Source organism: Dermacentor albipictus, chromosome 1, assembly GCF_038994185.2.
Source record: "Dermacentor albipictus isolate Rhodes 1998 colony chromosome 1, USDA_Dalb.pri_finalv2, whole genome shotgun sequence".
NCBI classification, from domain to species: Eukaryota; Metazoa; Arthropoda; class Arachnida; order Ixodida; family Ixodidae; genus Dermacentor; species Dermacentor albipictus.
In genome coordinates this window covers 353,052,031-353,340,388 of record NC_091821.1, presented here as the reverse complement: position 1 = coordinate 353,340,388, position 288,358 = coordinate 353,052,031, and the positions used below count along the sequence as shown (strand labels likewise).

General features: G+C 45.2%; 3 protein-coding genes, 1 long non-coding RNA gene, 1 other non-coding gene and 3 pseudogenes across 9 annotated transcripts in view; 5 read left to right on the top strand and 3 right to left on the bottom strand.

Annotated features, from left to right (window-relative positions):
* LOC135918576 (chitin synthase chs-2-like) overlaps positions 1-59,743 on the top strand; it is a 182,373-nt gene extending 122,630 nt beyond the window's left edge. For 2 of the 3 annotated variants that reach the window (XM_065452203.2, XM_065452201.2), the window contains exons 2-16: positions 10,913-11,169; positions 25,285-25,457; positions 30,095-30,681; positions 34,802-35,158; positions 37,660-37,744; positions 38,376-38,572; positions 39,722-39,801; positions 41,493-41,607; positions 44,941-45,308; positions 48,542-48,742; positions 49,701-50,095; positions 51,791-52,068; positions 52,767-53,077; positions 58,160-58,864; positions 59,490-59,743. In XM_065452203.2, the coding sequence (XP_065308275.2) occupies positions 10,913-11,169; positions 25,285-25,457; positions 30,095-30,681; positions 34,802-35,158; positions 37,660-37,744; positions 38,376-38,572; positions 39,722-39,801; positions 41,493-41,607; positions 44,941-45,308; positions 48,542-48,742; positions 49,701-50,095; positions 51,791-52,068; positions 52,767-53,077; positions 58,160-58,864; positions 59,490-59,635 (4,255 nt within the window). In that variant the 3' untranslated portion in view covers positions 59,636-59,743. Of the gene's footprint in view, positions 1-1,903; positions 2,028-10,912; positions 11,170-25,284; positions 25,458-30,094; positions 30,682-34,801; positions 35,159-37,659; positions 37,745-38,375; positions 38,573-39,721; positions 39,802-41,492; positions 41,608-44,940; positions 45,309-48,541; positions 48,743-49,700; positions 50,096-51,790; positions 52,069-52,766; positions 53,078-58,159; positions 58,865-59,489 lie in introns of those variants that run through there. The other variant, XM_065452202.2, reaches the window with a different exon arrangement.
* LOC135918580 (U2 spliceosomal RNA) lies at positions 50,901-51,069 on the top strand (annotated as a pseudogene).
* A 4,214-nt stretch (positions 59,744-63,957) lies between the features above and the next one.
* LOC135918555 (uncharacterized) lies at positions 63,958-73,493 on the top strand. The gene is made up of 4 exons (XM_065452159.2): positions 63,958-64,326; positions 68,271-68,537; positions 70,694-70,920; positions 71,560-73,493. The coding sequence occupies exons 2-4, from the start codon at positions 68,280-68,282 to the stop codon at positions 72,275-72,277; spliced, it is 1,203 nt and encodes a 400-aa protein (XP_065308231.2). The 5' UTR covers positions 63,958-64,326; positions 68,271-68,279; the 3' UTR covers positions 72,278-73,493.
* A 6,277-nt stretch (positions 73,494-79,770) lies between these two features.
* LOC135918570 (neurobeachin-like protein 1) lies at positions 79,771-215,311 on the bottom strand. Of its 3 annotated transcripts, none has more exons than XM_065452182.2 (60): positions 215,006-215,311; positions 214,385-214,476; positions 210,563-210,721; positions 208,340-208,421; positions 208,146-208,264; positions 206,705-206,778; positions 205,350-205,438; positions 199,224-199,373; positions 196,900-197,008; positions 193,984-194,090; positions 190,215-190,298; positions 189,954-190,052; positions 187,927-188,173; positions 183,641-183,744; positions 183,000-183,101; positions 182,609-182,727; positions 177,246-177,375; positions 175,913-176,032; positions 174,713-175,042; positions 174,002-174,101; positions 172,920-173,008; positions 172,496-172,591; positions 171,058-171,238; positions 169,102-169,167; positions 163,533-163,666; positions 161,136-161,298; positions 158,963-159,065; positions 158,387-158,534; positions 156,533-156,691; positions 155,021-155,180; positions 154,052-154,140; positions 152,108-152,309; positions 149,946-150,111; positions 148,569-148,715; positions 144,064-144,205; positions 141,897-142,038; positions 137,404-137,510; positions 133,407-133,662; positions 130,578-130,765; positions 128,573-128,722; positions 127,054-127,211; positions 123,553-123,677; positions 121,229-121,352; positions 118,778-118,929; positions 116,485-116,618; positions 115,436-115,642; positions 111,453-111,577; positions 110,793-110,933; positions 108,405-108,535; positions 106,898-107,007; positions 100,421-100,538; positions 99,839-99,936; positions 99,150-99,266; positions 98,617-98,819; positions 96,666-96,838; positions 95,735-95,829; positions 94,706-94,819; positions 87,435-87,587; positions 86,290-86,441; positions 79,771-82,375 (listed from the first exon to the last, which is right to left on the bottom strand). In XM_065452182.2, the coding sequence occupies exons 1-60, from the start codon at positions 215,054-215,056 to the stop codon at positions 82,228-82,230; spliced, it is 8,133 nt and encodes a 2,710-aa protein (XP_065308254.2). In that variant the 5' UTR covers positions 215,057-215,311; the 3' UTR covers positions 79,771-82,227. The 3 variants fall into 3 exon arrangements, with proteins under 3 accessions (XP_065308254.2, XP_065308255.2, XP_065308256.2); XM_065452183.2 differs by having other exon boundaries at positions 141,906-142,038; positions 215,006-215,310; XM_065452184.2 differs by lacking the exon at positions 169,102-169,167 and having other exon boundaries at positions 215,006-215,310.
* On the bottom strand, positions 131,109-131,181 carry TRNAL-CAA (transfer RNA leucine (anticodon CAA)). Its single transcript has one exon. It is a non-coding gene; the product is annotated as a tRNA-Leu (tRNA).
* A 6,328-nt stretch (positions 215,312-221,639) lies between the features above and the next one.
* On the bottom strand, positions 221,640-222,685 carry LOC135918554 (stromal cell-derived factor 2 pseudogene; annotated as a pseudogene).
* Positions 222,686-223,757: 1,072 nt separating this feature from the next.
* LOC135918559 (uncharacterized) lies at positions 223,758-225,430 on the top strand. Its single transcript, XR_010569686.2, has 2 exons — positions 223,758-223,954; positions 225,055-225,430. It is a non-coding gene; the product is annotated as an uncharacterized lncRNA (long non-coding RNA).
* Positions 225,431-251,052: 25,622 nt separating this feature from the next.
* On the top strand, positions 251,053-287,125 carry LOC139053395 (uncharacterized; annotated as a pseudogene).
* Positions 287,126-288,358: the final 1,233 nt, after the last annotated feature.

Genomic DNA, 288,358 nt, shown 5'->3' with positions numbered 1-288,358 from the left:
CACAAGGATAGCCCCGAACATGAAGGTGTGCGAGGGGTTCACATGGGCGTCGTTAAAGCCGCCGATCGAGCAAACCGTGTAATGGCGACGCCATTTTCCGCAGAGTATTGTCCATCTATTTCAGTCCGAATAATGCGAGCAAGCCGGCTTAGCCTTTTACCATTTACTGGAAACGCGGAAGCGGAGCTTAGTCGAATGCAAATTAATATAGAAATTCACCATCAGTAGTGCAATTGCTGACACGTCCAAGCGTAAGAAAGTAAATGACGCTCGAAAAGGGAAAAAAAATTTACCAACGATTGCAATACTACCTAATGCGAAATTTGAGCGCAGCCGTATACGTGTTTTCATTTTGCGATATACTGGCTGGCGCGGACAATCTACCTCGTGGGGCATATTGCAAACGAGCGAAGTGTGGCGCGACTGCCTCGCTAATCGGGAGAACGCGAGAGGCAGCGCGCGGGTGACGCGTGGGCGCGATTCAGAGCAGCCGCCGCAGACAGACTTTCGCTCATGCAGCGCTTTGTTTGGGCGCGCTCGCCGCATACTGATGGCGCGCGGTCCATATTTACACACACTAGCGGTAAAACGCAGCTGCGGCTGAGCGACCACACCAACTGGCAGCGAACCGATGCGGCAGTCATGTGACAGCATGAAAATCTCGCATCCTCTCTGTAGGTGCGAGATTTCGCGTGCTTTTTCTTTCGTCTGCTGACAGGTTGGCGCTGCGCTTACGTTCTTCGTCCTTCGTTCTTAACGCGAGTCATGAAGATGACGACGTCGTTGCAACTGATCATGACCACGTTGGCGTGCTCTCTTCTGTTGCGGCGTCGCCGCGTTCAAAAGACAAGGAAAATTATGTACTGGGCCTCGCCTCCACGTACAGAATCGAATATGGCGCAATGTCTTTTAAGACTTTTCCGTCAGGACGTCTCGGTTTACACTCGTCATTCTCAAAAACAGTCAAACCATGACAATCCAAACAAGCGGGAAAGAGACCAAACCAACAAGCACGCTCGAGAGCTGACGCGCGAGTGCAGTAGCCGCATAAAAGCTACTGCGCTGAACATGCAGCCTGATGCAGGCGGCGGTCCTCTTTCATGGGAGTAATGGACAGTTCAACATCAAACATCAACATCGGCCAACAAAAAAGGCGAGGTATATCACAGGCTTACATGTACACATATATCAGTGCACAAAAAAAAAATTGAGAAGGACACACCCAAAGATAAAATCTACACATGGTTGTTGTTAATAGTACTACCACACACTGAAAATCTAACGAAAAATTAGGAAAACAAATAATTGTGCATACAATGCGTAGCGCAAGTCGCAACACGAAAACGCAAGAACAATGGGCAATAAAAAAAACGAATAAATAAAGCTGCATCGACTGCTAAGGCATACTGATATGGGCCTATATTCACAAAACGTTTTACGCTAGGATTGTTCGTAAGAGCAAATTTCAGCCACTATATATATACTGCACATGTCATTAGAAAAAGCGGCCGGCCAATATGAAAAAAAGCTCTTACGAACGAAACCCTTTGTGAACTAAGCCCATGGTCCCTTTTTGTTTTCGTTTTCACCGTGTACTCAACTGAAACGTCTCTAGCACCCAGACGTGCGCCAGCATTGCACCCAGATGCAGCGCAACAATTCCTTTCGATATATATAAACATGGCTGTCTCAGCATTTGATGTACCACAAAAACGAGGCAATGAGCCATGGAGGGGCAGTTTGACAGATTAATAGGTACAGGCCGAAATGCTCGTATCCTGCGACAGCTTATTATCTGGACGAAAATGACGCGCGCCCCTTTAGCACTATGTAGGAAGTAAAATCAAGAGGCCGGAGCATACGTCCATTTTTTTACTGTTCAACATCCGCGATTGGGAAAGCTACAGAGAAATTTTTCACTTCTGATTATCCACTTGACTTGTGGAATTGTCTGCACGGAACATGCCGGCAGGAGCAGCCGCGACCGACCAGCGGCGAATGGAGCAAGAACAGCATTGCCGCCGCCGGTAAGCCATACTTGCACATTTCATTTGCCAGTTTCGAGGGGGAAACGGAAAGTGAACGTGCGATTTCGAATCAGTTCGAATAAGACAAGCTTCCCCTTCCATATAGCTTTAACGGCGAACATTTTTGATTATGTAATCTCCTAGAGAACCAGCCATGAAACGCACATTGGGTTCACGGTGTCTTCATCAAAACTGTTTATTGTGTAGATTGCTTCAGACTACAATGCATCCGTCTCCTCCTCTCAAATGAGGCCGGCGGTCTTCTCATTTTTCAACGCGTATCTGTGCTCTTGTCCTGTTGGTCTGCGGTGAGATATTGACAATGATGACAATTAGTGACATGTTGGGGATTCCTTTCAAAGTAATTGTAGTTTGCGGTCGTTTACACTAACTTTCTTTTTTTTTTTGTAAGACGAAAAGGGACAAAACCGTACAGCACTGTTTCTTCAAGTTTTCTTCTTTTTTTGCAATTTCTTTTTTTTTGACCTTTTTATTCAGCGTAGCTTTATTATCGATGTTTCGATAGCTCAATCTTCGGTAAATTAATTTTAGTTATCTCGTCAATATGAAAAACTATAGAGGTGGACGAATAACAGCTTTTTCGAATTCATATATTAAGCATCGAATATGGAATTGAATAGCAAATAGTCAAACGTAGACGCACATACGTACTTACAGCTGGAGTACTTATTTAGCTATAATTAGGTACCACGCGCCTGTACTAACTTGTGCAAACACCGTAGTTAGATGTCTCTTGGCTGTACTTACAAATGCCTCATGCCGAAAATTCCGCTGATTCTTCTAATGGATTTGTCCTCCTATTGTCAGGATTTGCAGAAATAATGCGTAAGTATGAAATAAAAGCCGTGCACGTCCGCGCCAGCAATGAATCAGTAAGCTATTAGCCACAATAAAATTTTAAGTGAAAACGTCCAGGCAACTCAAGAGAAACCTCAGATGATGTGGGTGACAAAACTCTGGCAATGACACTTGGATGGGGGGAGGGGGGCTACGGAGGGGGGGAGGGCCTCAGAGCCCCCCTGTAGTCGGCACCTATGCTTCACTTAGCTGAAGTCCGTCTTGTAGTGACTTGGGTGAAGTCCGTTTTGTGGTGTCAGCACAAGCTTAAAATCATCCCTTATGTCTGCCACGGGATGCAAATATATCCTGTGGATTTTAACATTAGGCTCGCACTTATTTACTTGTAGTACTTTAACTCGAATATGAGACGTGTTGGTATCTGTGAAGATTGCGCACCGGAGAGCCTTATTTCCCAGCAGCATGTTTCTTTACCGTGGCCACTGTGGAGCGAATTCTGCCTCTCGCCCTATCGTTTCACTTCCATTTAGAGCGATGGCCGCTACGGGCTTTTAACTGACTTGGACGGGCCCGGAGTCACCACTGTGGTCCTTACCGATCGTCGTCATCATCAGCGCCATCTGTCTTACCACACTGAACAAAATTTTAACGGAAGTCGCAGCGTTTTCGCGGGAAAATGACAACCCAATACACGTAACAATACGCGCGCATTTACAGGGAAACCTTTTACACATGCTTTATGCACCGTAACCACATCGCTCTAGAGCCATCAGAATTTGCGTGTTAACGTATCCAAATTTAGAGAATGTAGGTAATTTAGGGCCCCATGCGAACAATACGTACTGTTTTAATGGTATTTGTTGCACTATTTGTTTCATATTAGCCAAATAATATATAGTATACGCTACGATAAAATTTAAGCAGCCCGTCTGGTTTCGCTCCAGAACGCTGTTTATTTTCGGCTTTCTTTTCTTTCTTTTTTTCTTTGTCCGTTGACTGATTGTATGTTGTAACTTTTCCCGCACAAGTGTCGCATGTATGTCTCCCAACTGCACATTGCCAAACGTTTACCAATGGTGCGAAAACAAAATCGAAACCATACGAAACCATATGAAGGAATGAACTATACCGGACAAGAAAGAGCGTCGTTTCTTCACACGGTTTCACGTCTTTTGCATCATAACAGCGAACCAAATAGCAACAAGTAGTGAAACGTCCATCATTTTATAAGAATCGCATCGCCGCCGGCACACATTTCAGTCGTCTTGCGATTTTAGGTTGATGCACTCAAGTTACCTGCACGTGTTCTGAATATGGTTACGGCAAATGCAGCTCCTGCCTTCACAAGGTTTCATATTGAAGTCAAACAACCGTGAACGTGTTCCTCTACTTTACGGGAACACTTGCGTATCTTAATTAAGCTGTCACCTGTGTGCCGCAAACTGCTGCGGCCAAATCACATGCAGTCAAGCCCGCATGTGTTCCACGTGTTGTCTGTCACTGCCACTTATACCCACTGCCACCTATATCAGACGGGCAAATTCACTGACACTTCCGAGCCAGTGCACTTCGCATTTAGTGTCACTCGCAGGCTGTCAGGTGGACAGGTCTGTGACACTTGCTGCGGAGTGCACTTGCCGGCTATAGTGCGTTCAGCGAATTCGCTTGGCTGCGATGAAGTGCGTTTGCTTGGAATCGATGATGTCTTGTCTTGGCTCATGACGATTGCACCCAGCTTGCATCACGTCGGTTGCACGGCGTAGGAGCATCCATGCTGCCTGCTAGAGAGAAGGCGGTTTTGCTTCGTACGAACGCTCGACGATGTCAGTAAGCCTCTAAATTAACCGCCTTCTCGTTTAAACCGTTCCCGCCGTTCGTGGCGTTTCACCTGGACGCAGAATTTTTCTCTCCTTGCGTTTCCGCTCCAAGTACGTCCAGCGAGCCCACCGGCGCCGTCACCGTGTGTGTCTCATTGGTATCGTCTCCCGTTCACCCATAGCAGGCGATGCCGCTGGGCATACGGCGTGCCGTGTACTCTTCTGCATTTCGTTGGGATTTTGGCTCATTATAGTTTCAATTGTACCTCTGCGCGCTATTTTCGCGAGTGTCGCCTTTTCTTCAAAGACGCCGAAAGCCGTAAGTGGAAGCTGCAACGCGGAAGTTGGCGGTTTGTGAAAGATTTTCGGTACGCGCATTCTTCCTTTTTCGGTTGCTGTTGTAAGTTTACTTTCTCTTCTCGTTTATGTGTACCCCGTCTTTTTTTGGAAATAAAGCTGAACTTTTCAGTGAGTGCTCATCTTGTGGCCTGCCTCAGCAAAAGCAAAAGTTAAACGCAACTGGCGTTTTCTCCGGCCGCAAGTCGTTATGATTATTTTTTTTATTGCAAAACATTGTCTTAATAAGCATTTCTTTCTGCAATGTAAGAGTAAGCGCTTCTAAAACTCAAAATTCTGTCATTAATATCAAGCTCTACCAATGACTCTACAATACTAAATCTCCATTGTCATCAATCCCGAATGACACTTCGTTTTGCCGTTTAGCACCACGCCGCCATAACTACGTTGAAGTGACACTCGGCGAGGCAAGGTGCACTCGGTCAAAATGTCACTAAATCTGCCCGCCTGACTTGGGCATTACACAACGATCGGATCTACTAGTGTTTAATTAAAGTTTTCTTTCATTTCCGAGAAGTTAACCGAGGAATCCAATCAGAGTGAAACTTCAAACGAGGTACACGCGCACAGCACGAAGCATACGATGCTGCAAATACGTTGGTACGCAATATGGCATTGACAGACGGTAACGGAAGGTTCGCGCAGATGAATTTTCATGCATCGTTATACCGAGTGTATTATTTTAACGTTCAGAGAACATGGCCTTTGGCATATAGCAGAAATCCACTTCTTGATCTAGACTACTCGAAGAGACGGGCATTAGTTAGTGGGAAACAGTATACGTATTTCACAATTAACAAAATTTCACTCACCAAACTGTTTAATTAGGTACGTTAGCGCACATATTGCAATACACGAAGTGAAGCCCGGCAATGATTTCACAAGGCGACGCATCCACATAGAACAAATTGTGAAAATAGCACCAGTTTTGAGATAAGTGCAGTCAAACTTGAAGTAAAGATGCGCTGTTGTCCCATTTACATTTGTTTTAAAAACGCCGTTTCATTTAAAGAAGCTCAACAAATTACTGAGACACCAATGCATTTCGTCACAAGCTTTGCCAACGCATACCTCGAAACTGGTGTCCTCCTCAGAACTCGTTTTAAATGGATATGACCTTAGGATCCTCCTGCTACAGTTTGTAAATTGCAGTATGTGCCGTAAAGTAAATAGTTTCAAGGTTAATTAACGGAAACATGTTAATTAGTCAAATATCCATTTCGATTTACGGCACCATGCGTACAGTGTTGTTGTACTGTTTATTTCATAGTAGCGAAATAATACAAAGTATGCGCATCGATGAAAGGCAGCAGCCCGCCGCGTTTCTCGCATACAACTTCTCGTTTCATAGAGTAATCTAGCTCAAAAGGTAAAATTGGGCTACATGCCATGGGTGACTGTCTTTTGTTATTCCGTGGACAATAAAGTAAAAAAAACGTATTTATTTCAAGTGGTTACTTCTTTCTGCCTTCATGGCGCGTGCCTGTGGGCTTTGAATGTCGCACTCTCACCTGCTATGGTTGCTTAGTGGCTATGGTGTCGGGCTGCTAAGCATGAGGTCGCGGAATCGAATCCTGGCCACGGTGGCCGCATTTCGATGGGGGCGAAAATACCCGCATACTTAGATTTGGGTGCCCAGGCTGTCCAAATGTCCGGAGTCCCTCACTACGGCGTGCCTCATAATCAGATCGTGGTTCTGGCACTTAATACCCCATTTTGTTATTAATGACACAACCTTGCCACCTCAGAAGAATAGCTCCTCAGAAGTACCGTAAGACGTCTATCAGATCGAACAGCAACGTTTCAGCAGCGTTGCCCCGAGCCGCTACAGGATTCCATTCAAAGAGCGCCATCGTTGGGACGTCGCCACCGACATTGGCGACCTAGTCATCATCGGGCTAGTTGTAACTATGTTCGAAGGCACACAAGGCTTCCTTTACAATCAGTCTTGTACGCTGCACTTGTGCGGTCAGATGAGGTTCTCTAGTGCGTTACACTCCATCAAGGAAGGTATTTTCTCTCTTAAATTTTTTTCTTAGGCAAGCTTATATCGTACTCTTATTTTGCTCAAGTGACAGGAAGAAGCTCAGTCTTAGCATCACTGACAATGGCATCACGATGCATCCTGATGCGATGTAGACTGACACGTTTCCTTTCGCGAGACGAAAAACAAAATAAACTAATGACGTATATAAATAGCTTGAGGCCTAACACTTCCATGTACCGCATTACTTTTTTGCTGCGGCACGCTTGTGACGCTTTTGACCAATCGAAGTGCCGGAAGACTGTTAAGCTGCAATGGCTTTTTACAGCGAAGCTGTTAGCCTCTAGTCGGTCGGGATTTTTCGTGTCCGTTAGCAAAAAAGAAAAAAAAATTGAACGCTAAAAAGTACATATCTTCTTTGTAATCAGGCATACAGCACACAACTCAGTATTCATTTCAAAAGGAAAAGCACAGATTAATCGTCAGAACCGCATGATGGATGATATGGCGGCTGTGAAAATGCAAGGCACGTTCCTCCTCCCCACGTGTGTTTCCGGGTAAAGATTACAGATGCATAAGCTGCTCCGGTGGAAAGGGGGCAACAGCAGCATACGAATCAGTGAGTGACGTCACCAAACTTCATATATAAAAGGGAGACCTGCCTAGCGACTGATTCATTTCATTGCAAAACCCCTATGGGCAGACCACGCGAAGCCTCCCGAAGAGTAGCGTCAATACGATGAGCATCGAAGAGTGCAAAATCGCAATGCTCAACAGCAGTGTCGCGCTAAGACTATAGGCAGAACAATAAAACATTTCATTTCCCCATCGACAACATTTGAGCGGTTTTCTAAGAGTTTCGCTGACCATTTACTTTAACGAAAAAACCAGTCAAAAACACAAAGGACAAGAGGAGAGGTTCACACCACAACGACTGGACTATCAGCTCTCCTCTTGTCCTTTGTGTTTTTGACTGGTTTTTTCGTTCAAGTATGTACCAACTGGCCCAGATTTCAACCCTTCTGCATCCACTTTAGCAGGGTCGGGATGGCGAGTCAATTTTTTTTTTTCATCCCAATCACGCGATATACAGCGCCGTACTCACCCGCTAGCAAGTGAGGTCAATGAACACTCACGGGGCTGTTTCTATGAGACGAATATGCTCGTCGACGAGTCCTATCTGTGCAGGATTAGGTTACAAATGTCGGCCTGTCAGTCTAAACGGCGTGACAGTCAATTTTCGCTCTTCTCTTTATTTCTTTTCTTCTTCCTTCCTTTCTTTCTATTCTGTTTTTGAGAGAGAGAGAGAGAGCACAATCCCATCAGCAATTCACACAGCTGGGTAAATATAATTACTTGAGCTGTAGGCTCGCCGTCATGTCATTATATGCAGACACGTTGCAATGATGCTTTCTTTAACGGCTTGCACGCGACAGACATACGCGTGGAGTAAGTTACGGTTAGTTACAGAGCTTTGAAATCACACTATTAAGAAATTTTCAAAAATGCTGAAACTGTTTTCCTTTTATACGCTGGAGATACCAAAAATGCCTTCAAGAACATTTTTGTCTGTTACTTTCGTTCTTGTTTTCTTATTCCGTGGCACCATGACACAGCCATGTCTGAACTCAACAACTTCAAGCTTGTGACATTATGCGTTATTAGGCGTGATGATTCTCTCTACTATGACGGCAAGAGTAGAAAATGTCACCCACTGATGGCTAGTGGTAAAATACACTTGAGGAAGCTCTTAATGTCAAAAATAAAAAAAAAGTCCGAGGACATCTAAGCACTTCTTATGAGCTGTGAATGCGAAAACATCAATGTCGAATTGAACGCCGTTAAGCGGTCCTTCGAGTTATGAGCTCCTCGGGAGCAAGCGAGTGAGTCAAGACGCTTGTCCGGCTTGACCCAGTGGGTAGGACACTCAGAAACTCACTACCGCCATCGTTTATTCTGGTTATTCTTATTCTGGTTTTCTTTTTATGCAATAATTTCTTTATAGCGATTACCGAGGCGAAGTTGGAACGCAGGCGAGAGCCTGCGGGGACAAGGACCCGCGGATAACACAGGCTTCTGAAAGAGAGAGAGCGAGGTTGACGTGGCGTCGCGGCAATGCCCTCTCCCCTCACACAACAGCTGGCGCGCCAGCGTCGCTGCAGGTCCCATTTCACCCGTTCTGCTGCGTCGAGGCGCACATGGCCTCGCAGCCAAAGAGAATTTACGTGCCGCTTCGCTGCTACGGACACCACCTTTTTTCACTCAATGGGCCATTTGATGCTTTCGCATCAAAAGCTCAGCAGGTAGTGAGTGTAGTATAAAGGATGAAGCGGAGAAACTCGTGAAAAAATCAACGAGTCTTTTCACTTTTGAGACGGAGGCCGCGGAGCAACTGCGCTCCATATGTTACTGTTTGTCTTCCTTCTCAATGAAAAATACATCAGGCTTCTTGTTTGTTTGTCTACTGGCTACTCGTATTTTGGAATGTTGATGTCTTGATGATGGTGTCGGGGCTGATGTTTTCGAGCGGTTGGTGCAAGTTTGTGCTTCCGGTGACCACAATTACCGTAGTTGCAGTTCTCTTAAAGGATAAGTGACGCCTAACAAAAGAGCTTTGCAGCTATCTCAACGAAGCTGAAGGCTGATGAATGGCCGTACATAAGTACGTGGTTGAATTCTGAAACGTATTTAAGGAGACGGAAACTGAGTAAGGAAAAATTACCACCTCTTCTGTTGGAAACGTCATAGGCAATATCGAAGGGCCGTTAAGATTTGTCTTGGTGTCGAACGCGTCATTAGGAATATCGACGGAATATCGTAATGGTGCTGATTGTTAGCACGTAACCAGTCTTAAAGTGTTCCTGAACCACTTTTTATCTAAGTAGAGAAATGCATTTGAAGTGCTTTTCAATTCATTTCAAATTCAAGCCTTACGCCAGCTGCCCTATGGCAGCTTGACCGACGGATAGTAGCCACATCCAACTTGCGCATCTTGAAACCCTGTCAATAGCTCAATACGAAGCGAAGTCTCCCAAGGCGTCTAACCAGGAGTGACCAGGTGACCAGTTTCGCGTGGTTCGGGGCTAGTTGAGTGTTCAAAACTAGCCGAAATTAACCAGACCCGACGGCTACGACACCGATAAGCAGGGTGGCCAAATTTTATTTTCTACGCGGGCGGCCGAGCGTGAACAGACGATAGTCGGCCTCTTCCGGAAGTACGTAATTATTATCGAAATTCGAAAGCAGATTTTCGAGTGCGTCTTCGTCAATGAATAAACACAGCAACAATAGGAAGAAGCGTACTGATCCAAGCACCCTACTTGATTCATGTCAGCTATTTGCCAATGGCAGCCGCATATGGGAATCTGCTATGTGACGAAATAAAGCGCCCAGGAAAGAGTGAGGGGCAGGCTTCTGTTGAAAAGAACGCGCACGACTGCAAAACTTGGCTGATATGTACACAGCAGCGTATGCAAACCGTGGTCTATGTTTTTTTTACCAAGCCCGAAGGGTAGTTCAGGACTCCTTGAAGAGCTACACAATAACCGTATTGGCGTTGGTAGCGTGCACACACCGAGCCTCCTGGGACCTCCAAGAACGTATAATTGCGTTAGGAGCGTGCCTATGAGAACTCTTGAAGGACCGTTCAAGAGTTGTGCGCGTCCAACAATATCGCCTTGCAGGATTTTCTGAACGGATGTGTCTGCGTAGCACTTAGTTCAAGAAGAGAAATGATAACGTCAGAATTTGAGTTTGCTGGTTGATCATTCTGAATTTATAAAAGCGCAACACGGAATAGGATACGTTCCTTTCTGTCCCTGTCCCACGTTGCGTTTTTCTAAATTCAAGCGAATTGAACACCACCGAGATGCGTTTCATGTGGTTGCACCTGATGTTGACGTACGCAGTACCGGCCGGCCCGGCACAATTATGCAGCTGTTCAAGGAGTCGCCTCCAGAAGACACGGACGAAACGGTGACGTCGTTCGCGACGGCGATCTTCCTCAAGGGTTCCAAAGTGCTCGCATACGTGATCACCTTCGCCGTTGTGCTCTGCGGCTCGGTGATTTCCAAGGCCACACTTCTGGTGATGACGTCGCAGATCCAAGGCCTGGGCAGCGGAAGGGGTCTCAACCGCACACGAACGGTCTGCAATCGCGAAGTGTGTGAGTATTCCAGACAAAGTTTACGGTTGTAACGCTGAAGTATTATGAGACACCTAATGAACGTGACAAATAAGTTTGACTAAGGCTGATATGACTTTAATACAGGCTTCGTACAGCCGGGTCCACTCATGAAGAGCTCCTTCGTTTGGTAAAATCTGTTCGTGGTAAGATATGTGTTTTAATTGTACTCTTCCTTAATTTATTAATTCTAGGAGTAGATAGGTTTGCATGATCTACGTTTTATGAGTAAAGACGCACGCGTGAAGTTGTATATTTCTTTTTCTTAACAGGAATGGCGCTGTTTCGACGCAAGTGCCCGATTCTCGCACACTAAAGGTTCACAAATATATTAAGCACATATCGCCTAACGCCACGAAAGCAAGAGGAAAATAGAGATGAAAGAAAGGAGAAAGACAGAGAGGTTAACAAGAATAGAAAATGTTATTTGCTACCCTAGACTGTGGAACGAGGGAGGGGGAGGTAGAAAAATAAGAATATATATAGAGAGGGACAGAGAGCGCAAACACGTACTATCGCAGCCGGTGACGATCACCGCACATTATCACAGCACCGGACCCAGTGCAGCAAAATGAGCACGAATTCAGGCTCAAGGCGCTTGTGCATGTATGCTATCCTTCAAAAATGCGCCGACAGTTACAATACTCCCTAATTCAAAATCCGAGCGCAGCTGTTTAGGTTTTCTTAATTCGCGCTATATTGAGGCAAAGAATTTGAATCCGAATGACAGGATCCTCTCGGTGGCGGTGCTGAGCCCCTGCCCAGGCGGCTCGTTTAGCAGCGCAGCGGCAGACGAAGCACTTCCACCGGTTGCGTCACTGATTGTTCAGAAAGAAAGCGTGAACACGGGAATGCGTGGCTCGCGCGGAGCTCATTCACAGAGCACCTACAGTACTGCTCGCGCGGCGGCAGCGCAGGCGAAGTAGCACCTGCGTAGTGTGTGCTTCGTTTCCATTTATGACACCGGTGGACGCGCTTGCAGCATGCCTTATTAATGACGTCATCAGCGACCCGCTGACGGATGGATGGATGGATATTATGAGCGTCCCTTTTGGAACGGGGCGGTGGGTTGCGCCATCAAGCTGTTGCTACTATACTGCCTAATATCCTACCTAGGTTAAACAATGAAAAAAGAAAAAAAACACTCTGAACTACCACGCCTAAATTTTCTGATCCCCTATCGCAAACTGTGCTTTTGTACGTCTCCGTCTTTTGTCGTTTCCCTACTTTTCTTCCACCAATCCTCCAGTCGCCTCTTACTAATGTCTATTAGTAGACATTAGTAATGTCTATTAGTAGACGGCGCACGCTATTATGGCGCCATCTCGTATCCGGTCGCCGCCGTAGAGCACGTCCCGTGCGGCACTCCGCTTTCCGCATGCTTCCGCTGTACCCTCCTCCTCCGCTTGCTTCCTCGAGCTCTCTTCGCTATCGCTAGTCTTTCATCCTCCGCTGTGCTCGGCGTTCACTCTTTTTTTTTTATCCTTCGGGGGTGGAGCAAGTCTCATGCGCTATTTTACCGTACTCTCCTCCTCCGCTTTCCACCTTATGCTCCCGTTGTACTTTCCTTCTCCTGTTTCCTCCTCGCGTTCTCTTCGCTATCGCCGTCTTGCATCCTCCGCGTTCGCTCTTTTTTCATCCTTCGATAAGCTCGTTCGTTCTGCGTTACGCCGACGCTCAACGCAGGAAAAAGAGCGGACACTCCCATAGAGCCCAGCGGCCGAATTGACTGCAGCGCACCAAACGGCTGGTATTAAAACCTGAACTACACTTCCGGTTCCGGTTTCGATTCTACTTGTCCCAGTAGGATTCAGTACACGCGAAACTAACTGTGTCACAACGCTCGGTGCCGTGCCGTGAGCCTAAATTGCTTCAAATGCAGCGCAGAGTGTCAAACAAAATTTCTCGCCTTGTCGTAGTCCAATACCGCAGTGGTACCGTGTCGAAGTGCAGAAGGAACGCAAAAATACGCCGGGAGCCCAAGAAACGAGGGTACCCCCCCCCCCCCCCCCCAAAAAAAAACACACATTTCATCAGCACTTCCACTCTGTGAAGGACGAGCAGCGAAGCTGTATTGTGTTTTACCTCAATATACGGGTATCTATGTGTACATAGGTATTATTATTATTAGTAGTAGTAGTGGTAGTGGTAGTATTGAAGGACACAGACAACGAATACATCTTTTGACTGCGGAGTGATTTATTCTTACTCTTCTATGAAGTAGTGACGTGTGCAAGTACCGCCGCATGGCAGAAGGGAATTGCACAATATCTACAACTTCCCTGTGAACTACGCAATTATGAAAAGTAGATGAAACTCGGCGTACTGTTCGTCGTCTTAGCGGTTAACTATCATATAATTTGCTTCGGGATAGTTTCGATAAAACAAGTTACAGCCGTTTTCTGTAACCATACGCCCTCCGTAGACGGCCCATGTATTGGCAGCACACGGGGATTCTGTAACGTTTGCAACTTCACTGTGAACTAATTAGGACAAGTAAATGAAACTCGGCGTAATGATAGAGTCGTCTTAGCTGCCAATTTAAGTATGATATTTCCAAGATACATTAGATTGAGAGCTAGAGCATTCGCGAGAAACAGGAGACGAAATTTTTTTCGTGGCAGCGCGACGCGTAGACGGACGGACATCGACCCCCGCCCGCAGGGTAGCTAATATACAGCTTCGCTGTAAAAAAGACAGACGGGTCGCCGAAGAGGCGAACGCTCACATGCGCAGCCGGCCTCGCTCGCTTCTGTGGCTTGTCTTGCGCGTGGCGGATGCACGTGGCACGTCTGGCTTGTCATTGGCTTGTCGCTGTATGTAACGCAAGAAAAATAATTCGTAAAGTTAATTTATACGCAAAGCTTTTTTTCTTTAGTTTTGGCGGGAAAGAATAAAAATACAAAACGTTGTCTGCCAACTTCACAACCTTTTTTTTCCCCGATGCTCGCGTCAGGTAACAGCTGGCATCAGTACATACTAGCGTGACGTATATCCTGCTGCCAGTTTTCGCCCGAGTGTCCGCTCTTGTTGAATTTCTTTCTCTATGGCTGCGCTCAACTATGTAGCAGTGCTTTCATCACCTTCTGCTGCGATGGCACGTGAAGTCGATGGCAGATAAGCGACTGCCATCAAAGCGAGCTAGCACAGTCGCGAGTGCTCGTCTCTCTACAATGCAGCGGAGGCATCCACACAGTCATCACACGTAGCGATGTTGGTTATTCCAGTGCGAAAAGCAAAATACTTGTAAAGGCCACTGCGAGCCGTAGCCGGCAAACCAGGGTATCCTCGCGTCATCAGAATCCAGTTCAGATGCGAATGCGCACTAAAGAGCCGGCGGTGCAGTCGGCTGTTTTGAAAACATGGAGCGCTCGACACGTGGAACGGATATCTCGTGCAAAGCACTCGAAATTTTCTATAACGGCATCTGACCTTGACAACCATGTCGGTCTCTCTCTTGCTGCCAAAAAGAGTTTACCAAGCAGCGTCGTTGGCGTACTTCTTAACTATGACGCCGCAGTGGTCAGTAGGAGCAAGCCGTATCTCAATAAGGCCAGAAAGGATGGATGGATGGATGGATGGAGTAACTTTGTAGAAAGGTCCTGCGAGCTACGGGGCGCAAGGTCCCATAGAGCGGGCTACTCTCACGTTGGGACCGGGAGTTGTAACTCCCTGGACGCATCGTGGGCTCGCTGGACAGCCCAGAAAGGGTGCCCTGCGCAATTGCAACACTGCGCGTACTGACACTCCCCCCCCCCCTTCAATTTTACCGCCCAAAAATTGAACAGCTGGGTAGTTGCTGACACTCGCTGAATCATGTAAGGGCTCCATGAGAGGACTCTTTCAACAAAACAAAAGAAATCTGTACTTTCATATAAAATTATCTGTCCGCTGATAGAGACGGTGTAGGGTGCCAAAGAACTGACACACGCCGCGAATATGGGGTGGCACGGCCAGCAGATTTATTTATTTATTTATTTATTTATTTATTTATTTATTTATTTATTTATTTATTTATTTATTTATTTATTTATTTATTTATTTATTTATTTATTTATTTATCGTTTTTCTCCTTCGCGCGAACTTGAGTCTTTCGCTTCTTTGAACTCCGGGCTGCCTTCGACAGCGGGGTGCAGGTGGCCGCACGGTATCTCTGCATGTGTACAGTCGGCGTCAAAAGTTTACAGGACAAAGGTACCGCGAAAAATCTGCACTCGCGAAGACACTGTTTTCGCAGCCTGCAAAAGCGCGAAGGACTTTGAAAGACAAGGTCTGAATACCAGTCTGCGTGCGGAGGCTGCGGAAACGTTCATCCTCTCTTTTTTCTCAAATTTCGTGCCCCGTATCCATTGGCGGTGGTGCACTTGAACGTGGCACGAAGCGACTACAAACGTTACAGCAGAGCGTAGGGTCGTATTTATCTATTCACACCTACATTGTGTATCCGTGCATGCTCTTCTCCCAATTTTCGCGAATGCAGTACGGCAAGACTTCCTTTGGCACCTCTCAGTTGGAGCGTCGGATATTCGCGGCCCTGCAGTTTAATTCGCACGCTCTCTATATAGCTGAACTGGCGCGGTAGCACTATAGGGGCGCGAAATGCGTCCGCTATAGACAGACGCGCGCAGAGAGAAGAGAACGAACTTTGAGAGCGACCGGCGAGCAGCCGAGCGCCGGTGAAACTGAAACTTTATTGTACGCGACTTCCACGCCGGGGAGGAGGCCGGCGCCGCTAACATAAACATCCGCTCGTTGTGCAGACGCTCATGGCGGCGGCGGCGGCGGAATCGGATCCACTACAGGGCTCCCCCCCGTAGATACAAAGGTCGCTGCTGTCGCGCTGATGCCCAGGACACGTGCTTGCTCACGGGGCAGGGTACGGATGGGATAGAATCGGGCGGGGAACGAGTGGGGAGTGCAAGAGGAACGCACAAGTTTGCCATGTACGCGGGCTTCACACGGTCGATTGAAATCACGTTTTCACGGCCGTTCACAGAAATAGTAAAAGTCTTTTCTCCGCGCTGCAGCACTTCGAACGGGCCGTCGTACGGTGCAGTGAGGGCGGGTCGGATGCCTTCGCGGCGCACGAAAACGTGAGTTGAGGCAGCTAGGTCTTTGCTTACGAAAACGTCGTAAGTGGAGCGCTGTCGAGGTGATGTAGGTCGCAAGCGCTCAAAGAGCGACCGAAGTTGCTCAACGTAGGCAGGAGGCGAGAGGTTGGGGACTGCAGGTGGTGCGAAGAATTCGCCGGGTAGAGGTAGTGTCGTCCCGTAGACCATTTCGGCAGCAGTACACCCGAGGTCCTCTTTTATGGCCGACCGAATACCTAGTAGAACTAGCGGCAGGTCGTCGACCCATGAAGTTCGAGCGTCGCGGGCGATGAGGGCGGCTTTCAACTGGCGGTGAAGCCTTTCCACCATTCCATTTGCTGACGGATGGTATGCAGTTGTGTGGATGTGGCGGATACCGAGAATGCTTCTTAACGCTCCGAAGAGCTCACTTTCAAATTGTCGTCCGCGGTCGGTTGTTACCACGCTGGGGCAGCCGAAACGAGATATCCAACCGGCCACGAAAACGGACGCCACGGTTGGCGCAGTAATATCGTGTACGGGAAACGCTTCAGGCCAGCGCGTGTAGCGGTCAACGCAGGTGAGGATGTATCGTTTACCACGCGATGACGGCAGCGGACCAACAATGTCTATGTGAACGTGGTCAAAGGGAGAGTCGGGCGGACGGAAGGGTTGAAGTGGGGACTTGGTGTGGCGGGTCGTTTTTGCACGTTGGCAGCGTTGACATTCTCGAGCCCAGCGGCGGACATCTGCGTTGATGCCGGGCCACACATAACGGGAGGTGATGAGGCGCTGAGTGGCGCGAACACCTGGATGGCTCGAGTCGTGTAGCTTGCCAAAAACTTGACGACGGTGCGAGGAAGGCACAAATGGACGGGCACAGCCTGTTGACATGTCGCAGACGATCGTACCGGAGGAGAACGGCAGTGGCACTTCAGCAAACGAGAGAGATGTGGACCCTGCACGCAGGTCACGCAGCTCGTTGTCAGAATGTTGTGCCTCTGCGATGATGTCGAAATCCACAGCAGCAGTGGAAAGCGCATCGACACGTGACAGGGCATCGGCAGCCGCATTAACGGGTCCTTCGATGTACCGTAGGTCGGTCGTGAATTGGGAAATAAAATGCAGGTGCCGAATTTGCCGGGACGTGTGTGTGCTGTGGTTTCCACGGAAAGCGAATATCAGTGGCTTATGATCCGTCAGCACATGGAACACGGTACCTTCGAGAAGGTGGCGAAAGTGGCGAATGCCAAGGTAGACAGCGAGGAGTTCGCGGTCGAAAGTGCTGTATCGAGTCTCTGCCGGCTTCATCTTCTGCGAAAAGAAACCGAGTGGACACCACAGATTGTGCTGGAATTGTTGTAAAACTGCACCAACGGCACTGGAGGAGGCGTCGGTGATGAGCCGCATGGGCGCGTCAGTTAGGGGATGCACTAGGAGGGTGGCTTGTGCCAGAGCATTCTTGGCTTCTTGGAAGGCGGCGTCTGCTTCTGATGTCCACTCCAAGATCTCAGATGGTGCCTTTGGAGCCTTCAGCATATCGGTCAGAGGTAGAATGATGCGCGCTATATTCGGCAGGAACCGACGATGGAAGTTCAGAAGCCCGAGAAATTCGCGGAGCTTGCGAAGAGACGTGGGACGTGGAAAATCCCGCAGAGCTTGAACCTTCCTGTCCAATGGCTTGATTCCTTCAGGTGTGACAAGGTGTCCAAGAAATTCGACGTTGTCAACACCAAAGACACATTTGGCGGTGTTGATAGTTAAGCCATGTTCCTGCAGTCGCGAAAACAGCAACCGCAGATGGTCAGCGTGCTGCTCTGGTGAAGAACTTGCCACCAGCAGATCATCAAGATAGGCGATGACGAAGTGCAGACCACGTATGACTTCATTGATGAAGCGTTGGAAAGTTTGGCCTGCATTACGTAACCCGAAAGGCATGCGGACATACTCGAATAGGCCAAAAGGTGTTGTGATGGCAGTCTTCGGTATGTCCGCTGGTGCCACAGGAATTTGATGATATGCCTTGACTAGGTCAATCTTGCTAAATATGGTTGTTCCAGCAAGAGTGGTAGCAAAGTCGTGAATGTGCGGGAGCGGGTACCGGTCGGGAGCGGTGCGGGCATTTAATGCACGATAGTCTCCACAAGGGCGCCAATCTCCGGGGTCACGCTTGGGCACCATGTGTAGGGCAGATGACCAGCTGCTTGACGATGGGCGTATTATGCCTAACTGCAGCATGTGATCAAATTCTCTGCGAGCTGTGGCGAGGCGGTCTCCAGCAAGACGTCGTGGCTTGCAGAACGTTGGAGGACCCGTGGTGACGATGTGGTGCGTCACAGTGTGCCGCACTGGAAGTTCCACATTGGTAGGTTTCGTAAGTTCAGGAAATTCACTGAGGATTGAGGCGAATTCTGATGATGGCGAATGCGGAGCTGGTTGCATAGAGGCGGACAGCGGTGCGAGGATACCTTGCACGGAGAGGCTGGTCGTACAGTCCACAAGTTGACGGGAGCGGAGATTCACGTTCAAACCGAAATGGGTAAGAAAGTCCACACCTAATATGGCGAAGCGCACGTCGGCGATGATGAAAATCCACCGAAATATGCGACGCAGGCCCAAGTCAATGGTGAGGGAGCGTTGGCCATATGTTGCGATTGAGGATGTATTTACAGCTTGCAAAGGCGCAGTCCTCCGACAACGGTGTCGGTCCTGGAGAGAGGCAGGAATGACGCTTACCTCTGCACCAGTGTCCACAAGAAAGCGATGGCCTGCGATCCTGTCTGTGATGTAGAATAGGCGGCTCCCTGTAGCGGTTGAGTCACGCGCCGCCATTAGTGACTCGCTTTCATGTTTCCCGGCCAGCGACAAGGCTGTCGACATTTTGCAGCGCTGGCGCCGAACCTGCTGTGGTACCAGCAGAAGCCATCAGAAGTGTGTCTTGGGCGGGAACGGGAACGCGAACGTGAGCCACCCCTAGCCAGTGGAGAGCGACGAGGCGTGTCCATCTGCATTGCTGCCATGGTGTCCATCAGCCTGTCAATTTTCTCCTCGAGGCGAGATTGCCGGGCCTCGAGGTCTGATGTGACAGTGGTCGAGGACTCCACGGGGCTTGCGCCGGAGTAGTCGTTCACGCGGTCCGCGAGCTCTGCCAGTTTGTCAAGAGGCATATCATCCGCAGCTGCCAAAACCACGACAAGTGTCTGAGGCAAGCGTTGCAGAAACAGCTCGCGCAATAGTGGACTCTCGGAGTCTTGGGTACGGTCGCCGAGTAGCTGTCGCATCCGATGTAATAGCTGCGATGGTCGGCGATCGCCGAGTTCTTCCGCGTTGAGGAGTTGCTGCAAACGGCTCCTCTCGGACACGGTTTTGCGTGTGAGCACTATGGCCTTGAAATGGTCGTAGGGCGCGGCCGGATGTGGGGCTCTCATGACGTCGTCGAACTCATCAGCTACCTCGGAGGAAAGTGCTGAGACGACATGCAGGTACATCACACGTTGCGATGTGATGCGTCGCAGATCGAAGAGGGCTTCCACTTGCGTGAACCACACGGTGGGATTCTTCGGCCAAAACGGCGGCAGCCGCAGCTGGGCATTGGAAATGGCGTCCATGGCAGCGCTGGGGGCAGGGATGTCGCCTGGCACTGTTGACTGGGGCTGAAGAGCGGGGGCGTCGTTGCTGAATACTGTAGTGTTCATTTCGTCTTCCATTGCGGGAGCTTGCTACGTCTGGGTCACCAAGCTATAGGGGCGCGAAATGCGTCCGCTATAGACAGACGCGCGCAGAGAGAAGAGAACGAACTTTGAGAGCGACCGGCGAGCAGCCGAGCGCCGGTGAAACTGAAACTTTATTGTACGTGACTTCCACGCCGGGGAGGAGGCCGGCGCCGCTAACATAAACATCCGCTCGTTGTGCAGACGCTCATGGCGGCGGCGGCGGCGGAATCGGATCCACTACAAGCACGTTTCCTTCAAACCTGGACTCAAGAAGAATATAGTTGAATGCCCTAAGATTGTGGCAGCCTCCTTCGGTAGTTGAAAGGAAGAACAATCCAGTTAGCAAACGCCGTAAGACTGAGGCAGCCCCAATTCGGTACTTGAACGGAATATAGCTCTAAGAAACAGCCTAAGATTGTGCACCCCCCCCCCTTCCCATCATATTTCGACTGCGTAGGAAGACACATAAGCCCTGCAGTTGTTTATGTAGCCGACTACCCTCAGTTGCCTCTAGTACATAGACCATACAGTGTGATAACCCGCCGTGGTTGCTCAGTGGCTATGGTGTTGGGCTGCTGAGCACGAGGTCGCGGGATCGAATCCCGGCCACGGCGGCCGCATTTCGATGGGGGCGAAATGCGAAAACACCCGTGTGCTTAGATTTAGGCGCACGTTAAAGAACCCCAGGTAGTCAAAATTTCCGGAGTCCTCCACTACGGCGTGCCTCATAATCAGAAAGTGGTTTTGGCACGTAAAACCCCAAATATTATTATATTATTATATAGTGTGATACGCTGCGCTGTGTGTGCGCACATTAAATTCTCTCTCCCCTGTTTCTGTTCCTATGCATCCCCAGTCCCTGTTGTATCGGACGCGATCCTCCCCGAGCTCGCTGCACTTAGTACCTCTGTCGACTTGCTACAGACGAAGGTTCCTCTTAAGCGGGACCTTTATAACTGCGCTCGGCCGTATCCTTAATAAACTTCTACGCACCGCAGAACACCTTCGTAATTCCACTCGGAAAGGTAACGCTTGCGCCTTTCTGACGTGTCTGAACACTCCGCTCTCCCCTAAAACTTTGCGTGGTACGTCATTTTGGCTGCACGTGCATCGCAAGGTATCGACGGTTGTCATTGGTTCGCTTCCTCCAACGTTGCTGCCGACAGAAGATGCAGCAGAGAGGGCAAACCGAATAAATGCAGGGAGATGGCAGAAAAGAAAGGGAAAGAAAAGTAACTTTCGCTACAATCGAACCTCGTTGTAACAAAATTGCAGCTGCCACTAAAATTGCTTCGTTCTATCTGATATCCGTTATAAATGCACACAGTAACACAGATGAAAAAGAAAAATCAAGATTGCGCGTACGTGGGAGAATGAATTAAGCGCAATCGTAACGCCTTGTGTCGGCACTGCAAGGCATGGCCCTAGCGAGGGCGGTATTCTCGGCCACTAGGCCGGTCCCAGCGTTGCTTGCTCAATTGGAATGCCCTGCTGTATTGTCGGCCACACACCTTTTCTCTGGCTGTGCAACCAGCGCGCCGTTGAATTACTTGCCGACGAAGGGGCCATCACTCCTGATGGAGGCATAAGATTTAGCCTGGAGAAGCTCACTCATGTAGAATCTGTTAAGAATTCATGAAATATAATAGCGAATGAAGCTTTATTAGCCTCTCCCTGCGGTTAGAGGTATCTAACCTCTATCGCATGCACAGGCGCACATTGACGTAAAAATGCCGCGCTCCCACAACTAATGGAAAATCGTGCCACAAGATATATATATATATATATATATATATATATATATATATATATATATATATATATATATATATAATGTGTGTGTGTGTGTGTGTGTGTGTGTGTGTGTGTGTGTGTGTGTGTGTGTGTGTGTGTGTGTGTGTGTGTGTGTGTGTGTGTGCTGTCGTATGCTGATGGCAAGGGCGTGTCGGTTCAGTAGATAGCAATTTCTCTGCAACGACGGCGCCATCTGCCACCGCGGCATGCCTCGTTTTCTTTCCATAGCGACGACAGATGGCGCCACCGTTCCGTTGCAGCGACCTCGCGAGCCGCTTGTGCATGGCCATAAACTAGGCCTTATATCCCTCGATATCGAGAACCGTACTCAAGAACGCCACAAAGATAACGCCTGAAATTTGCTGCCGAGGTGAGATAAAGGGTAGCGAAAGTCTACAACACCATTCACTTCACGTGAGGGGGCAACAAAATTAGAAACGGCTACCCGCTCGGCCTGACGTGGGCGACATGCCGTCATGTCAAGCGATGACGTAATTCGCCTTGCGTCTGGAAGCCTGCGCCAAACCTCGAAATCATCATCATCATCATCATCATCATCATCATCATCATCAGCCTGGTTACGCCCACTGCAGGGCAAAGGCCTCTCCCATATTTCTCCAACAACCCCGGTCATGTACTAATTGTGGCCATGCCGTCCCTGCAAACTTCTTAATCTCATCCGCCCACCTAACTTTCTGCCGTCCCCTGCTACGCTTCCCTTCCCTTGGAATCCAGTCCGTAACCCTTAATGACCATCGGTTCTCTTCCCTCCTCATTACATGTCCTGCCCATGCCCATTTCTTTTTCTTGATTTCAACTAAGATGTCATTAACTCGCGTTTGTTCCCTCACCCAATCTGCTCTTTTCTTATCCCTTAACGTTACACCTATCATTCTTCTTTCCATAGCTCGTTGATTTAATTTTAATTATGGTGTTTTACGTGCCAAAACCACTTTCTGATTATGAGGCACGCCGTAGTGGAGGGCTCCGGAAATTTCGACCACCTGGGGTTCTTTAACGTGCACCTAAATCTAAGTACACGGGTGTTTTCGCATTTCGCCCCCATCGAAATGCGGCCGCCGTGGCCGGGATTCGATCCCGCAACCTTGTGCTCAGCAGCCTAACACCATAGCCACTGAGCAACCGCGGCGGGTATAGCTCGTTGCGTCGTCCTCAATTTGAGTAGAACCCTTTTCGTAAGCCTCCAGGTTTCTGCCCCGTAGGTGAGTACTGGTAAGACACAGCTATTATACACTTTTCTCTTGAGGGATAATGGCAACCTGCTGTTCGTGATCTGAGAATGCCTGCCAAACGCACCCCAGCCCATTCTTATTCTTCTGATTATTTCTGTCTCATGATCCGGATCCGCAGTCACTACCTGCCCTAAGTATGTATTCCCTTACGACTTCCAGTGCCTCGCTGCCTATTGTAAACTTCTGTTCTCTTCCGAGACTGTTAAACATTACTTTAGTTTTCTGCAGATTAATTTTTAGACCCACTCTTCTACTTTGCCTCTCCAGGTCAGTGAGCATGCATTGCAGTTGGTCCCCTGAGTTACTGAGCAAGGCAATATCATCAGCGAATCGCAAGTTACTAAGGTATTCTCCATTAACTTTTATCCCCATTTCTTCCCAATCCAGGTCTCTGAATACCTCCTGTAAACACGCTGTGAATAGCATTGAAGAGATCGTATCTCCCTGCCTGACGCCTTTCTTTATTGGGATTTTGTTGCTTTCTTTATGGAGGACTATGGTGGCTGTGGAGCCGCTATAGATATTTTTCAGTATTTTTACATATGGCTCGTCTACACCCTGATTCCGTAATGCCTCCATGACTGCTGAGGTTTCGACAGAATCAAATGCTTTCTCGTAATCAATGAAAGCTATATATAAGGGTTGGTTATATTCCGCACATTTCTCTATCACCTGACTGATAGTGTGAATATGATCTATTGTTGAGTAGCCTTTACGGAATCCTGCCTGGTCCTTTGCTTGACAGAATTCTAAGGTGTTCCTGATTCTATTTGCGATTACCTTAGTAAATAGTTTGTAGGCAACGGACAGTAAGCTGATTGGTCTATAATTTTTCAAGTCTTTGGCGTCCCCTGTCTTATGGATTAGGATTATGTTAGCGTTTTTCCAAGATTCCGGTACGCTCGACGTTATGAGGCATTGCGTATACAGGGTGGCCAGTTTCTCTAGAACAATCTGCCCACCATCCTTCAACAAATCTGCTGTTACCTGATCCTCCCCAGCTGCCTTCCCCCTTTGCATATCTCCCAAGGCTTTCTTTACTTCTTCCGGCGTTACCTGTGGGATTTCGAATTCCTCTAGACTACTTTCTCTTCCATTATCGTCCTGGGTGGCACTGGTACTGTACAAATCTCTATAGAACTCCTCAGCCACTTGTACTATCTCATCCATATTAGTAATGATATTGCCGGCTTTGTCTCTTAACGCATACATCTGATTTTTGCCAATTCCTAGTTTCTTCTTCACTGTTTTTAGGCTTCCTCCGTTCCTGAGAGCATGTTCAATTCTATCCATATTATACTTCCTTATGTCAGCTGTCTTACGCTTGTTGATTAAAAAGGTTGCAGCGGTGGCGTAGAGGTAGAACACCCGCCTCGCGTGCAAGAGGTCCGTGGTTCGAATCCCGGTGCCGGCAATTTTCCACCGGATAAAACAAAAAAAAAAATCCGCCTGTTGATAAAATTGCATAAACAGGCCTGGAGTGTGGCCTGATCCCGGTGACCAGAACCGGTAACGCACTCCCTCACCAGAGCAGGATTGGCCACCCTGGTGCAGTACTTGGCCACAACCTCCTATATGAACAACACAATCAAACCTCGAGATAGCCCGCTTCAAAGGTATAAACAAGACTGGTGGAGACACTCTGCATAATTTCCCGCAACCGCTTCCTTCTGTACGGATTTTGACGTCTGCTCTGTTCCAGCTAAGTGCTTCTAAGAAAAGAAAATATAAGAAAGAGATTGTCGTGCGTGCAAAAAGTAAGCAAAATACTCAATCCGACAATCTTCGGTAACTTTTCGACGCGTGAAAACGGGCGAAGCACGCGGAAGTGCAGCGAAATCCAAGACGTCACTGTGACATCGATGGTAACTTTAAAGTCACCATCGACACGATATTTGTGGAGGAATTCAAAACAGGAAACGACATGACTTTCAATTTCTTCACTAAGAGCAGCATTTTACGGTCATATGAGCACAAATATTTTTAAAGAGCACCTGATATAGTATTTCTCTTTAGCGCCCGTTTCAGCGTGCACATTGATTTGCCAAGTGCGGATGCCCGGCCAAAAAGCGTATCATTTGTAGTCGCGGTGTGCCACTCTGGGTCAAACGTCTCGAGCCTCTCAAAAAAGATAACGGTTACTACTGAAAGCCTTTAAAGCAGCGCCGTTTCACATTGCTTATGTGCACGTTGTCTCGTGTTATGACCATCAACAAACCACGAATTCCAATAAACTCTCAAACAAAATGATCTTTTGTGTCTTATCAGTTTTAGACGACGACGGCGAGTACGTGACTGGCATCGACCGCATGGAACAGATCGCCTGGATGTGGGCGATTCTGTTCGCCATGTTCATTCCGGAAGCGCTGGTCTTTATAAGGTCCGTACGGATATCGATGTTCCAGCCCATGCGGATACCTCATGCAAGGACGTTCTTTCTCGTAAGTACCCCATTATGAAAATTTCGTCAGACCTTGTACAGATTCTCCAGATACTTTTCAACATAAAGTATTTTAATGATTGGTTAATAAATATACAGACTGTAATAGTAAATGTTTTTAATGAAGTTCGTTACGGTGGAATATTAGTGAACGGGTAGCGGTAACAGAGGTGCGCCCTGTCACAGCAACCACGAGCTCATTATAGGGGCAATGCCGCTTGCACGGACTGGCGGTCAAGTTGGTGACATTATTTGTAATGTGTACATATAGCGAACGTTCGTAAACATTGCATGCTCTGTACTGCCGCATTTGTATAATGTGGCCGGAAGGTCTGTCAAGCACCCGGGATCTTTAGTCAATGCCTGCTCTTGAAATTTAATATTTTCAATAAAGTAACATTCATTTCAGTTGCTGCAAAAGCTGGCGATGTTAGTCTGACCGAAAGCCATGAACTCTCAACTGTCTGTTTGTAACTAGTTTCCTTTTGTGAAAAGTCACTTGTTTCACACTGTGTAATTCCGTCCGTTAGGAGCACTACTCGAATAGGCCGACATCACGGGCAAGAATAATCACATTATATAACCAGCTAATTGTAAGTACACTGGTTAACCTTCTTAAATTAGTAAAGTCAGCGCACACGTCTTTAACTCTGCAATATTGCGGAGTTATAAACCTCTGCCGCTCAGAACATGTGCATTTAGTACGAACTCTGAGACCCGCACCGGCGCAGAGTCATACACTCTTGTCACGCTATGCCAATTTTGGCACATACCAAGACGTAGGCGGCTGTTTCATGAACTACATGACACGTATGTCATGACATTCATGTCATGACCTATCATTTATCTTCGTCATACACTCCTGTCATATTATGCCAATTTTGGTGCCTACCAAGTTAACGAAACGGCCATGACCAAGACTTAGGCGGCTAGATCGATACTGTCAAAGTGGCACATGTTCGTAAAGAAATGCTTAGCATTTAAAAGAAGAAATAATAAAGCTTTCGTAAATAGTCGGCCTACACATTTTACACAGACAAAGGTAAAAATTTATAGGAAGGCTGGAAGATGTCGATGGACAGTATATTCACTGTATAATCAGTTTATCTCGGTACTTAGCCGTGACGACAGCTGCCTCGTGAGGCAAGTTCGCATTACAGCTTGGGTTCATCGTTTGTTTCGGCAATCACTTCTCGCAAGGGAGGCGCAAGGGAGAGATTTACGTGAAAGAAACGCCTCATCTCGTTCACTGCAAAGCGAGGGTCTCGCCTCTGTCATCTTTTATGCCACGAGGTAGTTAGTATACGAAGGCTTACTGATCACTTCACGTTTAAGTGCTACGGACGGCTCCAGATACACCGCCGTGGCCGTCAGTGGCACTGGCTAACTCATGTGGCTTGATTTGGTGCACTTGTTTTGTTGCACAGATACCCGAGAAAGTGGGCTGGAGGGCGGCCTCAGCCTTATAGATCGACTGGTAAAGCATCGCATGCGTGATGTGTAGATTGGGCGTTCGGCTGCCAGCTGCGGCAAGTTGTCTTTTCTACTACGTTAATTTTCTTTTTCTGTTTATTCACTCACTCCTTAATATTTCAATTAAACAACATTTTTTTTACAATGTGATTTCTCATGCTTCCTTGTATGTTGGCTTCATGTGCGTGGTAATATTAATTGTGGAATCTCTTGGTTCACCTGATTATTCGCGATGTTCCTCTGAAATTTGAAAGAAGCCATTCAAAACTTCGCGCCGCCTATGCCGGTAGTATCCAAACAGCTCATGTCATTTAATACAGATGGCGCCATAGATCCGTAGGCAACAAGGTCCCTGTATTTAGTACGTAATGCAATCACGCAGTGGGCTACTAGGCGTATAAGTCGTTATTTGAATTATTTCAATTGTATACTGTATCAGCGCGTTTCACATAAGCGTAAAATTAGTATTTTAGTTAGACATAAATAGAACGAATGCGCATGCACTAAAGCAAACGAAATTCCGAAAGCGTCTGGTAACGCTTCGCACGAGCCGCATCTGAAACTGCGCGAAATTCAAAAAGACATGCTTAGCGGATTGCGGAATTGTCGATCTCGCATAAATCAAGACCAGTCGTAATAGCATTATGTTGATATTTACTGCAAATGGGCGCGAAGACGAAATATCATTATAACGTTAACCCCCACGTAGAAACGAATGCTAGTACCTGCCCGCAGTATAGCACAACTGCGCGTAGCTCACCCTTAGGACGTCGCCCTGAGGGCGTCGGAAATGATAGCTAGATAGAAATGAGAGGGGCAGGGTGAGGGAGATGGGGGAAGAAAGAGAGGGCGCGGGCCGAGATCTGCGTTAGGAGTCATGCCTAAGTCATATCAGGGAGGTGATGGAGGCGAATTGATTGATTGATTGATTGATTGATTGATTGATTGATTGATTGATTGATTGATTGATTGATTGATTGATTGATTGATTGATTGATTGATTGATTGATTGATTGATTGATTGATTGATTGATTGATTGATTGATTGATTGATTGATGCAACTTTCGTCGCCGGCTTTTTCACAACATTTGATTATCTAATGAACAGACAGAAATCACATGAAGAAATGAGAAAAGAGCAAATGCACGCACACATTGAATAGCATTTAGCGTGGATGTGCATGTAACAGGCGCGATAGGACACTTGGTACATTGTGCACATAAATGTTTCGCAGAAGAAAAAAAAATGCCAACTGAAGGAAACGATGAAACATACAAAATAGATACCAATCACAAAGGAAGGTGAGTGTTTAGACACTTGCACAATAAACACAGAAATGGTGAATTAAGACAAGGCATACATACTGGTTTGCATCATAAGTTAGTGAATTAACAAAATATAAGCAAGTAAATGAGATGATGAACATAGAAAACAGGGAATAAAATAAAATTGGGCGTCAATAACCGGATGAAATGCCAGCGCTCTTAGAAAAAACGTATTAAAGTTTTCAGAGATCTAGTTCGCGCTTACGGATCGTTTCACGGTTCGAACACTTATTCTACCGTTCAGCGTTGATCTCAAAACAGTCCTTTGTCATTCATGAAAAGGGCAATTCATAAGAACGTGCTCACAGTTCTCTAATAGGTGACCACATTTGCAACAAGGCAGTTTTACATGACATATCCTATAAAGAAAGCTGCATGTGTCTGCAACTTACGATATAAGTCGGTGAATTAAAAAAGCCATGGCAATGCCAGCGTCGGCATGCACTCGATCCCCTCTTGAACGCAACTTCTAGATTCCGCTTTCATCGCACATGTGTAAGAATTGCTTTTGCTTCAACCACTAGCAACGCAAAAAGCGCTAATACATGTACACTAGTGTGGTTAGCTCTACCGGCTTATAGTGGAAAAGTTACCCGCAGCTGTTTTGTTAGCCATAGTGTAACTGCATATGGAAAAACAGAAGAAGAAAAAACAAGTTAGAACAAACATCAGGAGATTTACACAAGCTGGTCCCTCAACGGAATGTTCCCGCAAAAAGTGAAATGTTGACACACAGGCTTACTATCCAAGCATGAGGCTTTGTACGAGGAACATGGAAGTGAACAAGGAAGTGCGTTCACATGATGTACGAACAAGCATAAATCCAACCAGATTTTCTTTGCAACTGAAGTAGATCGTAACAAAGATCCAGTTCAACCATGGACGCGCTTTTTCAATGTGTAAGTCAGGATAGGCTGGCGTCATGCTATTGTTACACAGTGCATTTTTTTTACACTTCTCTCTGGGTGTCATTGAAAGCTGGGATGTCGGGGAGGGTCTACAGGAGATTTTGCGCGTTGCCCTCCCTTCACTTCTTTCCCTCTGGCCCATGCGGAGTGGTCGCGGTTGAAAAACAAATTTCGGCAGTGACACTTACGACTGCTTACGTGCGTGAATGCGAAAGCATTATACCGTTCGTAGACCTCGTAACGTCATGAATGCGCTTATTGCACGCATGAACGAGCTCATGAACGCAGGCAGTAGGCACACCTTTAGTCTGCCAAAACCGAGCACGCGCCGTGGCGTGGAGGAAGCGTGCTCGTCTCAGATCCCGGAGGCCCGTGCTCGATCCCATCCAGACCAAAACGAGCCAAATTTTCTTTTCAAAGGCATTAAGTTACTTTGTTTACAGGAACCTCCTTGACAAGTCTGACGTCAATGCAGACATTTCTTGGCGTGTTTTTACTCTGCGCCGTCGGCCATTTTTGGTAGCATCGTTCGGTCGCGCCGACGGATTTTCGCGTGATGGGGCTTGTAATGCTTTCGCATCAAACATATTCGTCGGTAACTTCTATAATGGCAGATTGAAGAAGCGACTACGTTGGTCTGCCCTCTGTGTGAATGATGAACCCCGGTTCAAATATGTCCTCGCCGCTAGCCCCCTTGTATTCGTTCTTGCGGGCTCTACCTCCCTGGGTAAATGGTGCTCAGGTGGAGCAATTTCTGGACGCGTTGCCGACAGCATTTGCAAGGCTACATAGGCCTTTAGCAAGCAAAACTGTTCCTCCTTTTCAGCCTAGGTTGGCTCCGTATAGTTTCGGTTCCACAGAGCTTTCGTTTCAGATCTCGTATACTGCTTGTGGTGTGTTCCCGTGTCTCTGAGCGCATATACTTGCGCAGGTCTTCGCCCTGCAGAGCTTGCACGTGGTCGGCCTTGGCTTCCTAGTCTTCGCAGCGCTGCCAGAACTGGACGCACTGCGCGCCACCATGGTCTGCAGCAGTGCGGCCTTCGTCCCGGCCTTGCTCAAGGCGCTCTCCCAGAAGGACACGTCGCCGCCAGCGGTGGTGCTCAACGTCTCGACGCTGCTCGCGCAGTGTTCGGGCCTGGTGCTGTGGTCCGTGGGAGCCGGCGGAACGCCGATCCTCGCCGTGGCGCTGCTTCTGTCGTCTTGCGCCTGGTGGCAGTGCTTCGCGGACGAGAACTCGCCCGTGTTTCGCCTCGCGAGACTCCGTTCGCTAAAGCGCGACCTCGATAAGTGCTCCGTGTTTGTGTCCCTGGTCCTGGTGCCCTGGAGGATGCTGCTCACATTCGCGACCATGCTGGCGCTGGCGGGTAGCTCGCTCGACGGGGCGGCTGACGTCATAGGCAAGTTCCACGAGTCCTTCCAGGCGCACGAATTCCCGCTCCTTCGAGCGCGTACGGACGTCGACAGCGGGTTGCAGCTGGAAGAGTTGGTCGGCACGAATTACGTCATCTGGACCCCACGGTGAGTGTGGATATTACAGAGAATGGCTGTACACGCGAAGATCCCCGCGTTTGTTTACTCATTTGTTTATTTTACACGGAACGTGTCCACACTCGAGGTACGAGTCGGCCGGGCTTTGTGTGTGAAATTACGCTGTCTTGTGAGAAGCCATACGAATATCGGGCGAAGTGTACTCTGCGTTAGCGATCGTACAAGACAGCGGGAGCTTTCGATAAATAACAACGGAATTTCGCTCTTGCTTGTGCATTGTCGAATCTGCCTCTGCTCTCCGTGACTTCATTGGATCAGTTGAGATTCTGGACATAAGCCACGATTTCACTGCCAGACACCCAATGGAAGCGCTTTACATCTCCTCTGCAGGTATACGCAAGCGTGAGCGATACGTCAATTTATCCTTCTTTTTTTTTCTTTTTTTGGTAGGTAAGATTCTCGCGCGGCAGGCTTGAAGTGACGCATTAATTTTGTACATATTTCACTGTCGTTATACGTGTATACGCGCAACCGAGCGTTGTCACGCAGCCCACCGAGAGAGAGAGAGAGAGAGACATTAATTGAAGGAAGGCTAGGAAGGTCTGCTATAGCTAGCGCGCTCCAGCCTGCTAATTAACCGTACACGCTGTTGTCATTGTCACAAAGAAGAAAAAATAAACAGCGGTGAATTAGTTCGAATACTGAGCTCACAGGGCGGTTTCATACCAACTATACTCGTTGTATCAATACAGCAACTGTAACGGATATCATGGGATATCGCTTCATTTCGCCTAAAGTTTACGGGCTGTTGATATATACAAGGGCGTGCTGATAAGCATTGAGCCTTACCCAGAAAAAAAATGAGTTATAGGAAGCTGTAGCCACCACACTATTCTACATACTGTCCCCGAAAGGCAATGCACTTGCCACATCTGTCCTGCACCTTCTTAAGTCCTTCCAAATAAAATTCTTCTGTGTGCTGGTGAAGCCACTCATTCGCAGCATTAATTCGCAGTACTCCCGAATGTTTGTCACTTTAGAAATTGTTTTGAGATTCGGGAAAAAGCTATACTCAGATGCAGCCATGTCGGGTGAATAGGGTGGATGGAGTGCCACTTGAAATCCTAAAGAGTTCAGTTTTGCCATTATTTCATAGGCAGCGTGTGACGAGGAATTGTAATGCAACAGCATGACATGTTAAGAGAGACTTCCTGGACGGTTTATTTTTTCTTCTTGCTGTTTTGTTTTCCGGTTTTCTTTTTTCTCTTGATGTTTTGCTTCAACTTTGTCACTGAAACACAGTAATATTCTGCCTTATTGGTTGAACCCTGTTGGAGGTAGTCCACTAGCAGAAATCTCATCTTAAAACCTGTTGTCATTTGTTTCTGCACCGACCTTTGCACTCGGAGTTTCTATGCTCTAGGGGAACCACTGTGCCTCCATTATTATTATTATTATTATTATTATTATTATTATTATTATTATTATTATTATTATTATTATTATTATTATTATTATTATTATTATTATTATTATTATTATTATTATTATTATTATTATTATTATAGACATAATATAAGGAGACGCTGGAGCACAAATACAGCGCTGGGTACTCATTGGCTCTTGAAGAGGTGGTACATACAAAATAGAATCGCAACATAGAACATACAACAATATACAACATAGTTACAACAAAGTTGCGTTGTCACATACAAGTCTACATAACAAGACGAGATTACAAAGACGCGCTTAAAGCGATAATGCGAGCAACGATGTCACATAACAAATAAACGCTCAAGCAACGATTCTAACCACAATAAAATCGCATATACACCTTGACAATAAAAATGAAGATTTCTCCTTTGAATATATTTTTTTTTCGTCTTTTAACAATAGCCAATAATGGCGCTGTCTCCCAGAATATTTCTTAATGCTATTAAAGCCCCCTTTTGCATCGCTCTTTTTTGGCCACCGCCCTAATAATTTCTTCGAACTGAGAGGTCTACGGTGTAAAGCCGTTAATGACGATGGAAGTCGGCGTCTTGATGTGCCATGGTGCGGGCATTCTAGAAGACGGTGACATGTGTCTTCGTCAACAAAACCACACTTAGACTGAGGAGTTTCAGCCTGGCTAATCCAGTGTAAAAAGTGTTTTGTAAAGGCGAAGCCCAGCCGTAAGGGATGAATATATTCATCGCTTATGGCTGGGCTTCGCCTTTGCAAAACACTTTTTACGGGCTTTTTTTTATAAGGGTTTCTACGTTTCTGCCTAAAGGTAATGGAATGTTCAGTTCAATAAGCGGATCAATATAAATTAAGTCGGATCTCTTGAAATTTTAGTCTCACCTAGTCTTTCATACATTTAATAATGCTACCTTCAAAATGCAGCGCAGTTCGTTTTTTGAGATTTGGACGGAAATCGCATCATCTTTGCAACGTAGTTATGCTGCTGCATCGGCTGCTGTGTTGCCTCGAATATTACAATGTCTCGGCATCAACTGAAATAATATTTCGTGCTGCGCTTGGCTTGCCTTTGTGAGCTATTTGAGTGCCTCATAACTTATAATAGCGATATATGTTTTCATTTTTGTGATGTAAAGCAATGTGAGTGCCGCTTGGAAGTCGCTTTTGAGCGTCTCTTACGGAAGCTATCAATTTTATCGCACACAGAATATCGGATAGGTCAGCCGTTGCTGGCGGTGTTGCACGAGGTAACCTAAATGATTCTTGTTTATTGAAGTGTGGTATAACAAATGTTGAAGTTGAAGAATGTGTTAAACTGGAGCCATCGTACAGACACCTACGTATCCTGGGATACCACATACATATGTTTGATATAGTGGTAGTCATTGAGTAGCTCTAATGAACGTGTCTCGTTTTCTAAATGCACCCTCTATCGCCAACTCTATTTTTGGGAGTGTAAGCATCCATGGAGGGTATTCTACTTCTGATTTTCAAAACTCATTTTTCGGAAGGATGTAGAGATGGTCGTAAATTTCTTTATGTACACGACTTGTGTACCTTTTCGAGATGTTTGATGACAATGGGTGAACTTCATGCTGGGTTTGAAGCAAGAAAATATCACTGTATGTTTCTGAAATTCTCAGAACTGGAAACGGTGATTGGCGAGCCTCAACAATAAGGCAGCTAGAAGTCGTGCGCAAAACTCCTAGGAATTTGCGAAGACCTCTCGCTAAGAGCCTTTGGAGTCGCTCTTCCGACGTTCATTCCTTAGACTGTTGCTTTGTTTCGGGATCATAACAGTAGGCCCATCAGCCATATGTCATCACCGGTTACCCGTTTTCTCAGGAAACCTGAATAATGTTTTTGGAAAAATGTTCTAAAAACAACCCCCTATATGTCTCCTCGCGTTCGCTCTTTTGTTCAGTCGTCAAAAGTTTGGGGATCCCCTTTGCAGCAAGCTTTCTAATTTCAAAGTCGTCGTGGATAATGGCACCAACTCTCCCGCGTAATATTCCCAGATATGTGGCAATACATTTGGGGGATATTCGATAGTTGTTCATGATCATGTCATGAATCGCCTTAATATTTGCAGGCATAGAGATAGAAACAGGCTTTATGTTCCGCTGGTTCTTGTTTTTCACTTTCAACATAAGAAATCGCCATTTCTAAGATTGACAGCCCAACGTTTAACGGTAGAGTATGAAGGGACACTGTCGCGCAAAGTTTGTGACAATTTATCATAGATATGCTTCTCACATTTCCTCTTGGAAAAACAGGAACTTCATTACGGTCCTATGTTCTTTATCACTGAACTTTTCCGCGGGTGCTGGCATGCTCACTTCGGACTTGAAAAAGAAAGATAATCTGAAAACACAGCTGATTTTGCACCATTTAATGTTGACGAATTGGCCAATACACCCCACAATCTACAGACAGCTAGCTTAATTTATTTGGGTAAGGCTCAATACTTATACTCAACCCTTATACTCTCTCTCTCGCTCTCTCTCCCCCTCTCATCTCCATCTTGTTTTGTTGTCCATTCTTCCGTCGGGGAAAGAAAGTACCCAATGCCTCTGACAGGAGCGAATATTTCCTTATGCGATTATACGAATATTTAATATTAATGATGATGATAAAGAAATAGCAAACAACGGCATGTATTGTGCCCCCATGTCCTTTGCAACAGGCTAGTCCCGGTAGCCGTCGGCGCAGTCCACGCCGCTGCAAGCTACGTCACCTACCGGGCGTGCGTCTTCGCCTGCAGAATCAAGATTCAGGGCTTCTCGATGGCGCTGCCGTTGACGCTGAGCGGGCCCGTCACCATGCTCGTCCTGGCCGCCACCTGCGCCCAGCGCCGCTTGCAGCCCTGCTTGCTGAGCGGCGTTTTGCCGTCCTACGTGTTTCTTAACTGCTACGGAGGAACCTTCATGCAGTTGTTCGCGGAAGAACACGCATGGGTGTGGATCGCCTGGTTGCTCAGCCTTGGTTGCGTGACGGCCCACGTGTGGAAGTCGAAAGGTCAAAGGATGGCGAGTGAAGAAAGGTAGGAAAACAACTGTTTCTACTTGCTTGTCGGCGATTCGGAACGTGACCTTTAAACGTGAATTTTTGAGCTAATCTTGTCAACCAGCTCCAATGCAAGAACTTGTGCGAAGCATTATAAAACCGCGTTAACGTTCTCGTGTGTACTGAATGGCCGATAAGCAAAGGAACCATACGAAAAAATACCTGTTTTCGTTCTATTGAAAACTGTTTACATTAACTATGGAGAAGCGTAAACTTGCGCCTATCTTCACGTTCGTGATTTAGGGAACCGAAATAATAGTAGCCTATTAGACAGCACAATTACCATTCAGCTTGGAAATTGTCTGCGCGTTTCTCAATGCATACATTGGCTAGCTAAACATTCACCAGCGGTACAGTGGCATTTTGCTCGTGCCAGATGACACGTTGGACAGCTGTAGTGACAGAGTAAATATAAGGCGTTCTCATGATCGAAAACTTGTACCATTCCGTACACCTCGACCGCCTTGACTTCCGTATGCTCCTCGATATGAAAATATCCGTGTAATAGCCGCGTTTAAAGAAAACTGAATGCGTCAAGAGATCTGCGAATGCCCAAACATGTCCCTGCAAACGAGTTTAAAAATGGCATAGTCACCCGACACATTGACCATTATTTTGCGTATCGAAGAAAAAAATTGCTTTTCGTATATAATTAATATTGCATCAGCGTGTGCTGCTTTCCCCGTGGCAGCCGTAGTCCTCAAACTTTGTCAAATGGCAGAAATCTCTGCTGCCGGTTCATGCAATCTCCGGCCAGAACGTTGCCAACTGTGCAGAACATAAATCAAGTGCGAAAGCACCTCCACTATAAAAGATCAATTCCTGTAACTAATTTTCTCTCTTTGGCAGAAACCTACAGCAAGCAGCAAAGAAAACTGTCTTCCGTGAGCAGGTGACTGCGCTATCAGTGAAAATGAACAAAAGGTCTATCGCGATATGTGAAATCACAGCAAAAAGTCGCTCTAGGTGTTTTATTTTGTCCATGGGGCGCAAAGATTGTTAACAGCTTTCGCACTTTAAGAAAACGTGGTCGACGAATTTTCCCGCCGTGTAGCTACAAGGGGGTTCAGTGCCGCTTTCTCCTGAGGGAACCAACAAATCTCGTAACGACATTGCATATATTCGTAGTACGCAGCAGCAACCACTGGAGTTGGTAACGCCAGAAGCGAAACCGAAACCGAAAGATAGATTAATTGAGCCGGATGTATCGAGTCTAGCGGTATAAAATTGCGAAGGCTGCGTAGGTATAGTTAACTTCATTCAAAGTGGTCAGCCTGGTTGCTCTGTCCTACCATACGGCTCACGGTATCACAACCAGTTTCACGGTATAAACGAACTACTCTATTCTGTACTTTCACCAGGCACGCCAGGTACTTCGTCGTCGTCAAGTGTAAGGCTATTTCCTTTTCTATAAGCTCGGCTTCATGCAAGCACGGCCTCGGCGCCTCCTGCCCCTCCGCTGTTAGCAGTAGCGTTGAACTTCGACTTCGTACGGCTTTTCCCCGCGGACGAACATTTCCCTGCAATGCCAGCGCACAGTCTAGTATCTGAAACTGCCAGTCCGGTAGACGTATATCATTCGGCGCTAACAATACGCATACGTGTCAGCGTGAATCCCAACGCTGCCATCGGCGGATAGCGCGCGAAACGCAACCTTGCCAGTTGGCACCTCTACGGACTGCGTTCAAGGACGAACTGTGAAACACGCGGAAGCTTGAGCGATTGCTGGCTGGCGGCGATGACGGTTGTGGCTTCTTAATTCGTACAGCGGTAGTGTCCTTGCGCGGGAAGACGGCGCCAAGTGTAACATGTACTGTTGTCGGAAGGGGTCTAATGAAGAGTAAGGCCAATTATGCCTCCGAAATCAGGAACTGGCATTCTCTTTTTATAGCAGCAACGAAACTGCCATAGACCACGTGTATACGTTGCGCTCACGAACCCTAACGACCGCACCCACAGAAAGGGGCATCTCCTCTCGCAGACTGATTCAAGCGCAATAAATATAATGCCGCCGACAGAGCGACACGAAAACGTCGGTTCCCCTCTAAAACAGAGTTTAACCACATGAATGTTGTTGTTTTTTTTTTCGAGCCCTCGAATTTTTTACGTCAAGAGGTGTTTATTACAATTATAACTGCGCAAAACAATGGACGATAAAACACTGCTGCACACTGAGGCGCATAGATGAGATGCATACTTGGCGCATGGATTTCCCATGTCGGCTGCAGCATAATATATAGGTCAAGCCACTATGTAGTTCCCTCTTGTGCAAGAGTTTAGCATGAAGGTTGTTCATGAACAAAAAAAAATGCTGCAGCAGGTTAGTTCGCACACGTTGTGGCGCAGTATTTAACAGGTGCGCCAGGTGTGCATTTTCTTTTCGTGGCAGAATGGAGATGCAGTAATACTTGCGGCACAACCGCTAACAGTCCATTATTGATTTGCTTTATTTTTTTTTTTCGCTTGCACTCAACGCAGCCTCTTTGCACAGCCCACGTACGCAAGCGCCTTACTGGAACAGTCTGTGACCCTGAACATCCGGAGGCTCAGCCGACATGAAATGGTGACGTTTAATAGCTATAAGGTCTTTCACTGAAAAACTGTAACTGTTAGACAAAGCAATGAGCATAATGAGCTGCTCTGCGTGTTTTAGTTTTCAACGACACATCAGTCAGAAATCGTACGATAATCACTGTTTGACTTTCTTATTAACTAAACTTTGCTCATGTATTAAGACGTGATGGCAGACGGCACTGCGATGGTTGTCTCGCACTAAGTCGGCCGGCGATTATGACACACTAAAGCGATTAACTTTTGCAATTCCCAACTTTGAAAATAGGCGATTTAGTTGACTTAGCACCTTAAAAAGGGCAGTGCGGGCACACGCTCAACAATAAAAAAAAGGACAGCCGCAACAGTTAATGCTGTGCTTTTTTTTTTCCTGTTCTACGTGCGTGCGCGCGCACACAGAATAAGAAGCTTCTTCTTCTTGTAATTGTAGCTTAAATTAAACATAATTTCGCGGTGGGGGCAGGATGTAGGTCGAGATGCATTGTAATTCATTGAAAACTCGTTGCTTTTGTTCGCCCTCGGCACTGTGCTCTTTCAACTTGAACGAGCTATGTTTTATCGAAAGTGGTCAAATGGCTTCACAGCACACGTTGTGATGAAAGTGATTATCGTACGTCTTACAGGATCATACGGACAGGCGCGAACAGCTGCAGGCCAGCATGGAGAGTTTTCGGGAGGCGGTCGAGACAAGGCTCCGTACTCTCAAGCATTCCAAGCACCAGCTGGAAGACGAGGACGACGTGACGAGGATCTACGCATGCGCCACCATGTGGCACGAGACCAAAGAAGAGATGCTCCAGCTCCTGAAATCTGTGCTCAGGTGAGGACACAAACCTACAACGAAATCACGAGTCTCAAAAAGAATGATAATATAAGCGCGAAGACAGTGCTAAAATGTCACGGACTGTTGCCGTCAGTAATGCCGATTGGTTTTCTTTTCTGTTTTCTTTTTTTCTGATTGTTGTTTTTCTGAGAAGCACCGTTAAATAAATTTGAAATCGTCTATACTCAGCTCGAAATATAAGTGAATCAGCTAAGAATCTGCTGTAAGAAAATTTAAGCAATATATCAGTGTTTTAAGATCAGATGTGCTACACATGCATTTTTAAGGCCTGAAAATATCAATCATCATGACAGCGACACCGCAAATACAAAAAAAAAAACGCTGGACCAATAACATTTGTTAACGTCAACAAAAAAAAAATGTTTGTTGAACACATATCAAGGAAATAAAATGTAGAGTGCATGAACAGTCATTTCATCGTCACGTCTGTGTTTTCAAAAAAACAGGCGCCATTGTGCTGAAATTAAATATTTACCATATGCGGTAATATAACACAAATGTAGGAGTGGGAGAGCGCAAGATAATATGATCCATGCAAACGGCCCCTATATAACCTCATTGTTGTGGTGACAATATGAGTTGACCGCACGACAATGCGATGCCAAAATTAAAAAGGCCAGCTCAAAGGTAGCCATTTTCACACCAATGCTTAAATCATGCTCGAATCGCATAAGGGTGCTCGACTCTTTCCGGTAAGAAGACGTCCAGGACATACTCGCAAAGTTTCAGGAATGCTGGGAGCAGTGTACTGCTGCGCAAAGAGACTATTTCATAGCGGACAGTGCTTGAATGCACACAAATTACTTTCTTTAAAACAGGGCCAGTCTCGAAACCGTTTGGTACCGCCTCGTATAGCACGACATGTACACTTGTCGACTCCGCATACATTGCTCTCGCTGTAACACTTTCGATAACGAAACAGCGACGACTCGCGCCACGGTACACAAGTCTCGTGCTTATTACCTATTACCTATTATTACCTATTACCTATTAGGGCCTATTACCGCGACTACGCCTGCCCGCTGTGCACGGGCGATTGGGAAAGCCCCTTGGCCTGCCCCATGCCGCACTGAGCTTAGTTACGTTTATTTTATTTATGTTTTCCTTCCCGTCGTCGTTGCACAGGATGGACTGCGACCAGAGCGCGCGCCGGCTCTCAAGGCTGCACCTGGGCTTAAAGGACAAGCTGTATTACGTCTTCGAAAGTGAGTTTGAACGATGGGCTTTGCCCGCGCGCACGCCGTCTCCCTCCCGTGCATCATGCGGGCATGCCGCGTGCGCGAACAGCTCAAGGTGACATGTACGGCACGACCGTGTTACGTTGTTTGTAGAGTGGCGCGTACGATTTCGGCGAACTGTGGGGTTCACTAGGCTAGCTCGAAACGCGATCATAATCGACAAGAACAGCTAGAAACCAGGCCAGTGAGTGCCATTATAGAAACGGAAGGGCGTCTTTGTGTGCATCCACTTTTGAGGGGCAAATGCCACTGCCTTCTAAAGTTATTCCCAACTATAGGTATACTTGTTCTGTCTTTGGCCTAGTCACTACTTGCTATTTTGGTTCATGAAACCACAATAAAGAAAAATAACAGGCACTGAAATCTCCGTATAGCCCATGGACCAAATTATGAACCGCTTCTCACCTATAACCAGGATTGCCTTGAGGGCGCGTTGTATCAATTCTGAAAAGTTCCTTAATGAGGACACCTTCGGTGCCTCCTTTCTTCCTGAGGGAGTGCTTCTCAGCACTACTATTTCGCGTTATTGAATAGTATTGTCTGCTCCTGCCCGCGTGGTGGAGCGCCGAGACAAAAAGCTGGAAAACTTTGGTGCGAACAGAAAAAGCTGCGAAGTACGAGGGGGACGGAAAAAACGTTGATTCACAGTATATAGATATAACCACTAAACTAACGAGAAAGCATTACGCTAACGGCGTGGATAGCAGCAAAGAAAATGGTGTTAAGCTTATAAGTCAGGGATACTGAAAAAGTATACCGGATAGACGCGACGGGCAGAAAGCCGGCTAAACTATAACTATATACCAAATGGCAACGAATGGAGTCAAAGCGCTTTCATGAAAATTCAAAGGCCAGTGAACGACCGTTCGAAGGCACATCAGGATGTCTGGGAACGCGGAGTTGCAGGAATAAAAAAAATTATAGGCCTCGCCACATGACCTGTCTACCTCACGCCCACTTTTCCGGCGCCCTTTCCCTCCTTCGGCGACTGTGCATCGTTCAGTGCAGCCTCGGGAATTCCCCGGCTCCTGCCATGGTGCCTCTGACGCCACAAACCTCGGTTCGGCGGCACAGGTGGGGATTGTTACGGTGGGACGAAGAAAGCCTATTCCCAGCCTTTCAGCAAAATTCAGCCTGTTTCCCAGTTCAATGGTGCTGTTCGCTGTAAATGTAGACAACGTAATCAAACAACGTGCCGTACAGGTCTATCTCGGGAGGTGGACAAGTAAGCGGATCCGAGGGGCTCGATGTTTCGACAGGTATAGCCACATGAAGCCAACACAAAACGAAGCCAAGAAAATCATAGGGGTAATTAATTGTTTCTCTTTTATTGAAATTTAGAAATACTAATGAGAGAGGAAATGAAAGTAAACGAAAAGTCAACTTTCCGCCGGTGGGAACCCAACCCGCATCTTTCGCTTTACGCTTGCAACCGCTATCCTTAATTGGCTTAATTGTCTCTTGGTTTCGTGTAGTTGTACCTCACGAGCTAGTGTCTAAAAAAGTTACAACCGGAAAATAGCGGAGTGCAAACACAGCGGGATGCTGCAACAGACAGCTCGTCAGTGTATATTTGTTTGCCAACGTCGAATTCCACATGTCTTGACCGTTGAAACGAAGGACATCGTTTAATTATTTCCTTCTGTTTCGTTTTCCAGCCCACATTATTTTTGATGACGCCTTCAAAGATGTCCAAGACGCGTCTGGTCGCAAATGTCGTGTGATCAACGACTACGTTCAAACTCTAATCAGCACTGTGAACGAAGCCGCTTGGTGAGTATATCCTCTTCATCCAAGCGAGAAACGCAAGAAACGAAATGCGTCACGCACTTTTTGCTCTGATGAATGTGCGCACCTCTGCACATACAAACGTAGCAAAACAAGTTTGGCAGCGCGTGTGGGTATCGCCTTCTCGTCCTCGTCATTACGCGCTGTTATTCGTTCACTACGAATCAGAACCAGCGGCCCACCTACAAGTAGTGCGATGCAGTTGTCACTGATCGCACGACTTGTGAGAGTCCTTCTCGTGCTATTTAGTTTCTTTTGATCCTGCTTAATTTATTTATTTCAACAAATCTTTCTGATTGGACATGTTGCCCTCGACAAATGTGATCGGCTACACATAAAATCCAGCGCGCATATATTTTAGACTGCGCTCCGGTGCCCTTCCAACGTTTTTCAATCTTCTATAAAGACTTCGCAAAAAAGAAACAACCACTTCGCGCGTGACTGTAGCCAACACCGAGACGTCTAGACGACTGCACTGCTCGAAATTTCTGGGAACGGAAGCGAACCCTTATCTTCGCGCTCAAGATTTCTCGCAACAGCCGTTCAACGAATCCGACAAGTCGCAGCCCTCTAAAGCGGCGTTTATGTTTTGTTTCTTTTTGGGAGAGGCTGTACGTGTTCAATAAATTTGGGCAGAATATGGAAAGCTCACGATTTAAGTGGGAAACGAGTTTGACCATACGCGCCCATAACAGATGCGAGCGACAGAAAAACGTGCGACAAATTAGGCTGGCCTGGCACCTTAAATCGGCCTATACGGGAGCGCATTCACCACGTACACATATTTTTTTTTTTTACTATAACAAAGAAAAAACAACGCTACAAGACAGTACCGCATATGTAAAGAACCATATAGACAAGTTTCTGAAGCGTTCTCGGAGCGTTTCCAGAGCAGCGCCTCTGCGTCCGTTTCACGCTGCGCAATTCCCGCACTCTGTTACAGGGCGAGTTATTTTGCATGACGCGCTCATGTGAAGCGGGAACCAGCGTTTCAGTACGATAACAGTGTGAGAATTTCGCGGCACCAGACCAACGTCTAGACGCAGCGGCGAAAACATGTCGCAAATACGTACGCTCCAAATACGTCTTTCAGGACTATCCACGTAGTTTACTGCATCTCCTTCGGAGTTAGAGCGGCGGCGGAAGAAGGAGCAAACAATGCCAGTTGGTGCAAATACGTCTTTCTGAACGATCCACGTAGTTTGCCGCATCTCCTGAGTTAGTGCGGCGGCGAAAGGAGAGAAGAAAAAAATGTCTGTTGGAAGCCGACTTGCGCTTGCCACATTTCTCTTTTAACTGCGACACAGCAGCTCCGGAAGCCAAACTAGAAATTATGTCGTCACCTGCAAGTCAGTTACCACAGTCTCAAAAAAAAAAAAATTCTGTAACGGGTCGGTAAAGTGATCAGCTTGAAATGGCAGAAGTGAAGTGCACCAATCTATAGCCGTAATTAGCAGCATGACGCATTCTAAAATGAGCAGAAATGGCAGAGGACAACCGCACGTTTCATGAAATTATTTTCCATAATCGCCAAGTTAGAGGTCATCACGTGCCATGCACGTGTTGTTTCTGACAGCCTTCGTCCGAGTGGTCAGGAGTTTATGCCATCCTTCGTCCGGGAAAAAGGTCGCGAGTTCGATCCCAGGCAGCGGCATTCCAGTCGGGTGGCATGCGGAAAAAAAATCAAAAGTTTGCACCCGCTCCAACTAAGCGGGGTCAAAATTAATGCGGAGCGCCCACTTCAGCGTCTCACATATAGCCGAGGCAATAGATTAGGTCAATACATTAATTATTTAATCATAATAATACGTTATCATGCCGGTAACTCTTACATTTCAATCACCGGTGCGGCTACACTTAGCGCTCCCCATTAGTGTCCTTCAAAAATGAATACGACAAGACGGCAAGACGCCAGGCCTGTGGAGCATTTTACTTTTGGCTCGGCGCTATACGGCAACTCGACACCCCAGGAAGCGAACGCGCACACGCTGATGCGAGAGCTGATAGCTCTGAAGAGCAGTTCCTTTCAAAACGCATGCTGCCGCTCTCGTAGCTCACTCCGTCCTGCTTTCTTCAAAGCAAAAAAAAAAGAAAAAAGACGACTGGCTGGCACTGTTAGCTGCTCTTGCATGCAGTCCTCGGAAAACAAGTCGTGCCTCTTGTTTCATTATATGATTGCGCGCAGTGCTGCAAAACTTCCGACGGATGCTGCAGCCTATCGAGACTCGAAGTACGTTCGAAGAGCCTGTTGTCATTTCGAAACCCCGGGGGAAGGAGGGTAAAATCTCCTGACATCATTTGGCCTGGCAAGATTCTAATTTTTTTTGTAATTTCCTATTTGTTATTTATCTCGCATCAATGGGTGTATCGATTCTAATGACATATTCGGGTGGTTGTTTGATAGTGCTCGTCTCGTGTGTTCTTTCTTAGTTGTTTCAATTGGTCCTTCTGCGTGCTCCTGGCAGTGGATTATTTCCAACAGTGTACATTGTAATTACAGTGGATCACCTTATCCACCATCATCAACCTTATCAACTTCTACGCTCTCTAACTCGGAGTTATTGCTCAACGGGTCGGTATGAAAGGACGGCATGAAACAATAGGCTCCATGTAAAATTGCACGAAAACAGAGGCATTACAGGAAACCTAACAAGCGACTACATTGATAGATCGATCGATCGATAGATTATTTCCTTCATTCATTCTCGTTGAGAAATGAGGTTGCAGAAAATGCAAGCGATGACTCACCTACGCAACTGACTCAAAGAAACATTTTCTAAGGAAAGAAATAGCGCCGAAGCCAGCTGTCACTCTTAGGTATCATTTTTGTCCAATTTTGCGATGTTGTGCGTTGTGCATTTCACCTATAAAATCATAAACACCTACACAGCCCACGTATACAACAACGTTTGCGTACCTTCTTATTTTCCCTTTTCTCATTCTCCTTTTGCTATCGTAGCGCCAATTGTGGTGTGAAATCTCCGGTACGGTGCATCTCAAAAGCGGCATCGTTGCGCTGCTGAGCACAAGGTCGCGAGTTCGATTCCTCGCCGCTACGAGTCACGATCACATCACCAGGGCGTTGAGCCGGGCTAGCTTTTATATCCATATCTCTGTAACCCCTTCCCACAATTGCAGGGTAACAAACCGGATATTCGCATCTTATTTAACCTTCTTGCATTTCCTCTTGTGTTCTACCCTCTCTCTCACTCTCTTATCCTCGTCTTTTCGCACTCAAGTTAAACCGTAGACGAACTATCACGAGCTACTCTTTCTGGCCTCCCCCTCCCCCTTCTCTCTCTCTGATCGCAAGAGCAGCAGCGTGTACGGGCTGAACGACGTCTGCCTGCGCCCTCCGCGCGTGCTGGACACGCCGTACGGTGGCCGGCTCGTGTGGACCATGCCGGGCCGCAACGGGCTCGTGGTGCACCTCAAGGACCGCAGCCGCATCCGGAACAAGAAGCGCTGGTCGCAAGTCATGTACATGTACTACCTGCTGGGCCACCAGCTCGCCGAGTCGAACCTCGAGCCCCATCGCAAGGAGGTGCGCAAGCAGAACACCTACATCCTGGCCCTCGACGGCGACATCAGCTTCCGGCCGGAGGCCGTGCTCTACCTCCTCGACCACATGAAGAACAACGCGGGGCTCGGTGCCGCTTGCGGGAGGATACACCCCATCGGATCCGGTGCGTTGGTATTTTACGGCGAGTGGCGGTGAAAGGCCGGTGTTCCCGGTATCAAATGTTATTAATCAAAGAGCAGCCAGATGGTCCGGAATATATGCTTTGAAGCGTAATTATCAGCGACTGCAAAGTAAATTTTTGCCTCGAGTACACCTCATTCGAGTAGGCAGAAACTTATTTGAGCGGTGTTTTGAGCCAGCAATCCGCTTTTATTTATTTTTTTTTCTCACGTCGTGTATCCTCGGCTCCACATTGGAGCTCAGCTAGGAATTTGTACGGCTGTGGAGGTGAAAATGGCCGGCGCGGGAGCCACCACTAAGAAAGGCCAGTGTAAGGTCGCTCTGATTGTTCGGGTTCTTAAGTCTCACGAATCGGCCTCGTGCTTTGTGTATAGAGAGGGGGTTCACTTCCCCCCATGTCAGCGGGGCGACAGTTGCTGTGTTATGCGGGGTCACAGGCAACGCGCGGGGTTGGGTGACGCGTCGCGGCAGGTGCCAGGCGGGCGTGTGCCGATTCCTGGGAGTCAGTATTGTGCGCACGATGTTGGCAGTCCGCCGACGGGTCACACAGACCAGCCTTGAAACGAACCGCTGTACAAAAGGTATTGTGGGTCTGGCGCCCGAGTCCCTGACTAATTGGAGGCGCCGCCGAGGTTAAGAAGGACTTAGCAACTCTGCCTCCGTGCCGCATGCAGTGAGCATGGACCTAATCCTCTACGCCTCCGGAACGTAATCGCCAGCCTTGTTGTTGGGTGCGACTGCCTGCGTGGTGTCTAAGACCAGCTTACCGTGCACGCTGTAGGAATGCGGTGCACACGTAAAGAGTGCATTCGCACGACGGCGTCTTGGAAACACGCACTCAAAGAACTTTGTCTTGTAGACAATAAATTTGAAGGACAAGGAGGGTCATCCGTCTCCCAGACGGCCAAACTTTGAGTACAGCGGCACTTCGTGGTGCCGGTGCCCCTGCTTCCGAGACATGTGCAGCCTAGACGCCGTTGGCATTTGAAACGGTCTGGCGATAACTTGTTCGGGCCTGGCGTGTTTTGCTGAGCCGGTCACTCACTACGGAGAAATGAGAGGGCAACGGAGTTTTGGCGAAGAAGGAAAAGAGCTTTGTTTTCCAATATGTTTATTTTTAAGAGTAAGCCCATCCCTGTGGGTGGTGGCTTAACAAACGGTTGACTCTGATTGGCAACTGAACCTGTGGGACGGGCCAACGGCCCTACCGCCTTTTTTTTCTTTGTATATTTGGGCTATAAAAATCGGGACGACATGCTGTCCCTCAGACTTGGCTGAAATCAGGATTGCTGATAGATCAGTGAGCCTCCGTACTATGTACGTTAAAACGAGTCTGGGCTCTAACAGTCATTGAGACAGTAGAAGAGTGAGACTTTGTTTCTCAATTGTTCAAGTTTGTAATGTATTTGTTTTACCTGCCATGTATATAGAAAAGTTTGCCTATAAATGTTTCTTGTACATCTGACCTCATCGTTTCCTGCCTGCGTTTGACCAACAACTGCCGATCATCGTCCGATAAGCTTCAAGTTCCAACTGTGAAGCGAGGACGGAGAACGAACGAAACTTTACTGCCAGCAAACAGACTGCCAGTACACAGGCCCCCAACACACAGTTTCGCTGTCTTTGGTGTATCAGTAGTTCATACTGGCACACGGCAGCAAAGGTAGCAGCTGATAAGCACTCTTCCAGGCTCTGTTCGGTCCACCTCCCTCCCGGTTCAGTCGGGCGAATATATTACACCGTACAGCAGCGCAGAGACCGATACAATCGACAACCCTTTATATGGCGTTTATGACGCGCTTCAAAAGCTTGAGAATCTATCCGCGTGTGCGTACGCGCAAGAGTACATAGCTCCTTCGAACGCGCCCGCCAAAGGTGGCTTTCCCATCTCAAGCAGCAGCATAGGGAGAAGCAAGCTTCCGTGACTCAGGCGCCATGGAGCCAATATATTGCAAAGTGCACGTGATTGCTCACGGAGGTGCGTAACACATGATATTACTACAAGGGCGATAGCTGTTATAATTCATAATGCCAGGATCGAATCTGGTATCTCGATTTCGAGGTTGGCGCTCAGAGAACCCAATGTAATGCAACGATACTTGCTGCTTATGTTCCGCTTGCTAGCTGGAAGCATAGCGCCCCTGTAGCGGGGTGGTAATATGGCATTTGATTACGGCCGCTCTTGTGACAGATAAGCGCGTCAGCACGCGCGACTTATTGTCCGTAACACATCCGATGCAAGTATCGACAACGAACCTCGGAATTTACTGTGCACAGTGTATGGGTACCTTTCCGAAGAATAGTTTCGAGAAAAAAAGTCGCTAGGGTTCAACTTGGCTTGAACCCAGTCATACGAGCGAAAGCACTGGTATGCATATTTAGACACGGTCCTTTAGGACATCTTCCTGACGAGCTATATCGGCAGGGTGCTCAGACTCAGCCTGGATCCTGCGGCGAAAAGTTGACGCGCTCGTACCGGCGCGTGCTTCATACATGGCGAGAATGAGCGACCAAATGCCTGCGTATGCGGCTCGTAATGTTTGGCACCGCGATGGCGGCGGAAGCAAAAGAAAAAAAAAACGCGGGAGAGCATGCGACGGCGTTGGGCGTCGAGGGAAAGCGCAGTGGAGGAGGACAGTCGCAATCTTCAAAGGATGGCGCTACTTTTGATTTTTATTGAGAAGTTTTGCCACCAGTGCAGCACAACTCCACCCTTCGACTTAGGAAAGCACTATGTTTCTCGTGAACTGTTGTGGAATGTCATTGAAACGCAGGGACTTCTGTCGAAGGGTGGCTTTACAATCCACTTTCTCGAGTCGAGGTGAAATGTCGAGTGGAAGGATGTTCTGGAATACAGGGTTAGTCCCGTGTTCTAGAATGTCCCTGCACTCAACACTCCATCTCAACAAAGTTGATGCCAACGCCTCCCCTCGACAAAAGTGTCCCTACGCTTCGTTGACACACCGCGTTAACTCTTGAGGAGCGTAACGTCTTCTTCAGTCGAGTCGAGGAGGATGGTCGGAGAATACGGGGGTAAGTATTGCGTTCATCCCACAAGCATCACGACTTTAATGTCCCTTGAAGCAAGTTCGGAAGTGACGTGTGCATTCGACAAATGACCAGCAAAACCGCGCAGTTCATTATTTTTTACTGACGTATCAGCCACCGTCTGATTAAGTGACCACAGTCGCACGGACACTTATGCGCGAGGCGCAGGTCCCATGGTGTGGTACCAGGAGTTCGAGTACGCCGTCGGCCACTGGCTGCAGAAGGCCACCGAGCACGTGCTGGGCTGCGTGCTGTGCAGCCCGGGCTGCTTCTCGCTGTTCCGCAGCGAGGCCTTGATGGCCGACAACGTGCTCAAGACATACACCACCAAGTCCACGGAGGCGCTGCACTTTGTTCAGTACGACCAAGGTGCGTTCTATTTTTCTATTGAGGAGAAACATTGAATAATGAATCACTCCCCATTCTTTCGAATGTAAGCCATATTTTACATATCATCGCTGTTCTTTTAAGTGTACGCTCTTTATCGTACTTTCTTTTACGTTTTGCATTTGGTCACCAATTCATCACTGTGATATTGCCATTAATGGTGTCATGTACCCAACTCTCTCATGTATTCATTTTGACTGTTTGATTCGGTTCGAGTTAGCGACCGACCGACTGACTGAATGACTGAGGATTGATAGTGGTGGTTGGACGACTATCCTGGAAACAAGAAACTCGGGACCACATTTATAAGACTTAGTTACCGTCCAACCACATGCAACGTTTACTGTGGCTCGTGAAAACTTGTTCCGCTCCCATTTTTCCTTAGAACAGTATCGCTCACACAATATTTGCTTATTCCCCAGTGGTTTCCTTCTTTCTTCTCCTTTTTTTCAATGTCTCCCCAGTCTTCTTGCGCGATCTGAAATCTAGAGTCATGTATCATCCCTAGGCGCTTTTGCAGAAATACAACATCTTTAAAAAGAGTATACACTTTGGGACTATACTTTTCGAGGGTGAACAAAATCTCGGGATGTTACAGTACTTTGCGGTGTCGGGCATAACCGACAAATGCGCTTCTCGTACCAACGTTTCACAAAATTTCCCCTTCGTTGGCACTGTCGGTAAGTCGAATTCCTGACACCGCTTCGGTCAGCAGAATGTCATACAATCGAAGGGCACGTTTCTCACTCTAAAACGACGAACAAAACGGCAAAGGAGCACGAACGACGACACAGGCAGGAATGGTCGTGACGCATGTTCGTCCTCCTTCTAGCGGCAGGCGTGTTCTTAGACAGTGTTGCCCGTGAGTCATTGCGGCGTGCAACCGTTGAAGTGCCACTGGCACAACGCTACTCGCTGTGCCGTCGTCTCCGCGTCGCAGGCGAAGATCGCTGGCTCTGCACCCTACTGCTCAAGCAGGGATACCAGGTCGAGTACAGCGCCGCCTCGGACGCCTACACCCGCTGCCCCGAGACGTTCGAGGAGTTCTACACGCAGCGCCGCCGCTGGACTCCCTCCACCATGGCCAACATCATCGACATCCTGATGAGCGCCCGAAGGATGGCGCGCAACAACAGCGGCATCTCGAACTTCTACATGGCCTACCAGGGCATGCTGCTCGTGGGCACCATCCTCGGGCCGGGCACCATCTTCCTCATGCTGGTTGGCGCGTTCGTCAACTGCTTCAAGATGTCCATCATGTCGGCGTTTGGCTTCAACGCCGTGCCGGTTTTGTGCTTCGTCGCCGTCTGCTTCCTGTGCTCCCAACAGATTCAGGCACGTCAATTGCGCTCCACATGGCACTCAATTCGACGCTTATCTACTGTAGCGATTGCGCGACCCGCAGAACAGCGTTTGCACCAAAATTCGCGTAGTAGCGCCAGGTATGCGTGCTTCTTCTAGCTGAACCACTGGCTTGTTCGCGCTCGGACTTCGCACAGAGGTGGCATCTCGCTGTGTATGCAGTTTAATATACCGCAGTTTAGTTCACTGCTTGTTTGTTTCGTACAAAATGAATTAGAAGTACGCATCGCTTGCGATGCTGCCAGACAAAAAATTTACTACTCACGTTCGTCGTGAGGTCCTCGGCTAACTTTGAAGCCTCCTCGTTGTCCTCCAACTTTCTAACCCATAAGGTTAGTATTAATGCCATCACGGTAAGACGTGTTTCGATTAACAAACATGTAATTGACGGTGCTTATCGTTATGAAAGGAGAGAATAGTCATCCACTCAAGAGTAGCGCGAAGCTGTACAAAAGAAACTCATAGGAGTTCTTTTTTTTTTTAGCAAAGCTGTCGAAGAAGAAAACCATGAGCCATTCCACTCAGTGAATGTGAATGACTAGCGAAGCTGTTCAGCACACCATACAGAGGTGACACAGAATTTAGAACAAAGGTACGAACTCGTTTACCATGATTTTTATATACATTCGCGTGGACGACGGGACCGCAGCCACGAGGATCCGGAGAAAACTAGGCACGCGTGACTTTTCGAAGGGACCGCCACCACGGGAGAGCGGAAGGAAAGCAGATACGCAAGCGCTTGGAACGCCGACAAAGAGAGGGCAATGCGAACGTAGACATGGCCGACGTGGCTCAAAGTGCAGTATCTGTTCTTATCATCTTAATATCTGATACGGGTCGTATTTGGACTCAAGATATTAAACTTTTGGCGGAATGCTTGAAGCCTGCTTCACCTCCGCCGTGTGTAGGCCCGGTATCGCACTATCTTCGGGATCGGCCCACGGTTATTGTACACGGAGGAGGAAAATGCACGGAACTCTAGCCATAAACAACTTCGCTATAAAAGTTTTTCCTAGTACTGCAAGTGAAGCGCAAAAAACAGGGACAGAAGGAGGGTACAACACACGCGCTCCAACACATGCACCTTCCTTCTGTCTTCTTTATTATTTTTTTTTGCGCTTCACTTCCGGCATGTCATACTAACAAGGCCGAATTTACACCCTTCTCTTCCTGGCCCGGGGATCGAACCCCTAGACCAACGCCTTTACAGGGCTGTCGCCCTACCATATGAGCTAACCAGGGTGCTGGAAAACTGCAGGGCGAGGGCGAATTGAATCTGTTCCTGCGCTTCGAGTCGCCGTTTAATTCGCCCTCGCCCTGCGATCTGCCAGCCTCCTAGTTAGCTCAGATGGCAGAGCGCCAGCACCGGAAACGCGTTACATCCCGGGTTCGATCCCCGGACCAGGTCGTATTTTTCTTCAAACTGCGACGCCATGTTTCTAAGAAATCCACGTGGGATTTGTTTCGTAGGTTCCTGTTACTCTCGAGCGGATGACATTTTTTTTTTTTTTCCTATCGTGGAACTTCATCTTCCTTGCCGATCTCTGAAAAGAATAAAAAAGAAAAAGGGACTCATCTGCCAATGTTTATCCTAAGTGTCCCTCAGGCTTCCTGTCGAAGAGTGTGCATGACTCCTTGACGCAACGTGCAGCGAACGTTCTATTCCAGATCGCGGTGGCGCAGCTGCTGTCGGTAGCCTACGCCCTGCTCATGGCCGCCGTGATTGTGGGCACGGCGCTGCAGATCCAAGAGGACGGCATCTCGTCGCCCGCGTCCATCTTCATAGTGGGGACGGCGCTCGTGTTCTTCCTCGCCGCTCTAGTGCACCCACAGGAGTTCCGGTGCCTGATGCACGGCCTGCTTTACTTCGTGCTCGTGCCCTCCATGTACCTCATCCTGGCTCTCTACTCGGTCATCAACCTCAACGTCGTCTCCTGGGGCACTAGGTACGTATGAAAGAGACGCGCGCGCGTGCGCGCGAATTTGACTTCACGTGGTACTCACGTCAGAGGAAGTTATGCGTTTTTTTTTTTTAATGCGTGCACGCATCCACAAAATACGTGCCTTCATTTGCGCGTTTTGAGAAGCATGCGCGTGTTTTGTGAACTTGTTGTTTTCCCGTCGCGGACTCGTTTCGCCAGCAAGTCCTAAGAAATCTTCGAATTAGGTTGGTTAGCACGTTGATTTCCTCGCGCATTACCTGTATACCAAAGTGGTGCGAACACAAAGACGAAGTATAGTTCTTTTTACGCGTCATCATTTGTCTTGCTTGTGGCTCGTTTGCGGGCGCACACGGCTCCGTGCACAAGAAAAGCTACCTTCGCTGTTGCGCGTCACAACTCCCCAAGTGTGCTCGGTAAAATGTCCTCCATAATTGCGTCCGTATTTTCTCGTCCACTTAATTGGTGCTGTGCGCGGTTGAGAGCACCAAGAGCGATTGCGCAATATTAGCGGTGTAATACACTAATGACAAAACCGGAAGGTCGTATATGGTTATTTCTTTATTTCTTTGTCAATGCTGACTCTAAGTCCGAGCACGAATCAAGTAAACATATTAAATAATGCCAGTAATGCTGCCCAATACATGCACCAGCTGAAGTGAAGCCACCGTTTGTAACGCCTCTCTGTGTCACACCGCATGCAGGGAGACCTCCGCTGCCAATACAACGCAGGGCGGAGCGGATCACGCACCATCCAACGCCGACCGGTACCGGCCAATGGCACAGGCAATGATGACGTGCCGCCTCGGCGACATACTCACCTGCCTCTGGTGCACAAAGTCCCACGGCGGAACCACGTGGGGAGACTTTTCCCTGAACACGGTCAGCAGGGGCGACTCAAGACCGGAGAGCCTCGAGCCCTTGTTGAAAGAGTGCGCAAACAAGATGCCCGTCTTGAACGAGGAGGAGGAAGGCGAGGACAACAGTGGCCAGCATAAGGAGCTTAAGCCGAATGGTACGGTATCTGCCGGTCATCGCGTCGAAGTCGTCCTTTATCTCGAAACACCAGCCGCACCCCGCCGTGGTATATAGCATATATGTTGCTTTACAATAGAGAGGTTGTGGGTTCGGTCGTCGTCAGCGTTGACACAGCGACGGAACGCAAGAACGCCCACGTGCTGAGGTTTCGGCAGGCATCAAAGAAATACAAACGGTCAAAATCTGACCCATAACCCTTCGCTATACGAGATCTTTCGCACCCTATATATTGGCCGCTTTGACGAAGCACTTTACCCTGGTTATTCACACTGCTATAAGGCTTCGCAAAGGCTACTGTGTGTAGCCGCACAGTAAGCTGTCAAAAGAAGTGAAGCTTGGACGAAACTTTTCACTTTTGTCACTCAACAACTGCGCAGCAATTTAATTTCACTTGCGCGAAGCTTTCCAACAAAGAGAAAACTTGTCCACCAGTAAAATTTATGGTGCAAACGGTCCTGGCAAGCGTTGCTTTCGAATATATTCGGAAAACCCTATGAACCATCACTACTGCGTAACGGTACCAAAAACACAACATCCTGTCACGACAAAAAGGACACAGAGGCGAGCTGAATATTACAGTCGCATACAACCAGGCATGTACGAACTCGCAACCCTTTGCAAAACCTGTTTCATGCCTGCATACATCTTAGAATTTCTGAGACACTTGCGGAATACGACGTTTCCTCCATTCAACGCCTTTATTCCTGCTTCCCGTAGGGAAGCAGGAAGAAATACGGGAGCGTGGCCAACCAAAATTTCCAAGAAAATGACATTGAACTCCCAATGTTTTCATTGCTTTCGGCAACGTTGAATGTCCGTGGCATCAGAAGTGCAGCTTGGCGTATACCCTGCCGTCAGGTTTCCCTCGCAGCTATAGCGCTCACCCGGACCTCTAGCATGCAACGCGTGCACAGATAAAAGAGCGGCTCGTCGCGTGCCGTTTAAAATGCTGCCCCCTTTGTCAAAGAACACGCGACCGGGATCGGCAAACTGTCGTGTCGCAAACGGCCGCATACGCCGTCTGGTCCACTCAGCGTTGCCCAGTGCCAGCTCCGCGAGCACTTGGCACAGGCGGCAACGATACGCTAAAACGCCCTATTCTTGCGAACGCAAGCCGCTTGCGTCCCCTAAACTAAAACTCTCTATAGAGAGTTTTAGTTTAGGGGACGCCAGCGGCTTGCGTACGCAAGAACGAGGGGCCACGGTACTGCGCATGCGCAGACCCCTACGTCTGGGTCTGCGCTAGCGCAGTACCGTCGCCCCTAGTTCTTGCGTACGCAAGCCCCTTGCGTCCCTTAACCTAAAGCTCTCCAATGGCGAGAACTGGGGCATCCGCAGGCGTCGAGAAAAGGAGTGGAGGACAGGGCGCAGCATGCAGCGTCTTGTCTACAGTGCAGCGACGGCTGATCGATCGTTAACGATCATGCGCAACAGTGAAAGTTCACGCTTTCGCTTGGGCGCTTCCGACAGTCTGCATTGATATCGAAGAAAAAAAAAAAAAAGACGGCAGGAAGGAGAAATCCGGTGTTCCATAGCAGGTCAATCGCGGCGACGGGCCTGGCAGGTGACGGCGCTATAGAGCTGCCCTCGTGCGAGCGCGCGCGCGCGCTCGCATACATTTTTCTCGCAGACCGACGCCTTCCTCGCGCAGGTGAAACGCACCTATACCACCCCAGGTCCTCCTTGCAAACATCCCGAGTACACGGGCTCACCCCAACCACAGCTTGACGCTCCTATTACAGAATCTGAATTTCGTGCAGCCCTATTGAAATTGCGCAATACCACACCTGGGGAAGATCAAATTACGAATGCTGCCATCCGAAATCTTGATGATGCCTCCATATCTCACCTCGTTACCTACTTTAACGAGTGCTGGGAGGCAGGTACCCTCCCTGCCTCCTGGAAGCATGGAAAAATTATATTTATCCCAAAACCCCACAAGCCCATCACCCTCGAGAACATCCGCCCCATTTCTCTTACATCTTGTCTCGGCAAGACCTTTGAGCACATAATCCTCGCCCGACTGACAACGTACATGGAAGAAAATCACTTTTTCCCCCACAGTATGGTCGGCTTTCGCGCACATCTATCTGCGCAGGATGCCCTACTTCAAATTACGCACGATGTGCTTGATGATACCATCCCCCATCTTACTAAAGCCATCCTGGCGGTTGACCTCATTAAGGCATTTGACAGAATTCGACACGCCGCCATCTTACGGGAACTGCAGGAACTACAGGTAGGCCCTAAGACCTACAACTACGTTCGCGCCTTCCTCTCTGGCCGCACTGCCTCCTTGCACATTGATCAGCTCAGCACACCCTCTTATACGCTCGGTGAATTTGGAACCCCGCAAGGCGCGGTCCTCTCCCCCCTTTTATTTAACATTGCTCTCATCCCTTTAGCCCAGAAGCTCAATCTCATCCCACACCTAAAACATACTCTGTACGCTGATGATATTACCGCATGGACCACTCATGGCTCAGACGGGGAAATTGAGGAAACTCTACAATTAGCAGTCGACACGATCTCCGCTCACGTATCATCTATCGGACTCGAATGTTCCCCCTCTAAGTCCGCGCTCCTCCTAATTAGACCAAAATCTGCCGCCAACTCACCCATCCAAATCACTTTACAAGGATCCCCTATCCCCATCACTCCCACCCTGCGCATCCTTGGTCTCTACCTGCAGGATTCCGGGCGCAATGACCATACCCTTAAAACACTCAAGGCCTCCACGCAATCAGTGTTGCAGCTTCTACGCCGCGTATCTTCCCTGCACAAGGGTTTAGACGAAGCAGACAACATGAAAGTTGTTCATGCTTTTACGCTTAGCCGCATTCTGTACGCCACTCCATATCTCAAGCTGAACTGCACGGAAACCGAGCGCGTGAACGCCATGATCCGCCTTGCAACTAAGGCAGCCCTCAACCTGCCTCGCAGTACTAGCACAGCCAAACTCCTTGCACTAGGCATGCATAACACGCTTCCTGAACTAGTTGAGGCACACCTTCAGACGCAGTATTTAAGACTTGCCGCGAGCGCCACTGGCCGCCATATCCTCGCCTCCCTTCGCATCAACATACCCGCTAATCAGTCAACCCTTATGGCCATTCCTCGACACATTCATACACCCCTTGTAGTGAAACCCCTTCCTCGAAACGTCCATCCCCAATATCACATCTCTCGCCGCATAGCTGGCGCAAATGCCCTCCACAAGTATTACGGACAGGTCGAGAAAGCCATCTGGGTGGACGCCGCATGTACAACGCATGAAGCTGTAGCAGTTGCTTACAACCCAACCTTACCCCGACCCCTAACTCACCATCTTCCCTCGGGCTCTACACCTGAGGAAGCAGAGGAGACCGCCATCGCCTTAGCCCTTGCCCTTTCGGATGCTGAATACATCTTTAGCGATTCAAAGACTGCTTTGTCCAACTTTGCCAGAGGCAGAATTCACAACCCTGCCTGGAACTTGTTGAACATCCCCACCCAGAATTTACCACGTAGGGTTGAGCTCCGGTGGGTGCCGGCTCACTCTGGGAACCCCGGAAACGAGGCTGCCGATAAATTGGCCCGAGGTTTAATTTGCCGGGCTCAGGACAGCCTCGATCCGGGTTTCTCGAGGGAGCGGGTACACAGCTTTGCGGAGCTCACGCAAATACCCCGTTTGGACCGTCGGTCTTACCCTCCTCCCCACTCCTCCCTGACGCACTCCCAACAGATCCTCTGGAGACGCCTCCAGACCCGCTCTCTCCCATCCCCTCAGCTGCTATCCCACTACTGTGGCACCTCCCCTACATGCTCCCTATGCGGAGACCCTCACGCCACACTCTCCCACATCCTTTTTGGCTGCCCTGCCGATCCTCCCCCGCAGGGACAGCCCGCCATCTCAAGCTGGGAGGACTGGGAGGTACTGCTCTCGTCTACGGACCCGACATCGCAGGTTACTGCGGTGGCTCGGGCTGCCGACGTCATGAGCAAAAGGAGCATGAACGTTTCGACGTAGTGCGGGACCGTGCGGTGGTCCAGGGACCCAGAAGAGTCCAAACTCACATGCTATGAATAAAGTTTTTCTGTCTGTCTGTCTCGCAGACCGACAGTTACACCGACCGCGCGCGGGCACCCGGCGCGCCGAACGTGACCGCGAGCAGGTGTCCGCGGGCGGGGGAAAACGGCGAACAAAGAAAGCCGACAAACGACCCACTTGCGAAGAAGGCCGGAAGAGACGCCTTCTGCAGGTTGGGCAACAGCTTCCACGGCACGCACTGCAGTGTCCCCCTTGCGCGTAAGGGGGCAAAATAAACCGACGCGCGAAAAGACAGAAAAAAAATGCTCTTCCCTCAGAGTAGTACGCGTATCTTGCGAGGTTGCCTGACAATGAAAGTCCCTGGGAATAATGTCACGCAATAATGGTGCAGTAGTGTCGTAGTGCGTTGCACTCACGCGCGCTCGACCGCGCAATCAACGGAGACGGGTTTCCCGCGCAGCCCACCGCGATGGACCGTTCGGTCGACGTTCGATCGGCAGCGCAGCGCGGGTTCGATTACCGTCCATGGCATGACTACGCATTTCGAAGGGAGCGGAGGTGGGCACGCAAGGACGCCCGAGTATGCACACTGGGCGCACTTTGCATAACCTCGGGGGGTGAATAATAGTGTACTTGAAGATACCATGTGCATGGTGTCCAGCCCGTAATTATAAGTCGAAGAAGAGACTTCTTACCGCTCACTCGCACTAGGCCGACCCGACACCGATTACGGTCTGCCGACTGTCGGCGACAGCGTTTTTTTCCTTAGTGTCGGCGCCTCTATCACACGGTACCGACGACTTGGATCAGCGTAAGCGACACTTTTTCCGCCGTATACGATATAGTATGCAGTGAACCATTGTCAAAAGATTGAAACGATGCCTTCCTTCAGAATTCCGCGAATGTGCTAAAGCATGTTGTTTTGTTCTTTTACCGCTGAGCCGTCGGAGTTCACAGCAGTAGACACGACCGAACTAAATCCTTATTATCTGAGCAAAATTAATAATTCGGATATCTTCGCGTACGCAGGTGCTTTACCGGGACCCCAGGGCGCGGCAGCAGAGTGCGATCACTCGGCCTGGCACACTCATCCGACGCTAAGGCATTGCACCCGTGACGATTTGGAGCCGGAGGAGGACAGGTTCTGGAATTCCCTCATCACGGAATTCCTGGAGCCCGAGAAAGCGAAAGACGCGTCCACGGTACACGAGATGCAGGAAAAGCTGGATGCGCTCCGGAACCGCGTCGTATCTGCGCTGCTGTTCTGCAACGCCATGTACGTCCTCGTCATTGTGCTCCTCCAACACCACAGGAGCACGTTGTACATCGAGTGGCCCCTGGCAGCCAACGTGACCATAGGCTACGTGCCGTCCGCCGAGTTCGTCGTCGTGCAATCGAACTACAAGCGCCTCGAACCCCTGGGCATGGTGTTCATCGCCTTCTTCGCCTTCATCCTGCTCTTGCAAGTGAGCGGCATGATAATCCACCGCTTTCACACTTTCTCGCACATGCTAGCCTCCATTTCCATCCTGGACTCGACCGAGCCTAGCGAGGGCTACAAGACTTACCTGTCTGCACTGAAGGAACTCCAAACGCCCGAAACCATCGAAGACCTGCCTCCGGCGAATGCATCCGCTTCTGGCGAGGAGACGTGGCGAAGACCCAGGGCGGTGGACCTGGAATTCGTCCTCACCCGCAACCTGATGAACATGAATAACAGACACGAGATCGAACGTAAGTATAGTGACCGCTCAGGCGACCGCTTTCCGGTGTTGCTCAAGTACTTACCTCTTAGCAGCGGCGGCAATATTTGCGCAGTGTCAATACGTCGTTAGGCAAAGCAGTGGATAAGCTGCGAGGGCCATTGGGCTGCTGTCACTTGCTCGTCAAAACATGTTCTAGCTGTTCCTTCTGCAAGATGTGTGTGGGGCCACCATTCCGCAGATATAGGGGAGAAGGGGATGAGAAATGAAGAAAAAACCGGAAGGTTCCTAACACTTACCTGCATGATCTCCACGGTGAAACGGGGACTCGTAGAAGCCTCCAATGAAACAAGATTTGTTTAGAGCGCGGAGCAGGCGAACAGACAGTAACCCAGCCTTCTGCTGTCTGAAAAAAAAATAAGCAAGATACGAGATGTTTAGAGTAAACTTCCCTGTCATGACTAATATGTTGCGAAGAGCGATGCCCATGGATCAGTGACTTCGTTCTCGAGTTTAACGGCAGATCTCACGAAACAACCTTCTGTCTTACCGCGCGTTTTAAGGATTGAGAGATCAGATCGGGCGTGGTAGCGCTTGTGTGACAGGAAGAACAATGATGTATACGTAAATTTTTTTTTTTATTTCTTTCCATGCAGTGATTCCTGAGACGAACACGAGCTGCCTCAAGCAAGCTCTGAGTCGACAAGCTGTGGCCGATATGCTGCGTCGTCGCGGTAGCGACCCATCGCTTTCTCGCCGGTCAAGAAGAAAGCCGCTGCGCTCTGCCTCGTCATACAGATGACAAGAGCTGAGCGGGCATAAATGAGGACGTGTTTGCAACGTAGACAGACTGTTTTACTAAATAAAGCGTGAAGACGTTGACGTAGCAGCAGGTGCTGCTCAAACCGCACACTATGTACTCTGTGGTGTCGGGAATTAAGCGGGCTTGCCGCCAGTATCAGAGAGCTAAATTTAGCATAAATCTACCATTCGACCGTTACTGTTTCGGCCACCTGCCAGCTTTGCACTAGCCGTAGCATGCATGCACCTAGCGTGGCCTAGCTGGAACGTGCAATCCTGGTAATTCGGTGTGGTGTCTTTGTATATGCATATACAGGAACACTAATTTGTTGGTGATGGTGTCGCTATGCTGCAGAACTCGATATTATCGCCATTTCACTGTGTGATCGGTGCACGGTTTCGGTATTCTGAGCCGAATGACATTGCTGCGGAAAAATGGGGAAATATACGGAAGTGCGAAAGAGGAGAGTGAGGTCGGCATCCTGGACTGTGGCGAAGAGACCAAATGGCCGTTGCTCACCCTTCTACGAGCCAAGCGTTTTCAACATCCCCTTGGGACACCGATCCATGATGCTTATACGTCGTGTCATGAACTATGCGCAGTGCAAAGGCTATGAGTCGTCTCAGCCAATCGCAGACGAGAGCGCTACACGACCCTTCCGTTTGAGCTTCCATTCAGTCGACGTAGCGCGAAGGGCGATCAGAGGCGGGCACTGGAGGAACCCTTTTTCTAGTTCTCTTTACGGGTGTACTATTCTCGACATTGTCGAATTGCGTCATATTGTCAATTACGCCATCTTATCAGCTATGATTGGCCCAGAGGGCTGCTACGGCCTCTCTGATTGGCTCCAAATACCACCTTTACAGAATTTGGCAATATCGCGGAATTTCACAATGCCCAGAATAGTACCCGTGGTTGGCTAAAGCAACCGATGGATTTCGCTGCCCTGCACGGAGTTGCTAAGCTGGATGGAGTGCAGCTAATCACAAGAATACGTAACATTCAGGACATGCATAATCACAAGATAGACACCTCCGGGATGGTGCGAAAAAGATATATTTCCAATCGGGAGTAGAAAACGGCAAGAAAGTGACCCGGGATGCCTTCCTGATTATCCCTATATACCGACACTAATATTTGTCGGGCCTGTATAGGAAAAGGTGTGATGAAAATACTTGAACCAGTTGCGTGTAAAAAAGAAATAGAATTATACTGGCATCAGCGGTGCACCTTACTGCATGAATTTTTATTTACTTTTGAAAAAAATAGCCAAGCCTTTATTTAGGCAATATATACCGACGCACGCTGTTGTGCCTGGTGATCTCTCGGCGCCAAGGATATTTCGCCGGCAGACGTGCAGCTCTCTCGGGTGCTGTTCACGCTTCATCGTTTACTCAAGGCGAATAAATCAGCGTCACCGGAGTCTTACAGTGACGCTTAGTCAGGTACTACATCTTCGGCTTTTCGAACGCCCAGAACTGACAGGCGAGGCGAATGCCGGCCCGGACTACGACTGGACCTGGCGCCGATGGTAACGCATATACAATGACGTCTCACTTCAAGGCGACAACGGCTCCTCCGACTACCGCGAAAGCCAGTCTGTCTCGCGATCCTGCTAGACTAATCCATCACGAAGAGGCCACTAATTGATGACAGGGTCATTGTCGAGAACTCCCAGGGAAAGCCGTCGACGGCAGGTTCACAGTTTGCCGCGTGGTTGCCTCATATTGTGCGACGTTGGAGACCAGCGACCGCGGCAAAAATGTGCGACTTTGGGGGCGGGATATTGTGAACGGTTCAGCGCTTGTGATTGGCCAGCGACTTCCCTCGACGAGCGAAAGAGGGAAATAAACGGCACAAAAAGTGCATCTGCACTGCTGAGGGAAAGACTCAGACATGCAAAGACTTTAGAATGTGTTGTGCTCCGAGACTTGGAGCCGTGTTTGTAAAGCTCAACCACGTACATTTCAATGTAAACCTTTTTCCAGTCTCGTAAACGTTGCTCGGGACCTTTTTTTCTCCCGGCACCCGGCACGGCACCATCCATGAAACGTTCGCGGCAGCACGGACCCCCCGACACACATTACAACCACACTTTTGTATTCACAGCTATTTTTTTTCTTTTCTTCTTTTCTTATCCAGTTTTTTGCTGACAAACACAACCTTCGTATGACGTAACCTGCTACTGTTGCCCCAGTTGTACTAACCCCCATTTGTTTCCTGTTTAGGAGGTCCCCCCGACAGTTTTTACTTCGGGACCTCCGATTGTGCAATTATACTTCACCTGTTTGTACTACTGTTTGTACCTACTGATGAGAATAAATTCAACTTCAACAACAACACACGCACACACACACACTTTTCAAAAAAGAAAACGCATAGACGCAATTTTGTTATCGCATATCATTACACACCGTGCAGATACCGGTATATTTTGTGACCATACAGAAAGGCATCCGAATTGCTGAAAACTTGGAAAAAAACCTGAAAGTCTGATGTAATAAAATGCAGCTCATTCATCGCAGTTTTGTCTAGCACAGGTTTCTTTACAATTCGATCATGTCATCTTTAATTGACTAATTGATAGCTCTAATATCTAGGCAGGAACCTTTACAGCGCTTTTCTTCCCCTATACTTTGCGTAGTCTTCAATATTGGCATGCAGAAGAATGTCTTTTTCTCTTACTCCATGACTTTTTTGTTGCTCCTATCGTCATTACATTCTGGGACATGGCAGGCCCCAAGCTAAGTTTGTCGTAATACTGCTATAGCATTTTCATGTTCTGTTACATTCATAAATATAATGGTGCTAAAAAACAATATAGCCTGTGAAAAGCATTACATTCTGCCGCCAAATTTGCTCTCTCGCAAGGAAGCAAATATGTTACGAAGACTTGCTGTTGGGCTCTAGTTGGTTCACACGATATGGAGTAAAATTGAAAGAGGGCAAGAAAGGCACGTACAAGACTGGGCAGCACAAGCGCTTGCGCTGTTCAAACTTTTCCGGGTCATTGCTGCGCTCTTTCAGTTGTGCTCCAAGCAAATATCTGCTCTGCTCCACAATACAACCCTAACTGCATGCTGTATCATAAATTAATGCTTGCATCACAGAACAACCCGAATGCCTTTCTCGTTCAAGACATTACGCTAGGATTAAAAACAGCAAGCAAACACTCTGGAATTCTTTGCATGATGATACTTTGTGTGCTGGCAACTTTATCTCTTATCCTCAGGAGAAAAATGAACAAATCTACGAAGTAAATGATGTCACTCGGTGACATCGTCGGCGCCGCGGTTTTTATGTGAAAGAAACTGAGGAAATGAAGTTAACTTTTCACCTGCTGCAAAAACACTAATCTATCCATCTAGCCTCGTTTAGTGGTTGTCTTTAGCTTCCCGTTAAGGTTCTTCCCGGCTTACTGAAAACTCCAATTTAGAGAATCGACCATTACGCCTACGATTTGGAGTCACACAGTTCCGAAGCTTTACAAGCAAAAAAGCGTTGCCAGCGGTAATATATCGCGCTTTTACAGCGTCTGCAGCTTACAAGGATTGACAGAACAAGTAAATACGGAAAAGTGCACAGAGCGATATGAGGATGGTCGAAAACACTGCTACTCAGCCCTAGAAATTACAATGCATGTGACCCTCCCAAAAAACGAGGTACGCACTGAAGTAGTTGCCCATTCCAACGATGAAAACCCGCGATGCCTCGCACAAAGTATTACACGCGTATAAGTTTACTCAATAAGCGACGGGAGCTTGCCCCACTGTAACTTATCGAGAGGCAAAGATAAAATTCCGCGTAAGTGTCTTTACTTACTACTTAGACTGTAGAAACTTGCGGTGGATATGTACCCGCGGGTAAAATGGTTTCTAAATTTCCAAACAGCACCAGGGAAACGGGACTTTCTTGTCCCGTTTCCTGGCGCTGTTTTGAAATTTAGAAACGTGTACCAGCAAACTCTTCTGAACTAAATGGCTTCTTGCTAGCGGCGCCAGATTGTTGATGCTACCATGTTTCAATAACTCCCGTAGCTACTAACTGCATAGCTGCAACAACGGACTCTCCCGCTATCGAGTCCAAAGGCCACGTGCACACGCCATGTGTCAACTGTGGTTTCCGCGCAGCCAAGATGCCAAAACGCTGGTCGCCCGCAGAGATGCGGCAAACGGCAACCCCTGGGCGAGAGTGAACAACTCCCTTCGCCGCTCTTCACTAGGCGTCTCGCTCGTACACAAATAGATGGCAGCACCCGGCTGAAGCCGTCTTGAGTCTTCGTGATCTTTTTTTTTTATGTATCTTCTTCACTCCCTTTAACTTTGAACGACCGGCTGGCCTGGCGGCGGGAGAGGATGCCGGCGGTGGCACTTAGCGTTCACGATCTAGCTGCTGCCGTCGCTGCGGGCTCCAGACGCACAACGCTCTCAAAACCAGTTTGTCTCTAGACCCCCGCCGAACAACGGCGTACCTGACGGCGCAAACCTGAGACGAAGTCTGCGCGATCCGCGCTGACCGAGGCAGCTTCGGGTTTCAGACCATGGAACGCATGGAATCGCCGAGTGGCTGAGGGCCTTGACGACTAACCACGCTGGAGAGCGAGGTTCATCCTTCGGTTCTCGCTCGGAGTTCAAAGCTCCGGGAGCGGTGGCCCCCTCCGCGAACATCTCTGCCACGTTTGTTGACGTCCGGTAAGCGTTCTTTTCTGTCACTCGACTCCATGTGCGTCTTCCGTCTGTGCTAAGTGGCTTGGCGGTCGCCTTCGCTCGCTCGGTTTTTCATTGCAGATGCTCTGCAAATTCAGTTGCCGTCATACGTGCTTCTTCCATCGTCACGCTCAAGGCGAAACGTAGAAGCGACTGGTGGCTAGTCACGTCAAGTAGATTCGCTTCCCGTTCCGCAAAGCCTCGTGTTGATGACTCATGGGAAGTGCACTAACTCAGATATGAAGCATTGTTTAAAGAATATATCTACTTTGAGATTTGTCGGTTACTCAGCCAGCGCATTAAGTGCAGCTTGTATCTTTTATGTCGCTAGCGCACTTGACCCGCAACCGGTCAAGACGGGGTCACCAAATGAAGCGCGACTGGCTGCTCTCGGGCGGCGTCTTGTCATTTGCGTGGCCTCCTTACTCGCGTCGTTAAAATCGCCACTTTTATTTAGACTCATGTTCATAAATTGCAACTTTTTTTTTTCTGCTTCTGTAAAGGTGGAAGGAGTAGCCCAGTACTGCGAGCATTCATGTGGTGCTATGAGTTGGTAGGCATGGTCCACATCGTTGTCGCAAGGGGCTTGTCAGCTGCTGCTTTCCACATGTGGCACAAATCAGTCGTTACCAGTCAGTCGTTACCAGCGGCGCTTGTTATCGCGGAAACAGCAGTGTCACTTTGTCGCTCTGGAATTTCCTACTTGTTTTCGTTTTCCACTTTGACGCTTTCATTCTTCACGCCCGACTGCCTTGTTCTCCCCCAACTCCGACCGACGGTAGGGGAACTATTTTCGATCGCGCTAGTGTCATAGATCACGAGAGAGACAGGCCCGAGTGCGAAGTTTCTCGACATGAGAAAACGGCGGTTTCGGTTGCTTGAAGGCGCGCTCCGGCGTGAAACAAAGACACTCATAAACACAAGAGTGCGCTGAAGAAAAAAAAATAATAAACAAGAGAAGGCGATCTGGCTCGCGGAGCATGGAGCACACACACGCTGCTAGCATGCCACGGGCAACGGGGGCCCGTGGTGGGGTCTAGAGCGAGTTATTTTCGGTTCGGAACCTCCGTGAAGAATACATGGTTGATTGGGTTGAATAAAGGGTGAATGGCCGTCGCGGCGATTGCCACAAGAGACAGATGATGCCGGGACCCATTGTGTGCCGATGGCGAGAGAACGCTGTCGAAATATCCAGCTGTAGGAAGGTCACAGGGTTAAGATTTCACTTTGTTCAGTTTAGCTTAGCGCAGCAACTGCAGCTGCTAGGCCCTGCAAGAAAAGATCGCAGACCCAAAGCTTATATAGTGACATCATTTCTAGATGTGACGTGCCCTGTCAGGACAACTGGGTGAAGTTTATATTCTTGTGGCCCAATTTTGTTTTACCAAGGACTAAAAACGTGCAAATATTGAAACATTTTTTGACAGGGCATCAAGAAAGATATATAAAGGATGATTGCCGTTTCTGTCTTTCTCAAATGAAATTAAGATAACTGATGACATGCAAAATGCATATCAGCATTGCTGAAGTGTAAATAAATTGAATTGATAATAACAATAATACTTTATTCGTATTCAGGAAGGGTGTGGCCAGGCATGCAGGGCTGCAAAAGGCAGGACTACCCACACCAGGGTAGCTTGCGTACTCAACCTGGTACCTGATAGTGCAATAAGACATCCAAGGGAAAGAGATGGACATCATGAAAATAATGTTGTGGTAATGAGGGCAAAGCAAAGTGATGCGTATGAACATTGCAGAGTTCAGTTGATTGTATACTAATGTAAGATTGAAAACTGAAGTACTACATGTTTTCCATAGATGCAAGCATCATGAGCTCCACTAGGGAAATCAGTTGTGTGATTGCATTTTCAAGTAACCTGTAGGCAGTCTAAAAGGGATAGATGCATCCATTCATAGTTCATTGCTATTCATTGTGTGAAAGAATTAACTGCTAGTTGCTCCCTGTCTGAAGTTGATTTCTTTTGTAGTTGAAAAAAAGAAACATTTTCATTAGGATAGGATATTGTAGCAATAGCTAACTATTGCTGGCTTATAGTATAACATTTGAGAGTATTATTTGACACATTCTTGAATACAAATCAAGTAACCTACTGTTATTTGAAATCGCAAATATCTTTTAAAAATTAAAGAAAAAAGCACCCTGCTCTTCAAATATGCACACAACTCATAAATAACCATACTCTGAATTACATTACCCATAAAGAGGATGTGCAGGAAAACAGTGGGAAATTATATACAAGTTAGTTCTTTTGAAATAAGGCATATAATCTTTTTTTCTCCATGCAAGATTGAGGCATATAAATGCATATAATTTGTTCTTAAGCAAGTTCATCTTTTTGTTTTGTTACTGGAATATTGACTATTGCAGTATTTTGAATGTCACTCTTGCTTTATTGTACTGAGCAAACTTAAGTTGCATCTAATTAAGCATTAAGTTCAGCCCAGTGTTCAGTTTTCAGTACGTAAAGTCAGATATTAAGAATGATAACCGTAATTATGGTATGTAGCACTCCATGTCTTACTAGAAAATTGAAAACGTGACTTAAAATATTCAGAGTAAATTCAGTATGACACCTTGGGAGCATATATACTAACAGTATTATGATAGAAACTCGCGAGGATTACAATAGACCAGGGCAGGTATAATGTAAAACTATTCCAATCTGTCCTTATTCCAAATCTGCCATATTCCCTTGACGGAGTGCCATTTTCCCTTGTCATATGGGTGGGTGCCACGCTCATATGGGTGGAGCCTGAGCCCTTTTGACCTATCACGAAAGGCTAATGGCAGATTTGGAATAAAAACAGATTGGAATAGTATTACGTTATACCGACCCAGGGTCGCTAAAGGGCGGCTCGGAACTCTGGCACCTGTACCGCCTCCCCCATATTTCTGCCTCTAAAAGACCAGCTTCCTGTGGGTTCTAGAAGAACTTTAGGGTGCATGCTTTACGAACGAGTAAGCACGATTTAGGGGCATAATGAGGAAACACTGCACGAGTGGCATTCTCTGTGACCATCAGCTGCGTTTGACAATATTAAATAACAAATTGCCACCCCACCCCCCCCCCCCCCCTTTCTAAAAAGATTGTTTTTATGGCTCTTTGCATATGCCTGTCTGGCCGCCCCTGCAATAGACCTTTTCTATAATTTCAAAGCTAGCTTTCCCGCCAGGTAGTTTGCACGGCTAATGGCAATACAGTCATTTTTGCATTCCATACAGATGTGCACTGTTTGCTTGTCCTCTGACATAGAAAATGTAAGTGTGGCTCTCGCGATAAAACCATGCACAAGAGAGAAGCCCCACAATGTGCAGCTTACTACTTCATCTTCGTTTGAACCATGATTGGTGTTACCATGAGTTGGGCAAATAAGCAGTGCAGAGAAGCACACTTGTGAATTTGGAAAATGGTCTATTGTTGTAGGAGCAGTAGTACAATTTAAGCGGCAACACATTACTAAGTACAGCAGTTAGCCATCTCTGTAACAGAAAGCAGGTACAATTTTATGCTCATTTACAGACTTATACAAACAAAGTAAGAAAGCAAGTAGCAAAGTGAACTTGTAACATATTCCTAGCACACAAAAAAATTAATAAGTCATTTGCATTTGCTTTAAGCAAATGTAAGAATACATGTAGTGGCGAAAATGGTTTAATTTTCAATGAAACACTATCTCAGTGCATTATACCCATGACATTGGCTGTTAAAGAACCACAGCTGCTTTTATATAAATATTTGCTGATTATGTGTGTGTGTGTGTGTGCGTGTGTGTGTGTGTGTGTGTGTGTGTGTGTGTGTGTGTGTGTGTGTGTGTGTGTGTGTGTGTGTGTGTGTGTGAAGTAAGTTATAGTGGAATGAGTTTAAATGTACCTGGAATTTAGAAAAGCCGTTTGCTTCAAACTACAGGTGCCCACCATGCCTTCGAGGGAGCAGCCCAGGACCAGTTCATTTTCTTGCAGCAGTCCAAACTGCACTGGTCTTATGCTGGGTTCTGTGGCTTCGGTCCTGGTGATTGGAGGCATCTTCTTGGCCTTCCACAACTGGGACTATAATTGGCTTCTTGTGACTGGCATTGGGTCACTACTAGTCCTTATTGCGGCTGCGGTGCCTTTCTGCAGTCGGGAGAGTGGCAGACCAGTTCACAGCAAGCGAAGAAATGGTAGTCTGCACATGGTGAGACTGCAGTCACTAGCGCCATTGTTGTTTTAGTATTGCTCATGTCAAAGAGGACAACTACTCTGGTTAAAAAAGCAAATTGGATAAGAAGGACATTTTAAGGACATGGTTTCCAGTATAACTTGAGGGGGTAAGGGGGGACCATTCCAGAGCACAGTATTTGATTGGTTACTGGCCTATTAAAAAAAAACAAGAAGCTAGGCGAGACAAATGTAATGACCTATTTCAAAATGCATTCTTCAAACAGATTGAGATGAAATTGAAAACAAGAAAACTAAAGGCTGCAGCTGAAAACTGCAATTAGAATGACTTGTGATAGGAAGTTTAGCTCTAAATTACGCGTGGTGCTGTTGATGTATGTGTCCCTGATCATCAACTGCCGTTTCAGCTGCACATTGATGAACTTGCGCTAGCAAGGCACAGATAGTATGTATCTTGGTGAAGTCTGCGTTTCCTGTGGCGTGGCATTGCGGCGCCATACAGGACACCAACGACTATTGCTTCCAAGATTTCGGTGCACACCTTGGTGCCTTTTCCCACCTTTCTTGTTGTACATTTGACACACAAGCAGCTTCAGACAGCATAACACGAACAACTGGCTGTATCCTCAGTCAATATTTTCAGAGATCCTTGTACATAATCGAACGTCCAACGCAATGCTACATTAGAGTAACACGCACCTTGTCAGCTTGCTTAACGAATGAATGCACACAGAAAGCAATATATCCAAAGTAATATACTGAGAATACAGTCCCCACGCAAACATTACCTGTAACTTGCTATTATATAAAAATTTTGCTTGATTAGGGGCATCTCGGAGGCATATATGATGCACTAAGCTTCAGACAATAGGCTTTGTGAAACAGGGCAAACACTTAGGTATCGTAAGTAAAACATGGCAGACATTCAACAAGAGCATAAAAAAAATCAAGATGCTGCTTTCGTTGGCTCATGAAACAAAACTAACAAGATTGATGATTTTGGCTGTCTTATAGAAGGGCCTAGGGCTTGCAACCATTTTTGGGCATGGTAAGTAAACTTGTGTAATTGCTAGATGATACTGACATAAATATCTTAGCCAAATACCCTGTACATGGAGCTGGGAGCCCTCAATTTCACTCGAAAAAGCTGCCGACCTTTGAGCCTTTTCAAAACCCTTGCCATTTTCTTCAGTGGAGTCATTAGTGGTGGTGGAATGACAAGAAAATTATTTGTCAAAATGAAAAGGTGCCAGGTGCACTTCACTAAGTAGAACCATGGCACTATGTGCTGTATACAGAAAACAAAAAGGAACGGAAATTTGTAGGAGGGTGCCCTTAGCAAAGATTAATGACTTAGGGTGCTGCTGACTCTAGTGACACCACTGATTTTCTTTATTCTTACACTACCATAAACATTATGGCTATTGGGAGGATTTCTCAAATGCCGTGACATATAGCAGTGCCTCCAGTAAAAGTAAGAGAGGAGAGCCATCACTGGTGCCATGGTGGCTGTAACTGTGCCAACCCTGCGGCCTCCGAGATGGGCAGCATAGCATGACAGTTTACGCTATCTGGGAAGCCATGCCGATATATGAGCTTGGCGTAATGTTGGTTAGAGCATGGTGAGTGAAGCATTTGATTGCCATCAGCTCTGTTACCAAAAGTGCATTCAAAATGTTTGCAATCATTACTGAAAAAAATTCAGGAGGCGATTGCTTATTTCTTATGAGGCATGTTCCACATTTTCAGTTACGATGTCGTAGGGCCACATTTATTAAAACTAATGCCAGCTCCCTCATTTTTGACATGCAATAGCACTGCACATATGAACAGATAGCCACAGCTGACATACAAAGACATAAATTGTAAATTACATAATGCCATGTGTCTTGCAGCAGCAAGTTTAAAGTGTTCCAGACATGGTTTTTTTTCCTGTGCCTGCCTTAACATTTTGGAAACTTGGTTAAAAGGGTCTTCAGATGACTTGTGTGGGAGAGCTTTGAAGTGTCAGCAGAGGATAACGATTAATGTTTATGAACGATAAATGCATTAACGAATGTTGTGCTCTGTTTTGAACAAACACTTAGCAAGTATTTGCAAAGACTTTCATGAGGTAACCATTGTGTACTAATTGACACCATGTAGGGACATTCATTTTCCCTTTGCTTTCAGGCCAACAGCGAAACGCTCCCGTCAGCTCCTCCACTAAGCGCCACATACTCTGTCAGTCAACTGTCACTGAACATCCTGCCTCCATTGTATCCTGGATGTGATGAACTACCACCATGTCCACAAAACAGCCCACCGAACGGTGTTCCTGTCAACCACATCATGAACATCAATGGACAGAGCTACCTTCTATTGCCCATTGTATCGCCTACGGCACAGACTAGCACCAAGTAGGTCAACTTTGCATGGTACATTTTGACAGCTAGAACAACAAAAATGTCTTGCTAAGCTCGCAAATTTTGCTTCTAAAAAAAAAAAGTAAGGACAATTTTATTCACTATTATTGATGCCCTAAGTGGCCTTGCAAACAAAAGACTAATTCGCACTAGACTAGTAGTAGTCGTTTCTAAGCTGTACCACCATTTCCTTTGTAGATGGAGATCGGTTATTAATTGCAGAAAATTATAAAAGATTGCATGCCTAAAGTGCAGTGCCCATAATGTCTTGGTGATGCCATGGATTTATGATGTTCTCTCTTTGATTCTTCCCTGTGCAAGTGAAGTCCATTAAAGTGACCAGTCTTAGTTATATTTCAGTGCAATGCAATCATCCTTTATTAATAAAGAATTGGTTAGGCTCAGCCAGACACCATCAGAAAATCTAGGGAGTTACTTTAGTACAATGTCATCATGGTGTCGTCTTCTGTTTGTTATTATTTGCACAATTTTTAACATGTCTTTATTCATGGCAGAAGAGTGTAATCTATCAGTCCAGAGTAACTAATTGTTTCTATTTAGTGTAATTTAAATCCAGCCACTAGGACTACAGCAAGCCTTTATATAAATTACTTATTACTTCTTCTTTCACAGCACCACTATAGAGGCACAGAATCCCTGCTATTCAGCTGCCCTCTCCTGCCTTCAGGTTGAGCTGCCAACGAAACAAGAAAGTGAGCGGCAGAATGAATGCGACCCTGTGGTTGAGGCGAATGTTGTATCAGAAGCACCAGTCACAAACTCTTCAATATCGACAACACCAAGGGACCTCCTTTGCGAGTCTCCGCCAGCAGAAGACACCACATCTCCACTGGCCACATCACCACTGCCAACAAGTGTGTCCAGTGCACCCGCCATCCAAGTGTTTGATGCAATTCCACTCACAACGCCAACAGCCGAACGCCGCGAACCAGGCACTCCTACGATAACACACAGTTCGGAAATAGCCAATTGCAGCAGCAATCGAGCCAGTCGAACAAGCTCTGTCAGTGAGAGGACAACAGTTGTTCTGCCAGACGATCTTCTTGGTGCCTCAGAGACTGATGTTGCCATCAGTGACCAATTGCCGCTCATTGTCATCGACCCTGAGAACTCCGAAACAGTTCTTGAAAATGCTCAGAACAACACTGCACCAAGCACAAATGCATCGCAAGCAGAGAACGACACAGACTTTTTGCTGACAGTGGGAGCAGATGCCAGTGATGTGGATGATGATGACAGGCTCGTTGGGGCTACACCCCCGCCCAGCTACGACGAAGTGGCAAGTGAAAGAAACCCGAGTGCATTTGAAAGTTCTTTTGGAACACTGTGATTGCCACTGTGATTCTGGACTATAACTGTCAAAGTGAAGTCACGTCAATTTGCCTTGAGGAAGTGTTACAACATTTCAGCTTCTTCTGGACAGCAGCTATGCTTTGGAAGCCCACTAGTGGAATGTTTGTGAAGCACTTACGAACTTTTACTTTACGAACTTTACGAATGTTTAGGAATGCATCTGTCCAAAGTGATCTTTTAGTGCTCTGCTGGATCTGGAGTGCATTTTAAGGAAAGAAGGGTTAGTCGAAGCACTTTGCTGGGCGGGGTGCTCTTGAATGTGTCTGTACTAGTGGACAGGCAACAGGGTCGGTGCCCTTAGTGCAGAAAAAAAAGTTCTTGGTGAACACGGTATGTGAATATGCATAACTGTAGACAGGGTGTTAAGAAAAGGATGCTGCACGGTGAAAAAAAAAAGCAATGATGTGAAAATATGTATGAAATTTTCTTGTAAGCCTGTTCAGTTCTCCTTATGCTTTCAACCTGTTAAATAATATTTAATCAAGAGACAGAAAATTAAATGAGGTCACCTGGTACAATTAACGTTCTTGGTTTGGTACTGTAAGTATCTCTTGCTGACATCACGGTGCAGTTTCTTTTGGGTGCCAATGGTTGAGAGATGGTGAATAAGTGATCTGACTACATTTATGTAAGGCAGCTAATTTTATAAAAAGCAGTGATCAAAATATAGACATTATGTACACTGCCAGCAAACAGAATTGTTAATTTACTTGAGTTGTCCACAACTTGAATGTGCAGAGATCTCGCTCTGGAAAAGTCACTTTTTAGGTTTATGACAAAACTAGGTGTGTCTGTACTGCGCTTACAGTGCGTATTGAGACATGATGTGGCAATATGACTTCTGTCGATAGTTGCTCAATATTGCAGCCCCTGTCACAAAATATTTTAAGGCAGCAAAACATTCCTTTTATGACTGGCTTTTCTGTCACATTGTAGTTACTTCATGGTTGCGCATGAAGCTAATGATAAAATATTGTGTTCTCAAGTTATTTTATCATACGTTGCTCGACTTTACATTTTGAAATCTTCCAGCGCATCCTCTGGTTGCAAGAAAGCTGAATCTTATTTTTTATGTGGTACTTTGACAGCATATGTGTAAGAAGACGACTTGCTGACTGAGTCAGAAACTAGGGTCCAAGCAACTGTTGTTCCTTTCGCACTGCCTTTGAGAAAAATAAATCTTGCAAAACGTGTGTGTGCTTGAATGTGTCGCAGAAGCATATACCAAGTTTATCAGCGATGACTGTCGTTAATTATTCAAAACGGAAGGTTACGAGATTAAACAATTTTTTGAGGGCCAGAATACATAGCAGTGATGAGCATCACTACATGAGAATCGACAATAAGCCCATTAATTAAGAAATGTTCAGTAATTGACTTAAATTAATCATTTCAAATTGTGGATTTGACAGCTAAGTGGTGAAAGCATGTTCTCTTTGTAGAAATCCCAAGGCTAGCACCAGTTTTAAGTTGTCTGTACAGAGACCAAGATCTGTTGTGAATATAGTTATTGCTTTCCCAGTTATGTGCAATGCCAATAATTTGTTATTGGCATATATTTGGCACACACAAATAATGCTTAAGAATTTTTTTTTTTACATCTGACAATTCATTATATTTGTGTTCATTGCACAGAGGTTCAAATATTTCAAGAATGTACATGAGGTGGGGGGGCATCCTTTATGAAAGGGAACATGCAAGCACATGGCCTGTGCTGTGCGGTGGCTGGTTGGAGCACTAGCAAGAGGAAGCACATTAGCTTGTGGCATCATCTATTCACTGCCAAAATAATCTGGCATGGCTGATGGACAAGTGCATGCTAGACCCCTGCCCCAACTCGCCGCTCCCCACTGATAGATGATGCTGCAATCAACTGAACTTTGCCCCATTGCCTGTTGTCGGTGCTACAAGCAGCCTACGCATAAGCCACATGCTCGCATGTTCCTTTTCATAAAGGACCCCCATGTACATACAAATTTCAAAGATGTAGAATTGCTGCTTTAACTTTGATTTTGTCATCGCCAGCCGAGTGTCATCTTGATCAGCTGGTTTAATTGTCCCAATATTATATACTCTGTGTACTTTTTTAGACTTGGAATTCCTCATAGAAACAAGCTCAAGGGCATTCCTATAGTACCATAAAAGTGCTAATCTTAATCAGTATGTGCTCCTCATAAATCAGAGTAGTACCATATTTACTCAATTCTAACACACACTTTTTTACAGAATAATTTGCTCAAGTATGACATGCTGTTAGAATCGAGCACGAAACCAAAACTGCAATAGGTGGTTTCCTAGCCCCCGAATCTTCTAGCCCACCATGCTGGCATTGAATAGCAACGAGTGATGCCTGGTCCACTGTGGCTGGGATGAAATAAATTTCCCTTTTTAATTAAGAAGGAGTGGGTATTTCTCTTTCTTGCCAAGAAACATCTGGTGAGAAAACAATCGAGGCCATGCATTTTCCATTTCTGGGCCTCAAAAAGCAAGGGCACATTGCAATCGACTATATACAGTGGGTTTGCGACTGCTGCTAGCTTTAGTGGCAGCTGCTTTCCTAGTCTCTTCATACACAACACTTTGCAACACAAGAATCTAATAGTAACCACTTTAGTGGCCATTGCACATACTCAACGACCTCCTGCTGACAATGGGCCCTCTGGCAATGCTATTGTCCAGTGTAAATGACTGCATGCAGGCATGGCCATGTCTACTGAAAGCATTTCATAATGAGAGAACGTTTTGTGAGTTTTCCTATTTGCTGGCACACCTAATATCTTGGCAAGCAAAATAACAATGAGTTCCTTCCATTTAGCTATGCTTGTTAAAGCAGTTCTTGAAAGTGCTGTACATATACAGTTAAACCTCGATATAGCGAACTTCAGTATAACAAAATTCTCGATATAACGATTTACATTTCCATAACCTCTTGTCCTTGCAACACTACGTATTTAGAAGCTCAATATAACAAAGTGTATTTGTATGCGACTTCAATAGAACGACATTTTGCTTTTGCCACAAAGGAATGCCGAAACAATAGAGAGGTTTAGTTGGGCGTCCGCAGCAGCTATGCGCACGCAGAAAACCAGCGGAGGCATCAGTGTGCATGCGCAGTACGCAAAAGCACGCTTGGTATCTTGCATGCATCTGCAGCTTTTCAAAAGCTGCGTAGCGTCCACTGTGGGCTTTGCGGGACGTTCTCGCGTGTCCACAAGAGCGCATTTTCGATATCGCTTTTGCCGAAAATGTGACTCCACAGCTTGTAGTTTCACTTCGTGGTGGCTGATAATGGCTACACAATTTCATAAGGTAGCATATATGGCAGCACTGTGTAGCACGCTACTGGTTCCTACACATGCAAGTCAGCAATCCTCTTCTCAACTTTTGCGTCCGCCCACCTACTGTGTATCGTGCACTCGCGCTTCGATCGGTACCTACGCACAACCTCGCGCACTGCATACGTGGTAGTTGCGGACGCCCGACTAAAACTGCCTAATAAATGGAAACTTCTGCGGACGGACGCAGATAGTCAAATGATATAATTACAAGCGGGCTGCTTGCAAATGCACCTCTCAAATCGCCCCCGACGCCAGAAGAGGGCGCCACAAAAGCGACCACTGAAGTGGAGCTGCATCATGTTCTGTACAAAATCCAAGTGCGATAAGATCCTATCGCCGCCACTTGGTGCTTTAGGTGCGAGTGAAAGTTTGCGAGGGTGGGACAAGAAAGATGGTGGCTTCACGCGTGCCGCCTTCCTGCGCGAGCAAAGCGAAAGAGAGGGAAGGGAGCACGCTGGCGGTAAGGCCTTTCTCTAGGGTAACGCGATCAGGCGCGTGCGAGGGTGGAGTGAGGGTACTTTGCGATTTGATTTCTGGCACGTGTCTGGGCCGTGGCTGCCCATGGCTGTAAGTGCAGCTGAGTGCATAGGCAGCCGCACAGTGCTTTAGAAGTAATCTGCCCCACGGGCAAAGAGTTGGCGTGGCAAGCCGGCGTGGCAACATGTTAGCTGTATTCCCACGCGTTTAGTATGGAAAGTTGCGTAATCTGGAGTTCCGGTGAGTCATTGGCACGAGAGGCAGATAAAGTATTCCCGCCCAGCTGCCGGCGCTTTTCATGATAGCGTCGTCCCAGTGCGGGCGACGCTAAGTTGGGCACGAAACATAGAAACTAAATGCTCACTGATGGCACCATGTGGTATCACTTAGAGGACACAAATGGGCGACTTGATGGCGACACTGTAGCACAACCTTAAGATGAAGCTTTAGCTCAGGTGCTCCTATCTAATGCATGTCAAAGCAGAATTCGTTTTTCTAGGCAACCACTGCATCAAATCTGACGAGGTCTAAAGCATATAAAAGAAAAACTTAAAACCTAGTGACAGTTGGTTTCAAATTCTTTGTTTAGGTCGTCAATTGTTCATTAAAAATTGGCAAAATCGCAAATATTGGGAAAGCGAAACTATCAAGTTCACAACTCTGTAACTCGGCAATGAAAAACAATATCACAATTCTGTGAATTGCATCTAATAGTACATCTAAAACGGACCAAATTAATATTTTATACATGAATATCAAGAAATTTAGTAATATGGAATTACAGCTTTTGCAGAACCCTTGTACAATACGTGAGGAATTCACGTAAGATATAAATTGACATATCGAATTTGTCCGCTTTGAAAGATCTAATGGATGCCATTTACAGAACCGCAATATCTGTTCTTGATGCAGAACTATTAATTTGTAAACTTCATGCTTCTATTGTTTCTGAACTTTCAAATTTTGAAATCTTTTAAAACAAAATTCAGGCCCTAAATTGAAATTCCGCTGCCAACAGTCACTAGAATTTCACCTTCTCTCAATTGCAACAAATTTCATTGAGATAGGTCCAGGGGTTATCTCAAAAAAGTCTTTCTGCGTTTTACATGTACTTGAACAGGCCACGTCGGAGCTGGGCCGAGGCTAAAGCTTCCTCTTAAAGGGCAATTCCGGCGTTTCTTCAACCATATTAGGATATTGTCATATTCAAATGGCATTGACAGTCCTGTCACCAGTAGGGTGGTTATATTTGCTTAGAAATTCATCAATAACTTTAAATAACCAATAAACGAGATACCAAAACTGAAGCAGGTAGCTGCTTCGTGTGATGTTACGATGAGTCGATGACATCAGGTCCTACACTACCATAATGTAAACACACAGAACATGTGCTAAACACGTAGTACATGTGGCACTAACGTCAAACAAGTGAAGCTGATGATGTCTCCTGACGACACAGTGAGCTCTTACAGATTTTCCGAACTAGACTGCGGCGATTTCAGCGAGGGTGGCAGTGTTGTCTCCGACGTCACAAACACAGGGTCGCCAGTAGAAAGTCAGGAGTTGGAAATGCAACCAATCTTTAAAATTCATTTTCACAAAACTAAATGACTTGCAGCCATATTGTTTGGCAGAGATAATCAGAGTGCAAAAGAGAATGTATATGAAACATTTCACTAAGATCAGTGGACATCGAAAAATCACTGGAGCTGCCCTTTAAGCCTGTGTCCTTTTATAGCCATTCGAACAAGTGGTGTGGCACAGCTTTTCACCTCGGCTGAGTCGTGATGACACTGCCATAGGTGGAGTTCAGTGCAGTGTTGTCATACACTATGTGCACCAGGAAAGAGCACACCTCAATGCTTGATTAAGTGGCCTGGTAATGATGAGAAGGGCCATGAAAGTGCGGTACAAGCTTTGGGAGGGACGAAAAGGCGGCGCGTTGATGTCTGGTGCTTGGAAATCAATGCTTACTCGTGGGAAACTTTCCTTTCAATCGCTGTTTGAATGAACGCTACCATTACCTGGTGTTCTGCTACCAAGATTGTGGGACCATTTTACATGTACCACCTGGCTCGAGTGCAAACGGCACACGAAAAGCAGAGGTGAGAATTGTATAAACAAAGCTGGAATGATGAAGTGACAGCCATCACGAACATGAGCTCACAGTCATAGGCCCAACTTAGTAGACAACTTGGTCCATTGGTTCAGCACAAGTTCTTGTCATGGTAATGTCATGCCGTGCATGCATGCATGCATGTCACAAATTTATCTCATTCTGGTCATGCATGTCATGACATTCATGGGAATCATGTCATGGCTTGAAATAAACACCGTGGCATTTCTTCCAATAATCTTTTGACATAAATGACATGACATCACATTAATGTCACACATGCATGTCGTGACAGGCATATCCAGAATATATTGAATAAATGCACGTCATTCAATCCATTATAGTCATCTCATTTATGACATTCATGTAATGACATGCGTGGCATTTCATTCATGTTGTGACATCATTGTCATTCATGCCTGTTCCATTTTCGAACACATTATATATCAGGATATCCATGACATTAATGAAATTACATGCCTGTTACAAGAATGAGATGAAATGACAAGCACATGCATGTTTTGTCATTGATGTCATGTCATGCAATTCATGTCACGACAGGCATGTAATTAATGCGACATTTATTTCATGTCAGGTCATGTGTGTATGCTATGTCACTCGTACCTAGATATTTATTGAGGTAAAGAAACTACCCCGACATCTTCATGTCATTCACAACATTCATGTCATGACGTACATGCCATGACAAGCATGTGATACCATGCATACCATAACACGATATGCTATTGTATGTATATGATATGTGATATGCTCTTGTATGACATGACACACATGGCATGTCATGAAATCCATGTAAATCCACTTTAGGTCATGCGTGCATCTCATTCATGTCCTTATACTGAGTTAAAGAAACGGTCCTCATGGCATCATGTCATTCATATCCTTTATGCCATGACATACATGCAATAAGATACGTCATTTCATTTATGCAACGTGCTGTTCATGCTGTGTATGCATGCATGTCGTGCTACCCTATACCTATCTTATTCTGATATACATATCCATCTGAAGAAACGATCACGACATAGGGCGCTGGCTAGCTAGACAGATACTAAATAGTTTCAATAGTATGCCTGAAGTTCACAAAGAATGCTTCACATTAACAGATTGTTTGGATGAAATAATCTTATTTTGGGCTGTTTGAAACACTATGCATCGCTTACTTGACCATGTTTTCAGAGGGCTTATTTACTTGTTGGCCTATGTTTATATGGTCACACTGACTCAATCAAGGGCAGGCTTTCAAATGTTTTCTGTTGAATATTGCTGTTCAAGGCTACCATACAGTAAACAAGGCAGGCCCATCTGCTATTCTGGCTATGTTCCTTCTACTATATCTAAATATGGACATTTATCAACATTTTCTTCATTACAATGCCCTTTTCATTGTAAATGTTAACCTAAATATTTCATCCTGGTTTGTGTTGTATTCCACGTTTTTCTAGCTCCCTATGCACGCAGTAAGACTGAAAAAAAGGTCCAATGATTATGCAGGTATGAGCACAGGGAACGAGGACATTTCGGTTGCAATAGTTTTATTCAGATATGTTTCTATTAAATAAATTGCAGTGTCCGGCATCCTCCACGGCATATTTACACAAATGTACAGAGTAAACTGTAAACAAGGCTTCTTCTCATCTTAGGAAAACAATAAACGCCAACTGGTATATGTATACATATATATATATATATGTATGTAGATATAACAACCATTAGTATAAAAAAACACAACAAGTAAACATTAGGTGCAATCCCTCTTTTTGAAGAGCTTGCTTCCTGTGAGCCTGTTCTGACTGACTCCCACATCAGACACTCTGCCATGTGCATATAACATTGCATAATGTGACTACAACAATATACTCTTCTACAAAAAAGCAGCCTCAAGCAATGCTGGCTCTTAAGCACTCCTGCTCTGTGTAAGTACACTGCCCCTTGTAGAATTCACCTCAGCTTTGCTGACACAACATTCAACTTCTAAGAGCAGTGAAGCCCTCTTAAATGTCTAACTCTCAAAAGCAAAAGTATCATTGGTGCAGTAGCCAACACCCAGTCAATGACCTTGGAATGATGCAACAAAAGCTGGTAGCAAACAGCCTAGACCTTGCAAACACTAGAGTAGTTCTGTTTTCCAGAATTCTCGTAAAGCCTCAATTATGTTTTTCCATGAAAAGCATTGTTGAACTTCCTATTATTTTCATTACTAAATACTTAGCACCATAGCATACATGACGATTCAGTGACTTGCTGTGAGTAACCTAACATGCCTTGTTAGGCTACCACAATGAAAAGCTCCTTCATAGCCTTACATTATACATAGCTCGACAGCAGTTCAACCATTTTGCTAAACTATTTTACCTTGCCTTAATATTTAATATATGTGAAATAGATAGAAAGCTAAGACTGTGCTACCGCATCCACAGTAATAGATATCTCTGCAAGCTGGTACTCCACAGGTGAAATTTCACTCAACCTGCTTCCGTTAACTATTATTAAAACTGTGAAAACTTTCCCAACAGGGTATGGTACTAAATTCACTACGCTACAGATATACACTGGTAATTTATATATGTACAACTTAATTGTGTCGCAGTCTAGGCTATGTGTACTTGTGGTCTGGGCACTGTACTCTGTACAATAGAGTTGTAAACAGCTAGAACTTCACAGTTTGTTTTGCAGCCACTGCCTGAAACTATGGCATATGTCGAACATCCCTATTCTGTATGAGACAGATCACTGTGTACTGTCATCTCTATAATAGTTCCTTGCAGACAACATCCCATGCTTCGTCCTTACTCTCATGATTGAAATATTAAACAAAATAAGACAAAAGAAACCTGTAACAGACCAAGCAAGGAAGCTGACCCAACATCATAAAAATGCAGATAAGTCTAAATAGAGAAGCTAGTTACACCAAGCCTGAAATATATATGACAGTCAGTGGAAGTACTCACATGGAAAGAGTACATTAGCTTTTTTCCCTATTTTGTGCATCGTTAGTCACTTCCACGTAATCCAACAGAGGTGTGAACTTGGGCACAGTCTTAACAAATCTAAACTGCAAGCCATTAGCACTACACTGACGACTGAGTCAAACTAATAAATGAGCTCATTTAAAGTGACACAAGAGAGTTCGTTTTCATTGCACTTTCTTCAAAGGGCCTGCTTTGAAGAACTGCATGCACCCTACATACAATTTGACACAACTTTGCACAGCTTCACTATAAAAGCGTACTTTCACAGTACATGCCATACGAGTTCATTGTACGTAACTGAGATAGTGTCAAATGTATGCAAGGTTCATGTGGCAACATCTGATACAATGTTTTGTCATTCCTGCTTGCATTAGTATAGTATATCAAACGTCAGCATATATATATATATATATATATATATATATATATAGCTTCAAGCAATACTTTGCACCTGAAAATTGCTCTATGGTGCAGTGCATCACAGGAACAGCAATTAAACATTAAACTGCCTGCAGAGGGCACTACTGTATAGCACTTTCAAGTGCGACAAAGCTATGCAATGTGCAATGCAACACAGCAAAACTCCTTGCCATTAAGCATCGGCCATCATCTCAAAACTGTGAGAGAGAGAGAGAGAGAGAGTGTGTGTGTGAGTACACACACATATATATATATATGGCTTTCACAATCTAGTAAATAAGTGTGCTAAAACAAGTGATCACACAGTTTCACTGTCACAACCAGTGGTGCCAACAAGATAAAAGCAACATTGTTAACAAAACTAGTGCAATGAATAATTAAAACTTTGCACGAGCCCTTGCAATGCTCTCTGTGCTACTCTGGTGCCCCTTGCAATATAGTAGTTACCTCTCTGTTTGTGCTTAACATGGAAACCACAATAAGTGTACTTTGTGGGTCAAATGTCGGGGAAGATTGACAGTTTCCTTCCAGGCACCTGGGTCTTGAATGCAGAGGGTGCTCTTGAGTCGGGCATCGGAATTATTCAGGAGGAAGAACGAAGTGACGATGTCGAGATTCCGATGACGACGAGTTTCCCATCACTTAGGCTGCAGATGAGGTGCGAGTTGGTGGGCGTGCGAGCCACCGTCAAAATGGAGGAACACAGTGGCAGCGAAACCTTTTCGGCCAAGCTGCGGACAGAGCAAAAAGAACCCAAAGCGTCATTTTAAAAAACTATTTTAGTCAGGAAAAACAATGTGTACAATGGTCGTGCCCTTCACTTGAAGCATATTGTGTGCAAGAGTGAAGACACTTTTGGTACAGTAAGCCACAAAAGTTTAATGAACATGAGTATTGGGAAAAGCCAAGTTATCTCGAAGCCTGGGCACATAGCCCTAAATTCAGGATTTTTATCCATAGCTGCCTTTGTGACCTACACTGTGATCTATTAATATAAGCACTATGCTTCAACTGAACAGAAATCTACATCTGTCGTGGAAGCTGTGCCCTGTAAGCTTTTGTGATAGACTGTACATATGGAAGGAACACCAAGTTATACGGTTTTCTTTTTAACCTAGACTGGCACCAATACCACTCCCATTCACAGGAAAAAGCCTAGTACTATAAAAAGAAGGTTCAGTGGTGTGTCTTCATTCAACTAAATTGGAATCATTTTTCTGAAAGCCACACGGTCTTAAATTCAATTCATTTGTTTAAAATCCTGTTACAACATACAGTAAAAGCTCATTAAACCGTAGCTGCTTAAACAGTAGTTTCATTTTAAAAGTAGTAAAGTCAAATCCCCGACTCAGAGGCCAATGAACGTAACGTGTTTTGTATCTGCATAAGCCGTACCAGCATACGTATCGGTTAGCATGTAGTGTTTACACTTTTTGTCATGCAAACACGGCAGTGCGACGTCTCTATCGGGTGGCCCAGCAGAACAACAAGCTGCAGAAATCAGAACAACGGCCTCCAAGCGCCCTGTGCGTTAGCACGTGAGGCAACGACAACATCAACATCATTTCGCCACCGTGCCAGAGAGCATTGTGGCCTGTTGTGGCATCATGCAAGCGAGGACTCGCGTCATGCCAAAGCTCGGATAAAAAAGTCGCTGGGTGCTCAGCACAGAAGAAAAACTAGACATCATTCGTGCTATCGAATGTGACACGAAGTCGGCACTGGCACGTGACAGGGATCCACTGTTGACTACGGTGTGTGGCATTTGAAATGTGAAGGTGCTCGGCAGCATTGCTGCGGCCGCGAAGAGATGTCGGCTACGAGGTTCGACTTTTCACCATCGCTGCCTCTGTTGTTGCCGAAGTGTCGGCTAGCGATAGCGATGAGGACGACGCGGAAAGCGACAGCATGGGCGATTAATGCCTGACAGTGGCAGAATCTGTGCGTTAGGTTAGTCTCAAGAATGCAATCATCGCGACAAGAACAGCACCCCGCAATAAAAAAGGCGCCCTGTGACTTCTGCAGCGCTGCCACCCGCGTGCACGGAAAACATGCAAGGCCAACGAGGAATGTGCCATGCATGTGTTTGCCAAGAAGAGGGGGTTGGCTGAAAAGGTGGCTCTCAGCTTCAGTAAATTTGAGGCCGCTGTCGTCGCTGCTAGGCCGCCGCGGCATCAAACGAAAATAACACTTTTGTCGAGCGACGTGAATAAATACCGCACATTCTTTTTTCCCTTTCATCGTACTCTCTCTGAGTTCCATTTTTGACACATAAGTGGGTGCTCTCATGCTATTTCGGTTAAGCAGTACTACCCTTTAGTATATACTTTTTCCGAGCTCAGGCCAACTACGGTTTAAGGAGGTTTCACTGTATCACCTTACCCACTACAATATAAGTGCGAGAGCTTAAAGTGGCTGTCACAAAAAATAAGCAAAAACATGTCATTCAGGTGTAAGCACAGCAACAATACCACCTACACTGAGCTCCAAAATCAAAACCTCATCATATTTATTGTAAAAGGCTTTTTTAATGTTACTTGTTTCATTTACCAACAATTCCAGCTATATACAGGCACTTGCCTAGTTAAATGCTGCCAACACCCCCATAAAAATATTACTGAAACGAGTGTAAATTGATATGTAGGGAAAGGAAATGGAAAAACAAAACAAAACAAATTAGGCGTTGAATAATATCAGAACATGAGAATAACACAACATGCATTCAATAAGGCACAAGGACTTTTATGCACATGTAAGAGCTGTAGTTTGAAACAATGTTTTGCCTAACGCCATTTACTTTTGTTGCATGCATTAAGGGAAAAATTGCAGAAATTCACCCTGAATGCTACTTTTAGCTGAACAAATCAATATGCTCCTGTGGCCTTAACTGCAGCAAAATAAGCAACAGATAGAGCAAGAAAGTGAGATATAAAAAAATTATGCCGATGCCATGCACTGTGGAAATCGATGTAAGTGAAGCTTTCTGTGCTGGTTGCTTTGATTAGTGATAATTAGCAGTGATGTTGACAGTGAAAGCTTAATTTTTTCAATGTTTAGTCTAACATGAGAGTGGTGAGCTGTTGTTAAATGTTGCCTTGCTTGCACCACTGCTGTTTGTCTGTGTAGTACACAGAACGCAGGCAGAGCCGTTTGCTAGAGGCATTGTTGTGCGCCATATTTCATAACCTCTGAGAGGGCTTGGCATTGTTATTGCCTCACATGGCACATTGTCATCGTGGCAGAAGTATTAAACTTGAATTGGATTATGGGTCTGTATGTGCCAAAACCACAATCGGATCATGAGGCACGCCGTAGTGGAGGACTCCGGACTAATTTTGACACCATGGTGTTCTTTAACGTGCCCCAAAATCAAAGTGCACATTTGCCTTCTATTTCGCCCTCCTCGAAATGCGGCTGCCACGGTTGAGATCATATCCGCGACCTCGAGCAGTGCCATACAGCAAAGCTACTGCAGTGGGCACAGAAATGTTTATTTGACGTGCGACTGCTTCCGTAGTGTTGCCTGGACCCTGCGGTGCGCTTTAATTAATGTGGTTCTGCTTCTGGATGCTCTGCATAAGTTGTCCGCTTGACATATTTGCATGGTGTTCATTTTCCAGAAATAGTAGAAACGTACTGTACTGGACCTTGAACTTAAGTTTATCTGCTTTCCCCGCAGCTTCTGTCACGTCTATAGCAGTAGCGTTTCCTTGCCTTTTCACGTCACCTCAACACCCCCCCCCCCCGCTCCCCTTTTGTATGGGAACTGCATCTTTTCCCCTATCCTCTCTACAGTTCTATCGCTGTCCCCTCTGGACCCACATATGAGTAGAAAGATAAGCGATGCAGTTCTTGCAATGCTCTTTAGGGTGTCACGAATAATTACAGCTGTCAAGAGGCTAATGTGGAGACAGCCGAGGAGCTCCAGAGGGCATTGTGCACATTCGAGTTCAAACAAGTTTCTTGCAAAAGGATAGAAAGTTGGGCGAGTTGTTATGGTAACGTGATCTTGGATTGTAGCACGAAGTGAATGCGGACACAGAGAGTCTGCTCCTTTCTGTGTCCGTTTTCACTTCACACTACAATCCAAGATCAAGTTTCTCGCGTCACCTTTCCTCTCAGCCTCACTCCTGTCATGTATACACACGCTTTGAACCACCCCTCAACACGATGTTCCAGACAGCAGCAGCAGCAGCAGTGGGAAAGTCGAAGGAAAAGGCAAAGAAAGCTTCACTTTAAAAAAACAAAAGAAAAGAGAAGCAGACAGATTTGTGCACAAGATAAATTTTGGGGCAATCTTGCACAAGACCAACCTAAACCTGAGCAACTTCAAAGCAATGTGCAGCAGCATGCCGTATGTAAAATCACCACTGCTTCTCTGTCATCTCAATGGTTTGTCTAAATACTTTTTCAATACTTGCAAACAACTTGAAGTGCAAAAAATAAAAAAAAAATTCCCCAATATTTCGGCGGTGGCATGCACTTGTAATCAAACATCTTCTGACCCTTTGCACTCGTGCAGGCAGTACAGTGAACCGATATGAAGGCTTTGATACATCCCATGCATGAAAAGAACCCAAAAGCCATGTAGTGAATTTGTAACAGATCACTCTTAGAGACTTTGGTAAGACACGAGGTCACCCACCCAAACAGTTCATAGATGACAAGCAGTCCCTCTTCATCACCTGTGATGAGATAATCATCACAAACAATCATGTCCGAAATGGCCCTTGCCACCTCCTTCCTCAGCAAGTACTTCCCATTGATTGTGTACAGGTGGAGCACGTAACCAGATTTCTGAAAGATCAGGTGCAAAACACTAAATTCTCGGCATAAATAATGTCATGTATGCTCTGCAAGAACTCACTAAGAATACAAAATACTTTCTCATGCTGTCTTCTGTGCAGAAACATGAACAAATATGCAAAGCCGGACACTACCATTAAATTACAGTGAAAATTCCAGGATGCAGAAAGTCAACAGCTTCCCTACATTTCTAGCGAGAGTAACTAAGCACTGTTACTGTTTACAGCCATCCCCCTAATCCCCAAAAATGAACTAATAAAAGCCATACTTTGCAATGTAAGAGAAAGGCTTACGTAAAAAAAATAGAAAAAACTAAACAACGTACTAATAAAAAGTGCACTTCCAAAGAACTTGTTGGCAGACTAAAACTTGGCAAGTTGCAACTTCCAGAGGCAACATACTGATACCTTTAATGGTTTCAAGCACACTTCAATGTGCTGTAAAATAGGGAATGAAGTACACAAGTTTTTGCCACAGAGGTTTGAAAAATTTTTTGAGTAGGTTATGCTTCTTATAATAATTAAAGCATTAGCACTTTCAATTGCCAAGATGGCATTACTGAAGCCTTCAAGTAACAGACCGCTGCTTCTAGCAAAAGATTTGTCTGCAGACTTGCTGCAAAATTTTTCATGCAATAGCCATTGACAGTGGTTGATCAAGCAATAACTCTGGAGTGAACGTCTCAACAAGGAGACTTGTCTTTGTCAAGACAACAACAAGAGTTGCTGCCTTGACAAAGAAAAGCCTCCTTGTCGAGATGTTACTACAAGACATCCTTTAATCAGCTACTGCTGCTCAAGACTCAATCTTCCTGTGAACCTCGGTCTTGTTTGGATAATTGAGAAAGTGTAACACAGCTCAACTTCTTTAGTCCCTTTAACCACAATTTTAATACAGGGGCTTCTTATCTGTCCTGCTGTAACATCTTAAAAAAGATGAGCCTTGCACATCCTTGCTATGCTAACTTCATGCGGACCCACTGACCAGGAGTGCTTGAGGATCCGGGCAGCTGTGAATGCAGATGAAGCCCAGGTGTGACACAGATAGCAGTGCCACCTGCTCGGGCATGTCACCGGGAAGCCGTAGGGTGTGCAAGAAGTGGCCCTCACGCACGCTGTGGACATTCACAGTTCCATCCTACAAGCATCACAACGACACATTTGATGAGAGATACGAAAATCTGATCCCACAGTCACGAACACATTCATTATAAGCAATAGGGTCAAAGTACTCCTTAATCCCATTAAGCTCCCAGTGTGACCATATGGTCATGCAATTTCACACTCACAATTTCAATTTATTGTACTATATATAGTATACTATTCAGCATTTTTTCCTGTCCCTTTTTCACCTTGTATAGCTACTGGTGAAAATACAACATTGATTGATTGATTGATTGATTGATTGATTGATTGATTGATTGATCGATCGATCGATCGATAGATAGATAGATCGAGTGAGTGAGTGAGTGATTGTGGTTAAAAAGGTTTTCATATTTCTTGGAGTTGTGGTGTTTAAAGGATTGTAAGTCACTTTTGCAAACTGCAAACTATATTGCAGGATATATCAATTGGGTGGTAAGCCATTAGAAGCAAATCAAAAGGAACTTAATATTATAGATGTGTTTGTAAGTGCATGCTCACATGGTTATCTTACTGAAATACTGAGTTTATATAAAGACACTATGAGCAAGACTCCAAATGTGTAGTAAATAGCTATGTTGCCTTTCAAGAATGCTTGGAGTAAATCAAATTAAGTTTTTTTTCTTTAGAATGAGTGCATTACCTTTGGAGTCACCACATGGCCACAATGGTCCTAGGGCTCCCTATATATTTAGAGTTGTGCGAATATTCAAAACTTTCTAAAAATAAATCGAATATGGTGCTATTTGATTGGCTCCTCAAATCAAATATTCACCATTTGCAAATGGAGACATTTTTCTAATAGTTTTACAAGCGTTTTCGAATACTTCACAATGCCAGCTGAGCCTGATCCATAGGCAGAAAGTTTTCATTCTTCCAGGGGGGCATGCACGCGCGCGCGCGCACGCACACACACACGCACACACACACGCACGCACGCACGCGCACGCACGCGCACGCGCGCGCACACACACACACACACACACACACACACACACACACACACACACACACACACACATATTTCACACTTGAAGAACCTTCGTGTGATCTCGAAGAATCGTTCGCTAAAATGATGGCCTTATATGAGAATTTACAAGACTTCATAGTAGGAGACAGTTCAATTTCATAGCCAAAGTCCTCTCACACTGCCGAGCATCTGGCATCTCTCAGTGGTGCAACCTTCCTTCGTGTAATTGTCGCATACTTCGTGATCACTAAAACTGCTTCGCCTTTCCGGCAAAAATGCAGCCTCTGTATCTAGCTCTTTTTTTTTTCTTCTGCTATGAGTTTGAGTACAAGCACTGCTGTGCATGACTGCTGTTGATTCAGATTTCAAATCAATCCGGCTTTGCCTCATTTCGGTTACTTAAGTGAATTAAACAGGGGGACCCAACTATCATGCATCAAGACTTAAAAAAAAAGAGCTATTGTGTTACTCGAAGAAAACCTAGTGCATATTGCTTCCAATACGGTGTAGCAGCCGCCAGTAATTTTTTCGTTACTGAAATTTAATTAGATAATTATAATTACTTATCTAACTCGAGAAGTACTGTCCTAATCATCAAAGTATCAATGAGGCATTTGTAGGCACAGCCAAGGGATGTCTAACTGCAGTGTTTTCAGCAACGTAATAATTGCATACTAATTTTTCTTATCTGGTAGGTAAAGAAACTCCACAAAATGTGAAAAATACCACGCGACTGTGCTCCCACCCACATCACAAAGCAGCGCCCTCAATTAAGCTTATTGAAAGCCACTGCTTTGCCTGTGGTACAGAAGGAGCACCAACATCAGGTTTTGCAGCTTCACAGCTATTCCTTTCTCTCATTTCTACGTCCCACTTATTATCCGTCTCTCAAGGCCGACTGACCCCACTTATGAGAAAAGACCCTTAGTATCACAGCCGAAGTGCTGCTCTGACCACGCACGAAACGCGAAAAGCAGTGGAATAGGCATAGAATGTTTCAAAATCCCGCCTCTGCTCGCACCACATCGACAGAGTGCATGCACTGCTATATTTCGTGCCAGAAGCTTCCTTTGGAGCAAAGCCAAATTAAAGCGACGGTTTTCTTTTTTATGAGAGAGTATATATGCTTCAAAACCAGTTTCGTGGCAAAAACTAAACGTGATATAAACAGACGGGAAACGGCCCACATGTAGAGAAAAGGCAAAACTGGTGCTTTCAGAAAAGTAAGTTTACCACTTCTAAATGAACCCAATTGGCAATCGGGATGGCTGCAAAAAAGATCAGATTTCAGTGTGCCCTTATTACCTATGAATTAGTAAACGCCATTGGACACCAGCGGCTGCCTAGAGGACTTGTTGGAATAGGTCTCCTTCTGCAGCTACACAGTACTGAGTGCGCTTTATCACATCTTCAGTGGCTTTCTTGATGACCGACACTTGAATTCTGTGGCAGACACCCATTATCCTTGCCTTGAGCTCATCTGACGTTCGTCTAGATCATGTAAACACGATCTTTCACATAACCTCAAAGAAAGAAATCGAGTAGAGAGAGGTCAGGTGACCTGGCCGGCCAATTTACAGGCCCGTGCCTTCCAATCTGTTGCACATGAAAAGTCACATCCAGCCAGTTTCGTGCTTGGCTGCTGCTGTGTGCTGGTGCCCCATCTTGCTTATACCACAGAAGTGGAAGACGTGACAGCAGGATTTCGCTGAGAAACTCATCCACCACTCCTTAAAGGATTTCGTTCACACAACGCTGTCCAGTCAGTGTGTGATTAAAGAAGATGGGACCGATTATAGCACCGGCATAAATTCTACACCACACATTGAACGACCCCTGGTACTGGTGCCTAGTGCGCTTTACCCAATGTGGACTGGAGTCACTCCAATAGTGTGCTTTATGCAAATTTACCTGGCCATTTCTGCAAAAATTGGCTTCATCTGTGCACATGACGTAGCTCAAAAAGCCCGGTGACTTATCAGCTTTTGTGAGGACCCAATTTGAGAAATCTATATGATACGACAGGTGCCTATCTTCCAAGCATCGGTGCAAGTTAAGGCGGTACGGGTGAAAGGCAGAGTGATTTAGAAGCTTCCAAACTGATGACTCGGAAATGGCCTCAAACCCTCAAACCCTCAAACCCGCATGCTGGCATGAGGGTTTGAGGCCATAAATGCTAGAACATCCGTGCATAGGCTAGGACTCAAAGATGGAATCCTCCGCCACTGTTTCTGGAAGCTGCCGGTTTGTCTCAGGCTTTCATAATTTCTAATGATAGTTGATGCGTTTGGTCTACGACCACACTTCCATGACTCATATACATATATTTGTGGCCCTCCTCTTGTTCCTCTGCAGCTACCAAGGCAAAGATCGTGCCTTCCTCCTGCTCATTAAAGAAAGACATGGCGACTGGGATGAAACAAAACACACCTTTAAACATTTGCATTCACATTATCAATTTGCTATTGTGGTGATAGGCTCCGTGGCAAAAAATAAATAAATAAATAAATAAATAAATAAATATATATATATATATATATATATATATATATATATATATAATATAAAATTAGAAAGTACCATCTGTGCACTTTATCTACACTAAGATAACAGCTATCACAGTTTGTTTCCAACTAACAACAAACACGACATGTTACTTTGGCCAGGATGCAGCAGATAAGGCACTAGGTCGATCACGATGTTTCTTTTATTTCCTTTATTTCGTTTTGGCTAACTCAGAGGGAGCCTGTTCGAGCGCACTGCTTTATGATGCGAGTGGGAGCACAGTCATGTATTTCTCATATTTCCCGGCGTTTATTTATCAGTCGGAAAAAATTTGTACACCATTAATACGTCACTGAAAATACCGCAGTTAGATGTCCCTTGGCTGTGCCTTCAAGTGCCTCATTGATGCTTTGATAATTAGGATAGTATGTCTAGAGTTAGATAATTAATTGCAATTACCTAATTAAATCTAGGTAACGAAAGAATTACTTGCAGCTACTCCACTGTTCTGGAAACAATATGCCTTAGGTTTTCTTCAAGTAACGCATGGCTGTTTTTTTTTTGTATCTTGGTGCTTGATAGGTAATTGGGACACCTTGTGTATATTTATGACTTCTGCATACAAGTGACGATGTTTCAATCCCTAATAAACATTGTAAATTATTAGAAGTTTTCTTTTTCATGAGTTGTTAGCATTGCTTACTGGAAAGAGAAGCAATACCGAGACCCATATCATTCACATGCATTTCACACGCCATTGATAAAAGAGTATGCCAAAGGGGTCACTGAAGTCTAAAGGTGTTTTTCTTCTTTTTCAGGGTCAAAGCCCACAAAGCAAATAAAAGTGAGGTGAACATACAGCGACATATTCATTCTCTAGGCAGAGGCTATTCATACGTTTAGAAGCAATTGCTAATTGGCCACCTCCTTCTATTTCAAAAATGTAATAAACTTTGTCCTGTGTATATATTTAAATAGATTGTATATCTGTATAGTGTTTGCAGTGGAAATTTAAAACAATGTTGAAGTGAGAAAATACAGATGAGGCAGCTGCTGCTGGTGCTTCTAATGTGCCTATTGTCAGGATTTGCAGAAATAAAGCAAAAATATGACTTAAAGTTCTTGCACATTTGCGCCAACCAATGATGCAGTAAAATATTAGCCAGAACAAAATTTTAAGTGAAAAGGTTGCTGCAAGTTAAAAGAAACTTCAAATGATGCGGGTGACATAACTCTGGTATTGTCGGCACTGCTGGCGGGTTAGGTGATTTTTTTCACTCTACTATAGGTGCAGATGTACGCGTTAAGAGACAAAGCCGGCAATATCATTACTAATATGGATGGGATAGTTCACGTGGCTGAGGAGTTCTATAGAGATTTATACAGTACCAGTGGCACCCACGACGATAATGGAAGAGAAAATAGTCTAGAGGAATTCAAAATCTCACAGGTAACGCCGGAAGAAGTAAAGAAAGCCTTGGGAGATATGCAAAGGGGGAAGGCAGCTGGGGAGAATCAGGTAACAGCAGATTTGTTGAAGGATAGTGGGCAGATTGTTCTAGAGAAACTGGCCACCCTGTATACGCAATGCCTCATGACCTCGAGCGTATCAGAATTTTGGAAGAACGCTAACATAATCCTAATCCATAAGAAAGGGGACGCCAAGGACTTGAAAAATTATAGACTGATCAGCTTACTGTCCGTGGCCTACAAAGTATTTACTAAGGTGATCGCAAATAGAATCAGGAACACCTTAGACTTCTGTCAACCAAAGGACCAGGCAGGATTCCGCAAAGGCTACTCAACAATACACCATATTCACACTATCAATCAGGTGATAGAGAAATGTGCAGAATATAACCAACCCTTATATACAGCTTTCATTGATTACGAAAAAGCGTCTGATTCTGTCGAAACCTCACCAGTCATGGAGGCATTACGAAATCAGGGAGTAGACGAGCCGCATGTAAATGTAAAAATACTGAAAGATATCTATCGCGGCTCCACAGCCACTGTAGTCCTCCATAAAGAAAGCAACAAAATCCCGATAAAGAAAGGCGTCAGGCAGGGAGATGCGATCTCTCCAATGCTATTCACAGCGTGTTTACAGGAGGTATTCAGAGATCTGGATTGGGAAGAATTGGGGATAAAAGTTAATGGAGAATACCTTAGTAACTTGCGATTCGCTGATGATATTGCCTTGCTTAGTAACTCGGGGGACCAATTGCAATGCATGCTCACTGACTTGGAGAAGCAAAGCCGGAGGGTGGGTCCAAAAATTAATTTGCAGAAAACTAAAGTAATCTTAGTCTCGGAAGAGAACAGCAGTATACGATAGGCAGCGAGGCACTGGAAGTGGTAAGGGAATACATCTACTTAGGACAGGTAGTGACTGCGGATCCGGATCATGAGGCTGAAATAATCAGAAGAATAAGAATGGGCTGGGCTGCGTTTGGCAGGCATTCTCAGATCATGAACAGCAGGTTGCCATTATCCCTCAAAAGAAAAGTTTATAACAGCTGTGTCTTACCAGTACTCACGTACGGGGCAGAAACCTGGAGGCTTACGAAAAGGGTTCTACTTAAATTGAGGACGATCCAACGAGCCATGGAAAGAAGAATGATGGGTGTAACGTTAAGGGATAAGAAAAGAGCAGATTGGGTGAGGGAACAAACGGGAGTTAATTACATCTTAGTTGAAATCAAGAAAAAGAAATGGGCATGGGCAGGACACGTAATGAGGAGGGAAGATAACCGACGGTCATTAAGAGTTACGGAATGGATTCCAAGAGAAGGGAAGCGTAGCAGAGGGCGGCAGAAAGTTAGGTGGGCGGATGAAATTAAGAAGTTTGCAGGGACAACATGGCCACAATTAGTACATGACCGGGGTTGTTGGAGAAGTACGGGAAAGGCCTTTGCCCTGCAGTGGGCGTAACCAGGCTGATGATGATGATGATGACTATAGCTGCATCAACATGCATTTCCGTTCTAGTCTAGAAAGTCTACACAGAGGCCAATGAACTCGTAAGGCTGTCTTTTAAAACTGCAATCTAATAATGCACGGTCGCACATGCTCCAACAAAACCAGATTATTTGTTTATAATTAAGGCTGCAGCCACCGCATGCTTCATTTGAGCTTTTAATAAAATATATTTTATAATATGCAGTGTAATAACAGAAACTTAGTGATGCAGCTAATATTGGGATGTCAACACTGTTTTATTGTAATAGTGAGAAAATATGTCCATTATTCGAAAACTACTGGAAAGGTATTCTATATTTGATTTGATACAATTCACTTTTGGCACTATTCAATACATATACCATATGGACTAAAAAATTATTATTCGCACACTCCTACTGTATGCTTTATGCTTTCATAGAGCCATCTGGTTCTCTAGCATGATTGTCATCAAGCTTATTGCCAGTGTTGCTCAAATGGCCAATGAAACTTCTTGAGCAATTCCTATAGAACGCTCTGAAGCTAGCATATACTACTTACAAGGTTTTGCTTTCTGTATCATTTGCACATATTTTTATCCCATAGGAATAAGCAGTATATCCCGTCAGAATAAGCACATTCACATTATGCACACACCAAATGGAGGACGCACATGTACCTGCTATAAGCTCACTTACCTTCGATCCAGAGAGTGCCATGTCAAGTTCTGTAATTACTGCAACACAAGTCACTTCGCTATCATGTCCACACAGAGTCTGAAATGGCTTGTTGGGAAGGAAACTCCCCGATCCCTGCAGAAAAAAAACACTAACATGTTGATTCTGGAACAGAGTACAATGAAATCCATATTACCAGTACAAGAGCCTCAGAAGTACAATACTGTCAACATACTGTCAATACTGTCAATACTTCCTTTAATATGAACATGAAGGCATGAAGGAAGCCTGCTGTTTGCCAAATCAGAATGTTTGTTTAACAGAAATGCAGTAAACATTCTGTAATTGACATCAAATATTTTCCCCTTGTGATTTGAATTTCCTTCCATAATATTCAAAATAATTTACAATATACTTGCAACATACATTCACAACACAGCTATGCAGCTGAGGGAGGGATAGGGGTGGCATACAACTGGAGAAAATGATCCCATGGTGGTCCACAAAAGCAATTTCTTTAATAAGTGGAAGCAATATGTCAAAATTATGAAAAAGGTGCCCATGAAAATCAAGTCACTTACAGTATAAGCATGTGAAATAAGACAGAAGTTGCTCTCCCTTTTTGTTGGAGGATGGGTAGCTGCAAAATGGGCTTTGAAGGACACTGTAGTGAAGCACTTCAAATTCTTTTTCACTATCCTACAATTATTTATAATGCATGCAGAACACAGTATAGAAGCATTCTCTCATTCTTCCTCTATCAGAATGCAGTCGCTGCAACCGAAAATCTAACCCATGATCTCATGCTTGGCATGACTCCAGCCACCGAGTTCTTGCCACCGAGCAACATGCTGACAGAAGACCCCAAACTATTCATCTTATTGGATATGCAGATTTCAGTTTAACAGAACTCTGTTCTAAAAGGAGCCTACTGTATTTTCTGAAATGTGTAGTCTAGTTCGGACCACATTATAACCTATGAGGTACAGCTGCTTGGATTCCTCAGCACGTAGCTCAGGAAAATGGCATGAAACAAGATTCCTAGCTCACCAATTGGTTTAGCTCCCAGATGATGCAAGTAGTATCCCGAGAGCCAGTCATGAGATACATTCCACAGCTGTCTGTTGCGAGGCTTGTGACCACATCTACACAAAAAGAAGACAACACAAATAAAATATGAGGCAGCACTAAAGATAGAGCTGCCTTTAGAGAAAGTACAGTGTCCCAAACAGAATCTAACCTAAACTAAGCCAATAGTAACCAGGTACAGCTGACTCGCATTCATTCAATCTCCTCAGGATACAAATGTTTGTCTCAATTACTACTTAAATCATCTTGAATACCATCCAACACAAACCTAATTTAAACAAACAACTCACTTTTAATTCACTTGTGTTAATTAAACTCCTTGGCACCACAGATATTTGTAGAAATATATGCAATCAAATCAAATATCATTCACCACAATCGTATAATTTATGGGCATGAACATGCAAAAGCGCGTTTTTCACCTCCGCCTATTAAGCACAAATAAAGCAAAGTAAACACACGCACAAAATAGATGAAAAATATTAGAAACTTTTCTGTTATTTGGCAACTGTCATATGCTCCATAGCTGTACACATTTGACTGACTTGTTGACACATGACACAAAAAAGCTTTTAACCTAAACTTTTTATCGGAGCCATGTTTTCAGCTTCCACAACTCTGCAAATGTCTTAATTTATCTTTTCTTCCTTTTATTTTAGTAATATTTTTCCAGTTTTTTCTGACAGTGGGAAGCTGTGTTTTTATGTGCTCCTTTGCATGAGGAAGCAAGAAGTCCAAGTTAACCAAAAAGTACTATTTCAGTTAAGCCATGCTGAAATGAATTGAAAACACTGTCGGTCAACACAAATATTGAGATACACGAACTGGCCAACACTACGGATGACAAAACAGATTTATTACTAACTGCCTGTAGTGTGTTGACATTACCAACCTTTGTGCAAAATCACATGTGCCACCTGCTTTGAACGCAATAGGCTGTAGGCACGCACACTGTTGTCCCAATGGCCTCCAGAAACAAGGAACTTGCCATCTGAGCTTAGCACAAACAGGCGGCTGTGCACCTTGGCCCCCGGCTGGAACACTCCTGCCAACTTCTTAGCAGTCCTGAAATGAAGTATTTTGATTAAATTAATTTCAATATGACAAAAGTAATACTGTTTTAATTAACTGATACATCTTTAACATTGCAGATGCAGCACCACCTGGACGTTGCCGCATGGTAACAGTGTGTGCAACATCCCACAGGTGCTGCCTCAACTATCTAACTGCAGCAGGCCTCTGTTAATTCGATCCCAGCTGAAGGCCCTGGCCAGCGTCTGAGTATTTCTTTCGTTATTTTGATCCTAAAATAGGCCTTTGCCAGATAGTTCGATCTTGAGCAATCAGCTTGCACATGCTTGACCTCTATGGTGACCACAATAGCGACCACTTTAGTGGTAGCGTCTGTGTCGGCAGAGCTTAGGGGAAAGTAAATGCATTGAACGCAAAGTCATCTCCCGTCGAAAATGCCTATTTTTAGCTTGACCTAGGAACGTTTTCAAGTAATAACTGTAGCTCACAATGTCTGATTACACTATTTACCTGATTCTAATATGCACTTTCGTTTTTCTCGAGAAAGCTTGGGTGAAAATTTCCTGCGCCGTGCAATCAGACACGATTGCAAAACCGCCTTTGTGGAGTTTATATGCTTTACCCTGTAACAGCGATGTACCGTGGCAAAGGTAACTTTAAAACTCATGCGAGGAACCTGACTTTTGGAAATCAACCCCCACTGAGCAACACATATTAGACGCTCGGCCATTTCTTTGCTAAAACATCAGGTGCGCGTTCGGTTTATACTTTGTTTAAGCACTTTAATGTCAGTTATATGTTTGTTTTCTACTTTGTACACATGGAAAGTGGGTGCCTGTTTGATTTAGAAACACGTTAGAATGAGGAAAATACAACAGCCAAATGAATCGACAAGGTGTTTTAGAGTTTTTTTTTGCATCTTGTTTCATTCGACCGGTCAGATAATTCCATCAGCTTCGCTGGTCCTATCAGGCTCAAATTAACGGACGTTGACTGTATTTAAAAGCGGTGACAAAACTCAGAGAAATGTTTACAAGCTTGCAAGTAATGTCACTTATCAACAGTACTGCCTGTAACTGTCCGTAAGATACCTACCACTGGCAGCAATACTACTTAATCACAAGTGACTAGTATAGGCTGACTGAGAAATTCTATCTTTACCAACATGGCACACAACACAGATGATGGGGCCAGATGCTCAAAAAGAGGCAGTGCACCAATCATGGGCTTGGATAGTGTAACGATTCTATTCCAATGCTATTCCTTCTTGCACTTGTTCATGGATCCGAGTGGAAATTTGCCTACATTATCACCATGACCAACCAGCTATGAACGGTGATCAGAAATAGAATCAACAGGAACTGAATCGCACAAAAGGAATCCTTACATTCAAATTCCATAAAATGATTAATTTTTCATATTGCCCGATAAATGGGAAAGTTTTGCAACTCCTTCCATGTAAAACAATCCATCATTGACTGTATTTATGGGCCTAAAAGGTCAAATTTTAATAGAACAAAATTTCAATATAACAAAGCAAATTTCCAATTTTACTGACTTTGTTATACAGTTGCAGGCCTCTACAACAAACACCTCTGCAATGAAATGACCGGTATAATGAAAGAATAAATTTGTCTCGGTTCTATTGTGAGTGGTGCGGTATCCAACTTTTACAACAAAGTGACCTGTATAATGATTTCGAAGGCCCCAAGGGCTTCGTTATGAAGGCAGTTGATGGCATCGGGGTTTAACTGTGCCTCCTCTTTCAGCTACAAGAAAAGGCAGTTCTGAGAAGTGGTGATTGATCTTACTTGGTGTTTTGGATGTTTGGATCCCGCTCAAAGGTGAAATAGTTAGGATAAGACCGGGTTCTGTCGTAGGGCAGCCAGCCATGAACCCCAAGTGAGCCATCACAACCTATGGTGACCAAAGTGTCCATGAGGCCATGTTGCATGAAGGAACGTGCTGGCGATCGTGGGATGTTCACATGCACAACTGGACAGCTCAGTGGGGCCTGTAATGGTAACAAGAATCAGTACAACACATAGAGTTAAAGCAGAAGTGGTAATCCTGCATTGATCAATACAGCGAACAATTTAAAGCACACAAAAAAAAAAAAAAAACAGGAAGCGATTCGCGAGCAGACGCTGCTCCAGAAATATAGTATTTTTGCCCGAAAGGCAAAGCATTGATTGTGATAGCAAATTACTGGACAGCTATATGAAGTAGGGTTAGTAGTTTTTAGTAGGGTTAAAGAGGCAGTTACGTTTAAGTTATTCATTAAGATTCCACTCTATATAACTAGCAACACCACTTGTTTTTCTACAACATGTAAAATGCTTACATCCACTACATAGGCCTTGAGGTTTTGCAGGAACAAGAAGAGGTTTGGGGGCTTAGTGTCAGACTTGGTCATTCGTAGCATGGCTCCCTCATAGGTAAGCCTTCTCGGATGAGGTTCCTGCAAGAGATAGAACTTTTTAAGTCACATGCTCAAATAATTATCACATAAAAAAAATGCACTGACTTGGATATTGTGTTCATTTCATGCGCACCATACTGTACTGATTACTTTGTAAAGACACACTTGGTAATAAACATTGCGTAATGTTCACTTTGTCCACATTCCCACTGTTGCCACTGACTTTCCTAAACACAATTTAACAGTGAAAATCGAGGCACAAGAAATCATTTCATTATGTCTGTAAAAAATAAATGCACCTATTTTTCATATGACTTGTGTTTTGGAAGCAACACACACATGCGTGTGAGCGAATAGCCCCACTTCGAAACAAAATTATGTAGTGCACACAACTTCGTGCTGATTATATCACGACAAAATTTTTGAAAAATTTGCAAATTAACAAACCGGTTGGTGCTTTGACAAGTCCAGTCAGCAAAACACTGCAGAGCAACACAATGCATATCTGCGCTGCCAAACTCCACAAAGTCACAACTAAAGTGCTTTCTTTCCCCATTTCTGCCCTTGTTTTGTGTTACGATTAGCATTGGACATGTAGCTTGTGAGCAGACCTTTAGCAGCTGGCAAGGCGTCTGGCCAAAGTTGTTGATGATTCCCTCTGTAGCTTCTCGCTGGACAGGGTCTTTGATCGCATCCAGGTCCACAGCCCCTGCGAAGCACAGAAACGACACTTAATTTCAACTGGCCACGAAAGAATCACTGTTAGAAGAATACTAAGTTGAAGTTTTATTAGTAAGTTAAACTTCTGCAATAGCAAAACGACAACTCTTATAATGAGAGAAGGCTTTGTAAGCCATAAAAAATGCAAGAACTAAAGATGAGTAACAAAACCACACTGAGGTTTCCATACCATCTTGCCATGCCGTCATAAATTCTAACATCTGTTTGGGTGCCAAAACTACCCAAATATGAGAATATAACTTGAAATCTGTGAAGTAGCAGTCACATATTGGTGCTGAGGTTCTAGCGTGAAGTTTAACAAAAGAAACTTCAGCCTTCATTTTCTCTAGTAATAATTAAACCTTTTCCTCCAAATGAATAAAATAATTTTTAAAGAATACCAGTTTAAGCTCATATTTGTAGTGCTCTTTAGCGTTCCTTTAGAAAAGGAACCTCCAGGTATGAACACCAACCTTCATACGAGACGTAGTAAAAGACATTCAGGGCTTCAGCAGCTGCGGGGCCCTTCTGTTTGTAGCCAAAGATGAGGTCGATCCAGTCATGCAAGTGGAGGGATACATACTCCGATTCCTGTTAGAAAGAAGGTAGGATTAAAGCAGCACTGTGACAAAGGCACATCAAGCACCACTATGAGTGACAAGACTATTTACGAAAGATTGTTAATAAACACAAAAAAGCACAAGAAGTATTTATGTTGAAAGGTCTTTCAGCAAGGCAGAGTTATCATAAACATCTCCAAGCAAAAGGCTCTCCCACATTTTATGCCCACCACAGCTGAAAAAGAAATCACATTCTTATTCAACTGAAATTTGCATAAGACATATTGTCTGGATTTATGATCAGTATACAGCAAGCTTGAGTGATCTCATCAGTCAAAAGCTTTACTGACAAGACCATACTACGTGTTTCCTGCTGCTGTCCTCTGCATTTCATATCCAATGTTCCCTCGTGCCTACCACAGCCTTTTGTATAGCTCCACTCTACAGTACCAACATGATCAGCAAGAGTGACTGTGTGCCAAAGGAAGCAAAAGTTTATATCTAGGGGTGTGTGAATAAAGTAATTTCCGAGGCAGAATCAAATATGAATTAAATATAGTGCTAGAAGCTAACCGAATGGAATAGTACCAGAAACTAATCGAATCAAATTGAATACTTTTCGAATAATGAAGAGCCATTCTTACCTAAATGTGGTTGAGCGCAAGGAAACACGAGGACAAGGACACACAGGCGTTTCTCGCCATCAATTTTCAGATCCCAGTATGTCAACAACGTTAGGAAGTTTTTGACATTACAAAAGCATGCGACGTATCCCATTATGTGTCAGAAATTCCAAGTATTGCTCACTTGTAAAGGCAGGTCCATTATTGGACACGATGACAAATGGCAGTCCATGCTGCACAAATGCTATACCCAATGCTGTGATAACAGCATCTGCTGATGTTGATACCGATGGACACACTTCGACTAATCTTGAATAGGTGTCAACAATGACGAGAAATGTATGTCCCAAGAATGGGTCCCCAAAGTCAATGTGAAGCCTTGACCAAGACCTCTGTGGAAATGGCCAGAGTGTGTGTTGAATGCGTTGAGGTGTGCGCTAGTACGCTTGGCATATGGCACAACCCTTTACGCTCTTGACAATGTCACCATCAATCCCTGGCCACCAGTTTCAATGCCAGGATGTCTAGCATGAAGAGTCAGGACTTTGGCCTGCAGAGATTTTGGGATGACAACTTTGAAACCCCACAGCAAGCAACCTTCATGGAGGTTGCGTTCACTGCTCCTTGCTGTAAATGGATTGCTCCCTGATCTGACTGGAAGCCCTCCTACTCTTCGCAGGAGAGCAAGAACTATGGGACTCAGGAGTGGATCATTTTTTGTAGCCTGTGCTACAACAGCTGGTGACAAGAGTCCCGAATATGCTTGTTCAAGCATGAAGATTTCAGCAGGTGCAAGCAGATGAACGATGTTTGTTGGCAGCGGTAACCTACTGGGGGCATCAGCATGACCCAAGTCCAGACCAGGCTTGTACATGATCTTGTACTTGTAAGCAGAAAGCTTCAATGCCCATCTGACTAGTTGTGCTGAAGCTTGAACAGGAACGGGCTTGTCAGCACTCAACAATCCCAGTAGTGGTTTATGATCCGCATAAGTAGCGAAAGGAATTCTCCATTGGTACTGGTGGAACTTTTCAATGCCAAATACGAAGGCTAGCGCCTCTTTGTCAATTTGGCTGTAGTTTTGCTATGCATGAGACAAACTTCTGGATGCAAAGGCAATGGGCAGTTCTTGACCATCAGCTTCTCAATGTACCAGACTGCTCCAATCCCATATGGAGGTGCATCAGAACTGAGACACAGTGGCTTCTCTTCATCGAAATGTACTAGGACCGAAGCTGATGTTACCAGCTGCTTCACAGTAGTGAATGCACCTTCTTGCTCTTTTCCCCAAATGCACTTTTTCTCTTTCACGAGAAGCGAATGCAGAGGGTGGAGGCATCCAGAAATGTTTGGAAGGAAACGCCTGTAGAAATTCACAAGCTCCCAAAAGCTTTGGAGTTCCTTGACACAAGGTGCAAGTGCCTGAAGGATTGTAGACACCTTGCTCAAGATTGGAGATAGCCCTTCTCTGCTTATGATGTGCCCCAGGTACTTCACCTGTGGCACAACATAAGCTACACTTGTTGAACTTCAACTTGAGTCCAACATCACGAAGTCGAGAGAGAACAGCACTAAGGTTGCGAAGGTGCTGTGGATCAATCAGGCCAGTGACAAGAATGTCAACAAAATATACCGCAACATGTGGCAGTCCTCTAAAAAGGTTCTCCATTTCTCTTTGGAACAAGGCTGGTGCAGACGAAACGCCAAAAGGAAGACATCTATATTAAAATAGCCCCATATGTGTGGAAATAGAAACATACTTTCTAAAGTCTTTATCAAGAACTATTTGCTGGTAGGCATCCCTCAGATCTAGTTTGGTGAACTTTTCACCCCCAGACAGCATTCCCAAAGGTCCTCAATTCTCCGAATTGGGTACTTTTTCAACATGGCCACAGGGTTAACAGTAATCTTGAAATCTACGCAAGTTCTGACGCGGCCATCCTTCTTAGCCACTGGAACAATAGGTGCATCCCAAGCTGAATAGGCAACTGGCTCGAGAATGCCCTCCCTCTGTAGGCGCTGAAGCTCTTGCGACACCTCATCCTTCAGGGCAAAGGGCAAGGGATGTGGCTTGAAAAACTTGGGTACCGTACATTACGGAACAGGAATTGTGGCTTTTGGGCCCTTGAAATTTCCAGGGCTCTGTTCAAGTACCTCAGGAAATGCTTGAATAATGTCCTTAACATCAGAAACAGCATGAACATCTGCTTCTCGGAAAGCAATGTCAATGTCCAGTTCTTGAATTTAATTGCGACTTAGCAGTGTTGGTGAACTTTCCCCAGTCAGGAACAAAGGTAGGACAGCTTTTCTGTTGTGGAACTGTACTGCGACATCTGCTTTGCCTTCAACTTGTGTGAGCTTGCCCGAGCAGCTTCGCAGGAGCACATCTGATGGCGTGACAGCCACCGGCAGTAGTAGCTCTTGAAGACGTGTATCTGCAATGACAGAAACGCTCGCACTGGTATCCAGCTTCATATGGAGCGGCTTGCCACAAAGGCTGATGGCCACGGTGAAAGGCTGCGAAGGTTAGATGGTGTAGACTTGCCACATGTCAAACACATTGGCAGGTGCGTTGTTGTCAACAGTGTTGACTTGGTGCATTCCACTTGAAGTTTTAGAGCTGGAGGCACGAAGCCGTGTAGTTTTGTAGACTTGCCCTTCCACGGCAAAGCGTGTTTTCTCGTTGAGCTTCACAATTCAGCCATGTTTCCTTGCTTTTGGCTGTAGTTGCACATACTGCCCATGTTCTTGCACTTGGTCGCCAGGTGTTCCGCACCGCAGCGGTAGCATGAGACACGCCCCTTTGATGCCACAATCTTATGCATAGGTAGTGAACTTCTGCTGGAACTGGCTATCTCACCGGCATCTTTCTTCGCAGCTTCCATGGCAAGTGCAGTTTTCACGGCGCATTTGTATGTAAGGTCTGTTTTCTCGAGCAGCCTCGTCTGCACAGCTGTGCTGTTGATGCCGCACACGATACGGTCCCTGAACATATTGCCAAGCTCAGTTCCAAAGTTGCAATATTACTTTTGAGTGACACCACGAAGTTACTGACGAACTTGCCCTTTACGCGAATGCGCGTGTTGACAGCTGAGATGGCTTAGGGCAGTGATGGTCACCCTGAGCAGAAATTATTTTTTTGCAAGGTTTAGTTTTGCGGCTGGGCAGGTTTAATGAGATCCCGGAAAGAAGCATATGTCTTCTGCCCACAGCAACTAAAGAAGACTGACTACTTTTTTTCTGCTGCAATGTCACTGGTGATGAAGAAAGCTTCAAGGTGTTCAATGTAGCAGGGCCACGCATCTCTGTCTCCTCCATCGAATGCTTCGAGGTTGCCGAACACTGGCATGACAAAGTTCTGTTGCGTTGAATTCACTAGACGAACGATGAACTCACATGCGTATAAGTGGGCATAGAAGGATGATACACTTGAAGAAACTTGAATGAAAAACTTGAATGCTTTTTACCTCATTGCCACTTGTTACGAGTGTAGCCAAGCAGTTCCGAGAGGCGGACCGACTGCAGTCGCCGTCAAATGTTACGCCCAATGAACAGAAACCAACAACACGCACTGCATCACGATTGTACACTCGGGATCCTGCATGCAACTGATCCAGTGTTTATTTTCTCCGCCTTTACAGGGTGGCGCAAGTGGCACCACGTAACGGATAGCCATCAAAAACGAAACCATAACACGCTGCATATTATGAAGCATTGTTTGTCGAGAGAACAAATCGAGCATTAAAAGCAAGCAGGCAGTTTATTCAGATAATCAGGAGTCAGGTGTCATTGGTGAGATCGAATGGTAGTGGTTTAGCCAGAATGGCCTGGCTCCCTCAGTGGCATATACTGTGCTCCACTAAGTAACTTCTCATGTTTTATATGTAATTTAGAGCACAGTTGGCGAATTGAAGTAATTGAAAGCTATTTGAAAAACATTCGTCTTTATACGAATAGTGATTATTATATTTTTCTGCCTATAACCTGCACCGTCAATTACAACTGTCCGGAAAAAAAAAAAGACAACTGGGTATATAACATGCGGAAATAACTGCTTACAACAATGCTCAAATCTTTCCAAAAACAGTCTCCCTTCACAAATGCATGGCTGAACCACGTCATATTTTCAGCCAGTAGCACTGTTCCCCCCATCTTTGGTGATGCTGATAAAGCTAGGTTCACACAACAGACGTGATTGTGGACAAATCAGTCACGTCACATGAATCAGATCACTTCGAAGCTAGCATTTACATGACAGAGGATGACAAAGTAGATGGAGCAGCCCTCGCATGGGCAACAGCGATGGAGGAAATGCAAACGAGCTGAAAATACCTAACGGAGATTTGGCTCTCTGCCGTATCGCGAAGGGCTTCACACGGCATGCTGCTGTGAAGCCACACCTCAAGGCAAAATTTGAATATAACCTGCACCCTCGACTTTAATATTAAATTTTTAAAATTCTCGGTACAGGTTATAAGCACAAAGATATGGTTTTTGATTTGAAGACTGAATTGAATAGAGCAATATTCAATTTGTTATTTGAAAGTTTCCAATATTGGCATACCTCATTATTTAATGTCCTTACATTTGTTCATTTCACTGCTTATTCGTGACCAAACTCAAGCATGCGTATGGGTCAAACAAGAATAAACTGAGAATCATTGCTATATGCTGTATACGAGGTGGTTTTACATATGCAAGTCAGTATACAGCTTGCCTGCACACAGATCTAGCTGAAATGTTTTAACACTTTAAGAGAAGGGGCTGCTTCATGATTGAACACTGCTTTGCATGTTGCGCCTGACGGCATAAGGGTTACAACTGTAGTGTTGTGCAAGTTGTCACTGCTACATTCAACTACCTATGGTCCCATGGATGCACGGCTTGGCCCGTAATTTTACACATTTGCTTACAGCACTGAAATGGCGCGATTTCGATGATGGTACACAAACATTTGCTGCAATCAAAACTGCTCCAAGCAATATGAAAACTGAAACACTGTCTATGTAAGACAGTAAGACAGTTTCCAGCATGCGGACACTCAGTGCAATGCTCTAGAGAAGTGCACTCGGCTGTGTACATGCCATCACCTTTAAAAGGAGCCCTGCAAAACCTCTAGCTCCTTCATATCTTTCACCTGTTTCCCTCTCGTTACCTTAATTAAAGCACACTGACTGCACTCTATGCTGAATGTATAACAACCAGTATCTTCACTCAGCTGCACATACTCACATGGTGCTTTTTCTTGCTTCCTTTATTCCTGATACATCTGTGAATGTGCTCCGCCCACCTACTTATTAAAAAACGTGCCAATAGCAGCTATCACCATGAATGATGCCACAGCATACATGACAGCTCAAAAGTATTCCTGGCACGAAACCAGGGTTTGCCAGGGTTTGCTATGCTTGCATGCAGCATGCTATATTAGGTCACCCTCAAGCAAACCCACTAGCAGCATGAGATGAAAGCAATAGTGTATATGCTGTTATCAGTAAAAAGTAAGCTCAGCTGCTTGGTAGCAAGAGAAACATATCCTTCACATCACAGCACTCTTGGTATCCTTCGGAACCGAATGCTAAGCTAGTCATATTAAAGAAGCATGTAACTAATTGAGTGTCATGTGCTGGAGCTAATCCACGCCATGATTACTGGGTTGACAGCAACAAACTTCAGAATATAATAAACAAGATTTCTGAAATAGGTCCTGCCTTCTGTGACAGATGAGGCGAAAAATATTCTTTGAAATAAATTCATATCACAGACTCACCAAAGCTTTCCTGTGCTTGTAGATGAAGTCCTCAGGAGAAGTCGCCCAAGCAGGGAGCCTGACATCATCCACCTGTTCCTTCGTTCCCTGTAGCCGCCCCAGATCGAATGCTGAGGAAACACGGAGAGGGAGCAATGTACTTTCAAGCAATGTAAATAACAACCTGCCTTCTCCATGACCAGATGCGCACGCACAGTACCCTAGCAGTGAGCGCTGGAAACAATTTGTATGGCGTTGGCGGTTCGTGGAGCCAAACGACATGTGCACATGGGATAGCACAGGCAGCCTGCAGCACAGTCGATGTGGGGGCGAACTCATTGCTGCCGCAGTGCTGACGAGGTGGTATTCAAGAAAGTGCTTTGTAGAAATTCTAGCTGTTTGCGACAATATTCAGTCTAAGTGCCGTCACAATATAGGTCAACATGACACCAATGCTGACAAGAAGTCAACCTAACATCAACAGCTACACTCAGCCAACTGCAGTTGGCTGACCATGTCACTGAAAGACATAATGTCCCACTTGGACAGCACCAATACAGTAAAACCTCGTTATAACGAAACAGGATATAACGAACTAATGGATATAACGAAGCAATTGTGATTCCCCTTGAAATTCCAATAGATTCCCACGTATTACAAACCTTGTTTTAACTAAGCTAAAGTTTCCTCGCAATGGGTATAATTATTAAAGGGAAAATCAGACATCCACCCATTCGTAGCAATTGCTACAAAGGAAACCTACCTTCAACTCTGAGGCCTTTCTTTCGAGGAACCCGTATGGGTTTCCTTTGTAGCAATTGCTACAAATGGGTGGATGTATGATTTTCCCTTTATTAATTACTTCTCTCCACCTTATGGGTTTCCGCAGAACTACTATGTCAATGGGTATAATGCACCTTTCTTTACGGCGCAGCTCTTTGGCGCCCATTCTTGCGTTTTGTGGCACCGTCATGCCTTGCCATAACCAGCTCTGTAGCAGGGGCTAGTGCACTGCTCTAGCTGTGTGCGCTCCTGGCGCCATTCTGGCAACAACTAGCATGAAAAATAATTCACTCAACTAAAGGACTTCTGCAAATAATACAGCAGGATCCTGGAATACCTTCTATAAGAAAGCCTCAGCTGTCACATAGCACGAAGACAATGAAAAACTGTGAGTGAAAGGACTTGCAACAGTAGGTTCACGTCTTTCTTGCACATGGTGTTGAGTTTACTACAGTGTGACATTTTGACACCATATAGCATACACTCAGTGAACAACAGCTGTTGCCTCAGAGATCTAGGTGCACAAAGTCACATCTTTTACTTTTCTTATTGTTCTTTTGCATGATTTGACATGTCACACACATGAGTATTTATACAAAATCTCACAAACCAATGCAAACATAAACTTACTATTGTGAGCAACATTTTGCATAATTACACATCTCTGAGGCATCTATAAGACACATAAGAGGCTTCAGACAAAAGGTTTCATTGCAAGGCATAAAGCACAGGTGTGGGAACATACCATTCATGTTTGTTAAGAATTCTGGTAGATAGAAGAACTCTGGAATGAGCTCTTTAACATCGTTGGGACTTTCCATGAGCATCTTCCATGTGGCTTCCACAGAGTGGAATTGCCGGTCTGCCACATCAAACCTGGTCAAGAAAATTAAAGAAAAGCATATAATCACCAATCTTTTGATGTTCTTGATGCTGTTTCATGACTAAAACTAAAAAAAATGGTATACAACTAAATGTGTCGCTACTAGGGCTTCAGTACAGATTTAATTTCGGGATTACATAAGCACCCTTCAATATGGCTAGGAGAATGACAAAGGCAAACAACAGCACAGGCATTCAGCGGAACATAAGAAAAATGCATAGTCCAAAACTGGAACGCACTGCGAAATTGTGCAGTGATAACTACATTTGAAATTTGCTAGGGCACGTAGCCGGGCTAGTTGGTTTGGGTTCACAGTAGACACGGAGCAGCACAATACAACAGGGACCAAGAACGAGAAGACAAAGCACTGTGTATGTGTGTTCTCATTCTTGGTCCCTGTCGTATTACGCTGCTCCATGTCTACTACATTTGAAAAAAATTACTATGTATTGTCTCAGCTAACTAAAATCGAAGTAAATGTTTGCAATCAGGGTAAACAGGAATCTAAATTTTCGAAATTTACTAACCTTATTATACCTAACTGAAATCAAACTAGACTAATATATGAAATTGTCTAGTTTGTTTTGCCACCAAATAAAGGGTCTGCTTGCCAATAATCCAGAACATTGTTATCTTTCCCAATTCAAGCTGACACATTTAGAGGTCAAAGATGTAAGTGGTAGCTGAAAAACTGCAGATAGTGTGGATAGTGATAGTGCAGCTACCTAATGCCTAGAGCTTGGATCCCAAGTTGGTCACTTGAAATGAATGTGTTTCAGGCATGTAACACAACGTGATCCACTTGAAATGACGTCTTATCGTAATTACTCATTATGATGATCATTGTCCATTACAACTATGACAATGGTATATGTTCACAAAATCAGACCAGATACTCCTATAACAAAGTATGGCTATAGTGACTGAATCTTAAACTTTTCTGTCAATGCTATGGCTGGACTGCACAACACCATTGCCTTGGTTGGTGGTTTTAAGTGTAACGTGTTAGCTAGACTTAGTTACTTAAACTGAATTCTGCACTAACAAGAAGCTTTGGTCAAATACAATCATTACAGGAGGAGTTCACAGTGTAGATGAGAGGTTAATTTGGGGTAAGCTCTGAACCTATGCTGTGTAAAAAGGCACAGAAAGGACTAAAACAACTGTACTTGTTTGAGGGCGGTAGTAGACCCTTTCTACATATGTAGTTTGTCCTTGCTTGTTTTTTTATTGTACTAATAGTATAACATTCTGAATTGTTGAAATGAACAAACACTTATCAGGTTCCTTTTGTCACATTTTCTTACACCCTTGTCCTTTCTGTATGAAGTCATCTACTCTTAGAGGAAACACCGCAGAAGTATGTATTAACTTCTGAGGTTTTACATGCCAGAACCACAATAGATTATGAGACATGGTGTAGTGGGGGGCTTCAGATTAATTTTGATTGCCTGGTAACATGCACCCAATGCACAGTACGCAGATGTCTTTGCATTTCACCCCCCATAGAAATGTGGTTGCTGCAGCCAAGATTTGATCTCGCGAATTTGAGCTTAGCAGCGCTATGCCAAAGCAACTACACCACCATGGCAGATCTACAGAAGTGTTAAACCCAGTATAACATCAACATTCTCCCTTCATTTACAAAAAAAAAAAAATTCTAACGTGATGCCCAATGTGGTTATCTATCAAACGACAGCGTGATTAGTAGGCCTTCATCTTAAATTTAGGCTTTTTTAAGCACATGGTACTGCCCATAAGGGTAAAGAACTTTAGCCTCCCTGTAAATGTATGCCAGTCTATGTAATACCGGGTTACTGAAAAAGTTTGCGTCAATGGCAAACTAAGCATATTTTGCACAGCTGCTGGTATAAGGAGTCCACAGTGAAGCGATTGTTAACTTTCAGTCTGTTTTTCTTGATTTCCTTTGACAAGAACATCCACATAACAAAACCATTTCCAGCACATTGCGGTTTCCAGCACATTACTGCCATCCACGACTTCAGTAATCTGGTAATCCGTAAAGGGAAAAAGTTTGCAGACAAGCTAAAGCTCTCTAGTTCCTGTAAGTTTACAGTGCTACTTACAATGTTACACTGTTACTTACAGTGTAAGTGTTGCAACATTGCTCCCTGTATAATTAACGAGGTCGAACATAATGCGACAAAGAAAATTGTTTTCTTTTTTTTACAATTTCCTATGAATTGGCCCTAATAACTATAAGCTCAGCATAAACTGTGGAGACTTCACCTGCCACTCTGCAACTCAATGTGGAGGGAAGTGAATGGCTCCAGGCGCACTAGGTAGTGCAGGACGCCTGCTGAGTTGGAATAGTGGGTGCCGTAATGGAACTTCTCCACTGTGCCAGTGATGTCCACAAAGCTGTCAAACCTGCAAAGGATGCAGCACGAGCATCCAGTTTTATTTCTGGCTACACGCTCAATACAGCAACAACAAGGAGTAACTTTGCACTAAAAATTGTGCATCTTCTTCTACTAAAACAATAAATGTTCTCTCAAAACTACAATAAACAGCCTTTGCCTGGCTACGAGTACCTTTAAGGGGAAGCCGGCACACAGCCTCTGTTGTGAAAGAACCAGAACAGTACGAGAAAGCCAGGAGATGTATGCGCCATGTAAACGGCTGGTAGATCAAAAAAGAGCGGCTCCTACATGCAGATTGAAGCACAATAGGTTGCGCAATGCTCCCCTTGAACAACAATGTGGAAAACTAAATATTCCTGAACTCTCGCTTTAATTTTTAAACTATTAATGAACAAAACGCCGTCATGAATTTTGGCGTTCCCATTTAGAACCTAACTATATTTGGCAAACACAGTTTCAAACACTTAACAACTGTCACAGTAAAAGTAAGAGGCTGAAGGCTAACCTAGCTAATTTGTTAACTTACTTGGCCTTGACCACCTCAATGTTCTTTGGGTTGACGATGCCAATTGGACGTGACAGGTCTCGGTAAATGGAAGGGCTGTCGAAGTCTAGCTTGGGAGAGGTGTAGTCTGCCAGTACCCAGGGAAACTGAAATAGAATAATGAGGTGTTCAGCAGCACCAGGTTATGCCTGCCACACACAGTTAATTAGTAAAACTGGCTTCAGCACCGTTTTTTTTGTTTTGCTATGCTACTGGCATGACTGCACATGTCATTTAGTGCTTGTCATTAATTCAAAAATTTAATAGATAGTGTAGCCAGCAAGCATGGTGCGAATACAAAATGCTTTGGTCTACAAAAAAAAATATAGACAGAGAGAAAAGAAAGAAAATATCGCTACCATTTATGTACCTGAGAAAGGTTGAATAATTGGCACATAGCTGGAAAATCAGATACAGATGAACCATTTATCACGATCCCAGATATAATGTCCCATCGGTTGTAATGACCACATTACAGTGCATTTATGATTTTCTGACCTTGTCTATTAAAACTGCTTCCAGATATAACAAATATTTTTGAATCATCATACTGTTATGATGAATGATTTGAACCCGGTCAAGGTATAGAGAGGAAGCACGCAAAGTACCAATTAACCCTTTCGCTGTCACGGACGTACCAGTACGTCATCGCGCCTCCCCCCCACAGTGTCACTGACGTACCGGTACGTTCTCTATCGTGCATTCAAAATTTCGCGCCAGAGCGCAAAGCTGGCGCTCCTGCATTGGCCACGCTATCTGTTGACTCTTTCTACAAGTTCGTACACTCGCCACGACCTGTGTTACTCCATGTATTGAAGAGTACAGCGTGATTGCCACTCCCCACTTTCTTTTTGCTGAGTGGCGCGGTGGCTCCGTGTTCTCTGTATCATGCGTCGCGCGCATGTGCTTATGGGTTCAAGGGTTGTTCTGCCATCTCCGCTGGTTTGAAGGTTTTTATTTTTCTTCTGTTGGTGTGCCTGCTACGGCGCGTCAAGTTCAGGCGCACGTGCCGTTGCCTCTCCAAAAAGAGTGACTCGTTGCTGCTTTCGCTCTCTCGCCGCACCCTCGCTTCCGACTTGCAGCAGTAAACGTAAAGCCCTTCGAACTTTGTTTAGCCTTTTTCCATCTCCCTCTGTCTTCTTGATCGCAACGTCCCATTGCTCTCCGTTGTGCGGGCGACTGAAAGCGCATCCTCCCTGCGCGTGGTTACTTTCGGATGGCTCAGCGCGCGGGACCTTCGTCTGCTCATTGGAGCAGTGGCTCAATTCCGATTCAGAATACGAGCCGAGCTCGGATTCGGACTCGGACAGTCGCATGCGAGGAAGAGGGTTCCGCATCGTCAGATTCGGATGTTGAACGGATTTTATAGTCAGGCTGATGATGATGTTTACTAACAACAGCTGCAGAACACTGAAATGTGCATATTGCATTGACTATGTTATTTGCATACCAATCATAATCAAAAATAAATTGCTACGTTCATTCCCTGTTATGCTCGTTCCCTGAAACCAAGCCGACACTGGGGTTGCGTCACGGTCAGAAAGGTCCGACAGCGAAAGGGTTAAAGCATGGAAGTGTGACCAAACTGGGTGCATGGCAGTGCACGGCCTGCTCCAGTCCAACCGTGATGATAATAGCTGAAATGAGCGAGTGAGCAAATGCCACACGTGGATCTTGGAAGCCACAAAGAAGGCCACTCGCTTTCAAGGCATGCCTCCAGGGAGAGGGCGTACAGCATAAACAGCACAGCGCAGGGCAGGCACCGGCGCACGTGCACTATGCCCATTTGAATTATTTGCAATGACTACGTATGTCTCTCCACCATGGGAACAATGGCCACTCAAACGTTCCTGTCATTACTGTCTATATTCACACAACCCGAGTACTCAAGAATGCTGCAACATCCGCTGCTTCCACGGATTGTTGCAAAAAATTGGCGGTTACTACACCGTAGCAGATCACAGTTCGGTGGCACTTCGTTTACGTGTTGCCGATTGCTGATAACACTTCATGGTCATGTTCTACCCATCAAACATCACACTTTTTTCATCCGAAGCGGCATAGAAACGTAATTTTACGGTTCTTCTGCGGCTGATGCACAGTTGTAATGCCTGAGACTATGATGTTCGAGACCTTCACAGAATAGCAGCATGCCGCAGTAAGTTATCGAAGTTTGCACTTCCGGCCAACTAGGATGCATCACTCTTTTGCACAGAATACAGTCATGTTCCGCTGGTAGTACAATATATCACAAGCTCTCAAATAGCAAATGGCTGCTATGCTTGCAGTTTCAAAATGACAGGTGATAAAAAACCACGGAGAAAGCAGCATTTGAGGAGAGGAATCTGCTAGGCTACATCAGCGCACGCGGGCAGCCCGATAAAGTCATGGTTGGATAAGGAGGAGATGCAGTTTTCACTGCAGCACGACAAACGATGTGTCGGGCGCGTTGCCATCGTTTGCATGTTCTTCTATAGATGCGCCACAGAAAAATTGTGATAACATCTCGTATATTGTAAGTTTTCACAGATTTCGTTATGTAACGTCAATAATTACAATTGGCGGACATTTCAGCAGCAGCTGACATGTTGGTAAGGTATAAAGTTTTCTCAAATTATTTTTCTTTTCAGTGCCTTTTTAAACGCAAGGCCTCCATACTCAAAGCCTGGAAGGGCACAACCTCATTAGGCATGCTTTGTGCTTGTGTTGTGTAGGTGCGTGACACGGTGCGGTGGTTGGAAAGGACAAGAAGCAGACGACAAGTAGTGCGCGCGCCGAGGTGAATTCCGTGCTGGATGGAAAACGACACCGCCCAAGAGCGTCCGGCATGTGAACATGAGGCACAAGAAAAGAAACTAAAAGAGAAAAGGCCAATCCAATCAGAAGAGACCACGGAGCTTCAAGCAGCCAATGAGCAAACTATGAATCGACCAGAGCGGGAGAAAAAGCGAGGTGCGCTGGCAGAAGGGGGAGATGCAGGGAGAGTTCCAGGAAGGGACGCCAGGAGAAAGTCGGCCACCTAACCGGGAGTTGAAGACAGGCTGTCGGGTTCCAGACCCAAGCCATCAGGACTTCACCCGACCGGGGCCTCCTGCCAACCCGTTCCTGTGCGTCGCCACTCTACCCAATCGTGAACTGCTGCTCGAGGCCGGCGAGCTTCTTTGCCCGTGGGCAGAACGAGAGCAATCTCCACGTCGAGACTACTATTATGCGCCCTTGCAGTCGTGGTCAGCCCGGACTCGCATACTGTTAACATCATCCTAGCCCTAAGTGCGTTTCTTGCCGTGATGCCTCTTTGAGTGTTTATTTTATGTTTTTATCCTCTTTCTAGTTTTATTAAAAGATTTTGTGTATGTTTTTGAAACAAACAGCTTTGTCCTCAACTGGGTTCTCGGAGGCTCCGCCTCCAAGAACCGTCTGAACCTTTAAACAAAAGAACCTGCATCACAGTGTTATAGTGCCTGGATGAACTGTTCTGCAGCTATTTGATGAGGTGAAAACTAAAACTTAATGAACAGCTGTTCAGCTTGCCAACGTCAATCTCAACACTAATGCTGTACAGTATGTCAAAGAAAGAGCATGTTGTCTACAGTAAATGAGTGTGGTAAACACCTGTCAACAGCAGGCCCGGCTATTTGCCTAATTAGATAATAATATTCAAGAAATTCTGCTTTAATTTTTTTTTCTCTGGTTTTGGCACAAGTCACTAGTCTACAATGCCAAAATCCATGGCCTACACTACCTGTAGGCTTCAATTTTCGACACCTGCCATCATGTAACGCTGCCAACGTTTCAGTGTATATACACAGGGATTGGTGAAGGCACAAAAATCTATGCCTGACTTTTGAAGGCCGTTATATGGACCATAAACAAATTCCGTATAGTACACAGTGGGTATCAATTAGTGCTCCTATGAATGAACACTGCTGGGACACTATGCAGTGAAGTTTGCTTGCTCAACTTACAACAGGGTACTGGCTGAGGTCGTTGTAGGTACGTCCTGCAATGGTGTTGAGGTGCATGAGGTACTCAAAGTTGGAGATCTCCCGGTTCACCCAGCGCTGGGTGAGGCCGGATGCACGGAGCAGCTCTGCCGGTGAGCGTGTTCCAGACGAGTAGAGCAGGTTGGGTGGGTGCAAGGCCACCACCCGGCCAAATATCTTGTTTCGAGTCTGCACAGTCATAAACAAGGAACAAAAGAAAGTTGCTGATCAGTTAGCAGAAGTTTCAAAATTTGGTATTCTATTTATGCATCCTATGAAATCCACATGGTTTATGTCTCATGCTTGTGAAACCTAACTGTTAAAGATGGAATAAATAAATTAAGGTAAATTATGGGTGTTTTACATGCCAAAACCACGATCTGATTATGAGGCACGCCGTAGTGGGGGACTTCGGATTATTTTGGACACCTGAGTTCTTTAACATGCACCTAAATCCAAGTGCCACAGGTGTTTTTGCATTTCGCTCCCATCAAAATGCTGCTGCTGTGGCTGGGATTTGATTCCACAACCTCGTGCTTAGCAGCACAAACTCTTAAAGATTAAACATATAAAGGATCTATGCTTTAAAGTAGAGGTTCGTATTGGCTTTCTTTCAACAATTTGATAAAAAAATGGCAGTAAAATGAAGCCCTCTGGAATTCTTTAGTTGTACTAAATAAGTCATTTATATACAAACACAATGGAAGCTACAGTGTTAATTCCAGTCACTGGACCCCTACTCACTTCTGTTTGCTTTCAATGGAAGGATGAGACGCATGCAATGCAAAAGAGAACAAACTAATAGTTTCGTCATTGTGCTCCTGTTTGCTCTTTTTGACACCTTTTTATGAAATAACTTGCCACAGAATGCCATTTGTCGTGGAGAGAAAAAATACTTAAAAAGCTTCACCACAAATCGCATATCCATGGTACTTATCATGTCAGTACCATAGCAGTCATTGTTGATGTGTAATGAGTTCAAGACATTAAAGTACCAGACGTATCACAATGTAGCTGAACATGCCACTAACCTTTGTTGTGAAGTTCAGGAAGAAGTTGGTCTGGTCAACAAGGAAGAACTCCAGGGCTGAGCGACGCAGATTGTAACGTCGCAGGTGTACCTCCCGCAGCATGTGCAAGGGATATGTGAAGTCGTGCCTTTCACCTGAAAATGAATTGTTTTTGGCACTTCAGCTAAGCAACATGTTCCCTCTGGAAGAGGGTTGATTCCTAGAGCCAAACAGGCAAGCAGTTGGTATAGCTGGCAAAGTTCCAAAGCGAAATCTTTATTCAAGAGTCATGTGCAGTCCTGCCTGTTTTTTTACTCCAATACTTGGTGAGGATTGTTTCCTAGCAGCTGCGGGGATGCTCAACTCTCATGCATCCCCTGCTGTTGTTTTTCCTGCATGGATAGTGTCTCCTGTAATCTGGCTTCTCTGCGTAGCTAAGTGCCTGCGGCGGGTGGTATGGTTGCAAATTAGCATGAGAGATGGCACGAGTGTTGCACTGCTAATGCCACCTAACATCAGGGCAAAAGGGAGTAGGTACAGCTCATTGGCTTGGGGTCAGCAAGCCATTCGGGCATTGTGAACATTCACTGACACGCTTAGCAGGACCATCCTGAGAAAGGCTTCAGAGAGAGGCACTGGGACAGACAAACATAATCGTTCGAATGTGCCGCCATTCGCTTGACCGTACACGTGAACAATTAGGCATTGGTGTCCAGCATGGGAGGGAACATATTCGCTTGCTATTCGGTCACGGTGAGTCAGAGTTCTTCGATTTGTTGTGTGCCCATTGGCATGTTCCATGGGTAACAATTTGACTGGCTACATTGGTGTATAAAAGGTACAATATATGTCCTTGTGACTGTCTGCATTACTGCGTTTTCGTTTCTTTATCCCAAGAGCACGTTTAAGACCCCACACAGTATGCACTGAAAGGCTCAAAAGTGGAATAGGAAGTAGTAGTTCCCTCGCAATACAAAATCGACGTATGCAGACATTATTTCACGACTGTGGGTAGTGCAAAATAACAATGACCTCAAAGCATTTAAACAGGAAAATTTCTGAAGAAGTTGATTCTACTGTTCTGACGAAGGCTATCAGCACTTACCTCGTCTGTATTATTGTAACCATATTGCAGTGCATGCAATCATGAAAGAGCATTACCTCACCCAATTTTATGCTATTTCAAATGGCCCTCTCTCCACAGAGCTGTGCAACAGAATATTATGCAAGCTTTTATTTAAACCTACAGTGCATTGGAGCGATTAGTGAGACCCAGTATGGGTCAGCTAAGAAGCAAGAAGCAATAGAAATGGTTTACAAAGCTAGGATGTCTGGCACTTCTGTTTGAGAGATGACAAACACTACAAACGAAGCAAGGCAAACAAAGTGAACTTAGCCTAACAATTGAGCCTTGCTCTATTTTTCAATTATATGAAGAATTTCCCTCTTTAGGGCTATCACATTGGAGAAAAGAACATGGCATAGAAGTCTTAGCCTGCATATCCAGCATGCTCCACAAGAGGACAACCGTGTTAGCTTTTTCCTGGTAGCTCATTACTCAACATTGTGCCACATAATTGGTTTAACAGATCTTATATGATGACTCTTGAGAAAGCATACCCTATTCAGATTTTGGGGTGCATATGCATGTTCTTTATCTGTAACACAAATTACTGCCTTAACTACACCTTGTGAAGATCTGTTGAAGATTCGAACCACATTTCCCAATCCATCGCATGGGCAAAGAGACCTCCTTCAAGATGACATTGGTAAAATTCCTTTTGAGATAAATTTGCACTATTTTAGTTCTTTCTCGATCTATGTTGATGTTTCTGTTTTCCTTGGTACCCTTCAGTTTTTCACTTTCTGACAGCCATTGTGCCTTCTGCTCTGTAATGACATTTTGACATTAAGAGCAATGAAATGAAATGAAAAGAATTAATGAATGTAAGACAGCAACTACACTTAACTGTAAGCATAAATTGGCTCAAATGATGATAATGAAGCCCTATTAACATTATTTCACTTCCTAATCTAATAACACAGCCTTAAAGCTGAATAGCACTAGATTAGTAGCACTGTCAGAAAGCTACGAAATGACTAGTCAAATATGCCATCAGAATAAAGCATTTTAGCAATCCCAGAGGCCACTTACAGGTTTTATGTATCATTATGAAATGTTTTCAAGCAGTGGCACTAGCCATTTTTTAGGTACAAACAGCCCTGTGATCACAATATGCCTTTCATGCAAGTATGTCTAGTGACTACACAGAGTTCAACAATAATTAAATTTGCTGAAAATTGTCACACTTGCCTTCTTCCCTCACTGGTGAGAGGTCAATGAAGTAAATCTGAGTTGCAGTGACCTCAAACCGGCCTTTCACAACTTTCATAAGTGTCACAAGTTCACAGTCTTCCTCTATCACGGGCTTCTTCTTATCAATGATGCCATCAGGATTTTCCAAACTGAAATAAGACAAAGCACCAGTCGTTGTGGTGTGAGCCTCTATTCTTGTCTTTTATGACTGGTTTTTTCCTTCAACAAAGCACTCTCCATTAAATAAGGGGTGGCCATATAGGCAATGGGTAATTCACAATAGCGATAAGTAATAGCTCATCTCACAAAATGTCTCGTTATTAACTTATTATATAATGACTACCATTACCGTATTTACTCGAATATAACGTGCATTTTTTCCCCAATAAAATGGGTCCAAAAATTGTGTGTGCGTTAGAATCGAGTAAGACCCTAAATCTGCGTTACCATATCGGCATCGGCATTTCAAAATGGATGCCTCGTATGCGCTTCAAGCCTAGCTGCCGTAGCTTTCTCCAGGCAATGCATCCTTTGGCTTAGGTTAGTGCACCATCTGTCTTCTCGTTTTCTGCATTTGCTCTATCAGCATGGAAGTGCCGATTGCAAAGACATGCCGAGTTCATCTCGATGCCACAATTAAAAAGAAGACGATCATGTGTGCAGAGATGGATGGAAATCGGGCTGCATCACAGGCGTTCTGAGTTCCCGAAACATGCTTGCAGGACTGGCGCACGCAGGAGAGGTGTTCTACACCGGCGGCTGCTACGTACATCATGGCCGCGCAGCCCCTATCTTGAAAGCAATGTGTGACGGAAACAAGAGTCTACGCATCTAGCTGCACCACGCTGTGTCCTTATCGCTTCGTTCGCGTCGAAGCAAGGGGGCCGCAAAAAGGTAAATTCCCTCGCTCCTGCTACCGCACTTCCTCACCCTGGCGTTTAAAAAGTTTCCGTGGTCATTGAGTGAGACGTGTTCATGTTTGCTTGTGCATGCATGACACCATGCTTGTTAATTTAGTTAGTAAGCAAATGTTTAAAAAGTTTATATGGCCAATAAAGCTACTATCCTTACTTTCTACTAATTTGCGATTGTAATCGATGCTTCGCTTTTTGGGCGAAACTGCGACTTTTTTTATTTATCGCAACTTTAGTGCATTGGGAGTAAATCTTGTTTTTTTCCAAATGAGAGAAAGTCGTATTTCTGTATGAAAGAATGAGGTGCGCGGTACTGTAAAGGACTTCTTGTTTTTTAGGTCACGGCAAACGGGTGTACGTTACAATCGAGGGCAGTTTTTTTTTTTTTTGTAAACTGGTGCACGTTACAATCGAGGGCACATTAGAATCAAGTAAATACGGTAGGTCAATGCCACTAACCAACCAAAGATGATTGTTATAAGAAAGTAACAACTATCAATTCTGTCCCTAACCTTTGGCAAACTTGTTGGTGGATAAGAGTGCAGCACTTAGCCCCATAACACATAAGTAATGCTTACAGTCACTCCTAAAACCAATTCAACTATGCCAACCCTTTCCCAAAAAGGTGAAGATATTGCTGACTAAATTTCCTCACATAAATATCATGATCAAGCCATAATATAAATACCTAAAGACATTCACTGGCAGTCACAAGTGTCAAACAGCTGATGAGATGCTACCCAGATAGAAAGGCAGATTTTGAAAGCAGCACTGCATGTTAACATGCGACTTCAAACAGAAAGCCCATTTGAGAGATTATGTGCAATAGAAAAAAAAACTCATGTATTCTGACAGGCAACCGTTCAGTGTGAAAAAAAAATGTTCGGTGGCGTGGCAGACACACGTGATTAACGACAAAAGCCTGACTGATCAATATCTTCAAATGACAAATCATAGATTATTTATTTCCATTTCTGTACAATGTACAAAATGGAAGGAGCTCAAACAAAAAGTGAAATCTAATTCACCTGATGAGAGTTCGTTTGCAAGGTTTAAAATCCCAAAGCAGCAGACATGTTATCAGAGATGTCTTAGTAAAGTGCAGAATTTTTACTGCCTGAGCTTTCTTAACGAGCGACCAAGGTACGATACAAAGAGAAATTTTGTATTCCAACCCTATTGAAATGCAACCGCTGCATCCTGGAATAGAGCCCACAACGTCACATTCCACAGGAGAATGCTGTGACCACTGAGCCACCATAAAGGGTGACACAAGCTACAATCCAAAGCACTGTTTCATTCAGTCTCGTACAGTGCAGTCATGCAGATTGAAAACCAAATGTTTTGTTCAGTCACCAAATTCATGAGGAATGGAAACCATTAAGGAGGTGGCCTTTTAAATGATCTCATCATTATCAGAATCAATCTGGTAAGCTCTCAGTCCCATTATAAGCAAGGAGTATCTGGCCATAGGAAAACAAAAAGAAAAGAAACCCAGGATCTCAGTATGGCAGAAAAAGACTTATCAACTCACTCCTGCACTTGTCCTTGCAGAGCTTGGATGTCTTCTTCAGCAACAATGTCTTCCTTTTGCTGCATGGCTCTGGCTTCAGCCGTGATTGGTGGAAGCCAGCTTGTGTTTTGATTTGCCAGGATACCTGCCAACAGCATGACAAATATTAATCTATGCACTGCTTTGTTCAACATTTCTGTAAACAAGCTCTGCATTGTTTTGCCTAACAAGAACATCCCATAATTGCGCAACTATTCTTGTTGAATAATGTTCAAATGGCTTTCCAGCATACGAGCACTGCTCAAGACAAGGTGGTGATCTCTGAAACCATAAATTCTGTGGGAAACAATAACACAGTGCTGCAAAGTGGGCAACTAGCAATTTCAAGGGCTATATAGAAAAAGTTTGTTCCAGGAAATGCTACTAGCTGCACAATAAGCCATTGTGCCAAGTCTTTTGGCTGCAAGTTTAAGAGTAATGAAACACTGCAGGACATGAACTTGCCATTTATTAATGGGCTCTATACATTCGTGCAAACTGAATGACAACAGAATTATGACGAACCAGCTAATCATCACGTAAAAGTCACACAATTACAAAAAAGGTTGCTTTATTTCTTGCTTTATAAAAACAATTGACAAGTGTGGGTAGATTTAGCAGAATTTAGGCAGAACAGAATGACTTCAAGGACACTGCGAAGTTGTCTTTGCTGTAAGCAGTACAGTGGAACCCTAATCATAATAATTTTTCGGGACCACTCGAAAGCTTTGTATAATCCAACCAACAAGCATTATTTTTATAACACACAGTATTGTGTGACAGAGTTATAAGGAGCTTTGATTTTAAATATAGGCTAATGCTCTGCAGGAACTGCGTGCATGAACATATGTATCCAATATGATCTGCGTGCCTTCTGGTAGCTGATCGGTTTGACCTTCGCATATGTTTTCAAGCTTTAGGTGCTAATTTCACTTTCGAGAGATGTGTCAATGTATATGGCCGACAGTGCTCTGGCACAGTGAAGATAAGCGATCTTGGCACAGTGTCAAAAGCGCTGTTCGCTTTGTATGTGGACATGTCCCGTGATGAGAGCAGGCACTGCGAAAAGGTTGAGAAAGAGAAAGTGCAGGGAGATGGCAATGAAGGGGCAAAGATGGGCAGCTGTTAAGCAAGGCGAAAAGGGGGAATAGTCACAAATGATGAGACACAAATGAGCATACACAAGATAAGGAAAAAAGAAATTATGCAGAAACCATCGACAACGACTGAATTTAAATGAATAGCCTGAACAAACTAACAAACAAGTGAACGACCGACAGTTCCCCCTCCTTCCTGCAGATTCCCACAACTCGGTTGCCCAAGAGCATGTGCCCTTCTTTTTGGCACCTTCCCTCGCCTTACTGCGACGACCGAGTGACAGCCTCCCCTCCTTCTTATTCCCCCCAAACACACACACACTCCTCCTCCTTCTCGCAATTTGTTAGCCCAAGAGCATGTGCCCTTTCCTCAGCGCATTTCCTCACCTTCCCTCTCACAAGTCTAACCACCTACATCAACCACCAACCAACCATAAAAACGGCTGAAATAGCCTTTAAACAACCTCTTTAAAAGGCAAGGAGTGAGCCAGGAAACCGGTCGGAGCTTTCCGCATGTAGAAGGGTTCTCTCCCTCTCCTTACGGAGGGGACAGCGCAGCAAGGGAGCTGCCGGAGGCTGGAGGTGCTTCTGGTGTGTCCGCCAGTGGGTTCATACTTACATACAAGTCATTTTTTGAGAAGGGTTGATTGCTGTGGTGTGCCCCATCAAAATAAAGTTTTATCCTTTGCTCTCTCGTCTTTTGAGACGAAACATGCATAAACACACATTGTATAATCAAGGTTTTTAATGCACTGTCTCTATGGCGAGTTCGCTGGGACTGCATTAATCTGTCATAAAACCAGAGATGTCACAATATCAGGGGATGCAGGGTAGGTGTTCCACTGTACTAGAAAAGCTGGAAGAGTAGCTGTACAAGACAGTGGCACCATCAACAATGCTGTAGGTGACAAAAATAATTCCCACTAATGTGTCAATGCCATAAAGCTCTAAATAGCTACAGCGAGGATGATGAGTTGGCATGAAAGTTCAAAGCAACTATGCATCAGAGGAATAAGTCAAGGTCCTGAACATCACAGGGAAGGTCTAAGGATGAACACTCAGACAGTTTGGGCACATGGAGAGAGCCTCATCCACAGAAAGCCAATGAATGTTCAAGCTGAAGGCAAGAGGCTCTAAGGCTCTAACAAATAAAACCCCCTGAAAGTTTTCACTAATAAAGACACAAATAACCACAGCAAATGTCCACACCTTGGTTGTCTCGTAGACAGCTAGCCTGGTAGTGGCTGTCGAAATTATGGTTAAGGGTCAATTTCAGTCGCATCCTGGCAAAGTTCTCCTGCTGGGACAGCTTCCAGTAAAGTGGCTTGGTGACACTGCCAATGGACAAGACAACAAACAGTAAAGTGTAAAACAGCAGAAAAAAAAGGCTGCATTTATATGCTGCTATAAACATGCGAGCATCTGCTACTACTTGCTGTTCGGTGCTGCGTTTTTCATTAAACAATTCGCTGCTATTAGCAACTGCGCCAACTCCACCTTTGTAATCCTTGCCAATGGCTTCGAGAGATAAAACTTTATTGTGTCCTTGATGGGGTGTAGGGGTGGCGGGGTTTGGGAGACTAACCCCCAGTCCCCCTTATTTCCTCAGACAGTGGCCAGTCCTTGCAGTCTGGCGGTGTCTTCGACTATCCGGACAGCCCAGAGCTGCTCTTTTGGGTCCAAACTGAGCAGCAAGGTCTCCCACTGCTCGGCTGTAGTTATGATGCGTGTAGTGTTAGTACGGTGGGTGTTGGTGGGCGAGACTTTGGAGCATGCCCAGATAATGTGATCGAGGTCAGCGCAGACCTCACACGCTTTGCAGAGTGGGGAGTATGCATCCAGGTAAATGCGGTTGTATGGCACGAGGATTGGGAAAGTTCGCATCTGAAGTAGTTGCCAAGCGGTGGATTGAGATTTATTCAGTGTTTTGTGTGCTGGGGGTAGCGCAACTGCTCTCAGTGGTAGTGGAGGACGATTTCTTGGAACGTGACTATTCGGTCCGGCTTCGATGCTCGGAAAGCACAATGTGATGCATACTAGCGGTTCCAGAAAGACGGCTTCGCCTCAATACAGTAGTATTACGCGGTGAAGCATACGCAAAGTATTGCGGTGAAGCATATTAAGAGTGGGAAGGGGCAGTTGTCAGTGGACATGGTATGTACAGTATTCCTTAATTATATGCTCATGCACACGCCGTCTCCTATCACAGTACGACCATAATAAATGAACTGGCAGGCCTTCAGAGCTACTTCGGAAGTGCCCGTGGCGAGTTGAGTGCTTGGGGGCAGTAAAAGGCAAACATTCATTTTTTTTCGGACTGCCCGATTTTTCATACAATTTTGCAGCCCCTAGGGAGTCCAAAAAATCGGATGTTGACTGTAAGATCAGTTGTAAAAGGACACGGTCAGCAATATCTAAAACTTATCAAAAATAACATGAGATGTGTCACTTAAAGCTTTGATAAGCATTTGATGAATACCACACAACTTCTTGACAAATCGTCTTAATACCCAATATTTGTGTTACCATGCTTCTTTTGCACTAGTTTTGCACTTTTCCCTTAAGATATTCTGCAAATCTAACAGCAAGAAACAAAATGAGGTCTCTTGAGCCTACATAACTAGTCTACCTGCATACATATTGACACGTGTACTTGTCTTTATCGGGCGACAAGTTTTGCCGCCGAACAAATGTTATCGCACAGCGTGGGACGCGCCTGCATGTATCCGAAGTTTCTGGAAAGTTATCGATGCTTCTATCCGCTGTCTGTTATCGCCGAACGTTGTGTTATCTGATTTCATCGCTTGACACGAATGGTGTAGAACATTTTAGAAGGCATGCGGGTCCCAACGTTTAATCTGGAACATTCGACGATTGCTGTATAAAAGCCGACGCGCTTGACCCGCTGATCAGATTTTCGATCCAGACCCGGAGCTAAAAGGCCTGGTGGAATATTTGGAAGGGCACACCGACGTTGTCCCCAGGGCATTTAAGCGCGGACTATCTTCCTTCACGCTTCAAAACAATCTCCTCGTGAAGAAGAACTTTTCACCAGTCCGCGCCAACTACCTTCTTGTTGTCCCGTCAGGACTTCGTCCAGAAGTATTGCACGCCCTACATGACGATCCGACCGCTGGACACCTCGGTTTTTCCCGGACACTCTCGAGGATACAACAAAAGTATTATTGGCCGCGCCTGACCGCCGACGTCGCCTATTATGTCAGAACATGCCGAGACTGTCAGCGACGTAAGACACCGCCGACAAGGCCAGCCGGATTACTACAGCCAATCGAGCCTCCTTGCCGACCATTCCAGCAGATCGGGATGGACTTGCTGGGACCCTTTCCGACGTCAACAACCGGAAATAAGTGGATCGTCGTGGCGACAGACTACCTCACCCGCTTCGCTGAAACTAAAGCACTGCCGAAAGGTAGCGCAGCCGAAGTGGCGAAATTTTTTGTCGAAAACATCCTGCTTCGACATGGCGCCCCAGAAGTCCTCATCACCAACAGAGGAACGGCCTTTACAGCGGAGCTCACCCAAGCCATTCTGAAATACAGTCAGACAAGGCACAGGAGGACCACGGCCTACCACCCGCAGACGAATGGCCTTACGGAGCGGCTGAATAAGACCCTCGCCGACATGCTAGCGATGTACGTCGACGTCGAACACAAGACGTGGGACGCGGTCCTGCCGTACGTAACCTTTGCGTACAACACGGCGGTGCAAGAAACAACACAGATCACGCCGTTTAAGCTGGTTTACGGCAGGAACCCGACGACGACGCTCGACGCCATGCTGCCGCACGTCACTGACGAGGAGAACCTTGACGTCGCTACCTATCTCCAGCGCGCCGAAGAAGCCCGACAGCTCGCCCGCCTACGGATCAAGACCCAGCAGCGTACCGACAGCCGACATTACAACCTCCGACGACGCTTCGTCGAGTACCAGCCCGGCGACCGTGTTTGGGTATGGACCCCGATACGCCGGCGAGGACTCAGTGAGAAGCTGCTGCGACGCTATTTCGGACCCTACAAGGTCATCCGACGTATTGGCGCACTAGACTATGAGGTCGTGCCAGATGGCATTTCGCACTCACAGCGGCGCCGCGCACGATCTGAAGTGGTCCACGTGGTGCGCCTTAAACCCTTTTACGGACGCTGACGAACTTCGCCATTTTTGTTCTTTTCTTTGCTACGAGTGCTTTTGTTTATTACCTTCATTTGTTTTCAGCATCGGGTCGATGCTTTTTAAGAGGGGGGTATTGACACGTGTACTTGTCTTTATCGGGCGACAAGTTTTGCCGCCGAACAAATGTTATCGCACAGCGCGGGACGCGCCTGCATGTATCCGAAGTTTCTGGAAAGTTATCGATGCTTCTATCCGCTGTCTGTTATCGCCGAACGTTGTGTTATCTGATTTCATCGCTTGACACGAATGGTGTAGAACATTTTAGAAGGCATGCGGGTCCCAACGTTTAATCTGGAACATTCGACGATTGCTGTATAAAAGCCGACGCGCTTGACCCGCTGATCAGATTTTCGACGATCGCCGACTGTGTTCGCCGCTATCGTTGTGCTTTAAGTGTATCCTATTTTGTGGGCACAGGTTCGCCCAATAAAAGCTAGTTTTGTTTTTCACAGTACTGCTACTGTGTTCTTTCTTCACCGTCACTACCACGTGACAATATATAAGATACACAATACTAACCTTGATGCCCAGGGACCACAGGGTCCAGTGAGAAAAAGCTTGGTGGCTTTCCATCGTCGGCAGATGAACAAGTGTTGATTTCGGAGGTTTGTTTGCATTGCAAGTATCCGCTGCTGCTCTTCCACCAGCCGGGCTTGAAATGCACTCAGGATCTGTGACTGTTCAAAGCATAAGCATATGCAATGATAAAGTGTGCTTTATACAACATAATAGGGGAGCACAAATAGTAATCTTTTAGACCAAATCAAATACAAATCAAATGTGGACAGAAGCAAATCAAATCAAATAGTTTTTGAATAATAAACAGCCATTTTCACAATTAATAAAAGACGATGTTCACATGCTAATATTCATAACATTAGAAAGTTTTTTTCATTACATTGCACGTTATGAGGCATTGTATATGAAAAGCACAACTAGACCATTAGGAACAAATAAGCAGTTTGCACACACAGGACTCTTCGGAGAATGGGAATGATTGCTTGTTTGGCGTATTTGCTGAGGAGCAGAGTCCAGGGTCATTGTGGTACCAACATTAAACAACATTCCACCGAGTCAACATGGACAGTGAGATACTGACAGTGACGCAAATTAGAAGTCAGCGTGAGATTGAGACAATGGAGGTTTTCCCAGAACTGCAGTGAAAGACACCAGGACCTGCAGAAGCTTTACCTTCTGGCGCACTTGAATTGAATTGAATTGAATTGGGCCACTGACCTCTCTACAGTCATTGGTGAAACATTAGGTCTGGTATGCTTGCTTCCCCTTTTCCAGGTTTAGCTTGGGGGCAGCGCGTGTGCTTTATGTCAACCTTCACCTTCTCGGAGGTGGTGTGCTGTGCCGACATGAACCACTGGACTGATTGGAATGTTACCCATTTCCTAAGCTAGTGATATAGAGAAGACGGAGTGTTTTCAAGTGAAGCTTGTATTGCCTCACTCGTGTCGACGTCGGTGTTGCTGTTGCCATACTAAAAAACCCAAGATGTGGCAACGACATGGGCCCACTTAGCCTCCATGTGGGGCCCCAGTAGCACAAGCTACCCGTTTCAAGATGCACTGGTGGCGCAGGCTAGAGACTGACCCTCAGTGTGATGCCAGACTCAGAGACCACGATCCCCGAATCCAATACTGTATAGCTGATAAAGTATGGCTCCCTGAACGACATAGCCTGCTCCATCACTTACATTCTCATGTTTTATACTTATACTATGCCTGTGAGGAGGAAATTTATTATACTTTTGCTTCAATTTTATGATTGATTGTACACCATTGATATTTTGAAATGCTTAAAAGCTATTCAAACTTATAAACAAGAACTATTTGGTTCGAAGACTTCAGTCAAATAGGGCGCTATTCGATTTGTTATTCGAAAGTTTTAAATGTTCATGCACCATGTTGAACTAGCTGTGTCATGCTCAAGACAAAATGCCTTCTAAAGGCCTCTTTAACTGGGCATAGTGGACCTTTAAACATGTGTAGGTTGGCAATGGCAGCGCATTTCCAAACACCCAACTCACTTGAAATCGAAGCTTGCTCTCACCAACCCCTCTGCTTCGCCGATGCATGGCAACCATGATGCCTTCATAGCACTGATTCCAGAAGCCATTCATGGCTTCATGTTGCTCTCTAATAAGCATTGAGCTGTATTGCTCTTGCACTGGTCTTACCTGTGCACAATACAAAGAGATACATGTCAGACAAAGCACTTACCATGGCAAGGCATCATTACTAGAAAAGGACAAAAATGCATAAACACTTACATATGGTCCCAGATAATCATAAGAAACAAAGTTAAATTTGGAGGTTCCATCATGATAGCAAAGCAGCAAAAATGCCATTATGGACATTTCTCAAAAAAGAAGTTTTTCCTTTAAGTGAGCTAAACATTGTTTTATTGCATAAATTACTCTTACAGGACTAAGAAAGTATGCCACAAATATGGCCACCAATAATGATTATAAGAAAAAATAATGAACAGCAGCAATGCCAGCTTTTTAAAGCCTCTCTACGATAACTGCACAGAGGTGCCAATTTAGCAAGGCCAACACCAACTACAGTTGAACTAACTTATAACAATATTCAAGTGCCACGAAAATTTCACTGTTATAACCGATAACTGTTATAACCGGGTTGCATGAAAAAAAGAAATCAAAATGGGGGATGTCATAGCTGTTCTGAAAAAAACTATAATGGCAGGGAGGCCAGTTCTCCCCACCACCTTCATCCATCCAGCTTCTGATTGTGTCGACTTGTTTAACTGCTTAATTCTGCTTCCTGCGCACTGCAATCGCATGTTGTTAACAAGCTACAGCCGCTGGTGTTCAAGAATGGCACTGCTATAACAACTGCAAACAGGGGTCACAGGCGGCAAGTGACATATGAGCTCCACCGAGGCATCACTTTAATGGCCCAAAAAGGCGCCTTTTAAAAAATGCAGGAAGGTTGCTGAGGCAGCATATCGGCTTGAGGAATCTAGAAGAAACATTGGGAATAGGTCGCCACAAGCATCTGGCCACGTACTTCCCACTGGCTTGCACGAGAAAACCGCATGTCCGTCAGCTTCGCTTGATTTACGTGAATCTTGCCGACATCCTTCTCCAAGGCATCCAGGTGCTCCACGTGGTGAAACGGAAGGCACTTCTTGTGAAAACAAGCCCATGAGGGACTAAATCATCTTTAGGACCTTCTGTAGGGAGAATGCTGAAGCAGTCTGCCCTACCGTGTCAGTGCTGCCATCGTAGCCGTCATTGTTGCTATCCAATGCAAGCATGTTCATGACTATCACCTTATCGGTTAGAAGCACTTCGTTGAGCTTTATTTTCACTGGCAACGTTGTGCACGGCCGATGATCAGCGGGTGGATCAGCCACGTTCTGATTCGGCGGTGAGACAAACGAGGCTGAGAAACTACATGGACAGGAACGACTTCGAAGCAACGAACAAAGATAAGCACAAGCGACTTAATGTGTTAGCATAATTGTGCAGAATGAGGGCCCAGCCATAGAGGCCTAGCAAGCAATCTGGGAGCAGCGCCAGCATTTTATGCCGGCAGCATTGGCAACGCAAGTGGGGCAGTCTATTCGTGTTTTGGAGGGTGGCGCAGCACCGAGCTATGGACACAGCCCATTTGTATTCGAAGGCGTGGAAGGGCGATGGATGAAATGTGAGCAAGGCTGGCGATCGTGCAGCAGCTCGTATTTTACTTTTTCATTTTTTTTTAGAGGGTTTCTCATTCCATTACCTTTCAGCATGGACACCTAGCAGCAAGACTTCATCATTATAACCGATAATGCAGTGTGAGGCCATTGTAGTAAGCGGTTTATCTCTCCACAGAAGACATAAAAAAGTTGACGATGCCATTGTTATAACTGATATATTGTTAAAACCAGTATCGTTATAAGTGGGTTCGACTGTAGTAGTAATGCTTGCTTCTTTCTTCAGACACAAAGCCCTGTGCTTTTAGCAAGTAAGCCAACATCAATCTTCAGCATTCAGCTTAAACCGCTATTCAAGAATTACTAACCACATTAGAGACAAATGAAGTCCATTCTGGTGTGAGGGCATATTTCTGGAACTGATCAAAAAAGGCTGGGCCAGCATCCATGTTAGGCTGCGATGGCAAATGCTGCCAGGCCCGTAATCTCAGGCCAACTCTCTCCAACAAAGCACGCACCACGGGAATCACAAACGAGTATTGCTCCTGATCTCCGTCTGAAAGGAAAACAGACAACAGCATGCATCTGCGTTCAGCCTCATAAATTAATAGTTCTGCTACAAAAAAAAACAGGACCCCGATTTGCAATGTGATTTATGATAATGGTACTACAGAAAAAAATCTTAAGTCAACACTGATTAAATGGACACCAGTTTGAAAATGCACATACCATAAAGATGCACACAAACCTGTGAGATGGAAATCTGCCTGTAGAATTGTTTATATCATAAGCCAACAAACACTGACACCAAGGACAACATAGGGGAAATTACTTGTGCTTAATAAATGAAATAAAGAAACGATAAATTAATGGAAATTAAAGTGGATGAAGAAACAACTTGCCGCAGGTGGGAACCGAACCCACAACCTCCACATTTTGCGTGCGATGCTCTACCAATTGAGCTACCGCGGCACCGTTTTCCCATCCACTTTCTTGGGTATTTATGTGTCCTAGTAGAACCCTGGGAGTGTTAGCCAGCACCACCACTCACAGACCTTGGCGGCGGACGTGGAACATCCTTTTTGCCGCAGGTGTCACGAGAATGTGATCTTTTTTGGGTGAAGGCAACTGGTCAATAAACCCACATATGCTACCTGAAGGCATCAATGTTGCCGGATTCGACACCCTCGTTATGTAATCAACGAGAAGAAACGGGTTAACCGAGGGGCCCTATTTTTATTAGTCATATCACAAGAAGCCAACAAACACTGACACCAAAGACAACATAGGGGAAATTACTTGTGCCTAATAAATGAAATAAAGAAACGATAAATTAATGGAAATTGAAGCGGATGAAAAACAATTTGCCGCAGGTACTTTACGCGAAATGCGGAGGTTGTGGGTTCGGTTCCCACCTGCGGCAAGTTGTTTTTTCATCCACTTTATTTTCCATTAATTTATCGTTTCTTTATTTCATTTATTAAGCACAATTAATTTCCCCTATGTTGTCCTTGGTGTCAGTGTTTGTTGGCTTCTTATGATATGACTAATAAAAATCGGGCCCCTCCGTTAACCGCCTTTCTTTTTGTAGAATTGTTTAGTAACTGAAAAACTGAAAAACTGATGAAAGTCTTAGTTCATTCGTATCAGTGTTACTGAAATTAATGTTTTGTTGCCTTGTATTCAGTACTACACATTCCGCTCAACGTGCTGACTTTGATTCAGATCAGTATGTTCTCCATCTTGTTACAGCTTGTAAACTTTGGGCAACTGCTAAACATCATGGTGAAATGTACAAATTGTGGTGTATACAAGTACATCTCTTTGCAAGCCCATTCTAAAGCATTTCTGCAACAAGGCAAAACATACAAGATGCACGCAGGATTGTAGAGAAGGCCCCTTCCAGCTTCCTGCGGCCTTCATAACAACATGGAAGGATATGCTTGCTCCCTAATAGAGTTTATGTAAAGAAATGTGCATGGGCATACACAGAGATGTATATACAGTAGACTTTCATTAATTCAACTTTTCAGTTAATTCGAATGCGATGGAGCATACCAGCTGGCACCCATGCATTTCTCTGAGCCCAGACTTTTGTCATTTCAATCCTAAAATTGGTGTTCACTGCATAATTCGAGCTTTACCAGTCAGCACGGACTCACCTGACCATTGTGGTAACCCAGTTGCGACCCCTTTCGTAGCATTATGTCCCGGCAGAGCTAAGGGGACAGTGAACACACATAATCTCTCATAAATGCCCATTTTCTTCCTGCCCTAGGAAGATTGAATTTCAAGCAATAACGGTAGTCCATAATGTCCGGTTACGGTATTTACCCGATTCTAATGCGCCTTTTGTTTTAGAGCGAAAGCTCTACTCCTCGAGGTGCACCTCCCAAGGTCAATCTCGGTGCACATTTGACCATCAGCCGCCGGCACACAAGTGTGAAGGTGTGACGTCACGTCACGTAATCTGCTGCAGAGAGACATCATAGCTACGCTTACTCGAGCCTCGCCGCTATGTACCATGCGACTAGGCAAGGGTTTATAAGCTGATTCGCTGGCACTTGATCCACAGTCTCACCATGTATAAAGCACACACCAGGCTGAGTCTAAGCACCCTGCCAATATACCTCGCCGGGAAGAAGTACTGAAGCACTGTGCAATAAAAAATTAAAATAAGCAAAACCATGTCTAACCATGCTTAACAGAGCTTTCACTCGTATAACTGTAGGTTCAAGCCCAGCCACTTTTTCCAAGAAAACTTTGATGAAAATTGTCAGCATGGTGCAATTGGCTGCAAAAGCAAAGCTCTATTCGAGGCATTTGTATGCTTTAACACGTAACACGGCTGAATTGCGGCGAAGCTGGCTTTAAGAAATCGACCATCATTGTGCAACACATATTAGACCCTAGAAAATGGGCACACGTTTGATTCGAGGGAATGCTAGAACCAGGCAAGTTCTACCAAAAGAATCAAGTGTGCGTTTTGACGTTTTTTCTTCATCTGGCATAATTCGGCTCGCCAGATAACTCAATCAATTTCAACGGCCCTGTCAGGGTCAAATCAATGGGAGTTGACTGTATATATAATATGCAAAGGCATACATGTACACCAAACAATTGAGGGTTGCAATAGGTACACTTCAGTAAGCTACTTGAGGACTGAAAAAAGGCTTAGAGCTCCACAGCCAGCTCACCTTTGACTGCTTTGGCGAGGACAGTGTTCACTCCGGTAAGCAGGTAGCAGGACTCCTCCAGTGATGCGAATGGGCGCGTCTGCACAAGTGTGTGCAGCCGAGCCGTCGCCATGGCACACAGCTCAAGCTTGTGGCTCGCAGCACACACCAGCAGGATGCCCAAGGCCAGCTTGGACATGTCCTCCCAACCTTCATCTCCTGGTGACTCGCCAAACACCATCAGCAGGTCCATCACCATCAGGACATGCTCCAGGAGCTGAAAAGGTTGGTAATTTAAGGGAGACACACAAAGTGACTGTCGATGCAAGGCAACACTAGATGCTTCAAAGTAAATGGCACAAACGTTCATGTTGGGAGCAAGATAGATGGCGTCTCTATGATGCAAACAAAAAGAGAAAATCCATCTTTTTAATTAGTTTTATTTTATCCATCTAGGCCTAAATGTACGATTTAAAAAAAATGTATCTATACATGGATAAAAAAATACTTAAGAAATAGATTGCTGTCAAGTGCATTTGCTTTTCTATGTGTATCTTCAAGCAACTCTATATAAGAGGACAAGGGAAATTCTCTGTCTAATCAATAATTAACGCAATACAATTCAAAGAATTCAGCAGATCATGATGAGATCATCACAAGGAACAAAAAGCACTGTCATGCTAGTGCTCACAGGAAACAACACAAACCACAAGAGACTCATGATATGTGGTGCTTAGTTTCCTGTTAGTACAAGGGGGACTTGAACACAAGAATATGGCATTTTGCTAATATTTCAAAGGCTACTAATGTGCTACCTGTGAAGCTATTGATGTTAAACCACAAGGCACCCTGCATGACACGAAGAACACATGCAGCTTAATTCTTTCCTTAGCAGGCCTATATAAATGAATTAATTTTATAGACAGTTTTTCTACACATAGTTAATGAAAGGAAAAATTGACGTCCACCAGTGTGTAGCATGAAGCTACAAAGGAAACCCACACAGGTTTCTCCGAAACAAAGCTTCGTAGTTGAAAAATTCGTCTCCGTCTGGGATTCGAACCCGGGACCAATGTCCTTCCGGGGCACTCACTCTACCATCTGAGCTAACCAGGGGGCTAGGAGATCACAGCACGAAGGCGAATTGATTGACAACTCGAAGCACAAGGATAACTGTCACACAAAACTCAGGTGGATTTCCTTTGTAGCTTTGTGCACCATACAAGTGGACGTCACTTCTTCCTTTCATGAAGTTTCCTCCACCTTGCAGAATTCTGGAGAACTGATTTACACATAGTTAAACATTTCCAGTGTAATTCTACTAGCATCGTCATTCACAGTATGAAATGACGACTGAACTATAACTATTGGTCAGACTTTATAATTTTTCCCATCTTGAAGAGTCTGGAAAAAATAAAGCTTCGGCTGGAGGTATTGTAAAAGTTAGCCTGCAGTGCTCCTAGCCCTTAAGTACTCAATCAAACAATGCAAGATTTGCACTTTTGTCACTTCAGCAACATAATTTTTAAATCACAGCACTACTGAAGACAAAGAAGCTTTTGTCAGGTTGTCTAATTTTCCAATCTGACTTTAGGCTGTTTTAACAACGTCTCAACTAGCGGCATATGCTCATGAGTGCGCATTATTTTGATAATCTTGCTTGAATAATACCAAGTGCAACTTTATATTCACCCACCGCGGGTTGCTTTTATCCATCAGTGCTTCCATAGCGTATGTACACCTTCCCGTCATGTGAAGCTTTTATACTCACATAAAAGCACACAGTCGAATGCAGAACAACCTTCGGCAGAATTTTGACTGGCAGTCTTACTTCTTAGTTTTTTAAAACTAGCTGTGCAGGAACCTTTACTCAATACTGTAAAATACTATGCAACACTATACGTTACCGCCCAGTACTGTACAGGAACTAAACAAAGCATGTAGAGGCTCTAGCACCAGTTGAATGTGCACTATAGACCAGCCTGCTTGTACAGAAAAGCTGACTGAATGCAATAACCAAGTATAAGGAGGTTTCTGCATTCTCCCTGACCTGACAACCATTGCTTCGTGATCTTAAAGAGTGTAGCAAAAAAATGAAACAGGTGCCTGTTGTAATGAGTAAAAATTGGCAGTGGCTTAGCTCGGCTATGCCAGGATATACGTAGCGAAAGCTAAGGACAGCATGGTTAGCCTTGGTTAATGTCGATTCCAAGTCCAGGTTAGTCTGGTTGTCTAGCTATGTTGCGGGGTTTAGCCAGTCGTTCAGCGCACTGTTAGTCTGTTTCCTGTGCGATTCGTTTCCTCTTCATCTCGTTCCGATGTCGATTCCAGGCCTCCTCCTGCTTGTCAGAATTGTCGTCGTCCATACTGCCACCTCAACTGCGGTTGCGGTGCACGCAAGCTCTCCTTTTCATTCCTCCGACGTGTTATCAGGCATGTGATGCAGCTGGCAAAACGAGAGAAGGCGAGCGCAACGACGAAGAGCGCGGTGTGACGTCATACCAAACGGCAGTGGCAGAAAGGCATGGCGCTGCACAGCGGCGGAACACCTGTGGCTCCATGCTACTAGTGGCGCATGTGCAGTAGTGACTAGGGAGCGAGAGAGAGAGAGAAATGTCCGCGGCGAGGCGCGCATTGTGACGTCATGTGCCTCCTCAGAGCACCGCCATGGCGAAATCGCAAGTTCGCGGCCAGTAATGCTTTCGTTTTAAACACAAATGCTTCCTGCTGTGGGGAGGTGCGACTCACACACATCCCCTGATATGTTGTTTTCTCGCACAGCCCCCGTCTCCTGTAATCCGGCTTTGCCGCATGGCTTTACTGCGACAGTCGGTATGCTTGCAGGGTAGTACGAGAGATGACGCGAGTGTTGCTCTGCTAACGCCACCTAACGGCGGGGTTACTTGGGCGCAAAAAGGAGAAGGCTCTTCCTCTTTGGCTCGGGGCCAGCAAGCATCGTGGACGTTCTGCGCATGCGCCAATCCACGGTTCTGCGAGACTGTCTCGTGATGCTTACCCGGCAACGGATGAACACGATCGTTTGAACGCGCCACCTTTCGCGTGACTGTACGCGCGAATGACCAGGCATTGGTGCCCAGCACGGGGCAAAAATATTCGCTTGTTATCCGGTCGCGGTTAGCCGGACTTCCGCAATTTGTCGCGCGACCATCGGCATGTTTTGTGGATAGCAACTCGGCTAGCAGGCATTAGTCTATGAAAGTTGCAATAAATGCCCTTGTTATTGTTTGCACTACTGTGTTGTCATTCCTTTGTCCCAAGAGAATGGGTGAGAATCCCACATCTGTCATTCCTTTGTCCCAAAAGCACGGGTAAGAACCCCACACTGCCAAATAGGAACTTACTCATTCTCACATTTGCAAAGCTACTGCTTTACTGCATAGCATGGGCACCGCCATGGCTACTATTGATGCCAATGAATCCGCATAATTTTTTTGCATGGTATGACTTACAAAAGTTGGGATTTGGAGCCAGGTACATATTTTGTATACTTAGATTTTTTTTTACTCAGTATTTACACTAAAAATATCTAAGTATTTTGTTCATGTTCCTTGAGGTGCTTCTTTGAAGTTTCATACAAATATTCCTGAAAACTGTCTGAGCAATTATTACTGCTCTCTATCCATTTAAAACGCCAGTTACCAAGCTATAATTTCCTGTATCACGATATACACTGCGACCACTAGGTCTTGAAATAAAACGTTAAAACATAAAATCACTGAAAATCGGCACATTTTTAGTGGAAATAAAAAAGGTAATATCATCTTATCACACATTTCTTTTAAACTTTCCTTCCCGCTGCACTATGCAGGAAGCAAAGCAGCTGCAAACTAGTCAAGAACCTGAAGCTTAGACTTATATTTACTATCATGTTTACTATCAGTCGCACATTTCCCGAAAACACACATTATGTAACAAAACTAAGCATTATATATACATCAGCACAAATATAGAAGAAATGCTTGCACATCCACTACAGAAACTAAATAGAGTTGCTCACCTTCTCACTCAATCGGCTCTCGTCCTCGACATTTTCATGGCAGACAAAGTCAAAAACCAGCTTCATAAGCTCGGATGCATTCTCAGCATAGGTGGCATTGGCCTGTCCTGAAGAAAGAGGAAACAAAGAGGAAATGTCAGTGCTGCATTCACATCACACTGAAAGGCTGCCTCATCAACAGTGAAGGAGCTCAAAACGTGACAATGAAAATGTACTTAAGTTTTGATAATGAAACAAAAAAGTACCAACAGTTTCTCCTGAAAGGTGAAGCGTCGATTGTGATAGCAAACTTGTATGCAGCTATATGAAGTAAGTATAGCAGGTTTATTGGCAGTATGAACTTGTAAACATTCGCTTACTAACTAAATTACCTTACTTGTAAGTCTTTCTCTAAACGCTATTGCAGTGCTTTGTGTTTGAGTACATTTATGCAAAAAGGTGTTTTTTTTTTGTTTTTACCGGTTATGTTTTGTTCTCCCCTACGTAATGCCTTTATGGAGATGTAGGTACTCTGTAAATACATAAAAAACAAGTATGGTGTCACATGTCCGCATATAAACATAAACACGCATCACTCGATGAGTGCGTGAATTTTCTGTCAGAACGCTGGTATTAGGAAGAGTGGCAGCAGCAGCAAGTGAATTGATCTTTGTGCTGCCTCTCACTGCAATGCAAACTAAGCAGCGAGTACACAGCGCACACGAAGCTATCTGCCATGGGCACACCTAGACTCTGTACTCATTGCAGATTGCTTTCAAGATAGGGCTCGCGCAGCCATGCGTCAGACTCTGTACTCATTGCAGATCGCTTTCAAGGTAAGGCCTGCACGAGTGCGCTCAGCTGCACCATACGTGGCCACCACTAGAGTAGAACCACCACCCCTTCTCACACTCTAATGCCTTGTGCGTGGTGGAAGATGGCACGCTTCCTCCCTGCCTTCCTCCTTTATGCATGCAAGATCAAGTCGCCATCCTCGGCACCCTCACACGATTTCCCTCGCACCTACGGCATGCGGCCACGGTGTTATTACACTTGGACTTTATGCCGAACATCACACAAATGCCGACTGCAAAAATGTGCTTGGAGTGTCCATATAATTGCTATTGCGATAAAATTATATGGAAATTGTTCCTTACTTTAGATGATGAATGGCCCAAAATGAGACCAGCAATAAAAAATACAAAGCTTACTTTAAAAGCTGCCGATGTATAAGCTTGTCTACTCAAGCAGAGAAAACTCAATCATGACTCGCCAAGGTAGATCAGTAGCTACGGAACTGTGCTGTGGAGCAAGAGGTCGTGGGTTCGAGCCGGGCCGCCGCGGCCACATTCCAGTGGGGGTGGAATGCAAAAATGACCATGTATTCAGTGCACATTAAACAATCCCAAGTGGTCAAAATTAATACAGAGTTTCTTCTACGTTGTGCCTCATAATTAAGTCGTGGTTTCGGCACACAATTCCCAGAACTTAACCCTTTGACGGTTTTTGCCGTACATGTACGGCGGTGGTTTTCTGTCCCGCAAGGTCTTTGCCGTACCGGTACGGTTCCGACCCTCCGTTTGAAATTTTGCGCCATAATGACGATGCGTGCTAACCGGGAGGTGCTGCCACCTCTTAGCACTTACAAGATGCGTTTGAAATCGGCGCTACCTTCTTGGGGAGATAAACAGAACTGATTGCTAGCTTCAGCGCGTCGCTCAGACTGCGGCAACGCCCCTTTGGCGGTTTCAGTTTCGCCACGTGATCGCAACAGAGGCGCGCGAAACATCAATTTTTTCTTTGTCGGCACTCTCTTGCAGGGTGGTGGAAGTTGATTTCTATCCTGGTTGTCGCTGCTCTTAGCTTATTTATCAGTGCCGTCGCGAGGTATTCTCGTTCTCAGTGGCAACGCGCTTTCGCGGTTTCGGTTCTGCCGCATGATCGCAACGGAGGCGCGCGAAACATCAATTTTTTTCTTTGTCGGCAGGCTCTCGCAGGGGAGGCGAAAGTTGATTTCTATCTTGATTGGCACTGCTCTTAGCTTGCTTGTCACCACCGCTCACGAGGTATTCTTGCTCTCTGCGGCAACGCGCTTACGCGAGAAGGTGCCTCAGACCTCTGCCCAAGGCAGCCGCACACAGAGGTGTCGAGTGCGCCAACACAACTCCTCACTCCAAGAGAACAGACACGCATTTTAGGTGTGCAGATTGCGATAAGGCGCTGTGCGTAGACCCGTGTTTCAAGGAGTACCACGATCGGAAATACTATTGAACATTTTCCAGTTCTGAGTGATGCCGACACCCAAATACCGTTCCTAATTATTTTTTACTATTTATTCCCGACTTTATACATTTTGTAGATTCGAAATCCGCAATAAACTAATTTGACCACCTGGGAAAGTTTTTTTCAAAATAATTCGACCCTCAAAGGGTTAATTCAATCATGCCAGCTTTCACTTTATTTAATGCAGGGCCAGACTTCCATGACATACTAGCAGTACACAAGATGCAAAGACTGTAGCTGACAAGATCAATGTTCATTTATTGCATTTTTATTGCCAACATCAAAATTTCCTTCAGTATTACTCAGCCCTTATTCCTGCTGCAGTGCTTCAAGTGATGAATATGTCTTCAAAACAACAGCCCATTCATTGTTACTATCTCTGTTTGCAAAGCCATGACAAAAAAATATGTAAAGTTTACGCAGCTTAAATTGACTAGGCCTAACCAAAGAACAACAAATGCCCTGCATCTCCTTAGATAGGATCATGTCTTTTTTAGCTAGCGTCTTCCTTTTCTTTACAATGAAAAGTTTTGTTCACTTTCCTTTCACTTGAATGCTCATGAGTGCTCTTTGCAGACATGAAGTTGTGACATACAAAAATCTCCCTGTGATATGTGCACCTTACATTCACACCTAAAGTCACTAGTATATACTTTCAAGGTTTGCCTTTTCCCCCTTGGTCTTCATTTTGCGGTTTGCACAATGGTTGATGAGTTTAAAGGGCCCCTCACCAGGTCTGGCCATTTTGAGCTGACAAGCGCAGAGCATACACTGCACGATAACGATTGTGTCTGTAAAGTATTACATCGCTATGGACTGGGGAAAGACCTGAAATTTCAAACCGAACACCATTTTCCCTTCTCCTCGCGGCCACCGTGCTCCAAGTAGGAGGGTGATGTACTCGTGCTAGTGCGCTTACGTACACGTGTTTGCACTGTGACGTGGCTCGTTGTGACACATGATTTCGCTAATTATTCAAGGCAACATCGTTACTTGTGTAATATGTTGCTGGAATAGACGAATTAATGCTTAAGAGAAATAATAAAACACACAAACCGAATGTCTGCATGTTTCTGTTTTACTTAGCACCGCAGCAAGAGAGAGAGATGTACTTCGGCTTTGTCTGCTTCTTCCCACGTCATGCAGTCACGTGTGCAGACACCGAAACTATGTCATTTACTATGTTCCAGCGCGGGATCATGCTCTGTGATCCACCTGTGTCTGCCTCAGTATTCATGTAGCACTGACTTATACCGCTAGTCAGGTGTCCTTGTGCACAGCGAGCAAAATCGTGAGCTGCGTGAAACGAGACAATCACAACAGCTCACACGTGACGCAGTCAGTGGAAGTGCGCCACAAAAAAGGGAGGAGAAAAAAAAATGAAGGCAGGGCCCATGACGTATGCATCACGCGTATGGGAGAATGCAGGGATGGAATTTCGCTAGCGGAGGCTACACGGGGCAAGTGGAGAGAGCGTCTTGCTTGGCAGTGAAGCTCGCCTACTGAAATCATAGGTTTACGACATTGAAATATTTCTACCTCGGCTATTAATGAGCCGATATGAAAAATTTTTAAGGCAGAAGGCTTCCCAGAAAACACATAACAATTTCCAGTGTATAACCATTATTTGCTACGGGGCCTGGCGAGGTGCCTTTCAAAGCATAAATCATTTACTACAACTGAAATGGCAAATCTACAATGTATGACCAGCAAGCTTCAAAAGTATAAGGGCAACTGTTCTTGTCACCAGAAGTGGACAGCCACTGCCTATTAGCTGTGCACTAGCCTGCAATATGTGAGATCCGGCCCTTCTCCACTACAGCTCACTTCAGCAGCAAGAGGAACTGTCTTTACTATATTGAGACAGGCAGTACATTGCCCACAACCAGCAGGTCCTCAAGAATGTGTTGTACATGCAACAGTGACACTGCCATGCCTAATTCACATTTTCACTACAGTGCATTTTCTTAATAATGGGTAGGTATCCCTCTCATATGAGGTTAAGAAATAATGGAAAGGTTTAGACAGTCGAAACATATCCAAAACATAAAAGCATACCCAGCACCCTTATCAGTGTAACATACTATACAAATGCACACACTATGCGTGTTAAATGCAATTTCTTCATGAACACACAAGGTATCTTATTCCACCCTTGCTTCCCAGCCACTCATGATGTTTTGCTTGCATGTTTCCATAATGCAGAGCAAAGAAATTGGAAAAAGGTTTACCATAGCTACCTGATTCCTGCAGGCTGGTGCAACAGGCTTGAAGCAGCCTTTCAAAAAGCTTCCGCTTGATCTCCAGGTGTGAGGCAACAAGTTCATTCGTCAGGGCAAGTTTGTTGACACATACCAGCACTTGCCCTCGTTCCTGGTATAGCAATAAAGGCAGACGTAAGACACAACTTGTTAAATTGAGGCTTGAATTACCGAGAAAAAAGAGGTATTAAATTATATGAGCACCGTATGCCCAGTTAGTCCACCTTATTGAATCTTCCAGATCATTTCTCCTTTCTCAAAATAAGAGTCCACATCAACACAAGCAATCTTTTAAAGATTTCCCCACAAAATCAGCATATGTATGAAGAACTCAATAATAATGATAATTTTTTAATTAACATATTTTTCAAAAAGCCTCTAAAATTTGGCCAATCTCAAAGCACCCTTGCTACAATGCAGTATATTTGATTCATCACATCTTCCATTCAAAATGATTTCCCTTAAGGTCAAAGTTAGAAAAAGAAAGTTAAAGAAAAGACACCTCTTTTAGAGAGTAAATGGATGTAATGGCAATAGCCAAAAGGAACCCATGTTACCCCTGTATAATATGGTTCACAACTTCACAATGTGTTTATGTCATTTACAACTTTGCTGATGCTGTATGATGATGTGTTGAGACTGCTCATTCACTGGCATTTCCTTGAACAAGTTTTTCAAGTTTATTATTCAACACACAAGAAAATCCGGCTGCACAAAGAAAGAAATACATATCTTCACACTGTTGTGCATTAGCATTCCAGTGCTTGCAATGCCAGGGTCTCCTCACCAAAGCATCTACAGAGTAGCATGTCTGAACACCTCTGCCTTTTCATTGTCATGCATAGCACTCCAGCACTTGCAATATGTCTATTTCTCCATAAAGCATGCGCAAAGTGGTGTGCTATGTAGCATATGCTCTTTCACTGTAGTGTATAGCTTTACAAAGCTTGCAAAACCAAGCTCTAGTTCTCTACAAAGCATGCATAAATTGGCATGTCTAATTTCTTAACTGCACTGTATGCTCCTATTATTCTGCAATTTCAATGGGACTGCTGTGGCTACAGTGGTTAAAGCATCCGGTTTGCAAATGAAAGGCAATGAATTCGCTAGGAGACAATAATTATTTCTGTTCAGGCATTTCCGATGATAAGCTGACACAGACATTCTTGGCAAAGATTGTGTTTATGATCTCATAAATGGCTATCGCCATTAAGTAAATAAGAATAGCACGACTCACAGTTCCTTTAAAAGCCTTCCAAAACACTGTGATAATTTCTGCTGTTGTTTCTTCCATAAGAAACAGACCTAGACGCTCTCACCCATCATCACAGCAGGAAATGGAGGCCTACGGACATGAATGCACTGGCCTAATGTGTGTTTGCTCGATTGGTGCAGCGGGCAGTGTATAGTACTATCGTGCTCAGTATTAGCTATGACGCAAAAGTGCATGGCAAAGCAGTCGGCATTGCAGCTCATACAGAGTGTGATAGTACATATGCAGTGCATAGAGGTGAAACATCAGTACTAGCACTCCTTCCGAACTCTGTAGAAACTTCAGTTATCTATGGCTGCTCCCTCATACAATGTGAGCTCTTTTATTTTCTTATCTGTCACATGGATCATCTAGCATTTATCACAATCATTAAGAAGAAGCTTAAGCCTTAGTCATACACCAATTTGTCTTAAAATGCACGATAGGCATAGGATGGGTTCGGATGACACAGGACAGAGGTAACAGGAGATCCCTGGAAGAACGCCCTGTAGTGAACTTAAATATGCTGATTATGTGATAATAATGATGATGATGAAAAATTTAACTGAGACTTGACCGTTTAACAATTTTGTTGTGTCCTGGAAAGACTCAATATATGTATATATCTTCAACTATGTCTAAAAAAAAAGAATACCTTAAGGGGCACAGTCATTTAAAAAAAGAGGTTCATTTTCTAAGGGATCTCAAACATAGTAATAAGTAAATTTACTGCTTTTCTGTTTTAGCTCCCGTTTAGCTTTGCCATAAGAACTGTTTTTAGTTTGTCTTTTGTTCTTAGTAGAGGCAGTTATATATGACAGTAACAATGCAGTAAGTCCCATCCTATAAAATCCTAGCACAAGTAGACAGTAAACGACAACACACCATCCAAGACTGCTTAGAAGAACCCTCGATGCCACGCCAAGCAAGGAGAAACGCTGCCTCCACGACACAGTCAATCAGCTGTTCCTCAGTGCCGCCACTCAGGCCGTTTTCTACAGGACTTCGCACCGGTGATGTTCCCAACCTACAGCATGACACAATGACAATAATAAAATGAGCACAGGCTTCACATAAATGCATGAATGTATGCGGAAACGAAGCAATAAGGAGTGACTGTGAAACACCTTTTTGACAGCAGTAACAGAAAACTTGCATACTGAAGGCTTGAATCAAGTGGGTCTCAACAGCATCAAGTTGTCCATATATATATAATAAATGGCAGACAGTTTGGTGTGGAGGGAATGTCCCATAAACAATTTCCACTTTTTCATCTTAGTACAAGTACAGACGTTCTATTTCGGTAAATTTAGTGCCTTATGTATTACACTGAAACTCCTAATTGGGCAAAGAATGCTAAGCATCAAGATTGAGAATAGGGTTTTGTTTGTGGTATGCACCATCAGAATGTGATTCTCACTTCTCACATTTTCATCTAAGTGTGAAACCAAATTTCTCTAGCATGGACAGGCATAACTTCATCAAAGGATGGCACACCAATGCACTACTTCCTTTTGTGGCTTTTCAATTGGTAATCTGCTTTTCTCCTGCTCCTACAGAAACCGAGCCATTGTAACATCCTGATGCATCCGTGCATTCTAGATTATAAGTGCCACATTAGGGAGCTTTAACTGGTACGTATGTGCTTTAGTACAACTGCTTCTGTGGAATAGTGAGGCAGAAATGCAAGAAGCAGTGCTACTGGTCACATTTACTGATGCCATGTTTGAACCAGAACATACTAAAGGCTGCAGCACTTGGAAGTTATCGTGACTGAAAAAGCTATTACACCAGCACGACAAGAACGCACAATCACAGTATGCAACAAAAAACCTCCAGAATGTCGCCGAGCACAGGTGACAAGATAATGTGTGCTATTTGCGGCTCTGTCCCAACACTCCACTGGAATGGCGACGTCAAACCGTATATACAAGGTCTGTCTTGAAAGTAATGTCAGTAAGGCCATTAAAAATCATTTATTGAATTTATCATTACAAGTGTTTACAAATCTTCAAAATACTCTCCTTTTGTGTCGATACATCAGCTCCAGCGAGACTTCCAGCTCTCGAATGTGTTGCAGTAGTCCTCCTCCAGAATGGCCTTTAATGCTGCGGGGCAAGCTGCTTTGATCCCGTCCACTGTCCCAAAATGCTCGCCTTTCAAGGGTGCTTTAAGGCATGGCAACAGAAAAAAGTTGGGGAGAGCTAAGTCCGGGCTGTACAGGGGCTGGGGAATCGTTGGCACCTCTGCTTTAACCAGATAGTCGGTGACGATGAAGGCACTGTGGGCCGGCACATTATCGTGGTGCAACTTCCAGTTGTCTGCGATGTCCGGCCGGATGCATTGAACCCTGCGTTTGTCTTTTGAGAACTTCCACATAAAATTTGGAGTTCACAGTAGTTCCAGGGTCTATAAACTCGTGATGAACCAGTCCGTGGATGTCAAAAAAAAAATATAGAGCACAATCTTGATCTTTGATTTGCTCATCCTGGCTTTCTTCTGGTGAGGGGATAAGTGCGCGTGCCCCTCCGATGATTGCCTTTTGGACTCCGGGTCATATTCAAATACCCAAGTCTCGTCGCCTGTAATGACGTTGTCCAAAAATTTTCTGTCACGTTTGCACATGTCAAGGTTTTCTTGGCACGTTTTAACGCAGCGAGACTTTTGGTCGTCAGTGAGCACTTTTGGAACCATTTATGCACACGTCTTCCGCATGCTGATATCGTTTGTAACAATTTAATGAACTTGGGTTTTCAGGATGTTTAACATGTCGGCCATTAAACGAACACTTAATCGTCGGTTTGAGTTCAACAGTTCCCTCACTCGTGTCACATTGTCAGCCGTGGTGGTCATGGATGGCCGTCCGGCGCAGTCCTCGTCGTTGACCTCTTCCTGGCCTTCCAAAAAGGCCTTGTGCCACAAAAACACTTGCCGATCTGACAGGGCATGTTCTTTGTAAGCAGTCTTGAGCATAGCAACAGTTTCCGGGACGGTCTTGCCAAGTTTTATGAAACACTTTATCGCAAATCTTTGTTCTAACGAGCGCTCCATTTTCACTTGCACAAGAATAAAAAACAACTCTCACGAACAGGCCCATCCTACATTCTCCTACGCTCAGAGCACACTGAGCGACGAAGCGCTGCTTAGCTGGGTTCCCCACTACCAGTTTCAACCGGTTGGACCATGCTCCGATGTACAGTCGCGTCACAATAAATTCACTGACATTACTTTCAGGACAGACCCTGTACATGCCATCTATCACTAACTATCAAGTAGCTTGTTTCAGTCTACGTCCACAGCCCCATCATTTCTCAAACATTTGTTGTATACAGTGGGTGCACAAATTGCCTAGTAAGAAAGCTACGAAATTAATGGAAAGTTAATACGGTGTTTTCCAGTTGATAGCCCAAAGAATATGCATAACCTGAATTTTTAAGATGACTTCTTGTCGTCAAGCATGCTTACTACTATATTTACTTGTGTAAGGCCCGCACTTTTCCTTAAAAATATTTTACTGGGCACGTGCCTTCCGTGAGGCAGCCTTATGGCTACTCACAGAAGCATCGAACTGCACTCAGACTGCTATGCAAAAAAACATTACCACTGGCCGCTGACTATGAGACCATTTACAGTAGCTGTCCGATTTTTTGGACACAGACAAGACTGCAAAAATGTTTGAATAATCGGGCAGTTCGAAAAGACCGATTGCGAGGGTAAAATCAATTTGGTGTTTTTTAGAGTGCCAACACAGCGTAAAATTTGTTTTCAGGCTTTCCTCCAATGTTCTGCTCAATGAACATAAAATTTACTTAAAATATTGGGATGGCAGAGGGCGCGGGTGCATTTTGCGTTCACTTGTTGCACAGTCCGACATGTGTTGCAGGTCGTCATGAAGTGAAATACCAATCACACAGCCTTGATGTCGCTACACTGTCAGTTCAGGCTATCATTTTGGAAAATCATTTTGGAGCTTTATCGGCTTTATGCCCACATGTGTGCTTAAGCCATTCCATCCAGTAAGCGCACACACAAACTTGGCAGATGTTTGCGATAGTTGCTGGCTAATCTCTCGTGTATCCAAACTCTGCTTCACGAACATGGCTATAAGTGCAGCCAGTGAGTGTAATTTCATGCCTGATCGCTGATGTGGTCTACAGGGACAAATATCTTTTGGCGAACTTCTTACGATGGCTTGCTGCCCGCTACACCCACTGGCTAGGACTACATATTAGCTCCCCTTCATTGAACTCTGCGACCAAAGTTGCAGTTTGGTGCCAAAAGCATGATACGGTGATGATGACTATGCCATCATCAGCAGGACAAGCACCATCTAGTAGCGGCTTGCAGAATCACTCACAAAGGGGGTGTGTGGACCTTACACGAAGGTGAGCTTTTACAAACTTGTACTTGGCTTGAGGAAAACAAAGTCCATGCACACTATACATTTGTTTACCGCAACAAATCACACAGTGAAAGTGCTCTACAGTAAGATTCACTTCCCATGGGCAATGTTTCTAGCCATGATTTGCCACTGCCGACAATGCACTTAACCCTTCGATGGTTTTTGCCGTACATGTACGGCGGCGGTTTTCTGTCCCGCAAGGTCTTCGCCGTACGGGTACGGTTTCGACCCTCCGTTTGAAATTTCGCACCATAATGACGATGCACGCTTACTGGGAGGTGCTGCCACCTCTTAGGTCTTACAAGAAGCGTTTGAAATGTGTGCTACCTTCTTGGGGAGATAAACAGAACTGACTTCAAGCTTCAGCGCGTCGTGCGGACTGCGGCCACACCCCTTTTGCGGTTTCGGTTTCACCGCGTGATCACAACGGAGGCGCGCGAAACGTCATTTTTCTCTTTGTCGGCACTCTTGCAAATGCTGTGGAAGTTTATTTCTATCTTGATTGGTGCTGCTCTTAGCTTGTTTATAACCGCCGCTCACGAGGTATTCTCGCTCTCAGCGGCTGCGCGGAGACTCGTGTTTCAAGGAGTACCACACTCTAAAATACTATTGAACATATTGCAGTTCTGAGTGATGCCGACACCAAAATACTGTTCCCTAATTTTTTTTACTATTTATTCCCGACTTTATACATCTTGTACATTCAATATCCGCAATAAAATAATTTGACCACCCGGGAAAGTTTCCTTCAAAATAATTCGACCCTCAAAGGGTTAAGTGTGAGTTATGTAAGACAAAGCTGAATTCTTATCTGAATTTTTGCCCTTGTGGACATTAATAGCAGGCGGGGACTACAGATGTGCACATGCTGCCGCACTGAACATAGTATGCACAGAAGTAATGGTAGTGATAATAAGAGCTGAAAGTCCAAGTGAGTTGCAAACAGCACAGTAATATGGCACCCATTAAAACAGGTCAAACTGCTCACATCTTATGCGCTGGTGAGATGCGTGGGCTTTGGTCGGGAGCCCTACGCAAGGAAGAAGGAGTGACGGAAATAGGGCTGCTCCGCTGGGTCGCGTCGGACGCCAGGTCCTCCTGGCTTGAGCACTGGCTGTTGGTACGGGACCGAGCACTGCACCGGTAACGGCAAGAGAGATCAGTAAAAGAGAACTTGTACGCACAGCACCACAAATTTTTAGACTTAATAGATTCGTACTAAGATTACCAGAGTTCAAGTAAGTTTGTGCTTTTACTGCATGTGAATAATATGTACAATACTATGTGCAAAGCGCCATTTAGATTCATCTTAGCTCCAGGAATATCTGGGATTTATACTGTAAACAGAACAAATAAAATATTCTGAGTGCACACACATCCATAGCTCAAAAGGCGAATGGCCTTCCGCTAACAAAATATAGAAAGAAAAAACTGCCCAAAGCTCTTCCTACCGTAATACAACATACATATGTGAAACATGCACATAGAATAAAGGCATAAATGAGGCCTACAGTTATGCCACACATGGATCACAGTAGACCACAGTAATACATCTTTACATTCTTAAATCTGGAGCTAGGGTCTACAGCTAGTGTCACAGATAGGAGACGTGCCCTAGGGCCAAGGAACATTTAAAACTTTCTACTCTGATATCTTCATCACAGCTAAAAGTAAGTCAAGCCATCAAGCTTTTCTGTAGTCACCTCTGTCACCCTGTGGACATATGTAGATATTTGGACTACAAAGGAGGCCACTAGTTCTTTATGGACACCACAAAAATGAATGTGCAGAACATTATGCCTCTTGGTTGCTTTCAACAAAAGTAAATATAACTTGCTGAATATGCCATGAATGATCAAGTACTGTACAAATGTTTATATACTGCATGAATATTTAGATAAATCACTTGTTTTCCAAAGGTCTCTTGCATGGTGAAGATGAAAAAAGAATTCTTGAAGTGTAACTGCTATACAACATGCAATTACAAGATATTAAACATTACAGAAGACTCATGGAAATTATAAAAGCATACACTGCAAATGTTCAATTACTTGTTCAACGATTATTTTACTTTTGCCAGTCTGAAAACATCACAAAAATGCGCTGTAAGCTTTGTCACTACTGGTGCCCTTTTTGCAGTGGCTTTAAGCTCCTTGCAACATACCCCAGAACAACTTCTCGAGAAAGTAGCCAGAATGGTGCACCAAAAGATAAAGAGGTATTTTTTACTCAAGAGGGCTAGGAAAATAATTTTTTTTTAAATATTGTAAGCACCTTTTGTGGCGTATAAAATGTTGAGATAAGAGGGCAGGACATGCAGACACAAGATGTGCAAAGCTAAATCAACAACCACGAGAAGACCCACCTTCCGAGGAACTGAGTGATCTCAAAATCAAAGATGTGCTCCTTGAGGTGAGTGAAGATTTGGGATGCTTTGGGTGATCCGGGCAGGATTTCCTCTAGTGACTGCTGAGCAACCAGGGCCTTCTGGGAGAGGCGGTGAAGTGTGCCCCGCTTCAACACGGGTGACCCTGTGGAGTAAAAGGAATATTTGTTGCCAAGGGCCTCAGGATCGCGAGGTTAGTGACACAGATTCCTCCATGATTTATGATGGTGGTTAAAGCACAGAAACAAAACGACGAAAAGAATGGTACGCAGCACAAGCCCTGACCTGCGGTGCACTGCAGCTGGACTGTTCGTGCAGCCGTTTATTCCTTTAACTGTAACTCTCGCTTCCTCAAAGACTCACATCCCCTGGCAAGAATGAATGTCCATGTTCTCACAAAGACATTGAGAGGTTGGCTTTGCTACCTCGCTTAGTTGCTTAGTGGTCGAGTTTATCACATATTCTAGTGGTGAGAAATTGCAAGTAAAAGAATGAGCGTGCCTTAGACTTAAAGTTATGTTCATAATATTGTGCAAGACACTTTCTTGGGCTGATAACTAACGAAAGCTCATGCTATAATTGCACAAAAAAAACACGTAGCAACCTGCGCACCTTTCAATGACGATGACGGTCATAATAAGAGAAGGAAGAACAGAATGCTAGTAAGAGGACTACTAAGAAGAGTGAGGAGAAGGAAGATACCTAGTAATGTTACGAAGATGATGACAATGTCTGTCATGGTGTAAACAGAAGATTGCAACTGCCTGCTGAACATGTACAAATGCCTGTGCTCACTCTTTCCCTTGAACCTCCAATGCTATGCCAACAGCTTGCCACACAGCAGCATGAATAATTTAGGACAGAATAGGAAATTAGGTGCACTTACTGGTAATGTAGTTAGCAGCATATTATAAATACGGGCACCTGCTATTGATTGCAGAATGGGCAGTCATTTTTCATAACCATATGCATCAAAATTAATTTTAAAAACAATGAAACACATGAATATGCATGGCCCTTTAAATAGAAATCACAGTCATTCACCTCTACTGTATGCCAACATGCACTGTCAAAAGAAAGCAGCTCTCAGGGAAGGGATGAGTTCAGTGAATAAGCTCAGACCAGAGCAACTCTTGGAATGAGAGCAACAGTACTGGGAAAGTCTTTGAGCCTAGTTTCAAAGCCTCAATAAATGAACCCACAAACCTCACACTCTGATTAAGATGCAGTCACCGGTTCCATAAACAGCGATTGCGGCCTTAAGATAAATGTCATAGTGCCCTCCTTCAGTACTCCTGAATGCACTTTGTGTTTTAGCACCAGTGCTGTAGCTAAGTGTGAAGTGCCCAACAGAAAAAGAAGTCTCAGTTTCACCCGAAAGGTGAAGCATTGATTGCGATAGCAAATTAGTCGACAGTCAGACAAAGTAAGGATATTAGTTTAATAAGCCACATAAACTCATAAACATTCACTTATTAAATTAGCAGGCATGGTGTCATGCACAGAGACAGGGTGGCAAGAGTGTGTCCTTAGCCTCCTCATCAAGGATGTGTCCATGTTTACCTAAACATGAACACATCTCACTCGATGACTGTGGAAAGGCAACTAGCTATCAAGATGCTGGAGTGAGGAAGTGCAGCAGCAGCAAGCCAATCGACCATCATGCTGCCTTTCGCTTCGAAGCAAAATGACTGTCAAAAGAACAATGCATACAAAGCTACCAGCACTCGATGCACTTAATCCACATCGCAGATCACTTTGAAGATGAGGCCTGCACGGCTGTGCACTTTGTCCAAGTAGCAGATAGCTTTCAAGATAGGGTGCCCGCACTGCCACACCGTACGTAGCAGCAGCCATAGTAATACTAAACACCCTCTCCCTCGGTGCCTCACACTCAACGGAAGACAGTGCGCTTCCTCCCCGCTTTCCTCCCTCGTGCACGCGAGATTGAGCTGCGACCATTGGGTGAACCTCGCAAGTTTCACTCACACATACAGCATACAGCGAACGGCAGCGATGTTATCGTGCTTGGACTTTATATGAAACATCATGGTGACGGCAACAACGACGAAGGCAGAAATGCGCCTGAAGTGCCCATATAATTGCTATCGCAATATAAAGAAATGAACAGGTTGCCTCACCTGGCTTTTCAGAGTCTGCATTGGCATCAGCTTCCAGGGAGTTGAGGTCAATCAGGTCAAGTGCAGGCACAGTAGCACGATTTGCACAACTAGATTCTGAGATGGGCTCCTTGATGAGGAGGCTAAGGACACACTCTTGCCACCCTGTCTGTGCTGCAAGCTGTGGTAGCAGCGCAGCACTGTCAGTGAGCACTCCAAGAAGCTGCAAGGACAAGGAACACAACATGACATTGTCCACACTGTGATCATTTCAAGACTTCCCATTCCATCGAGCAAAAGAGAAAGGCAGGTAACCAAGTTGTGGCATGATTATGCAGTAGACTCTCGATAATTCGAACTCAAAAGGGCCCGAAAATTTGTTCGAATTAAAAGAAGTTCGAATTAAGGGGGGCTAATTTAATGGAGGACTTACCTGCAGTGGCGCATGCGCACTGAGCTAACAGATGAATAGGAAGCTCCAGAAGATTTATTCACATGTATTTACAAATTACAGTCAGTTATTAGGCGTATCGGTGTTCGTACTGTGATAGAAAACGGCGGTTGCACGCGTGTATGATTAAAGGAAGCATACCATGGCCAGTGACATTTGCCCCTTCAAACTTTTGGCATGCTTCACATCGTAACACCACTGTATTGGGGCGAAACTGACTTTCGAAAACCGGCATTATACAACGCACTATGCTTTCCGCACTCCGAAACCTTTGGTGAGGATTACAAAGGCGGAGTCAGCGCCATTGCTAACAGCGGCCAATTGTTTCAATTGCACCGAACAGCAAGAATCTTGGTAGGGAACGTAGAAGTAGCCAGGCCTAGCATTACCGTGGTGTGGCTACTGCTGCCAGCAAATCTGGACGCGAGTGCGCCGGCTCGAGCCGGCGCAATAATCAAAATGGCGGTGGCGGTGGCGCCGATTAATGCCGTTTCAGACCTGCAATCATGGCAAAAAGTCCAGAAAATCGGACGGCGAAGGTTTTTTGCATCCGAAATTTCTGATGTTCTTATGCATTGACTCTATGGAGTACATGGTGATGCCGCGAAGGCGTCCGAATTATTGGGCATGTTCGAAAAATTGCGGGTCCGGAAAATCTGTCGTTGACTGCACAGGCCACTCGTCACTAACAGAAGTAATCGGTGATGCACGCCTGCACACACCTGTGCACAAATTTCTGCCACGAGTTTTCTTTTTTTTTTTTCTCATGCAGCAATGAGGGGTCTTTCCTAAGCTCTTCCTCTATGACGGGGTTCAGAGGAATGCTGGTCAGAGGTGCTGCCGCGTGATATGGCGCGCTGCTGAGAGAATTGTCGGTGCGCTGTATGTTTGAATTAACCGTTGGAAATGCTTGCACGTTCGAATTGCCAGGTGCTTTCACCCACTGAAATACACATAGCTTTGACGGGACCACAGTGTTAGTTCGAATGAACCGGAAGTTCGAATTAAGCGTGTTCGAATCAATGATATTCGACTGTATACACATGCCAATGAGTTTTCGTGGACAGAATGCACAAACATGCAATAACTTGGCAACAAACACTGCAATGCTGCATACAACAAGCTATGCAGCAATCGGCAAGCAACAGGCAGGCTGCATTCATTGTCAGTGATGAAGGGCGATCTTGCAAGGCAAATTATGGTACAAATGCTGAGTTTATCAATGAACAAGATTGGTGCAACCAACAAAATCCTGGCTGCTGTGTAGACTTCAAGATCTTTAGTTACAAAGATTTACTTTCCAAGGACAAAGAAGTAGCAATAAGGGCCATAAAGGCAAGGGTCCTGCATATATGCAATAACAATAGAGTTCTTCACCAAGAAATGGGATATAGCTGACACAACCTGCATGCAAGTTGCAAGTGCAATGTCACTTAAAAGACTCTTTAATATCTATAACTACTTATCAGACAATAAATAAACAAACTCTGAGGAGCTGTCTCTGTAGCATTTACCTTCTTTGCAGAATAAAATTTGAGTTCAATATCCATGTTCTTGATAAGATTCAGCACAGCAAGAAAGCCTGGGAATCCTTGGGAAATATCTGGAAAACATAACAGGTGTCACATGACATACTACCTGTCACATGGGTCTTTTGAGATCAAGAAGAAAAGGGGGGGGGGGGAGGGTGTACATTGAAGGAAAACATTAAGTGAATCTAGATTGGCAGAATAGATTTTTGGAATTGTGAATAGCCCAGTCTTACTGTGAGCAAAGGCTTGATAAAAAAAGAAAGAAATGTAAGCCACATGGCGACATTGCCTAGAAATTGCTACATGAGCTTCACATAACATAACAAATGTTGACAGCACGTGCTCAGTGTCTGCTAAGTACAGATAAAGAAGGACCACACTGCATCAGAAGATATGTAAAGCACAAATGTGGTAACTTATGGCAACATTTTGAGCATGAGAACAACCTGTAAAATGTGTGAACAGTGTGAAATAGACGATGACACACTAACATCATTAGTGCTGCAGTTGGAAAGGGTGGCCTTTATTTTCTACTCTAATAATCAATATTTTTCAGCCAATGCATGCATGGCAGAAACGATATCTTATCAATGTGGCTGACCTATTTTTCCTCTTCCGTGTCCTTCTAACAACAGGACAGCAACATATGGAAATTTGGCAAGTCAGGAAACATCATGGAGTCCCTGAAGTCTGTTGTATATAATTCCTTGCCTTGAGCATTTCCAATTCATGATTAATAAGAATAACCTAGTCACTTTAAGCTTTTACATTGAGTAATGCCTACTACATAACAACAATTTGGTCACACTATGCTTTGCTTTGGTGGTGAAACTGCCTCTTCTAACTGTATCAGTACATGCCAGGGCTACATGTCATATATGCCAACTGCATGAAGTAAGAATTGTAATATACTAATATAATAAGCAAGAATTGCTCCTCAGACACTCTTACCTGACATGAGTATCAAATTGACAAGCTCCCTAGCTACTTCGCTAGTGACTTCATTTGGTGACAGTAGGCCAGTTAAAGATGCAAATCCTACTTCAGCAAGTCGTAGCCGTGATTTCGACTTTTCGTACACCCTGTCAGACCTGAGTAGTGCTTGAATCACCTGAAATTGAGAGATGTTAAGACAGATGTTTAAAGCAGATATCGGTAAACATACTTTATACGCTGGTGTAAGACTTGCCCTCACGTGAAACCCATTCCCCCAACTTTGGAGATTAAAACCAATAGTTCACAAATTTTTTTTCCTGTAGAGCACCTACATCAATGCATGCACAGAGCAGGTTAAGCTGAGTGGAAACAAAAAAAAAAGTTAAGAAATGTACTAAATACTGAAAAGCTTTCTTAGCGGGTCATCAGAAGTTGCTTATTCTATGCTGTAGCCACAGTACAGTATGCAGCATAACGAGGCAACCATAACATTCACTTTTGAAAGACTTACGCTCTGTCACAGTATTGAAAAAAATTTGTGGGTCTTGCGGGGACAAATACAGTACTCACGGTGAGGTTATCAGCCATAGCAATGAATGATTGAAAACGCTTGCAGCTAGGTAATTTGTAAATTTAATGAACACGTGCACTTAAAACACTCAGTAAGCCCATAAAGAGAAGTTCAACAACAGCTGCATCTTGTCTAGCAAATCTCTCTTTTTCTTTGCTCCAATTTACTAAAAGCCATCAAGATTTCCACAAATATAGGAGTTCCAGATAATTGTCCATTTTGAAAACAGTAATAATGAAAAATTGCAAGAAAATTTTTTTTTGTCTTAAATAACCATTTACTTATAAACTTCATGCTAATATCAGACAACCTTATTTTTTATAACATGGGACAACTAATAAATGCTATACTTTGCACAAATGCTTTAAATCTGGGTAAAGGCATGACTTGTTTTATAGAATACATCTGAAAGTTCAATACTATAGAAGTGCTGTATTTTCCCACACGTTATACAGCATTCTAGAGAAATTTGCATCATTATGCCTGTCATGACTTATCTACGATCCTAGTGTCTTTAGTCAGACAGCACCATTACTTGCAAAATTTAAGTTAAAAATTTAGCTGCAAAAATAGCTGTCACCTAAGTAGTAGTAGTAGTAGTAGTAGTAGTAGTAGTAGTAGTAGTAGTAGTAGTAGTAGTAGTAGTAGTAGTAGTTGTTGTTGTTGTTGTTGTTGTTGATTATGATGATGATGATGATGATGATGTATGAGGTTTTATGGCGCAAGGGACAGGTATGGCCAAAGAGTGCCAAGGTAGGCCAAAGTTGATGAGATTAACCCAATAATGTTACAAAAGATTCTCAATTAATGGGATCAATAGTTAGAGTAAAAGTATTATAATGTGCAAATGGGCCCAAATTATCACATTCCATCAAATTAAAGCAGATATACAACTGACAAGTAAGGTCATGCCTTTTCAACAAAAGCCAGAAACAAAAAGAGCATTAAATTCTTACCTTCAGAACCTTGACTTTAGTGCAACTGGAGAACTCTCTATTGAGTAGAATGCAGTAAAACAACTCAGCACAGTTGGGTTCGTAGAGTAAAAGCACGAGCTGGTCTTTTGTAGACGGGCTCTCAAGTAGGTGCAGCAGCATCTCAATCATTTCCTTTGCCTGAAAAGTCAGCAGCAGCCACTTCAATCACTTCCCTCACCCACATGCCTTTCCTCTCATACTTTCTTTTATTGTTTTTTACACTTTTGACACAAGTAGTGGGTGGTCCTGTGACACCAACTTTATTCTTTTTCTTTTTACGTAAGTAGGAAAAACAAAAGAATTCCTACTTTTGCAGCAGCTGGGCTCTCCTATATTTCCCATTACTATACTTGGGGATGTAAAACAAAAAAAATTCCACTTCTATACCTCATGCCAATTATGACCTCACGCTTCCCCAAAAGACACCTTCCACCCTCATTACCCTTTCCTGTCCCACTCATTGCCTCACAAAACATGGACCCCCACATGATAACCCGCTTTCTTCTCTTTCATTACATAACAAGGGTCTCGAATCTGGCAACATTGATGCCTTCAGGATGCACATGTGGGTTTATTGAACAGTTGCCTCCACCCTAAATGATCACATACTCATGATGCCTGTGGCATAAAGGATGTTCCACATCCACTGCCAGAGTTTGTGAGTGGTGGCGCTAGCTAACACTCCCAGGGTCAGTTCTAGTAGTAACACATAAATACCCCCAAAATGTGGATGGGAAGACGGTGCCGCAGTAGCTCAATCAGTAGAGCATCGCACTCGTAATGCGAAGACGTGAGATTGTTCCCCACCTGCGGCGAGTTGTTTTTGCATCCACTTTCAGTTGTATTAATTTATAATTTCTTTTATTTCAATTAGTAAGTACAAGTAATTTCTCTGTGTTGCTCTTGGCGTCTTTGTTTGTTGGATTCTCATGATATGATTAATAAAAATCGGGCCCCTCGGTTAACCCCCTTTCTTCTTCTCCACATCCTATGCTATGTATCACAATACTACTAATCTGGCACCAGAATGGAAAGAACAGTTCGGCATCAATTAATCAGGAGTGCAAGTGAATGAATCTGTCCTTACATGGCACATTCTATACACATTCTGTACAAGACAACAAGTTCTAAACTAATAACCTGCCTTTATCATCTAGAAAATTTTACTCCAGGCAAGTTGTAATAACTGTAATTTTTTTAAATTTCTTTATGTTCACCTGCCCAGATCCATCTAGAGTGCCCTCCTTTCCCTTTTTCCTATTACCTACAGATCAACGTGTACACAAATATATGCCAGCTAAATATTGTGCCTTTCAGTAAAGAGCTTTTTCTTTCTCTTTACATATGGCATATGTCCCTCTGTATCATCTGTATAGTATTGAGCACAGTTCTGAGTGCTATGTCTGATTGATTGATTTAATCAAACATCCCCATAGCAACACCGGGTCTATGAAGAATGACATAGTCGAGGACTACAGATTAATTTTGACTGTCTCGGGTACTTTAACATGCACTTACATAGACCAGCATTTTTGCATTGTGCCCTCTATAGAAATGCAAATGCATCAAAATGCCCCCATCGTTGAGAATTGAACCCCTGACCTCGTGCTCGGCTGCAGAACGCTCATAGCCAGTGAGCCACAACCACCTTTGTATGAAAATGCTTTGAGCCTCTTTTTATTTTTCCTACAGGCAACACTCGAGTTTTTCAGCAATAAGCTAAGCAACCAAGCAAGTTCAGCATATGTATTATAATCTAGCTTGCCTTGTTAGCTTGCTTAAGGTTTGTACAAGTGTGCGGTAGAGTGAAAGGGTTAGCAAACAGCAACTCACCAGTTCTTCTTTTCTCTGTGACAGCACATAAGAAACAACAGCACTGACATCTTGGATGCTGACATCACGCATCATGTAAAATTTGACCAGGAAGAGGACGGCCATGCGGATGGTCTTGACATCATCAGATGTGAGCAGGCTACAGTCACTGTCAACCAAGCAAGAACAGTTTTTGTTTGATAAGAAAAAGAAGTTTTATTCCTCCGTATGTTTACCACACCAAAAAGGATAATGCATCTTTTCAAAACAAACTGAAAACAAATGAAATTTTAAATATAATTCTAGATAAGAATGATTGTGCTAGCTTAAGCTTACGTAAAGCCAATATTAGACAGCATATATAGGTTGCAATTCTGCTTCAGCAAAGAAATTTAAGGTACATACACAATGCAGCTACGTTTCTAACCTGTTTATTGGGTTCTTGAGGTACAGCAGTCATCACAGTCAATTACTAATCAGTAAAACATTTTTCTCGTGCCAACTATGTTGCTGAGCATCATGCAGTGGCACCATAAACAGCAAACAACAGTGTTGTTGACAATGTCTAAAATTCTCCGTCTGAGGGCAGCAACTAACCTGTAAAACATTTGTACCATGTCTAGCATAAACCTGGGTCCATACTTCTTCCTGAAGTACTTTCGGTCCTCCTTGATTATAGTGGTTAGATACTGAATGTGCCCTGTGAGAAATAGTTCACATATAGAATCCACAAGCACAGAAAATGACAGCTCAACAAGCTCACAACTTCTGATGCATAGTTTTATCTCAAGAATAGTAACAAGGAGCAATGGTATAGAATATACAATATGAAAAAAAAAATAATGACAGATGTGGTTTTTACATCTCAAAGCCACATCTAGGCTAAGGGGAAGCCTGCACTGAAGGGCTCTCAATTAAACTTTTGTGGCACTATGCTACTGTCAAGTAACATGCTTTTCCTGTAACGATACATGGCTGCCATTTTTGCTGGAGTGCCCAACAGCGTGTCACAATACTCACTGTTAAAATACTAATTTTCTGATGTTGTTATTTTTAACTTTTGCCTTAGAATGTTGGTGAATGATCGCTTCTTGTATGAGGCAAGAGCCATCGTGGTCTTTGTCGTAACTGTAAAGCCTAATTTTTATCACTGCCTTATTATTTGGCCTTAAATGGCAGATAAAAATGTCAGCCAATGTGTCTGTGTCTGGCTGTTTAGATGTGTTTAGAAGCACTTCCAGGAAATGAGCCACTCGTAAATGCTTTGCTTGACATGTTTGTGCTGTATAATTCTGCTGCGTCACCGAGCAGTAAAATGCCTAAATTTGAACCAAACAGTGAGCTGGGCAAGTTGGCAGCCTAACATCACGGAAAACAAACAACACAAAAAGAACAGTCAACAGATTCTTTCTCAGCCTTTCCTTTGTACATTGTTCTTTTTTTTTCTTTCCAGGGGGGGGGGGGGGCATGGTTGTTTCTTTATGATGTTAACCCAGATTTGGCTCATTTGTTCAATGCTTGGCATTTGTGCGTGCTCCTATTGATGCAGATGAAAATTGCAAATATTTGCACACTCTTGCCTTTATGACACAGAAAATAGCCACAAGCCAAATGACACCAACCATTTTTTCACGAGACTGAGGCATGGCAGAGTACGACATAAGAATAGAAAACTGGATGACTTGGATTAGGTTTACGATGTAGAAGTGCAATGCACTTGGAATACAAGGGACGATTCTATTCCTGTCTTTGTCCTTTGTGCTGTTACATCATGAATGACATAAGAAGCTTTAGCACAATATGGTCCACTCTTAAAGAGAATGCCTATGCACTTGTTCAACTTTACTGTCGAACAAGTGTAAAGTTGAACAAGGAACACTTGCTCAACTTTACAGGAAAAGAATGATCTTGTGTAAAGCATCTGCACATACTAGCTTAGCCTTCGTGAATTGATTATGCATATCAGTGGAAATCAATGACTAATGTTGAATGTGGTGCTTTCTTTAAGTGTGGATAGTACTGTACACACAGGGCAAAAAAGTGATGATAATTATGTGCCAGGACCATTACAACTTGAAGCTCTATAGCTTAATAAAACAATGGCAAAGCAATTATGCAGACTGCCACATTAAAGAGAATATATAAATGAGGTGCATTCGAGAGTTCAAACTAACTAATGACTTAGAGGCAAGTTTTGCAATAATTTACATCAGCCGATGTGCCAAGTGGCCAACTCCGGCAATAATGATTGCACACTGACATGCAAGCCATTTACAAATGGTGGAAAGAACAACAACAACAAAAAAAGACGTATCACAAGAAAGTCCGACCCCTGGATGAAAAAACCCAGTTCAGGTTAGGTTAAGTTGTTGGCCAAGCAACACAACATAGTTCAGCAATAAAGAGAAATAACATATCATCACTGGCCTTCCATGCTTGCTGCGACATGGCAGACAACACAGAGCAGCCACATGTGACATGGCCTCAGAGACTGGCACCTGCCGACCACTAAAATGTATTTTGTTCATTGGGCCTCTTCAATTATCCATCCTGGCAGTCCCAGACTGCCCAAGGTGGTGCTTTCAGCAATAGATGGTTGCGTACGCAGCACCTCAGGCAGTCCTGAACAGTCCGGGATGCCAAATCAAAGAGGCCCATTGCTACATGGTGGACGATAAACAGCAGTCGCATGCGGACTGGTCTCCGAGAGTAGAAGTGTGCAATCTGGTCCACAATTCAGGATGTCAAAGGAACTAAGATCTTAACTCACCTAGCCTTACAGCAAAACTTCCTTTGCTCCAAATTCTAAAGTCAAATAGGATGTGCTGATACACAAGCTGCAGCATTTCTTGAGCGTTCTCAACAGTGCTTGCATTTTCAACCAACAGCTGAACTGCCATTAGGACATTCACATCAATGCAATGTCCTGGAACCTGCGGAATAAGCAAGGCAATTTTTTAGCAACGAAAAAAAATCACATATTATGCAAATGAACAAACTGTTCATTTGTAATAGTCAGTCTTAGCGTGTTTTCAGAAATCAAACTGAACAGGGCATGTGGTTTTTGACAGTGCAGTGAGACAAGACATGAGATACACTGAATAGATAAATGGGTGCCTTACAAAACAGAGATGCCCAAATTTCTTTTAAAATGTTTCTTTCTCACCAAGCCTGCTCTAGGTTAAGATCGCAAGCTCCCAGAAATACACTTTTCTCAGAAAGTGAAACACAGCTGGTATTGCTGTCAGCAGTTTCATGCACCTGTATGCTGCTTTTATTTCTAATCAGTACCACTGAGTGTTATTGTAAGAAAAGCAATGTCATATGAACTCAAAAGCAGCATGTGGCTTTCACAATTGTTAATAACAACATACTCATTCATTGGTATTAATTATGAGGCCTGTACAAGCAAAACATGTCATCCTTTATTCTGATACAATGGCTCACTAAACAGTGATGCTATATTTGAAACATTACTTAAGCCTGAGAATACCTTTCTGGAGATTTGATCATTCTTGCTTTCCTACTTGTCACTGTGGCTGAAAGAACCACAAGTAGATTTTCGTTGTCTTATGTAGAAGCGTGTACAGTATTATCAAATGAGAACACTTACTGACTGAGAAGAACTGTCTTACATTAATCTCACTCCTTTACATTTTATGAAGTAAAAGTACAACAGAATGTATTCAAATTAATTGAATGTAGGAAAGCAAGAACAGCTATTTTATATAGCTAATGGTCAATATTACTGAGATTGACTGACTTATTAATTTTAACAACCCAACAGTCAAGCTATGAGACTGTGTAGTAAGGGGCTCTGGAGTGATTTTCACCACGCGCAGTTATTAGAAGCGGCCCTTCAGTACCTTTCCTGAAATGTGTGGAATGGGCCATCTCCTCCCAAATCAATTTTTTTAATGAACCCTCATTTAATGGCCATCCCTTCCTTTTCATCATTCTTATGACACTTATAGCTTTACAACCTAACAATCTCTCACAGACTTAAGAAGATAGGGAAAGAGCACTGTATTACGGGTTGTGTTTCCGGCAGTAAGCTTTCATGCCTGTGCAGATCAACTACATTGCACAACAAGGAAAAAGGGTGTAAGACGGATCACAGGAAGTACTTTATACCCCGAGTGGGTGGCAAAGTCTACGAAATTCCTTTATTGTGTGGCAGGAGATATGTGGACTAGACGGCACATTGAATAACACACTCCAAAAGCACACAGAGTTCAGACACTGTGCCGGGCCATCTTGGGATTCACATGCGAGATTGTGGGTGTAAGCCTGTCTTTTAAAACAGCATTGTCTTTGCACGAAGTCCCAATTGGACAGAACGGGAAATCATAGAGGCAATGGAGATTGCAGACTCTGACATTGTATGTGTGAGCATGCCTTCTTTGCATCTACTGGATAGCACTATAGAAACAGGAGCATTCACTGTGGCTGGGTGACTTCACCTTTCGGATTTTTTCCCACATGTGTGGCTTTTCTTTTGCATGTGACAATATTAAGTTTTGTACATTTCTTTTTTTTCTTGTTTTCTGCATATATACACGCCTACTGCTGTCAAATAAAATTTAGTTGGAAGGCAGTGCTTGCTCTCCTTTCCTTCGTGTTTCTTCTGCCTCTAGTTCACGTAGTGCAACATTCGTCATTGTCACCCAGCCAATGTCAAGCAATGCCAACAAAGTGCTACCCACCACTGTGCCAAACTTTAATACAAGCATATCTCAAGACTGTGGCCCCACCCTCCATCATCATGCCAGGTATCTTGGAGGTCATAGTACGGCGCATGGGTATTGTCCTTCCCCACCAGACCGCAATCCTGGCTAATCAGTGATCGCATTCACTTATATATAACGGTGGGGGAAAGAAGTGGTGGGGCCATCAAGGAACTCAAGAGTAAACCTTTTGAGTGAAAATGTGGATTCCCAGTTACACACATAGGAATAATATTTTGCTCAAAAGTTGCCTAGAAACTACTTAAGTTTATTTACCACATTTAGAAGTGTTTCTGGGGCACTTTAACAGACAATTGAAATAAGCGTTTTGGCATTTCACTCTTAGTGGAAAGTCGCGACGGCAGCTAGAAATTCAACACACAAACTTTTGCTCAGCAGCAGAATGTTATAGCCAGTGAGCAATAGAGAGGGGTACTGACCCTTTGCATGAGGGCTCCTATGGTAGGGATCCCAGTGCGAGCCAAGAGCTGCATTTGGTTCTCTGGACTTCCTTGCATGAGATGCTGTACAATAACTAGAAAGCTAGAGACTTGATTCTGAGCTAACCTCAAATCTGGAAATGAAGATATGAAGAAGGGGGAACGAATCAGCGGGTCAAAGCATGACAAAAACATGAATGCAAACATATCCCCAGGGTGAGTAGACACATGGGAGGTTGAGAGGGCCAATATCTTACAGGTGCTAACAGATAAGTGTTTAGGTCACAAAAAATGATGACAGCCTGAATAAAAGAATGGCTACAACCGAAGAAAAATAGGGTGGGCATTTTCAAGCATTCTTTCATACCCTCCTTCAAGGTAAATATATACATGTGAGGGTAAGCGGGGTCTGTGCAAAATCAGTGTTCTTAAAGGAAAATGTGCTCCGCAGTCCTATGACAAATATGCAAAGGTGTACCCCTTGCATGCAACTCTTAGCTCCACCAGACACGGTTACTATATACAGCAGTACAAATTTTGGGGCTCCTTTTTCTTGTCTGTGACCACTCAGCACTATGTCCTCAATTAGTATACAGTGCTCACATTACAATGAGTGAAGCACAACTGTCTGTTTTATATAACCCCTTAAAAGGACATGCTCCTTGAAACAACTTTTTTTTTTATTACTTGCATTAGAGGTTACCAAATTCAGCCAATTATAGTTTTCTATGCAGATTTCAAATATTACTTTTGTGTGGCTGTTATAGTTTTTGAGTTACGTGATGCACAATGGCAAAATATTGTGATCTTTGCGGGCCCTTTTTTTTATCTACTAAATTTTCACAAAAAGCATCATGCTGTAGCTTGTCAAGCTCTTTGTAGATCACAAAGTGCCAATACCTAGCCAAACAGGGCGTACAATTACTGGAACTATGCAAAAATATTAGAGCATTTCAACTATCTTTTTATTCCCTGAAATATAACCATGTACTTTCGCAACTACAGCTGGGTGATATTGCAATTTCAAGTAGGTATCAGCACTGTACATATCTTCAGGAGTATGTATGCCAAATTTTGTTAGTATAAAACAATTATAAATGCACAATGTTATTTTCCCGTGATGGTGAAAAAAAATTAGCTGGAGTGTCCTAATTTTTTCCCATAGTTTCAGTATTGTAGATGCTGTTTGAATAGATATCGGCACTAAATATCAGCATTAAAAAAATAAAGCTAAATAAGCTAAAGCACAAAGCTTTTTGCAAGACTTTATTACACAATAAAGTGCCCACAACATCACTCTTTATTGCCGCTCTGTAGGACACAACTCAAGAATATAGTGGCTACACAAAAACTAATGACATATTTGACATCTGCTTGTAATGCTCTATAAGTGGGTGGATTTTTAAATCTCTAGCACAAATATTTTAAAAATTTTACGAGGAGTGTCCCCTTAAAGGCCAACTGCAACAAAATTTCAATTTGGCCAAATTTGTTACGAATGAGCAGAATATACTATTGAACCAATCTTGACAAAGCTGCACAGCTGATAATTGCACGGGTTTTCTTTTTTTTTTTTGCAGCCTTTAAATGGCACGTGAGCAAACTATGTGTGCATCTGGTGGTGTCACCATGATGCAAGTCCCAGTACACCATGTGCAAGATCTTTCAGCGTGCTGCAGGCAGCTGAAGCACCAGGCGCTCGAGCTGGCTTGCCAGTGCCACGCCTGGAGAACCACAGAGACCAATCAGCAGTGCATGTGGTAGTTTGAGCGTCTCACACGAGGAAAGAGCTTGTCACAGCACCCCGCAACAGCTTTGGCATCTTGGAGTCCACACTGCTGCATAGCAGTGTGGACTCCAAGATTACAGAGGTCATGCTGAGGAGCCGGGCGTTAGGTTTTGCATCACTTCCAGCAAGCACTAATGGAAGTGTCTCTTTCAGTTTCAGTATCAAAAATGGCTATTTTCGTGAACTTTTTGCAACACTCCTGCTCATATACAAAAACGTCAAATTTTGCATGGAGGCTTCGCTACATCTACATTATCTTGAGCTAGGCTTTTTGCACAGTCCTAAGTTTTGTGGCAGTTGACCTTTACGCATTGCAGTCAAGCTAGACTCACCTGTGAATAAACAAACTGCAAGGTCGAGCTCATCTTATCAACATTTCTTTTTTTTTTCATTGTTGACATTTTTGCTAATGTGAGCAATCTAAGCTAGCCCAACAACACAAAACATAAACAAGACATGTTTCATTTTCTGGATCAGAAATATGGGCAAGGCACGAGCCATTTTAACCAATCATAGAGAGCTAATGGCAGATTTGGAATAAAAACAGTAGAATAGTTTTACGTTTTACACCCAAAAACATAACAAGTGAATAGAACGAAAAGATCGACTGAACTTTATGACGAAGCACTTGGCATTTTTCAGTGTTCTTTAAACATGCTGAAATGATCATAGTCCCAAGTAAGATGGCTTATTCACATCCTCTCAATTCTGTAGCACCTTACTGTTACAACATTTGTAAAACTTGGCCCAATAAACTATTCAAATATCTTTGAGTTTATCCTCTCTATCCAACAATGAATTAATTTTATGTCTTGGAAGTGCCTTTTCAGTTTTATAATTCGGTGTTTAAGGGGTCAACACAAGTATTACGTACAGGAGACAATAAAACAATAATAAACACAGCCAAGATGCACAGAAAAGCCACATCATGCAGCCACAGAGCACCCCTGGACCCAGCATGACACAACACACAAAGCAAAGCTCACATAATGCACAATGTGACAAAGGTATATTAGTATGTTTTGTGGGCTATCAACTACCAGCTGCATTACATTAAATGTGAATGTTCAAATGTTACACTTGCAAGAAAACAGAAGACTTTTATAAGGTTTGACAAGGAAAAGTTCCTCTCAATTATGACCCACAAAGCCCATCTTAAAACTTCACAATTAGAAGAAATCCTGAAATGTTTTTATCATTACAACTGCAATCCAAAGCTATTCACGACTTAGAAAGTGTGTTATGGTCACAAATTATTGCCGAGTACTTCAGGTATTTAGAACACTTTTGAAATAGCTACGGCACCAGAACCACTGGCCAGTCCCACAACTGAATGATGGCTGACTGCTGTGCTCAAGATGACACTAAATAGTATGGGCCGGTGATGCTGCATGCTCCTTAAAGGCACTAATACAGTTGACGTTCATTAATTCGACCCTGATGGCACTAACAAACTTGATCAAATTATCGGATGGTTCGAATTAAACTAGATGTAGAAAGGAACAGCAATACACACTGCTGATTTATTTGGCAGTAATTGCCTGATTCTAACATGATTCCGAATAAAATGTGCACCTGCTTTCTATGCATCCAAGGCAGAAAACTAATGTAGAAATCACATTTAAGCTCTTAAAGAATGCATAAATCTAACGGGCACATGTTATTTTAGCAAGAAAAATGGGCAAGGGTCTGATATGCGTTGCACAATGGCGGTTGGTGTCTTAAAGTCAGCTTCACCGCAGGATTTTTTTTTATCTTAGCTTCGCTGCAATACAGCCATGTTATGCGGCGCAGCATATAACCTCTCTCCCCCTTTTCCCTGAATGCAGTTTTGGTTTCATATTTGATTGCGCAGCACAGGCAGTTTCCAGCCCAATTCTCATGGGGAAAAAGAAGAAGGCCGCGCATAACGATCTGGTATATATACCATAATCATAAATTATGAGTTACCGTTATTGCTCGAAAATCTTCATAGGGCAGGCTGATAGGAGTTTTCGACTTGAGATGACGTGTGTTCAGTCAAGACATGCTGCCACTAAAGGGGTCACTATAGGGGTCACTAGAGGGGTCAGACGCATGCCTACCAACTGATCATGTTCGAATTATCTAGCGAAGACCAATTTTAGAATCAAAATAACGAAAGTTTTGACCCATAGAAATGCTTGGGTGCTGGCTAGGACCTTCAGGCAGTATCAAATTAACTGATAAATTGAATTAACCAGAGTCAAATTGACGTAAGTTTACTTATAACAGTAAATATGACTTCTCATTTTGCAGTGGTATTCTGTTGCACATGGTGCATAAAAATCATGTGTCAGCACTATGTAATCAACTCCAAAAGCAAAAAAAAAGAACATTGAAGAACCATCCAAACTCTCCTGCACTGTAAAATTTCTTAACAAAGCCTTATAGAACACTTAATTAGCTTGAGTACTGACCAGAGCTGAAAGGAAGCAGTGGTCTTATTATTGGAAAGTTACTCGCCTTTTCATAGCAACTGCATTTAGTTGGACACATATGCTAAAAGGCAAACCTGTACTATCACGTTAAGTTACTGGCATACACCACAGAACTCTTAAGTGTCGTTTATACAGCCTCGACCCATCACTGAAACTTAAATTACCAGCGAACCTTTCACAACGTGACGCAACACTGCTGTGTCGGCTGTGGGTAAGAGTAGCATTCACCAACTCCTACAGCTATCGTATTAGAATGGCGGATTTACCAATGTGCGCTAAGTGTAAGTGTGAAGAGACCATCAGTCATCCTCTGTGCCACTGTTCTCGCTTCGATAATCAACGTGACACTCTCCAGTGTGCCTTGAATAGACTGGATGACAGGCCATTTACAGAAGGGAAGATTTGGGAGTCTGGCCTCACAGTTCGTTAGCCCAGAAAGCAGTTCGAGTGCTTTTTCACTACCTGAAGGCAACAGACTTGAGTGCCCGACTATAGACATCCTACACCTAAGTTTTCTCTCTCTCTCTCTTTCACTCCCCATTCCCCTACCCACGTGTAGGGTAGCAAAACTGGACTCAGTCTGGTTAACCACCCTGCCTTTCCTTCTTCCCTTCTTTCTCTCTCTCCCTGTTCCCGCAACCCTCACCAAATTAACAGCAGATGTGGGACTGAGGGGTGCTGTGTACCCCCATGCCACCATTCTTGCTTTGGCAGTTATGTGGCAGCTTTATGGTCTCAATCAACACTATTACATTCATTGGTCAGTTTTCAAACTCTGCTTTGGAGCATTGCAGAAATATGACACTTCCTTCTGCAGCTTGCCATTCCATGGAAAAATTCTCCTGAGCTTGTCGCTACATGGCAGACAACACAGAGTGGTCATGTGTGGCATGACCTCAGTGTGACAGCATCCAAGATTAAATGTGTCCAATCTAGAAGGTGATGTTGCATGTGACCCTTTTCCATTGCCTGTTGGCTTCACATTGTTGCAACTAGAAATCAACTTTCTCGGCTCTCCCGAATCTTCTTGCTCTGTCCGTTGTCTGTCATGTACTGGCGCATTCTATGTACTTAACTCAATAAGCAGGGAAAGCTGCTCTACAGGGTTATGTGCGGCATGGCGCAGTATTCTAAAAGCACTGGTCGGAACATATTCCATCACCTGTGCTTGTGCAATACCCATGTGTAAACATAATTTCAGAATCCATTTGAGAGGCAGCAGCAGCAAGCAAGAGAAACACAAAGCAAATGCAAACCCCACAACAAGCTGGGAGTATGAATGCAATCGCACGCAGCAGTTAAGTGTAATGGCATGCCTGACCCTTGGCAAGTGTTTTAGGGTTGCCCTCCGTCTCACGCAGCAAATCCAGCAGCACGAACTGCGATCCTAAGCAGAGAAACAGTCAGGTGTGCACGGTGCAGACGTGCTCGCATATCAACAAGGTGGCGAGCGAAACAGGGCCTGTACATGCTCTACAAACCATGCTGAACATTCACATACACTGCTGTCAGTAAAGTTTCATGTGGTGGCTACCAACACTGATGCCATTGAGAGTGACTCGTGAATCTTGTACAGCCCTCGTTATCGGTACAGGCATGCAACCATGCAAATCAAAATCTCACAAAGCACTACACTGTGGCCCTCATTCCAGTAGCCAGGCACCATTCTACTGCCATGCAAAAATGTATTTTATTCAAGTATAACTGCTCAAATTATGATCCAGTAGTTGCTGTCACGTAAATCCTGTACGCCTAAGTGGTTAGCATTGTCGGTATTCCTGTTTGTCTCAAAAGTAGCAGAGTCTGTTCAAAGCATGGTTGCATTTAAAATATACTTTAACTGTAAACAGAAGGCTTAAACCTTTGTTATTCTTGTTGAAGATGTTACACAAAACATAAAAGAGAACACACAGATGGCTTACACAAACATGATAACTGAGGTTCACTCTTCTCCAAAATGAAAAGTACTAATGTCAAGCATGTTAAAATAATAACTATAGCACAATTTATAAGGTTGTATGCTGCTTGCAATGCAAGAAATTGAATGTGCTTCAAGATAGATGTGTTTCAGGCTTTCATAGATGGAACTAAGTCCCAGTTTTGTAGTTTGCTCTGATAACACAATTCGCAGAGTTTAACACAACACAAAGATTCATGTGGGTTACAAGAAGCACTACAATGAGATAATTCTATACATCCTCATTTACTGTGGCTATTATAGGTTTTAACTACAAGGAGTACTGAAAGCACTGTGAGATGAGAGGCCACCAATAAACACAGCATGTTACCATATGGCATCACAAAATGACAACACTAATAAAATGGTTACACACTGCATGAGAGGAAGCTCACCATGTACGTAGTATACCTATGATTAGCCTAAGCCTGTTAAAGGGGGTTAAATACAATAAGCTATCACTTGTCTCACTCCCAAGTTTTTTTGCATTCCACACACAATAGGACTGGTTATTGAAGAGCAATAGGTGAGAAAATGAGAAGGCAATACACATATGAAGCAACAAAGAGCACGTATTCAACAAGAAATTGGCTCTTTGTCTTTGGCCACATAGGGACTGGTAGAAATTTTTTTATGGATAGGGTAAAAGTACTCACGTTAGCTACCCTGCTGTCTCCTGCCTATACAGATACATGTGCTCCATTCAGCACAATCAAGAATCACTGAATATACTGGCTGGTAGAAAAATCTTGCCTATGTCACCGAATGCCCTTCATGTCATGCTTATGTGGCTGCAGTTTGAAGGAGCTGAGGTTTAAGTCAGTCAACGCCATAGACTTTACAATCATATTAAGTTATGTATGTTCAAACCTTTGCTCATCATTGATACTTAACCTTTTGTAGAGATGAGTTTGTTTGATAACATAGGTAGTACTTCAACTTTTACATTCTGTGACTCGCATAGGAAATTAACAGTCACATACTAAAAACACAGCCTGGGAGTCTAGTTGTTGGTTTGGCATTTCGTAGATAAAAAGCACAAATTTATCATTAAGGACTGACCAGCAACAGGGTAATAAAAACAATGTCATTGCCTTCCTGCCCACTAAATTGTGTTGTTTATCTACAATACAACATTTACTATGCATCTTTAAGCACATTTTTCTATGTCAAAAGATATGCATGTTACCTGAGCCACCAGTCCTTAAATTCCCATAGGCTAATCCAATATACGCAAAACCTTGCCTTGCAAAATAAATGTAAAAAACAACAAAAAAACAAAAAAATGGCAGCTAAAAGATCCTCTAAGGAATGACTTGCCAGAGAAAGATGATGAGGATGATGGCACTACAATCCAGTCATCTACAATTTCCTCTGAGGCTTTGTTGCTGGAAGGTGTAGAAGCAGCCTCAAAGCTGGGAGAGCACTTTGGAATGGGCTTCCCGGAGTTCTCAAGAAGAACGTATAGTGTTGGGAATCCACCAATCAAGTTGACTGTATCCTGTTCAAAAAGGTCAAATTAGTTCTCATCGTCAGTCTAAACATACAGTGACTTGTGAAAGGGAAAACCTGGCATCTGCCTGAATGTTGCTTCCTTCAGTTTTGTCATTGTGTACGATGGATAATAAAAAAATACATCACCCACAGCCATAATACTGAACTATATTTTCTCATTCAGTATTCAGTATGCTTCACTCCCACCTGCTGACAAGGAACATACCTTAACATACTGTGTGCGACCGTAGTGTATGGTGAGTGTCTCGTTGCAGAGAGATGAAGATAGATGTTTGTACATGTTCTTCAATTACGTGACAGCTTGAACCCATATGGTGCACCCTTTACTTTACAATCATATAAAGTTATGCATGTCCTAACCTTTGCTCATCATTGATACTTAGCCTTTTGTACAGGTGAGTTTGTTTGATGACATAGGTAGTACATCAACTATTAAATTCTGTGATTTGCATAGGAAATTAACTGTCACATACTAAAAGCACAGCCCGGAGGTCTAGTTGTTGGTTTGCCATTTTGTAGATAAAAGGCACCATTCAGGACTGACCAGCAACAGGGTAATGATAGAGTGGTAATGATTAAGGAAGATTGCCTGGCACCATATGGTGCCACTCAATCTTGCACTGCCAACAGTTAAACTCCTCGTTGTCTCAGTTTGTAGAATAACTGCTTCAACAAAGCAGTGATACTGGGTTTGATATCCAAACTAGCACAAGTGTTTACTCAACAGAGAAGCTTTCATTCCAAAAACTATTTGCCCATTCCGCTGTAGCTTTGTGCAATATTCAGATGAACGCTAACTTGGTGTTTCATGATTCACTCATTTTGTGGATTTCTGTAGCATCCTTTTCTTTAACACAAGCTTAGCCATCAGGCCATAAAGGTGCTATTCTTTATAATAGTGCAAGGTGCCCCTAACATTCATTGGGCTTGCCTTCCAGGACTGCCCAATTTCACTTTGCAAAGAACTACATTATTCCAAGAAGGCACAAATTTTATAAATTAAACACCCTTGTCCAATAATGGCAAATATGCCGGCGCTACAAAGTTCAGAAAGCACTGAAATTGATCACCTGATGTTTCAATATTCATCTTACTGATACTGTACTGAAAACACTAGCAAATTATTCACTGTGCAGTCACCAAAGGTCACAGTCTCAACACACAAGTACTCACATTGTCCACAACTATGAAGCTGAACTAATTTATCAATATGCTTCCCTCAAACTGCTAATGCAAAACATACCTTGACATTCTGTGTATGACAGTAGCGGCCAGTGAATGTGCCATCATAAAGCGATGAAGAGGGGGCGAGGTTTGTACATGTTCCATTAACAGACGCCTGCATCAACCAACACATTTAATGCACACATTATTACAAAAAATAAAGAGCAAGACCGCTAACAATGAATGCAGCAAACACAACAAATCTAGGCCAAAGATGAAAGGAGCTGATGAGACATGCACTCCAACAAACTTTCCTGCATAGAAATGTTCTTGCCTTTCTCTACTACATCAGTAGCTACCAAAGAAAGCTTGCAATGTTTCCACATAAGTAAATGCTTGCGAGAACTGAGAAAGGGAAAACACTGATAACAAAGACGGTTGCCAATGGCACTGAAAGAAAGATGTAAGGATAGAAAGACATACGACATGTGATTGAGCCATACCTTTGCATCAAAGTAAAGAACCAGCTTTCCTAGTAGATCTGCAACTTCTACAGAGTCTTCATTCTTGAATAACGTATAGTTCCTGGGGCCTGTTTTGAAAAAAAGAAATATGTATAATGTTCCAGGTTCAACTATACTTCACTTGAAAATGCAGTAAAACTCCATTAACTCGAACTTGTAGGAACAGTGAAAATTTTTTAGACAGGTGGAGTTTTGAGATAAGTGATTTTACAAAAATATAAGCCCCTGGCCGCACACAAACGATCTAAAGCCTTTCGAAACAGGCACCAGTAACTGCTCAATTTCTCGCAAAAGATCAATATATCAGGAGTGGTATTTTCAGTAGACCACTTTTGCGAGATATTGTGCAATTCAGCATCCAACACAGGGATCTACAAGCAACAGCAGTTGACCCCCTCCCTCCCTCCTAGTTTGAGCTTGATCACATTACTGCACGCTCACCTACGTCCATCTCCTAGCGCATGCTCGATCTCGTCATCTCCAACATTGCATACGCTATAGTACAGCACGTCAAGCCACCATCCTTTTCAGCTCACATTCCCACATTTTCCCTCGAACCCACAGTAAAAGACGCGTAAGGCATGATCTTATCACACTTTGACGACTTTATTGGAAACTAAGCTTCTTTTGGCACATTGCACACACTGATGGGGAAAAGATAAGACTTTTTCAGTGCAAGCCCAGTGACGGTTTGGGTTTTGTGTGCTGAACCACACAATTGACCAGGTGCTATATTGGGCTCTCGTCAGTTCAAACTTTGTTTTATTTGACTAAAGTTCCAGTCCTCCTTGGAGTTCGCATTAACGATATTCTACTGCATGTGAACTGATGTGATTAGGAATGTTACAGGTATGGAATGCCTGTGTTTGGTGCAGTACAGAGCAGTGTGGATCCTGCAGTGTACTTAAACAGGCTGATTATTTTGATAGCAACAGTGAAAATTTATACATAGCCCACAATTCTTAGCATAATGTTCAGTAGCCATCAAAGTATGCCTAGAAGACTTAACAAGTTCTATATGTATCTAACTACAGAACAGTAGACGTTTTAAAAATGTTCACCTCCAGTGTACATCATTTTCACTTGAGATGCCTGGAGAGGCTCGCTGAAGAGGCACAGTGATCCAATCTGTCCCTTGAGACCTCTGGACAAACCCCAAACCTACAGAAAGCAAGTCACAAGTGAACATAACATAATCTGATCATTGTGATCTTGCTACAAATCCCAAACATGCAAGCAAGGGATGTGAGTGAAAATCACCCAAAAGAGTCAAGTCAACACACAGGGGCAACTGAAAAACTGCATGTCGTAGGATATTGTGTTCCAATTCCTTGGCCACAATCCAGAGAGATAGAGAGATGTGTTATGAGAGTAAAGCTGAGAGGCTGACCTGACCTAGGCCACAATTCATGTGTAAATGTCACTAATGCCAGTCCTATAGAGCTTTGAGGTGGTTTAGTCATTTGAGGTTAATATTTGTGTTGCAGAGATGAGCCTTAAAATTTGCAAACACGTGTGTATGTAGGCACACCGCTTCCTCGGAATGGCCAGTCTCGTTTGAAAATACATGTGCACTACTAGAACATAATCTTCCAAACAACAAACGGTGATGTGTTTTCAAGAAGCTACTCATAATGCGTAAAAATGCAGCTGTCTCTTGCTCATGCTCACTGCCCTGGTTTAAGAACTTGGAATTGGTATGCAGCGATATTGCAACTATTGGCTAGAACTTAAATGATGCTGCAAGTGATATCAAGCGCACAACTCCTCACCTGCTCATGTGACTCAAGTGGTGACACACAGATAGATGGGTCAGGGTCGGCATTGAAGGCACTTCTAAGATTGGCGGGGACACTCGGGGCCATGGAGAAGATCTTGTCCGTGTCCCAGCCACTGAGGAACGACCCAAGGGCACTGTTCTTAAGGAAGCCACCAGTTGCAGCATTTTGGCTTGGCTGCTCCTCTCCAGCCCCAGAGCTGTGCTCGACGACTGAGGTAGACGTAGAGCTGTCGCCAGAGCCCCTTCCTCTGGCCGACCGCCTCTCACCAATCAACGCAGATGCTTCGTTGGAGTTCCCACACGCAACATGACACTGCGAGAACTGAAACATGAAATTACATTTTATGCAAGTATTCATTGACCATATTATTATTCACTGCAGGTTGAAAGCCTCCCTCAGATATAGTGAACTAGACCTCGCACTACCTCAACCAAAACCACGTTATGCCTGCAAATTTCCTTATTCCATCACTCCATCTAATCAATGGCTTCCCTCTACCATGCATTCTTTTATTTATTTATTTATTTTCATACTCTCAGAGCCCGAGGGTATTACAGGGTATTATGACATATGGCATAAGAGTATTAAAGTGCTGCAGTAAACACTTTCTAAAAGCTTGAGCTAACTGAAATTGTTGCATAATGCAGGCAATGTCTAAAAAATTCTTCACCACCTGCAGCTGCTTAAAAAAGAAAAGAAAGCAAACAACAATTTATCCACCACCTGCCACAAGAGAGCATTCAAACCATCTATACAGCTAATAAGTTCAACCACAGTGCTGATGCAGAAAGCTCATGGCAGCCCCTTTGTGTCACTCATTCACTAACACACACACATTCCAAGGTGACATGCATGCAGCTATGTACACATTATTTAGTTCAGCACTAAATTTACAACCAAATGACACTCAAATGATGCTAAATGCCCAAGAGAAGCAAGATAGCTTGGATAGGCATGCATATGCACACTCACACCTGCATGCTATCAAAAGATGAAAAGATGAAATGCAATAATTAATGCAAGCCAACTAATTGCACTTGCAGCATTGCCATCATCTGCAAAAGCAAAGCAAATGCTATTGCAATGCAAGCATGCTGAAATTTGCATTGCATGCACTGAAAACATGTGTTTGTAAAATGTCAAGCGTAAAAAGTTCAGCTTTCGGACTAAACAGTCAATGCCCCATCCAACCTCACTAAGTGAAGGCAGCTTCACTTGCACGCTGACACGCTGCCGTCCATCGATGAAAACTGTGGTGGTGCTGTTAGTGAACGGGCGACGAGCTGGTGTGTGGCAGACATCCACGCTGTGCTGCAAAGTTAAACAAACCCCCCCAAAAATGTAAAGAGGGAGATATTTGAATTTATTTTGATTACAAATCCAACAAAGATGTGACAAAGGTTTAATGAACGTGAGCAGCTGGTGGTGTACTTGACGGGTAGCTTGAATCATGCACAGAACAACGAAAAGTCAAGCAGAGTTTTCTAAACCATTAAAAAATAATTAGAGGTTGGTTAATAGAAATGAATGAAACATCTGTGTGTATTCTCATGTATAATACGCAGATGGGGGGGGAGGGAAGGGGAAATATCAGTTTCTTCAAATTTAACGATTAGTACTAGCCATCTGACTTTGCTAACAGATGCAGTGTTCTATGACATCACACATCTTTAATCTAGGAGGCATTTGGCAGTGCATCAGTTGTCGAGTGGCACATGACAAACCCTGGAGCAGAGAAAGCACTGCAGAGGTAATGGCAAACGAGTGAGGCAAAAGTGATGCTAATGTGCAACTGCAATAGAGCTGTGTGATGCCAACTGTTGTGACCGCTGCTTTTTAAAAGGGCATGCTGAAAACATTTAGCTTTGTTATTGATTTTTTTGTTGGTGTTTTGTTTCTTTTTTCAAGTTTTTTTGTTTTGAATTGTGCGAGTGTGGGGCTCCTGTCGAATAGCAGATGCGGCAAGTACTTTTTTTTGCTTCTGGTCAGTGTGAGGCATCTGACCTGCTCAGCATTCATGAAACGTATGAGAGGTGCTCTTGCCTGTGAAAGCAGGCACGTTCAGATGAAGGTGAACCTATCATATGGCTGCCTTTGTCGCACTGTGCAAGTTGTGAAGGCCTCAGTGTTCAGGAGGATATTTTTGCATTGCCCACTGTGGAATAAGCCTCCTAGTTCAAGAACAGTAGTGTTTATGGCAGTGTTTGCTACCATCTGCTGCAAAAGCTACAAAGCCGCTGCATCACTGCCCTTGAAAGGGTGATTTGTAAATAACTGCAGGCCTCCACAGTTCATGCTAGAGCATGCACTCACATGTTCCTTCTCATGTTCCTCATGATAGAAAAGAGCCTTTAATGTGTGTATAGTTGCCTATCTCTGAAGAGACTATCAATACAAACAGTGATCACCTGTCATCTACAGAGGGCAGGTGTTAACACTGAAAGACTGATTCCAAGCTGGCTACTGCAAACGCTGGATGCACGAAAGCAATGTAGAAGCAATCAATACTGAAGGGATAACTGACCCACGTCTCATCGTCCAAGGTAATCCCTTCCACAGGAACAGCGTAGAAGTCTTTCTTTGTTGCAATGGCAACCACTAGTTTTCCCTGAGCAGTGAAGAATGACTCCAAGGTCCCATTTGGGCTTGTAAAACTGAAACAACATGACTCAGTAAGAACAGTCATGTGGTACTAGATTTAGTATGACTAGCTAACATTTCTCAACATTTTTCTTAGGTTAAAACAATGTTTGTATGTGCAGTCAAAGCACAATCAAAAGGCAGTATTTTGAGTTAAATACCACAGATGATGACAGCAACTTCATAGTATGCATACTGCACACAGAAGGATAAGTGACAATGGCTACAAATTTATGTGTGAAGCACTCAAACAATCTACATTAAGTAGAACTGCCTTATGTGGAGATGATCTTCAAGAAGTAAAACCAATTGCAGAAAAGTAAAGGCTAGCCAGCCATTGGCGGCAACTGCTGGCTAGATTGCTGCAGCTGTACTGTTTACAGCCCATGCTCATTAGGAGATTTTTATAAACTGGGTCTGCTTCAAAAAACAATCTCTTGGAATTCATAGCACATAAGCTCACAAAACCATTAACTTAGAATAAAGGTTATAAGCTGTAATTTGTGCAATTAAAGGTCCATGTGCATGGAGTTCCTGTTGTTAATTTATATACCTAACATGAGATATAAATGGCATTTCGACGCCAAAATTTAGATTGGTGCACAAGGTTCTTGAAAACGCGACAATTATAAAACTGAAAATATAATTCCGGGCCGACCTTCGGCCGAAAAATTGTATTTTCAGTTTAAATTTGTATCGCTCCAATCGAAGACGAGCTGGGTTCATCCAAACTAAAACGTGCAAGCACAAGTTCAGCTTCACCAATTATAAGTTAGGTCGGATTCACCACAGCACCTTTTTTCTGTTGCACGATAGGTGACTCAACAAAGCAGTATATTTTCAAAGTGGCAACCAGCTTTCCAAAATGATGTCATTGATGAGAACACCCGTCATCAACCTCATAAAAAGATGCACATCCTCAGCTGCTCATGTCTCATCTTCTCGCTCGCCAGTTTCCCAAGTACATTAAGTCAACTGCTGGAAGTCAAAAATCAACAAGGTTATGCTACCTATGCTCAAAACAATCCTCAGGCGATCAGAAGAGAAGCACTCAAAAGAAAACTGGGGCTTGGTGCAAAGAATGGTGCATTATTCCTTGCTTTAAAGGGTACCACACACAAGATGACCTTTAGAACAGTTGAAGCAATGTTATACAGGCATTTATCAGAGTGATGGTAGTGCTCTATTTTAGTGCAAAGAACCCACCCACCTTTTAAGCTAACCTGGAAATTTTGAAGCTCCACAGTGAAGTTTTTATTAGTACTACTGCAGTTAAGCAAATTTTTGAAGTAATTATTTATTTTTATTTTTCAAGATATTCTTTATAGCCTTCTGAAATAACAATATTCAGTAGGACTGTTCAAACCTTGCTATAACACCATTGGATATGATGAAACAATAGATATAAAGACATAAATTAATGTCCCCTTATGATCCCCACAAAGATTGATATTGCAGTTTATGCAATAACGGGTATAACAAAGTAACACGAAGTAATTCTTGCCTCCTCATTCAACTTTGTTATAACGAGGTTTTAATGTATATTTCTGGCTCTTAATGTATATATTTGTTTGGAAGAATAAAATCAATCAGTATATTTGAGTCGTTCTTGCAGAAAGTCCTTGGAAGCTAAAGGGTTAATTGCCTGGTACCCCTCTTAAGAATACGAGCAATGACTGCTTGTTAATAATTATAATTTGTGAACTGTAAATCCGCAAATCGTGTACTCCTTAGTGCATAATATGCCTGCACTAATGAAGCTTAGGAAGCTGCAAGATGTTGGCTTACAAAATCTTTCAAAGCTTCAAATGTCATGTACAATGTGTTCAGTATGCTGTTACTAATTGTTACACTACATTGTTATATGTAGTGTAATGAATAGCATAAGTATAATTTATAGTGCTACCACATTAAAAGACGAAGGAGATAAGCCATCAGGATAAACAAATTGTTCCTATCATCACTTTACAATAATTATTCAAAAATCAATAAACAGTTTTGAATCAGAGATAGAGCTAAATTGCAATCACCTGTGTTGTCTGATAGCAATAAGTGAATCTACTCTAATTAGAAGCTTTAGTTTTGTGTCTATAAACTGCTCCTGCATGTAAACTGCTCCCCCAATTACAAACATTGGAATAGGAATATAAAAGATAGTCCGCATCTACAAAGCATACATAACAACATACTGCCTGCAAACTCTCCTGAACTTTTTGTGAAGTTTATGGATTTTTGCTCATTCCACTATTTTATGAATTTTGCGTCAAGTTTTACGAAAAAAAGATTCTCTTCAGAAAAAAAAAGGTTTTGAAAGTGTTGAAAGATGAGGCTGCGCACTGCAAGAAAGAGAAAAAAAATGTGCGCATTAAAGACATTTTGACTGTACCTTTGTAATTATTTGCTCTTAGGTGGCAGCACAAAATGCCATATACAGTGAAATCTCGTTGATACAATTCGGCTAAATACGTTTTTCGGCATAATACGTTTTTTTTTTTGTTCCCGGCCGATGCCCTATAGAGGTAAATGCATTCTTGTACGGCTAATACGATCGTATTTCCACGTCGGTTTGGATAATACGATCCCGGAAACGTCTTCTGTATGATGATAACATCAGAGCCAGTCCTTTGAAGCGGGTGGGCAGAGCTACTGAAATTAACATCGAGCGAAACGACAGGCACGGCGGACTAAAGACGCGGCGATGCGCGCTTTGTATGCTCGAGGCTTGGCCTGGCTCGGCTCGGCTAGAGTCCGGCCGTGCTTCTGCACAGCGCCTGCAGCAGTGTGGCGGCCTCTGGGAGCAATTTTCGCAAGCTCGCACACCAAACGCACCGAAGGTTTTTAGCGCCATCTATCCTAAGACATAGTACTCACGGTAAAATCACGTGACCAAGAAGCAGTGATTGGCGCATGCATTGACGATGCTGTAGGCTTTGTTGGCTTTGTGCTTGCCATTTCTCGTTGCCATTTTGGTGTTTCGAGCGTTCAGCTTGCACTTCGCCCTTATCGTTTCTTCTGTTTTGGTGCCGTGTTTCACCCGTGCGCTTCACCATGTCTAGAAAGCGTAAAGCGTTATCGCTGAAAGAAAAACTCGACGTCCTAGCAAAAGTCGACGAAAATCCGCAGAAGAAACGTGTCGACCTGGCACGCGAACTTTGTTTGCCTGTCTCCACGCTGAACACGATCGTCGGCAAGCGAGAAGAAATTCAGAAGAACATTCAAGTCTTCGGCGCCGGCGTGAAGCAAACAAGGGGTGCCCAGCATGGCAAGATGGAAGAGGTTCTTCTGGCATGGTTCAGGGAAGTAAGGGCGGCGGGCGTGAACGTGGACGGGACAGTTGTTCGCGAAAGAGCTGATGAGATAGCACTCTCGTTGGGCATCGAAGATTTTAAAGCTTCGGGCGGGTGGCTCCATCGTTTTAAAACACGGCATGGCCTGTCGTATAAAACCGTTTCCGGCGAAGGGAAGTCTGCCGACCAAGATCAGGTCTCCAACTGGCTTTCGACTCTGCCGGCGGTGATTGCTCAGTACCAGCCAAGGGACGTGTTCAACGCAGATGAAGCTGGGTTGTTCATCAATCTTCAGCCCGAGAAAAGTCTCAGCATAAAAGGTGAGACGTGTCAAGGCGGAAAAAAAAGCAAAGAAAGAGTCACCGTATTGTTGTGCTGCAACGCTGATGGAACCGAGAAGCTCAAGCCTACTGTCATTGGCAAATACTGGAAGCCACGCTGCTTTTCGCGTAACCCACGCCTTCCTGTCATTTATAAAGCGAATAAGAAGGCATGGATGACCGGAGCCCTTTTCACAGAGTTCCTCACATTTCTGGATGTTACCGCTGAAGAGGAGAGCGACGACAATGACAACCAAGACGCCGGAGATTGCAGCAGCGATCGTCGGCCATTAAATACTGACGGTGCTCTCGAAGCTTTGGACAGGCTTCGTGGCTTTGTCGCGTCTGCGGAGCTCAGCGAGGAAACTGCTACTCGTTTTTATGAGTTCCAGAAAAGCTTGCTGCAGGACCTTGAAAAGCAAAAAGTGCAGCGCAAAGTGACGGATTATTTTAAAGTGCTTTAATAAAAGCAAGTTCTGTGCCAAGTATGTATTATTCGCAATCTTTTGGAGTCCGTTTTGGATAATACGATTTTTGGATAATACGTTTTTATTTTCGGTGCCCGTGAGAATCGTATCAACGAGATTCCACTGTACTAGAGGTGCACTTGCTTCGAGCAAGGATATTCAGACAAGTTTCTGAAGCAGGCGGAAATGGCAACAGCGAAGTCGCTGAAAAAATCAGTTATCTACTGGGTTGTTTTAAAGGTGTTGGAACTAAATATTTTTCGGTTTGGTTTTAGTTTCGTTCCACTGAAAGACATTCTATTTCGGTTCTGCTCCAGAACAAAAAAAAAAATGATCTGTTCATAATGACTTTGGTTTACATGCAAAATTTTTGAGGCAAAGTAATGACAAAAATGTACTATTTATTTTTCTCAATAAGTGAATTATGAATTCTGAGATCATGCTTAGTGACTTGAGTCAAGGCACTGAGCAGGATCTCAGAAGCAGCACGTCATGGAGTGTACTCACCAAAATGCGAAATCACTGTTCTTATAAAACGAACTTAAACAAACATAAACAAACGATAGAACTTCAGTAACAAAGCATTGTACGCGTAGAAAACGAAACGATAAGCTCTTCAGCACACAAGCCCTAGGTTTTGTTATGATGCTAATTTGGTAGCGCAGTCAGCAACAACCTTAGATTAGCGGAGCGCTTGACCGGCTATCTCTCGAACTATCCCTACCCAAAATACACGTGCTAATTCTGGCGTTGCCTAAAGTAGGTTGCTTCGCATTGCTGACTTTAACCTCGAACTGAACAACAATCAGAAATATTTCAGTTTCACTCTGAAACAAAATAATAAATAATGTTTCGGTAACATTTCTGTCTTCTTATTTCATTCTGTCCTGACAAACTGGATGTTTTTGAGTTTCTACTGTTCCTAATTTTTTTATAAATCATCGTTAATAAAGAATTTATGCATTCCGTAAAATTGTATGCTCACTGCCAAATTCATGCTATTACATCCCCCCCCCTCCCCACCTTTCGTCATGTTCACAAGATTTTTACGAATTTTGAAGTTCCCCGGTTGGCAGGTATGCAGCCTAAATATCTTTATGACGGCCACCTGACGCAGACATAATTATGCTTTGAATGCTCAATCACCAGTGGAACCCTCTTGGATGCTCCTACCTGTAGAGCTGTCTCCTGAATGGTGCTGCCTTGCGAACATTCAGTTTCTCCAGGCGTACCCATGCATGGAATGCAAACCCAGACCCAGGCCACTTTTTAATGTTTGGAATGACAATTCCCTGCAAAACAAAAGTAGAAGGGTATGTCAACAGGACCAACAAGTAAACACACGGCCCCCATTCTGTAGGATTTTGATTATTTGTCAAGGAGAAGGGCAAGTTGTTTTTGTCAAGCAATGAACAAATGCTTCTACAAGAGAACTGGCAGCGCAGAAACCTTGGCCAGTGCAGGTCCAATGTGGAGTTATACATTTGCTGCAGTAACAACATTCGGCCAACGTATGGCCAACACTGGCCCTGCTTACAGTGCTGCTCGGTGAAGCACCTCTCACCTCGTCTAAGTCACTGAAGTCAAAGAAGTGAGATGCCCCAAGCCAGCCATCACTTTTCACCATGCTTGACAGGGCATACATCAATGGCAGTGTGTATTGGTGCTGAAGGGAAAAGAAAACAATTAATATCTGCCAAGACAGGCAATATTTATTGCAACTATCAATATCCTTATGTTTGAACCAACCTAAATTGAATGAATAATGATACATGGAGGAAACAATAGTTTACTGCATATGAACATGCACAAACACAAACAAAATTTCTTGCACATGAAGTACAACATTTGTAGAAAGAAAGTGACATTACCACGTGCATGACCACAATTGAATCAAGGAGATCTGGTCGACCTTGCGCTATGGACTAGCAAGCCCATGTGTCTATAACACAGTGAATAGCCAATAAGGTCTACTAAGAGGCCAGGAATATCAATTAATTAGAAGTCCCACTGCCCCAACAAAAGGTTCCATTAGAAGACAGTGACAAAAGAAAAAAAAAGTGAGTCAGGAAGATTTGTTTTAAACTCTAGACTGTTTTCTAGATAAAGAGCTCTATTACATACCATTTCTGCACATTGAAAATTTCTGTAATGACATTTGTGAGATGCTAGGGTTGAAATCACCAAGAAGGCATGAAAGCTAACCTGTTCTCCAGAAGTGCTAGGCCGCAGCAAGTGGAAGAGTGCCTTCAGTTCCGATGTGCTAATGGAGCAGGATGCTAGCGTGACCAGAAACTTCAGGAGCTGCCCTGGTGGTGCAAAGAGAGGCATACGCAAAACAAAGAATATAGGCCAAGTGAAGTGTAAGTATAAGTGTATTTTCTTTGATTGAGATGTAGTAATAATAATGAAAAAGGAAGGGAAGACAACTTGCCATCGGTGGAATCTGATACCACAATGGCTGTAAGCAGGGCTTGCTAACTAGGTTACATATACAAATACCACATACACTCGAGTAAGAGCCGCACTCACATAAGAGTCATATCCCCAACTTGATCAACCGAGATTTGAGAAAAATTTATAAATCAACAAAGTAAGATCAGAAAAAAGGTCACTGCTGCTTGTCTCCTCCCTGATTCTGAGCATGTGAAGGGAGGGTGGTGTCTTCAGATTATTGTTCTGAAACACTTTACAGTCACAAGCCTATCTAATGCCATGGATGGCATGGGGGATGACTGCACATATCCACGTGTGTGCTGCCAAACTGAGCGTGATTAGCAGTGACAGCGATGAGACTAGGCAGGCACTAGGTGCATGATTGTGCATTTGTGAACAAATAAATGCATTATGAAAACAATATTGGTCAGGGTTTTCGCCACAACGATCAAGTGGATTATGCACGGCCACAAAAATTAGGCCAAAATGGCCTACCCCTGTGTAAGCACTGCACCATGTCGAGACTGTGAAAAAAAGTGTGGCCCCTAATGCAAGAGCATTTGGTACCCAAGGAAGGGGATGGGAGGACAGCCACCGCTGTAGCTCAAATGTTAGAGAATTGCAAGCATCATGCGGAGGTTGTAGGTGAAACACCCACCGGCAGAAATATGTGTTTTCTTCCACTTTCATTTCTATTTTTGCTATTATTTCTATGCCTAAATTTGAGAAAACACAGCTATTTTTCCCCCTATACTTCATTATCTGTTGGCTTCCCTTGGTTATTACAATAACAAGTTGGGCTGCTTGGCTGATTGGTTCTGTCGTCCAAAGAAACTAAGTTTCTGAGAATGTCCACCTGATGTTGGCCTTTCGGTCTTGTGACGTTATGAAGGAAAGTGTTCATATGATGCAATTTCGCAAATACACGATCAATTGGAAGTAAGCGCTTGTGTTGTCCACTCCTCACTTTGTCCTTGTTTGTGCGCACTTGACTGTGATCTGCTATGCGTAACCAACTAGACCAAAAGTCGGTGCTCTTGTGCTTGGTTCCCCCAATTCTAGTCGCTCAAAGGCTATAGGCAGTTTCCAAGTGAGTTCATGAATGAAGAGATCCTGGTGAGCCACAAGAATAAAAAAAGAATCACTGGGTCATCCAATATTCAGTACAGTAAAAGCTTGTTAATCTACAACTCTTTAATTACAAATTTCGGATAATTCGAAGTTCCCGCTGCGGTCCGTCCAACAATGTATTGAAAGCATTACGCAATGCATCCCACTAATTCACTAATCTGTACCACCACTGATAATTTTAACTCTGTGCCATCGTGGATGGGGAGAGTGCTCGTGCGCAAAAGCACCTTGGTGACGATCATCGCCACGCAGCTTTGCTCTTTCCATCTACGGCCATCTGTTGCAGGTAGGTTCTCCCTCTCTCAAGACCTTCAAGATAAAAACATGGACGCAGCGCTGAGTGTTCATTTATCATCATCATCATCATCATTAGCAACTATATGGACACTCCAAGCATATTTCTGCCATCGGCATGGGTGTCGGTGTCACCATGGTGTTCTGTACAAAGTCCAAAGGCGATAACACCCTCGCTGCACACCCTACGCTGTATGTGCAAGTGAAAGTGTGCAAGGGGAGCCGACAATCACGGCTCAATCTCGCCGATGCAAAAGGAACGAGTGTGAAGAGAAAGCGCACCGTCTCCTCTCGCACCTGACGTACCCAATGTTGCGAGGCGCCGGGGTGAGGTGTTCTCTCCGACTGCAACGGCGCATGTGGCAGCTGCGCGCAGTCGCGCGGCAATATCTTGAGAGCGATCTGCGTTGGGGGCTGAGTCTAGTTGCAGCTTTTTCTTGCAACTTGCAGTCGTAGCTTTGTGGGTGCTGTGTGTTCTCGGCGCTCACTTTGCATTGAAGCGATAAACAGCACAAATGTCCCTTTGCTCACTGCTGTTGCTGCATTTCCTCACACCAGCGTTTTGACAGCGAGTGTCTGTAGTTATCAGGTGTGATGTGTTCATGTTTGCTGTGCACGCTGACACCCCGTTTAGTATTTTAGTTAGCAAGCAAATGTTTACAAGTTCATAAGGCCGATAAACATACTATCTTTACTTCGTACGACTGTCAGCTAATTTGCTATCACAATTGATGCTTCGCCTTTCAGATGAAACTACGTATTTTTTCCTTTAGTTTTTTCATGTTACATGTTGGAGGCTATGCTCTTTATCTACGAGGTGTTCTGCCAAGAAGCGGCACTAGGTAATGTCTATAACACAGCGGCTGTGAGGTTTATTGGCGCTCACAGTACCAAAAAGCATAGCCTTTATGATTCGTGGCTATTACTCAAAAGAAAGCATTGCTGGGATACGTGTGTAGATGCCACCTATGCGTACAGTGGATGGAACTCAGCAGCGTGCAGCTAGTGCATCTACGAAACTACAATGGAGACCAACGTCGCAGCAGGTTGAGATGCGTTTCGTGAGTGCAATATAGAGTGCAGCTGTTGTTTCTGCAGCGAGCGTCGGCATCGTCACTCGCCGCGTGCCGACAAGCGACACGGATGGGCTGTCCTTTCATCCACTTCCTTGGGTACCAAATGCTCTTGCATTAGGGGCAGTCAGCGACGCACGCAGCCTCCCCGAATGCTCATTGTCATGCAAGTCTTCACAGCCTTTTGCAAACTCACAATACCACCACCTCACACTTCTCAAAGCGAGGCACCTTTCCCCATACGTGGGCTGCATTTCCCTGAGGATTTCAGTGGGCATTCATGCCTTGCTCTATAGAAAAGGAAACACACTTCGTTACCCACGCACCGTCGATGTGTGCAGCCTAACCATCATCTCCAACAACTTAAAGCAGCACCGTGCCGCCGAGCTACCGGCAGATAAAGCCGGGCCAATCCAAGAAAGGTTCACCACTGGGAATGGATATGTTGACTTCACATTTACAGCTGTAATTTGGCTAAAAAAAATAGCTGCAAAGACTTTCTGATCTACCCTCGTATTTCTTCAGCATGAGTACAATATGCGCTCAACTTATTGTTTCTTACTTGTTTTCCTAAGTCTAAATTTTCCTGTTAGTGCAACAATGTATTCATTAGATTGTACAGCACAACTTTCACTCACTGTACTGTGCACTACATTGTACTGTACTGTTGAGTTGAGTTCTACTAATACGATCTTGACAGGACCAACGGAACTGACCTAATTATGCAGTTAGCCAAATGAAAATAGGAGGTAGAAAAAATGTCTAAATGCACCCCGGACTCATCTGGTCATTTTACCCAATTCTAAAGTTGCCATTTCATCGGCGAATAATATGTCCGACACAATCATTGTCCCCTAACTAAGTGCCACCGAGAAAGACGCTGCAGCCAATGTGATTACAAGTGAGATCCCCATCAGTGACAAGTGCATGTATGCTGACCAGTCAAGTTTGAATTAACCAGTGAGGACCAATTTCAGTATCAATAAAATCGAGTTTCAACCCAATAAACTGTATTAGGGGGTGACCAGGACTTCTAGTCAGGATTGAAGCAACTGAAAAATCTAATTGGCTTAGGTCGAATTATTGGAAGTCTACTGTAATGGGGCCAAGGTTGCCAGGTTCAGCTACTTCGTGCCAAAGTGACTTTTTTTTGGGACTCATTAACTATGAATATTTGTGCTCCTACTTTAGCTTGATTAGCTTATATCAGGTACCACAGTAGCACCAAAGAATTTACCTTGACTGAATCTTGTAGTAATGGTCGTGTTTTTAGTGCAAAACATGACACTGACATGCACTAAGCTACACTCCATGCTTCCATGTTCCATAATGCTAACATGTAAGCTAGTCATTGTCTGGACATGCTACTCATATCCATCATGAGTAGGGCAGAGCATGGGTTCCAGTGGTGACCATTCAGGTACTGTATGGCTTTTTTATTGGCCCCTCTTTAAAAAATGTCTGCTTGATACTGGCTAGTGTTTGGCTACTTTGAGGAATTTTGTTGCTAGTTTTCAAGACAAAGATGCAGCCACCCTGTTGGAGACTACTCCTTACCTACAGCCTTGCCACCGATAGCACTACTCCTGCCCAGCACGTGAATGATGGCTGGGATGACACCGCCCCGTGCGCAGGCCATGCGCGACCTGAGCGACCCTTTCACCATGGAGTCGAGCTGCTCAGCCAGCCAGAGCTGGAGGGAATGTGACTCTAGTTGAGGGAGCCAGTGCAGCAGGTGAATCATCAGCTCTAAGTTGCGAAGCGTTGACAACGTCCCTGTCAGGCGCGGGGTCTCCTCAACCAGCTGCGCAGAGGAAAACAAGGAGAATGTGATTTACTTTTCCTCTTGGCAAGAACTTCTTTGACAGAAGGTTCCTTAAAAACACCTACAGTCAATTTAATTCTCAAGTAACAGTTCTAAGGTGCCATCTCAGAAACATACTTCTGCAAGGTTCAGAGTTCACTTGGAATTACGGAGGTCATCAGTCCAACTACTTCCAGCCACAGCAGCTGCATTTCGACAGACGTGAAACACGAAAGCAACCATGAGCCTAGATTTCAGTGCACCCTGAAGAAACCGTGGTGGTTGAGATAAATCCGGAATCCTCTGCTGCAATGCTTTTGATAGCTGATGGTGCAAATTCAAGACATATAATCACCAAGCGCAAACTAAATATACAAAGAAAGGCAGTACAGGTCATAATGCCCAATGTAATAAAATGCACACATGTTTACACATACACAGGCAGCTGCACGCATAAAGCATGTGCAGTCACCATCAAGCTTAACCCAAACACGTCTTAACACTAAATGCCATGCCCGAGTATACTCGTTTGGCCACCAATGCACACCCTTAGCCGTGTTCGACATAATTCGTAAATGTGAAACATCCGCAGATTGCTTGTGCCATCTAATCAGAAGCTGGTTAAATTTTAAGGGAAGTACTATTTTTATACAACAGGTATAATGTTACAAAGCTTATCAACTATCAGTGTAGTTTGTATCTCTCGTTTGCCAACATGGTGGACAGGTGCAGAAAGCCCACAAATTTTTTTTAATGATGCAGAAATTCAAAACTTTTATCAATGCAAAAACTTAGGAACCTTAATGAACTCTGGATCAGAACTCTCAAAAAGCTAAAACCGCAATGTGCACTCTGCAGGCTTAACTCCAGGAACTTGAAATTTTTAACAAGTACTTTGAAAGAAATGTTCCACATTTCTTTAGCTATATTCAAACAACCTGCAAAGCTTATTTAGTCTCCTTACTGAGGATGCTAGAAATAATGATAAACTGCTGACACTACCGCCTGCAGTGTAGATCGTATCAGGGCCTCAACAGCAAAGTGGTCAACTTTCCCAGTCAATACTTGTGGGTGGCTCAAATTTTTACAAATTTATTGCTAAGATGTAGCATTCTTTGCCATGAACAACACTGATCTGAATGAATCCCTGCAACCAGGTATCGCATGATAAAAAAAAACAAAAAAAAACAGGAGTGCAGAGCATTCACAAGACTCCGTTATTGCATTCAGTCTTGCAACACTAACATATTTATATTTCACTTCCAATTTATATTTGCATTTCGTACATGATTAATGCAGGGAGCAGGGTCAAAAAGCCTATCTATCGATAGCTTGGCAGGACAGTTGTGCCCTTACAGACAGTTGCCAGCACAGCAACAGTTGTTACTAACAGTAGTTCAACATTTTAAAATACCTGAAAACATTTACGTGGACAGGTTAAAGAACACCACTGACAAAATATACTAGTATGACGACGTGCACACGTATGGAGTGTAGATGATGAATTAGAGAAGAGGTTCCATACTTACAAGCTTAATACAAATTTGAAGCAGGACATGATAGCCTTTTATTTAAAGTACAAAAACTGCCTAATAAATAAGCTTTATGTCAGTTTGCTTCACAAAACAATTACCTATACCAGAAGAAACCAGTTCACTGAAGTCTGCTTAAACAACTTACGATACTGTCATAGCCATGATTCTATTACTATTAATGCAGATTTCAGAAATTCATTCTGCCTTAACCTTATGTTTAAAAAGAAACAAAAAAATCAGCTTACCCATTCAAGAAGTGTTTCCAGTGTACACTGCTGAGGCTCCCCCATAGTCTTGAGCGTGCTGATCAGAGTACGGTAACCTTGCATGCTTGAGAAGTGTTTCTGTGAAAAGAAAGTAAGCAAGTTGACTAGGATTTCGTTTCTCGCATTCTGGCCTGACCAAAGGCCAGTAAATAAATTGCTAATTCTGAACATCCACAGCCAAATAAATGTTTACTGCATGCAACAGAGGTTCGATAGTCTGTAGAGTGCATACATCCGTACCTTTGCAAAAGGAACATTGGAAAGGAAGACATGAATCAGCCGTACGGAGGAGGTGGCCATTTTCTGGGCACTACCACTCTTTAACTGTCAAGATGGAAGAAACAAATCATGAATTATTCAGCTATCAGTGGATGTAAAAAGGACAAAAAGACGCAAGCACATCAGTATACACATAAGCAACATGAAATCCAGTCTCCCTTTTTAACAAGCTTTAGTTAAAGCTTGTGCATTTACCATAATCAGTGACGTATATTTCTGTACACTCAGAGTGACTGGGAAGTGTATCCTCATGTTTAAACATCAGCATCATTTTAACGCAATAGCGATAAGGGCCCCGTGTCACAGAAAATCCAGTTTTGGTGTTGGCATCCACGAAATCATTCCGAATCATGCATCCCAAACCATGAAGACCATAATTTCTCAAAGTAAAATGCACCAAACATTTCGTAAAATACGACTTACGTGCAACCTACAGACATGGTGGCATTGGATTGTAATTTGAACATACGAGAAAACATAATTCTGTTATGCCGAAACTCGAACACAAACCCCTTTTCCAGCTGTTGTTTGAGGTCTGCTTTAGTAGCAGCAGCATGGTCCACTCGGTTCCTTGCAACACCATCAAAAATGTACCAGAAAGCTCGCCTTCGTGCATAGTGTTCGCCACCAGCGTTTTCAGGAAAACACTGACACGTGTACTTTTTTATCTTTATCGAGTGACCACGTTTCACCGCCTAAAAAATTTTAACGTACTGCACAGGATGCACCTGCATGTATCAGAAGTTTCTCGAAAGTTATCGATGGTTCTATTTGCTGTCTGTTGTCGCTGAACATTGTGCAATCTCATTTCATGTATTCGATCGAGCCACCTTGCCGACCGTTTCAGCAGACCGGGATGGATTTGTTGGGACCCTTTCAGATGTCAACATCTGGAAACAAGTGGACCGTCGTGGTGACGGACTACCTCACCCACTTTGCTGAAACGAAAGCTCTACCGAAAGGTAGTGAAGCAGAAGTGGCGAAATTCTTCGTCAAGAACATCCTGCTGTGACATGGTGCCCCAGAAGTCCTCATCGCCGACAGAGGAACAGCCTTTACGGCGGAGCTCACCCAAGCCATTCTATAATACAGCCAGACAAACCACAGGAGGACAACTGCCTGCCACCCACAGACAAATGGTCTTATGGAGTGGCTGAACAAGACTCTCGCCGATATGCTAGCAATGCACTTCAACGTCAAACACAAGATGTGGGATGCCATCCTGCCGTACGTAACCTTCGCTTACAACACAGCAGTGCAAGAAACAACACAGATCACGCCATTCAAGCTGGTTTATGGAAAGAACCTGACCATGACTCTCAACGCAATGCTGCTGCATGTCCTTGATGAAGAAAATGCTAACGTTGCCACCATCTCCAGCACACCGAAGATAGCCAACAGCTCGCCTGCCTGTGCATCAAAAACCAGCACAGGACTGACAGCCGACAATACAACCTTCGGCGCAGCTATGTCGAGTACCAGCCCGGCGACCGTGTCTGTGTTTGGACTCCAATATGCCGACGAGGACTTGGCGAGAAGCTTTTACACCGCTATTTCGGACCCTACAAGATCATCTGATGCATTGGTACACTTGACTACGAGGCCGTGCCAGCCGGCATTTAGTTATCACACAACCTGGCTCACAACCTGAAGCAGTCCCTGTTGTGCAACTTAAGCCATTCTACCAGCACTAACGAACTTTGGGACTTTGTATATCTTAACTTTGGCCTTTCTTTTTTTTTGGACTGTGTTACTTTGGAAATTCTTTATTTGTTGTTTTGTTACTTTGGTTCAGTAAGTGTCATTTTGTGTTTCGCTCTCCTGTTATGTTTGTAACATCGGTATGATGCTTTTTAAGAATAGGGTATTGACACGTGTACTTGTTTATCTTTATCGGGTGACCACGTTTCCCTGCCTAACAAATGTTATCACACAGCGCAGGATGCGCCTGCATGTATCGGAAGTTTCTCGAAAGTTATCGATGGTTCTATCCACTGTCGGCTGTCACCGAACATTGTGTAATATTTCATGTATGCGTGACGCGAATGATGTAGAACTTTCTGAAAGACACACGAGCACCAGCGATTACTCTGAAAGCTTTGATGACTGATGCATAAAAGCTGACGCGCTTGACCCGCTGATCAGATTTCATCGATCGCCAACTGTATTTTCCGCTATCGTGTGCTTTATGCGTAGCCCATTTTTCTGGGCACAGGTTCGCCCAATAAAAGTTAGTTTCGTCATTCACAATATTGGTACTGTGTTCTTTACCGTCACTACTACATGACAACATTATGGTTACATAAGCTGCTGTTGCCAGGAAGCACACGACGCAGCCAGGGATCTTTAAAGGCGAAGCTTAAGCCTCCTCCCAAGTTTTATTCACAAGTGTTCCAGCACTAAGACTGAAAACCAGCCCAGAAAATCATTTCAACACTCCCATAATAACACTGTCACACACATGCACTTAAAGATCAGTAAAACCAAAGACAACTGAAATCTGTGGGCCCCACTGGCTCCCCTGCAAGGCTGTACAAGGGAACCATCACTAGACCACAGTCATCGATATTCAGAATGCTTCAGACAGGGTCGTTCCCCTTGAGAGGCAGACTGAGCCGTTATTCACCAGAAGTAGAGCCGCAATGTCCGGATTGTGGCGAATCTTACTGCTCGCTAGCGCACATGCTTTGGCAATGCTCCGCGTTAAGCGGCACCGTGTTCACTAAAGAAGAAGACTGGGTGGACGCCCTGCAAAGCGACGACCACCAGACCCAGCTCCGGGCCGTCCAGAGGGCTCACGAAAGGGCGGAGGCTCACGGGCTTCCCGTCCCAACGTGGGTGCGGCCCGCGACCCCTGCCGCCCACTAAACCAAGAGTGGGTGGGGAGGGGTTCCTCAGGACACATTAAAGTTATTTCCTCCTCCTCCTAATTAGGCTCCATTCAAAAGTGCCTGTATGATGCTGGCATAAGATTAAAATATCCATTTTGTTTATGTAATTATTAAACAGAAGCAGATTTTAGTGCATCAATCAATCTAAAGTGTGCAAGTCAAATTACTTCATGCAGGTGTAACTAACTTTTCTCATTAATCAAGATTTCACACATTTTGCATATGGCTATGGCACAAATAAAAAGCCAAGCTTTCCTTTTTTTTCCTTGAGGTTTGTTCATGAAAGTTAAGCTTTCTATAACCACAAAACGAGGACTCTGGACATGCTTGTAATAACTTAAATGCATAAAATTGACACTTTTGACAAATATGCATAAAACCTAAGCCCGACAGTACGAGTGGGACAAAACAAAATCCATGCCTGCGGTGTTGAACAGTGCAATCAGTACACTCACTTAGTGCTTCTCTAAGTCTTAACTGAACCTTTACGTGCCATTTCAATTTTAAACTGTCCTTTCTAAGATCCCTGTTGGTACAAAGAATATAATCTCAAGTAGCAAGACAACTCAATAACTACCTTTGTTCCGCAGAGTTTAATAAATTTTTAGTCAACGTGACGATTTACTCAAGCTCGAAGACTTTCTTCTGCAAGCAGTGTTCTTTCTACACTCCTTTCAGTCAACAGTTCTGACAGTGTTAAAATTTTTGCTCTGTCAGACAAAAAATTGCGTAATGTAAGCACTTTCATGCCAAAGTTCCTTCACAATTTTAGATGCCACTTTTGTTAGCAACATGTAATAAAAGAAAGGAGGTCCCTACAAAAATGAAGTGTGCTTTACCTTGGTTCCATGAAGAGAGCGAATAAGGCGCACAACCAGTTCGTTGTCGTGAAACACTTTCTTCAAGGCCAAATTGCTGTTCGATGAAAAGAGTTCTTGCAGACCACCTGCAAAAGCAGAAATGGCTCAAACATGAAGTCCTAGTTTTGAAGTCTCCGTCTAAGGTACCCCACATCACAAATGAAGAGGAACAGCACCATATATTCTTCACGATACTGACAAAAAAATTATTCCAATCCTACTGCTTTTTTTTAAATTATGCTGCAAGAAAAGCATATATAATTCATCGAGCCACAAGGGCACAAAAAAATGACACTGATTCCTTAAAATTTGAAGCCATTTGCACAGTGGCAAGCACACAAGCAGGATAATAACTTAATGCCACTTGCAACATAGTGCATTCTCACAAGCACATTAACTCTTTCCCTACTATGGGGAAAATGGCTGCTTTTTGTGGGTTACACAAGATTTTTTTTTTCTAGAAGAACTATTACACTCAGAAGTTTATGCTAAACACTAAAGGAAAGCAAAATTAATTTACTTTTCAGGCACAGAAGGTTTATTTACGAGTTCTATGCAGTAACATAAACTTTTAGTTACTAAAAACAAGACTGTAGAGTAAAATTAAACAAAACTTGTTAAAATATGCTTGTACCCAAGAAGAAACAAGTGGTGTAAAGATTGTGCAATATAAAAGATGTTTCAGCATCCAATAGCAACTATCTGTGAAGAAATCAGTATTTTCTCTTGAACAATATTCCTGCTACAAGAACTTAGCTCCAAGGCATATAGTTCCGCATGCCATGCAACAGAGCAGTTCCCTAATGTAAAACACAAGGGAACATGGCGAGTCTTGCATTAGACTGGTATTTTCGGCTGGGTTTTGCTGACGTTGCATTCTTTCAAATTTCAGTGTGTATTCATTTTAGCTGGCTCGTGTTGAATGGTTTCAGATAGTAGAAGAGCCCAAACTTGCAGAGTACCCCCTGTCATCACTCCCCAAAGTAAACTCGGATGAAATGGCAGCATCCTCAGACTTGCTGCTGCTTACTATCGAAAAAATCGACCACAGACTCAGCAGAAGTGCAAGATTCACAATTTCTTGGAATGCGCACTGGGTATGCAGGGGCAGCCCCATTTTTTCTGTCAAACTCCCGAGCTTTCTACGCCCATTCTAAAATCGTCACCATACAGGATAAAAAAAAGCTGTATCGAAAACGAAACTGTAGTTCTTATACTGTGAGTTATATGGCGCAGTGTGCGTGTGAGCGGCCTCCTTGAAACTCTTCGGTTCGGGGATAGCATGGGGAAAGTAAACATGTCCGCAACAGAGATTAGTAAAAGGAGATTGGAGGTTTGCTGGAAGAAGTGTAGGGAAAATAAACATGTCCGCAACAGAGATTAGTAAAAGGAGATTGGAGGTTTGCTGGCAGAAGTGTAGGGAAAGTAAACATGTCCGCAGCAGAGATTAGTAAAAGAAGATTGGAGGTTCGCTAGCACAAAAGTAGGGGAAGTAACCAGATCCGCAACAGAGATTAGTAAAAGGCAATTGGAGGTTTGCTGGCAGAAAAGTAGGGAGACCACAAACAACGGAGGCATACACAAAACAAAGTTCTCAATAATGGTTTTGAAAGTTTGATGCACAGAATGTTTTGTTTGCAAGGAAATTAATATAGTTAAGACATTGGGCAAAATAAGGAAAAAGAGTTTGGCGGTGCAACCCACCACCCCGTTTCGAAGGGGCACTCATAGCATCCATCCATCCATGTCGTGAAAGGTACTGAAAACGGCAATTGAAACCATCGCTAGTGGGCTAACAATGCTTAATGGGTGTGGTAGGGAAAGAGTTAAACCGTTCAATACGGACTCTCACTCCCAATGTTAGCAGTCACAGCCGCACATGAAAAACACATAACTGAAGTAAACCGATGTAATCTACATAAAATATGCCTGTTAATGATTGTAGTGCCACTTCTTTGGCTTTTGTCCACTTAGTAGTCTGTCTGATTATGCTATTGTTATTGGCAAGTAAAGTTAATAAGTTAATCCATTCACTACAGCTATCATTATCCCAACATTGATAGCCATAAGAATGTGCCTGATGCAGCAACTTCACCCATAATTGTATTAAGAAACTTGCAAAGTCCTAGACATCTAATCGCATGTGAATTCCATTCAATTGACACAGGTATTAGTAACCTTATACCAATAATAACACTTGACGTGAATTCCACTGATAATTCAGTAGTAGTTTCCACTCAGATTTCGCAAAGGTGAATCTGCCCAAGGAAAACAAACTGCTCTACCCCAGATCACAATGGAAGTTATTGCATGCAAATGGTTCAAGAAACTGAGTCTCATTTTCGTGCAGTGCATTCTCACGTTTAGAGAAGTCGCTGTCCCAGGGCGCATTTTGACTGCACAAGTTGTGGCCTGTGCATGCCCAACATTGGTGCTGAATGCATAAGAATCAGCACGGATGGTGCCTCGTAATGGAGGCAATATCGAATGTTCAGTACGGCAATGTTTGCAACTGCTGCACACAGCTGACACTACCGCCAAACCAAATTACACCTAAGCATCCCACCACACAGCAGTTGGAAGTGACGTGCGACAAGCCCTTGAAGTTATGGCTAAATCTGTGCTTCGATGGCGGAGCAAAAGGGAGCACTCCACTATGTAAAGAGTTGATACAAAATGATGAAGGCAACGTGTAAGAGCACCCCTGGTGTACCAGAGAATATAGATTTTTTTTTTTTTGCTGTAGAGAAAAAAAATTGCTCTCGACCTACCCGTGCAATTCACCACAACAGAGACTTTGAGCTGCAGATTCATACATGAGAAGAGAAAAAATTTGCAAGAGGTTCAAAATTTTTGAACAAACAGTGATAGATGTGCACAAAAATAACCTCTTACTCATCATCCACTGAGCTGTATCCACTTGCGTGGGCTTCTCCTCTTCAGTCATCAGCTTGGACAGAGTCCCCAAGTACTCACACACGAATGCATCCAGGTCCACTTTTCTCTGCATGCAAACAAAAACATAAGAATATGCAGAGCTGCTCCTTTCTCATACTAAACCCACTGCAAATAGACATTTCACATAACATTTCCAATTATCATACAATGATTACTAATAAAATAGTTATTGCTGACAATGACATTACAGCCTTCCAGCATTGTAGATACCAAATTACTAATAGGGTTGACTAACTAACTGCTTGCAAACCAGGAAAAGGAAAGAAAAAATTGTGACGTAACAGTGCATCCCAAAAGTATTGACTACACACTTTATTTGCATGTTTTATGACATAGCGCATGTTACTATTTTCTACAGTAAAACCAAGCACCAACACAGATTTAAATCTTAGTACTTGTTTTAACAACAATTACTGGTGGGCACCGAAAAGCAGCCCAAAAGTTAACCCACCAATTAAAAAAAAAAAAAGCTGCATAACTCAAAAACAAATTGTCGTTTTTGAATGGGTTCAAAGATGTTTCGCACAGAAAAAATGCCCAGCATCTGCTTCAGCTGCACAGGCACAAATACTTTTGAATGCAAAGGACAGAAAGAAAAACTGCAGTTTTGAGTCTAAACACACAAAAGACATTGCTGTGGTCAACTACGACAGCTTACGGTTGTGGTGATACCTCAATTGACACAATGCCTAAACTTTACAGCGCAGATAAAAAAAAAAGGAAAGAAAAGCTTGCTCGGATGCTTGCCTAGTAGCTTCAAAAGGCAGTAGCAATGATGACCCACGTAGCAGGATTTTACTTGGACATCTTCCATATAGCTGACTTCGTCAATTCATTCTTAGTAGTACTACTACTTTTTGCCAAAGTTGTGTTGCCTTACATTATGTCAACTTCATGAAATGCCAATGCTCGGATATAGAAGTTCACTTCTATGCACCGGCTTATACATTATTCCACATGGTCATGCTCACTGTGGTTGTGCTGGACCTATGTTACGGCCTACTGCAGTTACGCTCAATTACAAGGAATGCCTAATGTAATTAGGAGGTTGCCATTGTTATTAGAGTAACAGCAATTCAATTTATTATATAGCAGTGCACAGCTGCAGTACTAGTAACTGATGTTTAGCATAACAACATTAGTGTTCCTGTGTAATTAACTATGGTATCAGGTTTGCACTGTGGTTTGGGCAATGATTTAGCTACCATTATCACGTGTGCACACAATCCAACCAATTTGGGCGCGCATATAGTGATTTTTGAAATCGCATCAAATGAGAATGAAATAATAGTGGTGCCAAACCAATCATAAATATAGTAAAAGAGTTAACATTCGTTAAATTGCAAATCGAATACCTTGCAAATAATTTTCAATTTCCAGTGTATTATGCAAACATTTTGAATAGTTTCATAATTATGCTGGCTATCTAACATTTCCAGTCCACTGATTCCCCCTTCATAAGACCATGCTTACTTGTTTCAAACCTATTTCTCAATCATCGCCACAGAAGTTCGGATTATTTTATTACTATTTGAAAAAGAAAAAGGAAATTTTGAATAGCAGTTACTTGATTATAAGACACCATCAGGAAGCAACTATTTAATGCGAGTACCGAATCAAACCAACTTGGTAAATTTATATCACTATGCATATCTCCAAACATCTACGTGCTACTATTTCTCAATCATTTACAAATCCCTACTTCTCAGCCAAAAGCAGCACTCTCTCACTCCCAACGCTCTGCACTCTCCCAACATTCTCGCAGAGTTGCAACCGTCAATGTCATGCGCAGTTGAACATGTTAAACCATCTCGAGCCCCACACATGACATCAGCACAATGGGAATGAGGAAACACCCTCCCACATGTGTGCAAAGCTGAACTAGGTGCATCATCTGCAGTGTACAAGAAAGAATGAGGGAGGGAATTTGACATCACTCTCAAACACCTGCCTACAACTGGTTTTGTGGGTGTGGCGTAAAGGCTGTGATTAAGGGAACGGCCTAGTACCACCTAGAGTACAAAACAAGCTCTCAACAGTCTTTGGGTGTCGCAATACACTCCCTAAAGAGTAGCAGAATAAAGCATACTTTCTTATTTTTAAATCAATATATGATCATCAGCTTTTGCAGTTAGGGTACAGAGTGTGCAATTGAGTTTACCCGGACACCGTACAATGAGGAACAAAACACGAGGAGCAAGCCAAACAATCCTTCACATAAAAAAAGGGGGGGGGGGGGGAGGAGGGGGTAGTGTACTCACTGCTTCTGGTGGGGAGGCACACAGTGTGACGATACCTTGCAAGATGCATCGAACCGCTGTCATCTTCACCTCAAGGGGGCATTCCTGTTCCCGTAGTCGGTGGAACAGGATTTCTACTGTGTTTTGGTTTATTGCCACTTGAGCATTGTGCTGGATCACAGAAAATGCAGAAGACACAAAAGGCAGGACATGAGCTCTCTCTCGCATCTTTCAAGAAAGGTCCTTCACTGCCTCAAGGCTTTGAAATAAAGAACCTCACCAGTCCTGCACCATTCCTGCAGAACATTCATGGCAACAGCAGCCTCAACCTGCTGATAAGCACTGCAGTACAGCCTATTGCAAAACCGTAAAGGTCAGTCGCCAGAGAGCCATTGCTGGCAATGGGTGACTGGCCTTTGCTAGCGTATTTTGCCATTGGGTGTACACATACTACAGAAAAAGGAAGACCAAAATGGTCGAAGACATGCATGTATGACAGCGACTTTACGTTTGAAAGAAAGCACTTCTTTGGAATGAAGCAATCACGGAGCAATCCAGGCAGCCTTCGCAACCAGGCAGAGGCTAACCACCTTCTTCGTTCATTGCAGAAATGCGCGTTTGAGGAGCGGAATCCGAAGCTGCTACCGTCACTGCTGGTGGAACCTACACGTGTCCACGGATCGTCCCCCTCCCTCCGTTCTCTACTGGCAAGCCGCACCTGCGCACTACTGTCCGATATCAACGGCGTCCCCTATATAACCGCTGCACGACGGTCCCCACATCATTCACGGAGCAATCCAGGCAGCCTTCGCAACCAGGCAGAGGCTAACCGCCTTCTTCGTTCATTGCAGAAATGCGCGTTTGAGGAGCGGAATCCGAAGCTGCTACCGTCACTGCTGGTGGAACCTACACGTGTCCACGGATCGTCCCCCTCCCTCCGTTCTCTACTGGCAAGCCGCACCTGCGCACTACTGTCCGATATCAACGGCGTCCCCTATATAACCGCTGCACGACGGTCCCCACATCATTCACGGAGCAATCCAGGCAGCCTTCGCAACCAGGCAGAGGCTAACCGCCTTCTTCGTTCATTGCAGGTGTGTATCCTGTATCTTTGATTACATCGATCTTAGGCTACTGGATTGCTCCGTTCGTGTTTGTGTCCAGCATGGGTGATAAGCCTCCTTCAACTATAAAAGAACTTGTAAAGGCTATGACTGACTTGAGTGCACAGTTTAACTCTAAGCAAAGTGAACTAAAGCAAGATATAAAGCATGTGATTGAATCTGAAATGGAATCTGTCAAAACTTCAATGGGCTTTATCAATGAAAAGTTCGAAGAATTTAGAACAGAGATCTCTGAGCTCAAAAAGACCCTGTCTGACGTGAAAAACGTAAACCTGGAAATGAAAAAAGAAAACAACCGACTCACAAATGAAGTGAAAACTCTCAGGCACGAATTGACTGAACTGCAGCAGTACAGTAGAAGAAATAACCTTGAAATCAAAGGCATCCCTCCAGCACCCACTGAAAATCTGATTTCAGTGATGACATCGATCTGTCATCTCTTGAGCACCAAGTTCGATGAATCCGATGTTGAAGCTATCCATCGTGTGCCCTCAAAAAACAAGGACGAACCCAACATCATTGTTAAGTTTGCTTCCAGGAAAGTGAGAGACAGCATTCTGAAAACAGCGAAAAAGCAACGGCTGAACACTACACTTCTGAGCTTTGACGATCACGAAAATCCCGTGTTCATCAACGAACATTTGTGCCCGGCAAACAAAATTTTGCTAGGTAAAGCACGGAAAGCCAAAAAGGAAAAACAGTGGAAACACGCATGGGTATCAGATGGCAAGATCCTGATGCGCAAGACAGATACCTCGCATGTTCTACATATAACCTGTGACGCTGATCTTGCTCAGGTAGTCTAGAAACATGGCCTTTTCCGTCGAGGAAATCAGTGCTAAGTGGCACGAGAGCGAAAACCTTTCCATTTTTCATTGCAATGTCCGCAGTATAAATAAAAATTTAGACCAACTCACTGTACATTTATCGCAACATTCTTTCCAGTATGATCTTATCGCTGTAACTGAAACCTGGCTTAAGAAAGGAGAAATACCGTACATACCGGGTTACACAACGCTATCTTTACCAAGAGATAGCACCGCACGAGGCGGTGGCGTTGCTCTTTTTATAAAAAACGGCATAGATTATCAACAGCTCTCGGATTCCTCTCTGAGCTCTAATACCACAGAAGCACTTTTTATTCGCCTTAAGACAGACGTCGTAATAGGCGTGGTATATCGTCCGCCAAACACGTGCACAAGTCAGTTCATATCTGATATGGAGTCCATTCTGGTTCCTCTGATGTCTTTTAATAATCAGTTAGCAATAGTTGGTGATTTCAATATCGACTTATCAAAGGATGACTGTCCAGATTATATTTTCTTACTGGAATCGTTCAACCTCAAGAATGTTATCAATGTGCCCACTAGAATTACACATCAGTCTGCAACAATTATTGATCACATCTTATGTAACCGTGATATGGATGCCTGCGCTGGTGTTTGTAACCAAAACATTGCTGATCACTGTTCAACTTTTCTGTTTCTGCCACGGTCGGGTATCGATTGTATTTGCCCTACCCATACCAATGTATTTTCACGGGTGGACTACGCGCATGTCAGGCGTTTGCTCGAATCTATTCATTTCGAAAATCTGTGTCACAGTGACGTTCACACAGAATTTGCTAACTTTGTATCTGCTGTTTCCGATGCAATTACTAAGTCAACACTGAAGTTTTCTCGGCGCAACTACAAACATGCCATATGTCCTTGGATTACTGAGGAAATACTCACAGTATTGAAAAAGAAGGATTCGTACTATAATAAGCTCAAAAACAACAGAACAAATGCTTATTACTTGAAACAGTTTAAGTATTACAGAAACAAATCCGTGGCGCTGATGAGAAAATCAAAGAAATTGTATTATACTAATTTGGTTAATCGTCAAGGAAATGACACAAAGCAAGTATGGAAGATTGTAGGAGAAGTTACGGGAACAGCTAAAAGAAAACAGATTGTTCCTGTCAACTTGTCAATAGAGACTGCAGACCAGTTTAATCAGTTCTTCACAACATACGGTCAGAACAGTGCGCAACCTACTCCCTTAGCTTCAGTGACATCCGACATACCTCGATGTATTAATAATGAATTCAGTTTCTCGAACATTACTAGCGATGAAGTTGCAAGTGTTGTGGCGAACATGCCCACGAATAAAGCGGCCGGGCCAGACGGCATAATGGCTAAGGTAATCAAGGACAACATTGATTTGTTTTGTGTTCCTTTGTGCAGAATATTCAATCATGCGATACACTCTAGCTTATACCCCGATACTTTAAAAGTTGCAAAAGTTGTTCCGATATTTAAAACTGGTGACCCTAACAACCCGTCTAGTTACAGGCCAATATCTGTACTGAGTGTCGTCAATACCATTTTTGAAAAATTAATTGCTTTCCAACTGAAAACCTTTCTTGATGTTAATCATATTATTTGTCCTCAGCAACACGGATTTGTTTCTAGCAGGTCCACGTCCACGGCTGTAGTTACTCTATCACAACTTATCCTATCTGCTCTTCATAACCATAATGTTGCTGTAAGCGTATTTATAGACATCAAAAAAGCTTTCGACACAGTTTCACACTCCATTCTTTTAATGAAACTGGAAGCATATGGTGTGCGTAGCGGGGCCCTTGAATTCTTTAAAAGTTATCTTTCTTCACGACAGCAGCAAGTTGTCCTCAAACAGTTCAAGTCTGCATACCAAACTGTTACGTGTGGTGTACCCCAGGGGTCAGTTCTGGGACCGCTTTTATTTTCGCTCTTTATTAATGACCTCCCCAATGCAATACAGTGTTCTCAAATTTTGATGTATGCGGATGACACTGCACTTATCTTTACTGGCAACTCACTTGAATCAATAGAAAATCCTATTAACAATGAACTCCAACGTATCTCGACCTGGTTTCGTAATAATCATCTAACTTTAAACACTGAAAAAACTAAATATGTTATTTTTCGTTCAAAACAAAAGTGTATTGAATTAAGTGATTTTTCTATATGTGTTGACAACAATGTTATTGATAGTGTGTCTTCTTTTAAATATTTGGGGGTCATGTTCGACTGCCACTTGTCTTGGAAGGAACAGGTGCACAGTGTGTGTAAAAAGGTTGCGTACGGTTGTTTTACCTTGTCTAAGGCACGGCGGCACTTTCCACCTGCTATTCTTAGATCACTGTATTTTTCATTATGTCACAGTCATCTCAGTTATTGCAGTGAATCATGGGGAATCACATACAAAACGTATTTAACACCATTGCTAAGACTACAAAAACGTGCCTTGAAAACCATGGGATTACCTTCTTCGAATAGTTCTAACAATAACATTTTTGACGCAATGCAAATCATGTCATTCACAACCTTACGCGATTACAAAATAGCTCTTATGGTTAATAATATTATAAATACCAACTACCCCTTACCTCTTGGTGCATTCAGTATTCCCGTCCGCAACACTAGACAAGCCAGCAATGGCAATTTTAACCTTCCTATTTGCCATAATGCGTACGGAGAAAGACGAATAGAATTTACAGGAGCGAAAATTTGGAACTCGTTGCCAATTGAAGTAAAGCAAGCTAGGAATTTCAAACTGACATGCAAGAAACATTTTTTGGGAATGGAAGCAAGGCTACAAAGTTAGTTTTTCTTCAATGTGTTTGTGATTGCTGTCCTATATGTTATTTTGTATTGGACCGCTTACTAGCCTCATTGGCTATCGGTCCAAATATCTGTGTATACATTTTGTTTGTGTTACTCAATAAAGACTTCTTGATTCTTGATTCTTGATTCTTGATTCTTGAAGTTCTGCATAGCATCATTCAGGACATGGCCTCCAATGAGTACCGAAAATTATTTTTCTATCGTGCTTTTACCGTCTAGCTTCTGCCAGAACTGATTCCTTGCTTTGTTCAATGGTGGCTAGAAGTATTTATGCTTCATGTTTTAACAGCACCATGAGCTTTAGTTTTGGTACAGCCATGCTATTTACTTATTTATTTATTTATTTACTTCTATTTATTAAGCTCATTAAAACTGATTACTATCACATTTCTGATTCCTCCAAGTGGTGCTGTCAGATACCCACCTGCTTGCTTTTCCCACAGGTGTGAAATTACACTGCTTATGAGCAGGTGCTCACATATGCACAAAACCGCCAATACGTCTGTTTCTTTCCTTGAAACCCGTAAAAGCTTATTGTATCTCTTACACTGACATGACAAATGATTATCACAAGTTCCTTGCCCCATTTGTTTTTCATACGGAAGTCGACCCCCAAGTTTACTTACGGTGGCTTACGTCTCGTTGCTTTACAGCTATCTTGAAGACACAAAAATTTAGTTGGTATTATTGTGTTTGTAAGGAATAAATGTACTTATTTCCCTGTATCCATGCATTGTAAAGACGCTCGCCTCTCATGTGTCCACTAATATTGTGTTGTCATTCCTCTGTCTCAAGAGTATGTCCAAGAACTTCACAACATTCACAAATAAGATATTAAATACGATATGCAAAATTTCTGTCACCTCAGTGTCCATTAAAATTATGTTTACAAATTTGTTCTTGAATTACACCATCCTGAAAATTGGAAATCTGCAAATGTTCAAGTCAGTAAACCATAAAGTGCTACCAGACCAGAAGTTTGTCCTCTAAATTTTAGTTCCTTGTGTTTACTTGCTTTTGACAAAGAGATAATTATTGTGAAACACAAATCATGCATCCTCGATACATACTAGAACTGGAGCTTTGCAAGAGCAAGAGAGAAATTGTTGTTGCTACTGGACAAACAATTTGCACACATTTACTTTATACATTTGAATCAAGTTATGGTGTTCAATGTCCGAGAGAAACACATAGGCTATGAGGGGCACTCTAGTGGAGCTTTACAATGTAGGCCTAAATCCAAGTACACAAGCATTCTTGCATTCCATCCCAGACGGAATACAGCTGCAGTGGCCAAGAATCGAAACCGCGACCTTGTGGGCAGCAGCAGAATGCCTATAGCTACATTCAGGTACACAGAAACAGCTCACCTGGGCTCCACAAATGATCGCACCAAAAACATGAATGAGCTTCATCTGTATTGAGGCAGGCAAAAAGCAAGGCTTTGAAGAGAGGCAATCTGGGAAATCAGAAGGAAAGCGTGGTGTTACAGCTTGGGCAGCACAAAAGCAAATGTTTGACAGGAAATCGATGGCCCATTCAGAGAGTGCAAACCATTCACATGCAAATATAAATGCTATCGCCAAAAAAGTGTGGCAGGACCACTTTATCTGCATATGTACCCAATCAATTGATTCATTTGTAGGGTTTAACGTCCCAAAGAAACAGTGGGAATATAAAAGACGTAGAAGTAGAAGGCTCCGGATTAATTTTGACCACATGGGGTTCTTTAAGATGCACTTAAATATCAAAATTTAGAACATTTTGCCCCTATCGAAACACAGCCATAGCGGCCACGACTCAAATCTGTGATCTCCTGCTTGGCGGCAGAAAATCATAGCCACTGAGTCAGCATGGCCAGTACTATAAGTATAAACTGGTACACAACTTGGGTTTTAAATGTATTTAATAAGCAGTAATAGAGCACAAAATGTTGAACAGACTAACAACAATAAACTGCAATTCAGAAGTGGTATAAAATAATGGGAAAAAACATTTACAAGAGTAATTCAGTTGAACTTGATTTACTCACTGGCGTCAGTTTCAAACAACCAACTACGTTTATTTTATTACCCCATAAAATAAAATAAAATAAAATATTATAATAAAACTATGGGCATGAGGAAAAAAAATAATAAAGTGGGCATTAGCACCTAGAAGATACCGTAGAAGGTCCCCACGAGGGTATTTTCTCAGGTATCTTCTAAGTCCAGATTACATTCCCGCTTTAGTGCCACTTTGCACTCGGGCCTAGGCTCCAAGAAAAGCAGATAATATTGTCACCTGTAGCTACTATGACAGCGAATGGTGATCAAATCATACAAACTAAGTGTAAGTACAATAGGACGATCTGTATATGCTACTTTCTACAATCTAATTTCTATTGATCTACCTTTCTTTTTTTTTATTGCTTGGAGCAGAAATCTGCCATGATAAAACAAATGCAGTACAAAGTGAAATTAGGTCAACATCAAGTGCCTTCTGATGACTTGTGAAGCTTCAGTTCACTTATCAGCAACAGATACCAGAGATATAATGCCTAAATGCATAAGTGAATAATGCTTTCAGGCAAAGAAAGACAGGTACATATCAGGGGCATTTCACTAAGACTTCAATTCGCCAGCAATAACTAAATAACGATATGTTCCTGTAAATATTACACCTTGATTTATACATACATATTTAAGCAAAATGGGCTAAATAAATGTTTAATACACAAGCTCACCATAGAAAAACGGAATAACTTCAAGGTGAAGATGTGATGGGCTAACTTTACACTTTGTTGAGTCCAAAGGGACCCTGAAAAGAACACATGGGATTGTTAGCATTATAGAAAACCAAGAACTGTGTTTGCTCATTAGCACTTCACATATGCATCAAGAGCATGGAGGATACAACACATTTTTGTGCAGCTTGCAGTCAACAAAGGACAAAAAAGTTGCAGATAAAAATAGGCACACATGAAACAAATAGCACATATGGAATTTCCAAAAGACAGCAGCAATAGTCTTAATAAGAACATTTTAAAGAAGATTGTGAGAAAACAAAATTAAAATGCAGGAATTAGTACTGCTCTTTCTAAAAACACATGTTTTTAAACGTCAAAATGACTTTCAACATCAAAATTAAACCAACCTACCCAATGAGAAAGACAGCGTGTGATGCAAGAAAACACGCCATAAGGATAGAGAATATTACAAAACAGCAATGTAGAGCTACCAATCTCACTGTGCATTTGTTCCCCACTTTCCCAGACAAAGGCATTCGCGCTAATGCTTCACTTACTTGTTCCCCGGTAGTAAATACAAAAACAACCACACAAAGTGGTGAACAAGAAATGAGGACACTTATTCAAGCAATAAATATGTAAATAGTACAAGCATAGTTGAACACACTATAATGAACATGAATATATTGAATTGAATCAGATGCAACAAAGTAAATCTAATATGTTCTCGCCAGTATCAGCACATACTGCATGCGTGCTTATAATGAATACAGAATATAACAAAGGTATCCTTGTGTCGTATGTAGCATTGTTATAATGAGGCTCAATTCTATGTCAAATACTGCCCCCTTGATTTTTACAAGCTTTCGCGAACTATTTCAACCTTCCAGTGACATTGCCGATGTGCAGTTAACCACAACAGCACAATGCAAACATGTGAAAGAATGTGGCAGGGCACGGGGGGGGGGGTGAGTATGCCCAACATAAATTGACAGTTGTTGGCAACACAAAACATTCAGGGTGAAGAAATAACTGATTTCTCTTGTCTGAATGCTTTCAAGGCTCATTTAGCCCCATCTTTGCTTCAGTATGTGTCCCAATTAAAACAGTCACAGAATAGATGCATTACTTTTACAGATTTCAAGTTAAAACAGCACACAAACATAAACCACAATCGTAAGGCAATATGATCAGCAGCTAGCACTGAGTGAAAGTTCACAACTCACGTTTAGTGCAGACATCAACACTGACTACTGGCCACCAGTATCAGTACATCAATACAGCTAAAAAATATTTCACTAGTAGATTAAAACAATTAATACGTCTTCTGCACTTTCGCAGGCACAAAGCATAGCCACGTCCCTTAATATTAATGACACAATTGAAAATTATGTGCTTAGTGCTAATAAACTTCACTGCGCCGCAGCTTAAAACTTACTTGCTGCACATCTTCTGCCAGATGAGATGTGGGTCGTACAGGACTTCAAGGAAGACCAGCACAGAGAGGAGGAAACTTGCAGTGTTCTGGTCGTTTGCATCTTTCGAGTGTTGAGTGTACTGAGAAAAACAAAATGAGATGGAAGAGATTGTAGTTTGAGAATGACCTTAATGGAGAAAGACATGACATCCCACCTGGTTGGCAACAGCTGATGAAATCACAATGACAAGAGGCACTGCATCGCTAGTTGAAACAAATGGAATGTTGTTGAAGTTGCTATAAAAATGGGGAGAGAGAGAGAAAGAGAAATAATTAATGAAGTAATACATTTATGTGCATAATGGGTTACAACACTTAAAAGGATGCTAAGGAGAATTTAAACTATGGATCTGTGTTGTAGAGCCCATAGAGTTGACTGATGTACCATTTTGCTGAGCGGCACAGCTCTAATTTATTTGTGAAACAGAGAAAGCGAGGAGACAGCTGGCAACCCTGAGGGCAATGGTGTAAACTGACGCAAGCCACGAATCAGTAACAAGCATATAGTTGACTGATATGATCATATTTTTGTTGAGTGTGCCAGCATTCATTACAAAAGGGTTTCATTTCATTTTGATAGAATGTGTGCATACATTACAGTTGTATATGTAAGGCTTCAAAGAAAAAAATGCAAGGATAAACAAGTTGCAGCACAGCAGCCATGACTGACGATTTCAAGCAAAGCTCAGCCTTGGATATTATGAATATTGTCTCTTGTTGTGTACAGTTTGGACTCTAGGGGTGCCTCAACAACCACCTTGTTTCAAAAGGGATGTCATAACACCTACTCATCTATCCATTAAGTGAATCCAAACTATGTGATCGGCCCTGGCACGGAAGCATGCACATGGGAATCTGCATTTGTATGCACTAGATTGAAATAGTTTGTGAGCTGCGGTTTTTCTTGGCATGCAGAAAGGACACTTCGACTCCCAGTCTCCTCTGTGAACTCAGGAAAGACTTCGCTCAAAGAGTAAGCCACATGTTGTGTCCTTCGTATGCATATGTCTCCTTGTCCATCTCCATTTCCAAGGACACTAACAAGCTAACTAACAGTAAACACAATGAAGCCAAGCCAAGCCAAAGGCATTTGCAGCTCCAGTAGCACCTGTTTTAATAAATATCCCCAATACCTCACTCGCAATATGCTTCTATTTTTATATTATTAGAAGTGCAGATGTATGAACAGGCATTTGTTTTTATTTTTCAAGCCATGTTTTTTAATAAACACATAATTCTATGAACATAGAGCCCATGAAGCATGAAAAAAGTGGGAGGGGGGGGAATCTAGACTCCAATTTTCGGAAGCAAATGAACAGATTATATTGCATTCATGCCCCTTTGAGCTGATGTAACAACACGCATGATAAAACTCACTAGACTGTTGAAGCCATGCACTTTCAGATAACACATGTATATTACCAATTAGGAATTAAGAAGAAAGAAACTAAACATACACAATGATGGCATCAGATAAGCACAATTTAGTAAGCCAACAGCAATTTATGTACAAAAGAGCTACTAATAACATTCTAAGGAGAGAAAAAAGCTTGGCACCACAAGTTGAGGAATAAAATTTTGCTGTGTCTATATAGAAAGAAATAGGGCTGAGCCTAAATAAGATTCTGATTTCACCCATAACCTAATTACCAAAGCTATTTAGTTTGATTGTTAGGATTTTATTTTCCACCGAGGCCATTCCAGAATTTCCTCACACCCAATAAGCACATAAATAGCTTGCAAATTATGTAATGGGAGGAGCATTAGATACTAAAAACCCACTCTCCTCACTGTATGTGTCACTGCTTTTCAAGTGGTTTAAGTACTGCAGCTATTAAAAAACTCATGTGTAATAAAATATGTTAATTTTTAGGTTGATCACGCTCACTAACAATCTCATAGTTTTGTAAAGGTACAGGGAAGTTCATCCTTGCATATCTGCTGCCATGTGCACCATCTGTGGATATATTCCAGTAAAATAAAAATGTCAGATCAAGACTGAGTTGCAAAAGTTGTGTCCTCTATTGCATAAACTAACATAGATGTCTTCCACCTTGCTACATTTGAGCATTATTTAGTTACAATGCACACCCTACAATACCATCAAAACAACTGAGATCATGCATGAGTGATTCAAGATCTAAGTTGTACACACAATAGAGCCTCCAGGAAACATAATATGTCTGCAACAACAATGCATCAGTCATAACGTGAACATAAATTACTTTTCAATCTCTGCACTCGTAACATAAACCATGAAAGTCTTGGCCTGAAAATTAGGTCCCAAGTATCATTCTCACTAATGGGCATTACCACTATACCCGAGCAACTTTGTATGACACTGCTTGCAAGAAATGTAAAACATAAATGCTGCTTACCGTGACAGTATGCTGAGCACTTGAACAGCCACACTGGCCTTTTGCACTGTTTCGACAGTAACGCCTGTGTTGCATTCATCGCTACACTCCCTCAGGTATGACTCCACCTCCTGAAGGAATCCTTCAGGAAGGTCTATCAGAAGAGGGCTAGCAATAGACCTTCAAGAAATCAAAATGATAAGTGGTATAGTAACACAATACTCAATGTTAGTCGCAGATTAAACAGATATAAATGCAACTCATAACCATTCACTTCACACTCAGATTATCCATAATTCCAGCTAATTAAAACAAACGTAAAAGCTCTGGTTGACCATTTGCTTTAAAGGTGCTTTGGAGCTGCTTGATTCAACCAGGGATTTTAGCTATTAGCAGCCTATTGGCTTCTCTTGTCCATAGTTACAAAGCCCCCCCAAAAAAAGGATGATGTGAAGGCATTTGTAAAGTACAAAGAGTCAAAACAAGCACGCATTTGATATTCAGGCTTCTGTACATGTCAATGGCCACCAATATGAAATGGTACGGCTGAATTAGTCATAAAGCTCACGATTCTAGGTGAGCATTTGGAAGGGTGGAGGTCCCCTTTCACAGTTCATCAAGGAACTCAGCGGTGGCAAGTCACTCACTCTCGTACTTTGTATGAAAGTGTTGTTTTTGTGTTTAGCTTCTTATATGTTAATTAAATGATGCTCAGCTAAACTCTGTTATCCTGGCCTGTACATTATTTAACTTACAATTCAGACTCCTGATAACTGGTTTTTAGAAGTTTGACTTTATGCAAGTGAGTTTGCACCTGACAAATCATTAGGCAGCATAGTGCCAGAAATAACTGCCCAGGTCTGTTAAAAAGCTACGGATTCCACGAGACTCAAGGCTGTCAGCTAATTGTTAGCAATAAGCACAACACATGTGGTGAGCAAGAACATGAATACCATACATGCCATTGTGAGTCTCAAGTATGTAACAAATTACATGTAATTAATTACTTATAATCAGTTACAGTTTTTTTGTAATCTGGTAATTTAGTTATTACTTTATTTACTCGATAACGCTCACTATAATGCCATTACATTTTTCAGTAACCAATTACTTCTAATAAGTTACATTTTACAGCTTCGAACACTTAAATTTTGTGGGAACTATACAATATTCAAAGCGATGAAAACATGTAAATAGATTACCTCCTTCCCACCATTAGTGTCCTGCAGCTACTACCTCTCAATCTTGAATGTGGCAAGTTTTCAGATTTGCACACCTCTCTTGGAAGTCCACCTCTGAGCTTTTCTCTTATAATAAAATTGACCTCCCTATCTCCTGGAAGCACTTTTAAGCAGCCTTCATAGGCTGTAAGAGCTGCTGTTCAAGTCTTCTTCACTTAGTGCAGTCCATGGCTTTTCTCATACAGACAAGTTATTGGCCGTTAAACACTTATGTTCTACCTGTTTGATTTATATACGACTCAGATAGCCCTATTTGTGCAACTGTAACACACAAATAGTATTTCTACGGCTGAATATTATGCAGCTTTATATTAAATTACCTTACAGATTTGGCCACCTTTTCAAGAACATGAACATTTGGTGGCATCTGTTACAATTGGTCATTTAAGTCTAAATGACTAACGATTGAAAAGTGCCAGGAGGAGGTGCAAGAGGTGTTGGCCGACCAATTGAAACGGCGTTTCTATGGCTCGATAGTGACGGCCTCTTTGGGCATTGATGCCAGTATATAACCTATGGAAGATTTTTCACATTTTTCACAGGCCCTTTCAAGAGCACCCCCATAGCAACAATTGAGCACTGTGCTTCATAGAGGATGCAGATCATGAGAATAATGTTACTGAGTAACCATAATCTTGTGATGGTGGTGAGCTGTAGCAAATAGCGTCTCTCTCAACAATACTGCGGCATGTCACATGTCAACAGGCCAGTCTCTCAGGAATGCAAGAAGAAGACTTGAAGCTTCTTTTCAGGCTATAACTGATGCTTCTGGGAACAGAAGGTGTTGAAGGCACGCATGTGGAAAGTCATTTTTTTGCAGCTTCTCAAGCAAAGCGTTCTTTTTATCTAGGTATTTTGGGCAAGACCACAAAAAGTGTTCATTGTCTGCTGTCTTGTCGAATGTAGCACAGTTCGAAGAATCTATACGCCTCGTATCGAATAACTATGCTCATTTATTAGCAGCTCCTATCTTGCGAGCAAAGTTTTTGTACATTGCAACATAGCTTTTTTCTACAGCGCACACATTTAGAGAGTTTTCAGTGCCGCTGCAGATGTCTTCACAATAAAACGAGGGAAGATTACCGCAGAATATTCTTAAAATATATATTTAGTGAAAAATAATGTGAGTAGTGCCACAGAGGATACATTGAAAGAGTCAGTCCAATTCGTTCTATTTACTGTTTGTGCAATGTCAATAAAAGTAGGGTGCAAAGTAGCATTAAAGTAATCTATTACTTTTTAGTAATTGCTTAGTTACTTTCATGGGGCTGTAATTGGAAACTGTAATCACTTACATATTTTAAAGAAGTAGCTGTAATTGTAATCAGTTTCATTGATTCTGTAATGTGTACAAGCCTGGTCTAAAAATTTTTAAAATAAATTATGGGGCTTTATGTGCTAAAACCATGATCTGATTATGAGGCGCGCCATAGTGGGGGACTCTGCATTAATTTTGACCACCTCTGGTTCTTTATTGTGCACCTAAATCTTGCATTTCACCCCCATCAAGATGCGTCCGCCAAAGGCAGGATTTGATACTGTGATCCTGTGCTCAGCCGCACCACGCCAAAGCCACTAAGCAACCACTGCGAGCCTCTAGTCTGAAATGCTGTTGAATTTTCAGAAATCTTGAGTAGAATAAGTTGCTGATGGACTTTCACATTCAGCAGCAACAAATGGGCTAATGATGCCACAATGATGAGCTTTAGCACTAATCTTGACTGCCTGGGTTTCTTTAATGTGCCCACAAATCACCATTCACAATTGTTCTTGCATTCCCTTTGATCAAAAATGCGGCTGCTTTTGGCCATGGATCAAACCCGCAACATTATACAATCTTATGTCATCTGCATGGAGTAGAAAAGTGTCCTGGCAACTTGTTCCAACATAAAGCATTTCATCTTGTTTCATAGAGAGGCAATGAAGAAACTATATATTCCTAGGTGGTACAAATGTCAACACTAAAATTGTATCTACAGGTAAGCACACTGCAGGCCAGTACATGTGAAAAGTGCAATAAAAGAAGTAAAACTGAAAATGAGGTCATCCCAAGTCTCCAACCTAACGTAAGAACACAAAAAACTAACATCAAAGCCTTCTAGTGTCTGTTAGCATAAGAACAGGAACTTATTTTACAACCTGAATGCAACAGTGCTCATGCCTATCACTTTATTGGTTTGTTCATTTCAACCTGTCTTCTACTTCTCTCTCTCTCTCTCTCTCTGTTCATTTCAAGAAATGTTAGTTGCAGGTGCACCTATAGAGTTACTATGTACCATGCACCGTTATCAGCTCACTTTGCAACCCACAACACATATGTGTTGGCTAAGATATCATTCGAAGTGCTCCTGATAAAGAAAACAAAAGAGCATGCTCGTTTGGACTGTTAATGCAAGTACATAGATAAACTAATGTACGAGGAAGTTATATAGAGACAGTGACAGCTATATGAGTCATAAGGTGAAACGTAACAGTTTCAAATTTCGTACGGGACATCATACCTTCTTTTTTTATTCAGTTACGGTGCTTTGTCATTAATAAACAGGCACCCTAATTTGACATCCTTGGTCAGCCAAACGGTCTGGGAGAATTGTGCAGTTACCTGTTTGGGTTAGCTGCGAAATCCGTCTTCAAGCAGTCGCCGTACTGACGGCGAAACTCCACCATGTACTCCGAGAGTGTGGTGGAATTCCGCTGCAGAACACACAGATGTCATGTGAGAGCAGCAGTGAGCCCCTCAAACAGCTGATGCAGAGAAAATTTCTCACACGCACGCAACTGGCATTAGGCGGCAATCACCACCGTTGCAGGAGCTTCGATCTCGGCACATGCAATCTCCACAGCCGGTTAAAATATCCGCACTCAAACGTCGCAGGCACCCACCCACTTCAAGAACGATTCTAATTACACTATCAACCTGCGATAAGCCAGTAAAGTGGGTTCTTTGGATTAGTTTTCTCTGGTGTGACACATTCCTCTTTTATTACATGGGTACTTCCAGATTGCGCAAGTTACATAGGGGAAGTGTAACATTCCGGTGTGCAAGCGTCATGAAAACAAAACAGAACAGGTGTAGTAGGAAAGGTGTATCAAATGAGATTGGTTTCGGAACAACTCTAAATGACTAACAATAGACACACACGATCACTTGTGTACAGTCTAATGTGCTTAACGTTTTCCCTCTGGTATTTTAGGTGAGTAGCGAAATGGTAAACATTGCTACCTTGATTTGGTAGGCACTCCATAGGGCTTCAAGGGCTTCCTTCGCTGACATTTTAGCAACGATACCGCATCGCTGCCGGAGCCGCGAGCTGGTTCATACAGCCACAATGTTGGGCAGCCCTGGAGCACGTGGGTTCGTCGAGAATCACAAGCTCGTTATCACCCTTCCGGAACCGTGGAACCAGCCATTGCAGGTCGCAGGCTGCACTAACAAGCCCACACACGGATACGCAAAACGTCATGTCAGGTAGGCAGCATAGTACGACGGGGTTAGCGCCAGCGCTGCCGCATGTTTGCGGTTGCTCCAACGTTCGCCAGGTGCCGCCAACGCGACAAAACTTTTCCTCAGCTTTTCTGCTGTAGTTCGCCACACCAGCGTAAGATGACGCCTGCTGTCCGCTTTCTTTCCATTACCGCATTTTACTGAGCTCCAGCTGGCCCGAGCTGCCAGAGCCGCGTGGTATATCACACTTCGCCGAACGAATGATGGATTTGTATACGTGCTCGCTAAAAGGAGGAGGTGCAAGGCGTCTCAGCGCCTTTCAAGACATGCAGTATGATTGATGTATTTAAAGACAAGAGGGCCTGAGTCATGCCAAGCTCTTCCAGACAAGCTGCGCGTATCATTATAGCCACTTGCTGAGCTGCAATAAGGGAAGTGCTTAATATGAGGACTGGGTATATTAGCTGTCCAGCTGGCACCCATTCAACACCATGGTGAGATGTGAGATTAGGCGCCAGCGTTGGACTAGAGTTGCGCGCAGGCAGGCTTTTCCTGCGGCTTTAATTCTTGCTCCAAAGGATTCGGCGCTTCAAACCTTATTAATGTCCATTACAGCCCTCTGTTTCCTTCTTTTTCCTCGTAGGAAATCGTACCGTGCACGCAATCCGGGATATGTGCGTGGCATGTAGGTAGTTGCAGCAAGCAGCTTGGGCATGTTTATGCATCCTACACAGTGTTGTACTGTTTTACGTAATGCAGGCCAGGATTGTGCAGGAATTTCAACGCCAACAGTACGTGGCTAAGCAAAAAACTTTCGTCGACGCTGGCTTCTCCGCAGTAAAAGTAGTTGTGCAGAGAAGCTGGTTTGCATTATTTGAACCAATATTACTGTAAAAGAAAGGAAAAATGGCGTGGCAAAGACGGTAATTAATTACTAGCAACTCCGTTCATACAAAGCACGTTAATTTGTTGTTGTTGGAATGGGTTCGCGAGGACATGCCCTGAAATGCGAATGCGTATACAAATCAGGGAGAACGGCCGCCCCAAACGGAATGGAAGGTTCTTTCACTCGCGGTTGAAAGATAATGAGATGATGGCTTTCCTCCAGACTGTGTGGTACCTAAGGCGCTTGATGCTCGGTACAATTGAACGAGGAGGAAAGCACCAGCTAATTAGCTATTTAGTAGCTTCTCCATTTGTGGAAGCAGAAAACGTATATCGTTCGAATCTTGTGAATCTACGATTGCGAGTATTAATTGCCTCCTCCCAGTGATCCTAGTCTTCGGAATGATTGTTTATGCAAATATTCTGGCTAATAAACAGTGCAATGGCACGTAAGTAACCATTGCAGCCTCTTCGCCAACTCTATACACGCGCACACACGCACGCATACGAGGAGGTGAGCGCTGTTGTCCTACAGAGACAACAAAAGTGGTGCGACATGCACTGATGGACCAAGTCGAGTTGTACTTTGACATTGACTACATAGACGAAGTCACGCTGTAGCTTATATATTAGGTAGTGACTACAGTGACGGGGCCCGGCACTTTAACATCTGCACTACGGTGACGGGGCCCGGTACATTAACATCTACACTACGGTGACGGGGCCCGTCGCTTTAACAACAGCACTGCAGCGACGGGGCGGTCACGATGTCGGTATTGGGAGCGATTACGGAGTCGCCATCTGTTGGAAGCGCCTCACATGCGTCGGCGCTAAATAAACATACTACGCGGCAGCCCTCCTGAACAATTGTGCAAGTACTCTAGAAATGGCAGTATTTTACCTTTAAAATAATAATGTTGGACAAACAGAAAGCACAGAATGGTTTACAGACGCTATCTGCCTACTACGTACAGTAAGCTGGGACACTGCGCGCGGTCGCCGCGATCGATTCCCCCGAACCGTTTTGCGTGAAACGTAAGCAATCGCCGAGAAAACTATGTGAAGTATGTTCTTATGGTGGGATGGCTGTTTGTGTAACTAAATGTAGCATAACAGTTAATGCAGCGATCGCGCGGGTTCACGGTGACCGACTTCGCGTCTGCATGCATGTCCTCGCACGATGTTTCGCTTTCGCTCCGAGCACGTTTTCGCACCGTGCCTGAGCTTTATGCCGCAGCATATGCGCATTTGACAGTACGCAAGCAACCATTGTTGCATGGACACTATCGGAGCTGTTCAAAAATAATTTCGTTATAGCTAGGGTATTCGACGCCTACGGCGCGAATTGTGATGTTCCGTCGTGATGATTCAGTCTTAATTTTCTTTTTCTTTTCTTCTAAAGTATTGGAAGCTTCAATATCATTATTTCTCAAATTTCATCGAACTGCATGTTTATCGGTTCTCTAAGCGACCCACTGATTCTTTTTCTTAATTCAGTAGAATATTCATTGTCTGGCGTTACACAAGCAGGAACATGTGCCGTGCCTTTTTTATGTGTTTTTTATCATTCCCCTTCCATTACAGTGAACCTTCTTTCTTTATTATAATCATCATAGGTGTTACAGTGCATACGCAAAAGATTGTTGGACCCAATAACCGCAAGCTAGTGGTTGGGTCCGGATGTGAAATATAATGGGGACAGTACTGCAATAAAATATCGCGGTCCGTGAAGTGCTCGGCATCCCCATAGACGCCAGCACCACGAAGCTCATGCAGCTGGGGGTCAACAACACCTTCCATGAGGTTGAGTCACAGAAATTAGTCCAGGTTGTCAGGCTCGCTTCCTCGCCTGCGGGGAGGCGGATCCTGGAGGCGCTGGACTTTAACCCGTCAGGGAAAGGCGGTGCGCGCTCGACGCGTGGTCGCGGGAGGCCGTCACGGTCTCGCTGTTGCCGCACAACATGCACCCGCAACGCAATGTAGGCAGACGCCGGGCCCGGGCGGCCGCACTTCTCGGATCCGCCGCCGACGATCCACGATCGGTCGCGTTCGTCGACGTCGCCCAATACGGTTCGTCCGACCGGTTCGCAGCGGCCGTTGTGGATCACAGGGGCAACCTAACGCCGCGTCCGTGCGGAGGTCCATTCTGCCCTTTAGAACACATGCTCTGGCGGTGTCCCTCGTTACGGGACCACGATCATCACACCACGGAAGAGTGAGAGGAGGCGGTCAGGTACGGCCTGCCCGTCCCAACGTGGGAGCGGCTCGCGGCGGCCCCTCCCTCATAAGAGAGTTTCGGAGTCGCTCCTTAGGACCTTAATAAGGTTCACTGCCTGCCGTGAAGTGCTCGAAGTTGTTTGCATAGAATGCTGTTTGAAAGAAGTGCGGCCATTGACGTCGCTACAGTGTTGATGTTAAAGTGGAGACGGGCCCCGTCACTGCACGGCAGATGTTAAAGCGCCGGGCCCCGTCACTGTAGTACAGATGTTAAAGTGCCGGGCCCCGTCACTGTAGTACAGATGTTAAAGTGCCGGGCCCCGTCACTGTAGTCACTACCTATATATTAACAAACGTGAAATCGCAAACACGAGACTCTATTTTTTGTTGTGGTCGACCTGTCGGTATGTCGCCTGGTCCTTCGTTTCCTTCGTACAGATAGCATGTAAAGAGCTATATTATCAGGAATATTCATCTTTGCAACGGTATCTACCTGGTCACCGCCATAATTTCATCTGGACTGTTGTTGTGGGCCCCTCCTCAAAAGGACAAAAAAGGTATCTGCTTCACTGCAGTGTCATCGGTATACCAAGCTGATTCCTAGAAATAAGTATTGTGATCAATTATCTATAGTGATCTGATACTTCTCAGTGCTTTTTCCAGAATTTAGAGGAGTCAAGTCAAGCCAAATTTATTTCAGCACCGAGAGAGAAAAATAAGTACAAGCCTTTTGCTTCACTTATAAGTGACCTTCATTAATTCAAAGCAAAAAAAATTACAAGTACAGGTGCATCAATCCGTGTTGATCAAGTAGCCGCGAATGGTTCGTTAAAGCTGGTTTTCCCACAACATAAGGTATTGTGGGGAGAAGTCCACTACCGTGATTCGCTTTGTTTCACAGTCGAGTGTTCAACAGAGGCGTAGCTATTTGGGGCGAGCTTCACCACTGGAAAGACTAGCGCTGCAGTCAGCGTGACATGGCATAAGGGATGTGGGCGGCTGACGACTCGGTGCGACCTAGGCCAATCGCGTGAGGCGAAACGGAACGCTAACTAAATGTGTGTTTTGAACAACGATCTCCGACCGCGCCCTCCACAGCTGCCGCGTCGGCTGTGTCGGAAAGAGGGCAGTGGGCTAAGAACGATAGTTTAGCTTCGCCAGGGAAGTCTTAGCCGCGCTGTGCTTCGCAGCTCACCTTAGTAAATATTGAGACATGAAAAATTATTAACAAAATTCACGCAGAAACTACTCTGGGACTTGTCTAAGTATGCGTAAGCATTGTTCCACTTGCGCATATCCACGCAACACGGTGTGAAACTTGATCCGCCCATTACAGACGATAGCGCTTCGGCGGCACGAACTGCTGCGGACAGCGGCGCAAGGTGAATTGATGATGCGAGAAAACTACTGTAGGTGGAGGCGCCAAGTGCGCTGATGACGTTCCGATCATTATAAGCCGTTATCGCTCTTTAGCGCCTTATCCATCCGCGCCGAACCATTATCTGCAATGGCGATCTGCAATGGGGACAGAGTGCACCGACTGCTGATAGCTTCGTGTGCGTTGTGTACTCGCGGCTTCGCGTTGAAATGAGAAGCAGACAAAAGTAAATCGCTCGCTGCTGCGACCCCTATCTTGAAAGTGATCGTCTTACGTGACGGACGGACTGATTTCCTCGTTGAGTAAGCATAAGACTTTTACGCATTTAAAAATGATTCAATCGTTACGAAAGCCTGTCAGACCTCCCCGTGGGTTACAAAGTCTCTAGCTGCAGAGTGAAACTATTTTAGAACAGCTCCGGATGCCTGTCTGCCTTTCTCCTGTCAAATGCTCAAACACCATAACCCAAAGCCTACGACACGGCGCAAATACATGTTCTGCGTTTATACTGCGTTCATGTTTGAAAAAAGAGACGTATTATTACCCTGCAAGTCACCGTACCACCCTTCTCTTTCTTGTTAGAGCGTGGCGGTGAGCGTCGTCGTCTCTCGTAACCGAGGGAACGAGCACAGCGGAGGGTGAAAGAGCGAACGCGGAGGGCAGCGGCGAACGAAAGACGGCGATAGCAAAGAGAGCACGAGGAGCAAAGCGGAGAAGGAGGGCGCAGCGGAACCATGAGGCGCAAAGCGGAGGAGGAGGGTATAGCGAAAGCGTGAGAAGAACAGCTGCGCAAGTACCGTGCAAGGCGGGCTCTGCGGCGACACGAGATGGCGCCAGGGTAACGCGCGTTATCTGTTCACCAATGACGACACCGATACCATATATGGAAACAAAGCGTTGCATGAGTGGAGGCCTGTCTGCGGCAGCTGCTGTGAATCACGCCCACGCGTCACCCACGCGCTGCTTCTCGCGATCTCCCGATTAGCGAGGCAGTTGCTCCACACTCCGCTCCGTTTGCATTGTGCCGCACGAGACAGATTGTCCGCGCCAGCCAGTATATGGCAAAATGAAAACGCGTGTAGACCTGCGCTCAAATTTCGTATTAGGGAGTATCGTAATCCCCGTGGGGGAATTTTTCTCTGCCATTTCTCCTTTTCTTACTCCAGCGAGGAATAGGATCGGGACACGCTCCTCCGACTAACGTTTTCTCCTTTATACTTCTTTTGAGTGGGAGGACCAGCCCCAAGCCTCCTGCCCCAATGAAGAAGGCTTATTTACACGATTTCATAGACATGTAATGACGCTCACAACTAGACTTCCAATAATGTGGGAAACTTGTAAATGAGGAATGACTAAGGTGACTATCTGCACACCACGACAAAGTAACGAAAAACACAAACGTGCGGCACGTGCACCAAATTCTAAGGAGCAAAGTGTGATACTACAGCACCGCACGTCCCATTAAAGTGATACAAAATGGTGAGAATGTCGAATAAAATGCTTTGCCTAAATCGAGAAAAAAATTTGTACGCTGCCATAAGGCAGGGCATCCTATTTGAATGACTAGAAATATTCAGCTGCTCCAAGCAATTGCTCACCTCTGCGCAGCAACCAGGGCTCCCCTGCAAGAGTATCACTTAGAACAGTCACCACTTGCATGTGGCTTACAGGGTTTGTCGCTTGATATTTCGACAGAAACGAATATTCGATACTTCAAATAATGAATTCTCGGATCGAGCGCGAATCGAATATGAAATACTATTCAATTCGTATCTGAAATTCGCGAACTCCTAATAGAGACACCAAGAAAGACACCCACCTATGCGTTCGCATATCCCTCGCTCAAATATAATCGAGGGCCCTCAATTTCTAGTCAACTGGGTGCATTCGACACGTGCGTTCAGCACGCGCAGCACTAATCAACAAACGGTATACACTTTACACAAAATCATCTTTAATACTGGTTCTGCTTTTCCGCAAGGAAACCACGGGGAGCAGCTGTGGCTCGACGCTCTTCAGAGTTCCGTGTGCTTGACGATGTGCAAACTTCCTTCGCTCGGCTTCATGAACACTCCTTCGGCCGTCCTCCAGACGCACGACTCGTCGTAGGGTGCCAGCTCTCCGCACACCTCCAGCTGACCGCCCAACTGCTGGCCGTAGGACTTGCCCGAGACCGAGAGCCAGGCCTCGGTGTCTGCGTGCTTGAGCCTGACGTCGCCGTCGCGTTCCCAGTAGCCCGTCTTGCAGACGACCCTCCAGAAGTCTCCCGAGTTGCCCTGCCCGTTCTCGCCGTGCGCGCTGATCTCCTGCTTGCTGGACAGCGGTGACGGGAAGTGGTGGCTGTGCAGGTTCCTCCGGGTCTTCAGGTGCTCGAGCCGGACGATTGCGCCGCACTTGATGGGCTCACCGCGCGAGCAGCTCGTGACCGACTGGCCCTTCACCATCCAGTGGCTGTTGATGTCGTCCGGCTTTTCGGTGCCCGTGACCGACTGCTGGCCGCTGCCGCCCGAGTAGCGGACCTCGTGCGAATGCAGCCGCACGTCCCAGCGACGATTCAGCAACTTGACCAGAGAGCCGCACGTGACGTAGCGGTAGTGGACCTGGCCCTGGACGTCGACGACCAAGACGCATAGCGCGCCCGCCACCAAAAGAAGCCCCCAGCACGACGAGTTGGCCATTTCGTCCTTCGACAACAGCGTTCGATTTGCGGTCCGTGCTCGCGCTCGACTTTCTGTTTTCTTTTTCTTTTATGTCTACTGTGGTGCGTGCGCGATGCATCGCGTGCACACAGCGGGTGACTGCTTCTTTTTCTTTCGAGACGGCCTCAGGAAAACGCCAGATCAGGATTCCTTGGCACGCTGCTACTTTGAACCTTCTTCAGGCGCGTTCGGCGGTTGTCAGATATAAAAATGTGGCGTCGCAGAAAGTGAAAATGGAAAGCCAAAGTTACTCAAAGCAAATGACAGCAATGACATTGCTAAGTATAGCGTTATGGACGTGGCGTGCCTGGTTAACGCTTCTAGCACAAGGCCAGTGCACTTCGGTTGATGACGTCATGCTACCTTGACCCACTGCCGTATAATCTAATGGGGATGTTCCTGAGTAAGCCACGGTGATTTTGACGTCACCGCCTTCGTCACGCTGGGCTTGGCAATGACAATCTCGGTCCAAGTAACATGGCGTCATAAAGCAGAGTGCACATGCCTGTTATCTATAGGAGGCGTTGGCCTGACGTGCCACGTCTCTCTCTCTCTTTTCTCCTGCGCGAAGAGGCGGTGGGAGGTGTAGTTGCCATTTGGCTTCATTTTCATTGGAATTAAGTGACCTTTTCTGCAATAAACAATAAACTTTTTGGGGCGAATCTTTGACATATACGCCATGTCGCGAGAGAGATACCCAAGAGAGAGTTAAACAAGAAAAGGCAGGAAGGTTAACCAGGTAGACGTCCAGTTGACTGCCCTGCATGAGGGAAAGGAAAAGCACTGCTCGAAAGAACCCCTCATCCCATCCTCGCCTCCCGGAAAAGTTGACGTGGAAATTAAGCAGGAAACAGAACGCTCTACAAGATTCTCATTGGAAGTTCTGCCCCAACATTAATACTTGCGAAGTTCGTCAATGAATCTCAACTAATTACGCAATTATAGGAACTAAAGATATCAGTGTTACTTACTCCGTTACATTTGGTCGCTAATTCCTAAGGCGCTTCGGCATATTTTTAACCCTTGTCTGAAGTTAGCTGGGCACACCCTCTATAGCGCAGCCGTCGGCCTCGCGCACGTAACATCGGCATGGTGCATGAAAGAAAAGAAAAATAACTAGTAAAGAAATCGGCAATAAGCGCTGAAGTAGTATGCATTTTGTCACGCAATCTACTGCACGGCTAAATCTAAATTCACATGCATGCGATCGACAGTTTGGCATTTGCGGTGCTGACGAAAGTGACATTTCCCGTGCACCATGACGCAGCGCACATGCAAAACTATAGATGAACACCGCCTTATCCGACCGCCTGCACAGAAAAAAATTACAATGAAAATGAAAGTGAAACGCAATGCAGATACGGTGTTGAGTTAACAGCGCATGCGCCCCCGAGCCCATATAAGCGGACAACGCGAGCCGCAGCATGCGCATTCAGATCAGCCACCGCAAAGCGCCCGCACCGAGAGCTGGAACCATGGGATCCGTGGTGCGCCTGCTGTTCACAGCTGTCGCCATGTCGATGGTATTGAGAGCTGCTGCTTTTCCAGGTTAGTCGAGAACAGAAATATCTGACACGCGTCGTGCAGAGTGTTATGGGTAGGCAATGATTGGGGCTCGAAATTACGGAGGAGTAAAACCTTGCATATCCAGTGAGGGAAATTAACTGTATACTGAGAGAAGTACATACGCATGTACGTGTCCCCGTGTATTAATTACCTCGTCTGTGTTGCAACTTCGCGTCAGTTTTTATTTCATGTTTGTCTTTCTTTTTAACCTTAGCTAAATGTCGGTCTCCGATTTATCGTTCGGACTGCCCAGGTCCTTTCGAGACGCTGCTATCGGCTAATGAACGCCGGTGTACCCATGCAGCGTACGTCAGTCCTAGGCAGTCCGGGACTGCAAATCGAAGACTGCCTGTCTGTACCAGAGCATTCGCTGCAGTGGGCTCGATCGGGTGTTCATCCGCACTGCTATAATATATGTCGGAACGGGAAGATTCGCTGTTTCGTGCCAGCCGCCAATTAATCGGAAACGAGTCTGCGTCGTGTGCCGCCACACGCCTTCCGTCGGTATACAGTATATTGACCTCATTGCAGCATGCGGCGTGTCATCCATGTCCTTTGCAATTGACTTGCTTGTTCAGTTCCCAAAGCGATATACTGTGATAGCACATGGCACGCCGATATCTGAGGTCATCTAATATCTTGATCCTCTACCAGGCACTCTTGTGGCCCCTTATGGGCGGATACTCCGTGCTCTTTGTTCATACGAAGCCAAAGTGGTGAACGCGTGCACTTTGGACATTTATCCGTGTTCATCAACCACTTAAGCATGCTTCTGAGCACTAAGAGCGCATGCGCTGAAAACTTCAGTTACGCCGCTTCACTGTCTGCGTGTCATTTTAACATGCAACATAACATGTTACAGACGTTAAGGCCCCTGGCTGCCTAGTTCACGCTCTCCCCCCCCCCCTTTTTTTTTTCATAAGGAAAGCGTTGTACTGGTCATCAACATTCGCGTCGTCTGCTCTCTCGTGTACTTGTCGCTATATGCATCGTACCCCACTATGCCGTATGAGCACGTGCAGCCAATGCACACGGAACCCTATATCCTCGCACAAGCAACTACGTTGTCTAATTGTTCGCAGGCCTGTGCATTCCGGTGGACTACTGCGACGGCAACTGCGTTGCCGGCTACGACACTGCAGGATGCGAAGTTTGCGTCTGTCCACCCTGTCTGCCTTGCCCAACGGACTGCTACGATCCGGCGCCGGGTTGCCCCGTGTGCGCGCCGATACAAGATTGCTTTCAGTGGCCCCTGTCGGTATTCTTCTGAAAGCTCTATCTTCTATACATAACGCCGCAATGCAGACTATATTTATTGTAATGACCGCCCCTTCTACAGGCGATCGTTGGCGTTTTAGCATGTGACATACGTATATAAAGTTACCGCCTGAGCCTGGTTACCTGACATATGCATTCTCCTTGCGCAGTTACCGGCAATAAAAACTTACCGTTCAAGCATCCTTTTATTTTGGGTCACACTGCGCCGTGGTCTCCCTGGGCCGCATGTGCCCTTCCTTCGCCCGCGTGGCGATGCACAGAGCTCCCATTGCACCATGCGCGCTGACATTTTCTCATTTCCAAAACTTTGTTATCGTGAGTGACCACGCATCCTCCTTTCATTACATAGTGCCGTTTGGTCCCTAATTATTCTTTTGTTTTCAATTGACACGACCGTATGCCTCTTGTGCATGTTCCTGTGACATGCTGCTAGGTTTCTTGCGCAGGTGTATTCCACAGGCTACCGAACGATCAAGTTCAGCGCGCCCCATGGCAGCAAGAAACGCTTCATGCTAGCTGGTAACACCCAAATGGCCGAATTCCGCGAACCAGCATGGCGCAGATCAGTACCACCGAATCGCGCCTCGCACAAGGACAACAAAAAATGTAATTGGGACGACGCATATGCGAATGGCGTGTAACCGCGTTTATAGCGTTCGTGGTCTGCCACGTAGCTTCTTGCGTATCTGTCCTTCGTAGCACGTGTTGAAGGAGAGCCGTGGCGACTGCCCGCATGTGCCTCATAGATACGCGGATACTGTAGGGAAATATATTTATTATAATGCGAATAGCTTGCGAATAGCTTTATCTGGCTCTTTCGGTCGTTCTCGTAGTTGGCCGGAATCGGCAAGAAGCTCGCTCTTTCGTTTGGGCTATTTACATCTGACAATCATAGCGGAACGCACGTGGTTAACCTTATTCGAACAAAAGTGCAGAACCTATCCACGCTAACAGGTCACGCTTATTTACCCATTAAACGTGTAGACATTATGCTTACAATTCTTCTATAGGCGCTTCGGCAGTGTGGAGTTGCCATTTTCACGCTCGAGGTTCCCGTCATTTGATTCTCTGACCCTGCTGCCAGCGTATCATGGTAACATGCATACATATCTGCAATGACACCAGTAATCTCTGTATACACGCCTCTTTCATTCGACACACGTGACTGTCAGAACATTATACATAGCGACAGTATCAGACGGTTATATCTGTCGCCAATAAAGCACCAAACCCCACGGCAGTCTAGTGATCAATTTCCCTTAAGAATTTTTCTCAAATCCCTCTCTAAGCACGGTGGTAGAATGTCTCTAACCATCGCAGCCTTCATTTCCGCATCCTTATGATGTCCCAGCGGTTTTCAGCAGCAACAATTACGTATAGTGTGCTGAATGAAGGATGAGGACATCCCGTCTCGTGCCACCAAGGTAAAACGGGAGTGAATGTATAATGTGCAGGGCTTCGGCATCCTCTTCGTTTACAGCGAAAGGACTGTCCTAGCCACTCCATCTCAAGCTTCTAGTGCGACCTATAGCGAGAGAGCGAGAGACAAGCTTCAATGGCATGCTGTTGTTACCCTGGCTGTTCGCCTGACATACTACTCTAGGTGCTGGGTGACGATCATGATATCCACAGTGATAAACATTTTAGAGCACGTACAGTCACGTGCACGCACGCACACGTACAAACTCTCTCTGACGTGTAGCGGTAGCAGTCTGCCAGCACACTGGCGAGTCCGTGAGTTGAATCTTGCACCTGAAGTTCGTGTAGGCCACGTTGAGTCTTATGCGGTGAAGACATGCTTGGTCTTGTCTACTGAGGCCTCGCGGCATCTAAAAGTCGCATGATGGATCTATTTTGCATAGGAGTCCGTAGTGGTAGCTATCTGTCCAGAGCGATCGCTGGAGACGCCAAGTGTGTGCAAATACCAGTGTTGCCGCGTCTGGTGTGGTATCTGGACCTATTCTCTCGAAGTGTTGTGTCCAGCTTTGGCACCAGGGTCAGCCGGGACGTTGCCATGTATTCCGCAGTGGGCGGGTAACCTCTGCAGCGCAACGCAGTGACGCAGCTCGCAGGCTTTATTGCATAGACGTCTGATGTCCAATACGAGTTGTTCCTGCACGCGTGGCGACTTCAGTAACTGCAGGGCCGCTCTTGAGTCGGTGAAGATGACCCAAGGCTCAGCTGTCTGCTGTGATGTAAATAAAAGCTGCATGCAGTGCAGCTAGTTCAGCGGCTATATCTGATGTGCGGTGACTGAGTGTGGCAGAAATGGTAGCACTCGCAAACGGCATCCACACCAATGGCAGATGATGTAGGCGCAACGGAGCCATCAGTGCAGGTATGACGGTGGGCCCTGTAGCTGGTGTTACCATGCTCTAGAGCAAAATGTCAGTGCTGGACCAGGAGTATTTCTCTCGCTCTTGAACCCAGGCACGAACGTGACAATGGACCACGAAGGAATTTTTCACGGTGGTTCCGTAGGCATAGAAGGGCTTCGGTAATTCAGCGGGAGCAAGCCCCGCACCACAGGACCATTCTCTGAAGCAAGCAGATGACTCGGCACTCTGGCAGCATAGTACATGTGTACTCGAAGAAACTCCTGCTACAGAAGCACTGGAACCGATAGGCGTCTGCTTTCTGCATTCTGCAAGGGTTCCTACACTTGGCGTGTTTTTCGGTAGGCCGAGGCACATCCTCAGGACTAATGTTTGCGAACATGTGAGTGCTTTTATGTTGGTTTGGGAAATGCCCTGTAGCGCAGGAAGGCTGTGTCGTAGGAGACTTTCACAGACAGCCGTATATATGCGTAGCAGAACATTTATGGAGCAGCTCCCAGTGTTGATTGATAGCATACAGAAGATGCTCCCGTATGACCTAATTTCTTTTTCCTTTAGTTTTCGAATATGTGGTGTTCACGTCATTAGGCTGCCGATTTTCACACCCAGAAACTTTTGACTTGACCTGTACCGAATGGGAGAGTGTGCAACCTTTAACCTGTAGCGCGAGACATCACGCCTAATCAAAGCAATGACGGCTCACTTTTCTGGTGACATCGTTAGACCTCGTGCAAACAGCAAAGTTTCAATAGAATTGATAGCCTTCTGCAACCTTGCTCGTAGGACACGTCTGTTGCAACCACAACTCCATATACAGATGTCATGTGCATATAAAGAGATTTCAACCGATGTAGGGAAGCACTTCTCCAGTCCAATAAGAGAAATGTTAAATAAGGTCGGGCTTAAAATACCGCCCTGGGAGAGTTCTTCGATGCACTGTGTGCGGAGCTGTCACCTTCGTTTGTGTACACGTAGACTGACCGATCAGTGAGGTAGCCTGAGATCCAGCGGTACACGACTACCAACTTCAACGGACTTCAGAGCGTATAAAATTGCCTACGTTATCGAACGCTCCCTTATGTCGAGGAATACGCCAATAGTGATGTTGCGTACAGCTTTGAGGTTTACGCAGTTTACAAGGCTGATCATGTTGTATACGCTGCTGTGGCCCTTTCTGAACCCTGACATTTGCGGAGGGTAGACATTCACGTTCATCAGCAACCATTCCAGGCGCGTCAATACCATCTTCTCTAAGCTTTCCCACACAACTAAGAAAAGAAATCGGGCGATGGAGTTTCGCTAGGTATGGACAGCTGGGCTAGTTGGTTATGATTAGCAGAGTTTGTCTGTTGGAGACTTGTCAGGCTTGAGGACAGGGATAACACGAGTTCCTTTCCAGCAAGGTTCAAGACGGCCACAGTCAGTTTGAGATTAGGGACTTGACCTCGCTGTTATTTTGTGGCCCAGTTTAGGCGACTACAGCAAAGCGTAGGACGAGCCCACACCTGCTGTATCGGCCAATAACCAGAAATGAGGCACGCATATGGGTTCCGCGAAGAGGGGACGCGGGCAGCACTCGCGCGTGAAGAGAAAGCGGATTAGTGGCTGCACCGTAGAAAAGGCACTAGAACGGCACCCCCGCTCGGAACAAAAGGGTACAAGGTCCTAGCTGAAGGGGAACGTTCGGGGAGAGCGGAGCTTTGTGCTTGGACCCGGACAGACGCTTCGGCGTTTGAATAAAGCGTCACTTCATCGGACAACGGCTCTTCCTTCGCGCTGCCACCGTGCACTCGAATCATCGAGGGGCGCCGACTTCGGACCTTCAACACCTTCCCTCCTCGACTAGCATTGAAGCTACAAGAGGACAAAGGGAAAGGAAATTAACTGCCACTCTCCCAGCTGGCATTGAATATATGGTAAGTCCGCACATCTTTGCCCTGTCGCCTAAGTGAGGCTCCGAGACAGTGCTTCAAGTGCCAGCGTCTTGGGCACGTTGTTGTGCTTGCATGTTACAAGCACGGTGCCCATGCTGCAGGGGCAACCACGACAGATCTTCCTGTAGAAATGAAGAGCCACAGTGCCTCAACTGCAGGAAAGAAGACATCAATCCACGTCCGCTCGCTGCGCTATCTTGCGCAAAGAGAAACAGATACATAATTACAACATAAAAAAAAACAACGTTAACAGTCATCAAATGCTGCGGTGCACCAGCAACAGGAAACTCGAGGCAGTGGCCAAGCAAAGACGCCTGCAGCCGGCAAAGGTACACCTAAAAAGGCAGTAGCTAAAACCTATAGCTTGAACTTGCACAGTTAGTCAATGACGTCGCAAGGGGTTCTTATATTTAAGTAAAAGAATGCCCAGAACACGAAAACTTGTAGGGTTAGAACGTTTACGAACGCGTTATATTTTTGATCTACAATTGGAATTTTAGATGCCACTCAAAGCAAAAAGAAAAAAGAAAGAAATGTTTTAGGAAGGCGGCGTTATATTGTTGAAACAAATTGGCGGACTTCAAGTACCGTCGCAAGTCGAAGCACGAAGCCCCGTTTATAGTCGTCGTCTTGATCGGAATCGACAAAGAGAACGCGCCGAGGTGGTCACACATGCGCCGCCAGAGGTGTCGTGCTTTCTTGTACGTTGTACACATCTCCATAAGCGTTCTCCCTGTGCAGACTCTTTCGTACACGATCTCTCAAGAACCCTGCATAGGGCTGCCGCGACCGCGCTTTGGGAAACGCTCGTCTGCAGCACCGCTACAAAACTTGTCGCCAGCACCTGGCTTCTTGCCCGTGGAGGAGGAGGAGGAGGAGGACGTGGTTGTGGTGGTGGCCTCGGAGGCGCACTGCAGAGGGCAAGTGATGTTGCGCACGCATGCAACGTGCGAGCGCCACCGCCAGCGCGTATACACGGTGTTCGGGACAGGGCGGTTCATCTCGGAACTCCGTACAGCGCGTGCCGTATGCGCCCACACTGGGCGAGAACACGAGCACTCAATTAGTGGCCGAGCAAGGAGCAGGCAGCGTCGTCGTCGGCGGCGGAAGTCACGACCGCCGCTCCGCAGTCGCGCCTCGACCTTCTCTCCCCCGCGGTCGTTCCGCGAAAAAAACGGAACGGCCGCAGAACGTCTTCATTACGGACCAGCATCGCCGCTGCCGCCGCGCGCACGAAGTGCCCACCGACACCGACCGGACCGTGGATCCAGCCGGGTGGTCCACGCGCTACTCGTACACACGATGGTGGTGGGCTGGACCGCAAAGAGGCACGCGGCATCGATGGCCTTTTGGCGCCTTCGCGGGCCCTGCAATGCGACTGGAAACTACGGCCGCGGTTGTCGCACGCTGCCCCGCTTTTACGCTACATGCCCCTGCCCCTAATTTCTTTTAAACTTTTTTTTTTCTCCCTATCGCACCCTCTAATCTCGCGCCGCTTGGTGTCGAAGAGGCGGTGACGGAGGAGTTCGGTGTTCCTCCCGCGGCGCTTGCTGTTGCTCCCGAAATGGAGGAGGCTATAGTTCTTTTGTGTACTAAAAAGTGCGGAGGCGGTGGCAGTCTGTGCAGTGCTTGTACACCTCTACATCGAGTCATTCGCTCATTTCCTATAGCCGGCCCTTCTTTTTGCTCGACCTTTTGTCTGCCTGATGGCCCGCTTGCTCGTTTCTTATATACCGCACGCTTTCACGAAAAAAGCCTCCCACACTACCAATATGCCAGAAAAAAACAGAGCCCCTTCTGCGTGTGTACTGCAGTGCTCCAAATTATAGCTCCTAAAAGAGGAGGGGTTATGGTTTGTGGGGTGGTCTCGCCGTTCGTTCTACAAAAGCATGCCGACGGACGTGCGAATACCGTTACGCACAGATTACTTCCGGAGGGCTTTCACGTAGTACTGCCCCTGTTTCCCAGCCTTTGTTCGACTCCTTTCACTGCAGCTTCTCAAGCGTCGATCGAAAGTGACCAAAAAGAGAAATAAGACGTATGGCCACGTGTACGTCGATGTTCATTCATCGTCTGCCCCTCTCTCCGTTCGGGTAGCGTGAACTAGAATGTGTACTCCTCCCAGAAGCGGAATGTTCTTTGTCTTCTTTCCCAGATTCGGAGATTGAAATCAGCGTAATTGCGCCGTTTCTCGTGACTGTCTGCCACGCAATTCGGGAGCGCTGAAAAGCGTGATGATGGATCGGCGGTCCCGTTCGGCTAGAGGCATGGGGGATGAGTCAGCTATAAAGAAGCTGACAGCGCATCTGCGCATGGCGAAACATTTTATTTGGGGAGCACATACAGGGTGGACACCCGTGGAAGTCAATTAGAGTGTTTGTTGGGGTGTGCGTCGGATTGCGCTGCGATGTCGAGACCTATATAGGAGGATGATGGGGCGAAAATGCATGGTGGAGGCGTTCACCAGCGACTCAGCGGCGTTCACTCCTCTCCCCTTTTCCATCAGTAGAGATGACGTCACAGGCGTAGCGTCCGCAGCGCGCAAATAGCCCAACAGCAGCTTAAACAACGCGGGAATTCCCGTGGAACACAGGCGCACAAAACCGCACGTGCCACGGCCGCTTTATCACGACGCATGTCATGTGCTTTGATCAAGCTGCCGTGTCTGTGGAAATGGGCTCCACATCGAGAAAGGGGAACAAAATGCTGGCTCTCTCGTAATCGAGAGTAGATGTAATTATGAAATGGCTACCGGCAAAACAGGTTGTTTGGAGATGATGCTAGCCGCAATATTAAAATGGGTGTAGCGCATGTTCTCAACGGCACACCCCACCACACTGCACCACGCCATACCGCACACCGCATCACGCTATATTGTGTACTGGACCATATTAACGCAATTGTTTCCTGTCAGAGAAAGTGACAGGAAACAATTGCGTCCATATGGCGTCTTTTGCTGCCTGTGGCGCCGCCGCCTTCCACCGCTTTTCTTCTTCCAACAGTGCTGCGCGCTCAGTGTCCGTCGCTACTTTTTACTTCTTGGTCGCGTCGAAGTGATCGGCTGCAGATATGCAGCCTTATTAGGTAGGCGGCCGCGCTCCGTGGCGGTGTCACCTTCGTGAACGGCTGCATAATCCTGGCGGTGTCGGCACAGTCGTCTTCCACCGCCAGCCTCCGCTCGTGCTGGAAGACCGCACTGCTCAGCTCGAACCTGACAGCACAACTCTGGGCCGTCCAGCGAGCCGAGGAAGCCGCTTCGAGACAATGTCTCGGAATCGCGTCCGCGGCGGGTGCCCAGACCCACTACAAGGACGCCGGACTCGAATCTTATTGATTAGAAAATAAAGCTTACGCTCTCTCTCGGCACAGTCGAGCAGTCTTCTGCTCTGGCGTGTAACTCGCTAAGCAATAGGGACTCCACCCATTGCGGACTCTTTGTTTTCAATAAAGGCTTTCAAGCAAGCAAACAAGCAAGCAAGCTATAGGTTTCCGCAAAACGCTTTCTATCTCTCCTTTCATTGCATTGCATCGCTCGGCGTAAGCATTTCTGACGGCGACCTCATTGAAACGAAGAATTATGCAGAAGCGTATGCGGTCACGACGCAACGCAGGCCTGAATGCTTACTGAGCCGAAATGAACCTGTTTTGAACTGAACCTCACTGCAAGTCTCGTCTCGGCCAAACGGCTATCCGCGGCGCGCCAGACACTGCCGGCTAGGTCACGCAGCGTAGCGCCATCTCTCGAGGCGGCGCAAAACCTGCGCTGCGGAACTCACGCACCGCTGGCGTTCAAAAGAGCACAGGCAACCCTCTCTCAGCGCCAAAAGATGACAATCAAGTATATGGTGCCCTGTATCTGCCTTTTGAACGTCGCTTGTGGAAATGACAAATTAAACTTCAGCGTACTAGAAGTTACACCTTGAGTTATAATGTGAACAAGCACTAGGAAGAAATCGGATGCAATATTTTTGTAACTTGTTTGGGCAGTAACTAGCGCGTGTATTGCGGTCCTGTACAAAGGGTTGGGAACCAAAGACCACCTTTTCTGAAGTTTTGACTGGTTTCCTGAATGATCTCGTTTTGTTTTCGCAACGATGCCCAATGTTCTCGTTTCGTTCTCGCTCCGCTCTTGTCTTGAGTGCCCGGATAACGGCTGACTTTTGGCTCAAGGTCCCTAGAAGGTTGCCGACAACGAGAGCTAAAAGCATTTCATGCTTAAAAATGGAGACAGGGGTCGTTGCATAAATGTCATGTGGACCCTCGGCTCCAATATGGGAAAACACTTGATAGGAATGTCGTCTGGGAAGGCTGTTTGATATAGAGGCAATAAGAAATAGCGCTTGCACATACACCTGCAAGCGCTGTTTTCCATTGCCTGTATAAGCTCCCTACAACATGGGGGAATGTCTCGGCTGCAGGGAGTGTATAGGCCGCCTCCTGGCACTATCACCTTGCAAAATTTGATTTTCAGCTACTGCTAAACCACCTACAAAAATATTGACCTCGAATGCTAACCTGGATTGGGATTACGACTTCTAGCGTATAACCGAAAATTTCCACGACGCAATCTCGTGAGGCTCTTTAAATATGATTACCTTGCTGTCCTTGCAGTACAAGATAACGAAATCTGAGTGTGTTGTTATCGGTACTATAGCTCAGTACCGCTGAGATCAGTACTACACTTTTCGTTGAGTGTATCTGTTTAAGCGCTTGTATTTATTATTTACTCTGAATTATAACGGTCTTGCATTAAACGCTCGCGTGTTTCTCTCTCACAACTTATACTGTGGCGACCTTTAGTATGTAGAGTGAATTTTTCACGTCTTTCACTGTTTGCTCGTTTCTTCTACGTCAGTATATCAGTAGCCGACCAGTTTGAGCGACGGTGCATATATATGTTGAAGCACTCGTCTAGTGAGGCATCCGCAAAAGACGAAACGTATAGAACAGTGACATGGTGGAAAATAACAATTTAATTCAACAATTAGCCTACACTGTTTCACGACATGCATGGTTTAGTATAATAGGCTTGTGCAGGGGCACCATGTAAAATCAATTACCCTAGCGAACGTGTTTTTCGAGTGCATTTATCTGGCGTAAAAGCTTGATTACTAGCGTAGAAAACAAAGTTCGTCGTTTTCTTTCTTAAATCTGACGCCCAAACAAATGAGCATGCCACACGTCAGTCAGTGTGGCTTCACGGATATCAAAGCATTTTTCCACGTTCGAACGGTTTCTTGCGCAGCAACAGTGTTTGCAACTTTTCGCTTCAGTATTTAGTTTCTTAAAGATGCTAAGCAGAGCCCGCTTTGTCTTCCACCATTCTTTTTTCGTTTCTTGCACGCTGATACTTTACATAAGTTCCCTATTTGTACTAACTCACCCACTTCACGATTGTAATGCAATTCTTGTTTATCGATAAACAATTATCTTCGAATAGACACTGTCTACTCTATGATGTCACGGGAGGCGCAGGAAGTTCAAAGCCAGTCTGTGTAGGTGGCGTCGTCGCACTGTGTTTCGTTCTTGCGTCTTCTCTACCTGGACTACCAAGCCTGTACACGTTGCAAGACATTGCTGACTGATTTATCGATGTATGGAGCTTGACGTCATAAAGCAACACTGGGGCTACAATAGTGGAATATCCCGGATTAATCTCGGCCACCTAGGGATCCTTAACGCAACCGAGCTCGAAGTCGCGACTTCCATCCCGGCCGCATTTCGACGGGGAGCAGAAATGCAATGAAGTTCGCGTATGCTTAGATTTACGGACGCGTTAATAAAGAACAGCAGGTATTGAAAATTAATTCGGAGTCCCCCCACTGTGGCGTATACCTCGTTAATCGCATCGTGGTTTTGGCACGTGAAACCCCACAGTTGGATTTTAACCACCAGCAGAAGCGAGGTTGCGGGAAAAATATACTGCATCGCGTTTTATGCGCATCAAAACACGAAACGATATTTTTTTTTAGTCGATACGTATGCAGCGCCCATACAATTGCCGCCGTTCGCGTTGACCGGCGATTAACAGTTCGTGCGTTGTACAATGAAGAAATAAAGAAGCGCGGCTCTTCTCTCGCGCGTCACGATCGATATTGGCCGATAACGCAACACGGCCTCGGCCGCGTATACGAGAAGCGACTTCGCGCAAGTAACCTTCGGAACGAGCGACGTGATGAGACGAAGACGGAGCGCAGTCCCGGCAGGCCGGGACGGCGCGACAGGAGGCGCGCTGCGCTGCACTACACGCGTGTAGTATACGGCAGCGTGTTTACGGCCCCGTTGACGGGTCCTCATCCATTTGCTGTCGCCACCGGTCGCGCGCGCTTTCCCATGCCTGCTTCTTATCGCGCCCTGTATCGCGTGCCCGTCCTTCTCTCGGGGCCGCATACGCTGTCGCTGCTTTCGCAAGGCATTCCTCGTTGTTGCGCGCACGCGAGATCGCTGGCCAGCATCTTTAGGCGCAGCGCGCGCATGACGAGCTTCGAGGGCGCCCTTCGAAACCGATACGCAGCCGCCTGTGTTAGCGGACTGCGCGCGTGTGTGTGCGAGTGTCCAGACACTTATTGATCGGCACCTGCCGGAGCGCATGGCGAAACGCGCCAGCGCGTTTATGCTGTCTGTACTACATGCGGGCGCATCGGACCGGTGTTTTGTGCGGGTGTTACAGCGAAGTAAAATGGCTTTTTTCTTTTTTTTGGTGGCACTTTATTCGCGCCGACGAACATCTGGAATCGCGGTTGTGCGACAATCACTGATTATCTGGCTAATCCTAAATCCTTATGACGAATTTATTTAAGGCACACGTTTCCGTCGCGGAGTTTAAATATAGCGAGAACTATGTATATGTATATGAAAGAAAAGGTATACAGGAGAGGTTTGCCGGTGTAAAAGTATTCTCTTGAATGTGCCTCTGCAAGGTGTCGGAAGAGAGAGGTGATGGTTTGGGCTAGTTGGTGCAGCGCGAAGTGGGACAAGGGACACAAGAAAAAACGAGGACGAGCGCTTACTGCCAACTGAAATTTTATTGCGTGATACAAGGTGCTATGTAGAAGAAACAGAGGAAAAATGACATAAAATACAAGCGTTTACTGCCAAGTGAAATTTTATTGCCTGATACAACGTGTTATGTAGAAAACAAAAACAGAGGAAAAACGACATAAATATGTGTTATGCCGAAAAAACAGAGGTAGAACGACATAAAAATATTTTATGTCGTTTTTCCTTTGCTTTTTCTGCGAACACCTTGTATCAGACAACAAAATTTCAGTTGGCAGTAAGCACTTGTCCTCATTTTTTTCTGTGTACCCTGTCCCGTTTCGCGCTGCATCACACAGTCTGAGAGAGATGTGCATAGAAGGAGGAGGGCAGAAGAAAGTTAACAACAAAACATTTTTCGGGTTGCGGAATTAGAAGCCCAAGCGCGTACATGCATGTCCATTGAATAGCAATGCTGTGCGTGTGTGCGTGCGTGCAACACAGAACCTGCTTCCATTCGTGCATGAGCTGGTAAAACAATTAGTGCTAATATACAGGCTGGACAGAGAGAGAGAAAAGAATGCGTGGAAAGGCAGGGAGGTTAACCAGAGGTAGTTCCGGTTGACTATACACTGCACGGGGGGAAGGAGTAGGGGGATAAAAAGAGAAAAAGTGTGGAAGGGGGAGCTAGACAGAGAGAGAGAAAGAGAGACGAGCACAAACAAACCGCGGTAGGAGGCGGCGTTCTTAAAGTCTATCGTGAAGGCCCGTAGAGCGCGGGAGCCTTATAGTAGACAGCTTTAGTCGGTGATGCGATATCGAACAGGTGAGGTGGTCTTCACCGCAAGAATCGGGAAACGACGACGAAGTCGGGCATAGTGATGATGAAAAAAAGTAGAAAAGAATTTATTAACTTCATTGGTATATGGTTGTGACTCTCATCCGAGTTTCGAGCGGTTCTGATTAACACGGGGGCCAGGGCGGCCTTAAATAACCCCTTGCGGTTTTGTGGTCGTCGCTGTCTTCTTGGGGAGCCCGTGGAAGTATTAATTAGTGCTTTCGTCAGGTTCTGTCGTCGACGACCTCCCGCTCTTCGGTTTGTCTTCTCTTCGTCCTTCCGTTTGTGTCAGCACGGGGCATAAAAGGGATGACGCTGTTTCTGAGAAGAGGACAGTTATGTCGACATGAGGACGCCCGCTTGAACGCTTCTCACACTTGACAGGTCGATGTCCAGGCTTACCGTAACAACCTTTTCTGGGACAAGGCAGATCATCTGGACATGGGAACGTACGCCTGAATGTCTCTCACACTTGACAGGTTGATCATAACATTGGGAGTCCGCAATGACTCTTCGTACGCAGGAAACCGCGGAGGCGACAGTGCGTATATGTGCAGTAGACAGGATCACGCATGATCTCTTGCACGTACCCGCAGCTGTTCAAAAGCTGCGCAGCGTCCGCTCCGGGCTGTGCGGTTTTTGCGGGACGTTCTCGCGTGTCCACGAGAGCGCATTTTTCGATATTGCTCCGGCCGAAGATGTGACTCCGGCTTGTGGTTTGACTTCGTGACGGCTGATATTGGCTACGCAGTTTCAGAAGCTGGCATATGGCGGCGCTAAGTAGCGTACTACCGGATCCTGCGCGGGCAAGTCAGCCATCCCCTTCTCAACTTTTTTGCGTCCGGCCAGCTATTGCCGTTTCGCGCGCGCACGCTTCGGTATACGTACTTACTACCTCGCGCGCTGCGTGCGTGGGGGGTTGCGGACGCCCAACTAAAACTGTCTAGTAACGCGAATAAGGCCTTCAGCGCGGATGTTCTTTGGGAGCACTGGCCTTTTAGTTCTGATAGTAGACGATTGTCACTCCTGGTCCATCACTCTGCAGATCACTTGTCGCTAGGCGCTATGTCGCAGGCAGACACATACAATGTGTGCGAGCGTCTCATCGTTGATGCATGTGCCGCACGTGGAGCTGTCGGCCATTCCAATAAGTAAGGCATACGCTTTCGTAAATGCAACGCCTAGCCACAGACGGTACAGTATAGTCTGTTCACAGGCTGGAAACGTGCGCGCGTGGTGAGAATAAGCGTGCGTAAGAAGCGTATACACGAGATAGGAGTGACAGGCTGACTATATATGGTTAGCGGCGCGGTCCACACGGCCGATGCATTAGCGTGGCGCCAGACTGTTCCAACGTCACCTGGCTGAAGTCGTGCACAGTCACGCGGCAGCGGCGACTTGAACGCGGTGGGTCTCTGCTCGCCACAGCGGATGTCATAGACACGGCTGCGGCCGCTGCGGACAGATACGGCACCACGTTGCAGGCGGGCAGACGGCGAGCCAAAGGGTTTACAAGACCCTATATGCACGCCACTGCTCCGCAAATTGATGGAGGATAGAAAGTATGGGAGATGGGGGAGGGGGGGGGGGCGGAAGGCGGAGAAAGCTGCGAGGTACACGGGAGCACTCGTCCGAAACACGAACACACACAAGAGAGCGACATCGGCGAGAGAGAGAGAGAGAGCGGCGTCTGGCGGCGAAAGACGTGTGTCGTCGGCGCAGCACGCTCCGTCGGATTCCGCGTGGCGGGCCGTCCCGTCGCGTACGCCGCCGGTGCGCGCTCGGATTGTATACGGTCGAAGCCGCCTTCATAAACAAAGCTGCTCATCGCTGCAGCGGCGGCCAAGGGGCCTGCTGCCCCTTCTACTTGCCGCGGTCGCCCCAACAGCCGCCGCGTTACGTCATAATCCGGGACACCACGGCCGTCGCGCCGCGAGCAAAGCCTCGCAGACTGGCTGGCTCGCTGATCGACTGGCGCCTCCGAAAGCAAACCTCTGAGTCGACCTACGCGACTCCTTGGGCTTCTGTCTTGCGCGCGAGAGTGTGTCTGTGCGTCGCGTGTGCGCTTGCGTATGTGCATTTCTTTCTGCGTGTTCATGTCATCGTGTTTTTATTTGGACCGGTGTGCACGCTTATTATTTGCCCTTTGGTTTCTTTCTTCGTTGCATGCTAGTACGTGAGACGAGCGGGTACGACGAGAGTGACCGGGCTTTTCCGTAAAACTCGACACGCTGGCGCCACGGATCCCCCCAACACAAGCGCGCGGTGCATGCTTCTGCTATATTGCACGTAGTACATGTGCGCGTTCTGAGGTTATAGTTCGCTGAGCGCGAACGGCAATATGCGAAGGGCAGGCAGCCGTACCGGAGGAAGGGGACCATTCTTCTTCCCACCGTGGCGGATTGTTCTTTTGCTTTGGCCCGGCTTCTTTCTGCTTCCTGGAGCACCGCGATCGTCGCTTTGTACGCGGGGAACTTGCCTGCGCGCAGCGCGTCTTTTGTCTCTGCAGTGAGCTAGCAATCCTCCCCCCTCCCCCCGCATCCCCCTAGACCCCCTCTCGCTGCCATGGCCTGCTGTATGGAGAGCGGAATACATATTTATCAGGCTCTCTTCTCGCTGAGCGCTAAGTTATTGCCCGCGCGGTTTTGTCATCAGATAAGGCGCGACTGCTGCAGCTCCCGAGATAGGAATGAAATAAAAGCCAGCCATCTCCGCTTGGCAGCCTCCGGCGCGTATAAGCGTGTGGCCTTCTTCTCCATCGGAGGCATTATGATTCCTGCCTTGCTCCAGCCTTCTTTATACGCTCGCTGACGCTCGCGGTTTATATTTTGCAACCTCGTATTGACGCTGCACAATTTCTTGTTGACGGAGGCGAAATGGAACGCCGGGGGGATTAAATTCCCCACGGTGAAACTAACGGTGCGATTTTGTTGCGCAAGCTGTGCTGTTGACAAATATTTGATCTATAATGTCCGGTCGACGACAATCACGCGGGTGGAGTCGGCGTTTTTATGAGGCTCCCAAGCGTCTTCAGTTAGGCAGTTTGTCTTTGCCATCGCGCTGATTACGTATCTATTAGAACTTCGGGTATACGTCCTTGAACGCAACATGCTACAAGCGTTTCGCGCACGAAATACAGTTAAGAAGTGAAGTCAGGCGAATGTGTTTTTTTTTTTTAGAGCGTAGCCCTTAGGCGCCCTTTCCTGCTGTGAGCGTCGACGTCGTTCATCGGCGTTGTCGTAACCGAGCCAACGAGCACAGCGAAGGATGAAAGACTGGGATAGCAAAGAGAGGGGAGGGAGGAAGGCGGAGGAGGATCGACGGTATGGCGAAAGCCTGCGAAGAAAAGCCTAGTGCCGCGCAAGACGGGCTTTGCGGCGACAATCGCCACAAGACGGCGCCACAAATAGTGGAGCGCCGTCGTCTGTTCCCCGATGACGTCACCGATACCATATATGGAAACAAAGCGCTGCATGAGCAAAGGTCTGTTCGCAGCAGCTGCTGTGAATCGCGCCCACACGTCACGCTGTGTCTCGCGGTCTCCCGATTAGCGAGGCAGTCGCGCCACACTTCGCTACGTTTGCAACGTGCCGTACGAGACATGTTGGTTTTACGTGCCGAAACCACGATCTGATCATGAGGCACGCCGTAGTGGGGGATTCCGGAAATTTGGACTACCTGGGGTTCTTTAACGTGCACCTAAATCTATAGGTACACGGGTATGTTCACATTTCGCCTCCATCGAAATGCGGCCGCCGTGGCCGGGATTCGATCCCGCGACCTATAGTTCTTAGCAGCCCAACACCATAGCCATCAAGCAACCGCGGCGTAATAGTGAGTATTCGTAATCGTCGGTGAACTTTTTTTTTTCTTTTTTGCGAGCAACGCGATAACTCTACTTAAAGCTTTCAGTGACACCAGCTCTAATTTCTCTTATGAGGCGTAACGAGGGATTTGCGCGTGAAATGCACGCCTTCGCAATTATGTGGGCAATGCGCCAATAGAAACACGCTATTCACCAATAGAAACACAAGTGTTTGGACAAGTTGCTGTTCTGCATGGTTTGGCGAACGTGGGGCACGAAAAAAAAGAAAACATTAGGAATAAGGTAGGCGACGGAGACACACGGAGCACTAACTTTCATATGCATTGCACCATTTTAGTATAAGGTCGCCAGCGCATGTTCAACGCATTCACATGTCAGGCTCTGAAAAATGTTTTTTTTTTCATGATAGCACGATTGATGGCTTAGGCACACAAAGATCATATAATTACATATCACATAACTGTGATTTCTATCACATAACTGTGAAGCGGAAAATCACATAACTGTGATTTTCCGCTTGAATGATCCCTCTCATGAGCTGGTTACAGCTTCCCCCGACGATACTGGTTTTATCAAAAATTTGGTCCACAGCCGCACACTCCGCAATGAAGACCAAGAAAGCCATCGTACTTTTTGTCGCCGTCGTTGTCACGCATCCTCAGACAATCGTTCATTCGTCTACCTTGTTGGCCCACATAGTCCCGGCTACATAAGAACGCCATGAGACGCTCATCAAAACCAACAAACTTGTTATTGCGAGCTTTCTTTTCGTGAACAAAACAAATTCGAAACGGAGGGGGAAAGACGGTGACACTGCGGTTCACGATGGTCATGTTTTCACCATATGCTGTTTCTTTTTCTTTAACTGCGCCGAATTTGTAAATATTGCCTGTGGCAGGTAGCACAATTTTAATTCTTGATCTAAATTATTCGATGAGATGGCTATTACTTCGATGAAAAATCAAAATGCCTAATTGAATAAGGAAGCCAATTCCGCTAAATAATATTTTAAATTAATTACTTTACGGCCCATATTTCCATCCACAAATTGTAGCTAGTGCGTTTGCAAACTATATCCACTTGAAACGCCAATGCATTTTCTCGTACACTGAAAATATCTCGATGCTGGCGTAATCCTGAGTATTCGTTCCAAGTGGATACACCTTGCGAACTTACCGGTTACAATTCGTAAATTGAAATATGTCATTAAAAGGATAATTAGTGTAATTTGTTAATTATTCGATTAAGCATTCGATTGCTTGTTTAAGTAGTAGGCCTCCTCATCAAGTAATTTAGTTCAATGGTTAGAATCGTGCTGCCTGCCAAGAGCAATAAAAAATTGGTGCAGCTAAAGAAATATCCTCTCTCTCTCTCTCTCTCTCTCTCTCTCTCTCTCTATATATATATATATATATATATATATATATATATATATATATATATATATATATATATATATATATATATATATATATATCCAACAATGACACCAAGGATAACACAGTGGAAACTAGGGTTAGTTTTAGTAGTCACACATAACCCAGGAAGTGGATGGCAAAACGGCGCTGCGGTCGCTCAATTGGCAGAGCATCGCACGCGTAAAGCGAAGACGTGGCTTCGTTCCCCCCCTGCGGCAAGTTGTTTTCCATCCTTTTGATTCATTTTCAATTACATTAATTTATCACCTTTTAATTCAATTGGTAATTTCCCCTGTGTTGTCCTTGGTGTCTTTGTTTGTTGGCTTAAGATATAGCATGAGTGCGTATGCGCGTGCGCGCGCGCGCGCGTATGTGTGTGTTTGTCAAGCCCTGCTGCTTGCTCAATGTTGTCAGCGACGCATTTTCTGCGCAAGGTGCAGTTGTGAACAGATATGCTATTATTGTTTCCGGGGAAAAATTCGTTGTCAGCTTGTCATAGTCAAATAGCTATTGCCATTTTCGATCCCGTCAAACAGGGTATGCACTGCTGCAGCCAAAAGGACAGCGACGGATAACATAACGGTGCCATAAATCTCCACTTTCCACTTTGTTAATTTCATATTGCTCACTGTTGCCTTCATTTTCGAGTTTGTGTGAGTGTGGATGTTCGTGCGATTTTTTCTTATTTTTTTCTCTCTTTGTGCGATTTCTCGTCATATATTAAACCTGCCGTAGCATTATCCACGCGTTTCACTTGGATAACCTCAGCGGTTATCATTTACATTTATTTCACCAGCGCGCACGTATTCTCGCATATACCGGTTTACTTATACAGTTTCGTTGTGGTACATTCTAGGAATACGCAAGTTGTTTGCGCGATGGGTGGGCTGTGCGGTGCGAATAACATAAATTGATTGACTGATTGATCGCAATACCGTGGATGAGATGGGAAGGGAAATGCTGTTCAAGAATGGCTTGAGTTAGTCCTTTCGCCCCCATACTGGCAAAGACCGCAGCAGAGGTACAACCATTTTGTCTGCATTGTCGTACAGTTTGATAACAGATCCGTCAAACTAAATGAAACATTTTCATACACTTTGACGGAACCATCAAATTAAACACATCACAAGTTGCCGCCCAACACAGAGCGTCATGCATCAGCATACATCATTATACATCAGGATCATACATCAGCATCATACATTATCACAAGTCCTCCTTGCAACGTACTCATTAAAATTAATAGTGACATTTCATTATATATTTAAATACAAGCCAAATACCACACAGGGGCCAACCTTATATAAACAGCGCGTACACTTCAGATGATCTTATTTCGCGGATGTAACATTTTTTTATTATAGTCATTTAGTAAAGGCGCAAGTTTGTTTTGAAGCATCTGCTTACTATAACCAATGCGACGATTTTGAAAGTTCCATGTTTCTATTGTTCTTGTGTTACTTGGCACTTCTTTCCGACTGAGATTTGCTAACCACATGAAGAATTAGGACATTCCTAAATAATTGTGATAATCACACGACAATTTCTACTCACGTGTGTCTTGTGCTCTAAATATTGTACTTTTAAAAAAAGTTAGTAGCATGCAGAATTGGCGCATTCTCAATTATTCTCAAAATTACTTTTTTGCGTCACTAATAGTTTCGAGAGGTTCGATCCTGTAGTAGGTCCCCAGACCACATGACAATAATATAACATAACAAGCCAGTGAATGTTAAAACGGCTATTCCCCTATAGCTAGTGGTCTGGCATAACGCAGCGCCAAATTTCTCAGCAGTTTGGCTCAGAAGGCCCAGAATTCAAACTGGCATATCGTTTTGTTCACTTAACTGTACATGATGTATACCGTTCATGGCCAATCTGTGAGTCAAATGAAATGCCGCATGTCTCATAAGGAGGGAAGGTAGGCACCCTTTTTTTACTTTTGTGTGATTAATGCTGTTGAAATGGGGAATGCTACGCTGTTAACCGAAGCATACCAGTGATATTCGGAGATGTAGATTGTGCTTTGAAAATGTGCTACACTTTCACGGATTGGCAATAGTCTATAAGCGGATCGCGGAGCGACGGATACCAGTCCTGTTTCTTCGCTTTTATGCCTTTGGAGGAGGTATGTAAGCACTAAGATACGAAGAAAACGGCATAGCTCTCCAGCCCCGCCTGAGCGCCAGCGCGAGCCAACACAAGCTCTCTCGTCTTCCGTGTTTCCCAACAGTGTACGTTTGTTTTTGCTCAGCACGGAGAGTTTCCTCCCGAACCAAGTCAAGACAAATCAAACGACTCTATCGCAATTTGAAGCGTGCGGATGTTGAGGGCTGTGAAATAAAAGCCACAAAATGGCTCCCTTGTCGAGGATCACTGTCCCTTTAACGTCGCACAGGCGGACAGGAACATAAGCGCAGCAGAACAAAAAATATTGATTACGTTTACAAAAGACAGAAAAAAAGAATGGAACAACAAAAGTTATAATGCCACACGCCAAATGCGTGCTATTTTTCAAATTATCGTGTTACACTTGAAATACAACACAAACTAAAGAAAAGCAGGAATACAAAAAACAGAAACTTCAGTTTAAGCAACAATGTACAGCGGAGAAACACAAGCCCAAAATGCGAAAGCGCACAAGTCATTGCAAGCGTTTCGGTATGCGACATCCAATTCAGCAGAGCTTAAAATTGCTCAGAACCGAAGTGACACACTGCGAGACACGGGGAGGGCTCGCACGTGTACTACTACGCGCGCATGCTTGCACTATAACGTCGTGCGCCCGAATTGCGACTGCCGATCGGGACGGGACGCGAGCCAACGCCCGACACGACGGACCCGCGTCGCGATGCGAGCATTCCGATCCGCCGTTCCGATGCCGCCTCGAAACGGCGGAGGCGACGTGCTCGCGAAGCGCTCGCTCCATCAGGCACACGTCCCGGAGCGAGCGAGCATCTGTATCTGCGCGGAGATTGCGCGGATTAGAAACGAGACGCTCCTCCGGCCGCGCCATTCTTCACCGTTCTTATCGGTCTCTTCTGGTCCAGTGAGGATGTATCGTCCTTCATTTTCCCCGATCGACGGCGGTTATCAGCGCCTGCTCTCACGGCCCCCTCTACTCCCCCCCTCCGGTCTGTACTACGGTGGTGTGCTCGCCACAGCGAGCCGAGAGCTATAGCCGATCGCCGGGGGTGTGGAACATCGCCCTGACTTCCTGGCTCGTCGAGGACTCCTTCGCCCGTGGCGTCGTCGTGTTCGTGCGTGCGTGCGCGCAGCACCACGGCAGGCTTATATGTACCTGCGCCCATGGTATAGACCGTATGCACACACCCGGCGTCGCGTCGTGTGCGCGACCGAGCGAAGGCGATGGGCTGCGAGCCTTCGTCCGTACGCACGTATAGGGACCGGACTCGCGCGTACACCGGGCGCACACTTGCTGGTCGCCGGGAAGCGTCGAAATCGCGATCGCATCTCCGAGGAGCCGTACGGATGAGGCGGGCGAGACAGAGAGAGAGAGAGGAGGAACATCGCCGCGCATGACGTGATTCAGAATTTCGCCTGGCCTCGTTCGTTCGCTGTTTCTTTTGCCTTCTGCGCGGGGGACACTGGCTCTCGAGGAGGACTGGTACGCGCCTCGCCTTCCACGCCGGCGTATATCGTCGATCCTGGAGGTGAAAGTGACGTGGCGTGCATTTGGCCCGTCGCCGTATCCGCTCCCGCTGTCTCCGTGTCGAGTGTATACGGCGCTTGCGTATACGCAAGCTGCACTCACGGCGGATGCCCGGCTGCGCGGGGCGTGCGATTACGCGGCGCGATAAGCGTTTATACGTCGGTGGAGCCTTCGGGCTCGTGTCTACGCTCGGTCTTATTAATGAGCCTCCCTCCGATAAGAGGCCCCCGCGCCCGTGCATTGTTGTGGCGCGACCGTCGCTTACGCGCGCGGACGTGCTCGAAATGCGGTACGAGTCTCTCTGCCCCCGGTGCACGCGGACCTTGTTAGCCCCCCAGCTAATGGCCGCGTGGTTAATTCTTCATTCTGAATACCATGCGCGCGCGATACACGATCCCATTTAAAATCATTTACGTTAAAAACCGCGCGCGGCGCGCCTAGGAAATTGAGCGACCCCGATAAGAGGAGCAGTCTCCTCTCGGAAAGTTATCCCGGCGAAGAGGCTGCTGTGGTTTGTGTGTGCGGGACCAGTTTCTTTCTTTGTCTTGTTAGTACGAATGGCATCTAGCCGCGCTGTCTGCGCGTCTTTAGATGGCCGATCTCGGTAATGCCCATTCGCGCGCTTCAGTGGGCAGCAATGTTTCTCTTTGTCACATTACTATCTTTGGTTGTACGTCAAGGAGGGAAATGCCTCGCCGAGTGCAGAAACACATGTCAAGGAGGAGCTCGTGTGCATGCACGGTCGCGCGCAAGCAAATGCTTGGCATGTCAGTGACATAATGGGGTTTGAGATGCGTTCGATGTGTCCAGAACAAGCACAGCAGAGCTTCAAGTTTTTTTTGCTTTGTATTGTGCTGGTTGGTCTTGTACTTTGTGCGTGCGTCTTTGTGCGTGCCTGTGTTTTTGTGTGTGTCGTTATCTTCTATGTATATATCATTACGCTTTCCTTCTCCGCTTTCCTATTCGATCTTTCTGTCTCCCCTTACCTTTTCCACAATTTAGGGTGGCGAACGGGTTGTTTATCTTCCGGTTATCCTCCCATGCCTCTTTGAATCTCATTTCTCTCTCTCTTTTTCGTCACAGCTGCTCATTTATCCCGTCCCAGCTTACGCTTTGATTGCTGGGTCCATCCCGACGATGCATTTAACGAATACAGCTGAGGACTCCTGGAGTTTCGCATTCGATTTGCGACCAAGAGTTACTGCTCTTGGCGAGATAAGGTTTGTGTGCACTGACATTTCGCCACCCGTTTTGGAGGCTTGGCCTTGGTTAAGACGAAATACCGCGGGCTCCTTCATAAGTGTGTTCACCTGCGTTAGGTAGTTTCCTAGGCGCGGGTCCTGCACCTATAAATTCCATGCTTGACTTGTTTCTATGGGTAGGTAGCGTCGCAATGTTCGTGCCTTGATGAAAGTCGCGCACCTGTTTCCCGTAACCTTCCCCAGCCCCCGTCTCGCTCCCATGTACTTCCCGTTTTCCGTATTCCTACCCAGGGCCCTAATTGTTTACGTCGTAACCTCGCACACGCTTTACGGATAGTCTAACAGCCCGAAGCCCTATAGATACGCAGTACTGCAATGCTTATTGTTACAGCGAAGTAAAAAAGTAAAGAAGGCGCAGTATCCGTGTTCTTAACTCCCACGGTGGCCGGTATAGTTATTGCGAGTGGAACACACATCTCACGCTGCCCGGTGCGTTCGAAGCGAGGAAGGAAACAGAACCGCCATCATAAAAGGAAAACGGGCGCCGGCTCATATTTTACAACTACGCCCAGTAACACTGAGAGCTGTTAAAATCGACACGACGCAACAACGCACGGCGTCCGCGTAAAGGGGGTCACGGCTGGAGGTCACGGCCCGGGTCATTCGAAGCAACACCACAGTGCGCGCCAACGGGAAGAGAATGCTTAGGGGAACCCAGCGATGACTTTCTTTAGTATTTCGTTTGCTTTTTTTTTTCTCCCCTTCTAACTTCTACTTATGTATTGAGGGGCCGGGTGGGGTTAAAGATCCCGCTTACAAACGCGTCTTTCCCTCCGCTTCCCTCCACCTTTCCTCCTCCCCGGCCTGCTCCTATAGTTGCACGGGGGTCAACGCAAGGTCGCCGCTGGCCCCACACGAGGAGCGCGCCCGCTTGTAATGAAGTTGTGTGTTTGGGGCGTTACCGCGCGCCGAGCGACGCCGCCGCGGCGAGCCCCCGCACAACGACGCCGCATTCCAACCTAAAGGTGTTCTTTTCTTTTCGGGCCCCCTCTCCGCGTCTCCTCCTCTTCCAATTCTGCTGCTCCTTTCACGTCGCGATTCTTACTCCCGGGTATCGTCCTCCCCCTGCTTCTCGACCCCCCCCCCCCCCCCACCTGTCGCGCGTATCATTTATTACTGGCAGGAGCAGTCAGCCCTTCTGGCCCACGGTCTTTTCGGGGCCTAATTGCCACCTGTGGTCTCGCCCCTGTCGGGGGTTACGCTGCCTGCCGCGAGCAAGGTGCCTACCCGTCGCGAGTCCATAAAGCGCCGGCCCCACTGCCGCGCACTACCTCCCTTTCTCCCAAGTTCGAAAGCCGGCAGCTTACGCCCTCATCGAGCTGTCACGAGAGAGGCTACGTTTCTCTCTTTGTCATATTTCGTGCAGCGCATGCGCGCGTTCCTTGGTGCGAGACGTCCCACGTGATGAGGCTCATCGCATCACAGAATTGCTTCGCCAAGTGTCTCTTTCTAGGATATAAAGTTACGTCACCGCGTGTCTGAAAGTTGACTGATACGAAGAAGCACAAGTAGAAGGCGCGAGGTTTCTCTTAAAACGACGTTGTGACCTTCTGCACGGAAACACTAAACGGTGCATACAATGGCGCGCCCTTTTTCCATGTCCCTCGTGTGTCGCGCTGCATTCCGCCGGTATGGAATATCAACTGGCGCCGTGCCCTTTCTTTCTTCGGTGATACTGTAGGCCTATTGCGGCGGCAAGTTTTGTCATTGCGTTGACCTGATTAGCTTTATTTTACCCTTGCACGGGAATTCGAATAGCCAGATGCTTAGTCTAGAAGAGGCACATCTGTGGCTCGGGGAATTTATTGAAATAACTGCTTTCGCACAAGCACGCTCGACGATCGCATCTATTTCCTTCAGCTCCCACGCGAGAGTGTTGCCTGCCGCTCTGCTGACTCAGATCGCGCGTTCGATGACCGACTGGTCGAGCGGCGCATGTCAGTCGCCATCAAGTCGATAGACTGGCACCAGATTTCGACGTCCTTGCAAGTCAACTTTAACAATTCTTGCGCGCGCATCCTGATTGCAGTCAACGTAGCCAGCATCAGTTGCGGTCATTGCCAAAGACAATTTGCCTGCGAAATCTTATTCCTGGTGCCTCGGACATTCCGACGTAAAGGCGTTTCGGTGAAATAAGTGTTTCTATCTATATGTATATTTGCATACGGTCTCTTCGGAGCACGGACATTTAGTGCGCCTATATTCCGGTGTGCGTGCTGTTTGACGTATTGATACATTAAACCGTCGGCGTTTCCTGCTTGTCAGTAAAGTTTTGTTGCAGAGTCAGACCTGACTACTGGCACGGGAAAGAGAAATAAATGGGCCCCCATCGGGAAAGCGGAACCACTGCCCTAATCATGCGAAAGGACCTGTTTAAATATGGACTTTCAGTCGTTTTATTATTACGGCTGTAGTGCCAGGTGCTTGACAGGCTTGTCAGAGGTTTTCATGCATTTCCATTTATCCTACAACAAGACGTCTCTTCCGCGCGCTCAGCGGCGTTGCGGTGAAGGACACCTTTACTGGCGCAAATAGAATGATTCGAGGTGCCGCTTATGACGTGCCAGGGGAACCCGGCGGCTCAACTACCCTGGTTCGATCACCCCCTTTAGCTTTGACCAAAAGTATTCAATGAAGGCTTACTTTCGAGTGCAGGTTTTGTGTCGAACGAACCATTGTGTTCAAAAACAAAACCTTGTCATCGTGCAACCAAATTATCCGAATAGCATGAACATGGACTGAAAATTAGTTTTACGTAATGTAGAAGAGTCACTAAACGCGGGCATGGAATAGCGCAAGGAAAAGCTACCTATAACAGTGGCCGGTATTGCTGTTGTTGTGCCATTTAAGTTATGCAGGATGAGAACTACTGTATTAAACTCCGCCAAGAAAACAGTTGCGCAATCTCCCAGTTGAAAAAGACAACAGGAATTCCTGTCGCAACAAATTTCTGTCACAACTGCAGAAATTTCTGTTGTACGACAGAGGTTCCTGACGTTTCTGTAGTTGCGACAGACATTTCTGACGTTACAACAGAAATTCTGATGTCGCAACAGAAATATCCTGTTGAGAAGACTAAGCGTTCTGAAGTCGCAACATAAACGTTCTGTCGCGACAACAAAAGTTCTGAAGTCGTGACAACAGCTTTCTATCGTGACAGCGATTCCGTCGTCACGACAGGAATTCTGACGTCTCAACAGAAACATTCGGTCGCGACGGCCAATAGTTCTGAAGTCGCAACAGAAGCGTTCTGTCGCAAAAGTGTTGCTACCATCGACAGGTATATCGTGGCGTGTTTACATCGTGGCAATATGCTGTCAGAATGAACACTCATACACGAATGTTTATGTAGCTATTTTGCATTGAACACACGAATTATATGCGCGCTCAAAAGTGCGAAAAGCGAGAGACAACTGCATACTGCAACCCTACGTCGATAAGCCAAGCATTACCAAGGCTATAAACGCTACCCTACGTTTCTGTGAGACTGCAGGAGCTAGTGTAAATTTTGACAAAAGTAGGGGTTTTTGGCTAGGCATGTGGGCGCTCACTCCCTCTGTATTCGCGGATATTCATTGGAATCAGTCTCCGTTGCGACATGTTGGTGTGCCTCTCGATAACTTCCGTAATAATGAGCCTTATTGGACGTCCACGATAACCACTATCCGCCGAAAGGTGACAACCTGGCAGGGACCTGATTTCTCCATTTTTGCGAGAGCCAAGGCATGTAATACATTTCTCGCTTCTAAGCTTCTTTATGTTCTGCAGGCTGTGCACTGCTCACGTGTCTATGTTCAAGCACTTCATAGAATATTTGCATGTTTTATTTGGCATTCATCATGGGAAGCCATGAGAAGGGACAACGTTTTTCTTCCGCTTGAAAAGGGAGGCCTGGATTTTGTACATTTATTTGTGCGACAATTGGTCATGCGCTTATTTTACCTTAAAAATGTCCGTCATCCATTCCTTCTCGCAGTTAATCGAGCACGTCTTGCGTCACACCTCCCTTTTCTTTTTGTCACGACAAACATTGCTCAAGAAATACCATTATGGGGCTTCCTAAAGGAACTTGTCGACACTATTTCATTCTTAAAAGCCAGATTCACCCGTGAATATTTGTTTACCGTTAATCGCACGTCGCTAAATGTAGAACTTATAGATAACTTTTTCCCTGAACCTCTGTACCGAAAGACATATCCGTTTCTATTTGGTCAAGATGTTCTTTGCCGTGTCCGTACATTGTGCATTGCGCCAGCAGCGAAAACATTTTTCTTTAAGCTGCACACCTCCACAGTGCCAGTTATAACGTGGCTTCCGGAAAAAGGACTGTATGTACCTGGAATACAAATTGTAGACTTTGCAATCAGCCCGAGACAATAGAACATTGCTTTATATTTTGTCGTGACGTATTTATATTTTTGGGACATTTTACAAAGAACTATCAAACAAGGCTTTCCGCTCAGATATTATGGTATCCGGTTCCTTCCTTTCAAAAAGACAGCCAGTAATACACAATATGATTTGTTTATGTTATTAGGACTTTATTCATTATGGAGAAGTCGAATGATCGACTGACATGCCGAGCCACCCCGCTCGACAAGGTCTATCTTCCGAGAAGAGACTGCTCAAGTGCGTAGTGTGGTTGCGGCATTTGATACCGTACGTGAATGGATTTCGCGTCTGGACACCTGTGTTTGTTCGCCAGAATTCTGAACTCTCATTGGACTGCATAACATGTGTGCATTTGTTTCTCATGCATGTTTATGTGTAATGTAACTGTATTGGTTTGACACTACTCATAATTCCATGCAATAAAGAAAAAAAAAAGTTCGGCGTGGTGCAGTGGTAAGATGCTGGGTTCGGGATCGTCAGATCTCAAGTTCGAAACCCCGGTGGGGAATATATTTACATTTTTCTTTTTTGTACTAACAAATTTACATAGCCTTAAAGAGGTCTCTGTCAATTTTTAATTAAATATTGATCAAGAACTACAGAACTTTCGTCTACAGGACGTCACACTACAGACAACAGAGCGACAGAAACAACGTCCCAAAATACATCAGACCTGAAATTGCCTGTTGTGTTTATCAAGTAGGCTGGCTCAACCGAAAGAAAAGAAAGACCAATAAAATGCAGGACGAAAGGTCCTCAACGCCTGACTTCTGCTTTGCACTGCAACGCATCAGTCGCAATGGCAGCGTTTGCTGAAAGTGTCTCTAAATGATCTTGAAACAACCTAAGTTACGGTATGGGAGTACAGCTTCGCGTGATATGAACGTTTGTGAAATAGAACTCCGAGATAATCAGAATAACCATAAGTAAACAATCCAGCACACAACGTCTAGCACTGCTGCTGCGGCCTCCGACTTCAGTTATAACAGCATAATGATGACAGCAGCTGCAAGCGACACGAAGGCTGGAGAAGGTCCCCTCAACAGCCACCGTGTGCAGTAATGAACACTGTCCTTTAAAAAAACCAACCAGTCTTTGACGCTTTGAAGTTCTGGAGAAGACTCGATTCCGCGCACGCATATTTATCTTAACCTACTGGAGCCACCAAACATCATAGTCTAGGGCATGCCGCAAGTACGCTTGCTTGCTGCACTTCTCTCGCAAGAAATACGCACAGTGTGCGCCTAAAAGCAAGAATAACGCATGGAAAGAAAAAAAGGCCATTAAAGCACCGCCGGTGTGCCAACCTGTACTACCACAAGTTATGCGAAGCAAGAAAAGGAAGCCAAGAGCATACATACTTGCAATATTCGAAAAAGCCTAGCCAAACGGCAGTATCTCCTGGAATTTCTTTTTAATTACTCGTCCTTACAAGCACAGGACGTGCGGCTGCTCTAAGATACGTTGTAGCTAAAATTCTTGAGAACGCGTTTGGCTGCCGAATCTTCGAGTAAGCAGGCCAACAACCGACATAGTTGACACTAATTAGCGTACTGCTGCTAAGTGAACGAAGAAGGTAACGGCCGAGTTTGTAAAGCCCCCTCCATAAAATAAAAAAAATAATGAAGAGGAAGATGAAGAGAAAAAGTAAAAAAAAAAAGTGAAAAAATTAACTACATTTTTTTCCCCGTGTACTGTTAATCCTAGCATATGCTTAGAGGGAAAAATGCGATAACAAGTCAAGAAACGGAAACAGGTTCCTTACTTGACTCGCGAGGTAGGACGTACGAGAGCGCGCATAAAATGCGATCGTAAACAAGATTGATGACCGCTGCACGATAATATTAATGTGAATGCAAAGGTCACTCATCTGAATAATGGCTGGGAAAATGTGCACAATAAGAACGGGCTCTCGAAAATGATAAATAATAATAAGAAGAAAGACAAAGAAGGACTAATGCAATTACATGGAAGTTTTTATAAATATCAGCCTTTCAAAAAGAAGTTCACTAAGCAATCCGTGAACTCGTGTATAATGCATACAGGAAGGGCTGATTTACTGTTAGAGACTAAAGTGTTGATGTCACTCTAGCGCAGCGACAATTCCTTACTATAACAAATACTGATAGAACACACCTCATAATGAATGTCGACGTTAATGCGATTAGCCTTAAAGGACCCCTCACCAGGTCTGGTCATTCTGAGCTAACAAGCGCCGTGCATACAATGGGCGCTAACGATCGTGTCTGCTAGAGTACTACATCGCTACGCGCCGCGGAAAGAGCTGAAATTTCAAACCGAACGCCGTTTGCCCTCTTCTCCTCATGAGCACCGGACTACCAGCCAAAGAGTCGACGCATATCGCACAAGTGCGCCTACGTACATCGCACTGCTGTGACGTCACTCGTAGTGACACGTGACTTCGAGAATTATTGAAGGCAACATTTGTTATTTGTGTTATCTGTTGCTTCAGTAGACGAACTATAGTTTACAGAAATAATAAAACACGCAAACCGAATGCCCGCAGTAATAATAAAACACACAAACCCAATGTCGGCGTGTTCTTGTTTTACTTCGCCCCGTAGCAAGAGAGATGTGCTTCCGTTTTGTCTGCGTGTTCCCAAGCCATGCAGTCGTGCGCGCAGACAACGAAAGTATGTCATTTTCTACCGTGTTCCAGCGCGCAGTCATCCTCTATGAACAGCTTATTGTGTCTGCCTCAGTATTCGTGTAGCACTGACTTATACCGATAGTCAGGTGTTCTCGTGCACAGCGCGCAAAGTCGTGTGCTGCGCGAAACGAGACAATCGCAACAGCTCGCACGCGACGCCGTCAGCGGTAGTGCGCCACGCAGCAAAAAAGCAAGGGGGAAAAAATTGGAGGACGCTTAAGCTTCGCCTTCAAGAGTGGAACGCGACAGCGTTCCAGTCGACCCGCCAAGGGGTGTAAGACAGTGGGCTACGGCGCAGCGACTACGCGTCCCGCATCGGACGCGGTGAGCGTCGAGCAGCGCCGCGTTCGGAGCGGCAACGAAATGTGCGTCTGAGCAAGCGACGCACGCCTGAGCCTTAGAGCTCGTTTCTAAGCCAACACCGCATTCACTAGAGACGCTTTTGTACCGCTTTGAAGCATCGAACTCATGGCTGAGTGGTAGAGTCTCCGTCTCACACTCCAGAAACCCTGGTTCGATTCCCACCCAGCCCATGTTACAAGTCGTTTTTTATTCATGAAGTGCCTGCTGGGATTTATCGCTCACGGCCAACGCTGACGACGCCGACACCGACGCCGACGACACCGGCTTTTCTGCGACACGAGCTCCTTAACGCTGTCGCGTTAAAATGAAGCCGGAGCCCGTGACGTATGCGTCACGCGATCCTCCAGCTCCGGTATGGGAGGACGCAGGGAAGGAATTTCGCTTGCTGAGGCTAGACGGGGCAAATGGAGCGAGTGTCTCTCTTGGCAGTGGCCCTCGCCTCCTGATATCATGGGTTCGCGGCACTGAAATATTTCAATCTCGGCTATTAATGAACCCATTTGAAAAAATTGGAGGACGCTTAAGCTTCGCCTTCAAGAGTGGAACGCGACAGCGTTCCCGTCGACCCGCCAAGGGGTGTAAGACAGTGGGCTACGGCGCAGCGACTACGCGTCCCGCATCGGACGCGGTGAGCGTCGAGCAGCGCCGCGTTCGGCGCGGCAACGAAATGTGCGTCTGAGCAAGCGATGCACGCCTGAGCTTTCTAAGCCAACACCGCATTCACTAGAGACGCTTTTGTACCGCTTTGAAGCATCGAACTCGTGGCTGAGTTAAATAAATAAAAAAAACTCGTGGCTGAGTGGTAGAGTCTCCGTCTCACACTCCGGAGACCCTGGTTCGATTCCCACCCAGCCCATGTTGCAAGTTATTTTTTATTCATGAAGTGCCTGCTGGGATTTATCGCTCACGGCCATGCCGACGACGCCTGAGCCGACGCCGACGACACCGGCTTTTCTGCGACACGAGCTCCTTAACGCTGTCGCGTTAAAATTCTTGCGACAGAACGCTCCGTAGAGGGCACGTAATAACCTCCAATTTATAATCGAAATTTGCTGTGTCGTCTGGTGAGGGGCCATTTAAAGCAAAGTAGCGACACACCGTACTACCACCTCAGACGCACGAAGTGGCACTCTCGCGGCCAACAATGCCAAATGATATACCACGACACAGTATATCTTGTTTTAATCAGTGCACCCCATTTAGAACTCCGTAGCAACGTCGTTGCAATGGCTCTTCATCAAGCAGCCGCGCTTTATGCGGAGGCTTCTGTTGTGGATGCGAGCGCTATCACTCTATCATAGTTAAGGCTACATACTCCTTATGTCACCTTGGCACATTCATTCTGGGGGATTCACGAAGATTGGGAACATACCAATACCACATACGCAGAGCCGGAGTTGCCTGTTCGGGCACATACCCTGTGACACATCATACCGAGCGACCCAAGTTGTCTACTACGTACTACGCCAGACAGCATTCAGTAGGAAGTTGTCTGCTCGGCCAGATACCCTCTAGCCCATGTCGTGTACTAGGCAAGACAGCGGCCAGCTCATACCTAATTGTCCAAGCTGGTATATAGACAACTTATGAGTCACTGGATATGGTGGAAGAGGTTAGATATGTATACATACCGGAAACTGCGTGAAGTTCCGAAAGAGTGATAATCGCATTAAAACGGTCAATGTTTCTAAGCGCTTGTATGTATGCCCACAGTGGCCATTTGTAGAGCATCGAGCTCTACAAATGATGACAAACATTCACCGTGTTCAGTGCGCCGTGAGTCTGTGCAGTTCGGTTGCCGCTCTAGCGGCATCTAGACCTTTGCTCCTGGTTTTATAGAAGCCTGGAAATGCCAGAACATTTCGAGGCGTTTCACATCGCAATGAAATTGCGAACATGAAAGGAAAACTTGTGGGCGTGATTGTGGCGACCTCAGTGCTTTCGGGCTTCTGCTGCAAGATAAATATCGACGCACAATCCCTATCTGTTACTGCAATCCTAACCCTCACGAATCACCTCTTTAACGACAGCTTCCTCGACTTTCCTGATGGTTGCAGATCTCTATTAGCCAAACTACCAGAAGCGGTAGTTTTGTGACGTCAGGGTGTGCCTTGTATGGAGGCGAGTATGGGTCACTGGTAAAGCAGGGAGGGAATACAGTTGTCAAATCCGTGACTATACGCAACGCGCACCCACCGAACCCGCTTACACGAAACGTTCGAAGTGCTGCTTCTCGGTGTTCGTTTAATGCTACTCTAAGATTGAGTATGTTTCGTTTGTCCACCTGATACGTGATCTGAACCCAGTAACGAGGAAGGAAGACGCATGGGCAGGTGAAGCAATGTGCACAGGTAGAATACTAAAATAAGAGTCACGCAAAGCACTCGCCCAAGAAAGGCTCGCAACAAGGTATTTAGTGTTCACGCCGTCCATATATCGAAGGTAAGATATGGCGAATGAATCCCCATGGTATGCGAGCTTGCGTGGTATAAAGAGGCGCCTTAGGCGGGGAACTGAAGCATATTGCTTGCTATGCAAGGATAACATATACGTACGCGACTGTCGACAATTGCGAGCCGTCTGCTCGAACGTAGTGAATGCGAGTTCACGGAAGCTCGCCACACACTGTAGAGAAAGTGTTGATAGCATCGGTCGCGGTCACTGGAATGCGCGCGAGCCTTGTGGTTATAGTAGAATGAATGGAGAAGGCTTTTAGAGGTTGCGATGACCCGCGCTGATGATCCCCACCGGATTTGCGCGGAAAGCACTTATGCGAGAGACCTGCTATCGTTCCCACGGTACACGTACGCATTTAAGTACTTTCAACATTACTCATGCGCTGTTTGCCTTGTTGAGAGGTGTTCCGTGGGTCTTTAAAAATAAAAGGACATTAAAGAGATTCATAAATATGAGGTAGATTTGAAGATTGTGCTTCCGAAACAACGGATAAGCAACTTTTGCCACGTGGAGAGCCTTGGCCAGATAAAGGTGACGCAAAAGGAAAAGACAGGCGGCGACGCCACGGCGATCTTCCCGCACTAGCTCCCTGTGACGTCATTTCTTTTGAGAGCACCTTCTCACGGCTAGTTAATTTATTGTCAGAAAATAAGAGCTCCGTGTCTTCTTTTTATTATTCAGGCAAATAATCAACTTGATAAGTTTTGGAAACTCTCAGTGCAAATAAACGGTTCAGGTACAAGGAAATTTTGCGAATATGTGACCTCAGAATGATGTAGACGCTGTTTGGGCACGAAATTCAATTAGAGAAGCTTCGTTTTCTCCCCCTATAATCATTTTCCATCAGAGAGACAAAAGTTCAGCTTTGAGAGGGTTGGATACACTATATGCAATGCTTGCCCATCTTTCCGAAGTAGCTATTGATACAATCTCGACCGGGTGAGGTGGGTCTTCATCGCAAGCATAAGGAGACGGTGACGAAGACGGGCATCATGACGATGAAAAAAAATGAGAAAAGAATGTATTCACTTCATCGGTGCCGTTGCCAGGTGGGAAGAGGACTTGGCACCCGGAGATGCCGCGTCCCAGAGATTACATGTACCCATCAACCCAACATCATTCGGTACATTGACCCCGGCACTTCCCCTCTACCCGGGTTGACTGGGCGGGGGGCTTTGGTTCGGGCCAACGGTTCTTCCCGGACAAGGGGGCTGCTCTGGTGCAGCGTGACTGAGCTACTGCACTCAACACACAAACAGCCATGTCGGCCTTACAGGGCACAAGTCTGAGTGACCCTCGGGTTGCCCTAACACAAAATAGATCAAGGCATACAACCATGGAGACGACCAAAGCCATCCGCGGAGCAGCGCTACCACACGGGGGTGCGCCACGACCGGTTCCGGCTCTGGGTTCCACTGAGCCAAACAAAACCCCGTGGATCAACTGGCACACACGGCCAAGTCGAGCGACCTTAGGATCACACATCATAACTTAATGGACAGCTTTCTACCTGACTCATCAAAAAAATAACGGCAGGAAGAGCCCACACTTCGAGAAACTTCTTGTTGCCCAAGTGATGCTGCTACGTCGTTGTGACTCTCATCCGAGTCGCGAGCGGTTCTGCATAACACGGGGGCTAGGACGGCCTTCAATAACCCCTCGCGGTCTGGTGGTAGTCGATGTCTCCTTGGAAAACTTGGGAAACTTGTGGAAGTGGCAGTGCCTCTGACAGGTTGTGACGTCGACGACCTCATTCCCGAGAACGAGGGCAATTATCTCGACATGGCACGCTGGAAGGTTTCCCTCATTCGAGAGGTCGAAGACCAGGTCGATCACAACAGCCTTTTCGGGAATGAGGGAAATCGTCTCGACGCGGGAAAGCACGCTGGAATGTTTCCCACACTTGAGAGGTTGAATTCCCGGCCGATCGTAGCACTATACACAGGCCTGCTCGACTTGTTAAATTTAATTTGAGAATGTGGTAAGATGCCCAAAGCTTGAAGAATGACTATTATTGTTCCTTCCTAAAAAAACGGGCGAATCCCCAAACTTTCCTAGTAGCTGCCGATTCATTGCACTCCCTAGTTGTCCAGCAAAGTCATATGAGAACATTATCCCCACAAGACTGGCTTTCATTCATGAAATTAAACATTTATTAGGCATCAATCGGCGAGTCTATAAAGAGGGCTGCTCAACAGTCGATCACCTTGTTCGCCTTGAAGGATGCAGAACATTTTTGCACAAATACCATCACCTTGCAGTATGCTTTGACTTATAGAAGGCGTACGACGCTACTTGGCGCTATGGAATAATAAAGGACTTGGACGACCTCAGAATTTGTGGCAGAATGCTGAATTGCATAGAGATTTTATGTCAGACAGAACTGTTCAAGTACGACTGCGGAGAGTGCTTTCCCGTACCTTTGTTCAGGAAAACAGCGTACCTTAGGGCTGCATTTTAAGCACAACACTTCCGTTTCTGTTTTCGTTTGTTTTGTTTTTATGTTTTATGTTCTTCATGTAACACAAGTGCACCAATACTAAGGCGTAAAGCTGTTCTTGGGCACTTCAAGAAAAATAAATAAATAAGTAAGTAAGTAAGTAAGTAAATAAATAAATAAATAAATAAATAAATAAATAAATAAATAAATAAATAAATAAATAAATAAATAAACCCTTCGTCATAAAAATAAATTCAATAAACACAGTCATGCCATATTCAGTAATGCACTCAATATATGTGCTTGACTGATAAATAGCCTACCATATCTCAAGCATATAAATATGTGAGAGGAAAATTCAAAAATAAGCGAACAGACTGGGGAGACAGAGACTGTTTCCGATTTTCCTCACAGGAAACTGTAAGATTTTCACAAGCAATTGTAGCTACGGGTTTTATTCTCACAAAAGCGGGGCATTCAGTCAGACGCGGCGCTCGAGTTAAGTGTAGTTACTCTTCTCTCTTCTGATCAAACAAGTACAGAAATTTCTAGGCATAGTATTTGGCAAAAAACTGAATTTCCGATCTTGCATAGGCTTGCTAAAAAACAAGAGTCAATAAAGCGCTCAACCTACCTGAAGTTCGATCTCAGAAGCACTGGGGTTCCGAACACACGTGTCTCTTACGCATATACCGATCTCTGGTGCGTAGAATGTTAGGCTACGGATGTGGGGTGTAAGGCTCAGCCAGACATTAATATTTTGAGCACCTTTAGCCTAACGCAATCATGGATTGTGCCTGACGACTTGTGATTCTGGAACTTCCACAATCGCCTGTATACTTTAACGTTTACTATAACGAACCCTCGTTACAGCACAGAAGAACATTCCTCACACGTTTATATGTACTTAGAATTAAAGCTTTGTCAGAACATGTATATCACAATCTTTTTAACGAATGTGATACAAGACTACACTACACAAATAACCCAAAAGCTTGATTGGCTTTGAAGAAATACTTAACGAATGCAACATCCCAAGCGAGGCGCTCTACGTGGCTGACAAGCCGCGTGGAATAGCTCCGTGGTGCGATTTTGCGAACTTCCGAAATTTTAGACCAAAACACCTAAAAAAAACAATTGCACCACGCAAACACATATTACGATAATTCTGCGCAATACAACATCACATATGTATGAGGGCTTCATTGAATATTATAGGTGGTTAATTCAAAGACACAAGAACACGTGGGATATGGAGTTGTATTAGAACAGTGAGGAAACTGAGTGAATTAACCGCATATAGCGTCAATTTTCACAGCATAGATGTATGAGCTGTCGATAGCCAGGCAGAAAGTAGCCAACAGAAATGATAAAGAAATCTGTTGTTTACGCACACTCGTTAAGTGTAGTTAACGCACTGCAGACAAAATCGGAGCTAGACGTCGTCACTGGAGACAAGAGACATTTTAAACATGTTAGATAGCATCACAAACCAAGGAAAAGTTGTCCGCCTTTGTTGGGTGTCAATCCATGTAGGAATTTATTGGTAATGAGAACACCAGCTGAATGCGCCTCCAGTGCAACAAAACCCTCAAACACACAAATAAATTTACAATTGAAAGATAGGATAAGAGCTATTCGCAACGCCTCAATGTTGTAGAGTGAGGGGAATTCCACAATGAATAACAAGCTACGCCTCATTAAACCTGTAATCGGCTAATGGAAGATCTGCAACCATCAGGAACGCTTCATCAAATTCTTCTTGTGCCGGCTACCTATAAGACACAAATCTCATCCATAATAGCTTCCTTATTAAAAAACCAAGAACAGCCGAAGTGCAAACCCTGTAATGACCCATTGACGGTAAATCGTGTTCTAATAACATGTCCCGCCCTAGAAACACAAAGATAAACCATTTGTTAAAGGTATATGTATGTTCAAAGGACGCCATTTCAGCTCACCATGATTCTAGGGCGGAATGCTCTGGTTTATCGTATCGTGCTTCTAGGTTTTTACACAAACTTAAAAACTGACGTGGCTCTCTGGAAATATTCATAAGACGTTTAGGTTTTAGCAAAGGTACCTTTTTCTGTCTATATTGTACCATAATCGCAGCTGTCTTTCCACAATAAATATCGTCATAAATAACTAAATAGTCTACACTTTATCCACTGAAGTTATCAAGTTCCGTTCGTTTGCATTGACGAAAAGGTCCGAGTGCTTCGTGGCAAAACTCTTACCATAAACCAATATCCGCTTTCCACTATGTGGTTTTAAGTGCTTCAGCTTTTCCAGAAGTGGAAAAAGAAGTGCTCACAACTTGTTTCGACATTTCCACAAATATTTGTAATAAACTGGAGTAAAAAAATACTATTCGTGCATTATTTGTTACGTTTTCTGCCATCGTCGTAACGTATCGTACCTATACGTTTCTCCTCCTTTCGGCTCTAACACGCGCTAAGTCACCGGCCAGAGCAATGACTCTCAGGCCGGTGTAACTGCTTCTCAGTGTATGCTACAAACGCCTTCTGTATATCATACGAACGGCCACATGCCAGCGGACTCGCAACGGCTATAGCAGTAGCCATGCTGAAACTAACTCCGAGCTTACCTCGAGATGTTAAAGAGTATTAGCGTTCTATGAGAGTTAAGACCAACGTTGTTTAGACCGCATTCGCAAGGCAGATGTTGGTTAGGGGAGTCTAGAGAAGAATTTGTTAAATGTTAGGTCAACGGGAAAAATTCTCCCTCAAAAAAACACAGACAGTGCCTTAAAATGGGACATAGTTGTTGATTGGGAAAACGAAGGGGAAAGTTCATAATTACTACAGCGCGAACAAAGAAGTGGAGCCACGAAACGACAGGACCAAGCGTTGACTATCAACGTCAGTTGATATTCAGCGCATGTTTCCGTCGTTTCGCGTCTCCCTTTCATCTTTGTTGTTTGCGCCGTAGTAGTCATGAATTCCCCCCACCCTGCCAACTAGCCCAATTCATAGTTTTCCTAAAGGAGAAAAATGAGATGAACGCGCACTTTGGTTTATTAAATAGCTTGCCCTATACAGCAAAATGGGCAGTGTATCTCATTTACAGATCAAAGAATGGGCACGAACATCGTTAAATGCCAGTTTCCCGTTTGCCATTCTGGCACAGGAGATTCGCACCTTGCTTACAAGAAGGGAGCTGTTTCCTGCCAGCTCGCGGTTTTGATGGATCTTTGTAATGATGTGCTTAGTAGATGACCCAATGCTACTTGCGGCACCCAACAAACAGCAAAGTTAGTGTATTGAACAAACTCTATACAAATGATTATTTTTTTAAAATCAACCAACTTGTGATGATGCATATCAGAAGGAGTAAAAGAAAAAAAAGGACGGCGCGTCCCTCAAGGAATTGATGCGAGACATCTATAAACGGATGTCCTCCAATAGGCTTCTAAGCCAGGTCAAACTCGAAGAAAGTAAGCCTCATCTATCTGTCTATACATGACGGACACTCGCACAAATCATTCGCAATCGATCATAGTCGGACAAAAAACTGTCGTTTGCAGCGCGATCCATTCAAACTTCTGGAGCATCACCGACATCGAATCACCGATATAATTCAGCGGACAAGAACAGCATACGCACGAACTAGCAGACGCAGAGGGAGTTACAAGCGCGTTTGCCTCACAGAAAGCATATATATATGACGTCACATGTGAATATTTGGCACACGACTCACCCCCCCTTCCCCTCATGACGTGTACGTGCACTACCGACTACATGAAGTAGGCGACAGCTTACACACGCTCGGCATAAGACCGAAGCAGAGCTAGCCTTATCTTAGACCACGGGAACGTCCAGTCTGGGCTATCGCGATGCATGAATGAAAAAAGAAAGAAAGAAAGAAAGGAGGGGGGGTCGTCTTTCTTTTAAAGGTGCCGGGCCAGCCCTGCTTGACTAAGGTTTCCCACGGAGGATAAGACGGGGGCAGTACTGGCGGCATAGAGCCATGGAGCTCACTCGGGGGGGGGGCTGCCGTCGACTCACGTGTTCAGGCTTAGGGGTGGCATGCCACAGACGGAGGGAACGCAGGAATGTCACTTTAGCGGATTCGTAAAAGGTCGTATATCTCACCCGTGAGCGCTGGGTGCACCGTGGTCTCTTCCTCATCCTCGTTCTCCTCTTGGGTGATCAGGGCGGAGCCGCAGGGGAGGGGGGCCAACGCCGAGAACACGGGAGTTAGGCCTAAGCCCCTTGCGCAGCAGCCCAGTTCGCAGCTACCGCCGGCGCGCGATGTGGCGGGGGCGCACTGCTCACGATGGCGATCGTAAATATAGCGCCGCTGCCGGTCGGTCGGTGCGGAGCGCCAAGCGATGCCGTTTCGATGCCACTTCTCTGGCGTGGCCGGGTGAGTTAGGACCCTGCCCACCACCCGTGTTTTTGTGCCTGTGCATGCGCGCGCCGGGGCCGGGGTGTTCGCATGCATGTTGTTGGCCGGGCCATCTGGAAGCGCGCGGAGAATGTGCGCCGCAACTCACACGCGTCATCCACGGGAAAGTCTGTCCTCTACGTCGAGCCATTGGCACGTGCACAGATCTGTCCTCTGAAGCTCGGAGAGAGGTCTCTCGAGAGTACAAGAATTTTCGCCTCAACCATTCTGCTATAAAGACACCTACCGGCTCATAGAGACAGAGGATTGTGCTTGGCCTATGGCAACTGCTGCTTAGGGGATCACACAGAGGAGCGTAGTCGCAATGCTACTTATTCGAAGAAATTGCCGCCCTACTGGTGGTGGTGGTGAATTGTAGCAACAGGCTGGTTTAGCCTGGTGATCAAGGCCGGCAATTGCTCCGCCCGAGCGTCTCTTACAATACAGATGAAGAGTTTCACTATATGTCAATCAAACTAGTCTTTCTTAAGAATTCGATATGGAGACGTGAAGTTTCTTTGCAGGCTATAACTGATCCCTCGGGAAATATAAGGTGGTGCAGGCACGCATGTGGTAGGTCCTTTTTCTTTTTTTGCAGATTCCTCAGGAGAGCGTTCACAATCATGTTGGTGTAAGTTCAGCGCTCATTCTTGTCATTCTGTCTATGTCCGTGTCTTTCTTTCTTTCGCTGCCGCCTTTTCAAACACGTATGTTTTCTATTTCTAGCCTTACTTTTCGTCCTTGCCGTGATGTTCCGTATAAACTCCGAAAGCCACGTGAATGAGCGACCCACACGTCATGGATGCGAGACAAAGCACGCAACAGTGAGCCGAAAAGCATGGCGGCCTGATGGGAACTATCTTCCCACGCTCAATATTTGTGTTAGTTGGAGATCACGTGACCAAACGCGCGCTTGGGAAGGAGAGCGTGCGTCTTCTCTATCCCTGCCGTGGCTGCGAATGTTTGTGCGCGGCTTACGTTTACGTGGCCCGCGGGCCGTATATAATTGTTGTTAGCCATGGGTGGGTGCGATGATAAAGGGCGAGCAGGGATGGCTGCGAACTTAAGCGCGCTGTCTTCCTTCCCGGGCTGTCTTTCCGGGCCCTTAGTGTTGCAGATTGCGTAGTCTAAAAAAAGAGTTGTGGTTGGAGATATCGCTGACAGAGACCGTCTTGTAGTGGACATAAAAATTGGCGGATGATTATGATGATGATGATGATGATGATGATGATGACGATGATGATTATGATGATGATGATGATGATGAATCTAACGCGTGGAGTCGCGGTGAATCGCACGGCTGTACGAACTGTTGGTTGGAAAGAAAGTGGTCGAAAAGGTCACCTTCTGCAACGATACAACACTGCGACCTTCTGAGAAGGCTTGCTGTCGCTGCCGTGAGCACCGTCGGTGAAATGCTGCGGTAGACTTCAGTTATCTTCTCCTATGAGGTTCCTGGAGTCGTCGTTTCCGTCGTGTATGAGTGATCCCTAATATAACACCACAAGAAAAAGTCAGTATGGTTGAGGTCGGGTGACCTTGTCGGCCACAGGACAGGTTCGTTTCTCCCAATTCATTGCCCTGGGAAGGTAACATTGAGCCATGCTCGTGCTTGACTGCAGCTGTGGGCTGGGGCTCCGTCACGCTGATACCGCATTGCGTCAAGCCGGGCTAGTGGCATTGTGCAGCAGAAGTCTTAACCGGCCCTTTGAGGAACTCAATTACATACCTCTTACCGGTCAGAGTGTCGTTAAAAACACTGGACCAATGATTGTGCTGTCATATATTCCGCACCAAATGTTAAAAGACCATTGATACTGGTGGCGGGATCTTCCTAGCCAGTGGGGTTGTTGCTCACTCCAATAGTGTTCCTTGTGGATACTTACTTGGCAACTTCGGGAAAAGTTCGCTTCGTCAGTCCACAGTACCTTGGTAAGAATTTCAGAATCCTGCCCCTCTTGAATCAATATCTAATTCGCAAAGTCGAGCCTCCTTTGGAGGTCCCTTGACTTGGCTGGGGGGAGGCTCTGCCCCCACCGGAAAACTTCGGAGGGGGCTCGGGCCCCAGAGCCACCCCTAGTTGGCGCTTATGGCACTAAGTAAGGTTGTTATGCGCGACATAAGACATTATTATGCATACTGCTCACTTTATTGCAATCTCGTCTCGATCAGTTAGCAAGGACCATTCCAAACAAGGATGAATGATCTCCTGGAAGGATTCGATGATGAGGATATCAGCCATGAATTCTTCTTTGGTATTTTCTTGTCATTGTTGTGTTTAATTTTACCTGCTTCGCAGGCGACTGCTTCTTATGGGGCTTGCCGCGAGCTTCAATAGCTGTCCCTGCGCGCTCGTGTCTCTGAAATGCGTTCGTCATAGGTGGCTTCTCCACATTCAGAGGCTCTGTGAGGAGAAGCCCGCTTCCCTCATTCAGCTTGTTTTACGGGTGATAGCGTGAATAACAGAACAATTTCTTGTGTAAACCGCAGTAATGAATGAATGAATGAATGAATGAATGAATGAATGAATGAATGAATGAATGAATGAATGAATGAATGAATGAATGAGACTGAACTGGGACTGAGGTTGAATACTTGCGATTCCGACATGACGCTTACCGACTGAACCATCGACAGCACCATACATAGGGTAGGTCTAAGAGCAAAGCGGTGCAACGCTCCGCGGTGTAGTGGGTACATGTACGACGCAGCTGAATGCTTATGATGTCTACAGCTTTCGGTATTGGTTACTCCAGTGAAAAAAAAAAAACGCTCGGGGGCATATAGTGGTGAAAAAAATCAAACGCGAAGAAGCGTACACCTGCTGATGGCAGCAAGTTCGATTCGCCTTCAGGCTCTCTGATGTAAGCCCTAACAGAAAGACGCAATTCGAGTGTCCTTCTGTCGGCGTTCAGATATGTCTCTACGAGAGCTCCCTAGGCCCCGTCATGGCTACATAATTCTCCGTCATCTCCCGCCCTTTCCGCCTTCGAGCTCTAGCGCATAGAAGTTTAACTTCAACGAATAATAATAATAATAATAATAATAATAATAATAATAATAATAATAATAATAATAATAATAATAATAATAATAATAATAATAATAATAATAATAATAATAATAATAATAATAATAATAATAATAATAATAATAATAATAATAATTGGGGTTTTACGTGCCAAAACCACTTTCTGATTATGAGGCACGCCGTAGTGGAGGACTCCGGAAATTTCGACCACCTGGGATTCTTTAACGTGCACTTAAAGCTAAGCACACGGGTGTTTTCGCATTTCGCCCCCATCGATCAACGAATGAACACGCCATCCAAGTCCGTAAATCATATACCTCTTACAACTTATACCATGACAAGCGCGCAAGTTGAGTGCTCTTACGGGGAGTGCACTTGGGGACCTTGGGTGACACTTACGGCTATGTGGTGCTAAACGGGAAAGCAGAGCGCAGTCGCAGTAATAAAAAAAATGGCGACAGCCTAAGAGCGCGTTTTTTTTTTTTGAGGATGTAGATTAAAAAGAAAAAAAACTTAGAAAAAGTGATTATCTTAAGTTGTAGTATTCCTGATAAAAACAACCATAATGTACATTTTCTCAACAAAAAGAAACGAGAAGTGTTTTATTACAAGAGTGTTGCAAGTCAACGCCGGCCAAAACGAATATCTAGCCAATCCAGAACAACACGGTGGCGTGCGACGCGACTCCATTTGAGCCTGCTAAAGCAGAATATTAGCGAGTTCTGTTTTGATTCTGTGTCCTTTATTATGCATTACATTTCGTACCATTCAAACCGCTAGCGGCGAGGCTACGCACTCGGCCAGCAAAGTGCGTTTCGTGAACGCACTCCGACCGGAGTGCACTCTTCGCCAAGTACACTGCACTTGCGACTTTTAGATTTGGCAAAGTGCACTTAAACCGAGTGACACTCTCCGTAAGCGCACTTAACTTGCCCGCTTGACAGGCGTGTTAGTATCGATTTGAGCACACAAAATATTTTATTGACAATACCGCTTCATGCACACAAAAGGAAGCAACTGTTTGATGTTGACTCACTAATTGATTCACTCAGCACATAGCAGTGGCTCAAGAGCTGTGGCGTTTCCTCCGAGCACAAGGTCGCGGTTGCGAGTTCAGCCCCCTGGGATCGCCGTCTGGCGAAGGAGGTATGCAAAAACGCTCCAGTACCGTGCTTTTAGTGCCCGTTTAAGAACCACAGCTAGTTAAAATTATTCTAGAGCTCTCCATTACAACATCTCTCTTAACACCTGTGTCGATTTGGGAAATCAATCAATCAATCAATCAATCAATCAATCAATCAATCAATCAATCAATCAATCAATCAATCAATCAATCAATCAATCAATCAATCAATCAATCAATTCATATATTTGCACCTTGGCCAATTTAGATCCTGCGTTGAATAGCTGAAAAGGGAGCAATTATTACATACATTGATACTTCGTACATATAAGCTGTAGAAACAGTACTTCGGGTACTCGAAACAGTTTCCAAGTATACCTACAGATGGCGTAAGGAGTTACTGTATTGAAGAAGCCGGTCTTCGGCGTTCCTAAGTTGGCTTCTGACGGTTCGTCACAGCTGAGTTTCGTTTGTTTGCCGTGACGCATTTCTTTAAAACATTGGGTGAGACATCGTCAGCCATACAACACACGATGCAAAAAAATATAGCGGTAGCAATTACACACATTGAACTTCAGGAAACATGGTACCCTATACACAGAGAGGATAGGTGAGAGAGAGAAGGACAGGGACAAGGTGGCAGGAATAAAGCACGCCTCGGTCGACTGTAGAGAGAGGGGCCGTCTCCGTATAAACACAAATCCAAGTAGTCTCTGGATGGCCTATAGAGTACTTATAGATCATTCTTCTCTTTCACAAAAATTGTGCGATTTAACGTCACGACATTACACAGTAAGTTTAAGGGGATGCCGTAGTGAAGGGCCGCGGATTAACTTTAAACACCGGCGGTTCTCTAATGTGCAGCTAAAACACGACAAGCGCGCAGCCTGGTGCTCCGTCCCCGTCGGAATGTGGTTGCCGCGGCCGGCAATCGAACCCATGTCCTCGTATTCAGCACTACAGGTTGCAATAGCCACTGTACCAACGCAGTTTGTCGGTAGACTGCTTACAGACTTTACTTAATTAAAAAGAAAAATTCTTTCCAAGTCTATATATACCGTCTGCAGACAAAAATTGTTAACGAGTAAGCTCATTTGCGAGTGTCGAGTGTTCTTTGTGTGCCCTCAACTTTGTCCTGTTCAGGGCGCTGCTTCACCGACACGGTATGATGATTTTAGTCACCAACTCGCCCAACGGTCACCATTACTGGAGCTTATTTCGTGCATGGTGTTAACACACCGCGCGGAAGCACAAGGACGAGAAGAACCTAAACAAGGACAAGTGCGGTCCTCTTGCTACAGCTCCTTTACCACAATCCTTTTCAGTAGTACTTTGCTACCATACATTGCTACAATAGTTTGCTACGATGATTCACAGCATATACTTTGGAATGGCTTCTTTTCAGAACGTCTATTAGCATTGGTCAAAAGTGCAGGGCCACCAGTCCATTGCGGTATATCCACAAAATTTCACAAAATAAAAATGTCTGTATCCTCTGCACAAAACTTAAGCAATTTCTCGCGAAAGGACGCTTCAACCACGCCTGCTAGGCAGAGTTAGTGTTCGAGTACTTTTCTATGGCGACGAACTGAAAGCTGCAGGCGCAGTGTTTCTTACGATACAACTGCCAAGACGGAAATACGATGCCACCGTCTATGCGAGATTCCTAACGGAATATATGTTGTGCTGAGGGAGGTTCCTTGCAAGACGCTCCAGCCGGCGATGACAGCAGCAAGTCACTCAGAAGAGTGCGCCTATTCTTTCTTTCGTGCTCCTTTCAGCGGGAAGAAATTTACGCTTGCTGTTTAATTTGCTGTAATGAGATCGTTTACTACGCGAAAATGAAAATACTGCCGGCGAACGGAGTCCTCACTGGGGAGTACCTGCGATTATAACAAAGCCCACGGCGCAGGGTCTCCAGGGCGCGCTCTCCTAGGTGCAGCGAAAGGATCAAAGCTATGTTTAAGCAGTCTGGCTTCCAGCTTTGGTGTGCGCATTGCCCCTTCGGTGTGCTGGATGCGCTGCTAAAGCATACCAAAATACTGATCTGCTATCTACTTGCACTGGCAACTTGACTTGCAGTCGGTGTGAAAGTAGCAAGAGTCTGGAAAGTCCTGCAACAGATCGCTTCCCTGTGGTGCCACCACGCGAATGTCGAAGATGGAGGCGTGTAAGGCTTCTTTCGAACCTGACTTGGCTTAAAGCGCAGTCACTTAGACCACAAATACTGTTTTCTTGGAGTGGTATAATCAAATAAAGTATTTGGTTGAACGTATAATAGTCACTATTGTTTACTCACATTTATTACAACAGAACAAGTCAAGAAAACACAAACAGTCCGTTGAAAGGGGCGCAGAGTGGACGAAGGCCAATTATAGTCTTTATTCCAACTTTAGCGACTGAGTATCTGTTCCCGTTTGATATAATTGCGTAATCCAGCGTGATTTCTCAGGATTTATTAAAACAAAATGCTTTTACGTATACTAAAAAAATAGAAATCGGCATTTTGCAGGCTGCTTTAGTAAACAATAAGCTATTGCGACAGACGAAACGTTGCTGATCAGACGCGTCGCCACGGTGTCTTAATTTTCCAAGCAAGTTTCCAAACAGAAGTCATGTGTTTTCCGACATTCCATACAACACAGAAGTGCTAGTTTTCCCTCAAACGGTGAATTTAAGGAGCTCTATCGCTACAGGGGCAGAGCTTCTGCCCCTGTATTATTCCGCCGTTCCGTTCAGCAAAATTTCACAGTGAATCAATGTAGCTTGGTACTTATTAGTTTCTCACTTGCCAAAACACGAGAGTGCAAATTAGGAACAGATATTCAAATTTAGCACTGAATGGTGCATTTTATGTCCTATTTTACCATAAATGCTGTTTGTTTGTTCATTTGTTTGTTTGTTTGTTTGTTTGTAATGTATGTGATGCGTTTGTTATTTGTTCTTCAGCTTAAATAAATGCGCATGAGACTGCGGGACAATTTTTAAGAACACTGTCACGGGCATGCGCTTCGCCTTCGTAGCCTTCCCTTCACTGCGGCAGAAACTTTCCGCTTAGCGAACGAAACTGCGGGAGCGAAGCACCTGCCGAAATCTCCTCCAACCTACAAGATTCGCTACTGAGTACGCTCTGGAAGACCAGGAGAGCAGGATGGTAGGCCGATCGCGAGTGAGCGGGAAGGTACACGTACACATATATATTGCTGGGAGGGTGCGCGACCCACCCACCTACAGGCACTGCGCGCGCTTTATTTTTGTTTGCCGGCACTTTCGAATGGGGCTCCCGGCATCGCAACGTTCATCGGTCATCAGCAATTATGATAATTAGGCTCGCGGTTTCGCCCCCGCTCTCTCGGCGCCTCGTGCGAGCGTAGATGGAATGCGAGGAGCGCCGCCGGCTCTCTCCGAGCCATCTTGCGATCACGACCTCTGCTGGCATTTTTAACACTGCGCCGGGTTTGATGCCTATGAAGACATCTAGAGCCGGTGCAGGATGGAGTCGGTTAGGATGCACAGGTGAAAAAAGGACCATGGGGAGAGAGAGATGATGGGGGAGGGGCATTCTTGAGCGAATCTTTTTATGTATATATATTCGTTTGTCGGCGATTGTATCACGTGGCGACTGCGTGCGTGCCTGCGCCCAGAGAGAGAAAGGGAGAGAAATATATCCACCAGAGGGCAGTGACGTCGGCCTGATGCTCTACGCATCAGCGTACCATTTTGCACCGGTAAACAGGATGAGTGATCAAGGATGTTGGTGAGGGAGAGAAGTGATGTTCGAGGTGGACATGTGCGGCCCTGCTTTGGAGAGGTGTGTGTCTCTTAATAATTAGGGCGAACGTCTAATGACATTCTTCGGTAAGCACTGCTCGAAAGCTGGGGTGTGCAGTGCAACATGGGCTTCTGGGAGCGACGACTGTAGTGACAACGTATGTGTCGACGTACGTTGACTCATTGTTGATTGATTGTGAGTATATATGTATGTGATAAATACTATTACGCGCATGTCTGTTCAACGCCCTTTTTTCAACGCCCATGCGGAATTGTGCTTAGCAGCTTAGTGAAGAAAAGCGGAAAGCAGCGAGGCAGGGAGTAACAACAATAAAATAAATTTTCCCTGGGGTCCCCACAATGCGTAGCAGGTATGTGGCGAAACTGCAGCGAAATTTAGAACCGACGCACTCACGACGATGTGCGCGGACGGTTATGCGAAGCTTTCAAAATTTCATCGCCACCTGGCCACCACGCCGCCTTCACCTCGTAATAGGACAGACAGAGAGAGAGAGAGATAAAACCAAAACAAGAAGAAAAGTGCCGGTGCGAGGTAGAAATCAGCTGCCGGGGAAACGGGAAGGAATTCCGGGCGTGTTCCTCTCGCCGCCACGCGGTCCTCCGGCGGGCCCGAACGAGTCGTTTCAATTTTTCATTCCTCGGCGCCTCATTGTTCATTCTTAAGGGCGTGCGCACAGGCATCGTTCGTCGTGCGTGCAATTGCGGGGACGAGGCAGCGAGAGCGTCGTGCACGACACACACACACACACACACACACACACACACACACACACACACACACACACACACACACACACACACACACACACACACACACACACACACACACACACACACACACACAGGGCGCGCCTCGGGGGTCAAACCGGAGGTAGGCCTCACACGTCGGCGGAGCTTTAATTACACACGCGAGGAGGGGGCGCGCTACCGCCTCGGCGCGTCGCCTGCCGTCCTCTTTCCGCCACCCCGTCGGTCGGCGCAGCTCTTCGATCGCCCAAAGTGGTTCGTTTGGGACGGCCGTGTTCACACCTCCTCTGAGAAGCCGCGCGTCTCTGTCGTGACGCCGATTGCCCTCCACTCCCCCGTCCTCGGGGGCAGCCGCCGCCACCGTCGCGGAAGCCCACGGGCACGGATGCCGCCAAGTAGCTCGTTCTCCCCTCCCTCCTCCTCCTCCTCCTCGCCAGCCATCCATCTAAATAGGCTAATTCAACGTGCCAATCTGCTGGGCTGCGCTTCTTAGGCGGCACAGCCGCTGCCAAACTGCGCCTCCGCGCGCAGGCTCGGATCTCGCTTCCTCCGCGTGTGTGCGTGTGGTGCGCGGAGATCCGTATGCCCTCTGGGCTGCTCGCAGGGGACCACACCGCGCTCTGCCTCGGCCGTTAACAAAAAAACACGAGAGAATGATCAAAAGAAAAGAGTAAAAACCGAAGAAGAAACAAGCCGCCGGTAGAATCTCGCGGCGGGGAAAAAAAGAACACACACGAGCGCAGCGCACGCCAGCCGCGCGGTCCGTTTTACGATGGATGCGCAATTACGCTCGCTCGCTCACGCGTCTTGTTTTACACGTCCTCGGCGGCGTCACCGTCCTCTTCTCGTTCCAGAGCACGGGAGTACGGAGAGCGCGCCTTTTCTCTTTCTTCGCGACGACGCAGTGGCGGAAGGAGCTTTTTTTTTTTCTTCTTTTCTCCTTTCTCCATGCACGTACATGAGTGCACGGTGGGTCGTCTTCCACATGGACGCGTTGTCGTCTCCCATACAATGCCCCTGTTTGTTTTTTCTCCGCCGCTTGTGTGTATACCTGTCGCTTCCTCACCACCCTATCCGGTCGTTCTGCGCGTCGCCTCGGTGGCCCCGGGGAACGGCACTTTTCGGAGGTCCGCTCGCGCTCGCGCATCGTTTGTCTTTGGCAGGCAAGGCGGCTATTGTGTGCGCACGACCACCGTGCAGCGCTAGTACATACCGCCACCGCTCCGGGCGCAGCGAGCGCACACAATGAGCAAGCCGCGGCAAGATGGATGTCCGCTTACGGCACAACGCGAGCTAGAAGGTGCCGCTCCGCTCGCGGGCTATCTAGAAGTGTCGAGAAACCCCGCGTAGGTACCGTTCGGCTCGAGTCTACCGCAGGCACGAGCTCGAAACAAAGCGTCAATGCGCGCCGCCGGGACTCTTCAAAAAAAACAAGGGGGAGGGCGTTTCCGTACAACGCCCCGCGTTCGTCGAGCAGAACAGCGCCGGCGTATATGCAGTCGCTTGCTGCGGTGAGAGTGAAGCGATGAAAGGAGCGGAAACGGCAGTGCTGACGCGCGGATCGTATTCACCTTAACTGTCGCGGAAAACACCTCGGGTTGTGCGGCTGATGGCGCGGTTCTCTTTGAAGAGTGTATACCCCAAAATGAGAATATATTGCTTCGTCGAACGATGTCGCCGGGTTAGCGTGTGTGGTGGGGCTGTTGGCATTAGGAGACGTCCGCGGGCTACGTGGGGCTCCCGCGCCTATCCTATACGGGCGAGGAAATGTCTTTCTCGTGGAAGGCAAACTCACGGCCATGTTTGCCCATCGTATACCACCCACCTTGAGCAAGACTTTTATTATTCGGTAAAAAGTAAAAGTGGAATGGTCTCCTTCGTCTTTTTCTTGTTTGTCTTCGGAGGGATCGTGCATCTGCAAAAATAATATATCTTAGCAAAGCCAATGGTTTCAAGTCTTTGTCTGAATATGCAGTGAAAGTGGCAAAAACGTCCTGAAAGTGGACTGTATTTAAGAAAATTGAAGACTGAAAATTTGGGCATGCTATGGAATTCCTCGAGTCCGATAGCTCTGCTGAAAACGCCCACAAAAAAAGCAAAAAAAGAGAGTTTTCTTAGGTCATGATCATCACAAGAGCAGGACAAAGTTGTCCCTCAGCATCACTGAAGTTAAGCTTCTTCTTGGCGCAAAGCACAACCTGCACTACACCCCGGAACTTCTCGACCTGACCATTCTGTGCTGTTCGTCCGATCTTTTTGTGCGCGCTTACTAGTAATCGTGTAGGTTTGAACATTAACAGGCAGGAAGCTAAAGTTCTGTTCAGTAGCAAGCGACAAAACGAGCCTGTAATTAATGGATGGCTTCTTGAAGTAGCGCGTGAGTGCGCTTGTCTATAGGCCGATCACTGACATGCAGGGGACCTATATCACGAGAAAAAAAAGTTTTCAGAAGAATAAAAGTATGTTAGATGAGCACATAGTCGTGAATGGGAGCTAATCGTGCATCGTCGAGAGGAAAATTGTATAAGCAATGCTTTCAGCCTGTGCTTACCAATGTGGACGAAGCTTGGATGAAGGAAAAAAGTCGCAATTTCACCCGAAAGGCGAAGCCTCGATTGCGATAGCAAATTAGGAGACAGCCATATGAAGTAAGGATAGTAGGTTTATCGGCCGTATCAACGTGTAAAGATTAGCTTGCTAACTAAATTAACAAGCATGACGTCGTCACCCACAGCAAACATGAACGCATCACAATCGATGACCGCGGACACTCGCTGTCAAAACGCTGGCGTGAGGAATTGCGGCAGCAGCAGCGAGCGAAGTGACCTTCGTGCGGTCTATCGCTTCAAAGCAAACTGAGCGCCGAGAACACACAGCACGCACAAAGAGCTGTCGACGCACCTAGACTCTGCCCCCAACGCAGATCGCTCTCAAGACACGACCGCGCGATCGTGCGCAGCTGCCACATATACGCAGTTGGAGCCGGAGTAGAACGCCGCCCAGCCTTTGCAACGTTGCTTGCAACGGTAGCCGAAGACCGGCTTCTTCAACACCGTTACTCCTTACGCCATCTGCAGGTGTACTTGGAAGCCCTTTGCTTTGTAACTTTGGGTGCCTCGTGCGCGATGGAGGACGGGCGCTTCCTCCCCGCTTTCCTCCCTTCCGCGCGAGCGAGATTCAGTCGTGATCGCCGGCTTCCCCCGCACGCGTTCACTTGCACATACGGCGTATGGACGCGGGGCGACGGTGTAATCCCCCTTGGACTTTATACGGAACATCACGGCGACGCCGACGGCAGAAATGCGCCTGGATTGCCCATATAGTTGCTATAGGAATAAAACGAAACATTTGACTGAAGCTCAGAGGCAAGCAACAATCGACAGAGTTAAAAAAGAAAAGAAAACGCAGACTTGCGCAACGTTGTCGAATCGCAACCCAATATCTATCGAAGCTGTATTTTTTTTTTTAGCAGTTGAAGCAAAAATTTCAGTTGCCTCTAATTCATCGAGCCACTTACTTTAAAACGTCGCTCGCAATTGACTGGCCCAATATAAATCTTGCCCGCGTATAACATTATCGAGCACTTGTTAAGGATTGTTTCACAAGACACTACAATAATTCATCCGCGCACTTTTACTTCGCGAGAACATGGGCCAATATGCTCCCCCCATTTTTGTTAAGTTCATCTTGATCGCCTTTCATACTTCTCCATGGATAGCAGGCTACATTCTGCATTGTTCATAAAAAAAACAACACTTAAAATGCTCTGGATCCCTTGCATACGTAATGTACTGCTGAGACCGTAATTAGCCCACACACTTTGAATTTCGCCTGCTCATTAACAATAGCCTGCCCCTAAATTTAAACGCGTATAAAGCAAGTGCATTGTTTAGCTCACCGAGGACACAAGGGAAACCTACTATTATTATACGAACGCCGTATAACGGATAAAGAATTCGGGAAAACGTGGATCGAGTAAACTTTTGCAATGTTTCTAATTAAATCAAGATCTTGAAATTTTCCTCGCACGTTACACTTAACATGTCCCCCTCCCTTCCCTCCCCCCGATTTCCCCAATTATCACAGAATTTGAACTCGGTGTCCTGTACAATTGTATTACAATTCTGGGAAACGGTGCGGGTAACTACAGTATGACATTCTGGAAAGCTTTAATGAGTAGTTTCCTGCAAAGTCTGCAATCGACCTACACAGACTAAGCATTTTTCGTTCGTCGCTCACAACATGCTTGCTACTTCGATGAAATAAAAACAACACGCCTTGCATAGTTCATTGAGGAGAAGGGCACAAGCAACTACACGCCTCGTATAAAGCATGAAGACTAGGAGAAAACGAGTATTCGGTAATTATTTTCAAAGGACGTTATTAACCTGTGCACTTGAAACTTTCGGTGCACGTCACATATTGCATGGCATGGTTTTTTTTATATATATAACCGTGGAAGAAGTCATTATTTTTTTTACTTGCTGGTGTAGTATACGCCGGAACACCGACTGTGCGGCGGCGCAAGAACGAAAGCATTAAATTTATGTTCGCAGTCGCTAAAACAGCACCTCTCTCTCCGTGACCTACAAAAGCAAGAAAATGTTTCCACGCATAGATTCTTTCACTTTTTGCCGGTGACCTTTTTTTTTTTCACCGTTCTTCACCGGATTATCATTGTTATCACGTTTTCCCAGGGCGCAAGACGGGCCAACGGTTTCCGAAATGTCTTGAATTTTGTCGCCGATTATATAGAGAAAGAGGCTCTTCTATAATGATAACACGCACGTGATACGAATACTGTTGCACATTTTCAAATGTACGATACAGCGCTAGTGATTGCTTTGGAATGTACAGTTATGAGCGGACGAGCTTGTGAGATTCGGCCTGACTGATGTGCTCACCGCTGTCATTGCGATTTGGGTGCGCCGCTTGCGTTCCTTGTGCACAAGTTCGCCCAATAAACTGCGATTCGAACTCGCAGTTTTGGCAGTGTCTTGTGCTTCACTGCAACGTGACAAAGCGATCCGTAATTATTCGTGTGTCGGTCGGATTTTGAAAAATGGCGGAGGATATTTGCAAATTGTAAGCAAGAAAGTAGACTGGCTGTTCTTTATTCGTACGTCGCACAGCAGTCATCATGTTTGCTGCAGTCGGTAACATCTGCTCGAGCAGACAGCGAGACGACTATATACGTGCGAACGTAAGCACAGTCGATAGATTTGTAGCCCCACGTACGTCATATATTGTATAGAAGTGTATCACTTAAAAGCCTTCTGTCTTTACAAAACAGCGTTTGCAGTCAACCGTTTCAAAGCAAGTTGTTCGTATACATTGCGAAACACTGTATACGTTTTTCATTTTAATGTGAATAGCATCCTTTGCCAACGTCAGCCGTTCTATTTTGTGAGTTTCAGAGTTGGTGAGGTTGCTCCGTAATATTTTTAATGGCGAATAAGATTAGAAGTAGCAATTAAATGTGTTGTGTGCTGATATCTCTTACTATTACGTTTTCTTTTTTTTCATTTCCTTTTAATGTTACTGTCGTCGTGCCGCAGCGTAAAGAGAAATTCTACTCGACTGCAAAACAGACGCCAGCAAACTGTTCCATTCCTTAATCGTTCGCAGAAAAAATGAATAAGCGTACATGTCCAGATACGCTTTTGGAATTGAGAACATGCAATGATTGCTTGACCTGACGTTTCTAGCCTGCCTGGGAGCAAGATAGGGTGTGGTTTCAATATTGAAGTGGCCTTTTGATAACAAAAAAAGAAATTTAAGTCTAGCCAACTTCCGCCGTTGAGCCAGTGGAGGCGAATCAAGCAACCGAAGTATTTCGGAAACAGAGTCAGTACGATAATACAGGGAAAGAATGAACCTTGCAGATTTTCTCTGTATCTTCTCAATGCGGTTTATTAATCCTGATTGAAACGGATCCCAAATGACACTGGCATGCTCTAACGGTGGTCTAATGTAAGTTAAATATGCAAGTAGTTTGACGGGTGTCGTTGCTAGCTTTAATTTTCGGCGAAGGAACCATAACGTTTTTTTCTGCAGCTCCACAAATTCTGTCTATGTGTGATTTCTAACTTAAGTCTTTGGAAATTGTTAAACCTAGGTATTTTATCGTATCAGCTTCGGTTAGAATTGTTGAGTTAATCTGATAATTACACTCAATAACATGCTTTGTTTTGTTTGTAACTCTGAGCATGACTGATTTAGATTCGTTAATTGTCATTTTACTTTTTGCGGCACAGACTTCTACAGCTTTAAGGACTTAGCTAAGTGACGCCTGATCGTTTTAGTTATTGATTTCATGATATAATAAACAATCGTCTGCAAATAACCGGATGATTATGTCGTTACTTATGTTATGAGCAATATCATTTATGTAAACTAGAAACTAGAAACTGAATCTTAGTAGTGCCGTGCAAACGTTGTCACACTATTCTAGAAATACATACAATAGTCTTTCTTTTATGCTGCTTCCAATATCACTGTCACAATGTCAGAAACATGTATTCCTTAGCCAAACTATTGCATTTGTATTTCGTTATTTGTTTTGCATTGTATTTCCAACATTCATTGCTTCATGTCCTATTTACGTTTGTAAAGTGTTTACATTTTTTACGCTATGTGCAAACTTGCTGTACCCACCCTGTTACGGCCAAGACGGCCAACAGTATTTGAAAAAAAAAAAAGGTCGTGTGTACTTCTTACTTTATGCATTTTATAATAACTCTATAAGCAGGCATATCAATTTATTTGAGGCCTGTATATCTGAATTGATCTTGAAATTGGAGGATTTTGTAGGATGCGTTGGCACCACAGAGCGTGCTGGTTGCATTAGATTCCAAGCGTGCTTGCGTGTCGAAACGTTCATATCGTGCCGTCAGTATAGAACGAGGAGACTGTACACAAAATTTGGAACAATCTTCTTTTTTTTTTAAGTCAGGACTGTTTAAGGGTTATATAGGGGCAATGGGGCAGTTCACGGCTCTGTCGACCCCAGCCACTCCCTTGCGCAAGATATCAATCACGCCAAGCGCGTCTCGCGAGGCCTCGCTTTTGAGCCTATTCTCGTCGACGAATAGACCGAACAAGCGATATATACCCGCCAAGAGATTACCTGACCACTCGGATCAGGATAAGTGCGCACGTCATAACACTGATCTAGCAGTTGTCGCCCGTTCCCGCTTTTCTCTCTCTCTTTTCCGGAGCCGCATCGCCTCCGGGGAATAAACGACGGGAGAGGTTTCTTCTTGTTGGCTGCCTCAGGTATAAATAAGCTTTCCTCTGGAGGGCTAGGCAGGCGTTTACGATATCCCGACAACAAAGCTCCCTGTCGTCACCGCAGTCCGAGCAGGAGTGTGCGTGTGTGTGTCCGTGTCGCTGGGCGGTTGACATGGGGGTGAACGGACAGGACGGGGGGGGGGGGGGGTTGGCAGACATGCCTACTTCGCCTCCCCTCTCTCTCTCTCACCTTCCGCTTCCCTGATCACCAACAAGAGGAGGAACATCTTCACAGCCCTCTCACACAGAGGAGGCCGTGAAGAAGTTCACGAAGCGCTGAAAGCTGGCGCTCCCCCCTCCCTTACGCCCCGCAAGTGCTTCGAACCGGCTCCCAAACACTCGACTTAAAGTGACGACGACGACAGCGGTGCTACGACCGCTGCCGCGAAGGCATCCGACGCGGCGCCGCTGCCGAATGTGTCGTCGTCCACGGGTCAGACGCCGCCGCCGACACCGCGGGGCTATAGCGCGGGCGAAGGCCTTCCCCAAAGCGGGCCGCCGCGGCAGTCCTCACCCGGGCAGGCGAGCACGGACACGTACGCCAAACAACGGGGCGGGTCCCATTATGCGTCTTCTGTACGCGCCACGGACTTCTCAATAGATTCTGTCGGAGCGGCAGAAAAAACCTTTTTCCAAGCGAGAGAGAGATCCGGCTCTCGGGGACGTCTATCATTCACGGCGAGCAGTGCGAACCACGGGGCCGCATGCCGCCGCTTGCTGCCAACAGTGGTGGTGGTGGTGGTGCTCGCTACCCTTCCCCCTACCCTCCTTCGTCGTTCCTCCACAGGAACGCGAGCTGCGTAGGATTGAAGAGGAAGGGGGGGGCGATGTTGGAGGGCAGGGTAGGGGGGGGGACAGTATCGCTTTACAAGCCAGGACAGGGATTAGGCAGCCATCGACGGGCCGCCGCGCCGGCCATTACCATGCGCTCTACGGAATGCGCTGACGCGGCGGCGGCGGCAGCGACGACCCGTTCTCGAGAGGGCCCGCGCGCCGCCCGGACACTTTTACAGCTGCTCGGATGACTTGCAAAAGGTGGCACAAATTGAGAGGATGATTGGGTCCCGGATTAACCCCCCGTCGGGCCAGCCGCCGCCAAGCCAGCCACAGCGAACACACCACAACAGTGCGTAAAAAGAGCGCGCGGAGACGCTTGACGTGCGGTACTCCTTCCATGTATGCACCATTCCGCCCTGTGGTGCGGAAAAAAGAGCCCTTGTTCCGAGTCCGTGTCCCCTCGGTATTTTTCTGCTCCATAGAGCATCTCGGACGCGCGTAGACTCCTCTCCCGTTTCCGGACCGACGCGAAGAGGACCGGCGCGAACAATGGACGCCTGCAGTGAAGAAACGCGCCTACGGAGGCGTGTGCGTTAAACTAGATCGGATTTTGGGGCAAAAGAAAGACAGCTTACCAAGTTTTGCTACTCCCACTGGGAAGAGACGCCGAATGCACGGGGAAGGAAAACGTAAGCGCGCGTGTGCTGCAGTGCTTCCGGACTTCTATAAGATGAGACGCGGTCCTGGGCACGACGGACGAAACGATTTACGATGCCTGGCTGTCCCTTTGTGCTTCGCGACGTCGCATATCACTTACTTTCGTGTCTACTCGAAAGGTAGAGAGCGCCGGCTTCGTATTCAACCGGCAGAGCACAACCATCTATTCTACTAGAGCACGGCGCCCCAAACACCTCCATTACATTCAGAGTGACGAATATTTCCAATGGCCTGCAAACACTCGCATCAGCAACGCAGAATTCATCTTTTGTAACGGCTCTCATTTAACGTGTACCTTCTTTGTTGGATGGATGCTTCGCCGCCGTACAGGTATGTACCGCAAAAATGCCGCCCTCGGTTCGCGTTTCCGTTACTTTTTACGGCATCGCTAGCCCTATTATTCTTTCGTAAGCCGCTGACAGAAGTGAGCTGTCTGCAAACAGTGACAGTTGAAAGGCCTACTGGTTGAAGAGCAGCGTTTTATGCTATTCAGTTGTCCTTACTTTCTGAGAGACCTCTTAGCTAGAGGGTCTTGATCTCTGCATAGCGATAGAATGTAGCGCCGAAGCGACAGAAACCCGTGTTCGCAGGCAGTTAAAGCCTCTTAAATGGGTATATAGTGCAAGTAGTATATTGGGACAATGAGAAACAACCAATGAATAAGAAACTACAGAGCAGCAGCGAATCAGGAAGGTAGTGGCAAGGCACCGCGTTATAGAGACGACGAAGTGAACTGTGCATGCGTTCGGGTACAGGAATTGTTTTGCTGTTCCGAGACAAACGATACGGAGTACTCTTTCGCATATGATTGGATGGATAGAAAGTATCCTGCCAGCGCAAGCAAATCGAGGTAGCTGCACTACAAACAAGACGATGTATTTAAGAAAACTTCGATCCATGAGCTACCTAAAGGGTGAACTGGATGTCTGCCTGCCTTGAAAGAAAGAAAGAACGTAAGTGAAAAAAAACAAGAAAATAAGGGAAATAAATAAATAAATGATCTTACACCGGCGATTCCTGCTGCTCCGAACCCATTTAAAGCGAAAGCATCTCTTCCCCCTGCTACCATCAACGTTCCCAACTTTGCTCAAAACACCATTCCTAGCTGTGAAAAGTCTCCTAACTGTAAACGCAAGTCATGCCGATACAACAGTTATGGCAACGACGACGACAATTTGCTTGATATCCAAGAAACTAAGAGCCGCTTTTGCAAGAGGAACGCTGATAATGATTGCTACATCGAATACCTATACTGTGAGCTACATGAGCGTATTGCAACGAGGACGCATCGAAGCCATCACGGAGCTTTAACGCGGAAAGCCCTCCTAGCCAGACATTGTGCGATGAGCACAACGTCTCTTTCGTCTGCTACAATACGGTATGGCATATTGCAACGAGGGCGCATCGAAGCAATCCCGGATCTTCAATGCGGAAGGCCTTCCGCAAATGATGGAGCACATCGCCATGGTTCGCGATGCGTGCAGCGTCTGTTTCGTCTACTAAAATACTGCCTGCAGTGAACTGCACTAATTGTACAGTACTAAGTACAGTACTAAGTACAGTATAATACTAACTGTACAGTGGTACAGTACTATATAGTACTAATTCACAATTATACAGTGGACTGTACTAACTGTGCAGTCCACTGTATAACTGTACTATAATTATGAGCTACCGCTCTCAGAGTTGCGCAAAAGCTCAGCGGTTAGCGCTTGCTCCCAAAGGCACAGTGCCATCGTTGGCGTGAGTTTGATTTCCAGTAGCGAATTCCAGTAGGTGGGCGAAATTTCGTTCATTTTTGCGCCCTGTGGTGAGGGTGAAGCTGAGGAGGTGTCGAGGTGAAGAGGGTGGCCTGACGACGACGGCACGATCATAACGACACGACGACGGCGGCCCAGCGTAGCTAGATTGGCGTAAGGGAATAGACAAGAGAACACGGAGAAACCCAATTTCGAGCTCCTACTGCATTCGTATCAAAAGAGAGGGCAGCATAAGATCTGAATCCTCGTACGAAAGTACCACCTTTTCTCTCTCTTCCTCTTTTTTTTTTCAATATGGCACTAATTCAAAAGTACGAGTACTGTTTCCTTCATAGTATCTCGTCCCTCGAAGGCTCCTAGTCCGAGGAAAGTCGCGCGACGAGCAACCAAAATGACCTTTGACCCCTGCCTTCGCCACCACCTGAGTGGTTGTGTTCGCATTATGAAGCTCGTGTTGGATACTCTCCCCCACCCTCGACGAGGCGTATGAAGAAATGCGCACTGACGTCATGACGCTCCTCGCCGAGTCAGCCAGCGCACTGAGCGTGAACCGCTGCGGGGAGGGATCGCAGAGAGAAAGAGAGAGAGAGAGAGTGCGGCGCGTTATTCGCGCTCTCTGTCGCCATTAATCAGGAAGGCGGCACTAATACCCTTTAACTTATGCTCGGGTCAAGGACATCCTTCGAAACGGCCCCGCGCGGCGAGCGAGCGCCAGGAAATGCGCGTGAGAATTCCAGCAGCATGCAGCATGCAGCAGCCAGCGGCGGGATATACCGACGCTTCATACACGCGTACACACGCAGAGCGCGGCGCGTGACATTTCCGCTTTTCCTCCCATTCGCTCGACGACGCATCATTGTCCGAGACCGCGCTGCAGACGCCGGGGCGCGTAACCATAACTCGCTCCGCTGTCCGTCGTTGACCTCGCGGCGAAACCGCGGGTTCTTCTCGCGTTTTGAAGACGGCCTCCTCGTCCTCTGCTCCTGCATGCACGGTCCTCGCCGCCGCCGCAGCGCGAGACGTGTCGCTCGCTGGCGGGGCTCAGGGCGAGGGCAACGCCGGCCCACCTTCTTTCCCCAGCGCGTCTCGTAAATCTCTCCGGCTCCATTACGCGAGCGAGGCTACTGTCCACCGAGCGAGGCTCAGCAGCAGCTCGCATTCTCGGCAGTCTCTTGGCAAGTCCCGTGACGCGTAATCCCTCTTTTCAGGCGGAAACTACGACGACGACGTCTTCGGTTGCGTACACGCCGCTTCCAAACCGCAGCGCTTTCTTGCCGCCCCCATCACGGTACTGCACGCCTTCCCTACGGCTTCGTTTTCGACAGCCTTCTGACACTTTCCGTCTCGCTTGCTTGTACGCGCTTTTCGGTCGCGCTCGGCTAGCAAGCGTTCTCGTACACTGCTGCAATCGATACGGACCCAAACCGAAGTAGTGTAGTCACTTCCATGACCCCCCTTCCCCCCCCCCCCCTTTCAGCCTCCTTGCGTTTGCCTCTTCCGAAGCAGGATACGGGGTGTCCGTGTGGCGCTTCGGACCTCGACACGGCGACTGCGTGCCTCCTCGACCAGCGACGGGGCGCGCCGCTGAGCTGCGCGCATTGTTGTGGCCAATAATGGCCATTGCCGGGAGCGAATAAGCGACGCCGTTGTCTCGTCGCCTCTCGACGGCCGAAGAGGCGTTCACAAAGACAACGTTATGGATGATACCCATACGATACCGGATAAGACACCGCAGACAACAACGTCTGTATACCGTTCAGCTCGTACTCGTGCATGCGTTACCGCACACAAGAGACGCGCGATCTTTCTTACCTTTCTTCTTTTCATGAAGCGGCGTGAAACAGAACGTTTCGCACGGTTGGTCTTTATAAGTACCTTGCGAATCCATGCAAGAACACGCATCTTTGTCTTGCTTTGACCTGGCGTATTGTGTCGCCGAAACGGCCTTAAGCGAAACAGCAGCGGCCCTCTCGTTGATCAATCGACTTACAGTAGTAAACTGCGTACTTCCAAATGTATTGCCTCGCTATATCGCTGTCGCAGAATTTCTTTTTCTTTAAAAGCAGATTGTGAAAACGCGGTTTCCCGGAGATAGGTCTACTTCTCAAGAACAATGGCGCTGAGAGCACCCTGAAAAGACCTGTTCCGCAAAGAGTGTTTAGTCTACCACTGGATAGCTGGGCACTTGGGATGCGCGTATTACAGCTCGGACTAGGCCTCGCGCGCCTCAGGCTGGCTCTACTTTCTCCAGCAGCAAACGAAAGGCAGCCACAAGTTAGGTGATAAGAAATGCCATACACAAATGAGCATGCAACAATAGAGAGATGATTGCCTACAACTCAAGCGATAGCTTCGGTGTCCAAACCTGCTGAGACATCCAAATGTGTGTGATATGCGAGCGTGTGTGTGACGGCGACGACAATGGTAGGACAACGACGAAGTGACGATCATGGAATGAGCACGATGGAACTATATTACATCATGCCGGTTGGCAACTCGTGCGCTAAAAAAATACTAAGAGCAACATTGGAGAAACAGTGTCAGACAGCTTGAAAGTAAATTACTCTCAGGCGTCACTGTTAACAGCGCGCAAACTTCAACGGGGAGCGAAAGGTAAATGAGCCTTTCGCCGTGCTTATAGTTTCTTAAGGCAATATAGTTTTTCGCTGGCCTATGTGAATGCGGACAGAAGTCATCTCTTAGGAATAAATGGACACGTTGCACGTGGCATACAGGTTGCAGGGGACGTCAGTCGTTATTTCTGGGTTGCGCTGATGTTTCATGTCCATAAATACTGCCATGGGAAACACTTGCTTATGTGACAATATTTACGCGGTGAATTAATATATCTCTCAAAAGCCGCTCTATGATGATACGCAGAGTCTATAGCAATATACGTGAGAAACAAGAAACGTGTTTCTAATGCATCCGCGCCGTTATGACAAAGGCTGAGCTACAGCTGATGCATTTCGTTCCCCTAATATGCTCTATACGTCAAGCGCTGCTAGTGCACATTTGTACTTTCTTTAGTTTGCGCTGCCATTTATATCTGTGGCGTGTACGTACTATACTTGATATGTAATACATATACTTAACTCAGTGATAAGTCAAGAGTGCGTCTCGTGTCCTCTTATTGGTGATGTTCTACGAAACGTTCCTCTGTTTTACGCATACGACGTTGACTATGTGACAAGTAAGTTCCACGGAGTCTGCGTTTCTATCACTTGTGACACCATAACCAATAAGAGGCCGTTCTCCCACGAGACGAAGCCTTGCTAATGAAACTGTTTCGTTCCATCGATTTCGAACGATATCGTTGTACGTCCCTCTACAAAATGTTAAAAAGTTTGCTGCATTTCTGGACCGCGCAAGTGCCTCCACGATATCTGTATTGCTGCGTCTCTTTTTCACAGCTGTTTGGATTTTCTTGTCGTCTATGCACAGTGGCGCGGCGGTGGGGTGGGCTCCCGTGGTTGAGTCCATGCAGGAAGAGGAAGTGTCGGCGTCGGCCACAAATCAGCCGGCAGCCACCACGGACCAGACGCAGCCGGAAACGCCCCCTGGCGACGACTCCGCGGCTCCTGTACTGTCGAGAAGAGATACAAGGCGCCTGGGCGGCGTGACACGTGTTTAGTGTCACCGGGGCGTGAACTTAATCACCCGGCGGTCAGGAAACGCACCTGCGTCTCATATTTCTTAAATGAAGACAGACACAGTGAAAAGTAAAGTGCGCACCGCAATATGGGGCAGGTTAGTCCTGTTCTTCAAGGAAGGATACGCCTCAGAAATGAATTTTAGTAAATATTAGGGCTAATTAGATGGAATTTAAACACTACCTAACGATTGTTCTCATATCTTTAAATATCATTTCAGTTTCTCGATATCTTATGTGATTGTTTTTCTATGCCACTTGAAAGTGGAAAAATTAGGGTCTCTTGTACAGTGCTTGAACTTCATACCAAGCCTAGGAGAGTGCTATAAAATTGCTTCTTACAACCAAATAATTGCAAATACAAATTATTTTCCTATAGCTGTATTATTTAAAGAAAGAAAATTAAACTCGACCATAGTTATTGATAGCATTGATCGCTGGTTTCATAAAATGCACAAGACAAAAATTAGTGCCCTTCCGCTCTGGGAAGAAGGATGACCAGCGATGCTGTGTATGTGGGCCCTTTAATGGCGAACTGCACCTCCGCCGTGAGTCGGCCCGGTGTTGCACTACGTTCGGGATCGGCCCACGTATGAAAAATTGTTGGTCTCCGCGCGGACGCGATCCGCCAGATCCTAGCCACAGGCAGGTTGGCTGTAAAAATGGCTAAAAGTTACAATAAAGCCTAAATGCGAGGGCGAATCAGAAAGTCTTTGCCCCTATGTTTTTTTCCAGCCAAATTACGGCTGTAAATGCGAAGTCAACCTATCCATTCACAGCGGTGGACCTTTCATGGGCTGGCTCAGCCTTATCTGCCGGTAGCTCCGCGGCGCGGCGCTGCTGTCAGTTGTTGAAGATGGTGGTTGTGTTTCACACGTCCGCGGAGTACGAGCAACGAAGTGCGATGCGTTTTTTATGGAACAAGGGAACGAACGCCCATCGAAATCCTCAGTGAAATGAAATGCAGCCCACGTATACGAGGAAAGGTGTCTCGCTTTGAGAAGTGTGAGGTGATTGTGGTGTGAATTCACAAGGGGCCGTGAAGACTTGCATGACGATGAGCGTCCGGGGAGGCCGCGTGCGTCGCTGACTGACCACAGGGGGGCATCTCAAATTTAGTGCTGCGATGGGACAGATGTATGAATTGATGTAGCGACTATGTGGAAAAATAGTGTAAGGTACGTTATACTTGTAATTACCCGTATGTACCTTATT

Coding starts and splice junctions, on each gene's coding strand:
- LOC135918570 (XM_065452182.2), bottom strand. CDS start 215,056: ATGTCAGCGAAGGAAGCCCTTGAAGCCCTATGGAGTGCCTACCAAATC. Junction 208,422..210,562: donor GTGCTCAGCATACTGTCACG/GTAAGCAGCATT, acceptor CCATTTTTATAG/CAACTTCAACAACATTCCAT. Junction 130,766..133,406: donor CCTCGCCAAAGCAGTCAAAG/GTGAGCTGGCTG, acceptor TTTTCCTTTCAG/ACGGAGATCAGGAGCAATAC.
- LOC135918555 (XM_065452159.2), top strand. CDS start 68,280: ATGCCTTCGAGGGAGCAGCCCAGGACCAGTTCATTTTCTTGCAGCAGT. Junction 68,538..70,693: donor GAAATGGTAGTCTGCACATG/GTGAGACTGCAG, acceptor CTTTGCTTTCAG/GCCAACAGCGAAACGCTCCC. Junction 70,921..71,559: donor ACGGCACAGACTAGCACCAA/GTAGGTCAACTT, acceptor CTTCTTTCACAG/CACCACTATAGAGGCACAGA.